The sequence below is a fragment of the Alternaria hordeiaustralica genome (assembly GCF_023758085.1).
Source record: "Alternaria hordeiaustralica strain BMP 2776 chromosome Unknown scaffold_22, whole genome shotgun sequence".
In the NCBI taxonomy this organism is placed as follows: domain Eukaryota; kingdom Fungi; phylum Ascomycota; class Dothideomycetes; order Pleosporales; family Pleosporaceae; genus Alternaria; species Alternaria hordeiaustralica.
The window spans coordinates 1-225,699 of record NW_026056794.1 but is presented as its reverse complement, the minus strand read 5'-3'; the positions used below and the strand labels follow the sequence as shown (position 1 = coordinate 225,699).

The window sequence follows — 225,699 nt, the reverse complement described above, 5'->3', positions numbered from 1 at the left end:
GGGGCGGAGTCTGACGTTCGCGATGGCACTAGGGACCGGGGACCGTGGCGCATGCAGCTGCAGGGCTCTTCGTGCACTTTCATCCTTGGCCGATCGAAAGCCATTCCGTACTCATCAATTGCCTTTTGCCTTTCTTGTTTGCGCCTTCTACATTTAATTCACAGCAGCCGCATCGCGCCTGCTTCCTTTGTTTACGCGCGTCATCCCGATTGGCATGCTGCTTGGCCGAGTCTCACTCGCCGCCTGCAAACGAAGCTTCCTTGCGACACCTTCACGCACCCTACCGTTGTCCGCATCACGCCCGCGCTCCCTCTTTCACACGCCGCACCTCACGAGGCTGTCTAGCTCTAGCGCACACCCCCTCGGCAAACGCTCCCTCCACACGTCGCCGCCTATAAATACTTCGCTGCCAATGGAACAAAATGGCACAAGCAAGCGCAAGCAACCGCCAACCTCGCCCGCAACCGACCGCCCAAACAAGCAGATCAAGCCCGAAGTAGACTCGCACACGTCAAACGGCGTCATGTCGCACTCGCCCGACCTGGAGGAGCCCATGGACGATGCGCGCAGCGAGTACAGCGCCCACAGCTCCCCCGACGCCCTCCCGTCGTCGGCGCACATCACCGCCGTCACCGGGCAGGACACGGCAGAATGGCAGCGGACGATAGAGAACGTGGTCAAGAGCGTCGTGTCGATACACTTCTGCCAGACGTGTTCGTTCGACACGGACCCGGCCATCAGCTCAGAGGCGACGGGCTTTGTCGTCGACGCCGAGAAGGGCTACATCCTCACCAACAGGCACGTTGTCGGCGCCGGCCCCTTCATCGGCTACTGCATATTCGACAACCACGAGGAGTGCGACGTCCACCCCGTCTACCGCGACCCAGTCCACGACTTCGGTATCCTGCGCTTCGACCCCAAGAAGATCAAGTACATGCCCGTCACCGCCCTCAAACTGCGCCCCGATAACGCCAAAGTTGGTGTCGAGATTCGCGTCGTTGGTAATGATGCGGGAGAGAAGCTCAGTATCTTGTCGGGTGTCATTAGTCGGCTGGATCGCAATGCGCCCGAATACGGCGAGGGCTACTCCGACTTCAACACCAACTACATCCAGGCGGCAGCTGCAGCGAGTGGAGGATCTTCCGGCAGTCCTGTCGTGGACCGCGACGGCTTTGCTGTTGCGCTGCAGGCCGGTGGACGTGCTGACGGTGCTGCGACCGACTACTTCCTGCCGCTAGACCGACCGCTACGTGCTCTCGAGCTCATCCGCCAAAGCCAACATGTCACCAGAGGCACCATTCAGACCCAGTGGATACTCAAGCCGTTCGACGAGTGCCGGAGGTTAGGTCTCTCGCCTGAGCTGGAGAAGGAGATCCGCACTCAGTTTCCCAAGGAGACAGGCATGCTCGTAGCTGAGGTCGTCCTTCCTCAAGGGCCCGCATCTACCAAGGTCGAAGAAGGTGATCTTCTCCTACGCGTCAACGGAGAGTTGCTTACACAGTTCGTCCGACTCGATGCAATCCTTGACGACAACGTTGGCAAGACCATCTCTGTGACCATACAGCGTGCTGGGGAGAACATGGACGTCGAGCTAGACGTTGGCGACCTACATGCCATCACCCCCGACAAGTTCGTCTCCGTCGCAGGCGCGTCTTTCCACGACCTCTCATACCAGCAAGCGCGTCTTTACGCTATCTCGCTCAAGAACGCAGGTGTATACGTCTGCGAGGCAGCGGGCTCCTTTAGGTTCGCTGACGGCTACACATCAGGGTGGTTGATTCAGGAAGTTGACAACCAGCCAACACCCGACCTTGACACTTTCATCCAAGTCATGAAGAAGATCCCAGATCGCAAGCGAGTGGTTATGATGTACAAGCATCTGCGCGATTTGCACACTGCGAACACTAGTATTACTTCTGTCGACAGGCATTGGCATGCAAAGATTCGCGTAGCAACACGTAATGACGAAACTGGCCTGTGGGACTTCAAGCCCCTTGCCGATGCCATTCCATCTGTGCCCCCAGTTCCTCGCCGTGCGAACTTCGTCAAGATGAGCTCAAGCTATCCTGAGGCCGTAGACATTGTCCGCAGCTTCGTACGCGTTCATGTCTCTATGCCCATTAAGCTAGACGGCTTTCCTAAGATGAACAAACAAGGCTACGGTCTTGTTGTCGACGCTGAACAGGGTCTCGTCCTCGTTTCAAGAGCGATTCTGCCATATGACCTTTGCGACATCTCGTTGATCATCGCTGACAGCATTTTTGTCGATGCCAAGGTTGTCTTCATGCACCCATTGCAGAACTATGCCATCGTCAAGTACGATGCCTCCCTTGTCAACGCCCCTGTAAAGACGCCCAAGTTCGCTACCGACTTCATCAAGAAGGGAGCCGAGACCATCTTTTTTGGGATCAACCAGAACTTCCGACCTGTCGTAGCAAAGACTGTTGTCACTGATATCACCACAGTCGCGATCCCAGCCAGCGCAATAACACCGAGATACCGCGCGACCAACTTCGACGCCATCACTGTGGACACAAACCAAGCCTCGCATAGTGGCTCTGGTGTACTCGTCGCGGAGGATGGCACCGTTCAGGCTCTCTGGCTTTCATACCTGGGCGAGCGCACATCACACAGCGGCAAGGACGTTGAGTACCACCTCGGTCTTGCAACACCCAACCTTCTTCCGGTGCTCAACGAGATCCGTGGCGGCAACACACCCAAGCTACGTATCCTGAACGTCGAGTTCCAGACCGTGCAAATGAGCCAAGCCCGCGTCATGGGCGTCTCAGAAGAATGGATCGAAAAGACCGAGACAGCCGACCCAGAGCGCCACCAGCTCTTCATGGTCCGCAAGGTCGACTCCGGCCACGGCGACGGTCTCAACGAAGGCGATGTCCTCCTCACCCTCAACGGCAAGCTCGTCACCCGCTCACCTGATCTGGACGTCATGTATAACAATGAGTTCCTCGACGCCGTCGTCGTGCGCAAGCGCGAGGAGAAAACCATCAAAGTCTCCACCGTCGCAACCGAAGATCTCGAAACCGACCGCCTCGTCAGCTTCTGCGGCGCCACCTTCCACCGCCCCCACCAAGCCGTCCGCCAACAAATCAGCAAAATCCACTCCGACGTCTACATCTCGTCGCGCGCCCGCGGCTCCCCAGCCTACATGTACGGCCTCGCGCCCACCAACTTCGTCACTCACGTCAACAACGTGCCCACGCCCAACCTCTCCGAGTTCCTCACCGAGATCAAGAAGATCAAGGATAACGAGTATTTCCGCATGAAGGTCATGACGTTTGATAATGTGCCGTGGGTTGCGACGATGAAGAAGAATGAACATTACTTCCCTACTATTGAGCATGTCAAGGATGCGAGTCAGCCGTTGGGCTGGAAGAAGATTATTCATGAGTGTGGGGATGGGGGTGCGAGGGAGGAGATGGGGCCGGATGAGTTGGAGGCTGAGGCGGGGGAGGAGTAGATGGGTTTGTTGGAGAAGGGGATTGGTTGTGAGCTGTGTAAGATGTAGCGTACGGATGATAGAAGTAACAGAGAATCATGCATTCAATTATCTGGAATTTATTCCCAGACGTGATCTTTGAATCCTCTTCGGGTGACAAATGACCCCGGTCCCAATCCAGTCCCCTTCCCCAAAGTAAGAAAAGAAACAGTCCCTCTCAGACTACTACGCCCCTAGTGGAGCCTGCCGTGTGGATCACTCAAACTCATATCTTCTGATAGACGTCCCCAACGCATACTTGCGTGGCGTAGTGCGTATCATTCAGACCTATCCTCCAGCACATCCTTATCTACAAGCGCCTCCTTTTCCTTGACTTCCTCCTTGGCCTCAACCTTCTTCTTTGGTCGACCCCGGGGCGCAGCTTTCTTCTTTGGAGAACCCTCAGTCACACCCTCATCACCCTTCCCATCTTCACCGCCGTTACCAGCACCAGCGTCAAGGTCAAGCTTGCTCTTCCGCTTCTTCGGAGTAGCTTTAGGCTTTGCCTTGGGTTTCTCGGGAGAGACGTCGGTAGCAGTAGAAGCGGCAGGGGCAAAGGCCTGGCCGTTCTTGATCTTGACAATGTCGTCTTTATGCTTCTCCTTCAGGCGCACGAGGAGCTTCTTGCAGGAGATGACGGAGCGGCCGGCGGGGATGGGCGCGTTCTATTGGCTTGTTAGTTCTGGGATACATTGATGAATGCGGACTTGGGGTTTGAGTCGGTAGCTTCTGTGTGGCAGGTAGTGTAAGAGGGAAGAGAGCACTCACGCCGATCTTCGCATCGATTTTGCCTTCGTTTTCGCAGAGGACAATGAGGTATGCGATCTGTGGTGTGGTTAGCTGGAGCGATTGGGATTGGAGGGGGTGTGGAGGAGGGTGGACGTACTTTCTCGCCTTCAGACCAGGCGGCACCGCTTGCGCCGGTTTTGTTGGGGGTTTTGGGGTCGGTGTCTGACATTTTGGGGATGTCTTCTGGGTGTTGTGGGAGTTCTTGTAAAGATACTATACGTCTTTGGCCTAGAAGTGGATGTTGTGTGGAAGAGTTTGTTAAGAGTAGGAGGAGGTGGTGAGGTAGATATGGGCATGGAGGGATGGGAAATCGGCGGCTTTGGACTCACCTTCACGTCGTAGTTGCGATGAAGTGAGCCCTTTCGTCCTTGATCAGAGAGTGAACGGTGAGGTGAGGTGATGGCGTGGACCTCTGAACATAGAAGTTACCTAGGTAGTCATGGTGAACTGAGCTGTCTATGTGCGCTCTGAGAGGCAGTGCTGGGTAATGCTGTTTGAGTATATCATTGTCTTCTGCATTCTACAGCATAAATCCTGAAGTTCATCTCATTACCAAGACTTTGGCAGTGTGATGTTCATATTGTCGTGAGCGTAGTCATGTCGTCAGCCAATCTACTCGCAGCACTAGCCCGCGTCCAGCTTAGCACCACAGCGCACCTGCTCTTCTCTTCTTCACCTCACGCCCACATTTCCTACACCATCAAAACGACAATGCTTGAGATAGCTTGCTTCAACGCTGCTTCTGCCATCGCAGCAGCGCAAGCCGGCGCCGATCGCATCGAGCTGTGTGCCGACTACGCAGCTGGCGGGGTAACGCCTTCCCTCTTAACGCTGCAGGATGTACGGAAGAAAGTCAAGATCCCGATCAATGTTATGATCCGGCCACGAGGAGGCGACTTCAACTACTCCGACGAAGAGTTTGAGCTCATGAAGAAAGAGATTGAGATGCTTAAGCCTTTTGCTAGCGGTTTCGTTTTTGGCATCTTGATGGTCAATCGATGGATAGACCCCACTCGTAATCGCGACCTAGTCGAGATTGCTGCTCCGCTTCCTTGCACGTTCCATCGGGCAATCGACGAAACAGACGATTTAGAGGAAGCCGTGGAGGCCGTTGAGAACTGCGGTTTCAAGAGCATCTTGACAAGTGGCGGATATAAGACCGCAGCGGAAGGGGCTACTGCTCTTCATATCTTGCACTTCTTTCGGCCCAATAAGGTCTCGTTGATTGTTGGAGGCGGGGTCAGAAGCACCAATGTTGAGGATCTCAAGAGGAGGACCACATTAAAATGGTTTCACTCCGCAGCCATCACAACGCCTGGAGAAGATGTTGACGCCGAGGAAGTGAGAAAGATAAAGGATGTGTTGTCAAAACTCAAATGGAAGCAATGAGACGTGGACATGAAGGGTACGATATTATTCATTAAGCGTGGCGCATCAATACTGGGCTACCACAGGATGTATACGACATGCATGTGCTAGGACTCCAGCGGGTATCATCCATTCGGGATTGCCTCGAATACAACTCCTGAGGCCACTCTATCCAAACAGTTCACTGACTGCGACGTGTATGACGCCCGAAAGCAAATTGCTTACAAAAGTGCGTATAGCAAAGCACCGACCACCGACATTCCAAAGGATCTTGTTGTGTCGACAGACACCTGTCCGGCGGCTCCAGTAGATTGCGGCGAGGCATCGGAAGCTTCGGGAGTTTGTGTCACAACGTTGGTCTTAGCGGCGATTGTTGTGGCTTGCGTAACGGTGGTAGCGGGTACGGTGGTCTTGACCTCTACTCCATTGATAGTCGCCGTCTCGACAGTCTCCGCGACAGTTGTCGGCGCCGAGTATGTGACGGCGGGGACAGTGGTTGTGTAGACGATGACCTTTCCGAGTTCTGTAACTGGGACCGCCCCACCAACACCAGTACCGGTGTACTGTGCAGGGACCGAGAGGGTCGAAGTGTTTGGCTTCTCAGCCTCGTTGTTCGCGTAGATGTTGGCGCTCTGGCCGTCCTTTGTGTAATCTCCGCTGACGAGATTGACATCGGTGCCGCCGGAGCTGTAGGTTCCGGCAGCGACATTTCCGTAAGATCCGTCTGGGAACTGGAAGTTGGTGGTGAACTTGTCGTAGCACATGGGAATGTTGATGTTCTTTACGTTAACACAGTCTAGGCTCTGACGGCACCCGAAACCGTCCGCACGTCCGTGTACAGATCGCTTGTCGAAAGAGATGCCCTGAATCGACGAGAGGATGTCGGTATAAAGCGAGCTGAGCTCTGTGCCGACTGCTGGTGGAGTTGTGCCTGTCGCTCCTTGCGGCTGGCATGCCTCGTAAGGGTCGTCGTTCGTGGCTTTCGCCATGGAATCGAATGGCGACGCAGTTGCGACGGCCGCAAGAGCGAGGGAGAAGAACTTCAGAGACATTTTGTTGAGATGTGGTGTGTCGTGGGAGTAGTAGATCTTCTGGTATCGAGCGATGGTTACAGGTATTACACGATTGTTACACGGTGTAGTACTGAATGACGGACGACTTTCAACAAAGGTAACGAATGGCAAACGCAGGCGCGCGAATGTAAAAGCGAGTGACGGAAGGATACGACAGTATACCTGCCAAGGGTCAGAGGGGCGCCCCGAGTCTATATACTGACTGTGCCCATATCGCTGGTGCTAACAGGGTTTAATCAGGCTCGATCTTACAGCCGAACTAGCCAACAGGCACCATGCGCTTTACAACTGACGGCGCGCCACAATGCGATAGGACGTTTACCAACCGCCTGGGATCTGTTATCCGTTGGGCGATCATGTGTTCATCCCCCCAAGACCTTGCCCAGGGGCGGCCCTCGTATTGGATTCTTACAGGATTGGCTGCCATACACACACAGCCCAAAGATTTGGCCCCGCCAATGAGAACACCATCGCATTTGGCAGTTCCAGGAAAGTCAGCCGCGATGCCAGAACTTTGCTCATGCGCTGCTCATGCGACCGACTGGAATGCCATGCGTCAATAACGCACCGCTAGCCATTAAACGAGGTCATGGTCGCCTGATTCGCCGGGAGATAAATCGGCAGCCTCCAACCGAAGCGCGCTGCGAACGGACTTTTTCCTCATCCCTCAAGCCACGAAACGGCCTTTCATTCGAGATCACGAGAATTTGCAGTGCCGACATCCTTCCGTCTTACTCCAGGTTTGGCCAAGCCCACAACGCCTATCCGTCAACAAATAAAGAAAATAGCGGGCTCCAGCGTCATAAGCGGCAGCCCCGAGTCCCATCCAGGGCAAGCAAGCATGCAGTGTTTGGCCCTGGTTGGTCCCTGACAGCACACCCACAAAACTTGCGGCCACGCGCACGCTGCCGTCCCAAATTTCTCTGCAGCGCTAACACACGACGGTTTTTGTGCGACGGTGATCATTCCCCTGAGCGGCGATAGCGCTCATGTCAAGACTTTGCGGACAGCTCGGCGTTCGCTCGAGCCTTACCTTATTTTGGCCCGCCCAGGTACAGCGTACACCACCAAGACTCTGTATCCTCATGCTAAGATAGGTAGCCGGTCAACAAAGAGACGATAAGAATAGCTTTGTCGTTGCATTCTTCTAGTCCACGGCTTTAGCTTTGCGCTGACCCAATGAGAACATCAGACGGAAGAAATTATTACCGAACAATTCGCGGTTATTCGGCACTCGATTAGGTTGCTTACCGAGATTTACTTTCGTGTTTTGCTCGCTTCCTCGCACGATTCTTTATCGCTGTACTGAGCTGCTTCACACTAGGGGAGACGGACTCGCAATTATCATCGATTCATTCCCGAGCCGTCGTTCGTTCTCAATCAGACAACACGTCGCGTGCGTTGTTCCGCTACGGTACCAGACTACAGTTTACCCCACCACCATGCCAAGGTGTAAGCAGGGCTAGCTAATAATAGAGTTTTTCGGGGATCGACGCAGGAACAAAGCAGCTTACATCTGCACGCGAGACGCACAGCGCATATGATAAGGGGACGTCGCCATGGAGATGTCTACCACTTGAAATATGTGCGCGGTGCTGTTTTGCAGTCTCGACCTCGCTGGGCAGATCCGCAAATCGATCACTCCGCTGCGCGTATGCGGGACCATTCGCACCGGCAACCGAAGGAATTTTCCAATGTTTCTATACGAGGTAGGACCGATAGCGTGGAATCGGTCATGCGATGCGACCGGAGCGGAGGTGCGACCTGCATATGTGCCGTCAGAGTACGTGCAGTAGCCGACCTGAACCACATCGTGAACTGATGACGAAGTCCAGACTTGTCTGTCATCAACATGAGTGTTTTGTGGTTGTGGTGGCTGTCGTCCGAAGCTACTTTTCTTTTTCGACCTCGCGTATTGGTTAGTCGCGGCCGCGCCGAAGCGATGTTGCGCTGCTCGTTGGCGTCGGAAGTACCTAGGGCATGCGGAACTTGATATCGCAACCTAACTCCACTTCTCAGCACTCGTACATAGACAAAGACTGGCTATCTGGGTAAATGTAGCGCGACACGGTGCGCCCGCAAATTGTTGACATTGTGTGTATACCTAGGTAGGCTAGGTTTGACTTTCGCAAGGCGTTGCGAGAAGGTGTAGGCTTCTTGCAGTTTGCCTGAGGAAACCAAGAAACAAACCAAACAAATAAATGAGTGTGCTGATTACAGAGAAAAAGACATCTAAAATACCGTTCTCCGCGTTTCATCAACGCTATATCGACACCACAACTCCGATTTAAACATTGCCGACTTCGTCCCTCAGCCTTTCTTATACTCTGGAACATACAAACAACTCTTCCCATCAGCCGCACCTTTGCAACAATCCACCCTGATACTCAGCCCGGCCCTATCAGCCAACTGATCGGGCACGTTCAAACGCGCATTGACACACTTCCCCGAATAATTGTCTGTCAAAGCTGGGTCTCCCTCGCAATTGGGTTGGAAATATATTCTCGTCTCGCAGATCACGTTGTCTGATGCTGGTGGCTGAAAGCTTCCTGCCAAGGCGACGCTTTCCGCGCTGAGAAACCCGCTGAGGAAGTAGTTGGCGTCGACCGCGTCGTAGCATTGTCCGTATCTAACGTCCTGTTCTTTGAACACCGTAGACACATCAGGATCAGGCGGAAATCTTCTCAGACAATCGTTCATCATGAAGACGGTGATTTTGTGGGTTGCGTCGGTTTGGCGGACGTCGAGGGTAGGGGAAGCTGTGAGTGGGCTTGCGAGGCCGATCAACAGCAAGGCCTGCTTGATACGTCAAAAGTCAACATGTGTGTTCTATGACGCCTTGTAATTGGAGGAGTAGGATTTGCACCCAACGTACTGTGATGGAGAGTCTCATGTTCGTATCTGAAGAAAAAAGGTGAGAAGAGACTCGGTAGCTATGTGATTGACGCCTAGTGCTGGTTTTCTCCAGGTAAAGAAGATCTAGCCTTGCTTTATACTACCTCTCTTCGTACAGAATCACGTATATCCTGCCAGATCGCTATCTGCTTGCACGTGAGAAGATCATACCTCAGTGCGACCAAAGGCTTGCATAGCTCCGCAGTAGCTACCCAGAACGAGAAAGTGTGTCCTCTTGCTTTACAAATCAAGTTGCACCAGGTCGGCCTTAAAAGTGACATGTATCGTAAGCCGCCTCCGCACGTTCGAATCGTTCAAAGGCTTCCAAGCACTATGTTTTGTACGACAGGATCACAATGGGTCGTGGCTGAGCTACTCATGGTATGTGCTACCCCAGATTTGTGTCAGACAAAGAAGCGCGAATCCCGATGCTTCGCATGTGCGGCCAGAGTCGGGGAACTTTGGGGTTAGAAGTAATCCCTATGTTCTTTGATGGTCAGCGGCTTGACGCCTTGGAGACACAAACATAATCACTATTTGCGTTCCCAATAACTGCGTGGTACGAGGTAGTGAGATGGAACACAGTTTTTGCAACGAGCAGACTCCCGGTTCTGGCATGTTCGACTTTCTCATTATCAACGTAATGAGTAATATGTTGATTTCAAAGAGAAGCGGTCTGGGCGGTGGACGTCCACTTCGCACTGATCACAATGCACCATGTGAAAACACATACAATACGTTGGACATATGAATGCGGACTTCCCATGTGATTGCGGTATTCCGCTGCAAGTGCGGAATTCCCAAGATCACCAAACAGACAGAATACTGGGTAAGGTACTCATTAAACACATCGTCACCATCGAAGGTATCTCCGTTGAACACCTCAGTGCCTTTGTGGCTCTTCTATTCGACAGTCACCTGTGTTTCCTATCACCACCTGATTCGACATTACGCCCGGAGTTAGTGTTGCCCCATCGCAACACGCATCAGCGCACTGATAAGCTGACTTCGTTTGCAGCATCACTCACAGGGAATAACCACGCATATCTTCAGCCATCGTTCTGAGCAGCTGCTCGTTGAACAATCCGCCGCCATGTCTGAAACACCCGAACGTATCGTCGAACACGCCTACGACCATATTGCACAATGGTATCTAGAATGGGTCGAAAGCGATAGGTCACCACGCGAAAGGTACACAAGGAAACTACTTGACAGTCTGCCACCTTCCCCAAGCGTTCTAGAACTCGGCTGTGGCCCAGGCGTACCAGTACTGAGCATGCTGGTTGACCACGGAGCTCGAGTGACAGCCAACGACATTTCTGCAAAGCAAATCGAGATGGCTAAGGCTCGGTGTCCACGTGCAAAGCTCGTCGCTGGCAATATGACCACACTCGTGTTCGAACCCGAGAGCTTCCACGGCGTACTCAGCTTCTACACACTCTTCCACCTACCTCGCTCCCAGCTGAAGGATGTGCTCATGAAGATCTATGGCTGGATGAAGCCTGGTGGTCTCTTCGCTTTCAACCTCGCAGGCATTGATGAAGAAGAGATACATGGCGAGATGATGGGATTTGGGATGTTCTGGAGCGGTTATGGGTTGCACGAGAATTGCGACATGCTGGAACAAGTAGGCTTCGAGCTGTTAGAGGTGGAGAAAGTAAAGGCAGGCGATGGCAATTTGAACGAGGATGAACCAGACTACGACTCTGAGTTTGTTTGGGTGATGGCGCGGAAGCCAGAGGTTGATAAGAGGAAGATGTAGCAAAAGACTCAAATGAAGCTCAACTTTGTATACCGCAATGAGTGGCGCTTAGTTCCATATGCACTAACACGCGTTTGGTGCGCCAACGCCCCAAAGTATGCTTGTTCCAGGCGTTGATGACCTCAATCCTAATACAACATCTCGTGTCGACGGGCCTTACACATTCTTCCTAGAATTGCGCTGCCAACCTGTCTTAAACTTCCCCATGCCCATTCTAGGAAACACATGCGCCTCGGTGTTGAACACTACGTGAGTGAGGGGAAGAACGTCGTCCGGTGAGAAGAGCAGGTATAGATACTTGAGCGTTTCGGCCTAGCAGAACATGTCAGTACGAAGACTATCTACATCAACGCGTCACGTACCAGCCAAAAGCTCTCCATGTTGTCTCGTCGCGGAGGCGGAATAGCATTCACGTTATTGAGAGAAGTGAACCCCTCTCCTAGCGGCACGGTCGAGTAGTCTAGGAAGGCTTGGAAGATTTCCCAACCCCATTCTCGGTAAATGGGGTCTTTTGTAATACGCCACATCATGAACAGACTCTCGACAGTCTCCGGCCGCTGAAGGTTATGTGCATCAAGGGGTTTGATGTTGAAGTCTTTTTTCCAGACCTCTTCCGAGTTCGAGCTTCGCTCCAAGGGCGCGCGTGGCATCCCTTTCCTAGACTGCAACGACTCGTCGCTTGCACGGAACCAAACGATTTCTGGCGCTATACCGGTGTCGGTCACTTTGTACATGCCCCAGCAGGTCTTTGTAAGCGCCCTTGCCAATTCCATCTGTTGCGACTTCTCGGTGTTCCAGCTGGGTAGGCGGCGGGCTTCAGCCTCGGTGAGCCCGTTTGTGGCTCCGAGTGCGATGGTACCGGGAAGGAAGCAAACGAGATGATCCATCTTTGGTGACAGAGAGCCGCCAATTCCGTTGGGTAATTCAGCGACGATGCTGAGCTTTGCATGCTTGGTAGGAATGATGAGATGTTTCTGGATGCCTGTCAGAGCCTCCTCCCACATCTGGAGGTAGATCGGCTCGGAAGTCTGTAGGTACTGCTTGATGAGATACTCTGCGATAATTAGTATGGAACCAACAACTGGATGCATTAGAAAGCTTACCATAGTACGAGTCGCCTCGACTTCCAAGACGTATCTCTCGTGTTGTAAATTGACCGGAATGGGGCGTGATAAAGATCGGGACTAGACCGTCGTGCACGTTGACACTGTCGACAACCTCCATGACCTTTTCCGCTTTTCGCCAGTATATCTCGTTGCCAGTAACGTTCGATAGGTATTTCATCTCGATCTGTAGTGTTGTCGCTTCGGCCGTCGATGAAGCTCCACCATCAGCGTGTGATACAAGCCCTCTTCGGCTTGCCAAGTGGATGCTTGCGTATGGTATACCGGACGGCGAATCGTATGCGCCGAGAAGTCTGTCGGCTAGATCCACAGCCTTGGTGAGATAGATGCTGTCTCTTCGCGAAGAGACACCGGGCAGCACTGTCGTGAGATAGTGCGCAGAGAGGAGACCGCCCAACATACGAATCGTGGTCTCGAACGTATTAACATCTTGATCTTGCTCGTAATCTAGACTGCGGTGCAACCAAATCCTTGCATCAGCTAGTTGCGATGTAAGATTCATGATCATCATCGTGTCGAGGCTATCAACGATAATCCAACCCAAGCCTTTGGGACTCATCATTGAGCCTTTCTTGGCGATGGGGTGGAACTGATCACATCCTGCATAATGTATAAGCGTGAGATTCCTTCGGCGGGAAAGGGCTCACACACCCCAAGCGTATTTGGAATACGCGTCCCAGCTACTGACAAAAGCATCTTTGACTTGCTGCCGTCGATTTTCCCACTCGCTAGCCGGGGTGGGCAGCCACTTCCGAGTAAGAGTCGAAGGGATGGCTTGTGTTGAAAGCCAAAGGCAGACAGAGGCTCCGAGGACAATCGCAGCTGTGATGTATGGCGTTTTGGAAAACGACCAGGGAAATGAAATTGGCGAGGATGTCGTATGGCCATTAGCCTTTCGAGCATGGCTCGCCTCGCGTTTGCGATTGCGCACAGAAGAACGCGACATACTAAGAAGTCGAGGTTTGATGAGTAGTGAAGAAGTAGAATCGAGTTTCCAAAGGTAGGCATTGTTGGCATCCCCCTTCGGTTCGACAGAAGGATTACAACCACGCCACACTCTCACGTTAGCGCCGGGAATTGAAACCGTGCGTACTGCATATCTGGAATGATGATGGCAGCAGGCTAATCAGAAGGCGATTCGATGATCAAAGCGTTCGCGAACCAATACAAGTGACATCCATTTTCCATGCGGCGCGGGCGTGTGAACGCGCTTAGGGGACGCGCCTGATCCCCTGCCCTGGTACCATGAAGTGAGACTCCGTCAGTGATACCCATCGTCTCGTAGACGAGACCGGCCTTTTAACCCATACAGCTCAGATAATCCAACCCCGGAGGTTACTGTACGATGGCAGATCTCTCTTTGATGCCAGCTACGCCTGTGACTCACGCTGGTGAAGTAACCTCATGGATTCCGCTCACAAGTACCTTCACGCCATCGTCTGGCTGCGAATCCATCTTCCGGCTCAACGGACCCAGTCTGGTAGCGTTTGATCCAGGCTACGGTCTCGACATCGATGAGGATGTCGACTGCGTACCTTCCGCAGTGACAACGTGGTGGGAACAGGCGCGACTGGGTGTCGGTGGTGAAGAGCATACAGCGCTGAGCATTCAGCCCCTAATATGCCCGAATCTGTGGACGACCGTCATGACCTACGTTACGGATACCTCCACAACCCAGATAATGTGCTGTCCCTCGTAAGTTAGCCATGCTCATCCTTTCGGCCTTGAACTCACTCGCTCATAGAGGCTACACCAACCCGTTCCACACAAGCGGCCCCGTCAACGGTGATTGCGTCTCAACCGTCTCCAAGGGTATGGTCTTGACATATGCATCTACACCTTATGGCTCGTCCAACGACTGGACTATTGAGACAACGACGGCAGCGCGATATTCAAGTGTCGGAGCTATCGCAGTAGTGGGCTTCAACGTCGCTCGTGCACCTCCGACCTCTACACCAAGCCCTTCCGGTGGTTCTACAAGCTTCGCAAGCTCGTCCTTCACATCCGCATCGCCAGCTATGTCGACAAGCGCCCCGTCACCAACTTCGTCCGGTTCGAACGGCCCTGCCAAAGACGGCGGAATGTCAACAGGCGAGAAGATCGGTATTGGCTTGGGTGTTACACTCGGTGTGATCGGTACTGCGGCGCTCATCTTTGCCGTGCTGTTGCTTCGCCGAAGGAATGGAAAGCGAGCAAACACACCTAACGCCTCCGTTCCGGTGGCCGAAAGCGAACCCAAACCGATGGAAACATATCAATACCCTCAACAATACGAATATCAAGTCTCTGAGCTCCAGGGTCATTATCAACCTCACGAACTACCCTCTCAAGAGCCTAAGTCTCCAGTCGAGATGGGATACCCTGGTCGATAGTAGGCGTTTTGGGAAAGCGGTCGTATATTTCATGCCTTCTGTCAAGCATACCAGATTCCGGGTCAGGGCGTGGCTGGCCCACGAAGCAGGAGGATGCGGGCCTAGGGAAGTGCTCAAGCGCGCATTATGGTCGCCCAACGCGTTCACTCGGGTCCCGCTTTACCGGTGATACTTATTCTTGGCCCAAATCTGCTAGAGTGTCGCAACACTGGTAGTAGCGCATTCTTGCTGAGAGTTCGATGGACTCTGGAACGGGACGAGCACCATCAAAACCTTTGCGTCCGGACATTCCGTTCTCCATCTTCTTTTCTTAGGCTTTCAGCCTTTCTTGATTTGTTACATTCTATTGTTTTTCTTTCCTGAAGCATGCTGTATGATAATGGTGACGGTTGCTGAGCGGAAGTTCGTGTGGGTGGTTGGACTTTGACAGAGCAACGAGGCCACGTTATTGACCAGGTTCCATTGGCTTGGCGTACGTCGAATGAACAACCTTCTTGCACGTTCTGTATGCGCTTTCGCAGAATACCATCCTGCCAACGCCTGCCAGCCAAGATGACTCCCGCTTCGCTGGGCGCGTCTGCGACTGGTGTTCGAGATAATCGCTGGACACCACTCTGATACCCAAGATCTGGAGGCGTACTTCAACCTCGCTATGCATTCTCGTCCTCCATCGCTCATCGGTCTCTTTACATCATACCGTCATCGAAATCCATCTCCTATCGCGTTCTGAAAAAGAGGACACGTTGCGCAAATAGCGCAATAGCTGACAGTCGGCTTAAACGGCCAATTCGGACGAGCCGGCGATTCCCATAGTGCGCATACGATCCCAAAGAAGCGCAAAACGCGACATACGTAAGCGGTTGCGTCAGTGCCTGAGGTACCTGCAGAAAAGACACCAGGCAGCAACGTTTGGAAACGCCTCAAGTTGTGTTTGTCACGTCTTGTCGCGTTCCTGGTGATATCAGAAAGGGGACGAAAGCATGCTGCGCCACTGTTTTGGGCGCAGCGCTAAGCCCAATCTGGTGGTGCTTGCGAGAAAAATCAACCACCACAACGGCTGCTTCCTGCGGTGGGCATCTCGGTGCGGCAGACCAATCGACTCGGACTGCCATGCTATCCCTCGTCCGGTTTCAGAATGAAGTTTGCAGCCCTGTCATCGCCTTCTTGCTCTTCTGATAGGTCCATGCAAATACGCTGCTTACAAGCTTGGTGGTCCGATCGCGAATTCTTTCCCTAGCGAGTCTTCGCACTGCCGGCCGAACGCCTTGTCCAACCTACGTCGACGTCAATTTCCTGAGCTTATCGTCGCGTACCTCGGTGCATGGGAGTCGGCCTTGCGCTCATCTACAGAGCTTGTCAGATATAGGCGAGCTGAAGCTTGTCGCTTGAATCATTTGGTAATATAGGCTTGATCGTAGTCGTAGGCTTCAGAGGCGGAGTTGCCTGAAATCCGATTAGGAATATCGTTGTTTACCTACGGCATCTTTATAGTCAGAACCGAAGGCCCGAATCTGGAAGGCAATTGTTGTCTTTGGTGCCTGAGTCTTGTCCCTGTCGCCTTCTTCTATTCTTCCATTCCTTAGAATACCGTATCACGATGGTCTACACCGGAAAGCCGAGCCGGGGGTGTGGGATGTGTAAAAGCCGCCGAATAAAGGTATGTATTACCTCGCGACAATTACTCTATTCCCTTGACTAGCGATCTCGCCTCCGAGCGTATTCGGATGCGCCTGCTTGAGGCCGCGTTTTGGCTCGCCTACTGACTGTGCATAGTGCGACGAGAAACGACCAACATGTGGCAACTGCAAAAAGTCCGCCCGAGTATGTCCCGGCTATCCTGATGATTTCGACCTGGTCTTTCGAGATGAAAACAAAGCTATGGCCAAGAAGGCGAGGAAGTCTTCCGGAACAACCGCGTCGAGCAATACCAACGGTGCGTCAAGCTCCAGCACTTCTCCGCATCTGTATGTACTACACCATTCTGCTCATGTCGATCCGCTTTGTGCCCGGGGATGCCGATAAGCTTTGCCGAGCAAATGGGTACCCTCGCCGGCGGTATGCGTTCTGAAGGCGTTCGCATGTGATTGTCGCAAGCCGAAGACCCACATTGCAATTTGTACGCGCTAACACGAATAGGTCACCTTCTTCGACGTTGGATGTATCACCAGGAGAGAATGCAGTACCGGGGGAGAAAGCCTTTCAAATAATCACTTCTCGATCAAGAATACCCTCAGACTTGAGCCCATCACAACAAATACTTGCTCTGTCCAACTATACAACACCACCACTGTCTCTAGACCAGTCTTTCGACTTCGAAGCGTTCGTGTGGAATCTGGAAAACGCAGTACCGCCAACCATAACACTCGCGCCAGAATGCGAGGCCGTGCCGTTCTTCTTCAAGAACTTCATCACCCTGCCACAACAGGCCGAAAGCACACGAGGATACCTAGAATATCTGGTGCCACTCTACAATCGTGCCCGCCCATCTTCGGTCCTCCATTTGGCTACTACTGCTGTTGCGATGGCAACATGCGGTCAGTATCCTGGCCGACAACAGCTCCTCCGTGAAGCGGTAACCACCTACGGCAAGGCTATCAAGAAACTGAACGACGATCTGAAAGATCCCGCGATGGCGAAGAGCGATGAGACGGTACTGGCTGTTCTCATGTTTTCATTATATGAAGTAAGTGGTCGAGCCATCTCTTCCAGGCCTCCAAAAGCCTGGTTGTCTATCCCCAGATGCATATGTTGGGCTAACAGACATCAGACCATAATGAGTACAGACGACACTATCACAGCATGGGGAAATCATGTCGACGGTGCTGTGGCATTAACGAAACTAAGAGGAATCGAACAGTTCAACGATCCAATGTCACATGCAATGTTCCGCGCCGTGCGAACAATGATGGTAAATACCAATAACACATCTTTTGCATACCATAATTTAACGAAGAACAGATTACAAGCTGCGTTCAACGCTCGAAACCCATCGACTCTTTTCCTGGTATCGGAGGTTGGGTCGGCAACGGCGACATTTCAGAAGAAAACGCTGCCAATCGGCTGACACTCATCTGTATCGACCTTCCAAACCTCCGCGCCCGTGCAAATATCCTCACTACCACACCATACGACCCCGCCTACGAATCAGAAGCGAAGCAAATCCTCGACCTTGCGCAAATGGTCGACGGAAACCTCGAAGAGTGGTACCGTACCCTGCCTCCAGAATGGAAACATCGGATCATCGGCGTCTCCAGCGATCCAATCGCACCCGAGGAGATCGCGCTGGCCGAAAGATGGCCAGGCGAGCAACATGTATATCATGACGTATCGTTGGCGAGTATAATGAACGACTACCGCGTTTGTCGGATATTCTGTCGAAGAGTCATCATGGCATGTGTGACATGGCTCAGCATCGGTGGCAACTATGCAGATGGCGATGAGACGTGGAGTAGGAGCGTGTTTGTCATTCAGATGATGGTGGACGAGATTAGTGCATGTGTGCCATTTCACATGAACTACGAGTTGCAACCCGTGGCGAAGGAAATGGGTCAAGAGCAAAATGGTATGTTGAAGTCCTACTAACATGATGTGAAGCATGGCGCTAACTCTTTTGCAGCTGCGGAGGCATTCGGCGGATACTCGCTGGTGTGGCCACTATACGTCGCAGCAAACGCCGAAACCGTACCACAAGAGCAACGCGACTGGCTGCTCGGTCGACTGTCCATTATTGGCACGAAGTTTGGGCTGAGTAGTGCTCAGGTGCTGGTATTAGCGAGGAGACATGTTCTGACATGTGGCCCCATGTTCCCTTGACGAAGGCCAGGATGGGGCAAGGGATCTGTAAGAATATGTGGAGGAAAGAAAACATTCCAGTTCGTGGTCGGTAGCATCGCACCTGTATTATACCTAGGTTCTAAGATAACAGTAAATGGGACTTTGCGGAGGATCTAATATGAGCCGAATGTTTTGTTCCATGGATCATCATCCGTATCTAGTAAGTGTTCATGTGACCCACGCGTTCGACGCGGATGATCAGTGGAGACATGCAACATGTCAATCGTCAGGCGTCCTAAGCGAAGACCTCATGATAAGAAGACATCACCAGCACCCATCATGCCAGAATCAAAAAGATGTTCCTGGCCGCTCACATGTCCGACTTTTGATCGAGGCATCATCCGCGGCGATCAACGCGGCCCGTTTCCGTGCCAAGGCTGACCCTTCAATTCGTGTTCGGGGTTTCATCTGCTCAGCCACAGCCACGGCATCTATAGCGACTGTGGGCCCCTAGCCCTTCAACAATTTGCACAAACTTGGAAGATTTCTCCCTTGAAGTCTATCTGTATCCCTCCATCACCAGCCTCATTCACAGACGCACTCGCCTCTCGCAAGGTTTACCCCGCCACACGACCCTCAGCGCAACACCAGCCTCGCTACGTCATCACCACCACAACCATGGGCGCATTGAACCTCATCCCGCTCTTCGTTCTCTTCGCGGTGGTCGGAGGCGTAGGATGGGTCGGTTATCAGGTAATTTATCTCCCCGAAAATGCGCGCGCACGGAATGCTAAGCCATGCGCCACTACAGATCTTCCTCTACTCCAACGAGCTCGCCGAGCGCGGTGTCAAGAAGATGGAGAAGAAGAACGTTGTCTTCACCAAAGATGGCGCTAAGGTCGGAGTCAAGGAAGTCAATGCAGAAGACTATGCGGATAAGACGCAACGTGCCTTCGTCAAGACATGGAATACTGCGCATGAAGGGTAGGTCGTCATGAAGGATTATAGGGCATCATTGCTGACTACATGATAGGGGATCCCCAGCTGCGCGAAGACCTACGAGGTAGTCACAAGGCGATACATGAGACGAGTGCGAACGGACCTTTCTTTTCTACGATACCTTTTTCCTTTGGGCATGCGCGGTCGATATCGCGTTATTGGCATCGGCCGTCGCGAGGATGATGGGAAGATTACACGGACAGGCGTCATGAGGCCTACATATCGATACGGCAACGATGATTGACGCTTGCGGCGACACATTCGGTGCATCCATATGCAGTACTTCTAGGCAGGATAATGAAGAGACGATGCTTATCGAGGCCCTATGAACATGGCACGCTTCTTTCGTACTGCTAACCGCTCGTGCGATAGGTTCTCGCTGCCAAGTAGCACCAAGTACCGAACACTATCGCTTCCAAGTTTCCTCACTGAGCAGTACCTGCCGACGTCACCTCGAAAGACTTGTGCAGACTGGAGTTTGATCCGATTACGCGTCCACTCATGGCGATAAGCATACAAGAGCGATCGAACATGCGCTTCGAGCAGTGCTCCGACATGCCGAATCTTGATTGCTGCTCGTACCCAGCTCAACAGCAGCTTCGATTGGCAGCGGATCTATCCTATTCGACTATGTACCCCCATAAGACCGCTGTTGGGAGCGGGGTACATTCGAAGCCTGCATTCTTGGCCGTGGACGTTTCATCTAGACCCCCGGATTGATGTATATCGCTCATCGGTCAGCATCACATGTCACAACATGCACATCGAACCCCCAATACAATCGTCTTGCATCGGGGTTACTAGCACGGTGGGCATCCCACGCACCGCGACGGGAACGATACAAGAACGACGTTCGGGGTATAAGGCTTATGGGCCGAAGAGGTGGGGCAGGCGGGGTGTAAATTACAGTCTGGCCGATTCTTACGAGCTGTTAGAGGGGTGCATCGAGTTTAAAGGTGATGATCAGATATCGATTCGCGCTAGCCTGCTTATGCCAGCACCAGCCTGAGGATCAACGACTCTCGCGCACGGACGTTCGATGAACAAAACCATGTCGTGAACTTTGTTGATAACTAGCCCAAGGGTATTAGGCGGTCGTTCTACGGTCTTTATGATTAACCCGGCAGATGATGCGTTGCTCCATGAGATCTTCAAGTCAAACCCCGCCTACCAGATACATAACGCGGGGAGTATCTTCATTCAAGACAGTATCGCCCAAGTCCAACCATGACGGTTTTGACGAGTATCTCAACGACTGGACTTACGCTGTTTAGCTTGAAAGGGATTTTCAATGCGTTCGAAGTGGTTTTAGCGTCAGTGAGTACACACCTCACGTTCCTGAGGTTGCCATCACCCTTGCCCTGGCATCTGACATCCGTCTCACGATCGTGACATGAGGAGACTACCTAACCCCCTGACTACCACATTGATGCGACTCACCTATAAAGCTTCACTGACTCCGAATAGGCCATTATCTACGGTACCTGCACAGTAGTATACAACATCTTTTTCCATCCTCTCAGGCACATCCCTGGTCCCCTCTTCGCACGCGCCACCGGTCTATGTTTCGCGCTACACATACGCGATGGTAGTGTGGTCAAATGGATCAAAGAATGCCACGAAAAATACGGCGATGCAGTGCGTCTAGAACCGAATGAAGTCAGTTTCATCTCAGGAGAGACTGCGTGGCAGGATATCTACGGCCACAAAACGGATAGAAGCAGAAACTTTGTCAAGGACCTGAAGTGGTTGTAGGTTAATTTCATTTGAAGCTATGAGCGAGAAAACGCTGATGACAAGATAGCCCCCGGCCTGTCAATGGCGTCTTGTCACTTCTCATAGCAGACGAAGAGGGGCATCCGCGGATGCGACGTAGCTTATCGCACGCTTTCAGCGACAAGGCTCTACGAGGACAGGAAAGTCTCATACAGTCTTATGTTGATCTTCTGGTACAACGCCTGGGCGAACACGCTGCCGAGGACACGGATGTCGATATCAGGACATGGTACAGTGCGTGATCCAAGTAGCGCTCTCTTCTTCAGAACTCAGACTGACCATATATGACAGACTTCACGACCTTTGACATCATATCCGACCTCACATTCGGCGAACCCCTCTACTGCCTCCGCGACTCCAAAGAACACCTCTGGATCTCCATCACCCTCCGCAGCCTCCAAGCCATCGCCCTCCACGTCTCACGAGGCAAGCACTTCACATTCCGCTACCTCGACCTCATCCGCAGTCTCTTCACCGACAACACAGGCCCCATGCGCGCACGCTACGAATTCGCGAAACGCGCACACGACATGGTCAGCAAGCGACTCGAGAAGATCCAAAGCGGAGAGGACACACGCCCCGATTTCTTCACGCACATAATCAAGAACCAAGAGAAAGAAAGCACACGTCTCACCCGCGCGGAAATGGATAGTAATGCTGTTTCGTTCCTCATCGCAGGCAGCGAGACGAGCGCTACGGCTCTGGCGGGTGCGACGTACCTCCTCCTCCGCAACCCACAGCCGTACAGGAAACTCGTTACAGAGATCCGGTCGCGCTTCTCCTCTGCGGACCAAATTACCGTTGACGAAGTCAATAAATTGGATTACCTCATTGCTGTCTTCCAGGAAGCGCTGAGGTACTACCCGCCTGCTGCTACAGGCCTTGCTCGTGTGGTGCCGGCGGGTGGTGATCGGGTGTCAGGCTACTACGTCCCTGGCGGGGCGTCGGTATATGTGTCGATGCATGCCATGGGCCATTCTGAGCGTAACTGGCGGGATCCGGATGCATTTGTGCCGGAGAGGTGGTTGGGAGATGAGCGGTACGCGGATGATAAGAGGGCGAGCCATCAGCCATTTAGCTTTGGGCCGAGGAATTGTATTGGGAAGACGTATGTTGCACCCTCTCTACTTGCCACTTCTTGTTTCTACGGACGTCGGACTGACATCACCGTCTCTAGTCTTGCACATGCGGAAACGCGCCTCATTCTCACCAAGGTGCTTTTCACTTATGATCTGGAACTCGTGGACAAAGAGAGGGATTGGATGGACCAGAAGGTTTTTGCGCTTTGGGATAAAGGGCCTATGATGGTCAAAGTGAAGCCTGCACAGCAGCCGTGAGGTGTGGTGTTGCAGCATGACGCGTTGGCATTGTCGATTTCTTTTCGGGCTAGCTGACTTGCCACAACGGAGGCATGTGTTGATCTTCACGAATGGGAATGCGATTTCGATTTCATCAGCGGTATAATGGAGTTAGATACTTCTATCATCTATAACGGTTCCGCTTCACATTCATCTCGTGCGTTCCAAGACACTTCCTACAATGTGTAAATGAACTCTGGGTTTTCTCTGTCGGTAAGATCGAGCCATCTGCACTCAATATTAGCGCATGTACACATTGATAATGCATCTGAGCGATCAGACTTACTCTTGGTTCTCAAGTTTGACGTATCCAGGGTCAGCACGAATCAGCGCCTTCTTCTTATTCTGCCTGACGCAGTAGAAGTGGATGAATGCTATGATACCCAAGCAAACGCCATAACAGACGATGATCGTGATCTCGGCGGAGACGTAACGAGGCGCGTCTTGCTGGCGGAAAGTTTGGGGGCCTATATTCCATCATATTAGCCGGATTCGTCTCAAGCACAGAGGTAGCACATACCGATAATATTCCCAGCACAATACCCAATCAAGTACATAGCCGCCACAGTCGTTTTCTTCGTATAGCCCGCTACATTACTCGAGATTAGACTTAGCAAGGCGACGAATGGGGTGGGGCTGGCTTGGGTGAGATAGTAGCCAGCGAGGCGACCGGAGTTGTTGGTCAGAGGTAGTGCAACGATGAGGATCATGCCGACCATGGCAGTGGTAAGACCGATCATGGATATGAGGAGGCGGTAGCCGTATTTGTCGCCTGCCCAGCCGCAGGCAATGAGGAAGACGACTTCGACGGCGCCGCCTGGGGTGCCGTAGAGGAGCGACTCTTCTGGCGTGTACCCGAAGCCGACGATGAGTTGAGAGAAGAAGTTTGAGATGCCGCCTTGGTGGGGTGTCAGCAGTTGTTCTGGTCCGGCTTGTGGATGTTGGCTTACCATTGGGAATATCAGCGATGAGCGCGTAGAAGAAGAATGCCCAGCTCAACGGATCGACCAACGCCTCCTTCAACTGATACCACTTGAAGTGCTTGTTACCCACACCCTGCGCGTTAATCCTAATACGCTCAATCGCCAAAACCCGATCCTCCTTACTCAACCACCTACAGTTCAACTGGTTATCCGGCACTATCCACAGAAACGCGATACCAAGACACGTAGTAAGCAGTCCCGTAACCAAGAAAACAATCTTCCAAGGCTCCATGATAGTTCCGTACTTGCGACATCCCACAGCAATGCCATACGCAACGCAGCCGCCGAAGATCTGCGCAAAGCCGTTGAAACTGAACCAGATGGCTGTGCGTGAACCTTGCTCTTTCTTGGTGTACCACTGTGAGGTGAAGAGGGCGAAACCGGGGGTTACGGCTGCTTCGAAGACGCCGAGGAAGAAGCGGATGGCGATTGCTCCCGCGTAGTTTTCTACGGCTGCGAAACAGGACAGGACCAGGCCCCACATGATGATGTTAAAGGCCGCTTGGATATGTTAGCCCTATCGCAACACGCTGGAAAGCCAAAGCATGAAGTGGAAGGAGACGTACAGTATTTTCCCAAAGGCAAGACTTGCAGTAGACGCGTGGTAGGATACTCCCAAGCGATATATCCAAAGTAGAACATACTACCCAGCCACGAGTACTGGTCTCCAACGAGACCGATACCAGATTCTAGTATGTTGTCCGAAGGAGGGAGTTTCAGACCCATGATACTTGCGTAACTCAATGTGGTCTTGTCGAGGTAGTTGAGCCCGTAAACTATGCACATGATCTGTAAACATCGTTAGCTCGCTTCTAGTCATGCCAACGAACGAATCGATAATTTTCAGAACAGGGAAAAATGAACGTACGGGCATCATATGCATATCAATCTTCCTCAGCAGCGCTTTGCTCTTCTCTTCCGTCAACTCCACAACCTGACCCTCCATGCCCTCAAACGCCTTCATCGCCGCATCGGCATCGTGTGAATGCTTCAAGAGTTTCTCGTCGAGAACTTTCTTGAGGCCTTTGCCGTTGTCTTCGACAATCGGTTCTTTCTCGACATCCATGGGCGCGGGATGCGGTGAAGTAGGTGGGTGGTCGGTCGCTGACGCCATGACGTGATATCACGAGAGCGCTCGATCGCTTCAAATAGTCGACTCAACTAGAGAACAAAGATGCGCAACACTCAGTCGCAAAAGCCGTAGTCACAAACGATCCTATAAACCCACCCCAAAAGCCGACGCGACGTCAACGTCGACGCACAAACCTCCGTAAACGATAACCGACCTCCCCAACGCGCCATTGACGTCCGCCCATTCATAGTTGATAAGCCACCCCTGCATCTCCCTACACGCGATACGCTCACGCCCGCAAGTTGCCGTACCACTGCGGGGTATCTCTTGTGTTGATCCGCGGAACTACTCGAGATAGGGTCTGACACTACGTGATAGACAAGCGTACCTTCCGCAACAGGAAGCTGCGATGGGTGGCTAGTTCCGTTAAAATGGGGGTGATTGGGTAATTGCTGGGAGAGAAGCAGTGGAAGCTCAGCGGAGGCGTCAGACAAGGTATCGCAAGAGTCGCAAGAAGTCGGCTTGGTGATGATAGCGGGCTTGGCTTGTCTGCTGGACGGTGTGGGAGTTGATAGGGAGACAGGTGCGTGATGGTGATGATGTCAGTGCTGAAAGCTTATCGCTAGTCGCGATTAGACACGTTAAGCATAAAGCAACGTTAAAACTCTAAAGTGAACGTCAGGACAGTCACGGAGCGATCATATTCGAAAAGATTTGCATGCGATGGCGGTATGAAATTTTGTATTGCAGCAGCGACAAACATCATAGCTAGCGTGTCACGCATAACACTTCGTTGTATCAACAAAGTTGTGAAAAAGTACACCATGTAACTCCAGGCCCGATTATCGGCCGATGCTATGAACCGCGCATCTCCCCAGCCCCCAGGCTTATCATGATTTGGCCATGTAGCCGTGATACCCGAACGCCGCCCATATGCCGTTCGTAAATGCTGAAGACGACCACCCGTACTCAGAAAGAAAAGTGGGGAGTACAGATGTAGATGTGGAAGAAGAAGATCAAGAAGCCACTTGGCAGCGGCAGAAGAATAAGACACTAGTCGCGATGTCGCTATGATCGCACGAACACGCTGTTGAGCTTGTTCAACGCGCTGCTATCGGCAGCGGTGCTGTTTTTAGCAAGTCTCTCCGGTGCCAAGTCTCGGGGGAACCTCGTTGCAGTGTTAGGACTACGGCTACCAGAACGGCTGTTGTTCTGGTTGTCCTTATCTTGGGTTTCACCGTTGAGCAGCGACCCCAGTGTAGGAAGCGGTCTCGATGCTGCGGCTGCGGCGGTGCTATTTGACTCGGATGCCCGGGACTCGGACTTGTCGGAAGGCTCTGGTGTCGGTGGCTTGTTCGCACCTGCTGCGGCGGCCGTGCCGTTGATAGCTGGAAGTTGCGGACCTTGCTCGGGAATTGATGGTGTTGGTCCCGGGGGAGGCGCAGGAGCACTGGCACGTTGAAGGTGTTGCTGTTGAGCTTGCTCAGCTGTCGATGGTGTGCGAAGTGGTGGTGTCGCCATATATTGTTGAGCAGCGTGTGCGGCATGCGCTGCGTAAGCGGGGTGTTGCATCAGCATGGGATGGTGGCCTTGAGGAGCGTGAGGGTGGGCCATTGGCGGGCGGTCGAAAACGTGTTGTGGGTGGTATGGAGGCTGCGCGTAGACGACGCCCGGGTAGAAGTAAGGCTGGTGCGAGTAGTACATGGGAGGTGTACCGTTGGGTGGTGTGGGAGGATACATTGGTATCGCGTACATGGGTGCGACAGGGCCACCACGGGTATACGGCGAGGAAGGTGCCATGCTGTGTCCGGGTGCGTTGTATGGTGAGCCAGGCATGGGCCCGCGAGTGACGGCAGGCACAGTCTGGGTCTCGTTCACCGCCGACTCCGGGTACATGTTCTTTGGCGGGCGGATGTGCCGCAGTTGCGCATCGTTGGTTGGTTGTGGGAGGTTGTTGGAATTCGATCGCGAGTAGTAGCTGATGAGGTGGAGGTGCTGTCCGCTCTGGGTGGTGATGCTGAAGGACTGCTTCATGAGACCATCCGGCTTGTACCGGTAGCCGTCTGGTCCCTCGCCGTCCGATTCACCTGAGCCTGTGCCGTCTGGCGACTTTCCGCTCGCCCTCTTCGCTACTGGGGCTGTGGGAACTGCGCTGCCTCCCCGCTTGCCCTCCATCTCTCGGTACGTGAGGAAGCTGCCCGACACGCGACTGGCACTCCATGATTTTCCGTCGGTCCACCGCCTCATGCCGGCCTCGCGCTCGTCCCATACAAATACTGAGCCTGACTTGATCTGCTGGCGCTCCTTCTCGGACAGGCGGCGCTGTACCCGCGGTAGTATGCCGATGCGGCAGGCCTCAAACAGGATGATGGCATCGTTTGGCGTGCGAACGTGTCCGTGGTAGGTCTCCATTGCGAAGACGTGTGTGGGGGAAATATGTCGAAGATAGTGTGGAGGTGTCAAGACCTCATAGATGCTGTGTGGATCGCGTTAGTCCAAGCCATGGAACAAGCGCTTAAGGTTCAAGGCAATGCGACAGTTGCGGTAATCTTGGTATGCAGGGTTTCCGGCAAACTCGGAAATCGCGGTGCGCATAAATGTTGGAACATGGCAAACCAAGGAACGGCATGCCAGAGAGGGGGCAGGCAAAGCGGCACGGAGACACGAAACATAGATGGAGACTTACAATAGGGTGTGTGACTGTGACGGGGCGTGTCTGCAGAGCCGTCGCAACGTCTATATGGGGCAGTGCGATGAGGTCAAATGTGTCGAGGTCCGGTGACGTGAAACGGGCCGGCAATGAAACGGAGTCAGCGTCTGATAGGTGTGCGCGGCAGTGGTCCACTTGGTATAGGCGGCGTTAGGTGACGAAAGCTGGAAGTTGGGGAAGATGGGTCAGAGGGCGAAATCTTTGGAAAGCCATCAGCAGTCCTCCGCCCTCATGTACTTGCAGGCAGGCGGGCTTGGGACCCAGCAACGCTCCTTTGGCGTCTCTGGCCCTTTCTGGGCGCTGGGGTCGTCGTCTTGATCGCCCGCCGAGACGTGGAGTGGCGTCTGATAGCGAAATAAGGCGCACGACAAGCTTTATTTGGACCCCAGCTAGCTGCTCACTGGCCCTCCGTTCCAGCGGAGCCCCAGCAGCGTCTACCCACACACAGCCCCCAATATCTGCCATGCCGCCCTGTGCCACCAGCCAGCGTCCCCAGACGGCGTGAGAAACTGTTTGCAGCGACGAGCCCTCACCGCGGCTCCCACACGCCGGAGCCACGGCATGCCCAGCACCACCCAGCGCCTGGCGGCGTTGGCTCGCCCAGCCAAGCTTTGCGAGCCGGATAACTCTAAACGAATCTTTATTTTCGACAAGCCTTCGATCCCTTGGCAGCCCCACTCGGACCCCGGCGCTGACACCTCCCAAGACTTCGCGGTGTGGTCCATCAGTCCGTCAATCCGTCTTGTCCTGCTTGGCCCCCGCTAGCAGCAACACACCAAGCACAGCCAAGGCGTTCCAAAAGTCCGTGTCGTCCCAAAACCAACCCACGCTCGCGTCGCCCTCAGATTGTGGCAGGCCATGGCATGCTTGGCCTCGGTCCCCTAAGAAATCTCCACCTGTCGTGCTCTCGGCGCCCTTGGAAGCGGACAAACAACTGACCTGCGCGACAAAGGAGCCTGCCTAGTCCCGAAGGATGCCCTACACGCTCCGGCTAAGTGCAGAGTTTCTGTGCCGTCTGCTCACGCAAGTAGACGGCCGCCCGCAAACTTGTGGCATACGTGGAAACTGTACCCGCCAACCAAGCAGATTCTACACTCCGCTCATGGATCAGACATCCGCTCCGATCCACACCAACGTAATCCGGCGCTTGCAACTTCTCAGCTCATTCGCTTAAAGGCTCGGCCAGCACTTTGATTAAGCTTGGTGCCTGCGGTTTAAGCTTACCACCGTGCCACGAGGATCCGACTTACCCACACTGGCGGTATCACAGGGCCGTCGCTTCTCCGCTTCCAGAACAGAAGAGCTGAGCATCGGAGCTATGAGACTTCCCGCCCCTTGACTGTCATCGTGGCAGTGTTGCGCCATGACGAGATCCGACTTTGCGTAAAATCCTGCGGCCTACCAAGTGGACAGCGCAGCACCTTGTTCACCAGACCGTCTTTCTTCGTCAAGACTCATCCAAGCCCGTAGACTGCGGACGAGCACTTGTGCAAGATGCCATGGAACATGGCGTCTCAGCTGCCCGAGAGAGGTAAACCTCCGGGTGGAACCATTGGATCAGTCGCACTCAAGCCTGCCAAGTAGCAAACAGGATTGTTATTTCGATGGATGGCCAAGCCCGCCCTTCTCCACGTTCATACAACGCCCGCTGCTTGTCTTATCAGCTCACACCGTCGAAGCCGCGTCATCCGACTTGTCAAGCCTGCCCAGCGTTGGCTTCTCCACATACCGGATATTTACATCATGGATTCGCGATTGCAGGCAGCTACGTCGTGTCAATCACCAAGCACGAGTCTCAGGGAAAGCCTTCGTATGTCTTTACGGGCCGACATCTTTACTTCAAGATTACTGTGAGCATGAATAAACGGCGATCTGCGTGCGCTCAGTAATCTGTCTTTCGCTTACAGCTGCAAGGTTGCAGATAAGGTTGGCGCAGACTTAAGCATAATTTCCTTGCCGCTGCTATCCCCGGTGTTGGGTTGGTCCTCGCCAAAGACACCCCTCACAGCGATGAGTTGCAGCGCCCCATCGGCCGTTTGCCCGTATTCTCAATCCTTTCAGATCAGCTTCCACACGCAACGTGTCCACTAGCTATCTTCACATGCTGCTGCACCTGCCGAATGCGAAGCACTGGAGCGACTGCAAGCCCACGTGCTCTGAGCCGCAAGTCCAGAACTGCGCCATCGGAGCGTCGTACCGTATAGTGGCAGCCCCTAGCCCACGATTTGAGGGGTCGTCCGGAACCGGTGGAAAATTAAGGTAGGCCAAGCAATCGTTGGTCCGATAGCGCCCGATGATTCCCCCAGGTCCCCAAACCTTTCCTCGACGACCGGCGCTCTGACGGCCTGTGTTTATCCGTGCAGGGCCGGCATGCCTTACAGCGCCTCACCACCGCGCGTCGAGCCGCTCTTGATGGAGGGAATTCGTTGCGAGTCCGAGAACCCGGTTTCGTGGTGCCATTATGCAAGTTGCTCAATCTATTGTTGCCTGCTCATTTGCTTCGTCTGTGCCACAGCGCCATACCAAGCACTCAACCGCGCCAAGGAGCCTATAGTGTATCGATATTTGCCCGCGACATGGAACCGCGGGCCTGCTCTTCTGGAAGCCATCTCCATCTATTTCCGCATCCAAATGATGCATGAGCAATATGACCGTCACTTCGAGTTTGTTGGACGTGATACAAAGCCGGTGGCAGCAGCCGCCTCGCTTCTGCAGTCCACAACTCCACTATGAACAGCGTACATACTCCACCTCACGTACCTAAGCGATGTGTTGGAATAGCGGACTTGCTTACGACAAGCCTTGGTGTGTGAGATCCATACGTCGCCCGCCATCCTGGTACCAACGCATCATCTCACCTCAGACGCTACACTCCACGACGACCTCTCATCCCAGATCGCTGCCCTGATTACTGATGCCCAGGCATACCGAATCTCAAACATACTTTGCAGGTGCTTGCTGCATACACACACCGGTTCGTGCCTCTCCATTGAGTTCCCCGCTCGAACATGCGTTCTGAAACAGAACGTGTTTGGCCGGACAAAGAGTTGTGGAAGAGATCATCCGTGGACCTCGTTTGATAGTCCCGAGTTATCCGCGACGGCATGAAGGATCGCAGCCTAAGGATGCGTGGCGTTGCATCCTACGGCTTGGCTTGGGGCTTGGTAAGTGCTGGGGTGTTGGGTGGCGCACATGGACGAATGCTCGAAATTGTCGATTTCACTCGCATTGCCAGGGACTGACGCATTTACGGGAGCTTTAGAAGACAACAGTCGTGAGGTTGAAGGGTGCAAAAGCTTCATCATGTCGCCCCAGTCTTGCGGCTACACACCGATTGCGGTTTATTGATAAATACCATACTGACCGCACTCAAAGAACATCTCCCTAGCAATCATCTGTGACCATGTATCGTTCTCCATCAAACTCGGCGTCTCACTCTCTCCCACCTCCTGTCTCACAGACGTTAGCCGCCATGATCCCATCCCAACCAACACCTCCAGAACAACGCTAGACCAGACCACAAATCTCCATCACTGTAGCGCCTTATACAAGGGAAAAGCTAAACACCCTAGAGCCTACATTAAGATAAAAACATGCAAAGTGGGTAGGCTAACGTCAACGTAGGCTCTAGGGTATTTAGCTTTTCCCTTCTATGATGTGGTAGTCACAATATGCTGTAATACCACGCCCCTCTCCACACCACCTCATCCCCCCTAGAAATCACAGAACACACTCGGAGCAAAGAACTGATCCCTCCCACACTTCATCGCCCCAACCTCCATATTTTTCTTCGAATCCTCGCGACAACCAATCTCCCTCTGCGGGCAGAACAACCTCCCTAGATTATTCCCGTCACACTTGTATGTGCACGCCTCACCCTCAATATCCAGCTTGGAAATCCCCCCAGGGAACGGCGCCTTGCTATCGGGACCGGGACGAGGCGTCTCATCGGTATCCGCAACGATTTCCTTGCCGTCAGTCTCACCGCAACTGCCCACGGCTTTGCCGACGCTGGTGGTGTAGAACTTCCACTCGTGGTTGACGCTGACAGATGTGCCGTGGCCGGAGTAATGTGTGACCATGGCGATGGATAGAGACCTGCCTTTGCTGGGCTTTGTACTGGCCGGGCCTACTGAACAAGAACCGCGTCATAGCAGGGAGGTATGTCTGAATCTTCAACCGCTTCTTCGTCTGTACCATGTCGAATGGTGCGTCGAAGTGTCGCTGGAGGAGTTCTTCGTTCCGTACCAGGGCATCGCCTTTGACCATACACCACGATGATACCCCGCTACACGACGCGCTGTTCACGCCATATGCTTTCGTATACGACACTGGCATCGTTGCGTGGCTCTGATCCGGGCTTGGGGTATTTTTTCGGGACGAGCGGCTGCGCACGCCAGCTCCAGTCAGCGGAAAATCAAAATCCGCCCGACCCGCCGCAGCGTTTTGGGCGCGCGAAGATCGCTAGGAGTACATGGGTTGTGACGGAGGCATCTGTCTTGCTTGGTGTTTTTGTTGGGTTCAGGTACGTCGCATTCCGTGCCATCGGATGCGCACACGTCGTAGGTGCCAGAAGCGTTCGAGTCACCCTCTTTGAAGTCATTCTTCCAAGTCAGCTTCCCATCTGCGTCTTCTGTGGCCATGACCTGGATCATGTTACTCGACTGGAAAGTATGTGTTGAAGTTGACGGCTGGGAAGGAGCTGGACCACTTCCACATCGGTGTCTATACTCACGAAGTCATTCAATTTTGGATCATGTGCAAAAAACTTCGTAGAGAACATACTGTATGTTGGCCTTCTTACCCAACAGGCGCAGACGTCATATTCGGGCGGAAGGATCCGTATATGGCTGCCGTCCTACTAAACTTGGAGCGGACAGATCGTTGAAGTAGGCCCCTCACTCAGCCTTGCGCTCAACGCCCGACTACTTGAGGACCATCGGCAACAAGCAGTCCACAATCTCTTCTTTCTACAGCATATTGGTGTAGCTAGTCAAGTTGTATGTATGCAGATCAAGGTCCACATGGGGGCTACTTAGGTACCTTTGTTTACGCCCGCGCGCTAGACCCCACCTTCTAAGTGCGGCTGCCTAACACAGGTTAGAACTTCACGTTCACCTGTGTCGCACCTGCACCGTTGTCTTCATCACTGAAAGACACGATACTCGAAGTTTTTGATGGCGTTGACATGAAATAAATTTACGCAAGCTCTCGCCTGCCTGCGGACACTTCATCTCCTCGGCACCACACTCTCGCAACCACACTCCTCTCTCAGCCCTTTTCCCCTCAGCCCTTTAGCTACCACAATCTAATATATAACTTAAATTATTAAGAACTTCTACTGCGTCCTAGCTACTTAACTTACACCCGCTACATTCACGCTTTCTGTCCCGTTTGCAGCTACTACAATCGCACTCACCACCTCTTCTCATCTCCTCGGTCTCCATCGGCACAACCACTACTATCTTCATCACCATCACCATTACCATTACCTCCATTACAAAGCAGCTATGGCGGAACCGACTATGGCAGATCTAAAGGACTTGCCCGCCGGCTACACCTCATCCAGAGATGTAGGCGATGTACTCGTAGGGCAGGACGACGCTCGCCGTCTCATTGAAACATGCTCGTCTGGCGACGACACAGCTTTATGGAGTCTGCTATCGCAGCCACAGCATATCGAGACGCTGCTCAGTAAGCCGCACACCATATATTATAAAGACCCCTCCCGTGGGAAGGTCATGGCAAGACCAATCCCGAATCTTGAGCGGACCTTGATGGTAGCGGCTCAGAATGGCCACGCTGCTGTTGTGACCGCACTACTTGCCTTCGCCACAGAGCTTAGCATACCCCTATCCGATATCGTAACGAGAGACGTCGTCAACAAGGCCATCGATGGTGGCCACGCCGCTGCCATCGAGGCACTGGGCGCCGCCTACCCGAAGGTCACTGAGATCCGCATCGGCCACGGCCACGAGCGGCCACTCTACGAGGCCGTGAGGCGAAGGAAACCAGATGTAGCTGCCGCGTTGCTCGAGCTTGGGGCAGATCCATTGCATCCCGTTGCGCCGGGCTACAAGAAACTCGGAAACTTTCGCTCGTCTCTGATGTCTTTCGCTGCCATGATTGAGGGTCCGCGCACGACTGAGATGCTGTTGGAGCGCGGTACGCCTATAGCGGGTACTGCTGCGTTGCATACCGCTGCAAGCTTCGGTCAGCTCGATACTATGCGACTGCTGATAAAGCATGGCGCAGATGTGGAGGAGGTTGTTCCGGGCTGGAAGGGTAGGACGCCGATGCATTTCGCCGCTTGGACTGGCAAAGTCGATGCCATGAAACTGCTAGAGGAACATGGCGCACGCATAAACTCGAAGGACGAGGATGGAAAGACGCCTAAGCAACTGTTGGGCGCGCGGCATGCTGCTTAGTAGTAGCACACATGGACGATGGGAGCGCGAAATCTGCTTGCCATCATAACTACTGTCCGTCTCCTCCAACTCGTGAGAGTTCATTTTTGAGAATGCACGCTGTGAAACGGGTGATCGGAGTTTTTCGTGAGGGAAGGATAGCTTCCAGGACAAAATGCGAATTCTCGACGAGGAGTACCATTTCCTGGGTCTTGACTTTAGCGATGGCGCTGTGTTGAGCTCAATCAAAAATGACTACAGCAATAGTGCCGGCATCCTTTCGCGTGTGTATACTACGCATTAATTGTTCCGTGTTGCGGCTCAAAGTCCTAGACTGAGTCCCGAAGTAGCTGCGTGAGGTCTTGAGAAGCAACCACGCAGGTCCGTCATGTGTGTGCGCCGCATCCGCATGTGCGAAAGCTTACTCGATCGTCATCTTGTCATCTTCTCTTCGTCTTCAAGGGTTTCCGCGCGCATCTCATTCCAATCGATATCCTATCATCCGGTCAGATTCGCTAACAAGTATTGAGGCCATGAGCATGTCGCTTAGGTTATTTCCACCATCTGGGCAGCTGCAGACAGGATGCTCTACTTCTTTGAGCCGTGATGTCAACGCCACCAACCTTCCGTTGTGCGCAAACCCGTCACATCTCAGGCGCCCTGCATACTCCCGGTCGTAAGAGCACGGCGCCCGCCGGCTTGGATTGGCTCGAGTACATACGCCATGTATGGAGTGTGCAATGTTGGCCGAGTTGACATCTGATCTGCGAACCCTGGGTGTGCCGAGAGCCGGACTGCGCACCGTTGCCCGCTATTTGCTTTCCATGTAGGCAAGGAAAGATGGAACTCGAATCTTGTGGTGATGCGTGGTACAGTTGCGCTCGCAACAGTGGGTGGGAATTCGTTTTTCGAGCTACTGATTCAGCATATGCGCTTGTGGCACTGGTGCCGAATCAGTACGAAAGCAACCTCGGAACGGGTCATGTGCATCATGAACATTGAAAGAACGGCTATGGAATACGGCTGGTACGACCCAATGTATTGGGCCGTTTGCGCTGATCAATCTTTGTACCGGTCCCTTGTTCTTCGCAGACTTATGCAAAAGATCGTGTACTGGCATGTTCAGCAGTACTGACTGCGTGGCATCGAGATACCCAGGCGCGGAGGGGCACGCCCATAGCAATCGCGTTGTTACGCGCACCATGTGCTGAAGCGACTCCAAGTACTACACTGCACGACGATAGCTCAACTCATGTAGAATAAGTTTTCCTCAAGCGAACCAGTCCGACAGATGTCAGTCACCAAGTCGGAACGTGGAAGCCACGCAGCATACCCGCCAAACTGTGCCGCTGCGTCGGAGACGTCGAGCGCGCCTGTCAATTCCCAAGGTCCTGGCTCCAGGTCTAACAGCAGCATCATCACGCAGTCCCAAGCAACGTACCCACCTTCCCTTGCCTCGGTCACATCCCCCCGCGCTGCAGCGAAATATGCGCAAGGACCCAAGATCAGTCATCCATCAGATAAACCACGGTACCTATCCCATTTACCTCGTGCGGTTCTTCACGTGTCAAGTACTAGCGGTGGTAGTAGCGGCCATCTGCGCACATGCGGCGGCTCCGCGTCAGCGGACGTTTTCAAGACTTATTAGCATCACGCCACGGCTAGCTCGTAGAGGAAGACACCAGGCTCAACTCTGCAATCCGCCCGCCTGCACCGGCAGAGTTCCGTATCTGGGGTTAAATGAGTGCGGTGTTCTCGGGCTATCACTACCGCGACGTAATTCAATACCGCTCCCACAGCTCCCCATGGGGCGGGAAGGAAGAGTGGCGGGATGAACAGCGCCATTGGACACGAAGTGGAGGTCCTAAAGAGTAGAGGCATATCCGATACTCATGGTAGCGAGATCTAACGGGGTGGTCAGACGGCTCATATCAGTGGAACTCGCAGATGCCGTGTAACTCAGACCCTTCGTGCTCACCCCAGCCCCCCAGCGTGGAGAAAACGAGTGGAGAGACCCAAAAATTTCCTGGAGCAACAGGGCAACCCATCTGGGGAGCCCACGGATAAATAACGGGTCTACTCCAGTTAACAAGCGTACAAGCCTGTCGCGGTGCGGGGATATTAGCGCGCGTATTTTAGCACCGGAACAAAGCTTTGCATCGACAGTTCTGATAGGTGACGAGCAACCAGCAATACGAAGTCTAGAGCAGACAAGAAACAGCCACCTGCAAACCAACACGCAGCGCTATGGATACATCTGGTGAGCGGTCCGCTGCTAGGCCAGCGTAGCGACACAGCACGACTCTGTCGTGACAGCCGCCTCGCACGGCTTGGAGGCCCTTGCGCAGACGGCGCAAGGAACCAGCTTGATAGCCAGAAGCCGTGATTGATGGAATCTGTCTCGTGCATTCCTTCCATGTGCACATAGCGCTGACGGCGGACCCACCAGTCGCCAGCGACGGATTTTCCATCTTTCTGGGGAATTAGACAATGCACGCTCGGAGATGTGGAGGGGTGGGTGGATGGTTCAAGCGCGCCCCGGGGGTGACTACTGTACACCAGATGGCTAACCATGCCTAAATGCCGTTGCTGCAAGGTCACATTTAAGCCGCCCCGCGTTGAGTGTGCGCACCCCGTGCTGTTTATAAGGTGGAGACGTTTCCCCGGTTTATCCTTTTGTCTTCTTTGCCAGCCCAGAGTTCCTTTCTCTGATCTGATACCCTTTGCCTTTTTTTTCTTGTTATACCCCGGCAAGAGCCCTTTCGCAAAGATGGGTGACGTCCCCAAGGAATATGGCGGCGATGTGCACGTCGAGAAGGCCATCTCGCATGTCGACGACTCGGTTGCGCTTGACGAGAAGGCTCAGGCTGCTATGTTCAAGACGCAGGCTATGGACGCTGAGACTGCTGAGCATGACATGGGTGTTGTACAGGCTGTTAAGGCGTACCCCATGGCTGCTCTCTGGGCGTTCATCATGTCTTGCACTATTGTAAGCTCCTCGCTCAAATCCCTCATAATCAAGATGCGGTTGCTAACGAATGTCTCTAGATCATGGAGGCTTACTGTGTCTTCCTGATGGGTAACTTCATTGCTCTGCCCGCATTCGAGAAGGAATTCGGTATCCCGCTCACACACCCGGACCCCGACCGACCACACGGCAAGATTATCGCGGCTAGCTGGCAATCAGCGCTCCAGATGGGAGGACCCGTTGGTGCCATTATCGGTGTCTGCCTGGCTGGTCCTCTTACCAGCCGCATCGGATACCGATGGGCGACCATTTCCGGTCTGATGCTTCTCAACTGCTTCATCTTCGTTTTCTACTTCGCCAACTCGCTCCCAATCATGTTCGTCTCCCAGCTTCTCGAGGGTGTCCCGTGGGGTATCTTCATTGCCAACGCTCCCGCGTACTGCTCTGAGATTACACCTATCCAGCTCCGTGCCCCGGCTACTCAGATGCTGCAAATGTTCTGGGCTATCGGTGCTATCATCGTCAACGGTGTTGCGTACTACTACAACCCCAAGCCCGACGCAAGCGCCTACAGAATCCCCATTGCGCTTCAATGGATGTTCCCCACTCCTCTCGCTATCCTCATCTACCTGGCGCCAGAGTCTCCCTGGTGGTTGGTACGCAAGGGCAAGCTTGAGCAAGCTGAGAAGGCCGTCGGTCGTCTCGGACGCAAGGGTCAGCTAAACCTCAGCGAAGCCGTCGCTATGATGCGCCGTACCATCGATCTCGAGAAGTCCATCAAGGAGCCCAGTCTATTGGAGCTGTTCAAGGGCACCGACCGCTACCGTACTCTCATCGTCTGCGGTGTTTACGCTGCCCAGAATTTGACTGGTAACCTCATCGCCAACCAGGCCGTCTACTTCTTCCGTCAAGCCGGTATCTCGGTCAACACCGCTTTCGCCCTTGGTCTTATCACCTCCGCTCTCCAGATGATCTTCGTCATGCTTTCCTGGATTCTCACCACATACCTTGGCCGCCGCACTATCTACGTCTGGGGATCTCTCATCAACGTCGGTTTCCTCGTCGCTCTCGGTATCGCCGCTTCCGTCGGTGTCTCCAACGCAGCTTCTCTTGCCCAGGCTTCTCTTGGTCTGATTGTCTCCGTTCTGTTCACCCTCGGACCGGCGCCCGCTTCCTGGGTCATTATCGGAGAGACCTCGTCCATTCGTCTCAGGCCCCTCACTACCGGTATCGGACGTGGTGCTTACTACGTTGTCAACATTCCTTGCATTTTCCTCGCCAGTTACATGCTTAACCCCGACGTAAGTCCTAACCCTTCTAAACCGTATGACGAACTTTTGCTAACAATCATTCCAGGAGGCCAACCTTGGCGGCAAGTGCGGTTACGTCTGGGCCGGTACCGGTTTCTTCTGCTTCGTTGTCGCATATTTCTTCCTCCCCGAGATGAAGGGCCGCTCTTACCGCGAGATCGACATTCTGTTCAAGCGCAAGGTTCCCGCCCGCAAGTGGAAGAAGACCGTTGTCGACATTGGCGACGACTCGTAGATGGAGATGCGCCTGCTACGGCGAAGTTTTCGAGTCTGTGGAAGCAATGCGTTATTGTGCGCTTACTGTCTCCTGTTGTTCATGAAAGATGTAGTCGATGGAGTAATGCGTGCCCTCCATACCCTAGGGTCACGAGCAGAGACGACGAATGAATCATCTCAACACAACCTTTCGAAATTGCGTGACCGATCTGTATGATTACACGTGAATGGATGCGTCATGCTCTAAAATTGGAGAACACAAAATTAATATAGAAGTCGCGTTTTGTTGCAGATGATTGAGTGTAGCTCGACGTGCGTCCGAACCCGAGTTTGCGATACGCAAATGCCAAGCCACTAGAGCTCATCTAGCTAGCACCACACCGCTCACCCGTCCGTATCAGGCAACTTCCTGAAAACCGTCGATTGCGGGTGCCTGGAGAATTACCACGAGATTCTTGACCCATCTGAGTCCAGTCTCCATCCGTCACCACAACGCAATTAGGCTAGATCATCAGCACACTCCAAACTTTACACAAAGTGCTTCAACCAGTCCTCACCATAGCACACAAGCAACTGCACGTTCTCATGCAGTCTCAAAATATAAACATGAATTCCTATATACACAACCCCCTCACTCTTTCACCATGACCCTACGACGAGCAAGTAGCCAACATGCTAGTAAGCGCACTCTTCTCCGCACTCGTAATAGTAAGCGCATACACGCTCTTAACCTTGATCCACATCTTGCTGTACGTGCAGTAGTAGCTGGTTAGCGGGGGCTTCCACTCCTCAGGGCCCTTGTCACCCTTCGCTTGGTTGACGTTGTCGGTTACGGCGAGGAGTTGGGGGTTTGTGAGGTCGTTGGCGAAGGCTTGACGGCGGGCTGTGGTCCAGGATGCTGCGCCGGACTGAGTGGGAGTTAGTATGTGGAGTTTGGGAGAGGGGAGGATGGGAGGATGAGGGGATAGGAGAGGGAAACGCACCTTCCAGGCATTGCTCAATGGCACCATGTGGTCGATGTCGACGTCGCTGGCTGCAGTCCATGTAGCGCCGTCGTAGGGACTGAACCACGATCCAGAAGTTGCTGCGCATGCACTGCTGGTAACGACATTTGTGCCGTCGCGCTTGAGAACTTCCTCGCGTGTGTTGCAGGCTCCAGACTGAGTGATCCAGTGGGGGAAGAGATCACGGGAGTAACCAGTTTGTGGGCCTTGGGCGGCGACAGTGAGACCAGCGAGCTGTGTGGTAGCAGCGGATTTGCTGGGGATGTTGGGGGGAGCGCGAGCATCGAGGACGGCTGGTGTTGGGGCAGCGGAGACGAGGGCGGCTGAGGCCACGGCGACGAAGATGGAGGCCTTCATGGTGATGGGATGGAAGGGTGGCGGCTTTGCTATTGTGAGAGAGAGGAGGCTATGCTGCGAAGTAGAGCTGCTTGATGATCTGTGACTTATCCTTCGTTACAACACAGGTTCTCAGGCGGTTATATACTCTCCGTATTCCCAGCCGTAGTCGGCGCGTTATACTTCGGACATCGTCTCTTCCAATGATAAGCACCACGCGCCTCCCAAACCCCTTTGCCCTTGCTTTTGCACCGCTCACCCCGTCTTCGCATCACACAGCATACTATACCAATGCGCTACTCTTCTCACGACCCCGAAAGAGGCAGGTGGAGGTAACGGCCAAGTCACCGACACATCGCCCATCACCCACCCCATTGGGGATGTGTACCTGATCAGCCGTGCTTACAAGCCCGCTACACACAACGAGTGGTTTGCCTTCCTACTAAGGAGCGCGGCGCCGCCCTACCTGCATAGTAGCGTAGACCTGACTGGAAGGAGGTAAGATGACTTGTGTAGCAAGCAAAGTCACGGATGATCGCAGGTGCTCTTATCGCAGGGTGTGATAGGTGGCGGGGCGCATTGGCATGGGCGATGATCGTCATCTTGATTGGGGCTCGATATGAAACCTCCGACAACGTACCGGCGCTTCCTGCGGTTCGGCGCGTTATCCCTTTTGGGGTTGCGAGGGAGAGCGAATGGGTGATAAGGAATAGTAAACGTGAGGATGGAAGTGCAGAAGAGTTGAGATGGTTTGGGGGAGTGATTACTGAGTTTCGGTGTTCTGCGCCCCCTGTCTTGGCGGCCGGAACCCCTCGGATACACGTGATCCCAGCTGAGTACCCAGGTATCCAGAGAGCCCTATCCTCAAGCCAGACCGCTATGAAGGTACCTTATATTCGAACAAATACGTCCCAGATCCCACAGTCTCAACCTTCCCCTCTAACACCACCTCAGCCGTCGCACAAGGTGGAACCACAACCTCCAGCCTCACCACCCCCTTCTCCCCATCCACCCTCCAAGCACTCCTCGCAAACCCCAACGGCGTCTCCAGCGTCGCCTCAGCATGCTCTAACCCACCTCCAACTAGCGGCTCAACCCTAATCTTCCTATACCCAGGCTCAACAGCCTTCAACCCCGCCACACTCTCCTGCAACCACGACGCCACAGTGCCAAACGCATAGTGATTATGCGACATCTTCGCGTTGCCTTTGCCGTCGTAGCCTTCCCATGTCTCCCAGAGCGTTGTTGCGTCTTTTGTGATGGGGTAGAGCCATGAGGGCACTGTGTCTTGGAGCAGGACGCGGTATGCGATATCTGCTCTGCCGTATTGGGCGAGTACGGGGAGTAGCAACCCTGTGCTCATGAAGCCGGTTCTTAAGTGGTAGCCGGCTTGTACTATTAGTTCTACAAGGCGTTCGAGAGCCGCGGGCTTTTGCTCTGGTAAGATGAGGTCGAAGGCTAGGGCGCGGAGGTAGTCGTCTTGGTAGTCGGATGCGATGCGCGCACCGTTTTGTCGGACGAAAGCAGCGCGCCATGCTTCACATGTCTTTTCCGAGATGTTGAGATAACGTTCGGCGTCGTCCTGTTTGCCAAGGATTTTGCCGATGTTGGAGAGCAGACGAGATGAGTGGGCGAGGTAAGCGGTCGAAATAGCGGCGCTGGGAAACAAGACGTCTTTGATGATTGTGGGAACTCCGCTTCCGACTCGGAGCCATTCGCCATAGCTGAAGCCAGTGTCCAAGATGTACTGCTCGAGGTCACCGCATCCAGCACCGAGTTTGGCCCAGAACCATCTTCTCCAGCTCATTTTGTCTCGTGCTCGATGTGCCAAGCTATTCACCCAGCTCTTCATGCTGTCGTACTGGCGCGAGAGGACTACGTTGTCGTTGTAGTGTTGGTATAGAGCCCAAGGCACCATTGCAGAAGCATCGCCCCATCCAGTTGATCCTGACATCAGCTTCGTGGTGAGTGAAAGCTGGCTGCTGAACTGTGAACCAGCGCTGGGGATGTATGATGGGATGCTGCCGTCGGCAAGTTGTTCCGCACCCAGACAACGCATATACCGACGCAGGAAAGTCTGACAGTCGAACAGCATAGTCGCAGTAGGCGTGAACACCTGAATATCTCCAGTCCAACCCATTCGCTCTCGAGTCGGACAGTCAGTCGGTGTGTCTGTGAAGTTGCCACGGGTAGTCCAAACAATGTTCTGGTAGAGCTTGTTTAGGCGGGCGTCTGAGCAGGTGAAGGATCCTGTAACTGGGATGTTGGAAGCGATGACGATTCCTTGGACGTCAGAGGGGCTAAGGTCGTAGTCCAAGCCTCGGACTTCAGCGTAGCGGAATCCATGTATGGCGAACCATGGCTGGAATGTGGCTTCGTTGTCTCCAAGGGTTACAACGTCTTGTTGTACGATATGCGGCACTATGGGAAGCTTCAGGTAGTTGATATCAAGCTCTCCGTTGCTTGACAGGACTTCGCTATAGGTCATGGTGATTTTGGACCCCGCCCGGCCGCGCAGCTTGATTGCCATGATTCCGGCAAAGTTTTGTCCAAAGTCGACAACTTGTGCGTCTGACGGAGCACGAAGTACGGTCTTGGGTGGCAAGCGCGTGACTTCTTCGACGCGTTCGACTTCTTCTGCGATGAGCTTCTTCGTCAAAACCGAGACCTTTTCGGCACGATCCGAAGACTCAGTATGGCGTTTCTCCAGCCACTCGTCAGCGATCCGGAAGTCGGTATGTTCACCCCACACGGGGTCTGATCGAACGATGGAGCCCTTTGGACACCGCCATGTCTCGTCGGTACAGAATGTAACAGTTTCTCCGTCATCTGTATCCACCTCAAGCTGTACAAGCGCAGAAAGCCGGTCTCCGTAACGACAGCGCCCTTCGGTGACGCCGATCTGACCTCTGAATCGCCCATCCGCAACAACGACGCTGATCACATTCTCGCCAGCCTCCAGATACTTCGCAATATCGTAAGTCTGGTACTCGGTGAACTGATCAAAAGGCGTCCAGCGTGGTACCAACGCCGTGCCGGTGACGTTGTTTCCATTGACGAAAAGCTTGTACCATCCGCAAGCCGTGGCGTAAGCTCGTCCTCGGGCTGGCTCTCGTGCGAGCTGCAAGATGCTAGAGAGGTATATGACTCTGCCATCTTTTACTGAATTCCCGGTTGATGTCCTTACAGGAGCGCTGATCCAAGACGCTTTCCAGTCGGATGGCTCCAGAAGCCCTGTTTCAAACCATGCTTGCTCGGCCGTGTCCCAGGTCTCGTCGCTAGGCTCGTCGGATTGATCCCATACGCGGAGGCGCCAATGATACCGAGTGCGACTTTTCACACTGTCGCCCGCGTAGATGGCGGTGAATAATGGAATCTTGCTTGTGGCTGTCTTCCCGCTGTCCCAAACGATGTTCTCGGACTCGAAGGCTAGAGATGTAGAGACTTGAAGTTCATAGGACGACTGCGTGACATCATGAATGCCTTCCTTAGCTGCTAGCTGCCAACTAAATTCCACGGGAAAGACATCGATCCCAAGCGGACTAAATAGCCTGTTGGTGCGCAAATGGTACGGTCGTGCAGACATGAAGGGAGGTATGGTAAGGGAAGGTTAGATGTGCGAATTGATGCGATAGGTGGCCATTGATCTTATTTTTGTAGTAAAGCTCCTATATCTGTACCGGGTTACCCTACACTTCGACATTGGACGTTGCTGCCACGGCCTGGGCACGGTGTTCTTTTACGCTGCAACGTTTTTTCGACTGCGCCACGGAGCGAGCGCCTTCCGGAGCCCGGCCTCTTGAGCAGTCGCGAAGTTGGGAAATGAGTTTCAGCGGGGCTCGGCAGATTTTCCAGCGAGAGTGGGCACGGCTGTTCTTCGACGCCGGGTGCAGCTGCCCTCCGTACCCGAAACGCCGAGAAGAGCCAGACGCTAGCCTGTCTCAGCCGACACGTGAGGCCAAGCGTCGGTCTTGGCTGGAAGAAGAAAGCCGTTAGCCTCAAGAGGAAGTGCCAAGCCCAGAATGGTGAAGTGCTGTCTGAATGGCGTAAAACCTGGAAAACACGAGTTTGGATTCTCAAGCTGATGCTGCGAAGTGAAAGCTGTTCGATACAATGAAAGTTGCGTAAAGAGTGTCGACGAGCATGAGACATCTCGGCGGCTCGGGAATAAGCCTGGCGAGACCGGGGCTTGGTATGCCAATCTTTAGTGCTGTGTTGGACACCTTCCTGTCAGAACTGCCGTTTCGAGTATGTTCGCAGCGACGTCGGGCCTTGGAGACTTGGCTCATGAGTCGATCCCGAAGTGGAGGTTACGTGAGAACCACATTACTATCACAAAGGCCGTAAAACGCTCAGATGTACCCCGGTGTCTATATCCGTCATTGTCATGTTAATCGAGACTTATGCGTACAAATTCATGCTATTTGGGTACGATGGCAGAGGCGGGGGGTCAGAGCCCAAGTTGGTAGGCAGGATATAGCCAGAGTCTTCTCTCCTCCTCTTGGATGGCTCGTACTCGTAGGCGGAATGGTCGATGGGTGCCTGTGTGGTCGGTTCTGGGTTTAAGGGTAGAATGTGCAAGCCAGTTACTAAGGGTATCAAGCAGCGAAATCGAAATCCTTGAACGCTTCTTTGAACTTCTCAACATCCTGCTCTTCCTGGGCCTGTGTTTGCCCGCAGTTCTTCCAGTCAACGCGGTTGTCGAGCCTCAACAGTTTTGCCAATACCTCGCGTCCGAACTGGTTGTGGAAACGGATCTTCTCATCGAATCGCATGACGTAGCTTGTCTGCTTTTCAGGGTCATCTTTTGGGTTCCATACCAGGACTCTGAAGAAGTCGCTCGTTTCTTCGAATCCGTCTCCAACATCTTCCTTCTCAAACTTCGGCCAGTGTAGATTCTCTGCTAGGGCCTTGAAAGCAGCTTCAACAAGCCCTTTGCTGATGAGGTCCGCGCTCACTGGGAGATATTGCCAATGGGTATGTGGTAAGCTCGATTTACTGGCTTCCCATGTGACGGAGCCGTATTCGGTATCCGCGACAGACTTGAGCATGCTGTTCATGGCGCGTCGGTAGCGTTGCATCTCTGCGTATGTTGCGTGTCGTTCCTCCTCTTCCATGGAGCCAAGCGTTGGCTGATGTGTGAAGGGGATGATGAGCATGTGGCTGGGGAAGCCGAGTTTTGGGTATGTATGCGAGGTTGGGAGGGGACCCTTGGCCGTAGTCAGGTAAGAGTTCTCGCCGATTGAAGTCACTAGATGTGTTGCGATGTTCTCGTTTGCCAAACAAAAGAAACACTCTGAGGCTGTGATGGGCCCTCGGGATTCGCCCTTGCGCCTCTTGTTACCTCTCCGGCCGCGGTTCCCATCATCGTAGACAAGATGCTGTTCGCGATGCTCCGGTGCGACTCGCTTCTTCTCAGAGAGTGTCACAGGGCAAGCAGTAGAGCCAGCTGGCGGCGAGACTGGATGGCTGGCCGATGGCTCGAGAGAGAAGGCGTATATCCATTTCTGCTTGTTTGGGTTGCCAAACGAAGCCAGACTGATGAATCGGGTCACAGGGTAGAGGTTGTCGGTTTCGTCGCTAGGCGCATGGAAGAATGGTTCTCGCTCGTAGAAGTTGCCGCCCGATGTGGAGAAGTGGTATTTGGGCTTGAGTATTACGTCCAGGTCGGCGATACACTGTTGCGCTGTCGGTTTTACTTCAGGATTGAACTCGACTTTGGAACGCTTCTGAATGCCCTCTGGCCACTCGTTGGTGATGAGGATATCTGCTGTGGTTGCACCTCGTAATACCTTCGCATCCGTCTCGCTGTAGAAGGGCGGGTACTTGTCTTTAGATTGGCCGGCGACAATGTTGGGGTCAAGCTGTCCACCTAGGGAAACGATGCGAATGCCTTCCGATGTCTTCATAGTCGTCCGCTTGCCGAGGAAGAAGAGGTTGTGGCATAGCTCGTCACTTGATGATTCCAATTTCTGGACGACTGCTGGTGGGAGGGGATTGTTGCCAAGAGCAAAGTACGTCGGCAATGGTATGTCGATGTTGCCATCAATGAGCGCCTGCACATCGGCTGCGTCTGTGCCCTCAGCTTCGACTGACCCTGCGAAGAGATCGCCTGCGACAATGGCGAAAGCGAAGTTGTTCTTCGCGTGTAGAGCGCCCAGCTTCTGGAAGACAGTCTTGAATTGGCCGTTCACAGCGCCAACGACAACGCTGCACATGTTAGAACAGCCAAATATCATGATAGCGCATTTCACTTACATTTTGGAGGCCATTGCTGATGACGCAGCTAGGAAAGCAGCTGGTCGTCGAGGTGGTAGTAAAAGTGGCGACGATGAAAGGCGCACCTTGGCTACCTGACAAACTTGATATAGTCGCGTTATTTCCTGCAGCTGCTGTAGCCTGTTGCGATTGTTTTGATACGTTGATGTTGGCGACGCGTGGTGTTGAGTATGGGTGATTGGCGCGTCGGAGGCCTCGGTGGTGCCAGGGTCCAGCTTTTTTGTTAGCGCCAGGAAATTCTAGTGGAGCATCATCGAGTGAAGAAGGTGCAACCACGCCAGCCCTCACACCACTCCACCACACCATGGCCGCCATGTCGAGAGGCCAAACCGCGAAGCCGGCTGCAAAGCCCAAATCTAAGGTCGCCAAATCAGCGCGCCCCCAGAAGCGAGTCAAGGGCGGAACCGAATCGACGCGCAACCATGTCTTCAAAGGCTTCACCCAGCGCATTGCCCAGCTCAAGATCGAACCCATCCGCCGCGGTCGCAGCACCTTCCTCGACGATGCCGAACTCGAGTCCACCTTCTCCTACTTCCGCGACTCGTTCAATGAGTGGCGGGAGCTCAACATGTCCGAGGGCTTCACCACCTTCGCCCGCAAGGTCGCGCCACTATGCGACAGCCTCCCCCAGGTCCTCCACCACAGCGACCGCATATTCGAGCTGCTCGTAGAATACATCGAAAAGGGCGAGAAGTTCAGCCAGGAACCGCTGCTCAGTCTCACGGCGCATCTGGCACACGACATGGGCGAGAGGTTCGAGAAGTACTTTGAAAAGGCAGTCAAGACGGTGTCGCATCTGGCAGCTACACATGCTGATGTAGAGGTGATAGAGTGGGCTTTTGGCTGTCTTGCATGGCTGTTCAAGTACCTCTCGCGCCTCTTAGTCCCCAACCTGCGCCCGGTCTTCGATCTCATGTCGCCTCTGCTGGGCAAAGAGCGCCAGAAAGCCTTCGTCTCCCGTTTCGCTGCCGAATCGCTCAGCTTCCTCGTCCGCAAAGCCGGTGCCGGCTACCACCGCGACAAGATGCCTCTCAGGACGATCATCAAGCACATATCGGACCAGCTGAAGGACCAGCAAGAGTCGGGCAAGGACTACGCGTTCCAGCAGGGTCTCATGTACCTGTTGACCGACTCGCTCAAGGGCGTACAGCGCGGATTCCACTCCAGCGCGACGGCCATACTACAGGAGCTCCTAGCAGAGACATACAACGAAGAGCACGTCCAACTCCGGATCCCACCTCTGGAGCCCGTGGTGACTGGCGTCATCACCGCTGCTATCCATCATACCGACGCAGAAAACTTCGCGCCCCTCCTCGAAGTGATCCTCGCACAGATCGACAAGACATCTTCCGACACGCGTTACATGGGCCTTTCGTCTCGTCTGCTGCTAGTCGCTTGTGGTGTGCGACAAGGTGATCGTGTCGATGATTGGCAACCCGTGCTGAGCTTGGTCAGTCATTTGCTGGACTCAACCAAGGAATCATCCACTCTCGATTCCGTTGATGCGTGGGAGCTCTTGTCGGTCGTCTCTGTTGTGTTCCAATACTGTCCTCTTGGCGCAGCGACACCATACGGAAAGTTGCTCGAAGGGCTTACCCGCGGCCCCTGGGAATCATACTTCTTACCCTTCTGCAATCTCTTTGCTGACCTAGGGGTGGAGAGATTCAGGACGTTGCTACTTCCTTATTTCAAGAGGTTCATCGCGCAGAAGGCACACGAGCACGGATCACAATTTTGCGCTATTCTCCCTCGACTTTACTACAAGCGCGACAACAACGACAACAGCGCGCTGGCGAAAGTCGATCTACAGGCTTCTGATCAATGGCAAGTGATCGTACATGAACCGTTCGACAAGCTTCTTGAGTCTGTACGCGGCGATGTCGATTCAGATTACGAAACATTTTACTGCAATGCTTTGCTATTCGCTGTAGATACGCTGCGTCTAGGAAACGATAAGACCCACGGAATAATGACCGACCTTGCAGAGCTACTCAAGAACGCCTTAGACACCGACAGCGCAAAGCCCCGACAAACTGTAGACATATTTGCCACCGGCAACGGGTTTCAGGCCCTCATCAGTAAAGGCGACAGTGATGACTTGACGACAAGTTTATGGCCTGCGTTGTGTCAAGCATCTCCTGTATATGGCCATTCTCTAGCTTTCTGGCGCGCGTTCCTGCGCTTATTGGAGCGGGAAAACACCAAAGTCGACATTACCGGCTCTCACATGGAACCCCTGAAGCGAACACTAATGCACTGCTTGGGGTCTCTATCACATGACCTAAGATTCACAGCTATACAAGTCTTGAAGATCATTGCAGGGCAGAGCCAGGAACATCAGGACATACTGCATACCGCGATGCTGATCGAGCAGACACCACTGAATCTAGAGACTCAGAGATCCATTGCGATGCGCATAGGGCAAATCGCGAAACTGTACCCAGGTGTATGTTCTAATGAATGGATAGGGGAGGCCATACCCGCTTTCTGTCTAGGATTGCTACACGTCAAACTAGCTTCGGTCTGGAACGACAGTTGCGCAGCTTTGAAGGCCATTTGCCAGACAAAAGAGGGCGAGGGTTTCGTCACCCAACATGTTTTTGAATGGCTGAGTGCTTCCGATGCCAGCGAAAGTTTCACGAACGCATCTCAACCGGAATCCACACAGCGACCCTACGCCACAGACTTCGAGTGCACCAACCTCATGGAGCTGCAAGAGCGTGTGGCCAATGTACAGTCACAGGCTGACAGTACTGAGGAACAGCTGGAGACTTTATTCAAGGACAACCATGCCGAAGTACCTTTCCACAATCCTTTCAGCAGGACACAAGCTCTCCGAGTATTGGATTCCCTGCCACACATCGCGGAGAAGCGTTCTCGCCTTCTTGTCCCCGTGCTGCTAAACTGGGCACTGACCCAGGCCACACCGGAGCCTGAAGATGCGCCCAATCCCGAACAAGATACGGATGCCATTCTGCAGGATCGCTGGTCAAGAAAAGACCAGAAAGCAATGCTCTCAATCTTCGCCAAGTTCAATAACCCCAAGGTCCTGTACCGTACGGACGAGGTTCGCGAAGCTCTGCTTGCTTTACTAGGAAACGGAGACATCGAGATCCAGAAAGCCGCTCTGAAGGCACTTCTCACGTGGAAAGATCCAGTCATTGTCAAACACCAAGAACAACTGCTCAACTTGCTTGATGATGAGCGATTCCGTGACGAGCTACCCATCTTCCTCAGCGAAGGAAAGCTGCAGGATACCGACGTCGATCAAGTGCTTCCGATTGTTCTGCGACTCTTATACGGAAAAGTCATAGCTGGCAAGCGAGGTCTGGAGTCGAAGAGGAAGGCCGTTTTTGTCGGCCTGAAGACCAGATTCGGAGATGACGCTATACGCCAATTCTTGCAGATCGCGTTCGGGCCTTTAGGTCGCATCTCAATTCTCAAAGACTCCGCGGTCGATGAAGAGCTGCTGCAGAAAGAGCTTGTAGACCCGCGAAAGCAGGTGGGAATGTTGAACCTACTTGATGACTTGTTGAGTACGTTTGCAACTACATTCGCGCCCTTTGCCGGAATCGTCGTGGATCCCATTCTATACTCAGCCATCAAGGCATCGCGAGAACTGTCAAGACCAAGCGAAAGCGAAGATGACGAAGGTCGAGCGACAAAGACCTCCTTACTGAAGACTATCCGGCAGCGGGCGCTGCAGATTCTGGGTAGGCTGTTTGAAAACTGTCCGGACTTTGACTGGAAACCGTACGCAGGTGTTCTAGTCAAGGAGATGGTCGAGCCCAGGCTCGAGCAGCTGCCCATTGAGACAGCCCAGTCCGTCTCAGGTCTACTCCGATTGTTCGCGGCATGGTCTAAATCAAGCCGGACAGCTCCGTTCTTGGTAGAACTCAACCCTGCCATTCTGCACAAGATCATCGACTGCCTGGAGGTACCATCGGCTAAGGACGAGGTCAAGTGCTTTGTCTTGAACGACATCGTTCGAAGCATCGTTTCTCTTGTCACCGAAGAAGATGAGACACCGACGACAGAGTCGAAACTCCTCAGGAATCGTATCCATACCGATATCATCCAGCCATACTCAACTGCGATACTCCACCGAGTTGGTCAACTACTTCGCCAAAGCCCCGGTAAAGAAGTGCTCGAAGCCGGTGTACAAACGGTGGCAGACCTAGCGCCTCATGTAGTCGGTGCCACGGAATCCCGAAGCATGATCGAAATCGCAACTTTCTTGCTTCGCCAGCCTTCAAAGCGCGTCAACCCACGTACTAAGCTTGGCTTACTCAAGATCCTTCATGAATTTATCCAGCGATGTGATAGCCAGAGTTTGGTTGAGCTCTTTGACACAACCTACGATGCCATCTCTCCTATGTTCAGTTTCGTTCAGGATCGAACAGCCCGAAGCTTGCTTTGCGATGTTCTCCAGGATCTCTCCGACACCAACGGCGATCTCACAGTAATCGCAAAGCTGTGCCATGATCTGAATTCATTCGCTACTGGACGGCTCGATGAACCAGACTTTGAACGCCGCTCGCAAGCTTTCAATGCCATAAACGAAGAAAGCTATCGATCATACACGCTCACACAGTGGAAGCCTCTAGTTTACAACATGCTGTATCTCATCAAGGATAACGACGAGCTCAGCATTCGAGTCAATGCATCACTATCTCTACGTCGTTTCAGCGAGGTCGCGTCGAGCGAACAGTTCAAGGAATATGTGTCATCTGCAGTCCTACCTGGGATTCAGAATGGTATGCGGGAGAACTCGGAGCTTGTGCGGGTCGAATACCTTGCCGTCCTGGAACATCTGGTCAAGACACATTCAGACTGGACTCCCGTAGCCGATCTGCATGTCCTCCTCTCAGAAGATGACGAGGCATCGTTCTTTGGCAACATTTTGCACATCCAGGGTCATCGACGACTGCGAGCCTTGCGCCGTCTGGCCACCCACGCGTTCCACCTGCGAGGTACCAACATCTATCACATCCTGATACCACTCCTCGAGCACTTCGTCTTCAACAAGGGTGACGACGAGGCTGCAGACAGCCTTCTGGGAGAGACGATCAAGACACTCACATCTTTGACCGAGAGCCTTGAGTGGCCGCAGTTCCGTTCCCTACTCAAACGCTACATCGGCTACCTGACAAGCAAGGAAGACCTGCAAAAGCCTATCATCCGATTGATCGCAGGTCTCATGGACGGTTTGAACCAAGCAGGACGTGCCAAAGGTTACATTGCTAAGCTCTCCTCTCAAGGCGCATCCGAGACCGAGGAAGCTGGGGACGCTATGGAAATTGACCAGCCCTTATCGACTTTGGCCAAGACGCTCCCACAACAGGACAAACTTAGCACCGACCTAATCAGCAACTTCCTGCCCGACTTGACCAACTTCCTACACAAGAAGGACGAGGCTACCGTCAGTTTACGAGTGCCGATTGCAACCGCGATTGCCAAGATTCTTTTGATTCTGCCGCCGCTCGAGATCGAGACACGCTTACCGGGCGTTCTTCTGGATATCTGCTACATCTTGAAGAGCCGCGCGCAAGAAGCACGCGACATGTCGAGAAACACCCTCAGTGATATCGCTACGATACTGGGTCCTGGCTACGTGGGCTTCATCCTGAAGGCTTTGCGGACTGCGCTTCAACGCGGTTACCAGCTCCACGTTCTGTCGTTCACTTTGCATACCATTCTGGTCAAGCTCGCCGACCAAACGAACCCAGGTGATCTTGATTACTGTTTGGTGGAGCTAGTCGATGTTGTAAGTATCCTAAAGGAATGTATCCACTTTGAGAACAAACTAACGTAGTATCTAGATCATGGACGACACTTTCGGCGCTGCAGGCCAGGAGAAGGATGCTGAAGAATATATATCTAAGATGAAGGAGGTGAAGAGCAGCAAATCTTTCGACTCCATGGACATCGTAGCACGGTGTGCCACCCCTGCGCATATCATCAAGCTCGTGCTTCCAATCAGGTCTCTTCTGATCGAGAAGCTCAATGCAAGGATGGTTCAAAAGATCGACGAGCTTTTGCGACGCATCGGACTCGGTGTTCTTCAGAACCCCACGGTGAACAACAGGGATATCTTGGTATTCTGCTATGAGCTCATCCAGGAGGCTTACGCTGCAACCACGACCACCGAGAAGAAGGCCAAGATCGACCCCAAGAACAAGCGTTATCTGATCAACAACCGTGGAGCGGCCAAGTCTGGCGCGAGACTTAGCACCAACTCTTATTTATTCAAGATGATCCGCTTCGGCATGGATATTCTTCGGACTGTGCTCCGCAAACACGAAGACCTCCAAACTCCCCAGAACTTGGCTGGCTTCCTTCCGATCATTGGCGATGCTATGGTGCAAGGACAAGAAGAAGTTCAGGTCTCGGCTGTGCGCCTTCTCTCCACCATCATCAAGGTACCAATGACAGAGCTGGACACCAACTGTCCCGTGTACATCGACGAAGCGATGCGCGCCATCAAGGGCGCACTGTCGTCCAACACGGAGCTTGCGCAAGCCTCATTGAAGCTAGTCTCAGCGGTGCTACGCGAGCGACCAAACGTGCCGATCAAGGAAAGAGATGTCGGTCATCTCCTCAAGCGCATGATTCCTGATCTGGACGAGCCAGATCGATCAGGTGTCACTTTTGGTTTCCTCAAGGCTGTCATGAACCGTCACATTGATGTTCCTGAGATGTACGAAGCCATGGACAGGGTGGCGGAAATGATGATCACCAACCAGACAAAATCCGCGCGCGACATCGCCCGTTCGCACTACTTCCAATTCTTGACCTCGTACACACAGAGCGAGAAGCGCTTCAAGAAGCAGATTGAGTTCCTCCTCAAGAACCTTCGGTACGAGCACATAGAAGGCAGGCAGTCAGTCATGGAGGCGCTCGACCTCATCATTGGAAAGGCGTTACCTCGCTTCCCCGAGAAGGCTCAGTACGAGTACCACGGTATCATGTTCCTCCCGTTGATCAACACTGTTGCGAATGACGACTCAAGCAAGTGCCGAGAAATGGCCAGCTTGCTCATCAAGAGACTGTTCCAACATGCCAGCGACAAGCGATTACAAAGTTTTGCGGCTGACCTCAAGAGCTGGTTGGAGCAGGACGATAATGTTGGCCTGAAGCGTCTTGGTATCCAGTGTTTCGGGTTCTACTTCGAAGCATTGGAGGAAGAGGAAGAACCAAAGGAGGTGGCATACGTTCTTGACCGGCTGGACGCAACGATCGATGAGTGCCTGACACGACGCGACGAAGACGACTGGGAGTTGTTGTACTACTCTCTCACCTTGCTCTCCAAGATCTGCAAGAAGTACACCGACACTATGTTTGCACCGAACAAGGATAGCCTATGGACCGCAGTGCAAGCTAGCGCAACCTACCCACACTTATGGGTTAAGCTCAAGGCTGCGGAGCTGTTGGGTACATACTTTGCCCATCTTGGTGTATCGAACAAGGACACTGGACTTGGCGCTCTGCCTCTGGAGGGGTCAGGGGGTCTGCAACTAGCAGAGCAGAGCATGACGCAGCTCTGCAACGCCTTCCTGAGGAACCTGCTCAACCCCGAGGTCTCAGAACAACTCTGTATGCAAAGCGTAAAGAACATTGCTTTCCTCGCGCGCTGCCTCGCCGTCAACAACGCAAAGTGGCACTGGCAGAAAACCGACGACGAGGAAGAGGCAGGAGAAGTCGCCGCCCCCACAAACGGCGCCGCATCAGCTGTAGACGACGAAGACGACTTCAGTGGCTTTTCACCTCCACCCGAAACGAAGAAGACGGAGAGAGCGGAAGAAACCCCACCAACAGCCATCCACCGCCTCATGATCCGCCTCTCAGGCATCGTCCGCAAAGACAAATCCACCATGAACGCCAAAACAACCATAATGTCCCTCTTCGACACCATCGCCGCAAAATTCCCTCTCGAACCTCTCTCATCATCCCTCCCCCACCTCCTAACCACACTCTCCACCCTAACATCCACCGACGCCACGTTCCCCAAAGCAAGTGCCGCGCTCGCTCCCACTTCCAACAACAACCCGCCTACAGACCCATACAAAGCGCTATCGGATAAGGCGCGCGAAGTCATGAATACGTTGCAGAAACGGCTGGGTACGCAAGAGTACCTTAATGTTATGGCTGAAGTGCAGCGCGGCGTTAGGGAAAGGAGGGAGGAGAGGAGGCGCAAGAGGAAGGTGGATGCTGTTTTGGATCCTGAGAAGGTGATGAAGGAGAAGAGGAGGAGGCATGATGTTAAGAGGGTTAATAAGAAGGCGAGGAGTGCTGGGGAGAAGGGGAGGAGGCAGGGGTGGTAGTGTGATGGCATGTGTGCATTTTCATGGCGTTTTTGGGATGGGAAATGGGGCAAAGAAAAGTTCAGCATTGCATGAGACATGGACAGCATAGTTGATGGTGATGTTAGATTGTGAATGACATGTGATACCCTTCATTACAACACCCCTTCTCTTGTGTATTTTTCTGGATCTGCTGCGATAGCGACAGCCTAGTGAAGCGCCTGCCGTTGGCCTTACAGCTCAGCAGTATGCAGCCTGTGTCTTGCATCCTGTCTTCAACCGTCCTGCTAGGCGTCTGCAGTACTTGATGCGTCACGTTCAGCGCTGTTATCCCCATCGAAGGCAACATTCTCCAATGAACATGTGTTCTGCGTCGAATTTCGTACTGGCGTCTCGAACGATACTAAGGAGAGCATCAGCCGTCGGTCGCAGCTTGCGGTCGCGTTGTAACATTTGTCGTATCCATTCGCTCGGTAAGTTGTCCGACGGTGGGCCGGGAAGTGCTTCCATGCGTGCGATCCAAGCCTCAAAATCGATGTCTGGTGAACTGTAGCCCGTTTCCTCGACCGCGCATGCTTCCAGATCATTCATACTTCCTCCTCTCAGCACTGTCCACATCTCCAGATACACGCAACCTAGCGACCAGATGTCTAAAGACGAGTCTCGTTTCTCCCACGCTATTACTTCTGGTGCTGCATAGGCTCGTGTGAGCGAATCAGGCCGTCCCTCAGTCTCGTTGCCATCGCTGTCGGACCTGTCGGACCAGTCGGAACAGGATTCAAAATGGGTGATGAATACATCATGACCCCGCACCATTATATTATCAGGCTTTATGTCGTTGTGCCAAATTCTGCTTTTGTGGAGGAAGCTATAAGTTGCATGTGATCAGTAGTGCTTTCCAACATAACGAATACGGTTGAACAATACGCTTACCTTAGCGCAGAGATCAGACAGCCAAAATGTGGGCGTAAGCGCCACCGTTCTTCATCAGTTTCTGAATTATCGAGACGTTTCGAAAGGAACTGATCTGCTACAGGAGACATAATCATGGCCAGTGACTCGGGACTGGTGTAACCTGTTCAAGAACAATCAGTCTACTTGACGAATGATAATGGTGGACAAATATCCTTACTTGCTACAAGATTGACAATGTGGTGGTGACCTTCCCATATACGTTTCATGATGCGGAGTTCCATTTCGAAATATCGTATAGCATTATGGTTATTCCTGGGTATGTGCAGAGGTCTTCCAATGGTTTTTAAGGTATACTCTTTATGATCGATCGTGCTAGAGACACGATCAATTGTCCCAGAGAAAGTACGTCCCAGGCTACCGATGAATCTCAATGGTATATCGCTCTCGTTGTTGAAGTGGCCATGGGACGCTTCTCCCCGTTCGATGGACAACGCATTTAGAGCTTGAGTGTTGAAGACAACTTCTTGGACCTCGAGAAATAGCGTCTGAGCAATCTCCCCTGTGAGCAGCTTCGTTAAGCTACGTATATGGAATGGAAACCAGATATCGGTGATTTCTTCCTCGATGAACTTCTCGATAGCATCTAATTGGCCGATCAATCGAAGAACAATGTATATCCTGGGTATGCGACCCCATGCATCCTTCGAACACCACCGTAAAAGGTCCTCGATTTTCTGTATATCCTCTTCCGTGAAGCGCACACCCTTGGTCTGAGGCAATGTGTCTGGAAAACATTGGTCCAGGAGGCTCTCCGGCGAAGCATCAGGCTCTCTGTCGTTCTTCCGAGCCTTAGAGAGTTGGGTGGTGATAGCGCCCCAATTGACATCTTCAGAATCTGGAACATGATTATCAGGTACATCTGACGGCATTTCCCCATCCTTGACGGGGGCAGGCGCGGGTTCAGCATCAGAATCAGATGCTTTACTCGTTGACTGCGAAACGCTGACTTCGTCGCCAGACTCATACTTCGCTGATGCTGAGAGGCTTCCGTCATGACTGAGTAAGGCCTCCAAGGACTGTGCGTTCTGTGCCAACTTCAAGTCTGCGTCGTTCTCAGACAATCGCGGTAGCGCGAACAAGGCGATTCGTTCCAGATGGCGAGCGACGTGATTGCAAAGATCTTTAGATTCCCTGAAGCACAAATTGCATCCTCCAGTAGAGTTGTGGACGGCACGACGAAACATGGGTGCTAGGTCTGTCGTTTGCTCCCGAGAAAGCTTGGTACTATGACTCTGCGAGATATGGTCCAGGAAAAGCTCTTGCGTATTGTATGTGCTATGCCCTTCTACGTTGCAGTGCCATGAAAAGCGGTGCTCCTGAGTCTCGTGCAAGTACCATGCGTTTTGGTTCTCGAAGAAATGGTCCTGCAACCCGCAACCGGAAAACGTACAGACGTAAGGTCGAAGATCGCGTAGGACGTGTTTCTTCCATGATTTCTCCGTTTGTATGAACTGCATGATTCTGCAGTAGGGGCAGAGGAAGAAGGTATGTGGAACTCCGTCTGCATTCTTCGGTCTTGGAGGTATAGAGACGTCTATGCTGTTTATCGCGTAGCTAGACGCTTTGGAGTGGTGTGAAGATGTGATTGAAGGGGGGTATTCAAAGCTCTGTATCTCGGGACCATCCGGAGAATGTTCATACGTCGTAGCTTTTGAAGGACGTGAGATCTCAGATGCTTGTTCTGTGTGGGCCATTGTATAGTCCACCCCTGCCGCTTCTTGATGTGTGTCTACAGTGAGCCTGGATGAGAGGCCATATCTTGTCGACTTTGGTTGCAGCTTCTGGTTGTGTCTTTCTTGGTAAGCCAAGATCTGCCGTCGAAGAGACACGAGCTGCCCAAGCCGAGCGGCTATAGCAGTATCAAGCTCGGGGTGTAAATCCCGTACAAATTGTATATCCGATTGCTGATATGGCGCAAATTGTGACGTTAGCCGATCTCTGATTCGTTCTACTGCAGCCGGGCGTCGTGTAGGCAGTTTGTATAGGGACTTGATGATGAGCTGTATTAATTGCAGTGTCTTTGGTAGCTCCAGGTCGTTACTTTTAGCGGAGGTGAGCACATCCAAAACTCGAGACTGCCGTTCAGCTTGTTCCTCATCCTGTTCTTCGCTGGTATCAGAATCTGTGTCAGGAATCCTGTCAAAATCCTCTGTGGAGTCAATAAACCCAACACCCAGATGTGCGTCTATCAGATCCTCAAAGGGCTTCGCTTCATTCTTGACGATCTGCGTTGCTAATAGGGTCAACGTCTAGCAGAGACAAAGGTGACGGATTCAGAATATACGTACCCCTTAAGAGCTATTGTATCATTTGGTAAGCTTGTGTGTTAACAATGAGAATCGACACTGATGACGGCCAAAGTTGATACAGGCAGTACAGAGCCCGTCGGACCGGAAGAAATTCGTGGCAATTCATATTGAGAGCGCCAAATAAGGTTTGAAGGGGAAAATGGGATGATACCTACATATTTGTTTAGGTTGTTGAGAAAGTCCATTACCTGTTCACGGTAAGCCTTGCCCTAGATCTTTGTCGAGGAAAACTATGGATAATAGGCATACCTTTTCTTTGTAAAAAGGCGACTTGCGCAAACGATAATCGAGAGATATCTCACAAGATTCTCCAGAGTAGATGGCGCCCACATTGTTTGACCAAAGGATGAATTTGTCCAGCTCCGATTCGATAATGCTGGGCGGCATCTGATCACCGATGTCACGATTTGGTGAGCGGACAGCGGATAACAGGGCCTGAAAAGAGCCGTAACACGAAGTGTAGAGAGTTGCGAGTCCAGAATCCATCTTGAAAAAGCGCAAAAACGATTGAACCGATTGATGAATCTAATCAGTTGAGGTGTTAGAAGCAGGAAGGCTGTGAGCTGAAGGCGGGGGCGAGAGAGGATTGGACTGCTTTAGTCTGCGTTAGGCCTAGGGCGATTACATTTAAATTAGCCTTGTGTAACACCCTTTTGAATGGCCAGCAGTCGCCCTTTATTGGAGGGCGGGTCCCGAGAGAATGTAGACCATGGCTACCAGCCCTTTTGGTCATTTCGAGGGCGAGCCTATGTGTCCGAACGTAGCTGCGAGGTATCTGCAACCATTGGTCATAGCGCTATATTAGACACTATTGATTGAAATATACCATCATTCTACAACTGTACAATGAGAAAGTTGGAAGTCTATTGACGACGTGGATAGGTGCCCGTAAGGAACGTACTTGTCAAACGGAACTCCTGATTGATTAATTGCACTGATATCCGCTAACCCTTCCCCTTGCTGAAGCTATCGCATCGTAATCCTCTTTCAAGGGGATGATAACTCGTTCAATGAACTTGGCCCGAAATTGATCGTCATCCAAGCTATGGTCATACGGATACCCAAACTCACAATGAACACATGATGCTGTCGCATGCGCATAATTACCGGGTTCATCATCTCTGATCTGCTTCAACAGTCTCACTGCGACAAGCATCTCGGTATTTGGTGTCTCATTACCCTGAGGGTCAAGCTCAGAAGACTTCGCCAAAGCCGGCAGTCGACCGTAGACCAGTTCCATGAGCGAAACACCAAGCGCATACACCAGCGGGTTTTTGCCTCTGATCCTTGCCTCTGATACTACAGGAGGCTCTACGCTCGCCACATTGGCGGTAATGAACGTTCGCGATACGTAGGCTGGCTCAAATAACGGTATTTCTGGCGCAGAGCCGTTTGTGGGGAAAAACAAATGACCAAGGCCGTAGTTGGAACTGATCCACGGCGTGCCGTGAAGTTGTAACACTGCCACTGCCAGTCTCAGCGCGACCGCTATCCTAGTAATAGTCAATGTGATGACTCCTGGCGACCATCAACTTCACGTACCTTTCCCCGCAGGTAACACCACTCTGTAGCCGTTTGTTCATTATTTCCCGTAGAGACATAATCTTGCGGATACTAGGCGATTGATGACGGTGTATCGATTCATGTATGTGGAATCTCCATGGGTCATCGTTCAAGTAGCCAATGCAAGGCCCTCTGTTTGACGGGCTCTTGAGCGTTTGACATATGTCCAGTATCTCTGGCGCAAGATAATTCTTCCGGGAGTTTGGTTTCGAAGATGGTGTGGGCGACGTGTTGGGAGCAGACGACGTGGACGCTGTAAAGCGTACTGATGGTGCACCCGATCTTACAGCCCGTACTTGTGGTCTAGTCTAAGCATAAGCGATCTGTTACCTCCTGGACACGGGTATGATTGTGTACTTACGAATCGACACGCTCAGGTTCTATTTCGATGCCACGCCACTTCCATGGGGGCACGAGGGTTGACCCAGGGTTCTTCTCAAGGGAAAGAATGCATTTGACCCTAAATTCGGTTTGAGAAGACTCGCTCTCGATGCGCAGCTGTAAGCTTGCTTGATGAAAGTGTTCGCAGGAGCATGGACATGTCAGCCGGGATTCAAGGCTCTTAAAGACACGCTTCGCGTGGTCACGAACAACCAACCAGTAATTGGAGTCGATTTGAGCCCGCCGTTCTCTTCGCGGAGCCTCTAGCTTAGTCGCGTTCTCAATAAAGCTACCAATTCTTTCTATTTCCTGGCTGATATCTTCAATAATGGCCTGGCAGCGCACGAGTCGGTATATCTCCTTCACACCTTTTCGACTGAAGAATTCCGTACGTTTCGTTTCGTCTTCAACGAGTTGGCTTCCTGATTTTTTGATCCAAGATGGCTGTTTCTTAGCGGCGTAAGAAGCAATGATCGATCAGCTTACCAGATATTCGTCGCTTAGCTTTAATCTCCTTTTCAGTTTTTCCACCTTTGACTGTACTATCTGCGTCGCCGCCAAATAGCTGTTATACCGCAGCCCCAACCTCTTCTTGAGTTCGATACGTAGATGTGGATCCTTCCACCTTGGCGAGTTCGGATGCTCAATTAGCTCTTCCTTTTCCCCGGGTGAGATCGCAAGTGGTGAGATCAACTGCTCGCAAGAAGCACGATACATCGTGTAAGCAATGTCGAACCTGATGCTCAGCTCCTCATACTGTAGCTTGTAGTTGATTATGGTCTTGACAAGTGAAGCCTAGGGTGTTGCTGTCAGTGGGTCTATCCTTGAAGATGGGCTGGAGCATTTACACTCGCGGAGTAACTTTTCAAAGCTTTGTCGATGAGCGGAAGCACCGCAAGTACGACGCCGGCCACCTCGAGTCCGGACATTGGACAGAATACAGTATCATGAGTGTGAAGATGCGGACATCAGGCCGTGTTCGCGGGGTAATCAGGCTGGGTGGCGGCTTATGAAGCTGGGCGACATACAGCCAATCCAGCCCGTTCTCAGCCACCTGCAGCCTCAGACTCGCGATTCGTCATCACCACGAACACCACAAATATAGTGACACCAGAACACAGCACGACAAGTAAGTGCTATCTTGTCAAGCAACCGTCAATATCCTCCCTCTAGAATCCAACGCCCAATTAGTCTCAAACCCCTCCTCATCCACCACCCTCTCCATAGCCCAGAACCTCTCTTCCATAACATGCACCCTCCTCCTACCCAGCTCCTCCAACAAATCCAAAAGACGCTTATCCACCCTCCCCAGCCAGATCCGCACAGCCTCTCCTTCGACCCTCGCACGACGCGTCACCCACCAAAGCGTGCCATCGCGACACATGCTAAACCACCAGCCTAGCAAAAACACGGCTTTGGGGTCTTTGTGTTCCAGCAGGGCTAGGAAATCGGGCGTGAGAAACGCGGTAAAGTATAGGAAATCCAATACGTTGGTATGCGATAGGCGTAGATGCTGGATGCGCGAGAGGATGAGGACGGGGAAGTGATAGACGTTATTCTCCTTATTAGACTCTTCCGTGATACCGAACATCAGTCTAACCTTTTCAGGCACGAGACTAGTGTCGTTGCTGATCATCCACTCAGGCGGCGTAGGACATGGGCCTGTCTTCTTCTTCAGGACGCGGTTGAACACGCTATCCTCTCTTGTTGGATCTGCGATACGCCAGAGATGGCGTTTTCCCTCTCCGATCTTCATCCACGCCAGGTCACCCGGCTCGGAGGATTTGAGAGGCCAGACGGCGTAAGGGTCATCGGATTCGAGGTACCAGAAAGATGCTGCGCCGAGGTGGACGCCGGTGGCCCAGATGGCATCGCGTTGCGACGGAGGGATGGGGCCGGAGAGAAGACGCTGGTACTGCGTTGTGGCGTGGGACCAGTGGCACAGGGATGCGTTTTGGAGAGAGATAGATTGGGTGGGAGAGTGGGCAAGAGCAGAGTCGTGCATCAGGGTTAGGCCAAGGATCATGTGCATTAGGAATGGGTGCTACACTACAAGTCAGTTCTGAACAGCTACAGGAAGAATGAGTTGGACGTTACGTTGAATGTGAGGCGGCATACTATGTCTCTGCATGCTGGGGCCATTCTCTCGCCTATGCGAATTCCGTCAGTCAGCCCGCATACTCAAAACGGTTCAATGTTATACCATACCTCCGACAGTCAGAGACGTCCTACTCTGAAATCTCGCAAGGATCTCAAGATGACTTTCCGAAAATTCCCAAGATGACTGTCCAGTAATCATGTTTGGATCCAGCGCCGACGCCCCAGATCGAAGAGAGTCTCCAATCATAGAAGTCACAACGCCGTTGGACGATATCGGGCTCCACAGCGTGCGAGTCGCTCCGTTATTCCCATGGTGCGGCGTAATCGTGGATAGCTCCCCAAAATCAACTGTCCCCACGCCCTCCACATGCACGTCCAACTCTCCCTCCTGACCCTCAAAGTCGCACGCCACGCCATAAGTCACGCATTTCGCGCACCGCGGCCTCGTCTCATCGCACTACCCAAGAAACATCAGCCCAACCAGCCTAAACCATAGATACACTCAAGACAACTAACCTTAACCCGTCTCAACTTGCAATTCTGACACCCACTCCTCGATTTCGCATTCCAGCGGCGTTTCCTTACACCCTTTTCAGCTGACAAAACGCTACGCTTGGGAACGAGAGCAGGCATAGCGTCGATTCAATTTGAGTTCCGTTCTTAATAAAGTGCCTGTGAGGTGTGCGGCAAGTCTGCAAACAGTGAGGGTATTGGAGGTGGGTAGATGCAGTCTAACCCGTGCTCGTATAAAGAGTCCATGCCGCCGTTATATACCCAGATATGCGTGTAAGACTGTACGAGACGGAAGAAACGCGGGGTTTAGCTGCTTCATCGCCGGTGGCAGCAGGGCGTAAGCGATGAGGTCGTGCTGCATACAGCGGCCGCGGGAAGGGTCCACGAGATTCTGCGCTAAGGAGCCAGTCTAACCCGCGTTCGTATACAGCAGTCACGGGCTGGTCTGATTGGTTGACTGAGGTAGCAACGACGGAGGCGTGGTGCGAGCATGATTCAATCGCTAGGATGGGGCAAAACTATTGAGGTATGAAGCGTGTAATATGCGTAAACTCCGAGAGAAGGTAGACGGATTTTGCGCGAGAATGAGATAGATGAGTAGGACGGGTTGGATGACATGGCATGATGAGTGCAACCAAGATGGTCATGAACAGGTATAAGTACGGAAAACCTGGCAGGTAGAATGCATGAAAGTTTATACAAACCTGGTTCTAAGCTATTTCCCATACCAACCTCTCACTCCACAAGACGTTGAAAATCGCTTTTATCCAAACATGTCCACCCCGACCCTCCCACCAACGATGAAAGCTCTCCTACAAGAAGAAAGGAACGGCCCCCTCATCCCCCAATCCATCCCAACACCCACCCCCGGCCCAGGCTCTGTCGTCGTAAAAATCCTCGCAAACCTCCTCCAACACCAGCTCCCAGGCATCCTCTCCGGCACTTCTGGCTTCACCTACCCCACGCCCATGATCCCCGGCGGACGAGCCGTAGGCCGAATCGCCGCTACAGGTCCCGACACGACAAGTCTCCCCGTCGGCCAACTCGTCTTACTCGAACCTTTCGTGCGAGCTCGAGACGACCCCGAGACGTGGATCATGTGGGGATCAATGCAAGGCACGACCGAAGGGAGCAAGAAGCTTTTTGCGCAGAATTGGCGGTACGCTACGTTTGCAGAGTATGTTTGTGCGCCGTTGGAGAACACCTGGGCGCTAGATGAAAAGAGGCTTTGTGGGGAACTGGGGTATACGATACCGGAGCTGGTGTGGTTGTGTGTTGATTTCGTTGCGTATAGTGGGCTCAAGGGGATTGGGTTAAGGGCTGGGGAGAGGCTGCTGGTCACGCCTGCTACGGGTCCGTTTTCTGGGGCGGCGGTCGGTATCGCTGTTGCGATGGGAGCGACTGTTTTGGTGACGGGGAGGAATGGGCGTGCGCTTCAACGCCTTGTAGATGCGCATCCGAAGATGGTTTCGGCCGTTCCGAGGACCAACGACATCGATACCGATAGGGAAAATCTGAAGAAGCATGGCCCCGTCGATGCGTTCCTAGAGATGACGCCCATGGGGGCGGAGGGAAGCACCCATGTTCGTGCTGCTTTCGGCGCGCTCAAGCAGTACGGACGAGCGGCTATCATGGGCTTTGGTGGCGGTGCTATGAAAGGTGTCGAAGTTCCGACCATGGAGCTGCTGCTCAAGAGCATCACGGTTCATGGTCATACTATGTACTGGGGTCAGGACGTGAGGGACGTAATTAAGATGGTCGAAGTGGGGGCTTTGAAGCTTGGAAAAGAGAGAGGTTTTGATGCGGTGACTGAATTCAAGATGGAGGACCTTGAAGATGGCTTCGACTGGGTTGGCAAAAACCACGAGTTCGGTCAAATGGCGGTTCTAGTCCCGTGATGCAGCCGAAAGTAGAAGGTGCGACGGACCAAGAGGTAGTTACCTTCAGAAATCAATGTTAGCATGTCACTGCGTAATACGTAATTGCTGGAACCAGAAGTCCTTGATTCCTAGTCGGATGAGTACCGACTGCCCGCTGTAGAGGAAGCCGGGGCCTGTTGCAGTCTGTTATAGCCCTATGCATCACCAGCTATCCTAAGTAAAGTCCCACTCCAAGAAAATGCAGCAATCTGTCATGGTTCGTGAACGTTTCATGACCTCTTAACGCCGTGTGCCGACTTGAATATACCCTTCAACGATCGTTTTACAGTACGCCAGTCGCAGCTACGGCAGGCGGGTGTAGTCGTCGGGGAAGGAGTGCCGGTCTTTTCCGCTAAAATCGAATCGGTCGTCGAGGTACGCGTGTCGCCGCCGCGGCTCGAAGAGCTTCTAGAGATTACGCTATCGGTCTTGAGGCCCTCAGGAGTTTTGTCTTTACTTCGCTCGCGCGATGTCACCTGTTCCTGAGTCCTCGCGCACCCCTAATCAATACCGTGTTGTTTTTTGAGCTTTTCTAAGTTCTCTTGGCGCTCGGCGAGATCGTTCGCGGCCTTGAGCATCTTATCTGGCTGGTGATATAATACTGCTGCTGTTAGTGATTGCTGTGTCGGAGAAGAGCCTGCTACGTACCGACGAGATACCGGTTCTGGAAGTTGAAGCCGTTGAGCTTGTCGCAGGCCGACTTTGCGTCCATTACGTCTTCATAGACGACGAAGGCTGTGCCCTTGGTGTTGTTGGCAATGCCCTGGCGAATTTGGCTGTGCTAACGTCAGTAACCTGGAGTGACGGTGAAGGCCAAGATGCGCCAGCGCATGAGGGAGACGACGTACCGCACTGGGCCGAACTTGCCAAAGAGGTCGAAGAGTTCCTCTGGGGTGACGTTGAAGCTGGCGGAGGATTAGCGTGTGGCAGATTACATACCTCGGGCATCTACTAACCTCAGGTTCTTTACGAAGAGAGCTCTGTAGACATGACATGTTAGCGCAGATGTCGTGTGAGTTGGTCGCATCGGCCTTGCGACTGGCACGCGATGCGGCATGGCGGACGTACCGGTTGACTTCCGGGGCCAATTTTCCTCCTCGACTCATACTTTGGCGACTGTGATGAACGGTAAAGAACGGGCTGCAGGGTTTGTAATGGGAGGCGGGTGGTGGGGAGGTTGTAGTGAGAAGTGAAGTTGGTGAACATGCGGGATCAATCGCGGATGGCGTGCACGTCCGAGCGCCGAGCTGCATCACGTGGCGGACGCATACCAAGAACAGCGACTCATGCAGCACCGAGATGACGATGCACATGCGCCGCAAACGAGAGGCTGTGAAATCGGGAATTTAGCATCTAGTGATTATGGACATGCACTGAATTGTAGATGCACGCCAACCTAGGGAAAAACTGAACAGCCTGGAGCCTACGTTGACTTTAGGTCACCTCCTTTGCAAGGTCTTGGGTTAATGTAGTCTGCAGACCTGTTCAGTTTCTCCCTTGTATGAGGTGGATGTCTCACCTGAAGGTGATATGGTGATGGGTGCACTCCTTGCTGTAGAATCGAGCGCTCGAATCGGAGACGCGGACTTGCAGCGAATGAAGCGGCTTGTCTGCTCCCCAGAGCTCCTGCAACGGCCAACCATCTGCACACGACAGACACATGCGCTTAAAGCTCTCTGTGAAGCCGCCGCATCCTCGCCTACCTATCGCGCCCTGAGTGTGTCGTCGGCGCTGGCGTGGCCGAGTCGTGGTTGGATTGTGCTGGTCGTGGTCGCAACATTCCCAATACAATCCCCGCCGACTTCTCCACCACCATCATTCTGCTCCCAAACCTCCCCCTACGCTCGTTCACCCGCGACCGCGCCCATCGTCGCCTCGCCGCAGGACATGCCCATGCCCGGCTCTTACTCCGCCCGTCTCTCCGCTGATAGTGCCGCTGCTCCATAGCCGCGCATCTGTCTGAGACGCCAGACCGGCGAGTACCTCGCACCTCCGAAGCCCCAGTCCATCCACCTCCGCACCCACGACCACCATGAGGCGCCTCTCGTCCTTCAAGGAGCAGTACAGGCGAGCTTCGGCGCGCGCCCCTACACCTCCGCCGCCCGCCTACGAGCCGCTGTCGCCCATCCTGCCGCCCACGGAGCCCTCGACGGCGCACCCCGCCGGCAATGCGAATATCCCAACCGCGTCGCTATCAGGCACAAGGCATATCAATGATGCTCCGCACAATGCTTTCATTCTCAGAGAGGGCGCGCGCGCGTCCGCAGAGCAGTCGTCGCCGGCGGTGACGTACGGGCACTCGTCGCGCTCCGCACCTCCGCCGCCGCAGTATTCTCTGGCGCAGACATCGCCCATTGAGGCCCTCGCAGATGTCGCTGTCACCAGGCAGCACACAAACTTGCCCTACGCTGACTTTTCGCGCCATGCTTCACACCCAGCGACGTCGCCCGCGACCCTCCCTTACCCGATCGGCGAGCGCGCCCCCGTACACGCCTCCCCTAGGGAGTCCATATATCCTTACGACGAGAGACCCGCGAAGAGAGCGCGCTCCGAGGTGTACGGCTCTCCACAGTACGGGCAGTCTCAGTCGAGACCGGCTACGAGCCACATCCCGGGCTGGTCCTATAGTGTCGAGCACATGGCCGACGACGGCAATGGCATGCATCAGATCAGCGCCGTGCCTGATGACCGACGTGCTGAAGCTGAGCTGCTGCTCGATTTCTTCACGGCAGCTACAACGCAGCTTGCGCAGTCTCCGCCCTCGACAGCAAAGCGGTTGGTCTTTTCACAATCAGCGCCGGCCGAGCAGCCTTCGCAACTTCTACAACATTCGCAACCAGTACAACAAATACAACATAAGCAAGCGCCCGAAAATCCTTTTCTAGCGCCTCCGCCGCCACCACCGTCATCCGACCACTACAGCCAACCTACGCAGGCACCCGTCGACCTGAAACACCCTTTAGACGCACCTTCCGACATAGCCCAGACCGCCTCGGCTGCGCAAACGCATACACCGCCTGAAGAAGCTCCTACTATCGTTACACAGCCTGAGATGCAAGATGCCGTTCCGCCAGAAGAGCCAAAGGCGAAAAAGGGACAGGGCTTGCCAAAAGGGAAGGCGCGCGCATCTCGTAGCACCCCTTCAGCCAGCAGCAAACGAAAAAAGTCGACTCCCAAGCCCAAAAGTGCGCCATCTACAACTACTTCTGGACCCCCGGATCAGCTTCAGTCGCCGCTGAGCCTGCCCGCCGACCAGTCTGCTGCGGTCCCAACGGACAGCTCCATTCCTACGGTACCTCTAGCCGAACCCGCCCAAACCTCACCCTCGCAAGCACGTCGTCATTCCTTCTCAATATCCGCTCCACCAATACCAGACGAGCCGCTCTCGACCTACTCACGAGCCAAATCACTACCTCTTGGGAACCAAGCAGTCGCCCCTGCTCCTGCTGCTACTGTCGCGCAGCCTGCGCCCGCTCCAGCCGAACCAGAACTTATCTGCGCCCATTGCAAATCGTCCGAATCACTTACCAAAATCGGCGACGGCGAGCAATGGATCGGCTGCGATGGCTGCAAAGAGTGGTATCACTACCCTTGCGCTGGTTTCAACAGCGAACGGGAGGTACGGGAGGTAAACAAATTCTACTGCGAACCGTGTAGACCCAAGTTTGGTGAAACAACGAGTAGGTCTACCGACGCACATTGGGCTTATAGTTCTAACATGGTCCAGAGGTTCGTAAATCCGTCCGAGCCCACACAACTGTTGACTACGCTGGTCTAAACGAGGGCGTTCTCAAGACCTCAGACGATAACCCGGAGCACCACTATATTTCAGCTTTCAAGAATGGCGACATCGAATTTACCCCCGAGACCTTTGCGCGTGTCCCGGCCCAGCTCATCACCGGCGACTTCCTCGAGAAGATGAACGGGTTCAAGGAGCCGATTGTGATTCCTGGCGACATGAACCCTCCGGCGGTGTCAACAGAGGAAGATGTTGTCATGGGAAATACTGAGGTGCAAGGAGATGGGTCAGGATCACACGTTGGGTACGATACAGTCGTCGACGACGGTCAAGACAGTTTGGATATGGTCATACCCAAAGGCCTGACGGTTCGCCGCGTGGCGGAACTGTACGGTCCAAACGAACCCGTCCCCGTAATCGACGTTAAAGCACAAGAAGGCGAAGGCAAGAAGTGGACCATGGGGAAGTGGGCCGACTACTACGAGCAACAAGGAGAAAAGCCAGTACGGAATGTCATCAGTCTGGAGGTATCTCGAAGCAGGCTCGGGAAGCTCATACGGCGGCCCAAGGCTGTTCGAGACATGGACCTTCAAGATTCCGTATGGCGGGAGGATGATAAGTCTGCGCCGCCCCCAGTGCAGTTCTACTGCCTTATGTCTGTCGCAGACTGCTTCACCGACTTCCACATCGACTTTGGCGGTTCATCCGTCTACTATCACATCGTCAAGGGAAAGAAGGTCTTCTTCTTCATCCCACCAACAAAGCAAAACCTCAAGAAATACGAAGACTGGTGTCTTTCTCCAAATCAAGGACACGACTGGCTTGGCAAACAGGTCAAGGAATGTTACCGAGTAGATCTGTACCCTGGAGATACCATGTTGATTCCTTCTGGCTGGATCCACGCAGTCTGGACTCCCGAGGACAGCCTCGTCATCGGCGGTAACTTCCTGACCCGCATCCATTACGGCATGCAGATTAAGATTCTGGAAATCGAGAAGAACACCAAGGTGGCTTTGCAATTTCGGTATCCGTTCTTCCAGAAGATCATGTGGTTGACCGCCATCAAATATCTGGAAGAAGATCCCATTCCTGGTCCAGTTCAAGAGCTTCTGCAAAGTGGCGAGCAGTTCACACGAGACACACCCATCTACTGCGAGCCGGACAGGTTCGGTCACAACTCGCACCTCGGCGCACAGAACTACAACAAACGATACTACTCCAAGCACGAACTTGAAGGACTGAGCGATCTTCTGAATTACATTTGGAGAACTGTCTTGATTACCGAAGGAAAAATTGATGTGCCTCAAAAGACCAAAAGTGCTGTCAACAAGTCGATCCCCAAGGGCCATGGCGAGCCGCTTGTGCTAGCCCGACGCTTTGCAATGTGGATCGCATGGAAACGGGGGAACGAGACCATACCATCTTGGGCCTTCTCTGATGCTGTTCTTCCCGAAGTGATGGAGACCACAGAGAAGAAGCTCAGTGCTGCTCAGGTTAAGAGACTGGAGCGTGAGACGCTCCATGAAGCCTTACGAGCAACCGCAGAGAGGTCTTCGGCACGCATTAAAGCCTCTGATATGATTCCCGAGCCTTCACCGCCTGTTGAAGTGGAGAACTACAATTACGAGATGGTGCCTGTGACGTCTGGACCATTGACTGGTTTCCTACGACCATCGGCAAACAACCCGCACATTACAACACCCAAAACATCTCAGCTCGGACCAAAACGTGTTGCATGCGATGCATGTAGGAAGCGCCGTATCCGATGCAAACACAAAGACGAGCTTATTGATACATCGAAGCCGGGTATGCACACCATCGACCTCTCTGGCTCATACGGCATATCTGTCAAACGCCGGCTTAGCGATCACTCTGTTGCAGATAGCTTGTCAAACGCCGCCAATGGGCCAGTGAATGGCGGCCCAATCATGGCTGATGTGAACGGCGACCCTTATGCACTCAAGTCTGGCAGAGTCAAGGCGTGTGCGGACTGTAGGAAGAGCAAGCGTCGATGCATACACGATGAATATGGGAACGTCGATCCTGTCAAGGCCAACGAGATCCCCATTCCGCGGGGTTCAGCGTCAAAGAAACGAAGAGTCAGCGATGAGGACTCGGGATCAACAGCGAAGCGGATGAGACATGAATCTTCATACGACGACGAATATCTGAACGGAGACATGCACGCGCGACATTCTCTACCGAATCAGTTCAGTGGCGGTTCGTCTTTCCTCCAAGAGATGGCTTATTCCGCCCAGCAGGCGCTGGATCAAAGTCCCGAGAACGACGATCTAGTGCCCGTTGATCCTGCCCTCCAAGCATATACGAACGGCGACTACAGCCACGACGTAGCGAACTCGTACCACCCAAACGGCGATACGGTCATGTCGTCGGTTGAGTATCAGCCAACCGATCCGATGCTCATGGATGGAATGGAACCAACTGGCCGCAACGGCGAAGTCCATGGTCCTAGCATAGAGCCGCTCACGCCTGGTCCGCCACCACACAACGATACTGCGCAAACGCACACGAACGGCTTCACATCAAAGCCCGGATCAGAACACCATGCTGTTCGCAACCCGTCATCACCTGTTTCGCCCAGACACGTCTCCGCTGCTTCGCCCACAGCGACCAACAACAACCACACTTATAACCCATACATCACCTCCCCGGCCACAAACAACTACAACAACTTCACCACAAACTCCGACTTCCCTCCCCCACCCGTCACGCCCACACTCAACAACTCATACAAAGCCCGCACCCAGAACTCCTCTGGCCGCAAAGCCAGTCAAACGCCCTCTCGCGCTGGCCGCAACAGCAAAACACCCAAGTCCACACCCAGCAAACGGCAAGAAAACGGCAATGGTAACGGCATCAAATTGGAGCACGGCATGAGTATGGGAACCGGCATCGGCATCGGCGTCGGCATGAACGGAGGCATGAACGTCGGCATGAACGTCCCCATGAGCAGCATGATCAACATGATCGATCCCAATCTCGACCAAGCGAGTTTCGATCTCATCAAGCAGCTACAACAGGAGGATTTGGGATTACGGAGGCGGAGTCGTTAAGCACATCGTACAACACCACACCATTTCTTGGCACTACTTCACTATCATTGCAGATGTTCTCCTCCCTTTTCCTTGATTTTTCCACATCATTTTCTGTTTTGTCTTGTCTTGCATCATTTCGGTCAACGGCGTTCGAACATGTCCAACGTATGGGGACAACGGGACTTGCGCGGCGTTTACTACTTCCTTGTTAGGAGGCTTTTGCTTATACCCAACTATCTGACACTGGGATAGTGTACATTGCACGTCATTTCTTTCTTGTTTTCTGTGTTACGTAGTCGATGGAGGGGAGAGGGGGAGGGGAGAGTCAAGGCGTTTTTTGACACCCAGTCAGCCAGCATGGATTGCGGCTCTTTCCTTTTTTCAGTTGTTAGGCGAGGTCTTGGGGGGTTGCATGCATGGTATCATAGATAATGGTGACTAGTCGCGTATGATTTGGTAATGCAAATGCACACCTATTCACAGAATGTTCTCCCTGCCTAGTTGGTGAACGAAATGCTGTGATGTGCCGTTATTTCATTGGACATGTCTAAGTCGTGATTTGAGTGACCTGCTACACTATAGCATTCATGGGCCAGTTGAGACCTACTCCACGTAATATCCGCATGCCAGGTCTCCTCTGCTGCTCTCCTTCGCCACACTACTCCAACGCACTAGTAACATTCGAGAACTCGCCCTTCTTCAGCTTCGTCTCCCAGAAAATCGGATTCGTGTCATTGAAGCCGTGCTTGACCCAGCCGTCCTCCTTGACATGGTACAAGTTGATGAAACCACCAGAGTACGCGTCGCGATGGGTAGCAGCGAGAATACTCCTCCTGCCCAGCTCGAGCGCCTCGTCGTCTTCGAGTTCGTACTTGTACTGTGCGTCGAGCACACCGTAGGCGAAGGTCTGTCCGGAACCGACACAGAAGAGGTTGCCGGCGAGGCGCGTGCCGTCGCTGTCGATGTAGTAGAGGGCGGGGCCTTCTTGCGGGGTTACGCCTGCGCACATTGTTCCCTGGGAGAGAGTGTTAGATGGGGAGGGAGAGAGGATGGCTGTGAGGGGGGAAGACGTACCATACTCAGACCCATGCCCTTGTATGAGTAGACGAGGTTGGCGAGGATCTTGGAGGCTGCGGCGACGGAGATACGGCGCTTGTGGCGGAGCTCGTGGAGGCGACATTGCATTCCGAGGTATGCGAGCCAGTATTGGCAGTCCTGTTGTATGTCAATACTTAGCCCTCCATACTGACGCTCCCCTCATCATTGTCCTGTACGTACAGCAGCGCCACCAGCCATAGTTCCCAACAAGCAGTTGTTGATCTCAATGACCTTCTTGACCGTCTGACTGGCTATCCAGTTTCCGGCCGTCGCACGCGAGTCGGTGGCTACGATGATGCCGCCCTTGAAGCGGAAGGCAAGGGTTGTGGTTCCGTGGGCGATCTTGATGGGGCAGTTGGGGTTGGAGTAGTCGTCCGTCATTGCGCGGAGCCATGACGCTGACTATGAGGCTGTTAGTACATTCCGCTCCTCATATGCTATAGTAAAGGAATAGCGCACCTGAGCTACTGGTGGTAGGGCAAACTTGAGAGACAGCTCTGGGGTGCCGCTGTAGAGCTGCAACTGCTCCTCCTCGGACGGGCCTTCCTCTGTATACGCCGGTTGGCTGTACTGCGATACTAATGAATCCATGACAGCGACGGTGTGTATTGGCGGGATTTAGAGGGTATCGGAAACGTGATCGAGTGGTTGGGGTGGGGTTGTTTGATTGTTTGACGTGGTGATGTGAGCTCGAAGCTCCGGCGTTGTCGGTAATGCCAAGACACAGCCGCGTCTAGCTGTTGCCTTCACCAGTCCGGTGGATCAGCGCCGATGACCTACACTACAACCTGCGCACTCTCGAGCTATCTTTGCACCTAGACTCTGCTATGGGCGATGAGCACTATCGCTTGCTTTGTTCCTTGCCATGTCCACGTCTTCCTCTCTAGTACTAACCTCGCAGTGATCGCCACTCATACGAGCAGCGATGCTGAGTACCGCGCGCCTGGCGTGCGTCATCGCCGTTTATCGCAATAGCATCTACTCCATTTAATTAAAGAGAAGGAATGCGATCATGCTCACAGGCATGCGCATGCGCAAAGAGTGTAGAGATATCTGCAGTCATGTCGTTACACACAGCGACGGATCAGCGTGGCGCAGGCGCATCGCAAGAGAGGGAAATGCCTTCGGAAGGACTATTGCACGACCTTACTACACCTCTACATACGTCATCAGGTACTACAAGTTCTCGCATCGCGCAAGTCAGGAACGGGCGTTGGGGCTCAAGCGTCACATGCCGCTCGTTGAGACTTGAGGTCAGGCAAGACATGGCGCCGACCCACGCGCGCATCTCGCACCCATGTCAGCCTCAGTCACTCGCCCAGCGGACTTGAACACATGTTTGCATTGCCTATATGCAGGCACCAGCAACAATCATGCAGGCACCGTTTTCACTCACTCTGTCTCATTTGTCCTCTCACGTATAAGCATACGTGCGGCCCGCGTGCAGGTCCGGCGCAGCGTGCGTGATGGTAGCAAATGATCGTCGAGGGCAACAGTATATACATAGGTGGCCGCCATCAAGAGAAGGAGTGCGGAAGGATCTGATCATATGTACATTGTGTGTCAGCCATAGGATAAAGTACCGCCTTCACCCCATTGTCTGCTCTTCTTTCAAGTCTTCTGAATGCCCCGTTACGACACTACACCTTATTCGTACTATCAACCTTCGCGACCACCTTCAACTTACTCCCCATCTTTTTCACACACTGCTTACCATCGTATTGCCCCGCCCACACGACTCCACCCCTTGCCCGCGCGCATCGATTCCGGCGTTGATCTCTCCTCGCCGCGCACCAGAAATGTGCTGGTTCACCCTCACACCAGCCAAAGGCAAAAAGCAACAGCGCCCTTCTACCGACTCTTCATGTGCGGAGGAACTCGTTCGCGTTCGACGTAGTCCCGCGTCGCCTCGTTTCAGCGACGTCCGCGTCAGAGTACCGAGTATGAGCCTCGAGGTGGAGGAAGGGGGTGGTCAAGATCACGTGCACTTCGATGCGCACCTGAACCACCACCACAGACACCCTCATCTGCATCCACTACTCATGCATCCAATTCATGGTCACAGCCACCACCACCACGGACTCGGCATAGTCGATATCAAAGAAGGCCACCTCCGCGGCTCTGGCAGGAAACGCAGCATCTCATCTCCTTGCCCTCCACCCCCAACCCGCGAGCCATCACGTTGCCCACCACCGTCCCGCCCCCGCGAACCAACTTATCACACCCAAATCGTCGAGCCTAGGGCATCAACAACGACAGTCCGGGACAACACCCGCACAGCCCTCCGCAACGTCCAGCAAGAGCGGACCCGAGGAACTTTACGCAGAGTAGCCGGTTACGAAGCCTTGAGCAAGAGCATGCCGTGGGATTGGGATTGCGTGAGCAGTACTGTGGGAAGTAGTGCGAGTGGGGGAGGGAGGTGGATGAGGAGGAGGAAACCGAGTGGGTTGAAGTATCCGCCGTTTGGGAGTATGGATCGTTGGCTTTGACGCCTTTTCTTATGTCTGGGTCTGGTACTGGAGTTTTAGGTTGGAGCGAGTGGCTTTCATTATTATGACGTGTTATATACCCGAAATGTTATACCCTCTTCTCGATGGATACGGGCCATGAGTGTGGAACGACTGTGAAGTAGGCGTTCCACTGCCAATCTTGTGTTGGATCTACTTGCTTGATTGTGTAGTCCCTGACTAACGTTGCTGCGATCTTCGCGAGTTCAATCTTAGCGATGTTTTGGCCTGGACAGCCGCCATAACCTGCTCCAAACTACAGAGATCAGTCAGCATGTACACAAAGATGCTCTTGTGCAATCAGTATGGGGACAGAGGTCACTTACAGGTATAAAGTACCTCTCCTTCGCAGCGATATCCCCTGCTAACCAGCGATCTGGGTTGAAGACGTGCGCATCAGCACCCCAGATCTCTTTTGAGTAGTGCATCACCCATGCTGTATTTGAAGATGGCAAAATCAGCTGAGCCACCAGACAACATCTATGGGGAGTAGTGACTCACGGTTGATTGACACAATAGTACCCTCAGGTATGATGCGATCTCCAATTACCAATCCTCCTTTGGGCGCTATGCGCGGAAGACCCATGGGCACGGGACCAAAGATGCGAAGCGCTTCCTTCACACAGGCTTGCACAAAACTACTAAATGTCAGTCCTGCATATTCTTCCAAGCTGATGCAAAGAAATCGTCCCCTCACCTAAGTTGCTGCGCATCAGCATAAGACACCACCCGACCCCCACACAACCCCTTCTCTACTGCTTTGTTGACCTCCTCATGCGCTCGCTCCCACGCATCCTCATGCCGAATCATATAATAAACAAAAGACTGCATCCCCGCAGCCACCGTATCTGACCCCGCACCCACAGCCGCAAGCGCCTGCGTACCAATCTCCCGTTTGGTAAACTTATCCGGATGCTTCTCATGTTGTTTAAACCAGTACTGCACTGCATCATACCTCACATTCTCATTTTTTTCTCGGTCTACCAACACAGACGTAACAGTGTCGAAGAGGTGACCCATTGGTAAGATGGACAACCATGTCATGATTGGATTGGCTAGCAGGGCGATGTTGATCCAGCGGAAGTAACCGGCTACGGCGATATACGCGTTCAGAGCGAGGGAATTTGAGATGGAGTTACCGATGTCTTTACCTTGGGCGAGGAAGCCGAAGGGTTTGGAGAAGACGATTTCGCCGATTACGTCGAAGGTTAGGTAGGAGATGTAAGTGTTGAGATGTATTGGTTTCTTCGCGGATGCGTATTCGTCCATCCAGTCGAGGAAGATTTCGAAGGTACGGTCAATGTGCTCTTCGGAGCGGAGGAGGTTGGAGACGGTATATGCTGCGGCTATGTATTTTGATTTGTCGATCTTCTTTTTGGGGTCGGTAGTGCTCATAGGTGATTGAAAGCGATAGTCTGGTAAAGCGTGGATCTTGTACCAGTTTGCCTTGTATTCATGTTAATCGTCTACTAGATCGGTGTGCCTTTCGAAGTAGTACCTTGTGGAGAGGAGCTACGAGGATCTTTGCAATGGCATCTGGATGGCTAACGCTGACTTCGTCGTATGAGATACGAACGAAGTGACCTAGGGAGATTGTGAGCGAGCCATCGATAACAAGCGCTGCTGCATATCTTTTACACTTACCATGTTGTTCATGTAAGCGTATGAGTTCGAGGTTTTGATTGCCTTTTAAAATCCGATGCATATGCCAAAGACGAGTAAAAGAAGCAGCAAACGGACCTGGTATACCGCTGATTGCGGAAAAGTACCGACGCCATGTAAGTAGAGTCAAGAGACTGAGGCCTGCAATTGAAGTGACCAAAAGCCAGTACATTTTGATTCAGTCGAGATGACTGATGTCAGCATGAGCTTGATCTGCATAGTCGGAAGATATGCGGCGTGGCACATAAGTGGGATGGAAGGATTTGGGACTTGCATACTTCTGGAGTAGCGGGATGCGGCTTTAACCCAATCAGGCTTTTAGCGAGATGAAGTCGAGGTGGCATAGATTACGAACCGTTAGCGAGGGTGAGGACGGGATCCCAAAGTTTTGCCTCTAATAGACGGCTTAGTACATTACAACACTGAGCAATGCAAGAGTGAATCGCTATGCCGAGCTAAGTGGGCTAAATATCAACTTGACTCTACCGCAAGCTCCTCGGGCGTATCTCTGATAGCCGCTATATCCTCGGTGTATGTCGCACATCCAGTTCAGTCGTCACAATAATCGAATTCTGCCGGGAAGACTTTACAGAGTTGGAATGCGACTCACCAAATCCGAAAATCGGTGGACCTGGTTGTTTGTGTATCCCTTCCACAAGCTCTACTTGCGACTCGTTGTCAGTCAGCCCCTGCTCTAGCCTCGTTATAGTTCCCATAGAAGCGCGCTTATTTCGGAGTCCTCGGCGCATCGATGAGAGATGGTATGGCTTTTCGTTCGATCGCTCATAACTGCCCGCAGAGCTGTATTTGCCTCTGACCTTACCCCAAAGTGCTTTCATTGCTGGCAAATTCGCCGCAACGATCGCACATTGGACCTCGAACGATGCCACAATTATCATCTTTCCAACGTCTATTGATAGATCTGTCTTCATCGAGGATACCGATATGAGGATGGGTAGGCGGATGATTGCGACTGTGACGGAGATGATGCCGAAGGCGAGGACGGAGACGACGGTGACTTTACGACGTAGATTCATTTGGAGGGTCAAAACAGAGGGTATCGGGAGACAGATGATGTAGAGGTCCATGAAGATGTTCTAAAAGCGACACGTGTCAGTATGCGCGCAAAGTGTGGTGGCTGAGTGTAGGTAGCCAATACGTACAAGGATAGGTGGAGTGAGCATCATGATACGCATATCGATGCATTTAACCTCTGGATGCAACATGGGGTTGAGAATCTTCTCAAACGGTATACATTGTAGGACTGTCATGAGCCTAGATGTCGTCAGTCTGCGGCCATATGAATTGCGGATACCAGTCAACTTACAAGCTAGAGAGGAAAATCGAAAACGCCAGTGCGAATCCAATATATACGAAGCCGCGGAACGTTTGACCAACAGAAAGCCGGAGATAGAACAAGAGAAAGGTCATCTTGATGACGGAGTGTTCGCCATAGATCACGATCTCTTCGATGAATGATATCTGCGTGCTTCCTTAGTCCTTCTATCTCTCACGAGAACGCTGATGGAGAGCTTACCCGAAGAAGATCGAGGGATTGGAAACTGCAGTCTATATTGCCCGGTCTGTTGGAGTCGATAGTAAGTCTTCGCACAATTTCAGCAGATCACCCCCGAACTTACTTGCCACAGCCCAGGTTCAGGAACAGCTGCAGAACAACTTGATGAACAATACTGACGACCTGAGAGAATAAGCAACGGTGAAGACATCGCAAAGCTGGTCATATTTTACCAGCACAAGACACGAAGCTGTATCATCCCAACCCCATGATCTCAAGACCAATGCGCGAGAGTAGAATCGGGCGACCGAGGACAGCAAGCCAATTACGAACGTGAAGTAGGCGACAACATACGCCCACTCGAAGAGGCTGAGCACCATACTGAAGCTGTAGGGTGGGAACTACTGCTGGAGGAGAAGGATGAACGAGCAACTCCACAAAGCAGAAACAAAGGAGATGCATCTCAGGTCCAACTGCACGAAGATCAAACCTCCACCCTACACGATGCCCGAAACAGGCTTCACGCATCGACACGATGCAAGAAATCTCTATCGCGTCTCTTCTGGCTCGCTGATTTGCCTGACACACCGCGAATGCGCGCCACGGCACAACATGCGGCGCAATTAAACCCGGACCTGGTAAAGCCATGTGTATTGCACCCCATCTCAGGGGAGACGAGTGTTGATCTTATGTCGTTATGGCGGCAATCTAGATGGCGTGCGTGCTCAGGACGCGAAGAGGTACAGGCTGAGGAGCGCGGTTGAGGCCGCGAGGGGGTGACGAGCTATTCAACGGTCCTGCCGCCTTGGCAAAGTACACGCCAGGTGGTACTATCGTCGGGTAACTTGTTCATGATCGCGAATTGGGTGATTTGGGGGGTTTAGGAGATTTGCAGGAGAATTGGAGATGTTGGAGGGTGAGGTGTGGAGGTGTGGCTAGTCAGCAAACGTCGGAAGGGTCCAAGCAATGACTACGACTAGGGAGGCACGTCATCGCGACGCATTGGCATCGACCACTTAGTAATAGCGACGGCACGTAAAGGTACCGAGGTATCGACATGCCGCAACACAAAATTTTGCGAAAACCATCGACACGATGCGAACGATTATCGCCCAAAAGACTAGATTACGGATACACACTTCCTCGATTACACATCCTTCACAAACCCAACCTCAATAACCTTATCCATAGGAACGTCCAAACTCGCAATCTTCGTTCTCGAGTTGTCCCGAATAAACAAGAAAGCCTTGAGGAAGAATCGTCGAACGATGTTCGTGCCGACCTTGACCTTCATCTGCTCTTTACCAATAATGTACAGCACCTCACGGTTGTACGCACGCTCAAGAGCTTCCAGACGTGCAGAAGTAGTCGAGTTGCGCGTTGGAGTCGATATGCCACTCCCAGCAACAGTTTCGGTAACCATGGTCTTCTCCGGCTGGGCGCCGGTAGCCTTAGCTGATATCTCACCGTCGCGTTCGAGGGCCCGTGCGACGATGTGGTTGCGGACTTTCTCGTAGATTAGAGATGCTAGGTCTGGGGTAATGACTTCGTCCATGTAGCCGTGGCGGACTACTAGGCGGTAGCAGTTGGGGACGGCGAGTCGCGAAACACTGTATCGGTTTTCCGGGGCGACGAAAGGTACTTCTAGCGGCCGGAGGTGGAAGAAGACGATGACCTCGGGGATGGTGACTAGTTTGCGGATGAACTGACTGAAGACGATAGGAGTTGTCTCGCCGGCTTTGTCGAAGAAGATGCCGAAACCTTCCATGATTCCGACAGACTTGCTGCCATACTGCTCGGTCAGCTCTAGGCGGCCGTCTGGTAGTGTCTTTACGAAGTGTGTCGTTGGGAAGCGATCGCTAGCTTCCGCACCCCATTGTTGCTCTTTGCCAAACCGCCAGAGGATGAAGATGGACCCAAGGAGGCAGGCCAGAAGAATAGTGAACCAAGCGCCGTCTGGAACTTTGGTGAGTGCCGATGACAGGTATGCACCGTCCAAACAAGCGATGGTGAGCCAAGGAAGGAGCACAAAGTATGGCTTGATGCGCCACACTAAGATCGCAACAAGTGTAACCATGCATGTGTCGAAGAACGTGACGAACATGACGCATACACCGTAGGCGTTACCTAAGGATGTTGTGTTGTTGTAGATGGCAGCGACAAGTACAGTTCCGATCATCAGCAGCCAGTTGATGCTGGGGATATACAGCTGCCCATGATACGTTGTCGAAGTGTGCACGACCTTGATCTGTGGAAAGTACGAGAGCTTCATGATCTGGGTCAGGAGTTGAAACGTCGCCGTGATCATGGCCTGCGACGCTACGATAGCAGCGGCGATGGCTACGATGAGCGAAAAGATGAGCCATCCTGGTGGGGCACAGTTGTAGAAGGGGTTAGAGTATGCCTCCGGGTGCACACTGATGTAGGCAGCTTGGCCACTGTAAGCGAGCAGTAAACACGGGTAGGCGTATCCGAGCCAACTGATCTGTACTGCACGGCGACTGAAGGCACCGATATCTGCGAACAGAGCTTCAACGCCTGTAAAGGCCAGGAGTATACCGCCGAGACTGCGCCAGCCTTCGTATTTGTTCCGTATCAGGTAATCGAATGCGTAGAAAGGATTGAAAGCTTTTAGGATCGCGTAGTCATAGCTGTAGTCGTTAGTCAAGAGTACTTCGGAAGTAACAAGAACACATACTTGGCAAGGTTGTATATTCCAAACCCAGCGTTCAAGGCCAGCCATACAATGACGATTGGCGAGAAGACAAACGTCAGTTTTGTGACACCAAGCGGCTGCACGACGAATAGCAGAACGAGGATGGCGCATGTGACGCCGATGATGGTGGACTTCTCGATATCAGGCTTCACGACGTTGAGACCCTGGACGGCACCCAAGACGGATTGAGCTGGAGTCAGAACACCATCAGCCATAACCATCGACACGGCTAGTACACCGATGACTTGCAGTAGGCCGCGAAAGAACTTGGACTTTTCGATGGTTGAGCGGATATTCCTTGTGGATCGGCCCAGAGTATCGGTATTGTGTCTCTCCATCCCTGCATGATAGTCAGTATAGGGAGACCTATGGCAGGATGCACACTCACGTATTAGGGTTGCTTCGCGTGGATCTCTGTTCGCGATGTTTGCCTGCACCCGTTGGTGACTGAAGATCTTACGCAGATTGTTTGACGTACATATTTAGACAGAAGAGAGTATGTGCTGAACGTTCCGCCCTCTCCATCGTTGTCGGCGCGTAGGATGATCAAGACGTACTTGACGGTGACCATCAAGGTGACAGACCATAGTATGAGCGACAGAGCACCAAGCAGATTGATGCGACTAGGCGCCTCTGTGAACGTTGAAGAGTAAACATAGAGCGGCGATGTTCCAATGTCGCCATAGATGACACCGGTGGATTGGTATGCAAGGACGAGGATCTGTGTCAGACTGAAGACCTGTGTCGCGTCAGTGTGCTGGATCACACCGCGCCATGTGCTTCCTTACCTGGCTGCGCTTAAAATCGCGCTCATCGCGCAGACCTGCATCTTCGTCTTCCGCGTCTTCCAGTTCGCTGATCTTCGCATCAACCGAAGTCCGATTCGCATGCGACTTCGTACGCGAGCGCATAGGATACACTCCGCCCACAGACTGCGAAGATCGGACTGGATGCAGGTCTGCATCTGCAAAGTGTATTGAGGTATCCATACCAGGCTGTCGGTGTTGTACGCAATGACAGTAAAGCAGTCTCGCAGGACTTATACCATCCCGTTATCTGGCCGCAACTGTGACTGTCTGACAATCTCATCTGGTAACAAGCTCTACCGCTGACGAAAAGCTTTGGTTGGCTCTTAGCCTTGGTGCTTATCGTGAGAACGGAATGCCCACGTGTAGTTAGCTGCTTCATTGTTTAGGCAGGATGGCGCAGCACTGCGGGATTTTCTTGAGCGTCGGCGCGCGGGGATGTGACTTGCAGCGCTTGCTTTTCGGCGCCGCAACGCCCTTGATGCAATGTCGCGGGCTCGTAAATCGCGCATCCCGTGAAGACTTGCCAGGAGTAATGGCTAAAAGCAGGCTTTGGTCCTCAGCTCGTTGGGGAAGCACACAACACATAGGCACTCGAAAGAGTGCAGTGTGGTCGGTCACAGTGGTGACGAGCGATCATCAGCCGCCATCGTCAGATTTCGAGCTTTGCATCGTGCAGGCTTCATGCACGAGCACCAGCTGAAGTTTGGCGGGGTGTGGGATGTCTTTGTGTATTGGGCAACTGCACCCTGAGGGATGATTGCAGCTAAAATCGTCCTGAGCCAATCAGCGAGGGTCGCTAATGCCTGAGCGGGTCACCCCGCTAATGCTTGGTCTGACCTTCACAACACGCAGCCCGTGGGCCTCGACCATGCGTACGACCCTCATTGACAGACGGATCGGTGCCAGCTGTACCTCGTTTCTTGGTAGCACTACTTTGCAAGCGCCCGTCGCGGCTCGTGTCTATAAATTTCCTTCATGTCAAAGGCCCGAAAACGGGGATACGATCATGGCAGCGCATGGCCTAGCTGACGGTGCCGTTGGTCTAGCAAAGCGTACCTGCGTCTCGAAGCCGGTCATGTCGTTGGCACGGTGTGCCAATTATCAATTCGGGTGGACGCAACAGCCGCCGTATACGTGAACCCCATCATCATGAAAGCTTTCCAGTTTCTTCAGTCCGAATCCGAAGTGGAAATCGAGAGCCTCATGGGACGCGGCGGCTTTCTCGACTCAGATCCTCCAAGTTTGGGAAAGGGAGAAGAATACGGTACGCTATCAGCGTGCCTTACCACGTGATCGGCGCGTAGATTTCCCTCCTGCGGCATATAAAACGTTACATGCGTTCTCTCTCTTTCTCTTCACCTCACTTCCCAAAATTGATGAAGGATCCAAAACGAATTTCTCAAGATTGATGAAGTATTCAAAACAACTTGAGCCCTGTCATATGCTCCAAAAGCACAATGGAATTGGCTCATGTCTGCTCGTGCGCCTGATCTTTTGCTCAAAATACCAAAAAGCACACACAAGCCTCCCATGAGCTGCCGTCTGCCACTTCCACTTATACTTGATCCGCATTTGTTCCAAAACAACACACTAATATTTCATGTCGCTTTCTTCCTCCAAAATGCATCCAAACTGCTTACATGGAGAAGCACAATTCAAAGAACTAAAAACTTGTAACTAAAATAAGCTGTGGAATCTGCTATGTTTGAGTCTCTGAGCAAGTCAACCCATTCAAAAGACAAGTGGAAACTTTGATGGAGTTGTCGACAAAAACCCTTGTGTGCACGTTCATGTCCGCGCCTGGAAACAAAATGTCGCACGCAAGACACCATGGAAGTTCGAGCTTTTGTTGTGTTCTAAAACCGCCTTCTGACAGCGGAATGTCTCTGTTATCCTCGTTCCCACGATATATAAAATCCTCTCTTCGACCAGTTCTCAATTATCATCTTTCCACCACGATTCTCTTGCGCAGATTCCAAAAGGCATAGAGAAAGGAGCAATGTCTTCCAAAAAGATCAAGGCGACAGGATGATGTTCTGTTTCCGCTCTTTCTGGCTTCTCAGCACACTACAAAACTACAAAATACCAACGCATGTGAACCAAAACACCTCCCACGCTTTTTGGCTGTCTTCTGCGCTCCTGCCTTCTTACCTACTTCCTTCACTTCAACATCAAAACTCTGAGGCAAAGGCTGTATGTGGAAATCCTCGTTCTCAATCTCAGAACAAAACTAAAGCAGGCGATATTCATAGAGTCGCTCCTCCCTCCAGGTTGGAAACGCGAAATTGGTGAAAGAGAAATGTATGCAAGACTTCCAGTTCAAAAGCCTAAGCTGCCTCTGTCATGAGTCAGCGGAGAGTTTCCAAAAGTCTGGTTTCAAGGATCTCATGTGTTCTGCTTTTCGGTTGTGGGCCAAAAATAAAGCACCTACAACCTATGCCTCCAACCTTCTACGAAACTCCCCCTTTAAAAGTGATCTCGCTCTTCGAAATGCCCTACAACACAACCGATGGTTTCGAGAGTAAGATTGGAGAACTGAGTGATCGCACGGCACGCACCTGTCGATGGTCATGATCATCATCGTCACTGACACATGTATCCCCATTAAACCAGCACATAGTGTATTCATCCATTGTTCTAGTATATATCCCTAACAAAAGCCGCTCTATATGCCAAAGCAACACAGCCCAAAGCCTGAACCGACTCCCCAACTCCACATCATCACCGGGTATACCACGCTCAATTCATACAAGCACTGAACATATCTTTTCATCCCAGCATCTTCTTCCACACACGCCCTATACGCCGTGCATACACCGAAGACATCCACTTCAGAATGCCGTCCTACAACTCGTCGTGCGCATCCGGCTCCGGCATCTGGATCGGCTCCGTCGGCCTACCAAGTTCCTCATCAATGCTAACACCCTTCTTGGAGCGGTACTTTTCCCACACGCTCCAGAACTCCTTCTCCATGCTTTTCTCCATTTGGTCGGGGAGAACGACTACGTACTCGACGTGCAGGTCGCCGTATTGCAGTCCCTCGTGGGTTTCGAGTTGTTGGGCCCATACAGGCATGCCCTCTTCCTTGACGATTTCAACCATGTTGGGCTGAACGACTTCGCCGCGTTTGCGCGAGAGTTGGACAATGTGGCCGTCCAGGTGGGTGATGTTGCGTGTCCAGCCGCCCATCCATGCCTCGCGGAGGGAAAGCACTTCGCGCCAGAAGAGATCCTTGCCCCGTCTCCGGAAGAAGGTTCCGTCTGTGCGCTCGTGGTTTTGTTCTCCCATGGCAGGTTCGGCCTCGACGAGGTGGACAATGAGGTCGCCGGCGACGTAGTCGGGGCTTTCGTCTGCTTCGTTCTCGTAGGTGATGCGTACGCCCTTTGGCATGCCCTTCTCAATTTCGAGATCGTGTGATTCGGCTTCGCGGATGACTCTGCTACCGTGGCAGACCGGGCAAGGCTTCTTGATCGTCTTTCCTTTGCCGTGACATTGGTCGCAATGGACCTGCACTTGCTGGAATAGGCCGGGCGCGAGTTGCTGTCGCTGGATCCTGATACCACGCCCGCCGCATGTACCACAAGTCTCCACGTGTCCATCTTCCGAGCCTGAACCCTCGCAGGCTGAGCAAATCGCTTGCTTCTCGATTGTGAACTCCGTCTTTCGGCCGTTGTAGAAGTCGCGCAGGGGCAGTGCGACCCGTACTTCCATGTTCGGTCCGCGTCGTTCTCCGCCCTGGTGTCCAAAGTGTCCTGAGCCGCCGAAGAAGCGCGAGAAGAGATCGAAGGGATCGTGCTGGCGTGGACCACCGCCTTCCTTGTGTTGCTTGATGCCATCGTGGCCGTACTGGTCGTAGATCTTACGCATCTCTTTCTTGCTAAGGACCTCGTAGGCTTCGGCTATCTCGACAAACTTCCCACTTGCCTCATCGTCGCCACTGTTGAACGTTAGAGATGTGAGCTGATGTGATGGGTTTACGAACGTACGGGTTCTTGTCTGGGTGGAACTTCTTGCTGAGAGTTCGATAGGCTTTCTTGATCTCGCGCTCTGAGGCATCTTTCTTAATGCCAAGTAGCTACAGTATCATGTTAGCAAGTGCACTTCAACTTGCAACTGAGGCGAAAGTACAGATGTGTACAGATAACGCTTTTACATACCTTGTAGTAATCCTCTGCACCAGCAACAATCAGCGCCAAGAAGGCGACCAAAAAGAACAGCGCTAACCGTGGGAGCATTTTGTCCTATGAGTTGCGCCAACAGCGGTGTTGGAGTTGCGAAAGTGAGTGGACGGAATAAAAGTATCCGAGATAAATGCAGGAGCAAACTTCTACATGGGGTTCGCGTGTTAAACTCAGGTACGAGCGACCCCGAAAAGAAAGAATTGGGAGAGTGAAAGCGGAAGGGCGACTTGGAATGTGAAAGTGGATGTTGCGAATGGGACACGATAGCAGTAACGTAGATTATGCGGCCAATCGGAGTTACGCCTTGGCATTACCGACTTCACTTTTCATGCGAGGCATTTCCCACGCGACGACGGTGAATCGAGGCTACACCACCCCACACGCCTCCGACACGCAATAGCATACAGTAGAAGGACGCATTGAGTTGCCGTCTCCATATACGCACCCTCAGGTCGACCTTGGCGTGCGCAGCCCGCGCTAGCAAACCTCCGCAAGACCTCCGCAACCACCGCACACCAACCACGCCTCGACTCGACACCCACCACCACCCGCCATGGCGTCGATAGCGACCAAGGCGATAGCCGGAAAACCAATTCTCCCACCATGTTTCACAAGCCAGAAAGTCGGCGTCGTAGTTTCAGCAGGCAAGATGGCGAGAGCAGTACGAGTGCGCGTCGCAGAGCACGAATGGAATAAGAAGTTCAGGAAGGTGTGTTGGCACGACAATCGCACATGTGCCCATAGCAGTGCTGACGAATAAACCAGCACTTCCCAGCCCCAAAAACATACATAGCCCGCGACCCCAACAACTCCGTCGTCGAAGGAGACATTGTGCGCATAACATCCGGCTACCGCACCTCCAAAGTAATCCGCCACGTCGTAACCTCCATCGTCGCGCCCTTTGGCGAGCCCGTCGAAAACCGACCCCCAGTTCTCACCCAAGCACAACTCGACGAACAGCGCATCAAAGAGCGGTTATTGAAGGACGTACGGTCAGCGGAGCGGGGCAGGCAAGCGAGTATCCAAAGACTGGCGCTGGCGCGGAAACAAGGCTTAACAATACCCACATTGGCCGAGGCTATGGAGGGCATGAGGATACATACTGAGGCGGAAAAGGCACGGGCTGAGGCGCATGGTGGGCAGGCTGGACAGCAGAAGACGGCCAAGGAGAGGCGGTTGGAGCAGGGCAAGAAGACGAAGGCGGAGGTTAAGGCGGAGAGTAAGGTTAAGAATGCGAGGAAGCAGACTGCCTGAGGTAGTTGTGAGGTGGGAATTGTAAAACATATTGTGTATACATCAGACGCATTCAGGGACCGCCTGCATGGTGAGTTGTGGCAGCGCATGGCATACGCTTCACGATGTCACTGATGCTCAGCATTACTACAGTGATGACTATACTAATCAAGCAGCATTCACATCCATCTTACAGCGTCTTCTCCTTCTCCATGGGTATATAACGGGATATCTTCTGTTTCGTAGCTCAGCCCAACACCGAACTAACACTCAAGCCAAAAATCCAGCTCCCACAGCCAGGAAAGCTACCGCCCATCCCACCAGCCTCAAAGAAACTCCATCTCCACTCGCCTTACCTAACACCAGTCAGTCAATCAAACATTCCACACGCATCTCATCAAGTCCCAACATACCTTCCCCATCCCCCGTCTGCACCGCACCCCCCACACTCGTCCTACTCTGCGCCACCTCGGGCGCCCTCGTCCCATTCGGCCCCTCTATATACTCCAACCCCCTCCCCTCCAATCCATAGCACACCTGCACAACCTCAAAATGCGGATCCGTCTTCGCCTGCGGATAAATCTCCTCGACACACTCCCTCCACTCGTCGGCCTGCTTCGACGAAGTCTCGCAGTAAAGCATGCAGTCCTGCCACATTTTCACCTCAGCCCCCGGTTTGCAGCACGAGGCGAGGTAGGGGATCGTTTTGTTGCTGCTGCCGGCGGCGATGTTGTACGTGCAATACTTGCCGGAGACGTCGCTGAAGAACATTTCTCGTGATACGGAGGGGTGGCAGGTCAGGGGTGTGGCGAGGGGGGTGCCGGATATTATCATTTGTGTGCCCGAGGGGGCGAGGGAGGAGGTTGGTGTGGGGAATAGGAAGGTGTCGAGGGAGGTGAGGGAAGACATGGTTGTGAAATGGTGCTGTACGAGTAAGGATGTGCCGCTGTATTGTTGACAAAGAGATGTTTTCGCAGATCCGAAGTCGTGCGGGAGATATGTGGAACTCCGTCTGTGTTAAATCATACCCAAGTTACTTTTACCTTTCCCTTATACTCATCCCATCCACCGGCACCAGCGGCACTTTACCCACTTTTCTTCTTTTACTACCGTACTCAAGCAATGCCCATCCCGAGGCACTCATCTAACACCTATACCAACCATGCCACCAGAAGACTTTTTCCCCACTTCACCGACGCCTGGGCCCCTATTAACTTTCAATCTTCCTCGCGTAGGTGTAGTCGTACGAAGAGCCTCACCGCGCGTAACCCGTTCCAGTCAGGCGCCCGGTACGCCAAGAGCTTTTGGCAGGAAGCTAGGACAGAATAGGGAAGATCCAGGGCAGTAAGGCGTGCCAATTTAGACATACGGGAGATTTTCTGGACGGCTAACGGGAGGGAATACGAGGATTGACGCGCTGTGGCTGTGTTCTGGGGCACTGCATTTTGTACATTGGTAGAATAACGAACATCCATAGAACCATGTCTACTAAGTATAACCATCCTCCCGACCCTCAACACCCCCCTCACACAAACGGCAAAACAACATGACTACCAAAGTCTCCACCCACATGCACCACATGCGTCCCCTTATTCCTCTCCTCAAGCTCCTCCTTCTTCCTCGGACCAAACTCCTGCACTAGAGGATACTCACCACTAACCTGCACGCTAATTCCCTCTCCAGCCTCAAAATCAACACCCATAGCCCATAGCCCTATCTCCAGCTTCACCACCTCCCCCGCCGGTATCTTTTGCACTTCGTCGTGCGTATGAAATGGGTATTGCGGGTGGATAGACTGCGAGGGATCGGTTTTACGGTGGGAGGCGCGGAGGACGCCTGTGGGGCCGTAGTAAACCATCAAGTTTGAGTAATCGGACTCTGGGATTTCGGCGGCAGATTTGTAAGGCGCGGCGGACCAGGGAATGTTTATGGCGATCATGGGCTTGCCGTTTTTGTCGAGTTTGCGGATCAGGACGTAGACGATCATGTCGTTGAAGTCGGGGCAGGACATGTATAAGACGGCTTTGGGGAGGCCCATTAAGCGGGTAGGCTTGTCGAAGGTCATTGTGAAGGCTGCGTGGGAGACAGGGGAAGTGTTGCTTTCGGAGTTGTAGGTTAAGGTGCCGGCCGTGCTTGGTGCATTGGCTTCAAGCTTGTTATCGGCGGAGAGGTAGAGGGTGCGGTAGTCTGTTCGTGGAATGGGGAAGTCTTCTTCGACGATGGGGTAGATGGCTTCTTTGTCGCCGTAGTTGAGCGACGACATGCGTACGCGTGGTGTGTTTTCCCAATCGTTCTTCTCGCCCTTTAGGTACCGGTCGAAGAAGGATGCGAGCTCGTCGATGGATTCTTGGACGGCCCATAGGTCGTACCACTCTTGATATGGGTCCCATCTCAACCACTTATCTTTCGTATCGACTTGCATCCAGCCGCGTATCGAGCCCATGGTATGCACGAAACTGGAGTAGGATGCGACGATGTATGTTGGGATCTTTATGCTGGCAATGTCGGCGCGCTTGTCTGCCCAGTAGGGGTTCATGGTTGAGGAGCGACGGTACATCACTTTGAAGTCTTCGAGTCCGTTCTTGCCCCGGATTACGTGCTCGGTGATGAAGTCGAAGAGGCCATTGTCCCAAGCTCCGCCGCGGACGAATTGTTCGCGGTAAAGATCACCACAGGCTTCCCAGGGTGCGATGGCTTTAAGCGAGGGAGGTTGTGTGGCGGCAATGAACCATTGGACGATTCCGAGATGTGAGTTGCCTGCCAGTCCGATCGAGCCGTTGCACCTGTATCATCGTTAGATCGGTGTTATCCGGAAGACTAGTGCGAATCTTACCAGTCCATCTTTGCGAGCTCTTCGATCACGTCGTGCCCATCCTCGCCTTCTTGCTTTCCCATAATGACAATGTCTCCATCTGAGTCTCCCGCACCTCTCGCATCTACGTTGACAACCGCATACCCCCGAGGAACGTATTCTGCCGGATCGGGTCCTTCGAAGCGCTCGAGACCGCTGAGGCAGCCTTTCGGCACACCGCAACCCCATTTGACCTGGATGATGTTAGTCTTTCCTCATTCTGAATCTTTATTCTGTACGGTGAATACGAACCTTTGACATCATATCAATACCCGTATGTTTCTTGCCAAAAGGACTCCAGGCCACAATCGCAGGCACTTTCTCGCTCCCATCGCTACCGACTGGCCGGTAGATATCGCAGTACAAAGTACACCCATCTCTGACTTTGACAGCGACATCGTGCTCAGCAATCATGTCTCCAGAAAGTGCGCGAGCGCCATCCCGACTTTGGTACCCCTTGCGAAGAGTCTCTTTGCGCGGATTGAAGCCTTGGTAGCCATTTTCACCCACCTTGGGCGGCTTGACAGCCAGATTGGCGACCTGAAAAGCGAGAGGCATGATTGCAGTATGAAAAGAGCGGGCAAAGAAGTTGTTGCGAGTGACTTGCAGCAACATGGGAAGGAGGAGGCCGCATCGTGGTTTTGAAAAGAGCGTATTGTTGCCGGTGGACTCCGTGGAGACCGCCCGACCGTTCTCGGCCGCGACACTTCTATCGAGTGACCTGCCTTTGTAAATCTACACACGGCTCTCGAGGTGTAGCGTCGGCATGTGGAGCGTTTCGAGATGCACATGCACGCTAAGGCTCGCCCGATCTCGACCGTGATGCAGTGAGCCGCAGGGTCCGCCCCACAACGAAGCTTGTCTGTCCCCGCAGGGAGCGGCCGTGGACGGGCGAGCCGGGGTAATGTGACCGAGAGGATTGTAGAGGGGTGTGGAGTATATCAGTGGAGGAATATCTTGTGCCATCACCTCCGAATCTATTACTCCATTTCAAACTCATCAACTCATTGTATTGCGACTATGGCGCCCTTCCTTGACGACAACGAGAACACGAGCACTGCTCAGCAAAAGTACGGCGACTGGCGAGATGACTTCTACGAGAAGGGCTATGTCGTTCTCAAGGGCGTTGTGCCCAAGGAGCGTGCTCTGAAGTACCGCAACAAAATGATGGACTGGCTCGGTACTTTCCCCAACGACTTCGATATCAACAAGCCAGAGACATGGACCAAAGAGAATCTACCCCAAAGCTTCAAGAACGGCATGTACCTCAACTACTGCGCTGCACACGAGAAGTATGTTTGGGAGGCAAGACAGTGAGTACCCCTCTTCGCAAATGACGCGCCACTCTCGGTGACTGACGCTTTTGCGAATAGAGAACCAGGCGTTCTAGCTGCGTTTGAGAAGCTGTGGAACACAAACGAGCTCATTGTGTCATACGATACCATCAACCTCACACTGCCGAATGCTGGCAAGATGGCTGGCAGCAAACCATGGCCGCACGTCGACCAGGCACCCGAGCGACAAGGCCTGTCGTGCGTCCAGGGTATCATCAACCGTACGTCAAGACTCCTTTCTTCGAACCATTCTTAAGCACCCTGCTAACACCCCCTCAGTCTCCGAGGCCGGTCCCAAAGATGGCGGACTCGTCGTAATGGAAGGCTCAGCCAAGCTCTTCGACAAATTCTTCAAGCAACACCCTCCGGACCGAACCAAGGGCCCCCTCGCCGCTCTCCATTACGACTTCTACCCCTTCCAAGACACCGACGTAAAGTGGTACGAAGACCAAGGCTGCAAGATGGTCAAGGTCTGCGCCGAGCCTGGCGATCTCATCCTGTGGGATTCGCGACAGATGCACTACGCTGTGTACCCCGAGACAGACAACATCCGCACGATTATCTATGCTTGTTACACACCGGCAGCCATGGCGTCCAAGGAGGATCTGGAGAAGAAGAAGGAGATCTTCGAGAAGTGGGAGGCGACTACACATTGGCCGCATATCAATATCCATTCGCAAGGGAAGGCCAAGGTGGATGGAGAGATTGATCCATGGGAGCGGACGGAGCCGCTTGAGAAGCCGGAGTTGACGGATAAGCTGCTTAAGCTGGCGGGTGTGAAGCCGTACTGAGGAAGACATAATGTATGACTTTCTTAGGCAGAGGCGAATTTTTATAGCGTTGTATAGAAATCATTCACATTTGAGCAAATACTTCGTCCCAGTCGTCGAAACCGTATGTTGCATTGAGTGTGCTGCCAATGCCATCGAACATGTCAATGTTCTCGTAGTTGCCGTGGTGGGCAAAGCCGTCCATTGGAGGCGCCGAGTTGGATAAGTCGTTGGTGTTGCTGTGATCAGCCATCGACAGCTGCTGCAGTAGTTCGTGTATCGTACGTGACGTTCCAGGAAGCTCAGTGTCGTGTCGTTCCAGCACAGGCAAAAGTCCCTCAAGTACAGCCGAGCCTTTTGCTGCATGGACAGCAACGGCAGAGTGCTTTCTCAGCTCAGTAAATGCCATTCTTAGGAGATTGATGATTCGAAGTTTTGCGTCACCTCGATAGTCATGCGGGTTGGCAAGCATGTCTAAGGATACGTATATAGCAGCTGCGACTGTTGACGCAGATATAACCCAAACTAACCTGTAAACCCTAGGAACAGGCTTCGCGTAGTAGCTCAGAAGATTGTTCGCCGACTGGAGGGCCAGCTGTCTGAAGTTTGGGTCATCATCTGGATGCTCCGGTGACAATACACGAGCGATGGTCAGCAATAAGAAGTCAATAACGAAGTGGATCTGATAGCGCTGGAATGGTATCCAAGGGTACTCTAACTCCCATATCCGGTCGTCTTCGTTGGCTGGAAAGTTTGACGATAGATGCAGGGGCAGGTCTCGTCGAACAGTCTGAACCTCCTCGATGGCTTTGATAAATTTCAAATTCGTCTGGTGTGTGTTGGCTTTGATGTAGATGTAGACTATGTAAGAGACACGGCACATGATTGAATGGTAATGAGCCGGTGAAGGAGTAGCGAGATTTCCAGACTCGAAAGAAGCAGGACTATCAGCCATGGGTGTTCTGGGTAGTATGTAGTCGTCCTGGCTGGTGATGGTCGATACATGGCAGCAAAAGCTGGCGGGGGAAATTGATGGCGGTCGAGACCAACTTCCAAGCCTAGAAAGAGTCAGTCAGATCGATTGGGCCAAAGTGCACGTGGCCAGTACTTACCAGTCCCGGATAACGCAAGCCCACCACAACCGACGCCCCATTTCTCGCTGAGAAGGGGACGACCACTCCGGTCTTTTGCACAGGTCTTTGGAGATGTTGACTTCATTCCCCAGCTTGTGCATATCAAGGCATCTAGCCATGTTTGTCGCAAAGCCGGTGATAAGCCACTCTCGCTGGTGTTCACCAAAGTTGGAGTGACATAGTGTCAGCACCGACAGAGCCTGAACAACAGGGAGAGAAGGTGAGCCTGCAAACCCATACCTCTCTAACTCTTTCAGCGCAGCCTCATACCAGAGACGAGACGTATGTACTGCAATAGAAACAGGATTGTCCAATGGCATTCCAAGTTGAGGTAGTTGGTTGACATCGGGTATTTCGTCTGGGTTGGAATAGAGTATGCCCACAGCAAGGACAGCAAGGTAGACAACCAGCCAGGGTCTCCGTGCGCGATCGATGCCAGCACCGAGCTGCGTACTCTGCCAGAACTCTTCGTGTTCTCCGAAGAACACATCAGCATCCACGGCGCAGTGCAGCCAACCCAGCGTTTGGAGCGAGAAGGTAACGAGTTGGATACTAGCGTCTTTACTGGGAAGAAGCAGATAGATGGGATCCGCAGCAGGTTCGTAAAGTCTATCTATGAGATCCTTCTCGCCACCCTCGCGCGCAGCATTGGTCGTGATACCGATATCGAACTGTTCAAACGCCGGGATCAGGTCCTCCAGGGAAGCCGACGGTGCAGAATAGTCCGTAGACTCGCTGGTGCGGCTATGAGCACACGGCTTCGACAGCGCAAGAGCGGTCTCAAGTTCAGCAATCTGGGCGCGCAGGGCGCCTCGTTCGCGCAGGAGGTCCTCGAGTTGCACATCCTCCGCGCTGCCAGCCTCGGAGTCGGCGTAGACGGTTAGCTGTCCCCTGACGCGGACGATCGGCCGGCGGCAGGAGTTTCCGGCATTGCGGCGCACGCAGGGCGCGCAGGGGGATTTCTTGTCGCAGCGGATTTTGCGACGGCTGCACTCGACGCACGAGCGGCTCACGCGCTGCGATGTCTTGATGCCGGCTTCGCTCATGGTGCGTGAAGGTGACGTACGTGGTGTGGGTGGTGAACATTTGCCGAGGAGCTTGAGGCTCAAAATCTCCCAGGCCTGTAAGTACACGGTACGCGCGTACCCCGCATGTCTCGTCTCGTGTCCCCCATGTCGTTCCCAGCTTTTCCCCCTGCCTGGACCGGGCTATCCCCACACCTGGAATCGGCTTAGCCCGCGCTCCCTCCACAATCCGTTCGCATACTTATTGGGCTGCGCGGCCCAGTGCGGGCGAGGTCCGGGGTTGCACTGCGCTGAGAGTCGTGTTCCAAGTCACGACGCAGATGCCATGGCGCTGGTAGCTGCGTCCACTTCGGACCTGGAGGTGTACAAAATCTGGGGAATGCCTCTCTGTTTCGAGGCATCAGCGGATGTCCATCATGGCGCTTCACGACTCCAAGAACGAAGCCAGCGCTCACATTGAGATAGTCGATGCGCATAAGAAAGCTGCCAGGCCGGTGGTTGGCACCATCAGGCTGTACGACGAGGATGGCATTGTGCTGATCCCAACACCAAGCAGAGATCCCAATGGTAGCTCCAATCCATCAAAACCATCAAGACGAGGATCGCTAACGAACATAGATCCTCTGAACCTTCCGAAATGGCAAAAGTACATTATCTTGATCATCGTCGGCCTCTACGCTGCCACCGGAAACCTGATGGCCAGTGGCATCACCGCCATCCTACCCATCGTACAAGCCTCGTACGGCGGCGACCCAAAGACCAGCGACCTCGCAACCTGGCCAGCTTTCTACATGGGCGTTGGTAACCTCCTCGCGATCCCTGTAGCCCATGCCATCGGCCGAAGGCCCGTCTATCTCATGTCGACCATCGTGCTCTCCTTCGGATGTCTCTGGTGCGCGTACAGTGGAAGTCTGGAGTCGCACATCGCAGGCAGAGATGTCATGTCGATTGCTGCCGGCCAAGCTGAAGCGCTGTGCCCCATCATCGTACAGGAGATTTTCTACCTGCACGAGAGAGGCCATGTCATTGCGTGGTTCTGCGCGCTGCAGACGCTTGGTACTGCTGCGCTCATTGTAGCGAGTTCGTATCTCGCGAACGATCTGGGCTGGAGATGGTGGTACGGCGTGTTTGGATGTCTGAGCGGCGCCATTGCAGTCCTCAGCATCATTTTCGTCGCGGAGACTAAGTATGAGCGCACGCTTGAGGCACTGAGTAAGTCGACCTACACCACATAGTCCAGCACATATACTAACCCCCCTCAGACGGCCAAGGTATCGACGAAGACGGCACCCTCGTCCCCGTAACAACAAACACCAAGCGGCCCCTCGACACCATCAACTACGCACCCCGCAGCTTCGTCAAAGACATGCTCCCCTGGAAAGGCCACGCCCACTGGTCTGAAGCCATATCCTGCTGGAAGCAAATGTTCCAAATCATCTGGTTCCCCAACATCCTGTGGCTCATCCTGATAAACTCCGCCGCGCTCGGTATCTACGTCCTCATGTCCGCCCTCTTCGCCGGCGTCCTCGTCCAACCGCCCTACCTCTGGAACTTCGATATGTTGGGCTATGTCTTTGCGGGACAGGTCGCGACAGCCGTTGCAGTCCCGCTCTTCTGCGGTTCCCTGAGCGATTTGATCGTCAAGACGATGAGTAAGAGGAATGATGGTGTGAGTCAGCCGGAATACCGTCTCCTCGCTCTTATCATCCCGCTGGTGTCTATCCTCATCTCGACCATCATCTACGGCATGACCGCACAGAATCCCAACAACTGGAGCTGGGCTGGCATCGCCGTCACGCTAAACGTCGAGTACTTTGGTTTCGTCGGTATTGTCGTTTCCAGTTTCGTGTACTGCATGGATGCTTATCCTCAGCGCATCGATGCTGCGCTCGTTCTCATCTGCTCGCTCAGAGGCTTCATTGGCTTTGGAATCTCGTTCGGGTCGATCGCTTTCGTTGAGAAGGCTGGGTATGAGGGTGCGTTCAATATCTGCGGCGGCATTGTGGCTGCACTGATGTTCTTGGGCATCTTTGTTTATCTGTTTGGCGAGAAGATCCGCAGTATAACGCAGAAGTGTGCTCAGGATGAGTAGATGGCGGATTGCGACGATCGAGTAGAGGATACAGCCACCTTGAACGTATTAGTGTTCCTGAGTTGAACAGCGCTGCTTCTTTAGTTATGAGAAATGAGAATGAATCTGCATTTAACCCAATGACATCGCTCTATGCTTCCGTTAGCAGTCAACCATGCGGGATCAGACTGACTCAAATGTATCATAATGTACGATCGTTATTGAGCAAAAGTATATTGAACATGCTCTTGACCGTACGGAAGGGTATCGCAATAACTCATTGAGTCGCCGCTCTGTAAATGGCCAAAACTCCTGTACTATGCCCATGCCGTTATACGCCTTCCATGCTATTACTCATACATCGTCATCATAGACGTGATTGATGGCGTTAATCCTCTACAAACTCCTCTTTCATGTCATCGTCCCCCTCATGTTCTTCGTAAGCGTTCACTAGGAAAGGGTGGTGGAGCGCTTCTTCTGCTGTGATGCGCTTCGCAGGATTGCATTCCAGAAGGCGGTGCAAGAACTGGACAGCCTCTTTCTCATCCTCATCCAGCTCCCTCTTTGGTTGTGTCTTGTCGCCTGTGCGGCCTGTGCACCAGAGTATGATCTTCTCCAGGCTGTGCCCACCCTCGCTATAGCTGGGTACATTGGTCTCGAATACCTGGCCGTGCAGGAGGGCTGTCTCTCGCATCTTCTTTCGTCCGAAGATGGTCGTGATCTCGAGGAGCGCATCGATGTCGTCTGCACTGTGGAAGAATGGGAACCGCTTCGAGAGCATGGTGAGCAGGATGACACCGACACTCCAGACGTCGATTGAGCAGGTCTGCTGGGTGCACTTGAGCAGTACCTCAGGCGCACGGAAACCACGAGTACCTGCACGGTTGGCACGGCGGCTGTTGCGTGTATCATTCTTAGGGTATGCGGAAGCGGTGTGGCCTGCTGACTGTGTCTGCGCGTAGACACTGTGTGATATCCTGTATCGACGGTCCTCCTCCGACATGTGGCAGGCGCAGTTGTGCCAGTCTGTGCCCTCTCGCTCGGCGAGACCAAAGTCGACAAGGACTCCGCGCGACTGCGAGGTATTGTAGAGGAAATTGGTGGGTTTGACGTCGCGGTGAATGATGCCTTTCTTGTGTACGGCTGCGAGTGCAGTGAACAGGCTCTTGAAGTAACAGCGCATGTCGGAAATGCCCATGTCGCGGTAGTAATCGCGGAAGTCGCGGTGCTGGTAGTAGGGCAACACAGCGACGACCTGGTCTTGGTGGCGGAAGGCGGTGATGAGCGGACATACTGAATCCGCGTCCCTCAAATCAAACAGCAACTCGAGCTCGTTGAAGATGCGTATCGGACTGCTCGTGACGTAGATCTTCTTGATCGCGACGTAGCGGGGCTTTCTGGCGGGTTGTCTCTTGTGTGCTGGGAGCGATTTAGCCTCCTCGCGCTCGTCGATGTCCCAATCGTTGTTGTACTTGGTGTATTCGAGGTCCTCAGCCTTGTAGACGGTGGAGAAGGTTCCTGTGGAAAGCGTAAGTCCAGCCCGCTACCCTGCATGCTGCAAGCCAATGATGTAGGACATACCCTCTCCAATGCGGTTAATCAGTCGGAACCGCTTGCTGATTCCGACAAATGTCTCCTCGAAGCGTGCCATATCTTCCTGAACGGAATCTTCGACTTCTTCGTCGCTGCTGTCGGCAGTGCGCCCGCTTTCGTCGAGCGGGTTCATGCTTTCGTCCTGTGTCTCTTCGGCCTGGTCCTCTCCCATATCGTCCTCGTGGACGTCGATTGCCTCTGCATGACTCAGTGAAGTGCGTGCCTTTGCCATTGTGCGCGTGGCTTGTGATGTTGTGTTGAACGATGCGTGAATCTTTCTTCGCGGTATGGCGGCCGACGCGTTGGACCCTGTTTGGCTAGGCCGAAAGGGGAAGACTGATGGCAGACGCTCGGACCACCAACAAACAGCTGCAACGCGCCTTCCTGGGTCGGTGCATGTGCGACGGTTGCGGCCGCATCTTAACTTTCACGGCGCAAACACCCCCACCCTGGCCCCGACGCTCGTTTCGTCGCTTCTTGTTTCTGATTTCTGATTTCCTCAAGCGACTCTGATCATCATGGACGCCCGGGTGGATTTTGACATCAATGAGGCGGTTAAGCTGTTCGACAGCGATCCGTCCGCGATACCCACCCCCGAGGCCCCGCAGGCGCTGCAAGACTGCGAAGATGAGCCCGAATCGCTGTCGTCGCCCGGATTGATCAACAGCGAGCTGAATCCTGTGGTCGATGCCGTGGCGGAGAGTCCAGATGCGATTACTCGCAGCTCTGTGTTTGACACGCTGCAGTTTCTCTTGAAGTGCGTCCCCGCATATCCAAAGGATGCAAAACAATATGACACGGAACCTAATTCTAAACTGTTCCGACTATCTAGGCACTCGTCGCAAATACCGCCAGCCATCCTCAGCAAGATCCTCGACCTCATCTCCTCGGCGCTGTCCACGCAAACCGACATCATCCACGCCGACCTCGAAGCCGAAGACCAAGATGCGATACCACACCACAAGAACCTGCTGGAGATGTATGGCTTCCTTCTCCGATGGACCATCTCTGCCGTCGAGACCAGAGCGCTTGAGAAGTCTGCCTCTGCACCAGCAGCGCGGGGGCGGGGTAAGGCCACAAAGACGAAAGCGGGAGGCGGCAAAGACGTCGTCTGGGATGCCTCAGCGCAACTAGAGACGGCTCTCGACCGCATGAGCAAGGTGCTGAGGCTCAAGCTGGGCCGAATCTTCGTTACCACCTCGGAGCGAGACACCTTCATCGGCCTCTTCACCAAGCCAGTATACCACATCCTCGAGAACGAGGCCAGAGTCAAGAGCAACGCCATACGGAGTCACTGCTTCAGGGTTCTGTGTTTTGCCGTCAAGTCTCATGGGCATGCATACAGTAGGTAGAGGAAGACTCAAAGAAGTGCCCATACTAACACCCATGACAGCCGCCCAGACGTCCATCAACCAGAGCTTGACATACTTCGAGCATCTGTCAGAGCCCATGGCCGAATTTCTCTTCACACTAGCCGATGCTTTCGACTATCCACAGCTTACCGAAGACGTCTTGAAGGACATCAGCAGCAAAGAATTTAGTTCTACCGATCTGAAGGGGCCCAAGTCCATCTCGACCTTTCTCACCAAAATCTCCGAGCTCACGCCACATCTTGTCATTCGCCAAATGACGTTGCTCGCCAACCTACTGGACAGCGAGTCATATACCCTCCGTTGCGCCCTTATTGAGGTGTGCGGAAACTTGATCATCATGCTTAGCAAGCTGAGCCAGGACGACCGCAGCGAGCAACACAAGCAGCAGATTCGCATCTTCTTCGACGTACTCCAGGATCGCTTCCTGGATATCAATCCCTACTGTCGTGCTCGTGTGATGCAAGTCTACACCAAACTTTTGGATCTAGAGCAGAAATACCCTAAACGCAGGCAGAAGGTCGCCGAACTCGCTGCACGTAGTCTGGAAGACAAGAGCAGTAATGTACGTCGTAACGCAGTCAAGCTGCTCGCCAAGCTCATCTCAACCCATCCTTTCACTACCTTTGATGGTGGATTGTTATCGACGAAGGACTGGGAACAGAGGTTGGCCGATGTCGACGCTCAGATCGACGCCTTACAACCCCCGGAAGAGCTACGCGAGCGTGCCCCTGGTGAACAGACTGTAGACGAGACTTTATTGCAAGACGCAACCCAGGCCGATAACGATGAAGCACCCCAACATCCATCCGAGATGTCCGAGGAAGAGAGAGCTGCTGTAATTGCAAAGGCACAGAGGGACGCTGCGACCGCGCAAGAACTGGAGAAGTTCCAGGCAGTACGTAAGTATCTGATGGAAGCGCTCAAGTTCATCGAAGTCCTCAACGACGCCGCTGAGGTGGTTACTCAACTGCTGTCATCCAAGAATAAGAGCGAAGTCATCGAGGCCATGGACTTCTTTGTGACGATCGACGCGTACAAGATCGCGAATGCTAAGCTCGGTATCCGGAGGATGTTGCGTCTTATCTGGACCAAGGGCAACAGCGACGAAGGCAAGGGCGTTCAGACGCATCTGTTGGAGTGCTACAAGGGCCTCTTCTTCGACGCGCCACCTGGCTTTGATGCCAATGCAGTTGCTAACTACATCTCGAAGAACATGATCAGTCTGACATTTGGCACAACCCCCGCTGAACTCACATCACTCGAGCAGCTCCTCAGCACCATGATGAAGCAGGGGCTAGTCAACGCATTGGTTATTCAGAAGCTTTGGCAAATATATGGATACCAGAAGAAAGACATTTCCAAGAACCAGCGCCGTGGAGCAATCATCGTTCTGGGTATGCTCGCACTCTCGGCTCCACAGATCATTGTCGAGGAGATGGAAGTATGTCTGCGCATTGGTCTCGGGGAGCTCGGCCGACGCGATTTGGGCCTGGCTCGATACACCTGTATAGCTCTGCGCCGCATGAGTCCACCACCTGGAAGGCAGGCCTCGAACGACAAGCCAGTACAGACCGTCAAGCTTCCAAACGATCACGCAGTTCTTGTCAGACTGGCCGCCATCACAGAGATGCCATCCGATAGCAAGGAATGGTTTGGCGTTGCAGAACAAGCCATCAGTGCTATATACGTCCTCTCGAAACATCCTGACGTTTTGTGCTCCGAGATCATTCGCAAAGTTACAAAGCGTGTGTTTGCGGGACAAACCAAAACTGAGTCACGGCCGACGTCGAGTTCCAGTGCTGCAGAACCAATGGACGTCGATCAGGGAGATGAGGAAATGCCCGACGCGCCTGCAGCTGAGGAACCACAACAGAAGAAGCAGAACTCGGCGCTTGCATTATCGCAACTGCTTTTTGTTGTCGGACACATTGCCATTAAACAAATCGTTCACTTGGAGCTTTGTGAGCTTGAATTCAAGCGTCGCAAGGCTGAGAAGGACAAGATGGCACCAACACCTCGAAAATCCATGTCTTCGTCGGGACCCACACCACTCAAGAAGGGGCGGAAGCGGGGTTCGACCAAAGAACCAACGCCAGCGCCTGAAGAAGACGATCTAGAGCTCATGGCGGGTACGAACGAAGATGACTTCACAGAAGCTATTGCACACGTTCGTGAACGCGAACTTCTATATGGTCCACAATCCCTCCTCGCAAATTTCGGACCCCTCGTAGCAGATATTTGCGCCAACAACACGTCGTATAACCACCCGACGCTACAAGCACAATCAGCACTGTGCTTGGCTAAGCTCATGTGTGTCAGCTCAGAGTACTGTGAGACGAACCTCGGTCTGTTACTCACCATCCTCGAACGAAGCCAGGACGCTGTTGTGCGCAGTAACCTTGTCGTCGCACTCGGCGACATGGCTGTATGCTTCAACCATCTCATCGACGAGAACACCGACTTCCTCTACCGCCGTCTGAACGACGGCGACCCAAGCGTCAAGCGAACATGTCTCATGACCCTAACCTTCCTGATCTTAGCCGGCCAAGTCAAGGTCAAGGGCCAGCTAGGCGAAATGGCGAAATGTCTCGAAGACAGCGACAAGAAGATTGCAGACATGGCACGCATGTTTTTCACCGAGCTGTCCACTAAGGACAATGCCGTGTACAACCAGTTCATCGACATGTTCAGTGTACTCAGCGCCGATTCTGGACTGAGCGAGGATGCTCTGAAGAGGATCGTCAAGTTCCTGGCTGGGTTCATTGAAAAGGTACGTTTGAACAATCTGACCGTGTTGATGACTCTGTACTTACTTTCATTAGGATAAACATGCCAAACAGCTAGCAGCCAAACTTGCGTCCAGGCTACCGAGAGCAGAGAACGAGAGGCAGTGGAACGATGTCGCGTATGCATTGAATCAGCTTCAGCACAAGGACGAGGATATTCAGAAAATGGTCTCGGATGGTTTCAAGGTTGTGCAGGCAAATGCTTGATTAAGCTGCGTCTTCGTCTTTACCCTTTCTTGTCGTGTCGAATTTGTTTATGACTGTATGAAAGCGATGATACCCTGGGTTGGGTTGCATTGGATCCGGGGCCGTAGATAAGTTTTGGCGTTTGGACTCACATAGGACATTTATGCAAGTTTTACATCACCGCAACGACGAGAAAGTACACATGAAGCGTATTGTTTGGATTCGTGCGACATACTCTACACTCGTCCATCTCGTGCACCAAGAACGCCCGTAGATGCTGCTAAAAGCCAACTTTTGGACCGACATCATAAAAACCAAAGTTACGCCGATGAAAATGCGTAAAACAAACGTCCTCTCATGTCGTTGATCCCTTCTCACCCCAGCAATTGTACTTCCCTCCCTTCCTTTACGGACCAACATTGAACTTCAGCCTCACACCCATACTAGCCAGCTCAATGTCCAAAAACTTGAGCACACCAGGCACCGCCACAACCGCCACATCCTCACCACCACTATACCGCATCCCCTGGGCATCCATCCACAAATCCGCTTTACTGCTATTCGCATCCGCCAAGACAGCACACCTCCTGCAGCGGATCGTGAGATCCTTGCCGCTCCTGTCCTTCTTACGGCCGTACTCAGCGACAGTAGGTGTAGTACTGAGGAAGGAGCCGCAAGTACGACATATGGAAGCTTTCGTGTAGTCGGAACAGTTCATCAGACGGTCTTGCAGTAGGAAGGCTGTGCCGTGGGCAAGCAGGGAGTCGCGCTCCATTTCTCCGACACGGATACCACCGCCCTTGCTACGTCCTTTGATGGGTTGGCCGGTTGTGGAGACAACGGGGCCGGTGGTTCTGGCTTGGAACTTATCGTTGACCACTGTGGGGCGTTGTTAGTGTATGTGCGTGAACAATTGTGATATGGAGATACTTACTGTGACGGAGACGTTGGTAGTAGACCACACCGATGTAGATGTCTGCGTGGAGTTCTTGACCTGTGATGCCAGAGTACATGGGCTCGTTGCCGTAGTAGTTGTAGCCTGCTTTTTTAAGCTGGTGGCCGAAGTAGTCGACGGCTGTGTTTTGCTCGTCGAAACGGAAAGGCGTTGAATCTTGGGCCATGCCGTGGAGTGCTCCGGACTTTCCGGCTAGCGACTCGACGAACATACCGATTGTCATACGCGAGGGGAAAGCGTGAGGGTTGATGATGACGTCGGGCTGCATACCGCTCTCGGAGAAGGGCATGTCTGGTGTGGGGAACTTTTGACTGACGACACCCTTCTGTCCGTGACGGGAAGAGAACTTGTCACCGACGACGGGAGAACGGGGAATGCGCAGCTTGATACTGAGCTTTTGGCAGGGTTGTGTTCCGTCCTCGGCTCCGATGATGCGGACCTCTTCCACGAAGGCGAGTTCATCGTCCTTGTATTTGAAGAACTGAGTCTGGCCGTCGCGGTTGACGTATTCGCCGGTAGCAGCGTCATACGAAACAATGTGCCATGCGGCAATAACGTCGCCGTGACGCAGCATAGTGCCAACACGTGGAAGACCATCTTCGTCAAGGGTTTCCTTGGATGCGGCCTTGACCAAGCCCTCAGGGGCAAATCCGAACAACTTGGTCACTGACCTCGCGGCTCGGCTCTTTCGGTTGCCTTCCTCGAGGTCGCAGATCTTCGTCTTGTATACGGTTCCGTGACCGAAACCGCGCTCGTGTGAAGATTTATTCAAGATCATAGCGTCGTCCATGTCGTATCCGGTATAGGAGATGACAGCAACGACGGCGTTCATTCCGTTGGGAAAGTTGTCCATGCCGTATTCATTGTGCAACGGGGCTCTCGCAATCGGAGTTTGACCGGTTTGTAGGCGGTAGGTCTTGTTGTCGGTTCGATATGCTGTAGCAGTTCCTGGTGTACCCATCGATTGTTTACCCATCTGACACTGGTACATGTTACGGGGCGATTGGTTGAAATCCGAGAAAGGCGTTTGGTTGGCGATGATACTGAAGATGTTGGTTGGGTCAAACTCAACATGCGTCGAATCGCCAGAAACGATCTCGGCATCCGTGCAGGCGATGGACATGTATGGTTGCTCAAACGGTCCTACGTAGTCGAGCTTGCCGAGAGGCAGGTACTTGACAGGTCGGTACATTCGAGAGCTTTGTGAGAAGAGGTAGACACCGGGATATTGACCGCCATTGGATCCGGGAATGAAACCAATCTCCATCTCTAATGGCACGTTGTGCGAGCCTTCAACCTTCCAGTAACGGAGTGTATCGGCAATGGTCTTGGCCTGCTTGGGCGAGCAGAAGCCTAAGACACGGCCATCCAGTTGTACGACCACACTCGCTTCAAGAGAGGCGGCTGACTTGCTGGATACGCCTAGTTGCGCCACAAGGTTGGGAATCGTGGAGACATCGACGTTGGAAGTGGCAATCTTGCACTTGTGCGCGAAATGGTTGAGAAGTCCACAGGGCGATCCATCAGGAGTGTGTACAGGGCACATGAATCCCCACGCCTCAGGAAGTAACTTTCGGACAGTTGTTGTCTTCAGTTGTGCGAAGAAGGCACCTCGATGCACCATTCTGAAATGTGAAATGAAACGAGGGAAGTTGAGTTTCTCAGCGACCACGACGTATCCAGAAGTTTGCTGCAGATCCAGACCCGTTGGACTGACGAGATTACCAGTACTGAGGAAGTACTCCAGAGCTTGTCCCAGGTTCATGTTTGTTCGTCGGAGGATCTTGGAGTTCCAGTCCTTGGTAAAGTCTTGGGATGTGAAAGGCTTGTACTCGTTCTTCCTTCCCCACTCCCTCAGCACAAGTTGGAAGCTGTTGAGCCACTCTTCTAGCTTCTCTTTCAAAATCATGCCGTAGAGTTGTCCGCCTAGTAGGATCTCTTGGAATTGTACAGCATCGGGGTTGTCGACAGCGCAGTCGCCTTCGACCAAAGCGTAGAGTTTCCTGGTCATGAAGAGAAGCATCCTGAACTTGTCGGCATCCTGAGCTGGTGTGACGTTGACGCAGCCTAGATGGGGTAATACTATCTTACGGAGGAATTCCGTACCGGCCTCCTCGTCGGCGACGTCGGCGGGCAGACCAAGTACAATCTTGAACTTTCCACCCAGATATGCCCGTGTCTTCGCCTTGGAGTGTAGCCCGTAGACCTTGTATGTGCGGAGTAGCAGCTCTACTCGGTCGGTGACGAACTGCTTCTCTTCAAGACCTTCGGAACCGGCTGCACCGACCAGACCCTCGAAAATTTCGCGGTCATTCGTCTCGACCAGAGCCTTCATCACCATGACGATGGGAACCAGGTATTCTGACTTGCGCCATGAGAAACGGAAGTTGACGTTGCCGTCGCTGAGGTAGTGCAGGGCGTTCGATTGCGAGGTCTGGTCGGGTCGCATCGATCTGAGGGTGATACCGAACTGGGTGTAGCCGGCGCCACGGTTGGTGAAGGCGCCGCGCTTGATGGCCATGGGGTAGTTGCGACGGTTGACCTGGAGGAGACGAATGATCTTCTCGATGCCGTTAACGATGAAGTATCCACCCAGCTCGTCGGACTCTTCTTTCGCCTTGACCAACTGCGCTGGCGACATGCCTTCCAGCTGGCAGCGGTTCGATCTCAGCATGACGGGTATGCCGCCGAGATCCACGACGTCCTCGTTCCAATCTCCGTTGTTGACCCTCCACTCCAGCCGTGCGCGCATCTTGCCGCGGTATGAAGCATGTCGTTCGCGGGCCTCGGCGGGATAGATGTTGCGGTTCTTGAGCGCGACCTTGTTCGAAGGCGGTAGGACGGGCTTGTCGAGGAAGACTTCTGATATGCGCAGGTAGAGACGGTTCCTCTGGCCTGCATCTTCGGGGGCTGCGTATGGGTCGCCATCGACAAAGATCTTGGTGCCAATGTCTTTTATACCCTGGTCGAGTTGGCCGCCGCGGGTGAAGATAGTGTTGAACGAGTTGATGTGGGGGTCGACGGCAGCCGCGAGCATAGGGTATGCCGTCTTGTCCTTGGGCGGGTTGCGGAACAGGTCATGCCGCCTGAGGGTATCAAACTGGATATGTTAGCCTGGCATAGTTGTGTCGAAAGTGCTCTCTTGCCTTGGTCGACCATTCCTGAGGGCTGTCGGCCCGTGCGGCAGGCGCCATGATTCCGTATGCGGCTTGAACGGTGAATATATAATTAAGGCGCAATCTGGAGCGGCATGCGCAGTATAGTATTAAAGAATGTGAGGTCGCAAGCTGCAGCGCGACTGAAGATGCGACGCTGCGCTCGAACTTTTTTACTAGACTAGTCGGATCCATGGTTGGGCCACCCCTGCTAGCGCGCTGGCCAAAGTCACACGCCGCGGCGGCTCCATCACTCTGCTGCAGCGTGAACCACTCCGGGCTTTCCTTAGGGCGGCACAGCTCTGCTCTCTACTTCCTCACGGCATTGCCTGCGCTCTTTGCCCCCCGAAGCATCAAAGGAGACGTTGTCCATTTGCCTGTTGCTGCCAATAAGACTACGGCGATCGCGCCTACTACATGCCCCGCAGCAAGGATCAAGGTTCCCAGACTTCCCTCCGTCGCCCGTACATCACCACTCCTCCCGACCAGACGACAACTCCACCGAGTCAGCCCCTGCCCTGACGACGGCCATGGCGAACCTCTTCCGCCGCATCTACGACTGGCTGCTCCGCCTGTTCTGGTATGCCTACCTGTCCTTTCCTACTGACCCCAATGCCCACCTGGCTGCCTGATGCGCCATTTGATACTCGCCCAACTGCTCAGCTTCCGCCCAAGAAAAAGCAAACTCACCGGCGACGATAACATGGCGCTCCTGCTAACCTGCGATACCATCCAGGGCGACTGAGATGGACATTACCATGATCGGGTTGCAAAACGCTGGCAAGACTTCGCTGTTGAGAGTTCTGGCGGTGAGTATCTTCCTGATGCGGAAAGACCCTCCTGCGTCAACATCATCAACTTTGATGAATGCGAGCTGACCCATCCGTTCTAGGGAGGAGAGTTTACTGTCGAGTAGGTCTACATCCGTCCCGAGTTGCGCAAGCCGGCGGCGACGTTGTTTCATCCGTGTCCCGATGCTACTGCTTTGCGCAACCTCGGGCGCCATCGTAGTCGGGCCCTGCGCTGACTGGCTCTAGCTCCATCCCGACGGTTGGCTTCAATATGAAGCGTGTCCAGAAAGGTCATGTAACCTTGAAGTGGTGAGTGCCCTCCATCTTCTCCCTGGTCACGCATGTCCGGCTCTTGCAGCGCCAAGCCCAGCCTTGCGGGGTGCAGCGCAATCTACTAGCCTCGAGGCGCACCTGCTGACCAGCGGCAACAGTTGGGATCTCGGAGGCCAACCTAGGTTCCGTTCCATGTGGGAGCGATACTGCCGCGGTGTGAACGCTATCGTGTACGTCTCCTCTCATGTGATGGTGGGGTGTCGCTTATCGTCATAGGTTCATCGTCGACTCCGCCGACAAGGAGGCTCTACCCGTCGCTGGCGAGGAACTGAAGCTCCTACTAGAGAAGCCTGCGCTGGAGGGCATTCCTCTTCTCGTCTTGGGCAACAAGTCCGACTTGCCCAACAAGCTTTCCGTCGACGAGCTGATCGAGGCGCTCGACCTCAAATCAGTGTCGCACCGGGAAGTGAGCTGCTACGGCATCAGCGCAAAGGAGGAAACCAACCTCGATGCCGTTCTCCAGTGGTTGATTGCCCGAGCCAGCAAGTGAGGTATTGTGTTGTTCGTATTCGGTCGACGTAACGTGACCGCGACGGTCAGGTGCCGCTCGCGACGCATTCGATTGGGTTTGGTGTTTTCGCAACTTCACGACGCCGACGTGCCTACGTTCTTACGAATTACGGTCGTCAGCTTTACATGACATCTTTAATGATTCTTACGACTTGATGGAAGAAAAGACGGGCAGATCGCTCTGCAGGCTAGCGATGGCCATTCCAGTTCCCCAGCTCGACACATTTACTTCTTCTCATATCATTATGATGGCGACTGCCCCTTCTTCATCCTGTATCATCCTCTTTGTTTCGATTTCCAGCGAAGACGTAGCGGCTAAGAAAAGACGGAAGATTTTGGTCCAGGTATGATTGACATGTATGGTTGCGCGCGCTTCGTCTCTTGTTCGGCTCCATGAGGAGTGACCTGAGTTATAGCGAAATAATGGTATCCTCGTCTCTGTCATGTGTCGCCCAATGCTGTCTCCGTGCTCGTGACTATCGCATGCGTCGTGTGCAGGTGCGCGGCATCTGGTTTGGTATTGACAAATCGTTTGGACGAATGTTTGTCGAGGGTTCCAGCGCAATTGCGTGCGCAAATTCGTGGTGACTCCTCTCACCAGCGGCCTGGCCTTCCAAATCCCGTGTTGCACGCAGCTCAATGACTCCGGTACATGGTAGCGCCGCGGAAGCAGCACCTCACGCCAAACATTGCAACGAAAAGAACGAACAAGTCCGGAGGGGAAGGTAGAGAGGATCAATGCATCGAAAGCAAAGAAGAGAACAAACAACTAAATTATTCGCACAACTCACGCCCGCTGGCAGAAAAACGGGGTGGGACCCAAGCAAAATCCATGGCCATGAACAATTGAACAACTCATCCTGCATTAGCGCCTCCCAGGGAATCTTGAGCAGAGCCCGCCTGATTGGTCAGACGGCGGCGACATCAATGCGAACCCTTGTCGCAGAGCTGGGAGTGGAATGGCAGGATGGATTGGCAGCCGATGAGCTGGAGGGGTGCACGGGGAAGTGGGTGGGATGTTGCGATGGGGATGGGGACGGTGTGCATTGAGGGTTTGTGGCGTTGGGGACGGTGGGTGTGGCGCTGAGGGTGAGGGGTGGGTTGGAGTGGGGTTAGGGTTGATGGGGTTGAGGTACAGTACTCGATGCTACGTTTGTGAGGGAGTTTGCACGGAACGCCAATTGTGAGAGGATTGCGTTGCGAAGCACTACATGTTGAAGCATCCGGCAATATGTAATGTGGTTGTTGATAGTTAATTCTGTCTGGAAGGCTAACGCGGCATTATCATCACAGAAGACACAAGTAGCAAAGGTTCTTGTCAGACAGCTTTGGTGATACAAAGAACACACCACCCTCGAGTACATCCCACAAGTACCGTACAAGACGCGCAATGCACCCATCTCACGATGTCAACGGCTGAGCGACCACGCAACGCAAAATCTCATGCGCACTGCTGACCCGAGCAAAGGGCAATGTCTCGGACCCACTGGAACCACGAAGAGGCTGAACTGCGTACCCTTGGCGCAGACTCGACACAACATTGCGAAAGCAACAGGCGCAGCAGCTCTCGTGATCCTCAAGAACCACCATCGGCCGACGAAACTCCCTCCAAAGTCTTACCCTACTAATCAAAACCACCCGAACAACATGCGCAGCACGACATTTTGCCGCACAATCCTCCCATCACGTCTTCTCGAACAAGCTAGAACCCGGATAGCCCATCATCCATCCCCACTGCGCCTCCTCACCCACAATCAGCAGTACCAAAAAGCCTTCCCAGCGCACCCAATAAGCCCAAAGCACACGTCGTAATCGTCACCAGCTTGGCCCTCTCGTCTCCGCTTTACCCGTTCAAAGCCTAGAATGCGGGCCCTAAGCCATACTCCGGGCAGCGTTCTTGGCTGAATTGTGGCTGAGCACCAACGCCCAAAGACACATCATGTCCGTGTTGAGCGGATATCGTCATAAGCAGTCAGCCAGAACCCTGTTCTTACTGCGGATTCGTTCCATCCCATCTCCGTCGCATCTTTCTGAACTTGTATTATTTCCAGCATTTGGAACAATCGTCGCATATTGCTATAACACACAGATTTGAATATCCATCATGGTAGACCTTGAGATCGCGCATCCCCACCATGTTCCCTATCGTACGAGACAGTACTACGGGCCAGATTATGGCGACAGGTACGTTTGATTCCATGCGCTCATCATCGTCATCCTCCATCTCTCCTTGTCCATCATTCGCTGCAAAGTGGCTGTGCGACACACTTTAGCTGTGCAGCGGCGCAGTTAGTCCATGAATTTTCTGGGGAAAAGGCACGCTTGGTGGATCAACCGGATCGGCTTGGTCCTGGCTTCGCGTTGGTGCAGACGGGTGTTTGCGACAGACGACGTCACAACGTCACTGCGCCCAGCCTGGCGCCCGCATCACTCGGCATCTGCGTACTGCTAGATGGCCTGCCTTGTGTGTGGCCCTTGCCACGGGTTTTTCTTGGACATAATACGCTGCTTTCGTTCTTCTCTTACTTTTGCTCTTCAACCATTCGAACACACTACGCCTCTCACCACTCCGCTTTTTGCGCTTTTGTACCAAGGACACTTGCGCATCGCGTTACTGTCAATTGATCGAGAGATATTGGAGTCGCGACACACAAACCCACGAATATCGCTTCTAACACGCCATGGCTAGGACGTGCTATAGCAACAGCCGGGGCTACTACCGCTGCAACTCAGCATGGAATAACTGGGTTCGATGGGTCGTCCTCGTAGTCGTCGTCTTGGGCTTCCTACTCCTCTTCGTACTATGCTCGTAAGTCCCCCGTCCATCCTTCCCCCAACCCTCCCTCCCTTCCCTTTTCCAATCGCCATCCCCAACCCCCTTCCACCCAGCACACCACTAACACCCCCCAGCTGCCTAACCGCCCGTCGCCGCCGCAAAGCCGGCCGACAGCCCTTCTACGGCACAGGCTGGGCCGCGCGCCCAGGCAACAACAACGCATACGGCCAAAACACCACCGCACCCTACTACAACAACCAACACAACCCCGCGCCGCCTTACTCCGCCGCTACCAATAACAACAACGGAAGTTACTACGGCGGCGGAGGCGCAAACCAGGGCTACTACGGTCAGCAAAACGGCGTCGAGCTGCAGAGTCCGCAGCCAACATACGGAGGCGGGTATGCGCCGCCACCGGGCCCGCCGCCGACAAAGGGTTAAGCGTTGTACGGTAGATGATGGGAAGGCGCCTCGGAGATTGAGATGGGGTTGCATGGCGTTACGGAGATTGCGAGAATTGGACTGCGTTATGATATGAGATGAACTCGTGAGGAAGGACAGGATGATTTCCTTTGCAGTTGAACACGCTTGATACCTCTTTTACGCTTTAATGCTATTATCTCTCTTCCGTGTATATGCGGAAGATGTAATCTACTATTATACGTTTCACCAAAACAGCACACAGCATAACCTGCTTAGAAGACCTGTTTCGTGCACATGTCTTGCTCGTTATGGAATACACGGATGGACATTTCAGCTAGCCCAGTACGGCACTGCATCATTAATTATTGATCGCGGGTGTTCAAGTATAAAAGCTGCATGTATTCCATCCATTCATATTACTCTTGGTCTCCCATTTTCAATACTCTGCGTAGTCCCGTCAACTAACTCACAGGCAACACCAGACCTTCGTAAAAAGAGCATATGAACACGCTAAGCATACACCTTTTCAAACGATTCCTGCAATGCTACCTATTCTCCAAGCCCTGATCTCTCACTTCCAACCAATCTAACCCACCAACCTCAAACCACTAGCGGGCGCACCGATCTGTGTGATGCCGTCGATCCTGCACACAGTGCCCTTGTATCTGGCGTGGTACTTGGCACCGCTGTATGGGCTGGTAACCGAAGGCATGCCGCTGTAGATAGGTGTGAAGCTAGCAGCGCAAATGTCAAAGTCGGCGAATTGATCAAAGTCAATCTCGATGACGTCGCTGGGGTTTCTCTCGGCGACCGTCTTGACGCGGTTAGCTTGCTCCTTCATCTTGGCGTTGCCGGTGCGGTCGAGCAAAGCGTTGGCAAAGTTCAGCGCCGTGTTGAGCTGCTTGTTCTTGTGGGCAAACATCATGGCTGCTGAGAGCGGGATCGAGTTGTGGGGACCCTCTAGGTCGGGGACCGTGAAGTAGGCAGAGAGTTCGAGGGCGCGCTTCTTGTCCGCGTCGGAGAGGGCGGAGATGTCGGTAGCGCCGTTGAGCAGTTTGCGACGCTCTAATTCGATGGACATGGCAAGAATGTATTGCGTCGCCGTGTTGATTGCCTTCTTAGCCTACATTGATGTTAGTGTGCGTTGGCTGGATGTATGTCTGTAAAACTTACATCAGAAAACTCAGCTTGGGATGAGACGACGTTGACCATGATGAGCTGCAATAGGCTCTTGAGGACTGCGACACCCTCCTCCAATTTGTTCTTTTGCAAGAACTGCTTGCCAGCGGTCAAGTCTGCCGATAATGACGACTCCAGATCGCGTGGGATGATGGGCAGGATCTTGCGCGAATCGGTCTCGTCTACTGTTCTCCGTACGTAGTTGACCAGCGAAGGCATGTTTGGTGTCGCTGGCAAATAAGTTCGGGTGGCTTGGTAGATCTCCTGGAAGCGCTCTTCAAGGGGAGCGAAATTGACAGCACCAACCTGTCGGTTTAGCAATTGCATGGCAGTATCGAATGATCCTGCAGCAATGTGATCTGCCGCCAAAGGTGAGTTGCGTGCCCAGAAATCAGCTTCGCTGCTTCCTGCACCAGCATCAGCACCCTCAACCTCAACGAAGTCGTCGTCTGCCTCCACATCGCCATCATCACCCATGTCCCAGCCACCGATATCGTCGTCCTCGCCACCTCCAAGTTCAGCAGCCGCACCTTTAGGCTCGGTGTCGCCCATAAGATCCTCGTCGCCAAAGCCGTTTGCTGTTGGCTCTTCGGATCCGATGCCTTCGACTTCGCCTTGAAGAGCCTTTTCGAATACAGTTGAAGAAGCTGCGCGCGTTGGCCAGTTTGCTTTGTGAGTGGGCACGATAGGTTTGGCAGGTGCCGAAGGAGCACCTATTGAAGGAAGGTTAATCTGCTCCTCCGATACACCGGCAGCTTCAAGTATTGACTGTGCCTGTTCGTCGAGACCTTGTGCCTTGGCAGTGGCATATGCGAGGGGGTATAGATCGAGCTCCTGGAACATCTCTATCCGGTTTTGTACGTCGCCCAGGTAGAGTGCGTTCTGGAATCGTGCCGTCATGTCACCGCGGTGCTCCGCGATCTTAGCCATGCGCTTCAACTTGTCCTGATCTCCGGTAGTGAGGTACAGGAAGGATAGCTTGTCGAAGTTGCGCAGCTTCTGGTAGGTCATCTCTACGGTTTGGTGGTTGCCGTGTGCTAGAGCTTCGGTGCTCAGCCGTTGCCAGAGCTTTGGTCGGTCAAGCTGCTTAGCCATCTCAACTGCAACCTCCAGGTTGCCGCATTCGATAGCGAGCTCGAACCGTGTCTGAGGATCCTGCACGAATTGGAGAGCAATCTCGGGATAGCCCTTCTTCTGGAGGTAGGAGATGATGCTCTGTCCAACCAGACTTGAAGTCTTGATGATATTAAGCATCTCGTCGTAGTTGCGCTTGACAAGGGCGAGCTTGAATCGATATTCAGTGGGGTCGATTTGGAGAATCTTGGGCTTCGCAGCACGGTCCAGGCAGTATACGTTGCGACCCTTGACTCTTACAAGGTATACTGTTTGCTCCAATGTGCGTACTATACCATTGTCGCCGTTCATTAGACTGTACTTGATGTGGTTCAGCGTGGAATACAGAAGGACACCCGTGTCATCGAAGATGGCACTCTTGATCCGGATAGTCTCGTGCAGAGTGCTGACTTGCTCCAGGTTCTTGTTCGCAATGGTGACATTGTGTTTGCTCAGCAATGCGACGTGCAGTCCATCTGATGACCAGACAACGTACTTGACGCCGTTGACAGAGAGCTCAGCAAGGTTCTTCTTGGCCTGGATATCGTACAGAACAACCGAAGTAGGAGTGATCAAGAGCAAGTTACCGGTGCCGCCGAAGTAGATGTCGGTGGTTCCGTGCGGGGGCTTGATGGTCTTGGTAGTGGAGTTGCTGAGATCCTTAATGTCGATCTGTTGGTTAGACTGGTTGAAGACGGCAAATCGGTTCCTGGCCACGAATACAGCCGAGCTACCAGATCCGCGCTTGGTGTCGGTCGGTTCTACCGCTCCCGAAGCGTCGCGCGGAAGGCTGATCAGCTCGTATGTTCCGCTGTCGGCTGGAGATGTGACCAGTATAGAGCGTTCGGCAGGGTTGTAGGACAGTGTTCGTGGAGGTACCCAGGCGCTTCCCAGCTTCTTGAGAGACAGCATCGATGGGGACTCGATGTTCTTCTGGAAGTCGTAAGACCGTACGTGCTTCTCCTTCGTTATGTAGAAGAGGTTGTTCTGGTAGACGGCGGATGCGGGCCGCTCGCGTTCCAGCTTGAATACCATGACACCGTTGTCGTGACCGGCAGCGAACAGGTTGATCTCAGGATGAGCTGCGATGACCCAGAAGCGATCGTTTTCGCGTTTGAAGGACTGGACCGATGTACGCCTGTTGAGATCCCATACGCGAATCGTCTTGTCTTCTCCAACGGACAGGATCAAGTCCTGATGTGGGTGGAACAGACACGCCGACGCGTTCTGGAAGTGCCCTCGGCAGGTATCGACTTCCCATGCCTTTGTTTCCGACATCCTCCACAACTTCACGAGACGGTCGTCACCAGCGGAGACGATCAACGGGAGTGTAGGGTGGAATGCGACCCAGTTAACACCTCGGTCGTGGCCTTCGAGGACGAACTTGACAACAGCATCGGTGTTTCCGAACATATCCGCCTGGTTCTGGTTCGCGCGTGCCATCTGGTCCTCGAACGACAAGGCTTGTGGTGCCGAGTGCTTCTTCCTGAGCCCAGAGATATCCCAAACGCGAACCGACTGATCGAGCGAGGCGGAAACGATGAGGTCTTCCTTCGGGTGGAATTGCGCGCACATGGTGTAATGGTTGTGACCGGTCATAGTACATACTTCGGAGGGTCAGGTGTTTGTCTGCGAGGGAATGCGACGGACTTACTCAGTGATCCTATGAACGTTAGTTGTGTACCAAACAGCAGTTGAGGATGTTACTTACGGTTCTGCCAGTTCCATATACGAATGGTCTCTGGTATGTGTTAGCCATTGCCCATCCAACCCACAGCATGCGCTTACGGTCGTCGGAACTACTCAATATCCATGGCAGCTCGTGGTGGAAGAAGACGGTCCGGACATAGTCCAAGTGGCCGTTCAATGTGAAGAGACATCGCCGAGTCTGGTATGACCAGACCTTGATCTTGTAGTCGTCGCCACCAGACACGAATCTGTGCAGTCTCAGTATGTTGCTGGCGCTCCCAAGTTGTCCACGGGATGCTCACAATGGCTGGGTCTTGTGGAAGTCAACGCCGCGGACCGGCCCGTCGTGCTCTTCGAAGCGATCTATGAGGGTACCCATGCGGTAGTCCCATAGTTGGATGGTCGACGAGTGTAGCGACACAAGGATCCATGGCCTGGAAGCGGTCAGCGGGGAAGGGAGCCGCAAGGTGAAGGTATGAGCTACCTCTTGGGGTGGAAGGCAATGCCTTTCGCACGCGAAGACTTGGACTCAAACTGCCCGGGATTAGCTAGCTACACGGTCGCATAGATGGGAGCTGCTTGCCTTGGTCAACATCGAGGGAGAGGAGGCCATGGCGGAATTGGGGACGAAGCCGCAGCTTCACTGTCGTCTAGAGTGGCCTCAATGCAAGAGACAGCAGGCGCGAAGGGATACGGGTATAAGGTAAGGAGAAAGAAACACGGTGTTGACTATTATCTTTGGTATTGCTGCCTGCGTGAGCTGCTCTTGCTAATGTTCGATATGCCACGCAACATTCGGATTAACCGCCTAACCGTCCTGGTCTCTAGCGCGCTTTCCCCACCAAGGTCACGTGAGATCTGCCAGACATCGCCTCAACTCCGTCTGAAGCGCTCGGGGCCTGTTTCAATTTCAAGCGAACCTCGAGTTCCCACACTAGTTGCCGTAAGGCAGAGCCTCACTTCCTGACGCTGCCTCATCTCAATTTCGCCGCCGCTGCGTGGCTCGGCTCCCCTGGTCTGGCGTCCTGCAACGATGCCCCGCAGAACTCACCAATGCGACTCCGTGTGCCAGCTGGCATCGTAGTGCCAACCCTACCTACCCGCCCTGTGCAGGCCCTGTGCAGGACAATTTTGCTCGCTGACCTCATTGGGCATCCATCCTGTCTGACGCAAGGTAGATTGCCCGAGTCTCTGTTGCGACTAATCGTTCGCAAACACGCAGCATCGGAGTCATGGAGGAAACCGATGCAGCGCATGCAAAGGGCAGCAATGCTGCAGACCCGCTCCGTGGCCGGCCAGCTCATCGCTGAAACGCAGGTGATAATTGGCGACAGCCCGCACACATTTCTGTCTCTGCAGGGAATTCATACCTCCTCCAGTACTCTTCTTCCCCTTTAACGTTCCCATTCGATCACCACAGACGCATCGCATCCGAGCTGACCTGCACTTTGTGGCTGTTACCGATCTGCGAGCTACGCTACCTGCATTGCTGCCTATAGTACTCCAATTCTACCTGCACGATAAGCCAAGGCGTTGCAGGGTTCGACTTGTCAAAACTCTCCACCTCTCCGCTCGAGCTCGCCGCTCAGATATCCCAGTAAAACACTCCCGGGCCACCTCCAGAATGATACAGTCGACGCAACTCCTCTTCCGTATTTCAAAGATTAGACACGCCTGTCGGACTTTGATCCCTTAAGAAGTCAGCACAAATACCTGAAAACATCATCGATACGTACGCGATCGCAATTGGCTGCAAGCAAGCCTGACGCAACTTTCCCCGTCAAATCACCACGACACCCTCCTGGCCATGGCAACACACCACGAGATGCCAGCCGCCGCGCTCAACGGCCATCCGCAATCACCACCCATGACGCCTACTCCTCATACCATTAGTCGCTTCCCGCCGCCAAAATTCTCAACCTCTCCAATACATCGACGCGTAAGCAACTTCATCCAGACACCTCCACTGGAGTACATTGAACCGACCGGACACGACTATCACTTCAGCTTCACACGCCCGCAATCGTGCCCGGCATCTTCGCGTCTGTCGTCAGAGTCCGACAGAGCTTATCCGGCAACAACGTTGGAGGGATCTGAATACGAGACCGACTCTGAGGAGGAATGCGAATCGGATCAAGAAAGTGAACAAGAAGAGGAGATACCGATGCGTCGGGTAGAGAAAGCCCAATTCGTACTCGAAGAACTGGACAGCGATCCAGGCTACGACTGTGACGTAGAGGTAGTGCGACCAGACCATTGCGAAGATGCAAGGAGCGAAAGGAGCGGCACAAAGGCAGCGATATTCGCCAGAATGAACGAGCTACAGCTCGAAGAAGACACTTCAGAAGACGAGGAAAGGGAGCGGATCTACCTAAAGAAGAAGAAACGATGGAGCGCAGGCATTTTCAAGCGCAGCCACAGCCAGAGCGTGGAAGGAGACAGCAGTTACTCCGACGATGACCCTCTCGATGACAGGGACCAGAATGCTCGCCGACTGCGCCGCCGCGTCCGAGGGCCTAGAAGAGGCTCGCTTATCTTCGAAGACCGTGGCTTCTCGAACACGAATAACATTGCGGAGGTTGAGGAACCTGACGAAGGAAGGGTGCTACACTCCAAGGGACCGCCATCCATCCCTAGTGATGACGCCTTTACTCTAGACGAGCTGCCGTTCTGGGGAGGGCACAACATGATGGAGATGGAATTTGAGTCTGACCAGGTGTCAGAATTATGATTGACGAACCTTAGAGGCCATTACCATGACCTTACGGCTGTTTTCTTAGCTGATTGCGTTCACGAGCGACACGCTCGCTGTCGATTGTTGGATTTAGCGTAGCGTACTATTTTCTGAATGCATCTGTTTTTACCTGCACATTGCTCAGCACCCACCAGACAGTAAGACATGGTCTAGATGCGAATTTGAGATCCACCTGCGTCTAAGCTCTGCCTTTGTTGCAGTTTGTTCTTAGAGACGCGTTGGTCTCGCGAGTCAGTGCGGGCTAAACTTAGCCATCCTTAGGTAAACAGAAGGCCCACCTGCCCAGGCGTCAACGGCGGAAGCTGACGGCCGCTTGCACGCGACCAAATCAACCCACGCCAACTATCAGGCAACACGCATTCACGAAGGACGCGGATAGTCGCCCTTCCGTTGTTCTGCGCCGAGTCGACTGACCTCAGTCACAAAACGCAGCTCATCTCGCGCGAGACCACCCCAAGGCTAGCCTCACTATAGACGTTTACCGGTAGATTGCACACGCATCATCAATCCTCTGCACGGTCAACTTTTCTAGCCGTTTCATCTTCATCAGCGCAAGCGTCAAGAAGTAATTTCCATCCTTTGTCCCATCTATTTCGTGCAAGCGACGCCGTGACGCCGAAATACACCGCCCCCACAAGATCCACGCCCCATCAGCGCTCCCGCTGTAAGGCTGACGGACCGCCAGACATAGTCGCACCGACTTGGAATCCCAGCCAATGATTATTCTTGACCCCAGGATGTCTAAGCATATCGCATCCCTCGCTGAAGAAAATACACAATTAGTCGGCAAGCGTCAACACCGTACTGTACAGCCCTCCGGAATCGTGACTTCCGTCCAGGACAGCTGATGGTGCTGGTGCTGGTAAGACGGATGAGTACAATGGAGGTATAAGTAAAGCAGCGTAGAACACCCAGTTGGAGAATCATCTCCTTACCACACAACCAGAAACTCATACTACCATCTCATCTTTTCCTCATTACTTTCCATTATCTCCTTGTTTCTTTACTGTCTATCCAAGCCTTCGCTTCTTAATCAGTAATCATGTTCACCATCACCAACATCGTCGTTGCTTCGCTGGCTCTTGGTGCTGTTCAGGCACTCCCTCAGCACATCCATGCGAGACAGGACAATGCTACTTCTACCCCTGCTGCCCCGGCAGCACCTGTTTCGACGCCTGACATCTTCGATGACCTCCTCACTGCTCCTACAGCCATCAAGCGTTTCCAAAGGCTTTTGACTGTGGGAGAAGGCCCTGAAGGTCCTGAGCTCCTGAAGGGAGACGACCTCCGCAAGGCGACCGTCTTCACTTTCGACAGGAATGCGAAGCCTGCTCCTGGCGCAGAGGGTGGCGTTGCCGTTGCAGCCGTAAGTCTTCCATTTCCTCAAGCGACGAACCTTATACTGATTCCCTCACCAGAACATCGGAAACTTCCCCATCTTAACCGGTCTCGGCATCTCCACCACCGTCGGTTTCCTCGAGCCATGCGGCATCAACACCCCTCACGTCCACCCGCGCGCCACTGAGATGCTCACCCTCGTCGAAGGCGAGAAGATGGAGTTCGGTTTCGTCCTAGAAAACGCCCTCGTCGGACCCAAGCAGAACCCAGAAGTCGCAGGGTACCTCAACGCCTTCGAGGCCACCGTCTTCCCTCAAGGCTCCATCCATTACCAGTTCAACAACAACTGCAAGCCAGCGACTTTTGTGGCGGCGCTCAACTCCGAGGACCCTGGTACTAGCCAGATTGCGCAGAACTTCTTTGCTCTTAACTCGGAGGTTGTGGATGCTACGCTTGGTTTCCCGGTAGGTTGAATTTGTCAGAATGGTGTGGAGGTTATGCTAACGTGAGAAAAGGGCCAAATCAACAGCAAGAACATTGACGAGTTCGGTGCTTCGCTTCCTGCCAATCTTGCCCGTGATGCTAGAGCGTGCATGGCTAAGTGTGGACAGTAAATCCACTCACTGGGAAGTCACGACACGTTGAGCGAGACTCGGGAGGTTGTAATATGACGGGACGACATGTTTGAATGCAGCATACATAGCGACGGCGCGATTTAGAATCACTGAACACTTGGTGGGCATTGGTTATTGGTTTTACTTCTTTGTGGATTTACCTTGGACTTATCTGTTATCGAGCTATGCACTCCTTATGCAAGCGAATAGAAAACACTTGTTTATCAGAGCTACTGCATTATTTCATGCGTGAGTGTTGGCAGCCACACATGTGGCACAGCAACTGGACCCTGGAAATGTTATTTTGGTGACTGTTCCCGGCCCCGCAACGACTCATCCAGTTGGGCGCAAGGCGCAAGACACACCAAACCACTCTCGCACGCTTCGACTGAGCTCGATATAAACGGCTTCAAAACGCTGTTTTTGCTCAACCCTCCTTTCTCCACACTACCCAATTGCTTTCCTACCGGTCTCAATCCAATTGGCACACCAGCTGCCCCTCGTACCCCACCACGGCCGACACAATGGCAGACCCCGCGGCAATCCAGCAGGAGATCGCGGACATTGAGAAGAGAATCGAAGAAGCGCAGACACAACTCAAGGATGCAAAGTCAAGATTACAAAAAGCTCAGGCGGCTTCGTTCGTCAACCCCGGCGCGAACATGTCCGAGGAAGAGAAGATGGCGCTCATCAAGGTCAACCTGGCCGAGGTCTTGAACCCAGAGATCATGGACGAGGCGCTGAAGAAGCAAGGACACTTGAAGGTTTATTGGGGTACTGCAACAACAGGACGGCCACATTGCGGTTACGTATGTTGACATGGCGAGATACGGTCGCGTGCACTGCTAACGATGGATACTCTAGTTCGTACCTATCCTCAAGCTCGCGCAATTCCTCGCTGCAGGCTGCCACGTCAAGATCCTCCTCGCAGACATCCACGGCTTCCTCGACAACCTAAAAGCGCCCATCGAGCTCGTCAAATTCCGCGCGGAATACTACCGCTACACCATCACCGCGCTGCTCAAGGCCGTCAAGGTGCCAATTGACAAGCTGGAGTTCGTACTGGGATCGAGCTATGAGTTGAACTCGGACTACACCATGGACCTGCTGAGACTAGCGAGTATAACAAGCGAGGCAGCAGCAAAGAAGGCCGGCGCAGAAGTCGTCAAGCAAACCGAGAACGCGCCTTTGAGCGGCCTCATCTACCCACTGATGCAAGCCCTCGACGAGCAGTACCTCGACGTAGACGTCCAATTCGGAGGCGTAGACCAACGCAAGATCTTCGCCCTCGCAAAAGACGTACTCCCCAAGATCGGTTACAAAGAGCGCGCCCACTTGATGAACCCCATGGTTCCCGGTCTGCAAGGAGGAAAGATGAGCTCGTCCGACCCAGACTCTAAGATCGACGTCCTAGACGACGCAGACGTCGTAAAGCGCAAGCTCAAGAAAGCGCACGCGGCGCCCAAGATCGTCGAAGAAAACGGCGTCCTCAGCTTCGTCGAATACGTGCTCCTGCCCGCCAGCCACCTCAACTACGGCGAGCCCAAATTCGTCGTAAAGCGTCGCGACGCCGAGCCCCTTACTTACACGGATATCAAGAAGATGCAAGAAGACTACGCAGCCGACATTCTCACACCCCAGGATCTCAAGCCCGCGGTTACGGAGGCGCTCAACGCGCTTCTTGAGCCCGTGCAGAAGGAGTTCCAGGGCAACCAGGAGTGGAAGGATATCGAGCAGAAGGCTTACCCGCCGCCGCCGGTGGTCAAGAAGGAGAAGAAGGTTAAGAATAAGGGTACTTTCCACCCGAAGCAGAGGAATGTGGAGGCTAAGCCTGATGGGCATGTTGAGGGTGAGGATAAGGACAAGGTTGATGTTGGGACTGAGGGGGGAGAGAAGGCTATTGAGGGGCTGAGTTTGGAGGAGAAGAAGTAGATGCGACAGATATATGTTTAGTGATACCGTGTAGATGAGCATACTAGTTGCATCCGTCGTTGCATATGCCTACAACACCCTGTTTAGTAGTGTCTGTGAGGATTACATACTCTGGTTGGTATGAATATCTCGTCCTCCATGGAGCCTAGAAAGGGCTACCGTGGTATTCCACATCCCACAGCCGTGAGCCTTCCTTTTCTTCCCAAGCTGACAGTGCAACTAAAGGCTGCCAACTTCGCACTTTTCCCCATCCCAGTGATCATCTCTCCAAGCCCCTCCGTCCCCCTCTCAAGAATACAACTCCGCCTCGTCCCTCCTCATCTCCATCCCCCCAGCCCCCTCCCCATGCATCCCATGCTCGGGTCTCTTCAACGCAGTCCCCTCCTTCAAATACAATATCAACCTAAACGCCGCATTCCCATTCAAATAATACCGATGCAGCCTCTTACTCCGTATAAACCCCAGCCGCTCATACAGTTTCAAACTGGCTGTATTCGACACCTCAGTCTCGAGGACGATCTCGTCGGCGTCGCGGGCGGTCATGGCATCGATGGCGAGACGAACGAGCTGCGTGGCTATGCCGCGGCCGCGGTACTCTTCTTGCGTTGCGAGCATGGCGATGTAGCCGCGGTAGGTGCCGCTGCGGTGGGGTTCGAGTTTGCAGGTTATTACGCCGATGAGGGTGTTTGTGGAGGAGAGGGCCTGTGGGGGGAGGGGGAGTTAGATACTGTAGGGTGGTTTGGGGGAGGAGGGGAGAGGGAAGTACCATGTAGCATAAATCACCCCATTGGTATAAGAAGTACCGGTATACATAGATACTGTATGGCTCGGACAGGTCCTTGGAGATTAATTGACGGATGGCGGGGAGGTATTGCTCTTCTTTCGAGGGTTCGTATTGGACATATTGGAGGTCGTCAGGTTCCTTCAGCTGTTTGGTCGAGGGTGCCGCCGTCGCCGTCGCATCAACTGTGACGTCGCCATCTTCATTGCCGGCCATGGCGCGTAGGAAGGAGAGCAATGCGCGTATGCTCAGCCCCTCATAGCGGCCGGCTTGGCCCGCCGTGTCAGGAACGTGCTTTCTCGTGCATCCTTGTGCCGATCATTCCGTCACATGCCGAGGGACGATAACCAAAAACAATCTTGTGGCAGTCGCCCACGCTTTCCCGTACAACCCCGCGGGTACAACTTCCAACGCTTCGTTCATGTCTTTCTTGAGACGCCGCTTCGGCGGTGGCGGCGGCGGCGACGACAGCGAGATCTCGACGCCCGAACTGTCCCGCGAACCTTCTCCCGGACCGGATGGGAAGTTCAAACGGCCTGCGAACTTGCGCCTGATCACCGCGGAGCAGCTGCAGACGCTCAAGAAGAGGGGGCAGCATAAGAAACGGAGGAATTTCTGGGTGTTTGGTCTGGGAGGCATATTCGGGTTGTTGCTGGCGGGCTTCTTTGCGAGCAGTAATGACATGATCGATCTGAGTAGTCTGGAGGGTGTCAACTTGGAGAGCATCATGGAGGCGCTGCCAGACAACTTTGTGAAGAGCGCGCAGCAGATGCAGGTACGCGCGACCTTTGCTCCCTACGGAGGAGGATTGGATGGGAGATTCTGTGGGTTGAGAGGAATCGAGGCTGACTGCCCCAACTCAGTAGAAATCAGAAAAAGACGCCGTAAACTACGATTCCTTCGCCGTCGGTCTCCACGCGCAGAAACAAGGCATCAAAGCCAAACACCCCGTTATCATGATCCCCGGTGTCATCTCGACGGGTCTTGAATCCTGGGGCACAGAAGAAGGGTCGAGGCAATACTTTCGCAAGAGATTATGGGGGTCATGGACGATGATGCGCGCGCTCGTCCTCGATAAGGCGCAATGGAAACGTCATATTATGCTCGACAAAGACAGCGGGCTCGATCCACCCGGCGTGAAGCTACGAGCAGCGCAAGGTTTCGACGCAGCCGACTTCTTCATAACGGGATACTGGATATGGAATAAGATTCTGGAGAACCTCGCTACCATCGGGTATGATCCAGGTAATGCCTTCACTGCAGCCTACGACTGGCGCATGTCGTACATGAACTACGAGATACGCGACCAGTATTTCACCCGTCTAAAGTCGCACATCGAAGTTGCCGTGCGCGTGTCGGACAGGAAAGTCGTTCTTCTCTCGCATTCCATGGGCTCACAGGTCCTGTACTACTTCCTGCACTGGGTTGAAGCAGAAGGTTACGGCAACGGCGGACCAAACTGGGTCGACGAATACATCGACAGCTGGATCAATATCTCCGGCTGCATGCTCGGCGCCCTAAAAGACATGCCCGCCGTCCTCTCCGGCGAAATGAAAGACACAGCCCAACTCAACGCCTTCGCCGTCTACGGCCTCGAGCGCTTCCTCTCCCGCTACGAACGCGCCGAAATCTTCCGCGCAATGCCCGGTCTCTCCTCCATGCTCCCCCTCGGCGGCAACGCCGTCTGGGGCGACGAAACCGGCGCTCCGGACGACTTATCAGGGCAAAACGTAACCTTTGGCCCTTTTATCCGTTTCCGAAACGCAAACAGCACCATGACGCAGAAGAACATCACTGTAGATGACAGCCTCCCCTTCCTGTTCCGCAACACAGAACCCTGGTTCAAGAAAATGATTCAAACCTCATACTCCCACGGCGTAGCCCACACGACCAAACACGTCGAGGACAACCAGTTCCTGCCCGCTAAATGGGTTAATCCACTAGAAACCCGTCTTCCCTTGGCTCCAAACCTGAAGATCTACTGTTTCTACGGTGTAGGCAAGGATACGGAACGTGCGTACTATTATCGCAGCGACGATGATCCGTTGAGCGGGTTGAATGTCACGCTCGATACGATGTTTACCCAGGCTGAGGGCAATGTGGACCATGGGGTTGTTATGGGTGAGGGGGATGGCACGGTGAATTTGTTGAGTTCGGGGTACATGTGTACGAAAGGGTGGAAGATGAAGAGGTATAACCCCGCCGGCGTGAAAGTGACGACGTTTGAGATGAAACATGAACCTGATCGGTTTAGTCCGAGGGGGGGTCCTAATACTGGTATGTCTCTTCTTCTATATCCCCTCTCTCTCTTTTGTTCGTCTGCGCGAACGACGGGTCTGGAGCAAGTGCTGACGGTTATCGTGAAATAGCGGATCACGTAGACATCCTCGGCAGAATGTCACTCAACGATCTTATTCTGCAGGTGGCGGGTGGACGGGGCGAGTTGATCAATGATACCATTCATTCCAATATCAGGGAGTACGCCGAGAAGGTCAAGATTTACGAGGAGGAAGACTGAGGCGGTTGAATTTGTATGGGTAGGGGCTCCGGCTCAGATCATTTGATTAACTGATCGATAGCTGGAGACTACGGAAATGATACCATAGACTACTGTTTACCCACTCGCTATACTCTTCACTTTTTAGCGATGCCTTCTCATCCATGAGACTAGATTGGACAAGTGTGTTTTCTATCAAGGCAAGGTAAAAGACGGAATGTTGTTGTGAGGATACTTGGCCTTGTGAATCTGTGTTGGGAGTTTGTTCTCCTTCTCCTTCGTCGTCCACGTCTGCAGTAATGAAGTGATAATGATGGTATTCCTCCTCCACCTCCTCCTCCTCCTCCTACTTCACTACCCCCACTCCCCCCTTCCTCAATCCCAGACTAAAAGTCCGCCTTCCCACCCATAACCTTCGCCGCATTTACCGCACTCATCTTGTTCGCCCAGCCCTGCGCAGGCACAATCTTCCTCACAGTCCTCACCTCATCAGACGCATAACCTGGAATGCGAATATTGTAGTTGCGCTCGAGAATGACTTGGATATCGCGGATGTCGAGCTGGGGCGAGTCGCGCAGCTTGCTAAGCTTGCACGCGTTGCTGATGACGTTGTCGACGAAGTCGTCGGCGAGTTGAAGGACAGCCTGCGGAGTGGGTTAGATAGAGTTGGTTTAGGTGGTTAGGGGAGGGGGGACTTACTTCTTCGACTTCTGGTGTTAGGGCTTCTTCTGAGCCACCGGTTACCTGCCGAACAAGTTCGTCTAGCTTACGCTTGCTGAGCACACGATCGCCTTCGCCTTCGAGTTGGAAGGGGGGTGGACGCGGGATGACGGGTTGGCCCATGGGTCCTGGCGCGCCGTTGGTTGGCCCACTCATAGTAGGCCGGGATTGGCCCATGTGGACGGCTTGGGGGGAGGTCACGTTGAGATGGCGTGGGATGGGCATCTTAGGGTTATTAAGCTGCTCGCGCTCGCGACTGCCAAAGTTACCGCCTTGTCCGCCTTGCTGCATGGGTGTGTTTGTGCGTTGCGGGTCGGTGTAGGAGCGGTTCGCGGCGCTGACGGCGGCGCTGTGGGAGAGAGGGATTGGCGGGCCGGGCGCGTTCGAGGCGGCGGATTGAGGGTGTGGTGAGTTGCTCTGCTGGTGCGCGTTCGCCTGCATGGGGTTGATCTGGGGTCGCTGCTGTTGTTGCTGGTGGAAGTTCTGTTGCTGCTGTCCTTGCGCAAATTGCGGCATCTGACCTGGAGGCATCGTCTGCGTGTGAGGCCCTGGTGGAGGTCGAGCTTGCTGCTGTCCTTGCTGCATTTGTTGCTGCTGCTGCGGAAGTGAAGGCGGCATCTGCTGGTTGTGTTGTTGATTATGCTGCTGTTGCGGCGGGCCCTGCTGGTGGTTTCCCTGGGTTTGTTGCATGTTGAACTGGGGTTGTGGTTGGGGTTGAGTTTGCGATTGTTGTTGGGGTTGTGGTTGTAGTGTCTGTCCGCCCTCAATCTTGATTTGCGGCTCCTCTTTCACTTGGGGCTGCGCGGGCATGTTAGGTTGTGAAGGCTGGCGCTGAGGCGCTTGGGACTGTTGTTGCGGCGGTTGCTGCTGCTGTTGCTGCTGTGGGGGCGATTGCGCTGTGTTCTGGCCTTGAGGTTGCGCCTGAGCCTGGGGTTGCGCATTTCCCTCGCGCTCCTCCTTCCATTGCTTCTGCATGGCACGGAACTTGTCAATCTGGGCCTTGATCTTAGCAGACTCCTTCTCGATGTTGGCCTTCATCATGAGCTGTTCCTGGGGTAGTTCCTGCCCATTGTTCTGCCTTTCGGTAAGCTGATGAACAAGCCGCCGTCTCTGCTCGTTAAAGGAAGCTTGCTTGGCAAGCATGTTAAGATAACCAGAACGGTACTCCTTGATTTTGGTCTCGTACTCGGGTGTGCCTGGCGCCGGTCCATTCGTGGGTCCCTGCATGGGGAACTCGTGGACATGCTTGACGATAGCAGGATCGACCTGGCCGCGTCCTGGGTTCTGGCCTTGGTTGGGCTGTTGTCCTTGGGTTTGCTGATTGGGTTGCGCGCCGGCACTACCAGCTCCTCCATTGGGACCCTGGCCTCCTTCCTGCTTGACCGCATTGGGGTTCTGCTGGCCGGCTGCACTCGACTGTCCAGCTTGTGCCTGGTTCTGATTTCCCTGTTGCTGCTGTGCCTTCATCTTTGCGCGATATTGGCGTTCGCGCGCGATGAACTTTTGCGACCAGTCCGTCAGCTTCTGACGCGCCGTGGTATTCTCCTGGCTGCCCGGCGGGTTGTTGTTGAAGATGTTCCACGAGCTCTGCATGATCAAGCGGTACTTCTGCTTCTCGTCTTCGGGAAGACATTGTAGCTTGAGGATGTCATCGGGGCGTAGCAGCTGCTGGCCTTGCTGCTGGCCGCCGCTGGCCTGCTGTGGCTGGGATTCGCTCATCGCGAGGGCTGCGGACTTCGGAGCCGCGCGTTGGGGGGTCGAGTCGTATTCGAGGTTTGATGTGGGAAGAGGTCTTGGTGTTGTCGCGTAGTTACTGTGATTAGAAAATGAGTCGCAGAGATGGATTCTTGGTGTGTGAAGTTTGATGGTGGGAGTGGTGAGGTTTGGAGTGATGGTCCATGGATGGGGCCAAGCACCCGACAACGACCATGTCGCGCGTTTGTACGACTGCACGTGCACGCGTCGGTCCTCACTAACACATACGTGGATCAGCCAAGCAACTTCTCTATTATCTTGCATCTAACTAATGCTACCGCTCAGATGCAAACGGTATCTCACTACTCTGAGAATCAACCTTCGAAACTTCCCCTTTTGCGAGCGCCCGCTCTCTGGTATTCCGGACTTCCCACTCGAATTCCTTGAGTGCCCTGATCTCGCTACCAATAAACAACAACCCCATCAATCCATCGATGACACCAACACTAAATCCCAGTGTACTCAACAACATTAGTATAAAGGCAACGTAGTTCTTGGGTGACCACCAGACACCTATTAGGCAGCCAACGGAGAATGAGAGCTGGTAGAAGAAGTGACCTATGCGCAGCTTGCGCTGTATCCTTTCTCGGACCTGGTATTTGAGTATGGTTGCCATGATCTGGTCATAGACCTCGATGGGCAAATATTTCTCAGGCAGTGCCCACGGGGATAGCCGTATGGCTGACGGATTAGTAGAAGTCCTCGTCAGTGTCGCTTCGACGGAGAAATGATCGCTCAAGGAACAGTGTAGCGTAGGATGACGCATCGCCATGCCTACATTAGCTTCCTTGAGCTCCCACTCAGCTGTCTCCTCCTTTGTCTCTGGGTGGTGGTATCGCCCGCTGCTGAAGAAGACGTAGTCAAGTCGCTTCGCATTGGGGTCTGGAACGGCAGGATCTATTTGCACATTCTCACCCTTGTTGAGACGTCTCTGCTGTCCTTTGTTCCATCGCCAGGAGTTCAGCTCACTATCGCATGTTGCTCCATTCACAGTCATGTTGAACTGCGCAGATGGCATTGGTACGCCGCGAACCTGCTCGACCTTGTCTTTCGCTGCGCCGATAGAGGACTCAGGGTGTAAGATGCGCCATACGTCCCGGACAGGCGAATGCGTCTCTATGATACGGTGCGCGAGGGATAAGGGGATCATGTTGAAGTCGCCCATGCCGATGACGAGATGTCCGCGTTCAGCGGCTGCGCGCATGAGTTTTGTGATCTCCCACGCTTGGGCTGTTCGGTGGCAGATGTAAGAGTCGTGTGGTTCGCGTTCGTACGGGGCGTGAAGCTACTCAAGTCAGTATACCTAGGTATGTACCTTGCGGTGGAAAGAGCGACTAACATGCGTGCAAAACACCTCTGCGATATCTCTCTTCGACGGCCCCATCTGGATCCTCGCACATGCGACTCCCTTACCCACGAACCAATCGCCGCGATAGAAAGCAGCAGGCCGTCCGTTCAGAGGGTACCGCACCATGTTGCTCTCGAGGATGGGCCATCGTGACAGGATGACTAAACCACCACCGAAGATGCCGCTGTGGTAGAACTTGCCATAGGGCAGTATGTGTTGTGTCTTCTCCCTTATGGCATTGTAGTCCTGCTGCGTCCAGCACTCCTGGAGTCCAACAATGTCTGGCTGCGGACTGGCGGCGGCGATTTGATTTCCGATTTCGGTCAGGCGCTCGTTGCGCAGCTTGGAGATGAACTTGAGGCCCCAGCAATTGAGCGACAGGATGCGTATGCTCGAGGGTGGCGGGCCGAGTTGTGAATCCATTGTGTAGGTGGACGCGAGTTGAACGGACGGGTATGATGCAACCCAGGAAATGTACCTGAGATGCTGCAGGGATGCTGGGGACCGCCTCCACGCTAACTTTCCTACTGCCGATCAGTCGCGTTCCGCATTTCACTGGGCAACATCGAGCCAACTACCACATTGAAAATGGACAACACACGGTCAACCTCACCCAAAAGACGGCGCGAAGACGAAGACGGCTACGATGACGAACGACCACGCAAACGGTCCGCCTCGCACGAACCGCCCAATGCCTCTCCCAGCTACAGGATAGCGGAAAGACCCGCGCGCCGATACAGCAGGGGCGACAGCGACGACGAACAACGCGAATACCGAGACCGACGCCCCTCCTACTCGCGCTCGCAATCACGGTCACGCCGCTCCAGCACCTCCTCATCCTCGCACCAGCGCCGCACATCACCCTCAAAGCCCACCACTCTGAACTATGCGCCCACGCTCATCCTACGCGGCCACAAGAAAGCCATATCCTGCGTCAAATTCTCGCCCGACGGCCGCTACATCGCCAGCGCCTCGGCCGACTGCACAATCAAGATCTGGGACGCACACACCGGCGCCCTCGAACACACGCTCGAAGGCCATCTCGCAGGTATAAGCACGATATGCTGGTCCCTCGACTCCAAGATCCTCGCCTCGGGGTCCGACGACAAGAGTATAAGGCTCTGGGACACGACGACGGGACTCGCCCACCCCACGCCTTTCATCGGCCACCACAACTACGTCTACAGCATAGCCTTCAGCCCCAAAGGCAACATGCTTGTCTCAGGCTCCTATGACGAAGCAGTCTACCTATGGGACGTCCGCGCCGCCCGCGTCATGCGCTCTCTCCCCGCACACTCCGACCCCGTTGGTGGCGTAGATTTTGTCCGTGACGGTACGCTCATAGTCTCGTGTTCGCACGACGGCCTGATTCGTGTCTGGGACACGGCAACAGGCCAGTGCCTCCGCACCCTCGTCCATGAAGACAACGCCCCCGTCTCCTCTGTCATTTTCTCGCCAAACGGCAAATACATCCTCGCGTGGACCCTGGATTCCTGCATCCGCCTGTGGAACTACATTGAAGGAAAAGGGAAATGCGTGAAAACATATCAAGGGCATGTGAATAAGCAATACTCGCTCTCCGGTGCGTTTGGCACGTATACAGGGAAGGAAGAGGGTGTGGAGTACGCATTCGTTGCGTCTGGCGACGAAGAAGGGCAGGTGGTGTTGTGGGATGTTAGTAGCAAGAATGTGTTGCAGAGATTGGAGGGGCATGGAGATGCGGTGCTGAGTGTGCACACGCATCCGACTGAGAAGCTGATTGTGAGTGCGGGGTTGGATCGCACGATTAGGCTTTGGAGACCGAAGGAGGGGGTCGTGGGGAATGTGAACGGGAAGATAGCAGATGAGGAGAAGGTGAATGGGGCTGGGCATGCCGACGGTGTCAATGGTGTGGATGAGATTACGCAGGAGGCGAATGGGTTTGACCCTGATGTCCTGCCGCCGAACCCTTTTGCTGAGGGCTAAAAGGCAGGGTTTGGTGAGATGTGGTGATGGACGAGAAGAGGGACGTTGAATAGGATGTGGCGTAGTTTAGATACCCCAAGTAACTAGCATGTGGAAGCTAGCACGCATCTTTCCCAATCTCATCTTGCATAGATCATCATACATCAGTACGCCTGTATAGCCACGCTTTTTGGTATACCCCAAACGCCTCCCATGCCGCGAAACAAAGTCGCGTCAAGTTGAAAGAAAACGCCGTGAGAATGCACCACCTCCACCATCTTCCCATGTCATCACCTTTCTCACACCACCCATCTAACTGAAATGGATACCCTCCTGATTAAATGCGTACAACAACTTCAAAAAGTCACCCTCATCACACAACCGCGCCCGCTTATCCGCCAGCTGCGTCTCATCTTCAAGCACCTTCCTCACTTTCTCCCTGACCAGCTCGCTTAACCTCCCCTTCCTCTTCCTGTTCACGCCATTGACCCTCTTCTTACTCTCCGCCTGAAGTTGTTTGAAGAAATCAGGGAGTTCATCGTCCGGGTCGTCCGGGTCTGAGAAACCCTTGAACTCGTCGTCAACATCCATATCCGCTTCGTCGTTATCTTCCGTGATCTCAGAGGGATCGACCGGACTGTCATCAACAGGAATATCATTCTGCGCACACCACAACCGGTAATTGCCCCCTAGCAACTCCAATACAGCTGCCGTGCCCAAGAAACTCGCTCGTAGCGTCCTGTTCTTCCTTACAAAGCAGATGCGTAACAGGCCATCCCACTCCTCATACGCAATCTGCGGCCGCGGATTCTTCGGCTCGATACGCACGACGTTACTCTCGACCTGCGGCGGGGGGTTGAAGTTGTTGCGGCCTACTTTCATGACGTGGCTGACTTTACTCCACATTTGTACGTTGACGGAGAGGCGGGAGTAGAGTTTCTCGCCGGGCCGCGCGAACAGGCGCATGGCGAATTCGCGCTGGAACATGAGGATGCAGCACCGAGGGGGGTGGGCGAGGGCGAGCAGTTTGAAGACCAAGGGCGAGGAGATTTGGTACGGCGTGTTGCTTATGCAGACGTCGAAGCGGGGGAGTTCGGCTTTTATTACGTCGCCCAACCGGATCGTTAATCGCTTTTCCTCAGGGCTGCCTTGGACTCGTTTTGTTAATTCGGCGGCCATACGGGGGTCCATTTCTACGGCCGTGACTTGTTTGGCCGCCTTCAGTATCAGCACTGTAAGATTGCCTGTTCCCGGACCGACTTCGAGGACGTGGTCGGATTGCTTCAAGTGCGCTTTTTGGACGATGGCGGTTGCGACACCGGGGTTTTTCAGGATATGCTGGCCGAGGTCTTTGTCCATCTTGAAGATTGAGTGTGCGGCCGAGGCTTTCGCAGAGGTGGCGGCGGGGCGGGCGTAGGGGGAGGCATCTTTGTCGCCGCCTTTGCTGCGCTTTTGCTTTGCTTTCGGCATGGTGGGTGGTTATGGGGAGATTTGGCGCAGTCGAGTAGGTTTTCTTTGAAGAAGAGAGATCGCGCGAGATCTGAGTAGTGCTGCGACGAGCTTGAGCGGGTAAGCTTGACGGGTGTGGGTACTGGCCGAACTTGCGATCGATTGGCATGGGCTGTTGGATCTGGCGACGATAATTTTTGGTGTTGCAGATCGGATTTACCGCGGGGTTAAGACATGTGAGCGCGCGACTAGCGTGGTCGCGACTTTGCCCTGATCCATGACGTTGATGCGACTTTCATCACATTCTCGTAGTCCTTGAGCAAACCTACTATTCTCGTATGCGAAATAGTATCGCGAACCTAGCCTCAAGCCTTCTATTTTCATCGCGTTGTCACTCTTTCAAAGTTCCCACAAGCAGTCATTCCCTCCTGACGTCCCCATCCTTGCCGACGCGCTCCTTCTTCCACACTCCCAGCAATTACACTCACTATCAACATCGCAATTGCTCTCGCGTGGCATCACGTGTCCCTGAATACCCCGCCGTACAACCGCAAACGCAATCCTTAGTTCGACCTTTACCCGGTCCATGGTCACCTCGTAATGCTATCAGGAGTAGCACCCTAATCGCCTTCTCTCACCTTCACCTCGATCGCTCGCGCCCGTTTGCCGTCTACAAAAGGAGCTTTTCAGCCCACAGCCTCCGTCGCTCCTACACCTCACTCCTTGATAGCTCAGGAGCGTTAGGAGCCTTAGGAACACTACGAACCTCTTTGATAGACACTCATAAGCCTTTGGCTACAAGAATCATGGCCAAGAAGATCTCTAACGCGCCCTCAGACTCGTCCCTTTCACCTCCTCCTGACAACCTCATGTCAGCCAGCGAAGCCGCTACCGTCACCCAACCAGTAGCGAACGGCAAGAAGCGAAAGGCCGAGACAACACCCCGTACAAGGAGGACTAGAGCACAGCAAGTCGACGTCGAAGATGCTGTTGATGCCGTCAATGAGTCGCCTCGACCCAAGCGTCGCGCTACCAAGAAGATAAAGGTCACGGAAGAGGTGGAAGATGAAGTCATGGCACAAGAGAGTGGTGATGGCGAGGGCAAGTCTAAGAAAGCCGTTACAAGACGTAACAAGAAGACCGCCGCTACTAAGAAGGCCGTGGCGGAGGACGACTTGGTTGATGCCGAAGTTGATGCAGAGATAGAGGTCGACGTAGATGGGGATGACAAGATCGCGACCAAGACCTCTATCAAGAAGACCACACGAGGCAAGAAGAGCAAGGCCAAGAACGAAGACAGTGACCACGAAGACAAGCCCAAGCCCAAGCCCAAGCCTAAGGCAAAAGGCAAGGGCAGTACTGCAAAGATCCTACCACCACTTGCAGATCGCACCAAAGACTCAAAGCATCTGATTGGCGCCCATGTCAGCTCCGCCGGAGGTTAGTTCATATCACACTCCCATCTGCTATTTGTGAAGACCACTGGCTAACATGGACTCGAAAACAATCGTTTAGGCGTACACAACTCCATCATCAACCTTGTATATATCGGGTATGTTTTTGATCTTCCACATTCACCATTTTGAGCCATCGCTAACATCCACAGCGCCAATGCTTTCGCTCTATTCCTGAAGAACCAGCGTAAATGGGAGACCATTGAGATGGATCCAGAACATGCTGCGCTCTTCATCCAGGGCTGCAAGGATCACGGTATCAACGCTGCGGAGTGCTGTCTGCCGCACGGTTCCTACCTGGTCAACCTTGCTCACCCCGATCCCGCTCGCAAGAAGCAGGCCTACGACTCGTTCTTCAACGACTTGACACGCTGCCATGCGCTTGGCATCCGTTACTACAACTTCCACCCTGGAAATGCCAATGCCACCACTCGCGAGGAGGGAATTCGCATCATTGCCGAGAACCTCAACCGAGCACATGCAGATCCGGCGACTGGTAGCGTTGTCACTGTACTTGAGACAATGGCAACTCTCGGCAACACCATCGGAGGAACATTCGCTGACATTGCCGCCATCATCAACCTCATCAAGGACAAGAGCCGTGTCGGTGTTTGCCTAGACACCTGCCACGTCTTCGCCGCCGGCTACGATCTTCGTTCCCCTGAAGCCTACGCCACAACCATGGACAAGTTTGACCAGGAGATCGGCTTAGAATACCTCAAAGCCTTCCACGTCAACGACAGCAAAGCCCCTCTATCCAGCTTCCGCGACCTCCACGCCCGCATCGGTACCGGATACCTCGGCCTCCAAGCCTTCCACAACCTCATGAACGACGAGCGCTTCCACGGTCTCCCCATGGTTCTCGAGACCCCCGTCGACAGCGTTGACGCCAACGGCAAGAAGGTCGAAGACAAGGGTATCTGGGCGCGCGAGATCAAGTTGCTCGAGAGCCTGGTTGGCATGGACAACACCTTTGATGAGTTCAAGCAGTTGGAAGCAAAGCTTCTAGCCGAAGGTACCGCTGAACGCGAACGCGTCGGCGATCAAGTTCAGCGCAAGGCCATCAAGGACGCGAAGCCTAAGAAGAAGCGTGCTACCAAGAAGAAGGTGGAGAGTGAGGATGAGGACGAGGAGGACATGGAAGAATGAGAAACAGCCACTTGAGTACGTCGGGTAGCGCCATCAGAAGGGATGGGTGGCGCTTGAACCGTTTTACCCCTGAGGTGACTGTTCCGGCTCAGGTGTTATCCCTTTGATCGTCTGGCGGAAGATGGAAGATGGGTACGCGTTGATGAGAGCGGGAGAAAAGTGGGTTGGAAATGCGTTGATTTGACTGAATTTTGGCTTCGGCCTTTTTTTCCCTATGCGATACCCCATTCCATTGCATGGAAAGCATTTTCATCAGGGGGCATGCTGGGTATATACCACACGGAATCACAAGACACATATCATGAACGGTCAATAGTTCTGACAAGACGTACGTAACTGCACTGCAAGCTGCTGAGGCATCACTTGGCTCTGTAGATGCGCATCGGCACGCCTTACGTTGACGGTTACGGTGTACCCTGAGGTCTGACTACCTAGTTGGGTCACCGAGATGCCGAGGGCGGGTGCCGAGAATTCGTGTGTGCCGATTCGTCGTGTGCTAATGTGTCGCGTAGGGCGCAGTGCGTGTTAGACCTTACTTTTCTGGCGTTTCGTATGGCTAGTGAGGTCGATGACTGATAAGGTAAGAGGGATGGCCAAGCTTGCTTGTAGTCGAGGTTCGTGGGGTTTGCGGAGTTGGATTTGTTCGGAGGGATCTCGGGAAATTGTGGGGTTGTGGTCAGTGTATGGGAGTGAGGCTTCACATCTTTCAAGTCAAGGCAAGACGCGCGGATGGTTGAGTAGTAATCGCTTAGAGGACTACCTCCGGTGAAACATTCGCTAATTCGAATAGTCTCCGAAAGACTGCCCTATGTCGTCGAGATGCTACTACTGCACACTGATGAAAGAAAGGATGCTTGGATGGACGGTGAAGCAGCCACACCAGCATCACTTGCAGTCCACACTGCATGTAGTGAAGTAACATAAAGTAGGAACGGTAAGCATACCGAAAGCCACAGTCTCAGTTCACTGGCCGGATAGGAGGAACACTGATGCTTCTTGGAGTGTTCGAGGCTTCTGGCGTGGGAGTCTATTTCGGTTCTAGCGGCTTGGCATCCCCCCATCGCTCTTGCAGTCCAGTCTGCCTTTCCGTCCTACTCTACACACGACGCATACGCGGTCTGACGACATGTGTAACACACTCGGCGGGCACGATTGAGACCACTCAGAGCAGACTCACAATACAACTGTCTGCGGCGCGTCCCAGATTCATATAAAGTCTGACCAATCATCTCCACCTTCCATTCCATCTAGCCTGATCAGGTTCCATGTCGCGAACACGTGGGGTGACGAGCGTCTTCTTCAGCCATCAGTCCACCGCCAGATCAGGGTGCCGAACAATAACCCCTGTGGACCTAAGCCTCGCCTGCAGCCACGGTATGGAACTCCCCCGAGACGCCTAACGGAGGCAGGCAGTTTGCATACATCATACACAGCATCGTTCGGCAGCCATATGGCCACCAACGTGCGTTGACAGCAAAGGTCTCAGCTCAAGCTTCTCAAAATCCTGTTGATTTCTACGTCTCATCTTTGCGTCATTTATTCCGCTTGTTGTTCATCCTTGGAAGGTGCATCATTGTGGAAGTATGGTTGGTGTTCCGAAAAGCACTGGGTGCCTCATCTGCCGCAAGAGGAAGATTAGTAAGTCGTCTGTGGCCCTCTTCCTTGCGGATAACGCCTGACTAAGGACAGAGTGCGGTAAGGCTAGCTCCACCAGAACGCCCCGACTCATCCATTCTGACTAGTGACGATCAAGACGAAAGTTGGCCGACATGTTTGAATTGCCAGAAGAATGGAAAGCAATGTCCAGGAGCTCCCGCGCGACACACGTTCAGAGATCTCGGGCATAGACTGAGTGGAGGCGCCACACACTCCTCTGTGGAAGAAACCGCATCACCAGGTAAGCCGGTGTTCAGTGCACACGACTATGATACTGATTTGGTCACAGATCCGGACAGACAATTAACGCAATTGAATGAGAAGTTTGCCGACAATGGGTCCGTCACCCATAAATTCAGGATTGCGAACAAAAGTTCAACACCGCGGAAGCGATCTCCACGATCAAGTTCGATCAGCCTATCTCCACCAAAATCGCCCTTTCTGAGACAACCGTCGCCATCACAGCATCAACAACTCGCACGCTCCTTGATCGCAGCTACCACAACAGGCAGTACTGGGCATCGCATGTCGGTGTTTGGTCGGTTTATCCAAGAAGTACCAGCTAGGATCGGACACAATGCTGCCCTTGATGCGGCAGTGACAGTACTGGTGAATGTCCATACCTCGCTGGTATACAAGAAGACTGCAGACGAGATCGTTTCGCCAGAGCTTTATATCCGGGCTATCAAAACGCTCCAGGGATGCCTCGAAAGCCAGCAATTGGGCATGTCGCCCAATACTCTCTGCGCATCAATACTTCTTGGTCTTGTAGAAGTAAGTCTTGCCTGGTTGAGCTTGCACCCTTACTTACATGCCCAGGCTTTTGCAGGTCCAAGAACAGGCAACCGATACTTGACGCACGTGGGCGGCGCCGGTCGATTAATGGAATTACAAGGGCCTTCTAGATACACGGACAGTTTCACGAAAGAGATGCTGCGCTTCAATAGAGGCGGGATAGTAAGTCGACCATACTCACGTTGATGCAATCGAGTCTATGGACGCAGACATACACGAGAAAGCTAGCTCAAGACTAATCTATCGGTAGATTATTACGTGCATATACGAACGAAAGCCATGCTTTCTCGCATCGCCTGAATGGCGAGATATTGCTTTCGACAAGACCGGGCTCAGTTTCGATGACTGTCTCAACACCGACTTGATGCAATATATGGCCGAGTTGCCTGGTATCTTCAATACGCTGAAAGAGTTGGATGAAACTTACACCCTACAACCGCCCCACACTACGAGCTTTGAGTTCAACTCCAACGGCGAACTGTATAAACCGTTGATCGACACGCCCCCATCACTCGACTTCTCCACCGATTCTTTCGATGATATTGACTTTGTAGAAGACATACGGCCGGTCAAAACATCGTATCGAATCAGCGCAAACCCATACACATCTCAATACGAATCTGTACGGACAGCACTTCTGTACAAGGTATATGAGCTCAAAGACGCGCTCCGCAGTCTAGGCGAGCACATGAACACGAAGCTCACAAACGGCATCGCCGTCTCCGAAACACCGGCAAGAGAAAAGAACAGTCCCATAAAAACTACCTACCACTTCAACAACTGGCGCGACATGACCGCGTACAACTGCTTCTGGTCCGTCATCATCTTAACGAACAAAGTCCTAATGCGCCTCCTCCCACCCTTCGACCAAGCGCGCTATCAACTCCAATCCGAATGCCGCTGCGCCGCCGTCGAAATTTGCAAAACATGGGAGGACGCTTGGGCCAGTAGACCAATCGGCGCATTCCACACTGGCTTGAGCTTTGTCGTGGCATACGAATTTTGCATACCTGAAGTCCAATCGTGGATAGTGAAGAGTTTGAACTCTCTGCTGGATTACCATCAGGTCGATGCGTTTCGTTGGTCGGACGAGGTTATTGTTAGTATGGCGCAGAAACTTGCTGGGGAGGGGCCGGCGGTTGCGTTCTCGAATGTTAGGGTTGAGGGGGATGGGCGATGAATGGGATTCTTATCAAGTTTGCATGCATCCAGGCGTTCGATTTCTCTGAGTTGTATTACGTTACTGATACCCGATAGAAAAACGAAAGAGAAGAGCATACGAGAGGAACTTCCACACATGTCACCTGCGCCCTCTGAACCCTGGACCCTTATGGCTGGCTGCCCGTCACTCAGTTTTGCTGGCTGACGAACACAACCAGCACAGCCGCATACGCCGCCGTAGCTGCGATGACATCCTTCCTTTGCGCTGTTGTCAAGAACCCTAGCCACCCAGCAAATGCCACGACGAATCCGGTGACGGTGGCCAGCTTGGCGATCATTTGCTTCTCCAATCGCCATAAAACCCACATTGCAGATACCAGGAAGCCAATTGAGATGATGGTGCCGATGAAGGTGACAAACTTCTGCATCTTTTGTTCGTTGACGTACTTCGCATTCTTGTTTGACCCGGGGGTCTGTGGGTGTTAGACCGGCTTGCACTATAGGGGAAGAATAGGGACGAGAACGAAGATCAAATTGCAAAGACATACCAAGAAGAAAGGGTATAGGAATTTGTCGACAAATCTTGACAGGTAATCGTTTTCAGCAGGAGTGTACAGACTGACGAGGTCTGTGAACGTGATTTTGTCGCCATATTTGTCCGTTCGGTACTTCAGCTGGTGACCGAGCCATGGCTTCGCAGTCTTCCCATGGAGTTCTGGGCTGGAGATGAAGCGATCGAGTGCCTCGACTGTTCGTCCTGCGGGAGCCTCGAGATGCAGCACGCTGCTGTAAGCAGCCATAAGATTGTCCAAACTGTTGTCAGCAAACTTCAATCGTTCGAATACGGGGTCCCTCTCACAATATTCCATGACCTTGAGACCGAACTGCTCGCTGTGTATTTCGCTTTCTGGTTCGTCTAGACCCCGTCCAAGGCCAAGATCGTCTACACGCCGATCGTGTGCCTTTTCGAAGCCTCTTAATTCTCTGCTTAGCACAATGAGCCGATGCATGGCAAGCTTGTCATATCTTCGGAACACCGCGGCGGACTTGCTAGAGTTCTGGGCGAGGGAATCCGCTATTAGGTACGAACCCTCTTTCAGCAACTGTCTTTCCCAGATTACCTTGGGGTCGTCGCTAGTCTGAAGTCCCGTCTTGCTTATGGTATCAACTTGTTGTGTATTTGGTATTGCCGCTATCTCCATTGCCGCTCTGGTCATCCGATCGTCAGGCTGTCCAGGAGTGTCATGTCGAACCGAGGGACCCATCATGGGAAGAGCAAGGAGTAAGGTCAAAGGGTTGAAGCTAGCAGCTCTGGGTAGCTAAAGGCACTTGTCGGACTTATGGATTCAGCCTGACAGGTGTAAATGGGGGCATCGTCTGTTTTATCCATATTCGATCAACTTGGGGTTTCAGCTCCGGGCGCAGCTTCTGGCGTGTGTCCAGTGAGCGTCAAGGAATTCAGCCACGTCAGCCTTCACAAATAATTCAAGTAAAAGTGTGGTCGCACAGCGTCGTGCTCAAGACACACTGGAGGGTTCATTGCGCAGTCGTTATCGTAAGCTGAGTGTTCGTCTTCACTTGAGCAATCGCCTGCCTCGACTTTCTCCCTTGTCCCCGAAAAACACACAAAACAATAATCATTCCACAGCAAAATCAAGCTCTTTCAACACTCATACCAAACGCCTATGATACAAGAACTGATTCCTTTCGGAGGTCTTCAATCGACGCCAGGCTCGGAATTCGCTCGTCTACCATCTCCCCCTACAATGGCCAAGCCATGGCCTAACCCCGTCAACGCGCCGCGAAGACAGCCAACATCCAATGCATATGGGCTTGACGACATATTCCCTCGACCTCCAGGAGGACGGTATTATGAGAGAGCGCACCCAAACCACGGAAAGACGAAGCTGAGGAAATTCTTCTTCTTCTGGGAAAGAAGTAGTAAAAAGAAAAAGTTTGGGGTTGAAGGCGAGCGTGATACATAAAGGCTATTAAACGGCATGCAAGCGAAGAGTTTAACAGGTATACAGACTACATCAAGATAGACACATGCAAAGTAGGCAACCTAACGTTGTTATAGGTTCTTGAGTGTTCACTTTCTCCCTGGGTTGACGGCACTACCTGTTGTTTACCATGTGCAATTGCATGGGAGGTATGGGATTAATGGCAACCGGGGATTTGGTGGTTAGATGATCGGTCATTAGCTGGTGCTAGTTACTCGCCGCTAAGGTACGCTGTACGCTATTCCCCTAATGCTACATGTGTTTTCTCTTTCATATCAACACCTAGCCACAGTAGATCAGGTCGGCTGTAATGTCCACAAACGTCCAAGAAACCTTTTGCCTTCAGAATATCATCCAGCTGCAGTTCTGCGTAAATGAACCCCTCTTCTGTCTCCAGAGGACCGTCAGCCACCAGGCGCCCATCCGGGCCAAAGATAGCTGAGCTACCTCCACCAGGGGTATTCATGGTGACGCCGGAGGCTGTTCGCAGTGTAGCGATGCCTGCATCACTCATTACCGCTGTGGTATGCAGAACGAAGGATTGCGACTCCATGGCGTAGACTTGAGAGAGGCTGCGGCAACCTATTTACCAACTACATTAGCTAAAGGTTATTCTGGTCGTATACAATATACTGTAATATCGCACCTTCTTTGCTCATGGAGTACAAGCCTGGACCACCATCGTGATCGTACAGCGGCGGCCACGCTGCAACATGTATGGTTTCTCTCTGATGGTACGTGTGGTACTTGAGAAGTGGTTGTGTATGCTCCCAGCAAGCCAGGGCACCAACGCGTCCAACATCCGGCAGCTCCACGACGTTCTGGAGAGCAGAGCCCGATGCATCTCCAAATATCGTCCTCTCCATGTGCGTCGCTTTCAGCTTCCGACGCAAGACTTCAATACTGCCCTCGGCATTGATGATAGCTTGTGAGATGTAAAGCGAGCCTTTGAAGTTCTCACTGAACCCAAGCACAACGGCGATGTGGTGGTCTGCAGCACTCTGACAAATGCGACGCATCTCGGTTGAGTCTGCTTGCAGAGAATTCTTCATGTAAGCTGTCGAGAGCTCGAAGTCTATAGGCCTTGACCTGGCACCACATATCAGCATACCTTGGAAATCGACGAAGGACAATTGTATTCGCGAACGTACCATATCCAGGCAGGATAGCCTGGGATCCAACATTCGGGAAACGACACAAGTTTTGCGCCGTTTTCTGCTGCCTCGCTGATCAAGCGGCAGGTCTTCTCGACAGCCTTTGGTAGGTCAAGCCATGCTGGCTCGAACTGAGCGACAGCAACGCGAACAGTGGATGATGGATGATGTGACATGACGTGGACAGTTTGTTGAGCGTAGAAAAGTAAAAGGTATCTGATCACGTTGTATATTGAAAGAGGGTAGTGATTGCGGGAATCCAAAGAACGGTACAGATCACTATGGCATTAGCGACGAAATGACTGCAGCCGCCAGATAAGTGGGCATGAAGCTACAGAGGTTCACTAATCTTATACAGCAACACGAAAGGCGGGGCTCCCAACTGCCAGCAGCGGGCGGAACCTTCCCGCTGGATAGCCAAGAGTCCCAAGACACGTCCAATCAGGGGTGTCGGCGAGCTTCGAAGCCGACATATCTCTACACCGGCAACCTTATCTTTGATTTCGGCGTTTCTGTGTTGATAGACGGTAATCTTGGTGCTAACAGATGTATAGTGCGACCGAGACAATGCTAAGCCGCAGACATATGGCTCTGTAAATAACATCCGCGCGCGAACTGTTTTGCGACATTCCAAAGTTTATTGACTTCGTACATCGACTTTAAGCAACTCCCCAATTGGTCGGGTATTGAGTATCACATATACATGGATAGTTCCCGAATACACTCCACTGCTCTTCCCGCTTTTCTCCACTGTTCATCGACTCTTATCCAGAAATCTCAATGCCGCTCTGCATTATTGAGCCTGCCGACGGCATGTCGGCACCCACCCTCGGCATGTCGGTGATCCGTCTAGGTAGTCAGTGTGGCCATCAGATACATGCGTCGTTCAGGAGCATGCGCGACACCGCAGGTACCTACGACCCTGATAGATGCTGGCAGTATTTAGGCAGCGATACAGACACAGTCTTCTATACAGCTCTCAACGCCTCGCTATCCAGCCCTATGGCTTCTTACTTGTTCGCGATTAAACTGTCTAGTTTATTGCGATATTTGCTCCAACGTTAGGTAACCTTCTAAAGAGTTGATATCAATCTTTGGCACGTCGATGATTATTCAGAAAAATATGCAGCCTGCCCAGGTGGTCTTCCAACCATCCAAATTTGCGCCTATCTAGCGAGTTTCGCGTACATTTCAGTAAATCCGGAACCGGGTCTTCGGATGAGGGGAAATATGGACGAAGCAGCGAAAGCCGCTAATCTGGAAGAGCCCCGCAGTGCAGATATCGTGTTTGAAGATATCGTTGACCTCCATGGATACCACCAGTGCGAAGCGGAGTGAACATGAGGACCGAACGAGTCCAGATACTTCTACAGGGAGGGTGACCCTCGCGATCTTTGGTCAGATGCTGGTCTGACGTATCACAGCCTGCAGACGTATATCGATCTGATGGAGAAGGATGATGTCTTTCAGATCCCGACCGAGGAAGGGGCAGCTCAGTAGTAGACCTGCTTTAATCCGTTAGTGCCCAACGCTCCAAGCACCACATTCTCTCTAAATCATTCCTACTTTCTCTGCCAGGCTACTCGTAGTTCGCCGAGGTCGTAGGATATATCATGCCACCTGGGCACCCAGCAGCGGCCCGCCCGCGGGTGACAACCCAACTAGGTAGAAACACTACCACGAAGGAGCAGTATGTCTTACTTATATCTGACTTGCATGCGGCTACCGGCGATGCGTCATCAAATCTACGCTTACTGTGGGGGCGAGAAAGCATCTAGCTCTCACGTCGTGGTCCAGACGCTGACCCGTTTCTCCACGTGTGGACCGGCCCATCGGTACAGGCAAGCCACGGCGGCTATTATACAAGACATCAGTCTTTTGGCTTCCATCGGCTAAGTCGTGTATCCAATGCCACGGAAAGCCAACGCACTCATGGCCCTGATGGAACACCCTTGCTTGCCCCGGGCGCCTTACACATCAACTTGGCTATGTCGGCGAGGTCCCCACTACCAGGGCGGGGTGACGGCCCGCAACACGGTCTCGTAATCTACATGCACGATCGATGCAGGATCTAACCAGGACGGAAGGAAGCAAGATGAAGTTGTTTGGTATGCAGAAAACACGAAGCTTTTTATTGTTGTTCTTTTCTGTCATATCTCGGTATGCATGCATCATGACATCATGTTCAACATTGAAACCAAGAAACCAGCAAAACCACAAACCACAGCATGCAAACGCAAGGGCAAAGCGAATGCGAAAACATTACCCCCACTAAAGCAAAACAAGAAGCCAAAAGCGTGGAAGAAAGAAAAAGAAACAAAGCCGTTGCAACCGTCTGCGCCACACGCGCTACTGCCGCAGCAGCAGCAATAGTAGCCGGCACGGCACAGCCCTAGTCCCCACCAACATCAACTTCGACTGGAAGCCTTACATCTGGATATTGCACTTCTTCTTGCACTCCGCGGATCCGATAATAGCTCCAGTGCCCACTTCAGGGATCATTTCACCGATGCTGGCGGGGTTGAACGATGCGTCGCCGAAGCCAGCGCTGATGACGTCTTGAGGGACAGACCAGAGGCTGGGCAGGATGTTGAGGGTGCCGCTGTCGTCGCTGTTGAGAGCGCTGAGGAGGAGCGCGGGTTCGCAGTCTGTAGGTTGGTGTGGTTAGTAAGATGTGCATGTAATCAAGACCGGGTAATATGCAAGGGTCATTTCTTGGATCTTGAGGCTGAGAGCCGCATCTCCAATCAGGTAATAGATAGACAGGAATGTAGAAGGGAGTTTGGAAGACATACCATTGTTCTGCATCATATGCAGACTTCCCTGCGGGAAGATAGTAACACGCATGGGGATCATATCGACCTTGCGTGTCTTGACACCGTTCTCGCCAATCATGTAAGTCGTCGTGTTACCCGTAATGGCAGTAACCAAGTTGGTAGCCCTAGGGTGCAGATGCGGTGGCAGCATGCCACAAGGAGCCAGCTTGAGGAGAGCCATGCTGGAGCCGAGGCCAGTGAGAGCAGGGAAGCTAGCAGCATTGGCGTTGATGACAGCGCCAGTGGGCGAGTCGTAGTCTTTGCTGGAGTCGAAGTCGAAGTACCAGTCTTCATCGGCAGGCAGAAGGGCGTTGCGGTCGAAGTTTGTGGCGGCCATGCGGAGGGCGGCGTTTAGTTCGGGGTTGACGGTGGAGGATTTGGTGTCCGCTGCGGTGATGAGGGTGGGGAGGAGGGAGGTGAAGAGGAGGATGGTCTTGGTGAACATGGTGATGGTGGGGGTGGGGGGTTTGGGGGTTAGGAGGGAAGGTCTGGAGTGTAGAGTGTGGGAGGAGTGAGTGCTTGAGATGGCGAGATGTTGAGACGATGGGTATATGCTTTTATATACCGACAATCGAACAACAGGACGTGATGTTGGCAAGTGGGGCTGATAGATCTGGGAAGCTGCAAGGCAATGGATCGTATCGGCAAGGGTAGAGAGACGGAATAAGGCGTGCTGACTTTGGGGCTGAGTTGCGTTGATGGGTAAATTGTAGTAAGCAAGTGGTGGAGTTTGTCGACTTCGATGCCGTCTATCCAAGTCATGCATGCAGACTTATATAGATCAGGCGGCCGCATGGAAGGCTGGGACTCGCTGCAGTGGAGAAGACGAAGGGCCAGGGCGTGTTCGGTAGACTGGACTGCTGACCGCTCTGTCTTGCTCATCGTCGTAGGCTTTCAAGCCACTGTTACTCTTGCCCGGTGGAGGCGTCGCTAGGAAGGTTGATCGGTCATTGGAGCGTTCCTGACTATGGAGCGCCATTCCGTACCAGCTTGTGTCGTGACCAGCTGTCAAAATTTCCTCGTTCGAGCCGAGAATGTTTGTTCATGGCACTGTTGCTTCCGACGGGCTGCGCTGGTGATTGCTGCATATAATACATCGTGAAGATTATGTGAGAAGCGGTCCGACCCCGGGTGTTGCTGCTTCTGTAAGGTACCTAGGTACATAGGTACATCTCACTTGTCTGCAAACCCGGTTTGCGGATCGATGCTCGAGATTCGCACCATGTGTGCGGCCGCATTGGACCAGGGACCGGGGTCAACATAGCGCGTGGCGTAGCTTAACTAGAAGGGGATGTGATAGATTGCTATGCTGAGTTCTCCGACTGTTACTGGCAAGTTGCAGCTTTTGTGCAAACTCGCTTGTAACGAGAAGTGGTCGTAGGTGTGTGATGAAGGAAGCTCCATCACATGCTATTTGTTGTTACGACCTCTACTTGGGAAGAGACGCCGATTCAGTGTAACAGATTGAAGCTTGTGAGCGTTCCTTGGAGGTCGTAGACGTGCTGTTGGGGATGAGTGGGTCCAGGGTGGTGCTGCATATCAGTCGATGGTCGTAGGCCTTGTGCGGCCCAACAGCATTCGAGCTACCATGATGCGGAAAAATACGTCGAAATCTGACAGGCGCCTTACATGGCTGCGTCAGGCGCCCCTTGGGTACAGACTGGCTAAAAGCGCCACAGTTCTACCGAACGAGGCGGAGCTTAGTCAAGATTGTTGGTGGAGGAACGTCGATATTCTTAGTGACACGGTCGCACTAGAAGATTGCGCCATTGGTCGTTCAAACGCTAAGTTTCGACCAACGGCAATACAGATGTGCGTGTAATTGTGGAAGAAACACAACGCGCCAGTCACGTTGTGGCCTTGTTGCATTAGCTTTGCCGTCTTGGGCGGCTATGCTTTGGTGTGCAGGGATTGGTTAGCCCGACGCGAGTTTGAGAGAAAGATGCCCGCATCGTTGCGCAGTATCTTGTGTATCTTGCTGTGCAGCTTTGAGTGCGTTGGAGAAATGACTTACCACGAAGAGAAATGTTTTGGCAGTATCACAATCGCAACGATACTTCGTCCAGGTCAGAATCGGTCGCGGAGCAAGCGCAGCAAAGGTGCAGCTCTAGATTGATCGTGACACCAAACAAGTTGGCCTTCGTGGATCTAGTTCAGCGTTTCATGTAGATGACTTGAAGAGTGGGAAACCGAACAGGATAGTTTTGGGGGCAATTTAGGTCGTGAATAGGTAGAAGGATTGTACGCTATCCCAGACGCCCCGAGCATCTCCGGTCTTTGGAAGTGATGGGATTCTAGTATAGGTCTCGGGGCTTGAGGTTCACAAGTCCACGTCGTCCCATATTGGCCATTCAGTCCCTTCAATGAGAGCCACACCGGTGACAGCGAACCATCACTATTTGGTAGCAATACCAGCGGAATCAGCGTGATCAGTCTTATCTGAGCGCATGAGATAGGCCATTATCCCCCAGATGCCTCTCATCGCCTCAGTACGGTCATCAACGTTGAACAGATCGAACCATCTTGTTCTTTGCAGTTTTGGGGAAAACCAGTCGGAGTCTGTTGGCGCTTCTTTGGGCAGTCTACCTTCGGTGATGTACTCAAGATAAGCCGGATGTATGCGTAGCTTTAACAGGCTGATGTGGTGGTTCAACGACGATACCATGAAGACCTAGATTGTCGGATCAGCGGAATGAGCTTCCTAGAGCTGTAGTACGAAGCCCTACATCGTCCCACTCAACACTCTTGTCTTTGCCGATGGCCTTGTAGGTCACTTTTGGATCCCACAGTGGGTTTCCAGGTCGCAACGTTTTCCAAATCTCTGCTGGTGACGGCCTGCGGCGAGCCTTGGATCCGTCACGATTCCTGTCGGTGGGTTTTGCTTCAGGTTTGGACGCTGCATCTTTGGACAGTATTTCGATCGCCCCGGTTGTTTCGCCAACTTCGCCCCCGGGTCCTCCACCCCACCGCTCTTTTGTTGTCCACCATCTATCCTCGCCACCTCTTCGCTCAGCTTTCCCCTCTCTAGCTCTCTCTTGTGCCAGCAACAACAACCCACCTAACTCGCGCACAGCATCAAGATTAGATTGCTTCTTCAGGTTTCCAGTCAGTCCAAAGCCAACGTCTGCCCTGCATTGTACCCCCAATACCGGACCTTCCATATAGCCATGCCTGGCCTTAGCCCTATCCTGAGGTGCTTGCCAAGCGACAGAGCTCATGCGAACAGGAAATCTAATGTGCTCAATTGTGAGGACGGGAGGACGGCGGTGTGGTGAGAGTGTCACACCAAAAGCCCATGCAATCGGCTCTATGAAAGCACGCACGCAATCAATGCGGTACTGATCAGGCATCTCGGCACCACTCCCGATACGATAGCCTCGGTAAGACCCGTTTGAGAGATCAACTACCTTGTTCTGAGACTCCATACTCACAGCCCAAGGGGCCTTGGGTGGTGCAGCCCGAGCTGGTAGTATGCGGTTTGGAGTATTTGACGGCACACGTGCACTCACTGGTGCGGCGCTGGAGCCATTGGCGCCTTGGACCTCGGCTGGCCGCTGTCCACTTTCAGCATCTTCAACCTTGGCCTTCTTGCGAGGTTCCTCTTCTTCAGGCGCACGAGACCCTGGCCTCGCTGTGGATATTCGATTCGAATCAGTTTCATGTTTGGCGTCCTGACTTTGGGCATCTGTGGACTCTTGCGGGGAGCTTGAAACCACTGCCTCCCCGCTAGCACTGCCAGCTTCTTGCACTGGCGGAAGATATTCGTCTAGTGAGGTATCCCAGTAATAAGCCAAGTTGTCAAGACCTTCCCAGAACTTTCGGAAATGCGCTAGTCGAAGCTGTGGTTGATCTCCAACACTCTTGCGCGTAAGTGTTGAGTAAGCATCAGCATTCTTGAAGAACAGTTCTCTCGCTCGGACATGGAACTCTCTCTGATCTGGTACCCTTCTGCCGTTGCTCAAGAGTGTGGCCGGGGTATCAGGACTCGTTGCGGCGTCGTTCTCTCCCGGTGATTCTAACCAGGAGGTTGGGGGCAGGAACGACTCTGCGTTGTTTGGCAAGGATGACAATAATGTTTCCAAGTCACATTGGGGCTGAAACGTGACATTCAACAAGGCCAAGGTCTCTTCACTCACATCAGACGGCTTCTTGAGTCGCAAAAAGTGCTCTGATATCCTTGCTCCTGGTTGGGTCCAGGTGGCTGGCAACGTGTTTATTGACGGCTCGGGCGGCTCAAGGGAAGGAAACTTGACGGGTGTCGGTTTCGAGGGTGGCGACCTCTGTTTCTGCGTATCATGCTGCCCCGCAAGTAGGTTGCCTATGAACAAGTTGTCCTATATCAGCAACAATATTGCACGTGCGCCGCACGTCTCAGACGAAACATGTGTGGAATATATACCCACTTGACTGACAGAAGCATGCCAAGTAGCTACCACAGCAAGCAGCTGAGCCCGAGAAGAAAGAAAACATGTATGCGGATTTGGAAGGCCATTTCAGATGCCATCGTAAACCAAGCTCCGAGATGATGTGATTGGCGTAGACTCCCGAGGTCCACTTCGAGCGGGCAGACAAGACCTCTGCGCGAGACGAAGAGACGCCGGCAATGGACCAAGAACAAACCAATAAGAAGAACACTCACCGCTGAAGCTGAACATTATCACAGGGTCGTGGTACGAGGACCGTGATGCTTAGGGGCGTGGTGGAATCGGCGATGGATGTCGAAGTCGAGCGAGGGCCGCGGATCTTCAAACCGGACGTGCGCACCCAACGCAACAACGTCTCCACACCCACCAGCGACTCTCTGCTAGAGCTTTGCGCGAGCATGCGATATTGATGCATTATATCAAACTTCAGGAAAACCAGATATGAGTATTGTGACAGTTCCTCCCCGCAAGCCACGCGCGGCGTAGCCACCTGAACTCTAAGAGCACGTTCATGCATTACCCCGAAGGCGACTGTCAAGTGGTGCCACTGGGGCCAAATGAATCATGGGATGACAAGGCAGACCAGGAAGATGCTTCTCAGCGATTTGGAAGGTGCGAGAGGTCGAACAGAAGTATTTTCCATCTTCGAGTTGCTTTTGCTGTTCAGTCACGTGCTGAGGACGCCTGCTCGCCAGGTGCGCAACATCAGCACCAGCCTCCAACACTCCTCTCCATCCAACCCCATCGCGCATCGTCACCTATGTCATCGCGTCCGCAAGAATGGCTGCCAGAGTGCTTTGTCGGGCGGCACGGCACTCGGCTGAGACGGCCAGGCCGGTGCCGCTCAAGTGTGCGAGGCTCAGCGCGCTTCATGTGCATTGTTCGAAGCGCGATGTGAAGCCGCCCGCGTTTCAGACGGATACAAGCGCACCATACTGTGCCAACGGTTGACTACCACCCGGCCGTTCTTCGAACGCCTACTAACACCTCTCTTCGTTAACCATTCATTCAGCATCACGTAGCGGTAAACTCCAATTTCCCAGTTTAATATGCGCAAAGCGTCCGCGGCGCCTTGTATCCTTTCTCTTCGTCTCTCTTTCTGAGCCCTTGTCGGCGTTTCTTTCCATGAGCTACTGCTCGCATGGCCACCCCTCAAGAGTCCATTACGACGGTAAACGGGAGACGATGCACTCGTTCTCGGGCCCGAACGGCCCTTACAACCTCGACGACTCCAGCAACATCCGCAGCCGCCGCCCCTCCCCAAGTCACTTCGTCCACGACCGTTGAGGCGGCACCCAAGATAGAGACCAGCACCAGCCAAGCACCGCCTCCGCCACCTCCTCCCTCTTCGACGGCACCGGCACCAGCGCCGACTACGTCTGCCCAACAGACAGCACAGCCGCCCCCCGCAGTGCCTACAACATCTACGACGGAAGCAGCAGCAACGTCCGCGATAGGTACGAGTAGCCCGGCCCCTACATCCTCGGAGCGGGTGACACCGCTGGCTCTCGCAACTTCAGCCCGTGCAACGGCAGCGGCTCAGAAGCAGCCAGAAACTCAAGCGGCACCGGAAGCGTCTTCTCCGGCCGCTGCTGTTCCTCTGGCTGTGTCTTCGCAAGCTGCTGCGGCATCACAGGCGGCTGTGGCGGTGTCTTCGGCTCCGCCTCCGCCTCCAAGTCCCATACCAACAAGTTCTGACACAGAACAAATAGCTGTTCCAACGTCACTCGTTGCATCTTCGCGCGCACCGGCTCGCTTCACAGCTCCGGCGATATCCGAAGGTGCCACATCGAACGCGAGCCCTCCGCTGGCGATAGAAACCGACACGAATGCACAACCGTCAGTGACAGAAGCGCCGGCTATCGCAGAACCACAGCCCACTACTTCGCTAGTAGACTCTACACCGACCGGAGGATCGGCTGGCATAATTGCACCGGAACAAGGGAATTCTGGCGACAACAGCCCGTTGACCTTTGCGAACGGTGGAAACATAGGAGGCATAATCGGGGGTGTCTTTGGCGGCGTAGCTGGATTGGCCTTGATTAGCGTATTGCTCTTCGTCTGCTTGCGAAAACGGAAGTCGCGGCCCGTGCGATGGAACGAGAAGCAAGAGTCAGGCCCGAGTTTCCTGGCCAGGTTGAAGACGATACCCAGCGGGGTGGGCGCATTCGTTGCCAGGATTAAAGGAAGCCAATCCGGCCCGATCAGCAATGCCTACCAACGCCACGCTGCGCAAGCCAGCGTTGGTTCAGTGTATTCAAGGGATTCCAATGGCAGAGGTCGATCTACCAGCGAGCCGCAAGGATTTTTCGGTGTCAAGCGCGCAGGCTCCAGCAACAGCATGTCAAGCAAGAAGAGCGAGAGGAATTTGCTCCGGAAGAAGCCAAGCAGCATTTCATCAAACTACCGATTTCCAGGGATTGTCGAAGATACAGGTTCGCCAAATCCTTTCGCTGATCCGAAAAGTACGCTGTTGGTACTCAACCCGGATCCTCGAAGCGCGCCTGTCACACCGCAGGTCCCTGTTGCTGCTGCCGACACGGAACCCAGAGATCCTTTCGCATCTATCCAGGATCCACCTGGAGCTGCACCAGCTTGGGCTCAAGTACCGACTCACCACCATACACGTACTATAAGTTCAGTATCGGCCCTGAGCTCACATCCCGTGTCCTCATTTTATACGGCCGACAACCCGTTCCGAGATCCACCTTATGCACCGCCTGCTCCCAGCCAGGCTGTTCTCCCAAGCCATACCCGCCGTTCGTCCATGGCATTACCAAGCTTCAACGCGTTGTCGACCGTGGATGCAACCTCCACGTTCGCCTCTCGCGACTCTGACATGTTCTTCGGAGAACCAGGACCGAGCAGGCCCGCCACAAACTTCTTCACCCCAATGCCAACTGGCCGTACAGTCCGACAATCGGATCCTTTCGACCTCGACCGACCTGAAGTTCTTGGCTTTACGAGCGTCTTCAACATCAACAGGAAAGAAGTTGCCGGAAACATCACGCGACAACCTACACGAAGTAAACGAACAAGTAGCGTCGGCAATTGGGGTAACGCGGCGCCAGACGCCAATAACTATGGCTTGTTCCCGAGAGACAGCACAAAGCCGCCACCACCATGGGGACCGAACGGCAAGAGATGACGATGACGACAAAATGTCACAACGGAGGACCTCTTACGCGCACAGGACGCGTAAAGACATAATGAGCAACAACACGGACGGCGTCCCACGATCTTTTCTCTCGATGGCAGGAAGTATTCCGCGGGCTCCATCACATCTTTTTTACCCACACACACGCCTTTCCTCCCACTTTCCACATGCACTGAGCGAGCCATTTTCTGTAACATATATCCCCCACTACAGATTTTCTTGTAGCTGTCGTAGCGTAGCATAGCGTAAAATATACCCCTCAATGAATACCATTATGTATACCAGTATCGATTGTTCCGAGGAAAGGTTGTTCCAAGTAGAGGAAATGATTAGTGATTGGCGCATTGATTGTAATGTAAATTGATGTACGATGTCGTACGATGGCGGAGACGGGTGGCGGTTGCCAAGGTGGGTTCGTCGCGTCAGCCTGAGGCAAGGGCGTAGGACGCTAGGTATAAGGTTTGACTTGTGAGTGACAGAAGTCTACTCGGATGCGGGAAATATTTTGGCCGCGAATGCGAGCGGTTCGGATTACATCGTTCAATTCTTGAGTGGTATGGAAGGCATGTTGACATGAGAGACGGGGATGGGTAGTCGCTCTTTCTTGATGTGGCTGACCCCGCTTAGGCAGCCATCAGCGCCTTCCTCTCCTCCCTTTCAACAACAACACACCTCTTCCAGACTACAACACGCCGATCCGTAACAAAATACCTACCTTCGACCAATGTAGCCGAATTCTGGCCTCAGTGCTATCTCGAAATCGATCGTCACTTCCGGCAAGCCATCACTATGCTATGCGATGCTTGCCTAGACATCTTCCGAGGTTCATTTCCTCTAGGATATACTGAGCATCATGGCTCCGCTCAGAGCTTGCAGCGCTCCGTTCTCGAGAAATGTGAACTCTGTCGCATTTTCTGGGATAAGATTCCGAGCATGTCAGCATCAGGTTATGAGGACGTCCAGGTTTCAACGAAGTACAGATTGAGTGCTTACAGAGATACAAGCGCCAAATTACTGGAATTTAGAGCTACTTCACATCCTTACATTCAAGACTGGAACATCTTCTGCGAGCCCACAAATGGTAGGCTCATCTCGTCATGGTCGAGCAGTACATGCTGACATTTGAAACGGGGGACGGCAAAAGTTCTGACAAGGAGAAACCATACGACTGTTTAGACTGGAACGCCAGTATGACGTGTGCAAAAACTTGGTTAGCCGGGTGCATAGAAAACCACAGCGAATGTCCAGCATCTCGCTCGAACGGGCACACAAGCAGCGAAACATCACACTCTGTAGTCGAGCCTGCTCCATATCGCCCAACACGTCTCCTCGAACTCGGCTCCCCAGAAGCCGGAAAAGTACGCCTTCGGCTGTCCTCCGAGCTGGACAGCACTGCTTCACAATATGCAACACTTAGCCATTGCTGGGGGAAATCCAAAACACTTAGGTTGACATCGGAATCATTCGAACGCTTCAGGGATGGCATGTCAGTCACTGACTTGGCAAAGACATTTCAGCATGCTATATCCACTGCGCAATCGCTTGGCATGAAGCTGTTATGGATAGACTCGTTCTGCATCTTCCAAGACTCCAAAGAAGATTGGGCAAAAGAAGCTGGTCTCATGAGTCAAGTGTATCGCAACAGCTTCCTCAACATCGCTTCCAGTATAGCCGTCGATAGCGATGCCGGCTTTTTCCGTGAAAGAGCTTCGAGTGTTGAGCCTTGCGTCGTTCAGACTACGTGGACCGATCATCCGAATGGCACTTACCATGTTTACAACAAAGCCTATTGGTTTGAGAATTTTGAGCGTATGCCATTGAATTCACGCGCATGGGTCTTTCAAGAAACCGTATTGGCTCCCAGAATCCTACATTTCTGTGGTACTCAGATGTTCTGGGAGTGTCACGGCTTGAAAGCCTGTGAGACATGGCCAACGGGGCTGCCGAGTCGCATGGAAATACAGCATTCGCTGAAATCCACAAGATATCCTGCAGGTGTCGAGATCTTTGGCTCAAAGTACACTAATGGCAACGAGCTTCTACGTATATCTACCGACAAGAACGCTACGCTTAATATGACTTCGTTCCGGAGCTTGTGGAGAAAGATCACAGCGGAGTATAGTCAATGCAACCTGACCTTCCCCAGCGACAAGTTGATTGCACTATCGGGAATCGCAAAGCATATGGAGCAGCTTCTCGACATAGAGTACTGTGCAGGCCTTTGGGGACATGACATTGTTCAAGGATTGGCCTGGTATGCTCCTAAGAAAAGTGAAAGGGATTACATATTCCAAACGGAGGCAGATCCTGTTCACTACCGTGCACCTTCATGGTCATGGGCATGTACAGATCGTCACATATGGTGGTATGGGTACTTCCAAGCGGAAGGCCAATGCTTGGTTGACGTCAACCGTTGGGAAGTTCAGTCCGCGACAGGAGACCGAACAGGTGCCGTCACCGGCGCTACTATGCAGCTATGCGGTTATCTGACAACGATGGAGCTTCACCCAACTTTCGGAACCGAGAAAAACTTCAACATCCACTGCGACGGGAAATGGAACAGCATGAATAGTCACGACTTTTACTTTGATCGCCGGCCGCCCTCGTTCCAGTTGCATTGCATGCCGCTTTTCATCGACTGTCTCGGCTACTTGTGTGCTCTTCTACTTGTACCTACGCGAGACACATGCGGCCAGTTTCGAAGGGTGGGTATGTTTCGCACGCTATTTCGTGAGAAGGAACCTGTGGACTGGAATCAGCTTGATAGCTTCAAGAATGAGTCATGGTTGGAGTACGAATCGGTCGATGATGAGGGGAAATACACGGTTACGATCATATAGATACGACCTCAGTTCTGCGATATGAGACTGCAGACGACATAGCGTCGTTCATTTTCCGCTGTGAACCTTTTATCACCTCCTAGAGACTACACATATAATAATGGGTAGAGAGACTCTTTGCAAAGGTGCATGACAGAAATATAGGAAATAAAGCAGGTCCTATGCAACTGTGGCTCAGCCGACTGTATTCATACAACCTCCGTTTCAATTTCGTTGATTGACATCGCAAAAGACGTACACATGACTCTGCGTGACCGCCCACACACAGCAGGCCGCTTCCACCCAACGAGACCAGGGTATGAAGGAGGTAGTAAAGCAGTAGCACCGCAGCTCTCATTCGAAATCATGTAGCTTGATCACCGTTAGCTTGTATCATCGGGTGTTTTGTCGTTCTTCTTGGTGTCTTCTTCGTCCAATTTCGAGGTCGCGAAACATCTTAGGCCTCTTGCTGTGTTTTGGAACAAGCAACGGGAAAGTCGCGAGGAATAAGAGAGGCAAGGACATGGGATTGGCATCTTTCCATTTTAGTCGCAAGGAAGGAGACAGGCGGAGACATCCGGGCGCACGCCAGACTTTTTGGTCGCACAAGGCGAGAGTTGTAGATAGGAAGCAAGAACTCGGTAGGATGAGGGAAGTTTAAATACCCTGGTACCGTCAGGCGCGTGATATGTCGACAGCAGACTCGCCGCCGGAGCTCATCTTTTCATTGTGCTTAACTTTTGGTAATAAGGCAATGATAGTGTTATTTGAGACGCCCGAGTTGTAGCGCTTTCTAATGGAAGCTAAGCTGAACAGCTTTCTTAGATGAGTCGACAGTGGGTCCGTCATATCAGAATGTTCTACCGTCGCACGCACACAGCATGAATGTCTTGCCACTTTGTTTTCTTCTCGACGCGACGACAAACATGAACCGTGGTACAGCTGTTTCTTGGTATTGACGTGCCAGTTTCAATACCATGTTTTTGACACTCGTTTAAGCCAGAAGAGAAAGCGGACACATGTCTTTTCGCTTGGAATGTCGCTGATACCGTATCTTTTGGAAAAGAGAGAAGAGATCATGATCCTTTTTGATCTGAGCTTTTCGGTGTGCACGACTCAAAGGTTGGTGATGAGGAAGGAGAGAGAAGCATTCCTATGAGAAGCTTTTATATGTCTTTGCCTAGCGGCGCTCTCCCCACTCGCGGAAGCCATGGGCGTTGTTTGGGTGCATTTCGAGGAAGCATATTCAGTACTCCAGGCGATCGTCACAACATGTGGATCTGACGAGTAGTTTTGAACAGCCATCCATGAACAAGTAGTTCCATCATTTAGGTTCGCGCAGACAAAGAGACATGGCGTCGCTTTGGAAGGCACATCATTCTAGAGGTGATGTTTTTGGTGCAGACGAGAAGGTCATCAAGAAGTTTGTTTAATATTTTGGAGAAAATCATGTAGAAAGATAATGAAGAAGTCAGAGACCGGCGCTCGTGAAGCTTATATACCTTTCTCCGCCAAGAGACCAAAGAGAGCACGTGTCATGCCATGTTCAAACTAAAGAAAATGATCAATCGCGAGCATCATAAGGCATGCGGGGTGAAAAACGAAGTATTCCAAGTTGTTGCATCTTACAGTCATTAACATTATTCTATGCTGTTTCTATTCGTCTTGATAGAACCCCAGGAGGATATCATCTTCATCATCGCCACATCATTCCCATCTATGCGATACCGAAGACCTTGGTAGGTGTGATGGTGAAGTTAAGAGGGTAGGTGACAAACTGGTTGTACCTGGCCTCGTGGGTACCGGAGAAGTTGTACGCAGGGCTATAACATCGTCAGTCTACACGCTCTCACATCCCCAAGATAGACAACAAAACTTACCGGTCACCATACGCGCCATACTCAAAGCTAACCTCAATCTCCTTCGGTCCAAGACCCTGGCCATCGTGCACCCTCTCAGAAAGCCTAGCCGCAACACCGTTGTTGACACCCTCAAGCAGCTGGCAGTTCTCGTACGCGGAAGGAATCATGAAGCTCTGGTCGTAACCCTGCTCGTAGCCGTGGCAGTATGCCTTGACGCCAGCGGGACCTTCGGGTACGCTCGGGACGGTGATGTTGAAGTTGTAGTAGCAGCCCTGGCGGGAGCAGCCGGCTTCCCAGTTCTCGACTTGCCAGGTCCAGCCTTCTGGGATGGCGATTTGGCGGGCGACGGGGCCGGCCATGGCGGTTGTGGCGAGGAGGGCGAGGGCGGTGAAGGATACCATGGTTGCGGTTTGTGTGTGTGGGTTTGGTGGTTTGGTATTAGATGTAGAGAGGTGTGAGGCGTGAGTGTGTGAGGTTGTGAGTACAGCAAAACGAACGACGCGACGAAGACCTAATATACAATCCCCAATCTTCTCAACACGAGCCCCCAACCCACAGCCAAAGGCATAGTCGTGCCGATTAATCAATCGCCAATACGGCTATTAGCCGTTCGGACGGACAAAGTTTACTCGTTCGGGCATTTAGACGTCACTTTGCGCCGAGATCGCCAGCCGAGGATGCCCGTTACAGCATGACGCACTAACGCTCGACAAGGCTGTCCCCGTCCACTAACCACAACGCGCGCATCACGGTCCACCTATGTCCTATATTTGGCGTCAACGTCTTATGCCCTTCTCCCACGATGCGAACAGTGTGCTCCTTCACCGTCTTCTAGGGTGAGATGGACGGACGATGAGATATTGGTTGCAGGCCATGCCTCGGATTGTGAGCTGATTAGGTGAGTGCCACCGCTATGCAGTTAGCTTACCAGTTTTGCCAGCATGGCCACAGTGGAGACGCTAGGTGCGCTCTCGTATTTCCCCATGATGGTGGTGCGAGGAACGTCATTTCTCGACCAAAAGTCTGTTTAGTTGCTGTTTGCTGTTACAGTCGCCACGGGGCTGAGGTAACATCATTTCTGGGCAGACCTCACCTGGTCGTATTGCTTCTGCGGCTAAGGTTGGTTGAATACCGCGTTGTTTTACTGCGAGGACGGTGTTCACGACGGCTTCGTCATGCCTGGGTTTCTGGACTCTTTTGCAAGCGCAAGCCCATAGGACCGGCATGACCCATTCTCTAAAGGAAGATTCGAGAACGCAGCACATGTGCATTCTTCGCGCTCCATTTGAGTTTTGTAGACAAGGGAGAATCCACACACGCATATGCTGTTTAGCGATGTGTTTAGAGTAAGAGGACGCGCCGCACGCATGACGACCTCAGTGACCAATTTCGAGAAGACGAGGAAGCGACAAACACATATTAGTGTCCTGGCTCTGTTTAGAGCATAAGAGGAAGCGACAGACACATGTCGCCGTCTGGGTTTGTATTTAGAGAAAACGAGAAAACAACACACACATCGCATTGTCGTATTGTCTTTTTGATTCCACAACGAGGAGTAGAAGTGTGTTAGAAGAGGGAAAGAGTCTAGCAGCCGCAAGATTTATATATCTCCCCCTACCACCAGAGGAGGCCAACAGAACCATAAAACGAAACAGCCGCGATTTCGCAAGTGGAAGAAAGGGCACAGGCGGCCACACTCATGTTGACGTTTAGCGACCGTTTTGATACAGCGCCATTCTCCACCAAAGTGATTGCGAGAAGGGAGCCAGAAGGAACATAACTGTGTGTCGCGCTGATTTTGAAAGAGCAACCTTCCACTGCGTTTGGCTCATGCCACATTTGTGTGCCATTTTCCAGATCCAGAACGACGACGGAGAAAACAATCATGGTGTGATGGGACATGATATTTGGAGGAAGAGACGAGCAAGCCACATGAGATCAGAGCCTGTGAAGTTTTGGAGAAAAAAGCCGACGGCACATGAACGACAAGTTTTCGAGTTTTGGAGAAAAGAAGACAGAACACATACGGAGATATCCATCTCACTTTTTGTTCCCACTCCGAAGAATGTGAGTGTATGAGAAGAAGAAGGGCGCAGTAACGGAGGTTTATATATGCGAAATGGGTGACCGCGCTAGGTCGAATACAGAGGATGTGAGGAGGACGCCGACATGAACAAGGGCGCAAAACCCTTGAATGTTTCCATGATGATGTAGTATGTAGCTTTTGGAGACCAGAAACACCCATAATTGATCTCTCGCATGTCTTGAATAGGAAATTCCAGTTCCAGCTGGCTCATACGGGGTTATTCCTTTTATTTAGAGTCAGGAAAGCCGAAGACGCAGCCATGCTGGTATCGTGTAGAGCTTTTAGAGGAAGAACCAAGGACGCAGAACATTTCGCTGGCTCTTCGCACTTTTGGTAGGAAAAGTCCAAGGTGGAGTTTAAGATAGAAGTGGGAACTCAAAGCTGGCTCATAGGTTACTTATATCTTCGTAGATTGGGATCCAGAAGGCGGAAGGAACAGTCATAGGACTTGAACAAGGAAATTTCTGGAGGAAGAAGCGGCACATCGTTTCGTGCGTGGTGATTTTGGATAAGCCCAGGAAGGCGGAGGAGGCAGTCATGTCATCTCTCTGCTTGTGTTTTTGGATGTGCCCAGAAGAGGCGGAGGAGACAGTCATTCCAGAGGTCGTATACGTACTCTGGTTGGTTTTTGTAGGAAGAAGCGACGCATGGCGTATGGGACTAGAGCTTTGAATAAATCCAGGAGAGACGGAGGAAGAAAAAGCCATCGTTATAGTCGCTGCGGGTTTTGAAGAAAGACGCAGCACATGTGCTTGAGTTCCAGTTGTTTGGATAGATTCAGAGAAGGCGGAAGGAACAGTCATTCTACAGTGCACTCCACGGTTTTTGGAGGAAGAAACAGCACATGGCATGCACCACTGTGCTTTTTCATATCCGTTCCAGAGAAGGCGGAAAGAAGAGTCATATAAGGGAGTTTTTTGACGTTTGGAGGAAGAAGCGAGACATGTGCATATGTGATAGACTTTTTGAGACCGATCCAGAGAAAGCGAGGAGGAGCAGTCATGAGGTCGTTATTCGGTCTTTTTTTCGGAAGAAAGAAGGAGGACACAGGACATGGCTGTGTTCAAGTCTTGGTTTTGGAGAAAGAGGAGGCAGCGCACCCATAGACCTCTCCTCGACGTGTTTTGGTCCTATAAAGAAGGAAGTGAGTGATGGAAGAGAAGAAGAGAGGGCTGCGAGAGGAGTATCTATATGCCGGGCGCGCGCCGGGACTGGGATCAAAAGGTGTGGTATCTGGCAACGATGTCCATGGGATAACAAAAACTTAAGACGCAAGAGCATGTATTCTGCAAAATCGATGGCGAATCCACCATCTCGTCTCCTATACTCACATTTCCCAACCTAATCGACCCCTAACACAATCTCACAACCGAGTCTACCCACCTCCCAACCTAATTCCGACTCGGTACATCCAACCCCCTCACCCTCTTTCTATCCCCATCCCTCCCCTCACTCACCCTCCCCTCCTGCTCATCCCCACTCCCCCCCTTCTCCTCCACCATAACACCCCCATCACTACTCGTCCCACTCCCCCTCCTCCTCCCATCCGGACTCAAACTACCCCCGTCCCTCCTACTCGCTCGCTGCATCCTGGACGCTGCCGTCGGATCCGCATCCGCAAGCGCCACCGGCGTAGCGACCCTCGCCAACTGCGCCACAGCACCCATTTTCTTATCCGATATCTCTTGGGACGTAGTGTTGGCAGTGTTGGCGGTGGTAGTAAGCATACACGAAGCGACTTCGCTGCGTACAGAGCTTCTGCTGCTGGAGCGCTGGGAGGAAGACGAGGGGATTGGTTTGTTGTTGTTGTCGTGGTTGTGGGAGCCAGGAGATGGATGGTGCGGGATAGGCATGACAGCCAATTCACCCAACCAGCGTCTCGCCAACGCCCTTCTACAGCGTCCGACGACACCGAAATCCTCCCCACCAGTCCCAGTCGCACTCCCACTACCATCAACACTTCTCCCCGGTCGTACTTTCTCCTCGCCAAACCACCGCGTGATGAGCCGCCATTTGAAGCCAGCCCACCACCCCACAGGCACAACATCATCGCGGGGCCCACTGCGACTCCACAGGCTGGGCTGCGCAGTAGCAAGTTCATGGTACAGCGCCTCGTAGACACCACGCCGCATGGGGTTCTGACGCTGCGTCGCGAGATTGTGTTTTACGCCGTACCAGAGGATGAGGACGATGACGAGGACGGGGATGGAGACTATGAACCACCATTTTAGGGGTGGGTTTTCGGAGAAGGTGGAGACGTTCATGCCGAAGAAACCGACGGTGAAGGTTAGGGGGAGGAAACTGGGAGGAGTGGTATGTCAGTGGCTTGGAAAAAGGAGGTAAGGAGGAGGGGAGGAGGGCGTACATGAATGTGATCCAGCTTAAACGCCACATACTCAGGCCTAATTGTAAAGAGTGTCGTGCATCCCTAATACCTACACTCTTGTACATGAGATCTGATAGAGCGGTTGTGGGGAGGATGACATCTCTTTCCCACTGCCCGGTTAACTTGTCGAGTTCGTCTGGTACGGACCCTAGCCATGGCTGGTCTGAAGATTCTTTTGGGTCGGCGCCTGCTAGGTCGTGGAGATGCGTGACCATTTCCTTTATGACGTCAACGTGAATGTATATGAGGCGTTCGACCTTGAGCCATTGTGCGCTGTTCTTCCAGAGTTCGGGGGCTCGGGATTCGTCGGCGGGGTTCTCGTAGACTGGGTGGGATGGTGGTTAGTCGGAGTTCTCTATATGAGGTGAGCATGGTGTTACTCACTCTTGTCTTCCAGAATCCCAACATGTGTCTCGCAAACAGCCAGAAACTTCTGCCAATTATAACTCAACGCTTTGAACACGTCCTGCAAGATGAAATCCATGCACTCCGCCGTCAGCGTCTCATCGTTTTCCTCCATGGGCAAGTAGAAGGATAGTCGTCTCCAGCGAGACTCGAGTTCTTGTCGCGCGCCGATAAGGGTATCTTTGACGGAGCCTGTGACCGAGTTCTCAAACAGAATGATTGTGTTGCCGTTGTCGAGGGACCGGAGCTTGGGGATGTAACGTTCCTGGTGCTCATTCGCATCTACGTTGCCGTAACTCTTCTTCAATCGCATGTACTCCTCCCACGCTTCCTCGTCGTATGGGTTCGGTATATCGGGGTCGACGGCTTGCCCTGGGGTTCCGTCGCTGAGTTGAACGTAACAGCTCAAGCGCTGCACATATACGTCGTGTCCATATCGTGGCTGATCCGTCTCGTCGTAGTGATTGAGCTCCATGATGGACTTGTTGTTATTCGGCCGAGGAATGTGCGTATTCCTATCGTAGGATTTGAGGTAATCGGCTCCAAAGGCAGCGCGCGAGATGCCGCGCCAGGGATCGCGTTGAGCGCGGAATGTACGGCCATTAAGGACAGGTTTGCCGCCGCGTTGTTGAGGCTTCTCGTAGCTGGCCCAGCGACCGAAGTTTGTGCCTACCAGATCGTCCGTGGCGTCGATGTTGAACTTGCGGAGGAGGTAGCGTGTCGCCCAGCTGGCGTTTTGGACGTGAATCACGCGCAATGCAGCTTGCGCCGAGAGGTCTTCTTTGCGATAGAACCGGCGCAGACTGTCGATGTCGGAGAACTCCTGAGCCACAATCTTCCGCCTGCCCTCCGCTGAGTGTTCCTTCGCGACATAGTCGATGAGCAGCACGCGGCCCTGTGACCAGCTCTCCTTTGTCCATGGTTGCCGCCATTCGAGATTCGGACTGTGCTTGCGACGGTGGCCAAACGTGCCTTTCGGAGGTTCTCGCTGCCGTAAATGTGACTGTTCGTGTTCGTGGGAGTAGTGCGTAGACGTGGTAAAGGCTCGAGGGGCTGTTCTGAATGTCAGCTAGGGATCCTGACAGCCAGCAAGCATGACAGCTAGTCGCGAGATCTGCCAGCGCAACGCCAACCTGGTAACTTCAGGACCAATAGGTACTTCTAGTCGTATCCAAGATACGCGCTATCACACCTCTTCCCCACAGCCTCTCTCTACTTTCTCCTCTTCTCTTCCCCGGAGCGTTGTACTTACCATTCACACCCTCCATCTCAGGACTCGGCAGCGGCCCGACCCCCGTGGCCGTATCCTCAACCGTAATCGGCGGCGGAGTATTCGTCATTCCCGTCCTTATACCAGCCATGCTATACCGAATCTCCTTCCTGGTAGTTGAAGCGTTCCTTCGCAGGTATGCCGTGAACTAAACGCGCGAGCATTCAAGGATGATCAGCCGCCAACGAAATCGGGATTGCGCGAGTACGACAACCGCGTACGACGAACAAACAGGTCGGTTGGTGGAAACAGGGCGCACATAGATGATGTGATGTGCGATCGCGGAGGGTATGTCACGGTGGATGGTAGTGGAGTGCCATGATGGTGGCCTAATCCCGTGTGTGGTGCTGCGCTCAGAGGGAGGTCATGCCGTGCTGCCGTGGGTGGGTATGTTGTGGCTGATGCGATCATGAGGCTGAGATGGAGTCCGCCAACGGGCGCGATGAAGCGTCACGGGAACGGGGGAGATTTGCAGTTCCTTCCAGTCTTCCGTGTTCCCTTGTCCGTTTATCAGAATGATATTACAATGCCATTAGGATGCCTGATCGATGTGCGCTGCGTTGAGAGAAAAGTAACATGTACTGCGTATGGGGATATGTTGTGGCTGATGCGATCGTCTGGGGTTCGCGTCGCGTGAACATCTAGTGCCCGCACTAGAGGGGGGAGTCAGCCTTACGGATACGGGATGACAAGAGCACAACGAGATCACATGCACAACAGATTTCGATCAATTACGCTATTATTCAGACAAACATCATGTACCTCAATACGGCACACATCTTAATTAGATTCTAAGTAACTAGACAGTAGACTACGAGTTCCATATGGAAGACTCGGTTATATGCGAAACAACAGCGAGGTGGTATGGTAATAATGTCGTAAGATCGTGTCGGGTTGATGCAGCTGCGCCAGAACCAATTGCGCCGAGATGTGGATGGGGTATTAGCAAAGGGAAATGGAGAGAGAAAGACAATACAAGGAAAACCCTCGGCATGAGAAGTTCCACTTCGCTCGCTCGCTCGCTCGCTCAAACGCCGTCAAGAACGATGGTGGGGAGAAAAGCAAGAAGAGGGGGGTATCTAATCATTCACACTGGCGGCTGCGTCTCGTGATTTCCTCGTCACTGAGGGCAGCGAGCCAGAGACATTTGCTGAGGACGTGAGGTTCGACGTTGAAGGTGTATTTGGAGCTGGCTTCGAGAAGGCGGAGGAGGTTCTTGACGATGGTGGCGGCGGTGTGGTGGCGGTCAAAGTTGACGAGGCGTTCGCCGTCGGCGGGTGGGGCGTCGATGAAGGCGGGCTTTTGGGCGTTGTAGATGAGGTCACGGGTGTAAACACCTGGTGGTTGTTAGCTTTGAAAAAGGCGACTGTTGGGCAATCACTCACCAATGAATGGAATGCAACCGTCGTCTACAGTTGCTGTCTCCATTTCGAGCCGCAGGTTGTGGAAGTTCTTCAGCGGTTGAACAAGCGCTTCCAGCTCGGTCATGACCAGCATCTCGGCTGCGGGAACCAAAGCCCATGTCTTCTTGAGGCTTGACACATCGTTCGATATCAGGGCGATCGCGATCTGGTACATGGTAGCGTAGTTGCGGTATCGTCGCGCGTGGGTTGCGATGTGAATAAACTTGGTGATGCATCGCGCACGCTCATGGATATCCTCGGTGAGCAGGACCTCGGATACGACCCATTTGACGACAAGGTTGAATCGTGCGATGACGACATCCACACCTCTAGCCTCTTCCGTTCGGAGATATTGTACCCAGTCGCGGATCTGCGGGGAGGACTGCTTCCAGCGCAACTCGATAAGTTCCTTCCAATCAATCTCGTCCAATGCGTCCTTTTCAACAATGGTGAACTGCTGAGCGAGGACTTCGGAGTCATGGGCCAAGATGAACGGCAAATGTGCGGTCCGAGTCGGAGCTGCACTCTGCTGAGGACCTTCTAGATCAGCGGGAGACTCAGCAAGCTGCACAGGCTGTGTGGACGGCTGCTGGTTCGCGCGAGAGACGGTCGGGGTAAGGCCTGGTGTTGGCAGCCCTCGGTCGAACACTGTTGAGCTAGGTAATTCGTCGTTCAATCGATTACCCGTTAGAGGCGGTGTCGGGGGGTGGCGCATAGGATGCGTGAGATTGTCAGGGTCGTCCTCAGGTGTTGCAGGCTCGTCGTCGAAGAAACTCCTCACGCCGTGACTGTCACGACCTGACTTTGCTCCTCCAGCAGAACTCCTGTCACTGAGATCCTCATCTTCGTCAAGCAAGAACGACTCGCGCGGGTAGGCTGTACTTGGCAAAGTGCCACCCGGCGGTATTTGCTTCATGCTCTCTGTTTCGACGACGTAGTCAATAGAGGATTCCATCGACGAAGATGTTCGCGGTGGGCCTTCAGAGTGTGGCGAGACACTAGCGAAATGCAGAGGAGACGGTTTGGCGGAAGACCTCATTGTATCAAGCGTATGTCCCCGCTGGGGGGTTTCAATCTGACTCAAGCCTCGGTCCAGAAGAGGTATTGAGGAATAAGAGTCGGTCGACTCCCCAACAGACTGAACCGCAGGTACACGGCGGTTGAAGTTCTCAGCGGAGAGGCGGTACATTTCTTGTCCATCTGTTTCTGGAGGAGCCAGTGGACGGTGGAAGACGTCGTCGGTTTCGGGACGCCCTCCCTGGTCGAAGGTATCAGCTCGTGCGCGTTGTTGATCAGCGCCTGTCGGGCGGTAGTAGTCTAGCTCAACAGTAGTGCGTTGGGAGGGAATGCTGGGCGACTTCTTCTCGTAACGGCCCTCCAGTTTCATCAAAGCCGACTCGACACCACCTTCGTCGTCAGTATCGTCAGGAAGAGCAGCAAGCTTTGCTACTTCGGCTTCGAAAGACGGTCTTAGATTGGGCTGCGAGGAGTGTGTGTCTACTAGTGAGATGGGCTTCTTTGGGACCTCAGCTTCGGCTGGCCCTTCTGTGACGGGCTGGGCTTCTGCTTCTGGGTCGTTGAAACGATCGGATCGTAGAATGACCGAGTTTGTGACCGAATGCGTGTGGTTAGAGACAGAGCCGGTAGAGTGTGGGCGTTGCGATAATTCGAGATCATGGATGTTTCCTGCAGCGCGAAGGTCACCACCCGGACGCCTACGAAGCTGGCGTCCGGGCCCGCTAGCATCAGGCGCTGGTTGGCGGTCGAGGAAGAAGGGATCGTTATCTGATGACATGGTTTGGAATGTAGCAATACTCGCGGGTCCTTGACGTCTGCTAAGCACGCTGTTGTAGGACGCATGTCGGCGGAGAGAGCCTGCCCGCGCCAGGGAGTTCTTGGCCGACCCCCGGCGTCGGAAGGAGTGCATCCTTTCTGGGCCCGCAGAGATGGACCTCCTTGTTTGTCTGGTGGTGGGTCGTCTCGTCGACATTCGCGAATAGCGGTGCTCTTCTGTCGCTGTTGCTGGGCGAGGCTCTGGATCGTCGTAGAGCTCGGAATGCCTTACTGGGGCAGCGGGCTCACTAGCCAATTGCTCATTATTTGCCTCCTCTTGCTGATGACTGTCCAGCTTTGTTGCTACCTTGTCGAGATCGGGTACCAGGGTGTCCGATATGACGGGCACGGGCGGTGGCCCGGTGTCGTCAATGATCACTATTGACTTGCTGCCGCTGGTGATGGCGCTGTGTACGCGAGGGTCTTGTGCTTTCTGGCGCTCCTGCTGGGTTGGAGTACCACGCCTGTCGAACTCAAACTCGAATCCACCGAGATCAGGGGGCTCGAGACCGTGTTCCTGACTTTCACTTTCAAGCTGCTCTTGGACAGCCGCTCTAAAACTCTCTGCAACTGCGGCGGCCAGGACGTCAATGCGCACTTGGGGCTTTGGTCGAGTGGGACGTCGCTTATGTACGCCCCCTGAGATAGAGACTGAAGACATGGCGCCTGGATTGGAGGATCGCACGTATGGCGGCTGCCGTTGTTGCCCAACGCTACCTAATTGAGGGCTTGGACTCATATTCTGCCGGGTGCTTAACGCGCGGCGTACACTGCCGAAGATCTTCTTCATGCCTGGGGAAGTCGCATGCCCGGGTCTCTGGAATTCGTTCGCTTCCGCATCTTCGATGTCATGCAAATACTGAGACCTTGAAGGGCGTAGAGCTCTGACCTCGAAGTATGGGGAGCTGGGCTGGAAGAGTCCACCACGGACTAGCGTGCCGGGCATGTTTGTGACAGCAGACATGGCAAAATCTGCGGGTGCGTTCTTGGGAATGGACAGTGGCGCTCTGCTGTCTCGAAGAGCATCGGTAAAGCTGCCGCTGCGCTTGTGGCCATGCGATGGGCGGTGAGCGTTCTTGATGGATGCTGGTTGTTGTGGACTGGCTGTCAGGCGAGCGGTGCCTGTGGGAGCTGGGTTGCTGACTGGTACTGGGTGGGGATATAGGGGAAGCTCAACAGCCTGATCGTGTTTGTGCCGCATGGGTATTGAACATGATAGTACGTGCATGCTCTGCTCACTGGCGGGCGATAGGGGTATCTGGTGGTTCTCGTATTCTTGCGAAATGTAAGGCGAGCTCATGGAGTTCTGAGGCGTGTGCCGTGCTCTTTGCGCCCAGTCCATGTGCCGACTGGCAAAGTGATCGCTTGGATTTGAGCCGATGGTCTCCTTGGTGTCCCGGATGTTTGCTCGTGGAGGAGTCGAGGGCAATGGAATTGGTGGGGGAGGCTCTTCGTATGCCGCTTGTGATCCATCGTGTCCGCCCGGGAGCAATTCGTCGTCCGCAAAGTTCTGGCCAATGTGGTCTTCCATCTCCCAGTATAATGCGCACGTCCGCCTCCAGCACTTCTTCAGTTCCCCGACAATCTTAATGTCACCCCCACCTCCATCTTCTCGGTTCCGGAGATCGTTGTACAGGCTGTTCACAAGGTCGCAGAAGTTGGTCCGCAGGGAGTAAAAGGGCATGAAGTCGTCGACGAAGTAGTTCAGGATCCAATGGCGGAGGGCTACAAAGGTGCGTACACGGACAATGCGCCCGAAGTCGTCTTGGCGGTCGACGGCCCATCGTAGGCGGGAGATGAGGTATGCGACGAGGTCTCGGGTGCAGAGGAAGGCGCGGAAAGTGAGGAAAAAGTCGGAGAGGAGTTCGTAATCCAGGAAGCTGGGAGAGGTGATGTGTGCGACAAGTCGTGAAGGGGTGGCTGCGAGGATGTCGCCGTCGGCGTTGAAGCGCACAACAGCGCGGTCGTCGGGGTTGGTGGTGAGGGCATCGTAGAGCCGGGGGCTAATAGGCATGTGGGAGACGCGCGCTGAAGAGGGACCAGAGGGGGGCATTGGCGGGCGGTCCATAGTGGCGCGGAAGCGGTGGGGGACGGGCGAGTAGGCGTCTGATCGAGGGCGCGACGACAGGAACGACTGCCGCACCCCTCGCTGTGGGGTCAGGAGCGAGTTCGCAAAGTCGTCGGCGCCTGAGGTTCGGGTGTAGACCGAGGAGCGCAGGTCGGCGGTCCCCCGTGTGCTGAAACGCGGAGTGCCCAAGCGGTAATGCGGTATGGGGACCTGCAGCAGCGGGAACGACGACGTGTCTGCCGTCTTCGGGCGCATGTGCGACGGGCGCTCAATCACCACCTTGAAGGTGCCCGGCTCGTGGCTGAGCGTCGTGGCCGTGTGGTCGTCGACGGTGGAGAACGAGTGCGAGCGCGCGTGTGCGAGTGGGCGTCCAGCGGAATCGGCTTGGGAGTGTTGCTGGAAGGCATTGCCCTCGCTCAGGTCCGGTAGCGGCGGTGTAGGTTCCGAATGGGGTGTTCGCGAGCCGTAGAGACTCTGCTCCCACTCATTGCTCAGCGGCCGGAGTTTGTCGAGTGTTGCGCTGTCGGGCGGCGTCTGGGGCGGGAAGACGAAGGGGTCCGGCTGACGGCCTCGCTGGTTTCCAGGACGGGCTACAGGCCTGGGAGTGTCAGTCTACGAATCTACGAATGGTTGGTGTTGAGGTTGGTGAGGCATGGGATCATGTGAGGCATGACGTGCGCCTTCCTCGCGGGCTGCGTCCACTGGTCGCTCTTTCCTCAAGTTCATGATGTCTACTGGTGGCCATAGAACACCAACACCAATCTCGACGTACCTCAGGTATATGACGCCGTTGTGGACGTTCGCAACCGTGTAGCTGCGGCCGGCCGAGGTCGAGTTACTCGTCGTCGTGTCGATGGTGGCGTTGCTGGTGCCGCGTGCTCTCGTCCTCCTCTTGAGCTGCTCCCTCGAGTCCTTCACCCTCCGCAGGCGGCGCGAATCATCAGCGCGCCTTTTTGCCGTGTCTGAGCCTGCACCTGCACCCGCACCGGGCCAAATGTCGCGTTTCCCTTCAGCAGGGGAGCCCGGCGCAGGGAAGACATTGTGTTGCATTGCCGGTAGGGCCATCCTCCCCCATAGCACTTCAGCTCAGCGGGTACATGTGTGTAGTTGTCATCGACGACTCGGACTGTGCAGACGTCTTAATTACAAGTAGCAAGAGAAAGCCGACTAGAGTTGATTCATGTGCAGCCCTGTCACATCGCCCAGCGCGCGCCATAGCAAGCCATTCACCAGTCAGCGCCCGTGTCGCTTGGGCTGAACGCCGCGCTGCATTGACCCAGGCCTGGCCGGGCTAATCTGACCTCGCTTCACTCCGTTGCTCCGCCTGGTGAACAGGGAAGGCCAAGTGATTACAGGTTTGCCCGTCTGCTTGCATCGCCGCGCACGCACTCGAACCCGCTCCAATGCAGCTGCGAACTGCTTTTTCGCTGCCCCTCGGTCCCCGTCCTGCGAACGGCCGCCACGCGCCTCTGCCTCGACACCCAAAGCCACTACTGCCATGCTACTGCGATATTACGTCGGCTGCCGGCCGATAAGCTTCCAGCCACGTGAATATAAGGTTCCTCCCACTTGCTATCCCCGTGACCCCGAGGGTTGTTGATCGAGGTTGATCAAGGTTTCTACCCGCCTTGATAGTCGTTGTGCAACGGCCTCCACTCCCCCGTGGCCGCACAAGATTGCCAAAACAACAACGCATAGGACAATCAATAAACACATCATTCGCCCTGCGCTCCTGTACCAGGGTCCTGCCGTTTCCAGGCGACCACGCATCCATCCAGTGCCGCGATCTGCCACTGCATCGGTACTTTCTCCTCCCTGGCGATCCAACGCCGCCATTGGCCACCCTCATCATCTCGCTAAACAAGTGTTTCCCTCCATCGCAATCCCTTAGCATCCTGCAAACACCAAGGCGGCTCATCTCCGACCCTGCGCAACGTCATCAACATCCCTCTTATGAAACAGGGCTCCCTTCAACAGTCGCTGCCGCAATTTTACGCATCCACACTGACTACACAGGATTTTAACGTCTAACGTTCAAGCTGACTCGACGCGCATTATCACGTACATCATCTCTGCCCGTTGCGTCAGGCTGCAATCCCACAAGCGCACTATAGTAACACCCCGGATGCCCATCAAACCGCGAGCTACTGCACGACATCAACCATGGTACCACCTGTCAAGTCGTGCATCTGGCCTCCACCACTTGACACCTGTAAGAATACACAGACGCCCACACACTAATTCCACCTTACAGCAAAACCTGCGCCGGTACATCTAGCTCGTGCCGACCTAAGCCGAGCACACCACCCAAAGTACTTGAAAGCCATATGCAGCAGATACGACAGTAGTGGAGTGTGTTTTCGCAGACCGAAGAACCGCCTGATGCACAGCACAATTTTCTATATTCGGCACGACCTGCAGCACTCCGACTTCGCCTCGTTATCATCCGGGCCGAATGGCGGAGCAAAAGGGACGAGCCTAAGCTAATCACCCTGAGATTTTCGATACGAACGCGTGAATGGACAGAATGGTAGATCTGCGGTGCATATCATATGTACCGAGATCGGTGAAGATGTGTCGTGAAGGGCAAGATCGTTCTCCGACAATATTCGCGTCTCCTTCCGCAAACTCATAAGAATGCCTGTGCGAATACACCGACGACTTGGATATCCAATACGATGTGTTGCCTATCCAAAACCAACAAACAAGAAATAAGAAATACGGCAGCCTCGAAACATATGAAAGCCTTATATTGTCAAGAGGCTAGACAAGACGCATCGGATACCCCCGGCCTACCGCCCGTCCAAAAAGACGATTCATGGTTCGCTCAAAAAGGATACCCCCTCACCCCATCTTCAGCATCAACATCCAACCCCGCCTCCACCTGCTCTTGATGTTTCCTATCTAAATACTCCAACAGCACATCCCCATACATCTCCTTCCCCTTGTACCGACTCACATCGTCCCCCCAAGAACGAATCGCACTGGCTAGTCTACCCGGTACATACGGCTCCTGTGCGATTTCCGTGATGGGGTGGAAGTAGGTCCGTATTGTGAAGACTACGCCGCCGGATTTGGGGAGTCTGGTGGTGATTGTCAGTTAAAGTAGTCCATTACTATTGATGTGAAGCGTGGACAGATGAGATGGAGATCGCGAAGGGGATATTCATGACGGTGAGGATGTTGTTGACGTACCTCCTCAAACTCTGCCTCTCACTCCTAAACCAATGATGCTCAACCGCTTTGTTCTTCTCCGCTGTAAACCAGCCTATGCCCCCTTCTCCCTCGGTATCTTCAGGTCCTATACTGGAACTCCACGCGAGGTTGTCGTCGACTTGGATGAAGTAGTTGTTTCGTAGTACGGGAGATTGGGGTTGGATTCGGCGGAAGAAGTTGGACATTGGTTTTTCGAGCTTGGTTTTGAAACTGTTGTTCAGTGTCAGCGAACATCGTGTCAATGCGAGGGAGGCTGAGGTTGGGTGGAGAGAGATGGAGGTGGAGGGAGAAGAGCGGAGACAACATACCCAGGCACATCCCCACTAGTATGAATAGTAGACAGTGGCATACCAAACTTATCCTCCAGTCTCCAAAACCCCGCCAAGAGTATCGCGCCAGCGAGGAGGTAGTACTGTCCATCTTCTTTCTCCACCATGATAGCAAGATCATCCTGAATCAACCTCGCACACATCTCCATCGCATCTTCCTTCACGCCGTTCCTCTCCAGTCTTCCAACATCGAAGATTTCGCCCGTGGCCAAATTCCGGAACCCGTTCTTCATACCCTCGGAAGTAGGGATGCTCTGGAAGACGGTTGGATAACGCTGTGGTAGGTAGGAAGATAATTCCTCGAGGAGTTCCACTGCGGCGGGGACGGCTTCTGGGGCTGTTTTGATGCATTTCGCTCCTCGCTCTTCTATCCGTCTTGCTTTTAGGTCGTGGAACTGCATATACTGATTGTCGAGTTCTATCCATTCGTCCCAGTTCATGTTGCGAAGACCCATTGTAATGTTGTACTTCGGGCCGTGGCGGAAGGGACGGTAAGGTAGGGGCTTGGTGGTAGTGAGAGAGAAGGATGGGTAGGGGGTCGCCGGAGGCCGGGTGAAGTCTGAGGGTAGCCATACGCCTGGAGGGCGATCCGGTGTTTTGAACGGGCCACGTTTTTCGAGATTGGGTGTACTGGGTCGTGGGTTGTTTTGTCTGCGGGCGCGAATTAGGTTGGTGACGGCGATGGTGAAGTATGTGAATGCGGCGAAGAGGAGGAGAGAGTAGAGCGCTGCTTTGGGTTGGATATCAGTCTGTTTGAGGATGTTGTTAAGGCGGGTTTGAGCGTTGGTGCAATGCTGTTGTATGTCACGTGCAAGACGTCTGGCATGTCCGTCCAGGTCGTTGATAAGAGCAGCCATGATGAACACCAAGTAACAGGACTACTACTACAAAGTCCAAGTCCAAAGTAAGAAAAGACGGCGTAACGTCCATAGTATAAGTAGTCACAAACATCACGACCCAGTACCCAATAACCATGCACATCATGCGCGACATGTAAACCGACTTCCTATTTATTCTTTGAACGTATATACAAGCCAATCGTCTTCCGCGATAACGACCCTGGACACTGTGGGGTCGGAGCGACATGTGTCGTCAGTAGTGGTTATCTCGTCTGGGCGGGGAAAGGAATACCCCACTCGGTTAGACCTGGTGTCCCTCGATGCTTGTCTCGATAACAGGGATGGACGTCCGAACAATCTGCCTGCGATGTAATCTGAGGCCGCAACAATTCCGCAACGTGTTTGTATGAGTTGCACCGTGATGCCGTTGGGGAAGATGGGCTGGCTTTGGATTTGATCTTGTCTGGCTGGAGTGAGTCCGGATTTACCCCCACTTTGTGTCTGACGACTTGTGTTCATGTGGTACACTATGCGCCTTTCTGATTTGTACGTTGTAACAAGCAGTAGTCGCCCCATTGGCGACGGAACTTGGCGGGGATGATGGATAGGTCTGGGACCCAGAGCATGCGACTGATGGTATGGGTCTTGCTTGCGTCTAGGAAAGGAAGACACTTCAACACTTTCCAGTGTTCTGTGTCGGAAATGTAGTCTGGCTCGAGTGCTGTTGGCGGGGCGCCAGCAGAGCGAGAATCAACGATGAAGTCGCACTGCTCGATATTGGTCTGTTTCGTCAGGTTAGTGAGGTTCATGTTCGCATCTCTAGTTTACCTACATATTTGCTAGGGTCCTCCAGGTTCTCATCGTTCATTCCGGAGGGTACGAGCCAGGTGCCGGGGAATAGTCCGAGACTGGCGTCGGCTTCGCTGAATTCGCCTGGTAGGAGGCCTGAGAATTCGCTCTTGATGAACTTGGCGCGGACACCTTGGGGTAGGTTGAAGGAGGATGGGAAGCGATACCACTCTTTGCCTAGACATACAGTGTCACCTGGTTGGGAGACTGTGGAATCGAACAATGGCTTGTAAACGTTGAGTGGCGCCGAGTAGGCGGACATGTGACCTGAAATGTGTTAAAGATCTATTCAAGGTTCTGCCAAAGGAACTAGTGCTTGTTGATCGATAGTATGAGAGGTGAAACATACCATGAATTCTAAGGATGCCCAAATTCAAGGAGACGAGTATGGGAATACAAACGATGACGAGCTTCACCATTGGAGGTATCTTGCTCACTAGGTGTCGTGGATCCATCGAACCAAAGTTGGCTAGCAAGATGTGCAAGGAGAGGGCTGCATTCCAGGCTAGTGCAGGATACACTGGGTACATGAAGCGCTCTTCCTTGTGAGGCTGGACTGTGAATATCGCCAACCACAAGTAGAATGGGCTGACAAAGGTGATGGACCTCGTGAGCGTATTCCGATAAACAGCTCTGTCAAAGACGACATACTGGATCAACAGCAGCGGAAGAGCAGCCAGCGCGAGGAAGAACCAAATGTTGAAGTTGAGCGCTAGATTTCGAACATAGAAATGCCAGGGCTCCACACCATAGATATCAGGCCCTCTACTACCACCGCTGAAGACGTTGTAGAGTACGATGTTGAGAGGCACGCAGACGAGCTTCCTGTAGAATAGCGAGTCGACGGCGGTCTGTAAGATTACAACAGCGAAGGCTCTAGGTGCGCCCTGGAGTAGTATGCGACGCAGACTCTCTTTGATGGTGCCGGTGAACACGCCCGCGATGAAATCTTCCGCAATAAAGGGAAGGGCGAGCGCGCCTGCAAAGGGCCAACCCAAAGCACTACCAACGGCGAACCACGCAATACCTTGTGCAGTCCTCATATTACGCCCGGACCAGTCCATGAAGGACGCAAATCCAAGCATGGCACAATTCATGGCGAAACTCGACGGAAGATATGCAGGGGCAGCGTGATACATGCCGGGGCTTATGACCATGATCATGGCGAAGAAAGACGCAACGCGCACCTCGAACATCTTCTTGATAGCCGTATACATGCGAGACTGGCATCCTGCGCAGACTATGGCTAGAACCGCTCGGAGGAAGTAGAACTCGAACACCTTGGATCTTTCCAAGCCTAGCGCCTGCAGAGGCAGCATCGCAAGCCCTATTACGAGCGAGTGTATAGCAGTGTAGGCCCAGCTTCGGATGGCATAGTCAGGAGAGTACTCCCAGGTCTGGAGGCCGTAGCCATGGTTGAGGTAGTGGCTTGGCTCCCAGTAGTTGAAGACTTCGTCGCAGTCTTGGATCGGCGAGAGGGCGGCGGCGGTGAGATTGGCTAGGGCAAATACGCAGAAGATGCCGGACGTGGAGAGATGGGGTGGTGTACTGGACACATGATGCATACGTTAGCCTGTGATCGAGAGGAATACTGGGAATTGTGGCCGCATGATAAACTCACTCAGGAGCTGAATGAGCCGTCTTTGGGCGCGATGTAGACATGTCAGCGACAACAGTTCCAGGGCGCAATAGCAACCTCCATTGAATTGTCATTCACAGAATGACGCGGTGGGTCTCGCGGTCATAGGGCTGAGCTGCGCGTGCCCGCCAAGCTTGTTAGCGCGCATCCAAAAAGGCGACGTTCTTCCCTGAAGCGCTCCTTTCAACCAGAACTATCATCGCACGCATTTAAGCAAACTGGTGCAGACAACGCAGTGGATAACTCAGCCATCACGCGTGCTTCAGAGAAGACTGCAGAGAGAGACACGAGCAATGTCCGACTCTCTGGAACCACCGGCCAAAAGGGCGCGGTTGGAGGCGGACGCTCCCTTTTATGGCACATCTACATCTGCATCTGCGCTCGACGCGCCGGGCTCGCCTGTCGATGACATGGACGACGACTTTTACGACACTACGCCCGTCAAGCCCTCTGCGCTGCCCTCACAGGCGGACGGAGCGACGTCGTTGTTGGCGACGGCGGCACCCGCGCCGGCCTTTCACCTTCCTGGACTCGGCTCTGTGAGCGAGACCCCGGCCGCGCAGTCGCAGTCGCAACCACAGAACGGCGCAGTCGTCCCAGACGACGCCCCGGAGGACGGCGAGCTCTCGGATGACGAGGCCTTCTACAATGATGCGAGCCCGCAGGCCGCCATCCCAGTCGAGCCGCCCGTAGCCAATCACGGCCAGGCGCAGGATGAGGCTCCACAGCTCCAGGCCGTCGCTGCTGCCGACACGCCTGCTGCCGACACAGACGGCGAGCTCGACGCGGCCCTGACCGCCGCCATAGACCTCCAGAACGAGATTGAAGACACCACAGATGCTCCTGCCCCCGCCGGCGCGGCGTTCGATAGCAAGGCCGAGTTCCTGCGCGCGGCCGAAGCCAACAGAAATGACCAGAGCGCCGAGTGGCAGCTCGACTCAGATGCATCCGACTCCGACTCATCGTCTGACTCCTCCAGCTCGGACGACAGCTCAGATGAGGGCTCAGACGAGGGCGAGCTACTCGACCCCGAAGAGCAGGTCCGTCTCTTGATGGCAGAGGCCGCCGACGAGCCAGGCGCGTCCGGCCCCGTCAAGGTCAAGACGCTCAACGAGCAAGACGAGAAGTTCGAAATGCCCGACATCGCAGTCACGCCAGAGACCAAGATCACAGAGCTCGGCAAGGTGGAGTCCATTGTCGGGAACCTCGTCGTTGTCAAGGCCAAGATGTCTGGCGACGAGCAGGTGCTGGAGTCTGGCTCGGCGCTGTGCCTCGAAAACCGCACTGTAGTCGGCAAGGTCTCCGAGCAGATCGGTCGCGTGGAGGAGCCGCGCTACTCCTTTGGCTTCAACGATGCCGCTGAACTCGAGACTCTAGGTATCAAGAAGGACGTACCCATCTACTACGTGGACGAGCACTCGACCTTCACCGAGACAGAGCCCATTCGCCGACAGAAGCACACCGACGCATCGAACCTCCACGACGAAGAGACCAACGACGTCGAGTTCTCAGACGACGAGAAGGAGGCCGAATACAAGCGCGAACAGAAGGCTAAGAAGCGAGCCAGGCAAGAAGGCAACGACGAGCCAGTGGCGCCTGTCAACATCCCAACCGGGCCCAGACTGCACGTCGACGCTCCCGCACCGCCCATCTACCGACCCATGGAATACCAGGGTGGTGGTCTGAAATACAGCGATGATGAAGACGAAGATCTCGGCATGTACAAGCCGCTCGCCAGACCAGATCACTTCGAGCAGATTGTTGGGCAAGGCGCACCATTAGAAGATCGCAGCCATGTCCGTAGGGGTATGGGTCGCGGCAGAGGTCCCTGGGGTGATCGAGGTCGCGGCTTCCGTGGCCGAGGAGGTGGTGGCGGTCGCGGTGACTTTGGTGGTGGACGCGGCGACAGAGGAGGCTTTGGCGGCGGACGTGGCGACTTCGGGGGTCGTGGTGGTGGAGGACAGCGAGGCGATCGAGGAGGCGGCAACAACCAGAACAACCGAGGCGGAGATAAGGGTGGACGTGGCGGCAAGAACCAATCTGACCGTGGCAGGCAACCAGAGCAGTTCCAAGATCGCCAACAAAACAACCAGAGGAACCAATACCAAGAGGGACGGTCCGCAACCTCGGCATCGCCAGCCCGCCAACAGCAAGATCGCAGCCAGTCTTACACCCAGCAGGACCGTGGCCAGTCTCAGCAAGCCCAATCCCAGCAATCGCCAGCCGGCGGTGGTGGGAAGAACAAGAACCGCAAACAACGGCAACGCGAAAAGAGGGAACGGGAACGCCAGCAGCAGCAGCAGTCACAGCAGTCGCAGCAGTCTCAACAACCTCAAAAACAGCAACAGCAACAGCAACAGCAACAGCAACATGCTTCTCCGGCACCTTCTGGACCATCAAATGCTAACGCTTATGCAAACAACAGCAGCGCAGGTTGGCCAGTGCCTTTCTCCGGTCCCTCACAGCCAGCGGTCCCCTATGCTGCCGCACCTCCGCCTCCACCGCCAGCAGCAGCAGCGGCCTACAACTACCAGCCATCGTACACCCCCCAACCTCAAGCGCCAGCACCAGCTCCAGCCCAGCCACCCCAGCAGAACCAAGCGGCCAATTTAGCAGCATGGGCACAGTGGTTCCAAGTCATGCAAACCATGAGCGGCCAGCAACCACAACAACCCCAGATGCCAGCGCAAGCCCCTGCACCGCCACCACCGCAGCCTCAGCCGCAAGCACAGTACTCTTACCCCTACCAGCAATATGCGCAGCCGGCTGCTCCCGCGAACCCGCCTCAACAGGGCAACGCTCAAGCTGGAGCGCAGCAGTCGCTTCAGGATATTCTGCGTGCGCTCCAAGGCGGTGGTGCTCCTCAGTGATCTTAACGCAGATGTTTAGTTATCAGCAAGTGTGTGTGTTCGATTCGGATTAGGTGTTTTGTAAGATTATATATATATCGTTCCAGTATGGGCTGCATGGCACGTGGAAGTTGCGTTATGGCAGTTTTCCACGAAGCATGCACTCTGGTACTGGGAACAGACAGCTCCCCCGGATGCAAAGAAGTGCGTCACCACACAAAAAGGGATGCAGGGTGTGAGATAGACTTGGCGTCGTACAAGCGTTAATGATTGCTTCTTATGCTATGAAGATGATTGTTGCTATGAGTGGTCTGTTGTGAAATCGATGAGGCGAAAGCGACCCGGTTGCCGAAAGAAGCAGCGCTGAGTAGCATGTGATCACGTAGTGTACTGTACCCGTGGACACCTTTATAATCACTCATCAATGTTTGGGGGCGTATGTGCCATCATGTAAGAACACGGAGACTCGATGCGAAGCGCTATGGTGAGTGGAGGAGGTGGAGGTGAGGCGGTGGAGGTGAAGGTGAGGCGGTGGAGTTTACGTCTATGGTGCCTATGATCTATCATTTGCGCTGTTGTTGATCTTGCTATGGATGCCCAGTTCGTGAGGGAGTGACCCGGTTGCCTGGCTGCCGGAAGAAGCATGTGCGCGTGGTAGCATGTGACTCCAGTGCACACCTTCATGATCAGTCATCAATGCTCCAGGAGCGTATGTGCTCGTAATGTAGAAATGCTGTAGTTTGGTGCAAGCGCCATTGACTCCTGCATGGAATAGAGAGTGCGCGATTAATATGGACTGGGGGCCGATTTATTCATCGACGTCCTCCGTGGCAATATACACATCACGTCAGCGTCTCGCGCAGCAAAGCGCAGTAGGCAAAAAAGTATAAATACACGCATACACACGAATGAGCGCGATGTTTAAATCCGCGGTGGTAGCACAAGAGGTCTGCACGTCTGCCTGCTCGGGATATACGGCAAATAAGCTCCGGCTGCAACCAACGAGCGTCGCTCAAACATCGGAGAATAATGAAACAGGAATGTCTCTAGCTATTTGAACAGGCGAAAGCATAGGCAGTGGCTCGGTGTACGCCACAAATGTCGGATTCGCTTCTGAACCAAACTATTGAGGAGTTAGTTCTGGGATGAAACATGGGTGGAGGTGCTATGATGGTATGATGGGTTGATGTAACTGGGTAGGCAGAGATGGACGGAAGCAAGGGATGGGGATGATGATGATGACGGGGTAGTAGTCGTCGTCGTAGTCATCGTTGTCAAAGTGGTGGTGGTGGTGGTGGTGGCTTCGGTTCCAAAAAGCGGGGGGTTCAAGCTCTCGGTGCAACCGGGGCCATTAACCTAACCTAACCTAACCTAACCTCAGCGGAACTGGAATCGGCATATGCTGCAAACAGCGCGCGTAAGATAAAATGTAAGATGAAATGTAAAAGCACGGCAACTGTAGTTCGCGAACAGACACCTGGATATGACTGCATGCGGCGCGACGTCCGTGTTCGTGGTTTGATGGATTTGATGGATGGTCTAGGCCGGGGGGCATACGGAGAAGGATTGGTATGCTGGGAGTTCTAGGATGGTGAGGACGGGTGCTTGGTGGCTCGGCAGGCTCCGTGGGTGGGAGCTGGGTTAGTAGCGGAAGGGAAGGGAGGAGGAGTGGGCTGGGGACGGTTGGTGTGGGTTTGGGTGGCGCATTGTTGGCAGAGTGTGCCGCTGTTCATGCTAGGTAGCGAAGTGGAATAGGTGGGGGAGGAGAGGAGAGGAGAGGAGAGGAGAGGAGGTGGAGGTCTCATCTTTTGCACTGTCCGTGAAGCATACATGTCTGCGTGGTTGGGGATGTCGTCGTTCTGGGTTAGTGCTCTGGGTAGTGTTCTGGAGTATTGCTAGCACGGAGGCTCGGTAGGACCCCGTAGTGCTTGGTCGGTTCCAAGGTTGGAGTGGGTGCAGGTGGCGCATTGTTGGCAAAGCATGCCGCTCTCCATAGCAAAGTGGAGCCCCCATGCCTGTCTCCATCCGAAGTGTCAGTGAGGGTGTAGTCAGCCATTCTTCACAACCATATGCACCACCACCCACCACAGCCTGACCGACTCCAGCTGTCTGTCTGCCGCCGCTAGACAATCCGAGTCTATCACCCGCTCCGCCTCGCCTCGCCGCGCGCCTTGCCCTGCCCTGCCTTGCCCACTGCGCTACCGACCGCCGCCCATGTTGCACACCTCGAGCTGCTGTCCCGCCTCGATGAAGTAGCCGTCCACGGCCACTCTGCGCAAGCAGTCCCCACCACCACTCCCGCCGCCCACGCGGGCCACTGCCGCGACTCACACCCTGCACGCCCCCGCCGCCAGCATGACGAGGAACGAGACCATCGGCCGCCATGGTTCGGTAGAGAGCTCGTGGAGTTCGCGCTCGGGCGACACGATACGGCCCTATGGACGCGCGGGTTCGCTGAGGGGTACCCCCGTCACCGTCAAGACGGACAAGAACCTCAATTCCCGGTATGTTGTTGCGTCTGGTGCCGTGCGAGATGGACGCTGGCTGGGGTGGCGGCGCGCGCTGTGCGCCCTCGACCTTGACTCTGGCCTCGTCTCGTCTTGACGCGGGAAGAGACATGTCTTGCCTGTCTTACCTGTCTCACTCCCACACGTGCGTCGACATCGACAACCGAACGCCTGCTAACACGCCATAGTGTCGAGCGGGAATCCGAGATATCGCCTGGCACCGTCCCCCCAGCTCCGCCGCCCAAAGACAACCCCTCGCACCGCCCGCGCAAGCCTGCCAATTGGGACGCTCCCACGCCCAGCGCCTTTGGCCACCACCGAAAACAGCTGGCTGTCCTGGAGACTTCGGGAGGCCGAGTGCCGTCCATATCGCGCAACCCCCCCACCGCTTCGAGCGCCAATTCACAGGTCGCGCCCTGGTCCACCGCGCCCAACGGGAACAACATGACCAACAACAGCGTCTGGAGCAGCTTCTTCAACGACTCAAACGAGGATGTCTCCCAGTCGTCGCCTGGCTTCCGCCCGGGAACCGGCACCAGAGAGGACAGCATGGGCTTCCCCATGAAAGACGACAGACGGCCGTCGGTAGCCAGTGCCACGACTGTCAGCAGCACGGGTTCCAAGTCGAGCATGGGCCGGAATTTCCACAAACGCCTGCAGAACGTCTTCGGAGAGGACTTCCCCGCCGACGACCGCCAGAACTCGGATTCGAGCTTAGGCACGCCGCAGCGCAACCGCGGCAACTCCCTCAGCAACACAATTGGCAGTAAGCACCAGTCGCGCCCGACCTCGCCTACCAGCTCCCGGCCACGCACTCCGCAGGCGTCCTCGGAAGTCACGCCATGGGAGTTCCAAGACTCCAAGGTGAGTCTAGTTCACATCCAGAGGAAGGCACTGCGTCTCTCACTCATGCTCCTGCCCTACTACTACTCTACCGCCGACCTCGGACCTGTATCACTAACCCCTCGCAGGACGTTCCCACTCCCGCTGAGTATGGCGGCCGTCGTTCCTCGGAGCAACATTCTGCCAAATCGGGTCGATCGCATCACAAGCTGCACGTAAGACTGCCTGGCACTGGCCACCGGCACAAGGGCAGCAAGGAGGACAACAAGGCCCCAGACGGACGCGCAGACATAAGCCAGCCTTACCCGCTGCGCCCCACCACCAGCCGCGAAGATTCCAGCTACAGCGTCCGACCGAACCAACCCTCGGCCCTCAGCTCCGCCTTCGCCTCCAAGACAAGCCTTCTGGGACGGCCGTCGAGTCCTACGCCAAGCTCATACTCGGATATGACAAGAGATGATAGAATAGCGCAACGGTCTCCCAGCACCAACAAGGCGTCACATGGTTTCTTCGCGCGGTTACGAGGCAAGGACAAGGACAAGGATCGCACATTGCCGGGAGACACCCTCAAGAGTCTGGTCGCTGCTGGAACTGCCTCCGCCACCTCTCTGAATCCTTCGATTAATACGACACGATCCGCGAGGCCAGAGCCGGCTCGGCAGGCCACCATGGCGAAGCAACAGGCGATCAACAATGGCGTTGAGAGCGCAGCCAAGGAACAGAGAATGCGAGCGCCTCACCACCGTTTGCCTACCTTCCGGAAAGAGAAGCGCGCACCTGCGAACGAGCCTACGGGACGGGACCCTAACGATAGTATCGCTAGCACAGCAGGCAACGATGCTGTTTTCTTCCTGGACAGAAATCTGGACGACATGGAAGGCATTGTGAATCTCCAACAGGCACCGCCGATGACACCGCCTGTAGGCGAGGTGCCAAAGCAGCCACCAAATCTTGGTGAAGACATCTCTGTACCAGGACCCGATGACGACGGTACCGCAGCGTGGGACGCGCCAGACTCCTGGGCCGTGAAGCGCATGAAGGACGAGATGGACAAGCTTGGAGATGCCGACGAGGCTACAACGCCTTCCAAAGAAGAGAGCGACAACAAGACGTATTGTCTGCGCATTTTCAGAGTCGATTCAACTTTTGCGACACTATCAGCTACCTTGAACACGACCGTGCAGGAAATCATACAAATACTAGGGAAGAAAACCGTGTTGCAGGACGAATTGGACAACTATCACATCGTAATGCGAAAACATGACACCTCACGGCAACTGGAAAGTAACGAGCGTCCGCTGCTGATCCAGAAGCGGTTGCTGGAACTCGCCGGGTATACGGATCTAGACCGCCTCGAAGACGTCGGACGGGAAGACAACAGCTACCTCTGCAGATTCACCTTCCTCCCTGCCAAGATGAGCGGATACTCCAGTCTGGAACGGGATCCTGGTTTCAGCAAGATGCAGAAGTTCAGTCACATTGATCTCCAAGGTCGGAACTTGATCACCATTCCTATTACACTCTACCAAAAAGCGACAGAGATAATATCGCTCAACCTGTCGCGGAACCTATCACTTGACGTACCTAGAGACTTTATCCTTGCTTGCACCAATCTGAGGGAGATCAAGTACACCAGTAATGACGCGCGACGACTACCGCCCAGTCTGAGTCTTGCTAGCCGGCTGACCATGTTGGATATTTCAAACAATCGCCTTCAGTCTCTTGACCGCGCTGAATTGCACAAGTTGCAAAGTCTACAAGGTCTTCGACTCTCCAACAACGGGCTGACGCGACTGCCACACTACTTTGGGCAATATCGCGCGCTTCGCAGTTTGAACTTGAGTTCGAATTCTCTGAACGAATTCCCCGACTTCCTGTGCGAAGTCCGGACACTGGTGGATCTTGACATCAGTTTTAACTCGATATCGAGCTTGCCCAAGATTGGTCAATTGACATGTCTCGAACGACTCTGGGCGACGAACAACAAACTGACCGGCAGCTTCCCTCCAACACTGAGCAACCTAGTCAACCTGCGAGAAATCGACGTGCGGTTCAACGCGCTTGATAGTATGGATGTCATGTCCCAATTGCCCCGATTGGAGTACCTGATGATCGGTCATAACTCTATTTCGGCCTTTGAAGGCTATTTCCCGAAGATCCGTGTGCTGCACATGAACCACAACCCAGTCACACGCTTCGGCCTCACTCAGCCCACCCCAACACTAACCGCCCTCAATCTTGCGTCTGCCAAACTGGCGCAATTACCCGAAGACCTGTTCGGCAAACTGACTGGCCTCACTAAGCTCATCCTCGACAAGAACCACTTCACGTCCATATCAACCAACATTGGAAAGCTGTACAGGCTGGAACATCTCAGTATAGCTCGAAACTCTCTGGATGACTTGCCTGCCGAGATCGGTCGCTTGGTGGAGCTTCGCTATTTGGACGCGCGCGAGAACAATCTGCCCAAGCTTCCCGAGGAGCTTTGGTACGCTCGCCGATTAGAAACGCTAAACGTGTCGTCCAACGTTCTTACCACGTTCCCCAAACCCGGCGCATCACCTCCACCAGTAGCAAATGGGGAACAAGCTCAAGTAGACGGAGCGCCTGCGCTTGTTACACCGGGATTGACATCAAGTCCCAGTTACGAAGAGCTGGGGAAATTGGAAGACTTTCAGAATCGCCGTCCTAGTCAAGCATCAGGAGGTCTGAGTGTTGGTTCGTCGGCTGCCTCTTCGCAACGGAAGGGGTCGATGGCGTCATACAACACTTCAAGCACGGCGCGCAAGACATCAGTAGCGTCTCGTGCGCCCACCGAAGGGACACTGACACCCATGTCCCGCAAAGACTCCAGCCTTAGTAGTCGCCTGGTGACTACCTTTGCGGGTTCTCTTCGACACGTGTTCTTGGCTGACAACCGGCTGAATGACGACGTGTTCGACGAACTGTGTCTTCTCCCCGAATTGCGAATTGTGAATCTGGCATACAACCTCATCTATGACGTACCACCTCGTACGATCCGACGATGGCAACATCTTACCGAGCTGTACTTGTCGGGCAATGACCTGACGTCTCTACCTGCAGAGGACTTGGAGGAAGTTGGCTCGCTCAAGGTCCTCCACATCAACAACAACAAGTTCCAGGTGCTGCCGGCCGAACTTGGCAAGGTTGCACAGTTGGCTGTTCTTGATGTGGCTAGCAATTTGCTGAAATACAACGTGTCGAATTGGCCATATGACTGGAATTGGAATTGGAATCACAAACTCCGATACCTGAATCTGTCAGGCAACAAGCGTCTCGAGATCAAACCCAGCGGCTCGTATAGTGGCGGCGGAATGAGTATGCGAGAAGGGCGCGACCTGACCGACTTCAGCTCGTTGATTAATCTTCGCGTACTTGGGCTGATGGACGTCACGATGATGGTTCCTTCGGTCCCTGAACAGTCAGAGGACCGGCGAGTGCGCACTGCAGGTTCAGCTGTGGGTACCATGGCGTATGGTATGGCCGATTCACTGGGTCGCAATGAACACATCTCGACAATGGACATGGTTGTGCCCCGCTTCCGCAGCCACGATGACGAACAGCTGTTGGGTCTGTTTGACGCACAGCCGCTTGCGGGTGGCGGAGCCAAGATCGCCAAATACTTGTACGACCAGTTCAAGAATCGGTTCGCTGATGAGCTCGACCGTTTGCGACCGAGTGAAACGCCGTCAGATGCTTTGCGACGAAGCTACCTTGGCCTTAACAAGGAACTCGCTACCGCTGCAAGTCAGGGTCTGGATAAGAACGGACTCACTGCACCGTCAACACAAACGCGCAACTCAGTGCCTGATCTTAGTGACGACGACCTGACATCGGGAAGTGTCGCAACAGTACTATTCCTGAAAGAAATGGAGCTTTACATCTCCAACGTTGGCGATGCGCAAGCCCTTCTGATCCGTTCGGAAGGAGGACATAAGATCCTTACCAGGAAACACGACCCCGCTGAGCCGAGTGAGCGATCCAGGATACGAGAAGCCGGCGGATTCGTGTCGCGGCAGGGTAAATTGAACGACATGCTCGAGGTATCAAGAGCATTTGGATACGTTCAAATGTCGCCATCAGTCATTGCTTCGCCGCACATTATGAACCTTACTCTTGGCGATACAGATGAGATGATCCTGATAGCTTCGCGAGAACTCTGGGAATACCTCACTCCAGACTTCGCTGTCGATGTCGCGCGATCAGAGCGTAACGACTTGATGGTCGCCGCCCAAAAACTGCGCGATTTGGCTATTGCCTTTGGTGCGACGAACAAGATCATGGTCATGTTGCTTGGTGTGAGCGATCTCAAGAGCAAACAACGTGCCCGGTACCGCACCCAAAGCATGTCCCTCATACCCGCACCTGGTGCAGATCCAGACTGGGGGGCGTCGCGCAGACGTGGAAAGAAGGGCAACCTGGTCGGCGACTCCAAGCTCGCTCGACTCGACAACGAAGTGGACGCGCCAACGGGCGAAGTCAGCTTGGTGTTTACGGATATCAAGAACTCGACCATACTGTGGGAGACGTACCCGATTGCTATGCGTTCTGCAATAAAGATGCACAACGAGCTGATGCGCCGACAACTACGCATTATTGGTGGGTACGAGGTCAAGACGGAAGGTGATGCCTTCATGGTCGCTTTCCGCACTGTGACATCAGCTCTGCTGTGGTGTTTCACGATCCAGAGCCAGCTTCTCGAAGTACAGTGGCCGCAAGAGATTCTCAACAGCGTCAATGGACAGGAAGTCGTCGACCCAGATGGTAACGTCATCTTCCGCGGTCTTTCAGTCCGCATGGGTATCCACTGGGGCACACCGGTGTGCGAAGTCGATCCCGTCACGAAGCGCATGGACTACTTCGGACCCATGGTCAACCGCGCCTCACGTATCTCGTCCGTAGCCGACGGCGGCCAAATCACCGTCTCATCCGACTTCATCGCCGAGATCCAACGTCTCCTCGAAACGCACATTGAAGGCGACCGTAAGAACTCCGCCGGATCCGAAGAAGCCTACGGCGACGACATGAACAGCCAGATGATCCGCGGCGAACTCCGCTCCCTCAGCTCCCAAGGTTTCGAAGTCAAAGACCTTGGTGAACGCCGTCTTAAAGGTCTCGAGAACCCTGAGTATATCTACCTCATGTATCCGCACTCGCTGGCTAGTCGGCTGGCGGTCCAGCGGCAGACGGAACAGAAACCCGTCGAGCAGCAGAAGGAGGCTACGGCTGGTCAGAAGATGGCGGGGAGCCAGCTCACTATCGATACCGAAGATGTGTGGGATCTCTGGAATATTAGTCTACGTCTGGAGATGCTGTGCAGTTCGCTCGAGAGCCCGGGTTGTTCTGAGTTGAAACCGCCAGAGACGGCGTTGCTGGAGAGGATGAAGAGTCGGGGTGGCGAGATTACGGATCGTTTCTTGATTAACTTTGTTGAACATCAGATTTCGAGGATCGAGGTATGTTTTACAGTCTTTGTTTGGTCTGAAGGGAGTGTGTTTGCTAACTTGGGAAACAGTCTTGTGCCAGCACCCTTGCTCTACGCCACCGCATGCGGCCGTTTGGCAGTGCACCGCTGCTCGAGCAGGCGTGTCATATGGGCGACATCTTCGCGGAGCTCGATGCGAAGTTGAAGCGGTTGGAGGAGTTTGAAAAAGGGGCGATTGAGGGTATGGCGCCTTCTTGAGGAGTGGGCACAGTATGACGACAATCACACAACACCACAACAGCAGACCACGACGACGCGCCGTTCACTACTGACACCGATGGACGATGACCGAAAATACCGCATCTCGCTACCTTATCCATGCAACACACCTATCTCTATCCATCCTAATCAACCACCCCCGCTTCCTCGGCGAAGGAACACGGCGAAGCGCATATCTTCTCCTCTCGGTCATCGTTATCGTCATCGACCTCACACGCGCGCGCGTACTCCCATACATATCCATACGATCCGATACGCTGGAAACCGCCCTGGAGCCTGCGAACTCTCTATACTTTACTCACGATACCTCATCTCGCGTCTACCTTACTTTACCTCGATATCTCGATACCACTCACACATCACACTAGCAAACCTCGCGACTGGAGACCTTGCGAGGTCCGTCGAACACTTGGGCTTTTTCACGGCGTTTGAGGGAGCTCGCTCCTGAGCGGCCTTTTGGTTTTTTGGGCGCTATGCGGTTTTTCTCTTTTGGGTTTTCCTGTCTTTCGGTTCGGTGCTGTCTTGTTCATTTGGTTTGGTACTCTGCGATTTGGTTTGCGCGGCCTGGGCTTGCTTGGGTATGCGATGCTACGTGTGCACGGGTCTGTGGCAGTAGCTTGTAAGGTTTATTGTTATCATTGGAATTGGCTCGCGTTTTGTGGATGAGGGATGGGAATGAGCGGGATGGGCTTGGGCACTGGCTTTTTGATTGTTGAGCGATGGGCGGATGAATGGATGGGTGGATGGATAGTCTTCTTTTCACGGCCTTTGGATGTGGGATGTGGGATGTGGGGTGGCAGTCTGCTTGGAGCGTTTTGGGTGTGGAGAAGGGGTGTATGATTGAAGGATGCGAGTATGGTGAGGGGAGGGTGGATGGGGAGTTGGTCGAGGATGAAGTAGGGGGTTAGTGAATGACTATCGCTTTTACCTGTGCAAACATATATTCGTCTGCATTCGTCTCGTGTGCGTGCAACTGCATTTGCGGTAGTTGATGGCAGAGGTGTATCAGTCCAGTGGTTACTTCGGCCTAGCGCACCACGACGCTTGGACTGGAGATGCATATATAAACCTCTCTCCTGCCTCCCTCACTCTCCTTCTTCCATCACAGAAGCTTTCCTCGTTTTACTAAAAACTATGAACCAGAGTTCGATGTGCGCTCTTCTTCGTCTTTTCCAAAATGGCAATCGTGACCAGTTCATGTGCGCTCCTTTCCGACTTTTCCAAAAATAACCCCCGAATGTGTCATGTGCGCTCCTCTCCAGCTTTTCCAAAGATGGAAGGAAGCTTGTTTTATGTGCGCTCTTCGCCAGCTCTTCTCCAAATCTGCAAGACGACAGCGGCATGTGCGCTTCTTTCCGCTTTTCCCAAAAATGAGATCATTCAATCGGCATGTGCGGTCTTCTCAACGCGACAAAAAAACAAACCCTGATTCATCTAGATACATGTCTGAACACCAAACCATGTACAAATCTCCGACATGTTGTGCTCCTCCTTCTGTACCAAGAACTATCTCTGTTGAACCTATGAGAACACTCTCCCGGCTCTCCCACATCAAAAGCACTTGATGGCATCATAGATGAGTGGTGCGCTCGCAGTCCACCGCCCATTTGCCGAAAGACAAGAGAGTAAGCAGGATGGAGAGAAGAGAGGACTGGAGTTGGGTATATAAACCTCTCTCTCGACTGCACTTCTTGTCTCCTTATACTACGCACTTGGTTGTGCTTTTATCAAAACGCATACATCTGTCACCGATGGAGTGCTGCTCTGCTCTTTCTTCCAAAAATTGCCGCAATCCCGATTATGGTGCGGGTGGGTTCTATGTCCGCCTTTCACACCAAAATCGACTTGGCAATGAAGAAATGAGTCTGCCTTCCTCCTCTTCGTTCTACCAAAAACACTACTTCAAGGAGAGCATGGAGTCTGTCTGATTCTCTGCCTTTCTCTAAAATCAGGGCCTTCCGCGAAATGGAGTGTCTCTCCCTCTCGCTTTCCAAAATCAAGAGGATCAGAATGAATGTCTGCTCCAGCTTCCTCTCAAACTCACATACATGCTTGCGATGGCGTTCCTCGCTTCCTCGGCCTTCTTTTCTACTGAAAGAAAGGAGAAACTGTGGTATGGAGTCCGCTGTCTGCTCCGCCTTTCTCCAAGATCAAGAAATCAAAACATACATGGGTTGTCTCTCTTTTCTCCAAAAACTTAATCGATGCATGGGATGAAGTTTGTCCTGCGCACTCCTCCTCTAGTCTCCAAGACTATAGAGATAGAGTGACATGGCTGTGCCATAAGACGTCGACAAGGAAAGTGATGTCTGTGCGAGAAAAGTCTCCGCTGGATGATGATGGGGTGGTTCTCGCTGCGTCTACCAAAACGGTCAAGGATCTGTTTATGGAGGGAGTAAGAGAGGTGTTGTTGTACCAAAAGCGAGACAACCTCCCTCTATGGCTGCCCGTTGTCCTGCTTCCAACCCTTAGAACCAATCCGGAATAGCGGCTGAGCAGGTGAATGAGTATATAAACCCCCTCCTTCTACCTCTTTCTTGTCTTCATTGCTCAACATGCCTTCGGGCTTTTACCAAAATCATCCAGGACATGTCACATGGCGTTTCTGCTCCTTCTTTCTTCGAAAAACTACGAGGCAACGATGAAATGTGCCGCTCTCCTCCGCCTTCTGGTCTTTCATGCAAAATTCACGCTCATTATTCGCGATGTTTCTGGAAAGACGGCAACAGCACGATATGAGAGAGACTGGGAGCGGTGCGGTGTCCAAAAGACAACAAGAGAGCCCTTGATGAGCTCTTTTGGCGAGCATCTGGCTGTCACTGCCGCGGAGTAGTGAGAAGCGCGGATATAAATTCTACCTTCTGGTCCTCTTCTTCTTTCCTCATTACCACCACTTCGTTCGGGGATTTGCCAAAAATAGAGAAAACTCAGTTCCATGGTTCTCTCCCTGCAGTTCTCAGAAATCTCTATCGGAGATGCCATGCTTCGGCATTCCTCAAAAGCACATGCAGGAATGACTTATGTCTGTTCCCTCCCTTCTTCAGAACTCAAAGTCTTCTTCAAGTCACTCCTATGCCGAGTCTTCCTGCGAAAAAGTACCAAATAGACCTTCCGGGAAAAGGATGGAGACGAGAAACTAGCAGCTAGCGATGTTATGAGAAAGAGCCTGCGAGGACTTGTGTGCTCGAAACCTCCAATGTGCATACGCATGGCCAATGGCTTGTCAGTCTTCTGCCTCTTCGACATACTACGCGCTAGTGAGAAGGGAGGGTATATGAACACCTATTGGGCTCGCTCTGCTTTTCTTTCTTACACCACAAAGCTTTACTTTCTTTTCCAAAAATGGCAAGGCGTTTGTTCATGGTTTTCGGGCTGCGAGAACCAAAAATCAACAAGGCATACTAGGATGGTGTGAGCGCGCCTCTAAAAACTTCTATCCGACAACTCTATGTCCTGTTCCTGCGTCTACAAAACGTTGAAGAAACTTGTTATGTTCTCTGTAGACTTCTAAAACATTCTATCTACAGTAGTATAGAAAAAAGAAGGCGCAGAGGTCTTCACAACAGCAAATTAAATCTAAAAAGCATAAGACATACTAACATAGTCTCTAGCGCTCTGTTTTAGCTAAGAGCTAGAACCTAGTTGTATAAAAGCACTTATAGTTATATTCTTACTACTATTTTTTTTTTTTACTAAATTATAAAGTCTTTAGTATATAGCTAATATACTACTAAAGTTAGTATATTACTTTTTATAGTTATTTAGACTTTTATTAAAAATATTTTTAACTTTTCTAAGTTTTTTTAAGTATACTTAAAAAATAGTAAAGTAATATAAGTTATAAAAAGCTATACTATTAGCTTAGTAAGTAGCTTTTAAGTTAGTATATACTTTTTTAAAAGCTACTTTATATATTAGTATAAATATATATAAGTATAACTTTATTCTTTTAAGTTAAGCTAAGTTTAAGTTAATTATAAGTAAGTATTAGCTATTTAATTTTTTTTAGCTCTACTAAAGTTAATAACTAGTCTATTATAGTACTATTAGTAATATTATTATTAATTAGTAAAATAGTATAATTAGTAAAAGTTATAATTAAAGTAATATAAAAAAAAAAATTAGTTTAGTATATTACTTTTATATTAGCTACTACTTATATAACTATAATATAGCTAAAAGAGCTTTATAGTTTATAAAAATATATACTTAAAGTACTATTAACTAAACTATAGTTCTACTTTATAAAAAAAAGATAGCTTATATACTTAAATATTAAGGTTAGAATAGGCTAGAATAGACGCAGTAGTAGTAGTAGTCTCTAGCGTCTCTGCTTCCTGTACAGTGGCACGGACTGGTTGGGGAGCATATAAACTCCTCTTTCGCTCCTCGGTTTCTTCTATCATCCACCTCAAAACACTCTCTTATTTACCAAAAACGTCGTTTCGAATCATTCATGGCGTGTTCGTCGGAGTGACCGAAAAAGCCATCAGGCACAAGCACAAGGATGTTGCGGCATCGCGCTGGGGATTACAACGGCGAAAAAAAAGGGAAAGAAAAGGACATGGAAGGAGAGAATGGTGTGTGCTTCTCTAGAAGCAAACAGAAGCACTATCCATGGTTGGGAGCGAGTGGGACTTGCGAAGATCGTCCCTACTAAAACGCGACTAAGCATGTCGTATGGAGTGTGGCTCTCTCCTTCTTCCGCAGCAGATTCGGTGTATATAAACCCTCGATTGGCGTCTCCGCTCCCTTCTTCTTACCATCAGTTCCTGGTTTATCGAGACTAAAATCGCATTTCTGGATGCTCATGGTCCTTCTGCCCTGGAAAGTCTCTCTAAAAGGATCCTCAACATCGAGAATGACCTTCTCGCCGGCCTGAACGCGCCCAGAAGTCCTCAGCTCCTCTCATGTTCTGCTGAAAAGGCACAAAAGCGAACATATGCCTATAATGTCTTGCTGCGATCTTAAACATGGGTCCAAAGATTTGATGAGGGAGATGAGTGCGAGATTTATCTCATCGATACCTAAAAAAGGATGACGATGAATCATGAGCTGTTTCTCTGAATGAGGTGGTTGGGTATAAATACCACCGGCAACATTTCCATTCTTCTGTATTACACTCTTCTTCTGGGTCCTCCAAAATATCTGGGACGAGGAACCGATGGTCTCCCTTCTTTCCAAAACTTTCGCTATAAGCTGTCATGTTTGCGCTGCTCCGTCCAAAACACACAGAGAAAAAGACAATGATTCTGACCCTCCGAGATTTCGCATCAGCCAGGTTGCCGAACATGTCACCGGTTCTATACATGGGTCTGGGTAAACCTGTCTTCTCTCTATCCTCTTCTAAAGTTCTCCAAAATGGTCCTGAAGTAGGGTATGGTCTTCTGTCTTTCCAAAGATGTCATTACTTCTGGATATGACTGTGTGCTTTCTTTCCTGAAACCAACGCCGTTATAGGGGATGGAGTCAAGCCTCTGGCTTTTGAACTCGTCTAGGTCGTCGCTCAAACTGGAAATATTGCAGTATATGTGTCGTGTTGGAAAAAATAGCATCCAAGACCTTTCATGCGGTCGAGTGCTGAGCTTGCAACACGAAAAGCCGGCAATAAACCCGCTATGTTGTCTGACGGTTCGGCAGGACGTGTATATAAATACCCTCCTAGTTACCTTTACTCTTCTTTATTACACTCTTTTCCTGAGTTTACCAAAAGTGTACCAATCCGGATCATGGTCCTCTTTCTTCCAAAACTCGCCTTGGTGGATACTATGTTTGTCCTTCCTTCCAAAACGCCTAAATAGAGTGTCATGAGTTCGAGACTGTGGGATTTGGCATTGCCTACAGTATCTCTTAAACACATCCTGGACAAGTCCATGTGTGCGTCCGAAAAATCGCGACTGAGGTTGATGATGTGGCTGAGGGTGTCGAGTTTGTAACACCGAAAACATATCCGCTGGTTTATATGAGTGTCTCCTATTCGGGCGGCTGGGCATATAAGTACCCTCGCGCTTATCTCTACTGTACTCTATCACACTCAGCTTCTTGAGTTTACTAAAACTCTTATGCGAAGGTTTCTATGTTCTTCTCTCTTTTCCAAAACTTGTACCTGGAGCATTTGATGTTCCTCCTCCCTTCCAAACCGCCCAGAGAGAAGTACGATGAGTTTGAGACCGTGGCATATGGTATCAGCTATTGTATCTCCAAAACAGAGCCAGAGCAGAGCCATGTGTTCGTCCTGGAAAGACGAGGTACTTCAATCCATGTGGCTGAGAGCGTCGAGTTTGAAATACGCATAGAGCGACCAAATCTCTGAGATAGCACTGCGCTGTGACCATGTCTTCAGCTGTATATAAACCCCAGATTTCAACGGTTCTTTCTCTACAACACTTCTTTCTTTACTTTCTAAAATCTATTGACACCATTTATATGGTCTGAGGATCTCCTCGCCGAACAAAAAGAGCCTATCAAGTTAACCATGAGAATCCGAGAAGACAACTTGTGCGACCAAAACACGAATGCAAAAAGACCTGTTGAGAGCATCTCTAAAGTATCTTACATTCTCAACCATGGACAGAGACCCGAGCTTTCCCGCATTCTCACATTCCAAAAATGCGCCTGTCTGTTCAATGTTTGTGCCGTTCCCACGAAAACTATGAGCATCACCCGATATGGGTGCGAAACTGAGAGAAATTACTGAAAGTATGCTCGAAGACTTTTATGCGAGAGATCGAAACTGCAAGGAAGTCGTTGCATGTCTCTGCGAGTGCTGTGGAGTCGACGACAATACTTTAATCTTGCTCCTTCAAATCCAACGTCGCTGACCTCATGGCTCCACTGACGGATATATAAACTCCACATCTGCTCTCTTCTTTCTTCACTACACTACTGCTTGCCTACTCCAAAAATTCAAACCATCACCACATGGTCTGGGGTTCTTCCCTCCAAAAACGACCCACGTTTCGGTCGATGAAATCCCGCTCCAGCAGCTCGCGTATCTAAAACAAACGACGATTACAATCTCGCATGGAGAAACCCTCCAAATCCTCTCTGCCGTGGTTTAAACTCCGATGTCTCGGGTTGAAAGTGCTGAGTAGGAAGATAGCTAGTCATCGTTGTGGGATTGATGAGGGGACGTGTGATGGTGTGGGCTTTTGGGTGTGTGTGTGTATTTGAATCGGTCGAACCAGGTAGTCATGCGATCACAAAGCCGATAAACTATAGCATCTTGTATCACAGGCCTGTCAATAAGATACTCATGAACTACATCTCCCTCTCACGCAGGGTCAACAGGACAGTCCCAAAACATCTATCTTAGTATTCCGTATGTCGGCATCTACCTTCACACATACCTCCACCGTGCAAATCTACAGCCTCAGCCCCCTCAACCCCTCCCCCACCGCCTCCCTACTCCTCAAACTCTCCCCCGCCGCCCTCTGCGCAAACCCCACAACATCCTTAACCTTCATCCCCCTCCCAAGTCCATGTGCAATCGCCCCACAAAACGTGTCGCCAATCCCATTCACACTAGCCACCTCACTGGGCTGCAGGACCTTCTCCACCGGAAACAGTCTTACGTAGAGACCACCAACGCCCTTGCCCTTCCCATCCCCATCTTTCCCAGCTGAATCCATCGACGAGACATTCCTCGCAAGAACATACCCCCTCTCCTTCTCATCATATAACTCCTCCGCATCGTCCTTGAGCAACTTCGTCATCAACACGCCCTCACTCCCCAATTTCGTCAAGATGGTAGGGAAGAACGGGAGGAGTTTGATGGTTTGTTGGGGGATACCTTGGTCGACCAAATCACTGCCCACTGTAACCGCGAGGGGGACGCGTAAGCCGCCGTTGGGTATACCCAGTGCGTCTATTACACGGAACCATTCTGGGGATTCAAAGAGCGTGGATTGGGCGGCGAAATCGTGGAGGGCGGTTAGTTCGTAGGTGTTTGGGGTTATGATGTCGGCGAGGGGGTGAGGGTAGATGGATTGTGCCGCCGTGGTGCTAGAGTTGGGGGTGTTGGAGGGAAAGATTCTCAGTGCCTTTGCCGTGGAGACAGGCTCGAAGATTGTGGTTGTGTCGGGGTGGCGAGCGGCTTGGAGCCAGGTGTGTAGAGCGGGGGACGACCAGTTTGCGTCTGTGACGAAAGCTTTGGGGCGGGGGGAGGTGGGAGAGAAGATGCTGGTCGCGAGTTCTTGGATAGTTTCGATGGGGATGGTTTCTAGGATTGACATGTCTGCCATGGCGAGGGCGAGGTCTTTGTTTGTGTTGTTTATGGCAACGTATTGGGCTGTTCGGGATGGGGCCGGGAGTGTCTTGATGCCAGTTGTTGGCATGCCTTCCGATTGCAGCTGGCTGAGGGCTGCGCGGCCGCTCAAGTCGTCGCCAACGGCACTGTGGAGATGCACGAATGAGCCCAGGAGGTGTGAAGCTTTTGCGATGTTGTGTGCTACTCCTCCGAGTGTTTGGGTGATGACTGCTGGGTTCGAGGTGTGAGGTAGTGGATCTGTTTGGCTCGTAGAGGCTGTAAACGGAGCATAGTCACATGAGAAGTCTACCGCGAGAGCACCTGCGACGACTACATCCGGGACTTGTTGAGACTCATTTGTAGACGAAATTGACGTGGCAGGAGTAGATGGAGGCTCAGATGGTGATGAGGTTGCACTAGATGCGGAACTGGACTGAATAGGAGTGAAGTAAGAGGAATTTCGTCTAACATACTTACATCAGTGCCAGTCTACATTAAGCAACAAGAGTGCTGGCTCACCCTTGGGCTTCGTCCTGCTTTGCTTCGAGGATGGCAAGTTCTCGTGCTACAATGGTTGCACGCCTCACGTTCGATTCTATTAGGGCTCTGTTGGCGGGTATACTCTTGCCATTGCTGAGTTCCTTGATCTTAGCAAGCACAAAGGGCGTGTTGTCTTTGCCGGAGATGTTGGCTGCTTCAGCTTGTTTCAGAGCTTCGGCAATGATTACATCCATTTCATCCTTGGGTATAGCGAAATCGGTAGGAACGGGGTTGGCGAAGAGGAGACCAGATGAGATCTGAAGTGCGTGTTGCGCATCTGAATGGTATTAGTAATGGAACAAAAAGGAGGATTTGAAGACTCACATATGACAGCAGCCGCCTCGATCTCATCCGCGATGGTCGTCGGACTCTTGACTCCACTGTCCCTCGACCAGAAGGCAGGGAAGTCTACATTGCCTTTTCGTCCATCGGCGAAGGTGCCTACGCCCACGCCTTCAGTCTCAAGGTACTCTATCGTCCGCGGTATGTCGAGGAAGCTCTTGCAGCCACTAGAGATAACGGTGACCGGAGTCCTGCCGAGCTCTGTCAAATCGGCAGAAATATCCATGCTTGACTCAGCGCCGCGATGAACCCCACCAAGGCCACCTGTTCCAAAGATCTTAATGCCAGCGAGATGAGCGAGCAGCATAGTGCCTGATATAGTTGTACCGCCATTGAAGGACTTATCGGTCAGTCGCATACCGCATACATAGCCGAGATCTCGTCGCGAGAGCTTCATTGTGTTTGGGTTACCAGCAGAAGAAGCCAGCTTGATCAGCTCTTCTGGATCCATGCCTACACGTGCTACACCGTCTAGAATGCCAATGGTAGCTGGGATGCCGCCATTCGTTCGGACTACGCTTTCGAGGAGGGATGCGAGGGCTACGTTCTCAGGGTAGGGGAAGCCTGTCACGTGAGTTAGCAAGCGATGCGCGTATGAATATGTTTCGTTCCTACCGTGAGTGTAAATTGTCGTCTCCAGCGCGACGACGGGCTTTTTGGAGTGTAGAGCTTCGCGCACCTCCTCCGAGACACGAAAGAAGCCATTGTTGGTCAAATGGCGCCTTCCTGATGCAGTCGCAATGCCATGGCGACTGGCAGATATCCGTGGCCTACCAATTGAACGTGCTAGAAGTCTCATAGTGACGTGAGAGGGTGAGGGTGGGTAGATAGCTAGACATGGAGGGGTGAGCTCGAGCTGTCGCGCCAAGACGCGGAGGTGCCAGGGAACTCCGAAGAGAACACCTACGACGCAACATCCGCCGCGTAACCACCGACTGCCCAACCCGCCAGCCAACCCAATTCCCTCACTACCGACCTCATACATGACTGGATAGCTTGACTGCTGGTCCAACAATGAGGTCTTTCCTCTTTACGAGCTGCATCGCAGCGCTTTCGAGCTTCGCGAGCGCCGAACTCAACCTCTCACAACCGCTGCTATCCAAGCAAGTGCTACCCAGCACATTTACACCACCGCAGGTGTTCAAGAATGCCAACCTAGTCCGGACGACGAACCTGGACAAGGCATACGTCAGGGAGACGATCAATGTCATAATCGAGAATATTGACGACAAGGCGCAATCCGAATACTACCTGCCATTCGACTCGAGCACATTATCCAAAGTCGGAGGGTTCGAAGTAAGGGACAAGAAGGCGGCTGAGAAGGGCATCTTCAAGGTCGAGGTGGTAGGCTTTGATGCAGAGAGGTAGGCAATGGTACAATTGATGTCACATATCAAGACTGACCGGGACAGCTCCGTCGAGTTCTACAAGATTCATCTCCCCGAACCCCTCGCACCCAAGGCGCAACAAACCATCAGCATCTCCTACTCGATCGCCTCGTCTCTGAAGCCCGTCCCCGCCCAGATCGCCCAGACGGACAAGCAGTACATTCAATACGACTTTAGCGCATACGCACCCTCGGCCTATCTCACCGAGAAGCAGCGAACCAAGGTCAAGTTCCCCAACAGCGATGTGCCAGACTACACGAGTCTTCCCTCCGAGCTCAACGACGAGCAGACCGCCGACCCCCAGAAGCAAGGCTCGACCTTCACATACGGCCTCTACAACAATGTGCCCGCAGGCGCCCAGCAGGCCGTAAGCGTGCGCTACGAGTTCACCAAGCCCGTCACCCACGCGACACTGCTGGAGCGCGACATCGAGGTCTCGCACTGGGGCGGCAACCTGGCATCTGAGGAGCGCTACTGGCTCGTCAACCAAGGCGCCGGACTGAAGAACCACTTCTCGCGCGTAGAATGGCAGCGCCAGTCCTACCTCAACCCACCCACCTTCGCCCTCAAGGGCCTCGCTCTCCCCCTTGCCCCCGGCGCCGTCGACCCCTACTTCACCGACGACATCGGCAACGTCTCGACCTCCAAGTTCCGCCCCGGCAAGAAAGAAGCCCTACTAGAGTTGAAGCCGCGATACCCCGTCTTCGGAACCTGGAAGTACAGCTTCCGCGTCGGCTGGAATGCAGACCTATCATCGTACCTGCGCAAGCTCTCCACGGGCGACACCTACGCGCTCAAAGTGCCCTTCCTCGAGGGCCCCCGCTCCGGCGAAGGCATCTCCTACGGCCGCGTAAACCTCCGCGTTATCCTCCCTGAAGGCGCGAAGAACGTGAAGTTCTCCACTACTGTTCCTATCGTCAGCAACGAGACTAGCCTCCACAAGACTTTCATGGATACCCTCGGCCGCACCACACTCGAACTCACGGCTATTAACCTGGTTGATGAGTTCAGAGACCGTGACCTCGTTGTCACGTACGACTACCCCTGGACTGCTGGATACCGGAAGCCCGTTGTTATTACTCTGGGCATGTTTGCCGTGTTTGCTGTTACGTGGGTCGTGGGTAGCATTGATACTAGCATTGGGAAGAAGAAGACTGCGTAGAGAAAAGAGAGAAGGTTTGGAATGTACAAAAGAAGATTGAGGAGAACGGCACGATATCAAAAGAGATCGAGAGGTTTTGGGTATCGATATGTATCTGGCTGCATGAACTGGGTTCACACAGCCGATTTAGGAGTATAGCGCTTTTTATAAGGATCATGTAAGAAGAATGAATACGAAGTTCCAATTCCAATTTCCCGGTGTCCAATAGTCTAGGGTATCACGCACTGTTCTCTATCATCTATTGCAACATGTGCCTGTGCTCTCTAATCCAATTTACAACCCAGCACTCTCCGTCTACTCCCGTTTCTCTCACAGCTCAAACAGACACAGCCCCATCAAAAAGGATCCCCCCGTCCCTTAACCCGATGAACATGTCGACACACTACCCTAACACCCTCTTCACATCCCCTCCTCCCCACCTCACTCTTAACACACTGCGCTATGCGTTCCGCAATCGCTACACTGCGATGCGTACCAGAGTGACAACACACACTCAGACTGACTTCCATCTCCCTCCCCCTTCCACCATCCCTGCTTCTAGCGCGCTCCCCAAACCTAACAACCCTCTCCACGGCTTTCCGCGCCGCATACCTCGCCTCGCTGTCTTCCATGACAATGTCTTGAATCCGCGGACTCACGCCTGAGTATTCTCTACACAGCGCTGGCGAGGGAGGTTGTACGGTGCGCGCGTCGATGGTGTAGAGGTGTGGGATTGGTGGGGTGCGGAGGGGAAGTTGGGAGTGTAGGAGCGTGGCGCGCGTGGATTCTGAAGGTACGAGGTCCGTGGCGAAGGTTATTATGTAGACGGTTGGGGTTGGGGGGATGGGTGTGTGGTAGGTGGGTTGGTGGAGGGGAGGGTGGGAGGATTGGTGGGTGTAGTATGAAGTAGAGCGAGGTAAACTGGTTCTTTGAGGCGGAGTGGAAGAACGATATCGTTCTCGGTGGTGGAGTTGGGAGTCGTATTCGAAGGAGTGGGAGTAGGTGGCGTACTGCTTCTTAGGCATCTTGTTGGTGGTATCGTAGTGCCGTGTGGGGGGTCGGGGTGGTGGTGGTATGTATCTGCTCTCTCTTTCCCTCTCTCTTCTACTCTCTCTATCCCTCTCTCGATCTTTCTCCCTCTCCTTCTCCTTCTCCTTCGCCCTAACACGTTCCAGTTCCCTCTGCCTCTCCTCCTCCGCAATCCTCACCGTCCTGCTCGACGTCCCCTGAGCAGGCGGGAGATCGAAATGAACGTGTCTGCCCTCCGTCTTCTTGAGACTGCTCTTGCGCGGTGGTCTATCTGGCTGCTGTTTCTGAACTGGTTTGACGTATCTCCAATACTCTGTTTGAGAGGGTCGGTATGAAGTGCTTGGTCTGGGATATGTGCTGGGTCTTGCGTACGTGGTTTCGTAGTAGGAATTGTAGCGACGTGGTTCTGTGTATGGGTAGGGTCTGGACATGTAAGTTGTGTCGTAGGATCGTGAGGTGAGGTTGTGCGGGTAATGGGGAGGGTGCAGATAGGTGTGTGAGTGGTTGGAGGGAGGTGCGGAAGTGTAGCGGTACATGGCAGCTCTTTCTCGTCTTCATGCCTTTTGCGGTTGCGGTAGAGTGTGTTACTTCTCCTTTGTGTGATGCGTATATCTACAGAGCCATGATAACGTAGGTAATGATGTTGGTGCTGTAGGTGACAGACGTTGGCGAAAGATTCAGAGTTCTTCGCGTAGGTTGATGGTAGTACGATACTCATAGTATGGCGTTCGCGCTCCGTGCTTGCGAGCATGCCGATAGGCAGTCGAAGCTCGTGGGAGTCACAGTCGCACAGAACGACATGGCGTTCCTGCTTCCCCACACTGCCATGTGTTGGGTGCGCATTGCACTTGCCAAAGCTGAGGTTCGGAAATAGAGATTGAGATATGGGAATGCGACCAGCACGGGTATATGATTGCTATGAAGCTATTGCGAGTTTGACAGCTTGTTTTAGGAGTGAGTCTGAAGTGGTGATAGGACTGAGAGAAGACTCGAAGTGGTCGACCGTTGATGACTTTAGGAAGTGACGATTGGTAATATGACGAGGTGGTCAACAAACTGGAGGAAGGAACTACCAACCTTGGAAGGAACTGCCTCACTATATGCGCATTCTCCAATACCTCTTCTTCTCTTTACGTGCTCATCATCTTACGCCAAATAGAAGTCTATTGTATAAGTCTACGCCACATCACCAAGGCCTCATCAGTTGGGCTGCCGCCGTTGTAGATTCACAAACTGGATCACTAATCTTCTCATCGAATCTGCCTACCACAGACTTCTTGTTGCATCAACAATAGCCATCTCAAAATTCGCAACGACTGTTCGACACGAGTTTACAATTCAGTACATCTCGCGTCTAGTCAAGCTTTCTAACAGTGGGTCACCGGCCTCTCTACTGCACGACATCTGTCTGACTCCGCCACACATTCTCGCTTCCACAACAACCCACGAGGATCCAGGACTGCAGTTTCGCAATGTGCTCAGTTCCACATTTCGTCGCTTGCGTTGGGCATCACCACAGTCAGAACTACTTGGCCTTCCAAGGCTGGCTTTGGATGACTTGCTTATGATGTGCGAAGCGGTCCCGGCGTGTAAGCCGTATATTGGCATCTCGGCCGTATCTCACAATTTGCGGTCCGTCTTGAGGCCGGCCTTGATCGTCCGTTGGGCATCAAGGTACCATGTCGGCGTCCTCGCACGGCTCGCTGACCGCTGCGACGACCCGGACGAAACTCCAGCTGCAGGTGTTCAGAGCACTGTCGCTGTCGACAAGCGAGGTGTTGTGATTGCCTTGACTAGTCGATGCGAGGCATCGCGACGTCGCTCATGCTTGAGCAGATTTCGCCATCGCGACAGCCCCACCGGGACCCTGCACTGTCTCGAACATCGACAGAAGCCGTGTCTCGTTATGTGGATATCACATATTGTGCATGCGCGGTGCAGGCATACCGCTGCGCTCAAGGCTCCGAAGTTGCGGTCTGACAGATCCGGAACCGCTGAGGGGTCCGACGTTGTGTAACGAGCTCTTCGAAGGGTAACCCGGACAGCACATAGCAGAAGCTGCGAATATGCAAACCGCTTTCTTGAAAGTACGGCCGAAAAACCATGGCAAGGACAAGCTCTATTGGAACGAATGAGGCTAACGATTGACAAGGTCTCTGATTGAATTGGAAGGACAAGCCGCATCGTCTCATCATGCCATATGAACTGAGAACTGACACAGTCTCCTCAACACCATGCACGACACATCTCTCGGACCTCTTGTCGTGAAGAAAACCGAGCGTCGTCAGTGGAAGGGCCGAGTTGTATCAGCCGTTCGCTTGCGCCTTCGATCCTCTTTGGGGCTCGTCGCGATACGTGCACGAACAAGAGGTTCGTCACCGAAATGTGGCCGACAGCCGCTGCTCAGCGCACAAGCAGTACTCACTGCGAAAGTACAAGTCGTACCGAAGCCGGGGAGATCATGACCGAGATTGCACGCTCGATGAGACGCGCAAAGAAGACGCTCAGAACATTCCAGGGTGTCTTCAATCTACTCCGCCCGTACAGGTTCTCCACTGTATGCGCGTTTCGATGTTGCAGCTAGAGCTGGGTCAGGGGCCCCTCCCGCACCGGATACCACTATCTGCACCCCAGACCCTAGCTGCTTACCGGCTATCGTCACCAAAGTGGCATGCCGGAGAACGTCTCCAAGTCGCCATGCAATTGTTTGCGATAAGCAATCGTCGATAGGAATCGGAGTCAAAAGGCCCTATCGTGCATACTCAACACTCACCACCCACCGGTGTACATGCAGCATGCCAGCTGAGACAATGTTAATAATAGGCGCATAATGCGCATCTTGCATTTCCCTCACCTATGTACCGTTGCGGGGTATCCCGTTACAATTTCGGCTGCAGTAACGCGGTAGGTGGCCTTTCCTGTGGGAGCTGCCTCTAGCCGATGCGTTGCCTGTCTAATCGGTGAGGGAGCAAACGTTCGATTGGCGAAGACTCAGTCAGCGGGAAAGCACAGCGCGGTTGGTGTTACTTTTCTTGTCAACGTTTCGCCTGCGTGGGATACTGATTCGACGACCGGTGTTGCGACTGCATGTGCTGTTGGGGTTGATGGCCTGGATGGGGACTTGGCTTGCAAGGCGGATCTGAGCACATCTTCCTGTCACACTGCTAGTAACGCCTTGGAGATCCTACCGACGCGGCTACCGTTGAGGGAGCCTCACTTTCTCAAGGCTAAAGGCGAACTTGGTGGTTGTGTCATGTACCTTCTCTTTCGCTACACAGGGCTGTCCGTCGGTGTGATACGTCCGCAGTCGCGGTCCACGGATTACTGGGGACGCGAAAGCGATGTCTGTATGGGGTTGTGGGATCTGCGGGTATCTCCTCCGCCCGCTTTCCACACGCCTACCCATCTTGGCAACTGCCCAGGTGTCAACATCAGAGATATTCGCATTAAAGGACTTTGTATGGCCGGGTCGTTGTACCGGTGATGTTGCTGAATATAGTCGAATACGAGCGCAAACAGGTTTGCCTCTTGTCAAGACCCACGCGCGCGCCTACTCCGAGTATATACACAAAGTATAAGAAGAAAAAGCAACCACGAAAACACGTGCTAGGTTACCCGGCTGTGTAAACCTAATCGTCGAGTCGCGTCTAGCGTACAGTCGGCATCGACAACCGACATAATCACATCATTCGCCATCACCGGCAGCATGAATCGGATTTGCCTCAAGAGTCAAAATACGATGTCGCACGCGCTACAAGCCTGTCGTAGCTGCGTAGCATGAGGCATCAAGGTCGTCGGCGACTGCGAGACAAGGTATGGCAATCACGCGCCCCCCAGGAAGCTGAACTTGCCGATGGAAAGCGAATGTGCCGCAACCTTATCCAACCTGGCAGCAACACCCGTGACAAGTTCACGCAACGGAGTCTCCTCCGCAACACCTCAATGACGCCCTTTTCCAGCTCATTTCCCAGCATTTTGACCAGAGAAATGCTCGTTGCTGCCCAACATTTCTTCACCGTATCAAACTCTACTCGTACTCCGTGCCATGTTTGCCGTTTCTGGGTGTGCCTCGGGAACGTGGGACATCGCCGTCTACTGCTTTGTCAAGTTTATCAGATGATGAAATTTCCCTTGACCGCTGGACAGGCAATGGAGAAAGGTCCGATGACAGCGGAAAACAGGTCACTTTCAGCAATGATGCATGATCGACAGGATACAGTGCACTTTGCAGTAGATGCTGCGCGAAGTAAATGAATAGGAAAAGGAGTCCATGCAGCGACTGCGACTTTGGAGAGCGCAGCATACGCGAATGGGAAGGAGTTGTACGTTGCGACTCCAACATATACAGGGTTACCCCAAATGATCGACGGCCTGCACCCGGCAACCAACGCATCAGCATCTTACTCATGCACACATTGTCCAACACGTACGATATGCCAGACACTCCGAACATCAACCGCAGTACGCGCTCAGTAAACAACTGTCGCAACACTCCCAGCCTCCCCCCAAAAATATCTCGTACGAGAATCCACCTTCACCGCACCCTCCTTAGTCTATCCATAGCGTAAGTAAGTACGTACTCCAGAACAGGCCCCTCCAACACTCGGCACCAAGTCCGGTACGTCACCTCACCCGCCGTAAAGCTTCCGAGCGTGCCCACCTAGCTTGCAACGGAGCACGTGGGTACCGTGACTAAACTAGCTTCAACACCCGTCATCAATAACTTCTGTCTCTGCTCTAGTCCAACTTCAAGGCTCAGGGTCCGCGCTACTCTGATCGTCTTGACCGGAACCCGCCGTCACGTTTTTTTCTTCGCGCTTCGCTCTTCGCACTTCGCTCGCTCGAGCCGCAAATAGCGCCGGGGGGGATTGGGGATGTGTCGATTGTGCAAGCACGCCAGGGACAAGTTGCTGTCAACGTTGCTAGTGAACCGGACTTTGCGTGCAGTAGTTCAAGCGTCATGTTGATGTTGGAGGGTGTTATTCTGCTTTTTTGGCGTGATTTATTGCCTATTTGGGTGTTTCGCGCAGACGTTGGAACTTGCCAGGCGATTACCTTGATGAGCGCGATGCATGCTTGCTTTTAGTCAGATGAAGGGTTCACAGTCGTGCAGTAGAGAAGACAACATGTGCCGCTTCCCGTTGTCGCATACGTTTTCCGCCATCATCGTCGTTGTTGCGGTGAGGGAAAAGCCGCTAAAGTCATTGGTACTGCGTAACCACATGAGCATTTTGTTGCGAACACGAAAGCGAAGTCGCAACGGGTAAATCAACAACGAGAGCGGTGAAAATATGACTATTTCAAGCTATTCATTCAATTCGCCTTGGGACTATGCAGGTGGTATCGTATACGGCAGGTGCGTTTGGCAATTGTTTAGTCTAGGTTCGTAGGTTACCCGCCCGTGTGCTCTTTGCTTTTCTTTTTACGCGACGAGGCGCCCTCCTTTCATGCAGAAGGGGAGCACGTGGATCGCGTAGTACATACACACCTTTTTGAATAACCCACTCACACTTTTTTCGTAGGAAAATGGACTTGGAGATGAGGCGTTATGTACTGATTTACTTGCATTGCATTGCATTTTGCATTTGAGTCTGGTTGGGCAGCGACTAGAGATCGTGGGTTTGGACTTGGTATGCAGGTTGGATGTTGCGCATATTGATACCCTTTCAGGGAACCCTGGGTTCCGCGAAATGTAGCAGTAATAATCGGATCATGTTAGATCGTATGATGATTAGTCGCGCATGTAACGGATTTACCCTTGACGTTCAAGATAGCTTTTGTTGCTTCTTTGCCTCTGTGAATGTACCGGTCGCCCGAACCACCGCATCTGTAAACGTCCCTTGAAATGCTCGCGCCGCATAATCGACAGCAGGGATGCATCGCGACTGCAAGATAGAGTTTGCGATACAGTTTGAGACGGAGCCATGGTATTGGACTCTGTCTGATCGGTGTGAGATAATCATCAATCAGATTATTACAAACAATTACTACCGTGGTATGTGACACTTGGGGGGCGGGCGGCGGTAGAGCAAGAGTCGGCGAACCGCAGCCAGCCCGCACGAGCGAAACGGCTGAGGCGCTGCACCCGTGCGGACCAATCTCTCCCATTCCCAAGCCGGAGCGGGGCGTGCGACGCCACAGTATTAGACCGAAGAAGTACCGTTAGTGAGCACACGAAACACGGTCATCTTGCAGGCTGTTCGCAATACGGCTTACGACTTGAAAAGCGACCATCCAAAGCCGTTGGGTGAGAGCCACGGAAAGAAAAGCCGCGGACCTGTAGATCAAAGTTCCACCATTGCATGAACGGTATGCTCGAGGGTCCGGCTGCGAAAAGCAAAGTAAAATGGATGGGATTGCAAATGCGATGCGGGCCCGATACATTGTGATTATTGCGACAAAGCGACAGGGTTGTGAGTGCCGTGGCTTGGACCTAGAACCCAAGATCTCCTAATTCGCGAGTCCTAGCGTGCATCGATGTAGATGCGCTCCGACGTCCGACTCCACACCACCCTCCACAAACGTAACATAGACCCCTAGTCTGATCGGTGAACGATGACGGGGAAGAGAGGGGAGAACGAGAAAAGGTCCCTGGGTATACCCATATCTGTGGTCCGGCGTGCAGTGGTGTGAGGAAAAGCAAAGGTTTAGTTGCAGTTGAGAAAACTTGCTCTGTCCCCGCTACCAAGCCTTGGGCGGATATGTGTGCATACAGCGGGTAACCTGGGTTAATCCAGAGATACGCGAGGACAAGATCTGAGACGCAAAGGAAAAGAGGGAGGAAATGATGGATTCCGAAATGCTTAGTTTCAGCGCTAGCCGCCCAATGATGATGATAGATAATTCCAAAGAGTCCAAAGGAAAAGAAGCCTTCCGTTTCGTTGCCGTTCGCGTGTGCGGTTGTTGCTGCGCATGTAACAATGCGTTTCGCTCTCTTTCTAACAATAAAAAGCTGTCCTGATCGACGTGGGTGGTGGGAATAAAACAGAGGCGAGATTGATGGAACCCAAAAAGCAAATATATAAATGTCCAGAAAGAATGTTACGTGCAGCTTCCGCGGAGTCTACTCATGCAAATCATCATGCACGTTCAGATCGGTATCGGCCCGGATCCACTAGACAATGGCGCGTGTCGGATGGCGGTTCAGATCGAGGGTGGCTGCCGTGTGCAGGAGATACGGAGATACATCGTCGGATGGGAGCGCAGGGCGGGAGTCGTCATGCCAATGCGCCTGGCCGATGTTGGATATGTCGTCATGATGTTGATTGCTTCATTCGAGACCCTGTTGCCTCTGGACGTTTTTGAGGATCTCGAGATCCATGCGGAGGATTGGCGAGTTTTGCGCCACGTCGCTAATGACAGAAATCGTGCGGCGGAAGAGGGCGGCGAGGTTGGCCTTGGTGAGCCAGGTATCGCTGGGTAGTAGGGGGTATAATTTGGATTTGTAAACCGAGGCTAGAACGAGCATGTTACCGAATTGTCTGGGGTATGTGTTAGTTAAGATGCCAAGGCAATAATCTGATGCAAACTTACGCGTGAAGTGTGCCGAAGACGTTGGTTACAATGAGCCTCTTCTTGCGCGTGGGTGTGAAGTAGTGGTACGTGCTGCCTGGCTCTTCGCCTACGCGATCAAATGCAATAGTACTCCGAATAGCAGCGTCAATACATTGGCAAGCGATCTTGATAATCTTGTGCTGGTCTTCGCTGAGGTCAACCATTTGCACGTTTCGGTTTGTAGCCGCACTTGGATAAGGCGATGGCGAGTTGTGCTGTGCAGCGCCGGTCGTGCCTGGGGGCGGAGGCGGGAACTCGAGCGTGTGACTCGCAAGCTTGAGGTAGGGTCGCAACATCATGTATAGGCCACCATAGTACTTGGCGCGTACACGAGCAATGTTGAGATCTGTCGAGGGTAACTCGTCGTCCGACCAGGCTAGTTCAGGTGTGAGCAGCTTCCGCCAACCTTCCAGTATCTCCTTGTGGGTGAGTGCGTGGTGAGCAACCTCCTTGAAGCTGGTAGGGTCGAAGGTCATGCGGCCAGTGGGGCCGTATAGAGCGTTATGCGCTACGTTGAGAACAACTCGTAGGAATGTCTGCGTGGAGTACAGCTTCATCATCAAGTCTTGCCTGGGGCCTGCGCGTACTTCCACCTCTTGCTGCGCGAAGTTGCTATCCTGGTCTTGCAAACAACTCTCGTTGACGCCTTCGGGGTACATGATCTCGCTTTGATGTGCAGAAATGCCGGAAGGTGGTAAAGTGCTCATCTCTGCCAGGATATCACTAGAAACTATCAGCAAACGATAAGTCTATTCAAACGAAAATACTCACGATTCCAGTTGGAGAGCTGTCCAGTAGACACACATCACCAGGTTGAGTCTGTATCTCTCCTTGCCGCTCCATGTATGTCTTCGGTCGCTATTCTGACGGAGTAGCTTGCTGTAGTCGGCCTTGATGAGAACCAGGGCGATGCGACACGCGTTGTTGATCCAGCTCCAACTCTCCAGTACGCGAGCATACTGACTGAGGAACAGTGCAGCTAGGAGATTAGCTTGCGCATGCGCGACAGTGTTACCTCCTTGTTGATTTCCTAGGATATCGGTGGCGTAGGCATAGTAGGCCATGCCAGGTAGTAGGTCGATGTTCCTGGGGCGATTTTCATCGGAGGTCTCGCTGGTGAAACTGCCGCCATTGGGGTGTGGAGATTCTCTAAAGGTTCCCCATTCGTTGACGTATGGATGCCGGTCGTTCTTCGGCGCGGGCAAGGGATCTGTGTGAGCGCAGACTTTACCAAGAGCAAGGACGAGCAGTACAATCGCGTTGCGCAGAGACCTCTCGATCTCGCCGCGACCTGTTGCTAATCCTCCTTCGAAGTTGCTCTCCGAGTGTTTTCGCTTTACGCCATGGACGGGAGCAGGCGAGCGGGGGTTCATAGGCCTTGCATCAGGACTATATTGATCGCTGAAGTCCTTGAACATGCGCCTGAGCTTGGTCTCGTTCATGAACGGGTGGAATATGTGCATCGTCTCCATGTAGGACCTGAGCAACTCGAACATGACTGGGCGCGAGAAGTCGGGCCGACCATCTGAACCAAGCCCGTTGCTAGTGGCTTGCCGCGGCTGATGGGAGAAGTACTCTCGAGGTGTGCCGATCGGAGTCTTTACGGAACCGGCATCTGGAGAAAATGGATAGCCCCATAGCCCTTCTTTGCCAGGTGCTGGTGATGCGGCTTCGGAGTCGTTGCTGCTCTCCGGGCTTCCGGGTCCCTGCGCTCCGTCGTTTAGGTCTTGGCCCTCGCCAACACCCCAGACGCGCAACAGACCGCGATCCTGCTCAAGCTGCATCGGGTAGTCCGAGACTTCACGACCGTTGTCCATTAGCCTTCTTAGATAAGGAATACCTTGATAGAAAATGCTCATTTGCTGCCATTCGTCGAGCAGCTTGTGCGCAGGTGTGGTGTGATCACCTTGCAGACCGGTCTGTTCCTTGGGACTGGTCTCAGTGGCATGGCTGCGGTCTGTCCTTACACTCTCGGCTGGTGTGGCCGGTTGCTGGGGAGGTGGCGCGAACTGAGACTCCTGCTTGATGGATGCCGATGCTTGTCCGCCCAAAGGCGACATCATGTTCGAGTGAGGAGCGATGGGAGACTCCATCTTCAGGTTGCTGTTGACCCGGCCGATGTGTCCTCTTCCCTGTATGGGAGTAGGCCATCTAGATGTGCCGTGCTCTCTCGGGGGTGCCGAGAAAGAAGCTACGGGCGAAGCGTGATTCGACATCATCTCGTGGTCTCGCGGCTGTGGGAGCCGGCTCTCTACACTGGATTTCCAGCCGTTGAACTGGTCCACGAACTGCGACAGGACTTCAGATATGCTGTTAACGCTTTCTTGAAGTTGCATCATGCTTCTGTCTTGCCTAGGGTGGGTCAGCGATGAACCAAAGGGGGGAGGGAGCAACGCACTTGGGTGGCGGGACGTCCTTGTACTGGCAGTCGAAGTTGTTCTCTCTGCAGAACTGGCACGGTCGTGCTTCGTCACACTTTTGCTTTCGCGAACGGCAGTGGTTACACGCTTGGGTGGCGCGCACCTGCTTTCGCCGTATCTGTTGCGCGTTTCCATAGTCGTTCATGTACGGAGTCTGCGCATAGGGCGTAGCAGGAGCGGCATACTGCTGCTGGACAGGTGGTGGAGGCTGGACATGATATGGCGGTCCGTTGGGGTGTGATGGACTTATGGCGTGGTTGTATCCATTTGGTATGCTGCCATTGGGGCGATGCTCGTGGTTGATTGCCCACGGCTGGTGGTGGCCGCCATGCTCCATGGGAGTCTGACTTTGAGACTTGACGTCGACACTGATACTGACGCTGGTGGACCGGGAACTGTGTTGCTCTGGCGCAGTGGTTGTCTGAGGTGTGAGTGGGGGACGGTAGCTGTTGATTCGGTCCTGGGGGATCGTCACAGGCGATGCTCCAGTAACGCCATTGGAATGCTGACGAGGTGAGGGTATGTTCCGTGGGTCCGCAAGGGCACGAATATCAGATGGCGGAAGGGACGGTGAAGGTAGCGGTCCGGGATAGCCTTGAACGTGAGAAGGGTACTGGGCAGACGGAACCGGTAAGCCGTGAGAAGCGTAGGGGGGAGAAGCCTGGACCAAAGTGGGATGGGATGGAGGTCGAGTGGGTTGGGTATGAGGCGGTGGAGGAGGGGGTGGAAATCCGTGGCCGTTATACTGCGGATGATCAAGATTGCCGGAGCCCAAACGAGCTCTCTTAGACTGGCCGGGCGCGTCAGGATCAGCCATCCTTAGATATGCCAGACGGAATCCGCTATGGCCATGCGGCTATGTATGACAGACGACTACTGGGCAAAACGGATGGTCCCAGGACCACCAAACGGCAAAAGCCAGGAAGGTCGCGGGGGGTGGGCAGGTGGTGGAGAGGGCGGCCTCGGCAGTCGCAGGGTCAGGAAAAGACCAATTCGCCAGAGTCAGCGAATGGGAAGTCAAAGATGATTTGCAGATGACAGCCCAACCCGCGTCATCGCCTGGAAGAGGGGAAGAGTTTGGAAAGCGTCGCAGGGCAAGTGCTCGGAGGCCAGAGTGGGATGCAGGACGGGAGCTTTCCTATGCCGCGTGCGCGAAGAAAGGACCTAGCCTTGGGCAAGACTCTCTTACCATGGAGCCGGAGACAACTATCCGAAGCAGGTAAGGCCCAAATAGCTGAGTCGCGGACGGTCTATGCTGTCGACGTTTGCTGGCTTGGTCGGCGAAAAGTGGCGCTATTAAGACCGGGCCGTGCGAACGAAGGGGCCAGGGCGCAATCACAAGAGGCGCGAAACTAAATCAGTCGCAAAAAGGAACAGCTCAAAGCGAGACGCGACGGGGGGCGGGAGGCGGGTCAGCGCTGGGTCAGGCACACTGGCGGTGGTGGTGGGCAGCAGTGCGAGTTAGCCGTGGTGACGGTTGGGGTTGTGGTGGGCGATGGGCGTGTCGGGAAGGGAGAACACCATACCGAAGCCTGGAGAGATGGACGAGGATGCAAAGGCGGCGTATTAGCGCGAAAGCGAAGGATGTGCAGCACACAGGTCGCTTGTGCCATCGACCAGGCTACGAGACCAGGGTAGCAGCGCGGAGCCACCAGACGCGCTGTGTGGCCATCGTCAAGGACGACATGGGGACCGTTGTATCAAACAGCGCGCGCTGCCAGAGCCCGTCATGTGCCATAGGATGATGCCGTTGCAGACAGCAAACGTTGCTCCCGCCCGACGCGACCGCGCATCCATTGCTGCTACTTGGCCGCCGTCTGCAGCCGTTGGCGACACGTCTACTTGCAATAATGACTTGCTGCTGCTGCAACACCAGCGCCGGCGATGTGACAGTCACGGTGCTCGCTGTCTCGTGCGGCGATGCGCGGTCCTCCGCCCTGCAACAACCATCGTCGACGACCCCCGTGCAGCTTGGAGCAGGCCGGCCGTCAGCACCTGTAGTCGGATAATTTCCGCCCAATTGCTGGCCCTGAAGACTCAGGAAACTGATCCGAGCTCTGAGGCCAGCTAGTCACGATCCCTAGTCGGCCAGCCTCCACTTTGCAGCGGCACCGAGGCATTCGAGAAGGTTGATGGAAGTGATGCGCTGCTGGTGGCTGCAGACGATATCTCGCGACGCCGCCGCGCCTCTTCCTGCGCCCGCAGCCCTCTGCTTACCTGAAGCTTCGCGCTCGCCCTGGTGTCGCAGCGACTCATGCGCCGAGTCTCCGCGAACAGGACCTGTCACTTGCGACTCTGCTGCCCAAAGATCAGCGTTGCGTTTCCGGGCTGCAGATCCTGGCGAGACGCCTATAGGCAGTCTGGTGGCACATGGCGAGGTAGTGTGTGTACAACTGCATCACCCTTTTGTCCGCCTCGTCTGCTAGGGAAATCGCGGCTGCTGCTCATGGCAGGTGCCGGAGAGGCGCCGGCCAATTCTATTGACGTTAGTTTCATGAGCTCCAAAGTCAGTGGTAATAACTAGCGCGCCGCAACACGCGACCGCCAGTATGGCGTCAGGAACATTTGCTAGACCCCTCCATTGTGCACTTGGAGTAGGTCGGTACTGTGCACGCCGCAGTGCCCTCGACACCCTTGCAACACGGCCAAGCTCAGGTAACCTGGTTACTCGGCCGTGAAGGGCCTGCCGCAAACAAACGGTCAGCTGCCCGGCGACATCAATCCAAAACAGCAGTGCCTTTGCTGCTAAGCTCCGAACAGAGATAGCCATTGAGCCAGTTTGTCAGATGACGAGCCGACTCTGCCCGGCCCTGCTGCTCACCGGCGCTATGGCAAGTTGCGGTCTGCTTCAGACTAGATGACTGATGCGTGAGAGGACCTGTCCGATTGACGACACCCCACAACCGAGATTGTCTAAGCCAGGCCGGCCTGCGACCCTCGTGGGAACACCCTGGCTTACAGCATCCTGGCGGCTGTCGCTCTACCACGTGGAACGCATGAGGCGTCCAGTAGAAAAACGGGGTGTCCCTTGGACTACCTCTCCACCAAGAGACGGCGCAGAAGCGAGTCAATCTCGTGTCGAGAAGTTGCCGTCGAGTCGGTGTAGTCGCTTCACTCTGCGACACGGCATACCAAGCCTTGCCATCGATCGGAGCAACAACGCTTCTAGAAATTCAAACTCCCTGGACGGCAAGTGATGTAGTAGCCCTTGTCCTCCTGCCTGCCGCATGTGGCATAACAACATGCAGAGGGGGCTGGTGAATCGGCAAAGCGGCGCGACACGGTGAACCGTGAGTCGTATCCATGGAACGAACGCATTCGCTTTGTCGTCTGAAGATCCAAGTGCACGCGCTGACACAATTGCAGTCAACAATGACGGAAGGATTCCTGTGACGTCGCAAGTGACGATATACTGTACGCTATACGCGAACCTTCGTCTGCTCGCTGTCCACCAGGCGGTGCGCGCGAGTATTGCCTGGACGCTGCTCCTCGGAGCCATGTCCTACGACGTCGTACGAACCGCAGAGTTTGCAGCCGAGCGCGCACCTCCCAGCGGTCCCCATTACCTGGTGGTACGATTAGATCAGACGTTCATGTTTTGTGTTTCGCAGATGCGTGGTGAGCGCAGTGTCACACAACTGGTACACATGAGGAAACACGTCGATTCGAAGGCGCCAAGCCATTTTCGGAAGCGATGACTGATGACGCAGACCTCTATCGCGTTGCAACACCACACGAGCAGCGATTTTGTGAGCGCAGCCTATCAGACGATGGCTTCATCCGTATTCCTCAATGTACCGCCAGTTGTTGCATATAGCACGCATACGCGAGATGCATCTGCTAGCGGTCCTCCCTAGCCGAGGCCCTGAAACGCTTGTGAGGCAAAATTGATCGCGCGTATGTATACGTCACAAACCCCTCTGCACGCTGGAAGGCGAATACCCATCCACTGCACCATCTTCACCGTCCTCACGACAGCGCCTTCGATAGTGCGAGACCGTGCGGATCTCAATTTCTTGTATCGATAGCCTCACTTTGAGCTTGGAGTCCTCCCGACGAAACAACGTCATGGTTGCCACCCTGGTTTTTAGCGTCATTGCGAGCTTTGCCATCTATCAGATAATCTCGAAGTATCGGGGCCTGCAACGCAATATCGCGCTAGCAAAGAGCTCGGGACTACCTGTAGTGGTAGCGCCATGGTATACGTTCAGCATCCTATGGCTGTCGACGTTCAAGCTATGGTTGCCGTTACTGGAGAGATTTCTGCCACAATCATGGCGAGGCATGTGGTTTGAGTACGTAAATTCGACTTGACATCAGGCGAGGTATTAATTGGATATTGCAGTCTTCTGAATCCAGAATGGAGTTACATGACCGGACATGGGCCTTTCGAGAAGATGGGTATGGACGTCTTCATGGTCGCATCTCCTACCAGAAATGTAGTTTTTGTTGCAGACGCGGAAGCCGTGACTCAGATTACCACCCGCCGCAATGACTTTCCCAAGCCCCTTGAGATGTACACGTCATTGGACATTTACGGCAAGAATCTGGTGAGTACTGAAGGATCAGATTGGCGCACACATCGCAAACTTGTCGCACCAAGTTTCGGTGACAAGAACAATCAGCTCGTGTTCAACGAGACTCTCCATCACGCAAAGTCGATGCTGGGATTGTGGGCCGGATCCGACGGTAAAGGCAATGAGACTATTGCCGATCCTTCAGTTGCGGCAATGAACTTTGCTCTCTATGTTATCAGTGGAGCGGGTTTCGACGTACGCGTAGTATGGCCACACGAAGAGGGCAAGAAAGTGGAGGACAAAAAGAGTGAAGACTCTATCTTTGTAGGATCGGAAGCCCCTCCTGGCTACACCATGAGCTACAGGGCCGCTCTGAGCCAGCTGCTCCACAACATCATGTGGACTCAAGTCATGCCACTTAAGTGGCTTGGTAAGTTCCCTCTTACTACTACTACACCGCGTCGAGTTGGATATGCCATCTAACAAGTTCTCGTAGCACGATCTCCAGTCAAAATGCATCGTGAAGTCAGCGATGCGGCCCACGAATGGGGTAAGTACATGGATGAGATCTATGAAATGAAGAAGACCCAAGTCGAGTTTGGCGAGACTCAAGCAAACATGGACATCTTCGACTCTTTGATCCGCGGAAGCGGCATCACCAAGAAAGAGGGTTCAAATTTTACGAAGAGCGACTTGCTGGGTAACGCATTTGTGCTTATGTTGGCTGGCCACGAAACAACTGCCAACACACTACATTTCTCCATGGTATTCCTCGCCATGAACTGGGGCTCGCAGAAGCGGCTGCAAGACGACATCGACAACATATTTGCGGGTAAGCCCATCGACGAATGGAAGTATGAAGAGCACTTCCAAAAGCTATTCGGAAGCATGCCAGCGGCAGTCATGAACGAAACTTTACGGCTGCTGCAACCAATCATCAACATCCCGAAGTCTACTCCACCAGGTCGACCACAACCATTGTATATCGGGGGAAAGCAGTATATGGTGCCTGGCGACGCTCACGTATTCCTCAGCGCAGCCATACATCGCAACCCAAAGTATTGGCCAACACCATCTGATAGCTTAAGCAAGGACGACCTAGACCAATTCAGACCTGAACGCTGGCTCGTGGATAGCAAGCCCGATAACGATTTCGTCGACATCAACTATGACGATGAAGGGCTACGTGGACCAGCAGGCGAAGACACTTCATCTGAACTCTTCAAGCCCGTCAAAGGCTCATACATCCCCTTTAGTGACGGCTTCCGATCATGCATTGGTCGACGCTTTGCTCAAGTGGAGATTCTCGCGGTGTTGGCCGCGATCTTCTCTCAGTACAGCGTTGAACTCGCAGTCGATGACTTTGCTAGTGACGAAGAGGTGGAGAAGATGCCAAAGGGAGGCAAGGAGAGGAGGGATCTATACAAGATGGCTACGGATAGAGCCCAGGACCTGATCCAGACCAAGATGGCGAGTATCATCACGCTGCAGTTGAGGGGTGTCTCGATACCAATCAGATTGATGAAGAGGGGAGAAGAGAGGTTCGCTTTCGATGTCTAAAGTAAATTGTGTTTGACTTTGTATGTATAATATTTCGGTATACTATCTATACGGTTGGAGGTGTAATGGAAGCTACCCCGCATACGTCACAACCTCGAAATACCCCACCGAAAGCGACTACGTCCGTCATAACTCCGATACAATTATTAACACAAGAACGTTTGCACGCAATTGAAGCTTAAACTTCAAGTTTGAGAAGAAGCGTAACTACCCAATCCAGCATACCTCAAAATGTCACCACCCATATTCCCGCCCGAAGAGCTCCAGCAAATCGTCCAAGAGGTAGCCACACTCCTCAAAGAGCGCAAAGAGACCATCTCGGTAGCAGAGACAGTAAGATCCCCCAGTCCAACTCAAAGCCACCTACTAACCACTCCAACCAGGCAGCAGGCGGTCTCATCTCCGCAGCACTCCTCTCCTTCCCCGGCGCATCGACCTACTACCGCGGCGGCCTCACCCTCTACACGCTCGAGTCAAGAATCGCATACTGCGGCTGGACCCAAGATACCATCAAATCCTACAGTGGCCCAACCCCTGCCATCGTCTCTGGCCTCGCCGAGCACACGCGCAAGACACTAGGTAGCACGTATACCATCAGCGAGAGTGGAACCGCAGGGCCGACGGGGGGAACGACTCGTAACCGCACACCAGGCTACGTAGCGCTTGCCGTGGCACGGGAGGGCGGGGAGACAGTGACTCGAGAAGCGGAAACGGGGAGCAGCGAGCGCGAAGCCAACATGGTGGCCTTTGCCGTGCAAGGCCTCAAGCTCGTACGCGATGTGCTCCAAGGAGGAGGTGAAGGAAAGTTGTGAATCATGTAACGACCTCAGTCTTGGGTTGATGAATCAACATCAGAAGGAGTAAGTTGTGCGACAGAAGATGCATAGGTACCGAGTCTGTGGTTGTAACATGTTTCGTTGAACTCACATAATCTAGATAGGGCAAGGCAAGGAACAAATGCAAGGAAACCAGAAAAGCGCATATGTCATGATTGGCGTTACTCGCTTCGATCCGAGACGCCCAATCCAGATTTGCGCACGCACAACACCATGGTCCATGTCGTAACTTCATCATAGCCGCCCTCTCCGCTCCCAGAACGATGATCGAATGATTTCCCTCGCTTCTAGAATCATGCAATTTCACTTTCTCATTTCGGTAGCCACCGAGGAAGGATTCATTGACGTTCGATACGAGATTCACGATCCTTCCTAGGAAGGTTCCAAAGGTGACCCAGCAACTCGGTATCACATCGACTACGCCGCAGTCCCAAAGCGGTAATCTCAGCCGCAGCGCAACCACACCAGCCTCCCACAATTCGCTTACCCATCACCCTATTCTTCCTTCTATTATTCCCACGAATGCCGTTTGACGTGTTTCATTGGCGTGATAGCCGCCCAGATGCTGCCCAGTTTGTTCAATGCACGGCTGGGGCGTGCAGGTAGGATCTTTGCGGCACGGTAGCTAGGCTTCTTTCCAAGGTTCTTGACCCGCCTTCGCGGACGTTGCCAAGTTTTGAGCGACTCCTTGTATGCGTGAAGCGATAGGCTCGTTTGATACTGTGCCGCTGGAAGCTTGCAAGCGGAGGATCATGCGGAGGATCAAGGAAGGTCGGTTACCTGCTTCGAAGGATGGGTGTAGAAGCAGGCTGGAAGATTGGCGTGGAGTCGGTCGGGACTTTTGGGCGCCACGTGTGGTACTATGCAGCCCTATCTGTATGCAGAACTTACTGCATGGGGAAGCTGATACTTGGACGTCGTGACGAGACGGCGACTATCGCGATCCTGGATTACAGACTCAACTCTGAGGTCATGGAGTGGATAACGTTGGGGTTGATGTGGCGTAGCTGTTTGAGAAGGTGACGTATGGAAGGGGTAGCGGTCAGCTGGCCTTCTGAAGATCCGGTGTGACGGTTGTGCTAGTGCTCTGAATTGGTATACGGAAAGAGTACACCGAAGCTGTAATGCTTACATGCTGACATGCTGACATACGGACATTCTTTGTCCGCAACGCGGAGACAGAGAGTCCGACAGTGCGTGTTGAGAACTTGCACATTCATCATGCACAACAACAAGTTGCTGGTTGTACCATTCACACTGATGAGTTTACGAACATACGCAATATACCAGACATAGCTTTTTGGATTGAAGGCCATTGATGGTCACTGACGCGCTTCACCAGTACTGCGACGTCTTCACAGGATAGCTGTATACGCAAAGTAGACTTCTTGATAAGCTTTCCATACTACGTTTCTCTAGTACAGATATCATCAGCTATGTTTCCAATATATCCACAGATGCAGATGTTCCCTCTTCAGCCCTTCGTGCAAGGAATGCCGCAGATGCAAATGCCGATACCAATGCCACTACAGCCAATTCCGCTACTCGCACCGCTACCACCTCTATTACCACCGCAACAGCATTTACAGCAGCCAGTGATCCTCCCACCTCCACCCGCTCTCCTGCATCCCCAGCCTTTCATACCACCTCCTGCCTTACCAGTCCAGAAAACCCTCTACATCCTCTCCTACTCCACTGAAGTCCTCAAACGCCATCCAGGGGCTGAAGCCCAACTTCTTCAACACACACCACCCAGCATACCAGTTCTCCTCACAATATACTGCCACAGATGGCGCGCCCCACCCCGCGAGATATGTGAAAGATATACCGGCGTAAGCCCGCAAGTGCAACAGTTCATACTGGGCAGTCGGACGGCGATGGGGGAGATGTGAGTTACCCACTCTTCACCCTTTCATACTCTTCATTACCGCATTGTTTGGAACAACGCAGGTTCCTAGGTAGCAGACGGTTGGCTGATCCGAGACACTATAGTAACAAAGCCATCACCGCCATAGCGAATCATCTCAATGCTGGGAACCAGATCGCATCGATACAGACTACATGCCATGCGGGTACACATCGAAGCGTTGCGGCAGCGGAGATTGTAGCTAACGAGATGAGGAGGAGGGGTGTGAGTGTTGTGGTCAGGCATGCGCATCGGAGGAGGGCGGTTGGTGATGCACGATAGAACTGGATGAATGGTGGATGTAAACCTTGGAAAGGAGGGGTTTGGTGATAATCTGAAGGGCTTAGAGAGCAGAGATTCGAGGCTTTGGCATGAAATGGCATGTGTTGTAGCAAACTATGCCACGCCGCTTGTTTGTTAATTTCTTCGTTTAGAAATGGGACAGTGTATCATCTCCTGTGAGTTGTTTCTTGGCTGTTGTATTCCGTTGGCTGTCTGAGGTAGGGTTTTGATCATCGTATAAGAGATGACTCTCTATTCTCTTCCCTTCTCTTTTATCAATCCTTTCCAAGTCTCGCACACTAACATCTCAACATACTAGCCGTACAGACAACACCAAAGTAATCCAGATAGATACCTATTATGCCCAAAGAAACACCACAAACATCACATACACAAGTCCAGCCTGATGAGAAACTTTTAACCAGCGCCTCTTCATCCAACACATCTTACGACGCCACTCAATCCAACGCTTCCAACGACAACGTGAATCGAGGTTCCTTAGCGACTGGTAGTGAGACCTCCGATAAGAATACAGAAGGCACTTCTAACGCCTCGTCGGCTTCCGGTACTGTGGTCCTAAAAAACGATAAATCTGATTATCGTCAAGATCATGGTTCTGCCACCGAAGACAAAACGTATGAGTCGCCAAACATCACTGGTGTCTGGGCATCTGGAGGCTTCTTCGAAGAGTTTTTCCAGACGGAAGAGGAGCGCGTGAAGGCGGTACGTGAGAGGGCCGAGCACCGGAAGACAAATCGGGGGAAGAAGCAGTAAGAGTGGCGGGATGGTGGGCGTTATAAGTTAATTATCGGACACTGGAAGTTGTGGTTAGTTGAGCCGGTAGAAACGTGTTTGTTGATAGCTGTACCTGGGTAGCTCGAATGGAATGTCTTTGCCTGTTCAACATAACAAAGGGTGCATATCGCAGCGCTTGACTCAGAAGCGCAACACCAAGATAGCATGCACTGGAAAGGCGGATATTGGGGCGAATGGTAGCATTGTTGCATCTGCATCTCTTACATACTTCTTATCTAACACCCCTAAATATCCACGCCATATCTGTTTCATTTCGTAACCACTTCCTTGTCCTCATCAGCATTTGGTGGCCAACACTTCCATGGGTCTCGCCCGTGGTCAACAACCTGCCGACGAAAATCTTCACCACCTTTATGCATACAGCATATCCTTTTTTCAAGATCTTACCCCTTGGTCGCCCAACCTTGCAGCGCTTTTGCTCGGGGTTGGCAGTGAGAGCGACGGCGAAGTCGTCCATGCTGTTGAGTTTGTCTACGTGTTCTAGCAGCCAGGTAAAGCCTCCATCTTCCAGCATCTTGATGAACTCGTCGTAAGAAACAGGGTCTGGTTTGGCGCGAGGAGGTGGCGCTTTCGCTAGGGTCTCCTGTGCTGGGTGAGCTGATTCCTCGACTGGTGTTTCCGAGATGGTATAGACCTGAGGTGAACTTGGGAGCTCGTAAAGAAGCTCGCCGATCCAGTGTAGATCGCTGTATCTCTTCATAGCAGCATACATGGTTTTCCTGGCTTCAGTGAGGGTTGATCTCAGCTCTTCGAGGTCATGTTCGGATGGTGCTGCAGTTGAACACTCGTTCACGGGTGTACCGTCAACTTCAAAAGGGTCGAGTGGGTTCAGTGCATGTGCTTGCTGCAGGTCTTTCCTTTCGTGAACGCTCATAAAGCTATCAGATCGGACTTTACCATTCGGCGCAACCAATGTTTTCGTGGGAGGAGTGGCGGGCGCAAGAGCTGGATGTTGGGTCGCGTGAGGCATTGCGGGCGCTCTCTTGATTTTGCAATGTCGGTGTCTGCCTTTTGGTTCCGGATGTAAGGAATGGAGGAGGGGTTTATATCTCTGGATCGCAAAAGCCTGTCACAGTGGCTGACAACAGCGAATCCGTTGGCATCTGAACATATTTTGTCTGCATGACTGCGCTAAATTGTACTGACTCAACTTTTAGCGTAGGAGAAGCTCTTCGTCAGAGATGACTATTGTCTCCGTAAGACTTCCGGAAAAGTTAAGTAATACCATTGCGTAAGTGTTGCGTTGACATTTCTTAACATGCTGGAAGGGTTAGTGCGAGCAACAGGCGCAAGAAAGACTACGCGAGGTATGGGTAGTTCGACATGACGGTGACTTTACGGCCACGTTGTAGACAGCTGTAAAACAGCCCACAATCTTTCATGCGACGAAGTTCAACCTGATGCGAAGAACAATAGGATAAGTAACAAAATTGACGATACTTGGAGTGCTCATAGACTGATGACCAATGTGACCACGATGCCGTTGACACCAGGCTGGCCACTCGCTCCATCATCTAGTACATGCGGACAAACCTGAAATCCCACTTTCTCGTAGAAAGCTCTTGCGCTCATGTTTGACTGCACCATGTCAAGATGGGCCCCCTTCGCACCCAAAGTTTTAACTGCACCCAGGAAATGCTGTATGAGCATAGAACCCCACCCCTTCCGCTGATACTCAGGCAGAATATCGATGTGCAGATGCGCCGAATACTGCTCCAACACCTGCGGCCAAGGCAGCAGCATACTACAGTCCGCTTCATACACAGCCTTTCGGAAGTGCCTAGCGTCTTCTCTTTCCATCCGCGAATCATTGGTCTGGACATCCGGATGTGGTACAAGTTTCGGATCGATAGTCGGAGTGAACACGTCGCGCCAGCGCTGCGCGAAAGACGCTGTATCAGCGGCGCCGATACAATAACCCACCACACGTCCGTTGCCGTCATCTAGTACGTAGCATGTTTCCGGTGTTAGATCAACGTAGGCTTTGTACCAGAGACGTAAGCCTATGGTGCGCGCTGGCTCCCAGTCAAGACCTGCGTCGATAGTTTCCAGGAACTGTGGCTTTCGTCAGGATGACAGTGACGAATGAATCGATACTGTGACGCATACCACGTGGATTCCGTCATTGTAATCGGCTGATGTATTATACGTTCGGACAAACGGGGTTTTCGTTGCCATGTTGGACTCGATAGCGCAAGCGAATAGGCTAGCTCGTTGGTAGACTGTTCGTATGGGGATGATGTTTCTGGCCCGTAAATAGGTGAAATACTGAGAAAGAGGACGAGATCATGCGCTCTTGTTATGTTTCATTCAGGCAGCAGTCTAAGAACAATGGCAACCAGCGGGGAAGAGGGTTCAGCTTGCGCTCGCTCAATGATTGGCCGCGCATTCTCAGATCGTGTAAGCAATATATTCGCCTGGGCATCGATAAGAACCAAGTTTCTGGATGGCGGTCTTCTATATGTGCGAGTCAGGTCCCGCGTTTTGGCAGAGACCCCTTAGGGTCGAGCACGAAAGACAGAGAGAGAAGACGCGCCCCTGTGAAGGATGGACGAAAGAACAGGCCCTGGCACTAAGCCATTTCTAGCCTAACCCGCTGTTGGTGATGTCATCCCCAGCCTTCCTACCTTGTACACGCGCATCCTATGAAGGGACAACCTACATCCTCATCAGCTATCGAATGCCGGTCATGAAAATGCGTACTCACCCACGGTCGGATAACCAGCGCATTTGGTGTATGGCGGTACCTGCTTCAAGCAATTGAGTCGCCCTGCGCCGCAGTCTAGCTTGCAGTCAGCGCGTCGCGCACCTTCAACGTCGGAGAGCCGGGGACTCATATATGCGCTTACTTTCGACTTCACATGGCCCGGTGTACGGAGGATAGTTTCCGAGCTCGTCGCAGTCGGTTTGCCGGATTTCGTTGCCTATGTGGAGGCCAACGACGCATGCGCCGAACACTACGAGGTTGAACACTACGCGTAGCAACATCGCTTGCGGGAAGAGAAGGGATGTATTGGGGGAGGATTTCTAATCTGTTGTCTTTTGCATGTCCTCATAGAGACTCATGCCTTCGACTTATACGGTACCGTCGAATTACCCGGATATGAGTGCTCGCTTGCTCCCTGGCGGATACGAGAACAAAGAAAATCTTGCGGAACACGAGGCTAATTGGCAGATAAGTTACTGATTGTGTTGTTTTAATCTAATGAGTGGTAGTCCATCTAGTGAAGGACGTCAGAGAAATGGAAACGTCTCAATAACAGAGATGTAACGTTTGATGGGAGTGCCCACAACGACTCAAGGTCGTCCTTAGATGCGGTTGCGACGGCAGTCCTCGCAGACGTTGACATAGCAGCGGCGGCACTGCAAGATGTACTTGCTATGGCGTGCATCGCACATCTCGCATCTGAAGCCTCCCCTGGGCGCGCCACGAAAATGCGCTGGAAGCGTCGCGAATGCTCGCATTCATGATTATCCTGCAACCCGGCAGCCACCTTGTCAACACGCAGACGCCACTCATCAGAAAGTATGTTTGGTCCAGTGTGTCTGCCACGATCTCTTCTGCACGCTCTACGATGCGATTAGTCCCGCCCCATAGTACTCACAACCCCAAAATCGCCCTCAACAAACGACCCATGCGGCCCCAGCGCATAAACCTGCGGCATATCCGCCCTAGCCACCTCCTCAAACGTCCTCCCATCAAGCCCCACAAGAATACTATTCGTCCCCTCCTTATTAATCGTAATCGTAATTACAATGCCATCATCCTCCTCCGTCGCCCCCGGCCTCTGGATGAAAATCGGCTCCGTAGGACAACTCTCGCCGTTCTGCGGTACCCACGCTTTGAACATGCCAGTCCGCCAATCAGACTTGAAGAGGTGACCGTAGAAAGACGCATGTGGCATATCGACGCCGTTACCGAGACGCCCGATAGGAACATCTGTGCCTGGAGCGGAAATACCGTTTCCGGATACGCCGTAGACGAAGCGGTAGTTCGGGTCCATGGATGCGGCTTTGGAGATGCGAGGGAGTTCCGCCATCATGTCTGGAATAGCGACTTTGACGGTGCCACGGGCGACGACGGCGGGATCGCGCGTGTTGACGGCGGATAGTTCGTAGCGGACGAGGCGGCCCGTCTGGTAGGGTTTGAGCGGGTTGATGACGTTCGAGATGGCGTATTCGTGGTACGGGTAGTGTTCGGCCTTGTAGCTCGCGATGTCAACATGGACGTTCGTGTGCCCCGTTTTGGGGTCGACGTAGTCGTAGGCGTTGGCTGTGTGGAAGAAATAGAAGTTCGGGACTTGATAGGATGCAATGCTAGGAAGTGTTAGTTCAGGAGTATTTAGAGACGAAGGGAGAGAGAGGACTTACACCTTGCCATCGGCCTTGTCTAAGACGTAAAAGTACACGGGGGAGTCGTGCTCGCATACCATCGCCTCGACGAGGGTCTTGCTTGGATCACTGAGATCCAATATGACAGGCTGATGGCATGTTAGTTTCGATCCATATACCGCCACTCCATCCAGTTGGAACTACTACTTACGTTCCTGACAAAAACAACATACTTATCCGTCATAGCAAGAGCATGCGTGTAGCACGGCTTACACGGCAGCGCCGACTTCCATAACAGACGCGCCGGATTTGCCACCACATCCAACGCAAAAATATACATAATACCCGCTGCATCGATCAAGTAGTTGTACGTCGTTCCTCGCTTTCGATCATGAACCGGATGAGCGCAGCACCCTGTTCCAGCGAGCTCGGGATCGATGACCGCATGAGAGAGTAAGCGCTTCGGCTGGAGCGTCTTTGCATCGCAGATTTGCATGCAGTTCCAGTCCGTGTGAACGAGGATCTATATCTCAGCGTGAGCTTCGCCAAGTTCTCTTGGCATGAAATGGAGATGGGGTTTGTCTTACCTCCTGCGTAGCCGGATCTTCCGCCTTGACACCCCTCGAATTCGGATTCTTATCCTCCGGTAGATGCATACCGCGTCTCGGCTGAACATGAACATTAAGAGCATCTGGTTCGATGGAATCATGAGGCAGGAAAACGGTTTGCTACATCCATCGGAAAACCAGTCAGTCTTCTCATCACTTCTCGTGGATAGCCATGACGGGAGGAGAAGATGATCAGACTTACACGCGCTCCAAGTAATTTCGAACACGGATCCTGGGCTTCGAAAAGAGGCGTGTTGGGATTCGGTCCCACCCAGGAGTTCTTGACGTAGCCGTCTCGCTGTGCGGCGCGCGTTATTCCGTTGGAAGTGTAGCGACTCATGTAATACACACGACCGTCGGTCATGCGGAATTTGTGGAGGAGGGCCAGGCCGTCGAAGAGGTGCTGGATGATGACTCGGGGTGTGGAGTCGTCTTCAGAGGTGGGGACTGTGAAACGGCCTACGCCAACCCTGTGGTGAAGTTCATGTTAGTTGGGGATTTCGGGGAGATGTGAAGGGTGGAGGGTGGAGGGTGACGTACCGAAGGAAAGAGCCATGAAGCCACTTGGGCCATGTGCCGCTGAGCTTACACTCCACTTCAGTCGTTGTTTCTGGGACGTCTTGAAAGTACGGTGGAGCGTATTTGAGTTCTTCCGCTGTGATGATGTCCCATCGGTAGCCTTTTGGCTCTTGTTCGGGTGCCATTTTGAGATTGGAGAGAAAGTGTTTGGAAAAGCGAGGTTTTACAATTTTAAGTGTGTGTTGTAACTGCAAGACACTGATGTACGACCCTGGTGTTGATGAGGCTTCGAGGTGGTCTGCGATGCTTTATATACACGAATCTTCCCTTCATCGCGGCATACAACGAAGCCCTGACTGCAAGCATTCAGTATCCAGAGGGCCGATTACAGCTCACCGACAAGCAGACAAAGACGCTGACTGGGAACATGAAGCATGGTAGAGCCCTATACAGTTCCAATTCTTACTTATACAATGTGCCAAATTAGGCAAAGTGCATGCTATATCCAGGGGATGTGATACGCTAGCCAGTGCCCAGACTCTTACCATGACTGCGGTATTGTGGCTTACCAAAGATAATGTACGATCACGGAGCAGCCGCGAAACAAGGCTGGGAACATAAATCCGGTGCTTTGCAATCCTCGTCTTCCGTTTGGACAGTGAGGACGGATGTAGACGACAAAACTGACATCCGATCCGGATGACGACCACGTCAAGTCCGTTCCGTCGCCTGCCAAGTCCGCTCAAACTTCTACGCAGAGTAAGATGCGGAGAATATGCAACGGTAGATGCTAACACTATCGGCGGTCCGTTTCGTTTTCCAGTCCCTGCGCGCATCTGGTGGGTCGAGCTCAGCCGCACTGGCTGCTGTGCAGGATCAGTAATCAACAAGGTCGGCCGTTGGCAGGGTATGGGAGTCTTGATGCATCTTCTTCTTGTTTGCGCGCTCGTCTCGTGATGATCCGATTGCAATGACTTTGAGTCTTGATGCACTATGTAGTCGAAGGATTGATGGTACGAGATTAATTTTCACTTTTGTTAGTTGAAAAACTATTCGTGCGATAAACGTAATCTGTGATACCACTCTACACAACCATACCTCTTCTCCTCCACATCCACCAACCCATCCCTACCC

General features: G+C 53.2%; 65 protein-coding genes across 65 annotated transcripts; 30 read left to right on the top strand and 35 right to left on the bottom strand.

Annotated features, from left to right (window-relative positions):
- Positions 1-412: 412 nt before the first annotated feature.
- J4E84_008541 (uncharacterized protein) lies at positions 413-3,478 on the top strand (the record flags this gene model as incomplete). The annotated part of the gene is made up of 1 exon (XM_049391112.1): positions 413-3,478. The coding sequence occupies one exon, from the start codon at positions 413-415 to the stop codon at positions 3,476-3,478; it is 3,066 nt and encodes a 1,021-aa protein (XP_049241144.1).
- A 296-nt stretch (positions 3,479-3,774) lies between these two features.
- On the bottom strand, positions 3,775-4,454 carry J4E84_008540 (uncharacterized protein; the record flags this gene model as incomplete). The annotated part of the gene is made up of 3 exons (XM_049391111.1): positions 3,775-4,161; positions 4,265-4,321; positions 4,383-4,454. The coding sequence occupies 3 exons, from the start codon at positions 4,452-4,454 to the stop codon at positions 3,775-3,777; spliced, it is 516 nt and encodes a 171-aa protein (XP_049241143.1).
- A 542-nt stretch (positions 4,455-4,996) lies between these two features.
- On the top strand, positions 4,997-5,674 carry J4E84_008539 (uncharacterized protein; the record flags this gene model as incomplete). Its single annotated transcript, XM_049391110.1, has 1 exon — positions 4,997-5,674. One exon carries the CDS (start codon positions 4,997-4,999, stop codon positions 5,672-5,674), a length of 678 nt encoding a protein of 225 aa, XP_049241142.1.
- A 200-nt stretch (positions 5,675-5,874) lies between these two features.
- On the bottom strand, positions 5,875-6,705 carry J4E84_008538 (uncharacterized protein; the record flags this gene model as incomplete). The annotated part of the gene is made up of 1 exon (XM_049391109.1): positions 5,875-6,705. One exon carries the CDS (start codon positions 6,703-6,705, stop codon positions 5,875-5,877), a length of 831 nt encoding a protein of 276 aa, XP_049241141.1.
- A 4,009-nt stretch (positions 6,706-10,714) lies between these two features.
- Positions 10,715-11,383, top strand: J4E84_008537 (uncharacterized protein; the record flags this gene model as incomplete). Its single annotated transcript, XM_049391108.1, has 1 exon — positions 10,715-11,383. The coding sequence occupies one exon, from the start codon at positions 10,715-10,717 to the stop codon at positions 11,381-11,383; it is 669 nt and encodes a 222-aa protein (XP_049241140.1).
- A 341-nt stretch (positions 11,384-11,724) lies between these two features.
- Positions 11,725-12,907, bottom strand: J4E84_008536 (uncharacterized protein; the record flags this gene model as incomplete). Its single annotated transcript, XM_049391107.1, has 2 exons — positions 11,725-12,437; positions 12,487-12,907. The coding sequence occupies 2 exons, from the start codon at positions 12,905-12,907 to the stop codon at positions 11,725-11,727; spliced, it is 1,134 nt and encodes a 377-aa protein (XP_049241139.1).
- Positions 12,908-13,852: 945 nt separating this feature from the next.
- Positions 13,853-14,879, top strand: J4E84_008535 (uncharacterized protein; the record flags this gene model as incomplete). The annotated part of the gene is made up of 2 exons (XM_049391106.1): positions 13,853-14,202; positions 14,252-14,879. 2 exons carry the CDS (start codon positions 13,853-13,855, stop codon positions 14,877-14,879), a joined length of 978 nt encoding a protein of 325 aa, XP_049241138.1.
- Positions 14,880-16,476: 1,597 nt separating this feature from the next.
- On the top strand, positions 16,477-18,692 carry J4E84_008534 (uncharacterized protein; the record flags this gene model as incomplete). Its single annotated transcript, XM_049391105.1, has 6 exons — positions 16,477-16,536; positions 16,653-16,843; positions 17,016-17,562; positions 17,647-17,787; positions 17,838-18,441; positions 18,496-18,692. 6 exons carry the CDS (start codon positions 16,477-16,479, stop codon positions 18,690-18,692), a joined length of 1,740 nt encoding a protein of 579 aa, XP_049241137.1.
- A 639-nt stretch (positions 18,693-19,331) lies between these two features.
- Positions 19,332-22,765, top strand: J4E84_008533 (uncharacterized protein; the record flags this gene model as incomplete). The annotated part of the gene is made up of 6 exons (XM_049391104.1): positions 19,332-19,406; positions 19,465-19,637; positions 20,927-20,969; positions 21,120-21,403; positions 21,457-21,662; positions 21,720-22,765. The coding sequence occupies 6 exons, from the start codon at positions 19,332-19,334 to the stop codon at positions 22,763-22,765; spliced, it is 1,827 nt and encodes a 608-aa protein (XP_049241136.1).
- A 197-nt stretch (positions 22,766-22,962) lies between these two features.
- On the bottom strand, positions 22,963-24,835 carry J4E84_008532 (uncharacterized protein; the record flags this gene model as incomplete). Its single annotated transcript, XM_049391103.1, has 6 exons — positions 22,963-23,014; positions 23,073-23,253; positions 23,307-23,684; positions 23,737-24,270; positions 24,336-24,558; positions 24,638-24,835. 6 exons carry the CDS (start codon positions 24,833-24,835, stop codon positions 22,963-22,965), a joined length of 1,566 nt encoding a protein of 521 aa, XP_049241135.1.
- A 1,074-nt stretch (positions 24,836-25,909) lies between these two features.
- Positions 25,910-27,253, bottom strand: J4E84_008531 (uncharacterized protein; the record flags this gene model as incomplete). Its single annotated transcript, XM_049391102.1, has 1 exon — positions 25,910-27,253. The coding sequence occupies one exon, from the start codon at positions 27,251-27,253 to the stop codon at positions 25,910-25,912; it is 1,344 nt and encodes a 447-aa protein (XP_049241134.1).
- Positions 27,254-33,061: 5,808 nt separating this feature from the next.
- On the top strand, positions 33,062-33,979 carry J4E84_008530 (uncharacterized protein; the record flags this gene model as incomplete). The annotated part of the gene is made up of 1 exon (XM_049391101.1): positions 33,062-33,979. The coding sequence occupies one exon, from the start codon at positions 33,062-33,064 to the stop codon at positions 33,977-33,979; it is 918 nt and encodes a 305-aa protein (XP_049241133.1).
- Positions 33,980-36,728: 2,749 nt separating this feature from the next.
- J4E84_008529 (uncharacterized protein) lies at positions 36,729-38,471 on the top strand (the record flags this gene model as incomplete). Its single annotated transcript, XM_049391100.1, has 3 exons — positions 36,729-36,947; positions 37,007-38,227; positions 38,283-38,471. 3 exons carry the CDS (start codon positions 36,729-36,731, stop codon positions 38,469-38,471), a joined length of 1,629 nt encoding a protein of 542 aa, XP_049241132.1.
- Positions 38,472-39,102: 631 nt separating this feature from the next.
- Positions 39,103-39,813, bottom strand: J4E84_008528 (uncharacterized protein; the record flags this gene model as incomplete). Its single annotated transcript, XM_049391099.1, has 2 exons — positions 39,103-39,360; positions 39,436-39,813. 2 exons carry the CDS (start codon positions 39,811-39,813, stop codon positions 39,103-39,105), a joined length of 636 nt encoding a protein of 211 aa, XP_049241131.1.
- An 856-nt stretch (positions 39,814-40,669) lies between these two features.
- On the bottom strand, positions 40,670-43,378 carry J4E84_008527 (uncharacterized protein; the record flags this gene model as incomplete). Its single annotated transcript, XM_049391098.1, has 1 exon — positions 40,670-43,378. One exon carries the CDS (start codon positions 43,376-43,378, stop codon positions 40,670-40,672), a length of 2,709 nt encoding a protein of 902 aa, XP_049241130.1.
- Positions 43,379-44,390: 1,012 nt separating this feature from the next.
- J4E84_008526 (uncharacterized protein) lies at positions 44,391-46,064 on the bottom strand (the record flags this gene model as incomplete). The annotated part of the gene is made up of 2 exons (XM_049391097.1): positions 44,391-46,002; positions 46,051-46,064. The coding sequence occupies 2 exons, from the start codon at positions 46,062-46,064 to the stop codon at positions 44,391-44,393; spliced, it is 1,626 nt and encodes a 541-aa protein (XP_049241129.1).
- A 311-nt stretch (positions 46,065-46,375) lies between these two features.
- On the top strand, positions 46,376-54,395 carry J4E84_008525 (uncharacterized protein; the record flags this gene model as incomplete). Its single annotated transcript, XM_049391096.1, has 2 exons — positions 46,376-51,838; positions 51,894-54,395. 2 exons carry the CDS (start codon positions 46,376-46,378, stop codon positions 54,393-54,395), a joined length of 7,965 nt encoding a protein of 2,654 aa, XP_049241128.1.
- Positions 54,396-60,746: 6,351 nt separating this feature from the next.
- J4E84_008524 (uncharacterized protein) lies at positions 60,747-61,628 on the bottom strand (the record flags this gene model as incomplete). The annotated part of the gene is made up of 1 exon (XM_049391095.1): positions 60,747-61,628. The coding sequence occupies one exon, from the start codon at positions 61,626-61,628 to the stop codon at positions 60,747-60,749; it is 882 nt and encodes a 293-aa protein (XP_049241127.1).
- Positions 61,629-63,015: 1,387 nt separating this feature from the next.
- J4E84_008523 (uncharacterized protein) lies at positions 63,016-64,113 on the top strand (the record flags this gene model as incomplete). Its single annotated transcript, XM_049391094.1, has 1 exon — positions 63,016-64,113. One exon carries the CDS (start codon positions 63,016-63,018, stop codon positions 64,111-64,113), a length of 1,098 nt encoding a protein of 365 aa, XP_049241126.1.
- Positions 64,114-64,634: 521 nt separating this feature from the next.
- J4E84_008522 (uncharacterized protein) lies at positions 64,635-65,240 on the bottom strand (the record flags this gene model as incomplete). The annotated part of the gene is made up of 5 exons (XM_049391093.1): positions 64,635-64,717; positions 64,783-64,910; positions 64,983-65,039; positions 65,091-65,114; positions 65,203-65,240. 5 exons carry the CDS (start codon positions 65,238-65,240, stop codon positions 64,635-64,637), a joined length of 330 nt encoding a protein of 109 aa, XP_049241125.1.
- A 926-nt stretch (positions 65,241-66,166) lies between these two features.
- J4E84_008521 (uncharacterized protein) lies at positions 66,167-70,947 on the top strand (the record flags this gene model as incomplete). The annotated part of the gene is made up of 2 exons (XM_049391092.1): positions 66,167-67,814; positions 67,862-70,947. The coding sequence occupies 2 exons, from the start codon at positions 66,167-66,169 to the stop codon at positions 70,945-70,947; spliced, it is 4,734 nt and encodes a 1,577-aa protein (XP_049241124.1).
- A 640-nt stretch (positions 70,948-71,587) lies between these two features.
- Positions 71,588-72,618, bottom strand: PRE2 (Proteasome subunit beta type-5; the record flags this gene model as incomplete). The annotated part of the gene is made up of 4 exons (XM_049391091.1): positions 71,588-71,944; positions 72,004-72,144; positions 72,208-72,429; positions 72,487-72,618. 4 exons carry the CDS (start codon positions 72,616-72,618, stop codon positions 71,588-71,590), a joined length of 852 nt encoding a protein of 283 aa, XP_049241123.1.
- A 1,986-nt stretch (positions 72,619-74,604) lies between these two features.
- Positions 74,605-76,181, bottom strand: J4E84_008519 (uncharacterized protein; the record flags this gene model as incomplete). The annotated part of the gene is made up of 5 exons (XM_049391090.1): positions 74,605-74,790; positions 74,861-74,970; positions 75,036-75,172; positions 75,232-75,980; positions 76,173-76,181. 5 exons carry the CDS (start codon positions 76,179-76,181, stop codon positions 74,605-74,607), a joined length of 1,191 nt encoding a protein of 396 aa, XP_049241122.1.
- Positions 76,182-78,859: 2,678 nt separating this feature from the next.
- J4E84_008518 (uncharacterized protein) lies at positions 78,860-81,417 on the bottom strand (the record flags this gene model as incomplete). Its single annotated transcript, XM_049391089.1, has 5 exons — positions 78,860-80,363; positions 80,411-80,768; positions 80,817-80,859; positions 80,907-81,167; positions 81,217-81,417. The coding sequence occupies 5 exons, from the start codon at positions 81,415-81,417 to the stop codon at positions 78,860-78,862; spliced, it is 2,367 nt and encodes a 788-aa protein (XP_049241121.1).
- A 2,664-nt stretch (positions 81,418-84,081) lies between these two features.
- J4E84_008517 (uncharacterized protein) lies at positions 84,082-85,472 on the bottom strand (the record flags this gene model as incomplete). Its single annotated transcript, XM_049391088.1, has 3 exons — positions 84,082-85,174; positions 85,224-85,312; positions 85,395-85,472. 3 exons carry the CDS (start codon positions 85,470-85,472, stop codon positions 84,082-84,084), a joined length of 1,260 nt encoding a protein of 419 aa, XP_049241120.1.
- Positions 85,473-85,971: 499 nt separating this feature from the next.
- J4E84_008516 (uncharacterized protein) lies at positions 85,972-86,672 on the top strand (the record flags this gene model as incomplete). Its single annotated transcript, XM_049391087.1, has 2 exons — positions 85,972-86,127; positions 86,184-86,672. The coding sequence occupies 2 exons, from the start codon at positions 85,972-85,974 to the stop codon at positions 86,670-86,672; spliced, it is 645 nt and encodes a 214-aa protein (XP_049241119.1).
- A 1,504-nt stretch (positions 86,673-88,176) lies between these two features.
- J4E84_008515 (uncharacterized protein) lies at positions 88,177-90,060 on the bottom strand (the record flags this gene model as incomplete). The annotated part of the gene is made up of 3 exons (XM_049391086.1): positions 88,177-89,434; positions 89,485-89,696; positions 89,755-90,060. 3 exons carry the CDS (start codon positions 90,058-90,060, stop codon positions 88,177-88,179), a joined length of 1,776 nt encoding a protein of 591 aa, XP_049241118.1.
- A 462-nt stretch (positions 90,061-90,522) lies between these two features.
- J4E84_008514 (uncharacterized protein) lies at positions 90,523-91,627 on the top strand (the record flags this gene model as incomplete). The annotated part of the gene is made up of 3 exons (XM_049391085.1): positions 90,523-90,815; positions 90,876-91,057; positions 91,116-91,627. The coding sequence occupies 3 exons, from the start codon at positions 90,523-90,525 to the stop codon at positions 91,625-91,627; spliced, it is 987 nt and encodes a 328-aa protein (XP_049241117.1).
- Positions 91,628-91,691: 64 nt separating this feature from the next.
- On the bottom strand, positions 91,692-92,489 carry J4E84_008513 (uncharacterized protein; the record flags this gene model as incomplete). Its single annotated transcript, XM_049391084.1, is given in 2 exon segments — positions 91,692-92,467; positions 92,483-92,489. The coding sequence occupies 2 exon segments, from the start codon at positions 92,487-92,489 to the stop codon at positions 91,692-91,694; spliced, it is 783 nt and encodes a 260-aa protein (XP_049241116.1).
- Positions 92,490-92,714: 225 nt separating this feature from the next.
- J4E84_008512 (uncharacterized protein) lies at positions 92,715-93,892 on the bottom strand (the record flags this gene model as incomplete). The annotated part of the gene is made up of 2 exons (XM_049391083.1): positions 92,715-93,775; positions 93,886-93,892. 2 exons carry the CDS (start codon positions 93,890-93,892, stop codon positions 92,715-92,717), a joined length of 1,068 nt encoding a protein of 355 aa, XP_049241115.1.
- A 288-nt stretch (positions 93,893-94,180) lies between these two features.
- J4E84_008511 (uncharacterized protein) lies at positions 94,181-95,856 on the top strand (the record flags this gene model as incomplete). Its single annotated transcript, XM_049391082.1, has 3 exons — positions 94,181-94,331; positions 94,383-94,976; positions 95,027-95,856. The coding sequence occupies 3 exons, from the start codon at positions 94,181-94,183 to the stop codon at positions 95,854-95,856; spliced, it is 1,575 nt and encodes a 524-aa protein (XP_049241114.1).
- Positions 95,857-96,223: 367 nt separating this feature from the next.
- Positions 96,224-97,660, bottom strand: J4E84_008510 (uncharacterized protein; the record flags this gene model as incomplete). The annotated part of the gene is made up of 2 exons (XM_049391081.1): positions 96,224-97,353; positions 97,417-97,660. 2 exons carry the CDS (start codon positions 97,658-97,660, stop codon positions 96,224-96,226), a joined length of 1,374 nt encoding a protein of 457 aa, XP_049241113.1.
- Positions 97,661-97,946: 286 nt separating this feature from the next.
- Positions 97,947-101,794, top strand: J4E84_008509 (uncharacterized protein; the record flags this gene model as incomplete). Its single annotated transcript, XM_049391080.1, has 4 exons — positions 97,947-98,185; positions 98,261-98,772; positions 98,822-101,571; positions 101,624-101,794. The coding sequence occupies 4 exons, from the start codon at positions 97,947-97,949 to the stop codon at positions 101,792-101,794; spliced, it is 3,672 nt and encodes a 1,223-aa protein (XP_049241112.1).
- A 4,619-nt stretch (positions 101,795-106,413) lies between these two features.
- On the top strand, positions 106,414-107,497 carry J4E84_008508 (uncharacterized protein; the record flags this gene model as incomplete). The annotated part of the gene is made up of 6 exons (XM_049391079.1): positions 106,414-106,463; positions 106,620-106,692; positions 106,776-106,795; positions 106,921-106,983; positions 107,106-107,177; positions 107,224-107,497. 6 exons carry the CDS (start codon positions 106,414-106,416, stop codon positions 107,495-107,497), a joined length of 552 nt encoding a protein of 183 aa, XP_049241111.1.
- Positions 107,498-110,198: 2,701 nt separating this feature from the next.
- J4E84_008507 (uncharacterized protein) lies at positions 110,199-110,734 on the top strand (the record flags this gene model as incomplete). The annotated part of the gene is made up of 2 exons (XM_049391078.1): positions 110,199-110,326; positions 110,428-110,734. The coding sequence occupies 2 exons, from the start codon at positions 110,199-110,201 to the stop codon at positions 110,732-110,734; spliced, it is 435 nt and encodes a 144-aa protein (XP_049241110.1).
- A 568-nt stretch (positions 110,735-111,302) lies between these two features.
- J4E84_008506 (uncharacterized protein) lies at positions 111,303-115,076 on the bottom strand (the record flags this gene model as incomplete). Its single annotated transcript, XM_049391077.1, has 6 exons — positions 111,303-111,839; positions 111,890-114,615; positions 114,663-114,671; positions 114,720-114,749; positions 114,797-114,945; positions 115,000-115,076. 6 exons carry the CDS (start codon positions 115,074-115,076, stop codon positions 111,303-111,305), a joined length of 3,528 nt encoding a protein of 1,175 aa, XP_049241109.1.
- A 1,428-nt stretch (positions 115,077-116,504) lies between these two features.
- J4E84_008505 (uncharacterized protein) lies at positions 116,505-117,428 on the top strand (the record flags this gene model as incomplete). Its single annotated transcript, XM_049391076.1, has 1 exon — positions 116,505-117,428. One exon carries the CDS (start codon positions 116,505-116,507, stop codon positions 117,426-117,428), a length of 924 nt encoding a protein of 307 aa, XP_049241108.1.
- Positions 117,429-118,494: 1,066 nt separating this feature from the next.
- J4E84_008504 (uncharacterized protein) lies at positions 118,495-119,263 on the top strand (the record flags this gene model as incomplete). The annotated part of the gene is made up of 2 exons (XM_049391075.1): positions 118,495-118,818; positions 118,871-119,263. 2 exons carry the CDS (start codon positions 118,495-118,497, stop codon positions 119,261-119,263), a joined length of 717 nt encoding a protein of 238 aa, XP_049241107.1.
- A 665-nt stretch (positions 119,264-119,928) lies between these two features.
- On the top strand, positions 119,929-121,336 carry J4E84_008503 (uncharacterized protein; the record flags this gene model as incomplete). Its single annotated transcript, XM_049391074.1, has 2 exons — positions 119,929-120,213; positions 120,269-121,336. The coding sequence occupies 2 exons, from the start codon at positions 119,929-119,931 to the stop codon at positions 121,334-121,336; spliced, it is 1,353 nt and encodes a 450-aa protein (XP_049241106.1).
- A 288-nt stretch (positions 121,337-121,624) lies between these two features.
- NAA30 (N-alpha-acetyltransferase 30) lies at positions 121,625-122,333 on the bottom strand (the record flags this gene model as incomplete). The annotated part of the gene is made up of 2 exons (XM_049391073.1): positions 121,625-122,038; positions 122,103-122,333. 2 exons carry the CDS (start codon positions 122,331-122,333, stop codon positions 121,625-121,627), a joined length of 645 nt encoding a protein of 214 aa, XP_049241105.1.
- A 205-nt stretch (positions 122,334-122,538) lies between these two features.
- J4E84_008501 (uncharacterized protein) lies at positions 122,539-124,635 on the top strand (the record flags this gene model as incomplete). The annotated part of the gene is made up of 3 exons (XM_049391072.1): positions 122,539-122,892; positions 122,984-124,394; positions 124,487-124,635. The coding sequence occupies 3 exons, from the start codon at positions 122,539-122,541 to the stop codon at positions 124,633-124,635; spliced, it is 1,914 nt and encodes a 637-aa protein (XP_049241104.1).
- Positions 124,636-125,000: 365 nt separating this feature from the next.
- J4E84_008500 (uncharacterized protein) lies at positions 125,001-127,053 on the bottom strand (the record flags this gene model as incomplete). Its single annotated transcript, XM_049391071.1, has 2 exons — positions 125,001-125,258; positions 125,314-127,053. 2 exons carry the CDS (start codon positions 127,051-127,053, stop codon positions 125,001-125,003), a joined length of 1,998 nt encoding a protein of 665 aa, XP_049241103.1.
- Positions 127,054-127,363: 310 nt separating this feature from the next.
- Positions 127,364-128,860, bottom strand: J4E84_008499 (uncharacterized protein; the record flags this gene model as incomplete). The annotated part of the gene is made up of 2 exons (XM_049391070.1): positions 127,364-128,374; positions 128,429-128,860. The coding sequence occupies 2 exons, from the start codon at positions 128,858-128,860 to the stop codon at positions 127,364-127,366; spliced, it is 1,443 nt and encodes a 480-aa protein (XP_049241102.1).
- A 165-nt stretch (positions 128,861-129,025) lies between these two features.
- On the top strand, positions 129,026-130,402 carry J4E84_008498 (uncharacterized protein; the record flags this gene model as incomplete). The annotated part of the gene is made up of 1 exon (XM_049391069.1): positions 129,026-130,402. The coding sequence occupies one exon, from the start codon at positions 129,026-129,028 to the stop codon at positions 130,400-130,402; it is 1,377 nt and encodes a 458-aa protein (XP_049241101.1).
- Positions 130,403-130,693: 291 nt separating this feature from the next.
- On the bottom strand, positions 130,694-131,851 carry J4E84_008497 (uncharacterized protein; the record flags this gene model as incomplete). Its single annotated transcript, XM_049391068.1, has 1 exon — positions 130,694-131,851. One exon carries the CDS (start codon positions 131,849-131,851, stop codon positions 130,694-130,696), a length of 1,158 nt encoding a protein of 385 aa, XP_049241100.1.
- Positions 131,852-132,636: 785 nt separating this feature from the next.
- On the top strand, positions 132,637-134,433 carry J4E84_008496 (uncharacterized protein; the record flags this gene model as incomplete). The annotated part of the gene is made up of 3 exons (XM_049391067.1): positions 132,637-133,270; positions 133,346-133,382; positions 133,437-134,433. The coding sequence occupies 3 exons, from the start codon at positions 132,637-132,639 to the stop codon at positions 134,431-134,433; spliced, it is 1,668 nt and encodes a 555-aa protein (XP_049241099.1).
- A 2,181-nt stretch (positions 134,434-136,614) lies between these two features.
- J4E84_008495 (uncharacterized protein) lies at positions 136,615-138,064 on the top strand (the record flags this gene model as incomplete). Its single annotated transcript, XM_049391066.1, has 3 exons — positions 136,615-136,863; positions 136,909-137,046; positions 137,135-138,064. The coding sequence occupies 3 exons, from the start codon at positions 136,615-136,617 to the stop codon at positions 138,062-138,064; spliced, it is 1,317 nt and encodes a 438-aa protein (XP_049241098.1).
- A 169-nt stretch (positions 138,065-138,233) lies between these two features.
- J4E84_008494 (uncharacterized protein) lies at positions 138,234-139,247 on the bottom strand (the record flags this gene model as incomplete). The annotated part of the gene is made up of 2 exons (XM_049391065.1): positions 138,234-138,518; positions 138,594-139,247. 2 exons carry the CDS (start codon positions 139,245-139,247, stop codon positions 138,234-138,236), a joined length of 939 nt encoding a protein of 312 aa, XP_049241097.1.
- Positions 139,248-143,629: 4,382 nt separating this feature from the next.
- Positions 143,630-144,463, bottom strand: J4E84_008493 (uncharacterized protein; the record flags this gene model as incomplete). The annotated part of the gene is made up of 2 exons (XM_049391064.1): positions 143,630-143,850; positions 143,998-144,463. The coding sequence occupies 2 exons, from the start codon at positions 144,461-144,463 to the stop codon at positions 143,630-143,632; spliced, it is 687 nt and encodes a 228-aa protein (XP_049241096.1).
- Positions 144,464-146,413: 1,950 nt separating this feature from the next.
- J4E84_008492 (uncharacterized protein) lies at positions 146,414-147,703 on the bottom strand (the record flags this gene model as incomplete). The annotated part of the gene is made up of 3 exons (XM_049391063.1): positions 146,414-146,689; positions 146,745-147,147; positions 147,528-147,703. 3 exons carry the CDS (start codon positions 147,701-147,703, stop codon positions 146,414-146,416), a joined length of 855 nt encoding a protein of 284 aa, XP_049241095.1.
- A 2,568-nt stretch (positions 147,704-150,271) lies between these two features.
- Positions 150,272-151,590, top strand: J4E84_008491 (uncharacterized protein; the record flags this gene model as incomplete). The annotated part of the gene is made up of 2 exons (XM_049391062.1): positions 150,272-150,281; positions 150,338-151,590. The coding sequence occupies 2 exons, from the start codon at positions 150,272-150,274 to the stop codon at positions 151,588-151,590; spliced, it is 1,263 nt and encodes a 420-aa protein (XP_049241094.1).
- A 4,545-nt stretch (positions 151,591-156,135) lies between these two features.
- J4E84_008490 (uncharacterized protein) lies at positions 156,136-156,681 on the bottom strand (the record flags this gene model as incomplete). The annotated part of the gene is made up of 2 exons (XM_049391061.1): positions 156,136-156,241; positions 156,299-156,681. 2 exons carry the CDS (start codon positions 156,679-156,681, stop codon positions 156,136-156,138), a joined length of 489 nt encoding a protein of 162 aa, XP_049241093.1.
- Positions 156,682-160,412: 3,731 nt separating this feature from the next.
- J4E84_008489 (uncharacterized protein) lies at positions 160,413-162,688 on the bottom strand (the record flags this gene model as incomplete). The annotated part of the gene is made up of 4 exons (XM_049391060.1): positions 160,413-160,442; positions 160,806-161,077; positions 161,137-162,145; positions 162,656-162,688. 4 exons carry the CDS (start codon positions 162,686-162,688, stop codon positions 160,413-160,415), a joined length of 1,344 nt encoding a protein of 447 aa, XP_049241092.1.
- An 822-nt stretch (positions 162,689-163,510) lies between these two features.
- On the bottom strand, positions 163,511-168,781 carry J4E84_008488 (uncharacterized protein; the record flags this gene model as incomplete). Its single annotated transcript, XM_049391059.1, has 3 exons — positions 163,511-163,764; positions 163,813-168,321; positions 168,406-168,781. The coding sequence occupies 3 exons, from the start codon at positions 168,779-168,781 to the stop codon at positions 163,511-163,513; spliced, it is 5,139 nt and encodes a 1,712-aa protein (XP_049241091.1).
- A 1,777-nt stretch (positions 168,782-170,558) lies between these two features.
- J4E84_008487 (uncharacterized protein) lies at positions 170,559-172,133 on the bottom strand (the record flags this gene model as incomplete). The annotated part of the gene is made up of 3 exons (XM_049391058.1): positions 170,559-170,814; positions 170,927-171,157; positions 171,256-172,133. 3 exons carry the CDS (start codon positions 172,131-172,133, stop codon positions 170,559-170,561), a joined length of 1,365 nt encoding a protein of 454 aa, XP_049241090.1.
- A 509-nt stretch (positions 172,134-172,642) lies between these two features.
- On the bottom strand, positions 172,643-174,626 carry J4E84_008486 (uncharacterized protein; the record flags this gene model as incomplete). Its single annotated transcript, XM_049391057.1, has 4 exons — positions 172,643-172,897; positions 172,948-173,231; positions 173,314-174,512; positions 174,586-174,626. The coding sequence occupies 4 exons, from the start codon at positions 174,624-174,626 to the stop codon at positions 172,643-172,645; spliced, it is 1,779 nt and encodes a 592-aa protein (XP_049241089.1).
- A 270-nt stretch (positions 174,627-174,896) lies between these two features.
- Positions 174,897-177,473, top strand: J4E84_008485 (uncharacterized protein; the record flags this gene model as incomplete). The annotated part of the gene is made up of 1 exon (XM_049391056.1): positions 174,897-177,473. One exon carries the CDS (start codon positions 174,897-174,899, stop codon positions 177,471-177,473), a length of 2,577 nt encoding a protein of 858 aa, XP_049241088.1.
- A 2,334-nt stretch (positions 177,474-179,807) lies between these two features.
- On the top strand, positions 179,808-186,506 carry J4E84_008484 (uncharacterized protein; the record flags this gene model as incomplete). Its single annotated transcript, XM_049391055.1, has 4 exons — positions 179,808-179,956; positions 180,148-180,823; positions 180,931-186,279; positions 186,339-186,506. 4 exons carry the CDS (start codon positions 179,808-179,810, stop codon positions 186,504-186,506), a joined length of 6,342 nt encoding a protein of 2,113 aa, XP_049241087.1.
- A 7,385-nt stretch (positions 186,507-193,891) lies between these two features.
- J4E84_008483 (uncharacterized protein) lies at positions 193,892-196,456 on the bottom strand (the record flags this gene model as incomplete). The annotated part of the gene is made up of 4 exons (XM_049391054.1): positions 193,892-195,203; positions 195,295-195,592; positions 195,640-196,221; positions 196,273-196,456. 4 exons carry the CDS (start codon positions 196,454-196,456, stop codon positions 193,892-193,894), a joined length of 2,376 nt encoding a protein of 791 aa, XP_049241086.1.
- A 215-nt stretch (positions 196,457-196,671) lies between these two features.
- J4E84_008482 (uncharacterized protein) lies at positions 196,672-198,207 on the top strand (the record flags this gene model as incomplete). Its single annotated transcript, XM_049391053.1, has 2 exons — positions 196,672-197,021; positions 197,070-198,207. 2 exons carry the CDS (start codon positions 196,672-196,674, stop codon positions 198,205-198,207), a joined length of 1,488 nt encoding a protein of 495 aa, XP_049241085.1.
- Positions 198,208-206,485: 8,278 nt separating this feature from the next.
- On the bottom strand, positions 206,486-209,526 carry J4E84_008481 (uncharacterized protein; the record flags this gene model as incomplete). The annotated part of the gene is made up of 4 exons (XM_049391052.1): positions 206,486-206,696; positions 206,749-207,492; positions 207,541-209,121; positions 209,168-209,526. The coding sequence occupies 4 exons, from the start codon at positions 209,524-209,526 to the stop codon at positions 206,486-206,488; spliced, it is 2,895 nt and encodes a 964-aa protein (XP_049241084.1).
- A 3,731-nt stretch (positions 209,527-213,257) lies between these two features.
- On the top strand, positions 213,258-215,266 carry J4E84_008480 (uncharacterized protein; the record flags this gene model as incomplete). The annotated part of the gene is made up of 3 exons (XM_049391051.1): positions 213,258-213,484; positions 213,535-214,136; positions 214,203-215,266. The coding sequence occupies 3 exons, from the start codon at positions 213,258-213,260 to the stop codon at positions 215,264-215,266; spliced, it is 1,893 nt and encodes a 630-aa protein (XP_049241083.1).
- A 231-nt stretch (positions 215,267-215,497) lies between these two features.
- Positions 215,498-216,078, top strand: J4E84_008479 (uncharacterized protein; the record flags this gene model as incomplete). The annotated part of the gene is made up of 2 exons (XM_049391050.1): positions 215,498-215,599; positions 215,650-216,078. 2 exons carry the CDS (start codon positions 215,498-215,500, stop codon positions 216,076-216,078), a joined length of 531 nt encoding a protein of 176 aa, XP_049241082.1.
- A 3,239-nt stretch (positions 216,079-219,317) lies between these two features.
- J4E84_008478 (uncharacterized protein) lies at positions 219,318-220,076 on the bottom strand (the record flags this gene model as incomplete). Its single annotated transcript, XM_049391049.1, has 1 exon — positions 219,318-220,076. One exon carries the CDS (start codon positions 220,074-220,076, stop codon positions 219,318-219,320), a length of 759 nt encoding a protein of 252 aa, XP_049241081.1.
- Positions 220,077-222,687: 2,611 nt separating this feature from the next.
- J4E84_008477 (uncharacterized protein) lies at positions 222,688-224,750 on the bottom strand (the record flags this gene model as incomplete). Its single annotated transcript, XM_049391048.1, has 6 exons — positions 222,688-223,423; positions 223,478-223,587; positions 223,650-223,961; positions 224,026-224,166; positions 224,249-224,516; positions 224,587-224,750. 6 exons carry the CDS (start codon positions 224,748-224,750, stop codon positions 222,688-222,690), a joined length of 1,731 nt encoding a protein of 576 aa, XP_049241080.1.
- Between the last annotated feature and the right edge of the window lie 949 nt (positions 224,751-225,699).